This window comes from Anomaloglossus baeobatrachus, chromosome 1, assembly GCF_048569485.1.
Source record: "Anomaloglossus baeobatrachus isolate aAnoBae1 chromosome 1, aAnoBae1.hap1, whole genome shotgun sequence".
NCBI lineage: Eukaryota > Metazoa > Chordata > Amphibia > Anura > Aromobatidae > Anomaloglossus > Anomaloglossus baeobatrachus.
This window is the reverse complement of record NC_134353.1, coordinates 151,333,851-151,622,208: the sequence shown is the minus strand read 5'-3', so window position 1 is coordinate 151,622,208 and position 288,358 is coordinate 151,333,851. Positions and strand designations below refer to the sequence as shown.

General features: G+C 46.7%; 6 protein-coding genes across 10 annotated transcripts in view; 3 read left to right on the top strand and 3 right to left on the bottom strand.

The window, feature by feature from the left end:
* The window catches only part of SNX25 (sorting nexin 25), a 300,594-nt gene extending 281,674 nt beyond the window's left edge, over positions 1-18,920 (top strand). The window contains exons 15-19 of the mRNA XM_075347132.1: positions 4,639-4,756; positions 7,029-7,095; positions 8,262-8,443; positions 13,251-13,351; positions 18,309-18,920. Coding sequence (XP_075203247.1) covers positions 4,639-4,756; positions 7,029-7,095; positions 8,262-8,443; positions 13,251-13,351; positions 18,309-18,404 — 564 coding nt within the window. The 3' untranslated portion in view covers positions 18,405-18,920. The remainder of the gene's footprint in view (positions 1-4,638; positions 4,757-7,028; positions 7,096-8,261; positions 8,444-13,250; positions 13,352-18,308) is intronic.
* On the bottom strand, positions 18,762-51,685 carry LRP2BP (LRP2 binding protein). 2 transcript variants are annotated; one of them, XM_075347133.1, is made up of 9 exons: positions 51,583-51,685; positions 50,047-50,198; positions 44,108-44,217; positions 38,361-38,474; positions 32,066-32,208; positions 31,887-31,992; positions 27,966-28,189; positions 20,662-20,827; positions 18,762-19,208 (listed from the first exon to the last, which is right to left on the bottom strand). In XM_075347133.1, exons 2-9 carry the CDS (start codon positions 50,141-50,143, stop codon positions 19,143-19,145), a joined length of 1,026 nt encoding a protein of 341 aa, XP_075203248.1. In that variant the 5' UTR covers positions 50,144-50,198; positions 51,583-51,685; the 3' UTR covers positions 18,762-19,142. The 2 variants fall into 2 exon arrangements, with proteins under 2 accessions (XP_075203248.1, XP_075203249.1); XM_075347134.1 differs by lacking the exon at positions 51,583-51,685 and adding an exon at positions 51,519-51,542.
* A 55,207-nt stretch (positions 51,686-106,892) lies between these two features.
* Positions 106,893-113,580, top strand: ANKRD37 (ankyrin repeat domain 37). The gene is made up of 5 exons (XM_075347131.1): positions 106,893-107,055; positions 107,137-107,289; positions 110,925-111,016; positions 111,121-111,332; positions 112,612-113,580. The coding sequence occupies exons 1-5, from the start codon at positions 107,029-107,031 to the stop codon at positions 112,620-112,622; spliced, it is 495 nt and encodes a 164-aa protein (XP_075203246.1). The 5' UTR covers positions 106,893-107,028; the 3' UTR covers positions 112,623-113,580.
* Positions 113,464-179,992, bottom strand: UFSP2 (UFM1 specific peptidase 2). The gene is made up of 12 exons (XM_075347130.1): positions 179,884-179,992; positions 172,752-172,830; positions 171,717-171,900; positions 171,580-171,640; positions 169,826-169,980; positions 168,659-168,851; positions 166,334-166,480; positions 164,100-164,264; positions 153,946-154,070; positions 151,567-151,643; positions 124,882-125,006; positions 113,464-114,030 (listed from the first exon to the last, which is right to left on the bottom strand). The coding sequence occupies exons 1-12, from the start codon at positions 179,884-179,886 to the stop codon at positions 113,944-113,946; spliced, it is 1,401 nt and encodes a 466-aa protein (XP_075203245.1). The 5' UTR covers positions 179,887-179,992; the 3' UTR covers positions 113,464-113,943.
* Positions 179,993-180,294: 302 nt separating this feature from the next.
* Positions 180,295-220,628, top strand: CFAP96 (cilia and flagella associated protein 96). Of its 2 annotated transcripts, none has more exons than XM_075334584.1 (8): positions 180,295-180,341; positions 186,424-186,554; positions 189,578-189,797; positions 195,978-196,115; positions 196,193-196,268; positions 213,899-214,078; positions 218,536-218,699; positions 220,507-220,628. In XM_075334584.1, exons 2-8 carry the CDS (start codon positions 186,458-186,460, stop codon positions 220,553-220,555), a joined length of 924 nt encoding a protein of 307 aa, XP_075190699.1. In that variant the 5' UTR covers positions 180,295-180,341; positions 186,424-186,457; the 3' UTR covers positions 220,556-220,628. The 2 variants fall into 2 exon arrangements, with proteins under 2 accessions (XP_075190699.1, XP_075190691.1); XM_075334576.1 differs by having other exon boundaries at positions 180,297-180,362.
* Positions 220,629-223,423: 2,795 nt separating this feature from the next.
* CCDC110 (coiled-coil domain containing 110) lies at positions 223,424-249,055 on the bottom strand. 3 transcript variants are annotated; one of them, XM_075347127.1, is made up of 5 exons: positions 249,005-249,055; positions 241,220-241,275; positions 231,799-231,909; positions 226,148-227,464; positions 223,424-223,621 (listed from the first exon to the last, which is right to left on the bottom strand). In XM_075347127.1, exons 3-5 carry the CDS (start codon positions 231,862-231,864, stop codon positions 223,487-223,489), a joined length of 1,518 nt encoding a protein of 505 aa, XP_075203242.1. In that variant the 5' UTR covers positions 231,865-231,909; positions 241,220-241,275; positions 249,005-249,055; the 3' UTR covers positions 223,424-223,486. The 3 variants fall into 3 exon arrangements, with proteins under 3 accessions (XP_075203242.1, XP_075203240.1, XP_075203241.1); XM_075347125.1 differs by having other exon boundaries at positions 248,942-249,043; XM_075347126.1 differs by lacking the exon at positions 249,005-249,055 and adding an exon at positions 248,906-248,983.
* Positions 249,056-288,358: the final 39,303 nt, after the last annotated feature.

Here is a 288,358-nt window from a genome sequence, read left to right as displayed (position 1 = left end):
GGGTCTCCAGCCGGTTGCAAAACTGGGCCAGCTCTCGGTACCACCAGGCAGCGGATCCTGGTTCTGGGTTCCTGCGGTCAGACGCCATTTCTTCTGCGCCGTCTTCTGCACGGTCTCCCAGCAGTGGACTCTTCGCTGCCTCCTGTAACAAGCTGTCCAGTTTCTGCTCTGCCTCTTTCAGCAGCTCCTCTCCCAGCAGCAGGCTTGTGGCTCCCTTTCTGTTCCGCCGTTTCTCGACGCTTCCACTCTCATAGCTGGCAAGGTCAGAACTCTGCAGAGGATCTCTGGGTAGCCACACCTCTTCGTGGGCGGTAACTTCTTCCAGCGCGGGCTGCTGTTGTTTTTCAGCGCGCTTTTCATGGTGGCAATATGGCGGCGCTTCCAATTTTTCAAGCGGACCGCCCAGGCACATGGTCACCTGTCTGAACAGGTCTAGTCCTTATCCTGTTCGTGACGCCAGATGTGAAGCCCCACAGGTGTAGTGTCGGTGCATTACCTTCAGGGACTCCACGTAGCTGGATCTCCGTCACTGGTAGGAAATCTTCTTGTTTGATCGTGACGCCACTCTCAGTATTGCGGTCAGTGGGGACCGCCACTGCAGGTTAGGGGACGCCTGGGGCTGATGGTGGGTGCAGTCGGATGTATTAGCCTCCTGAGAGTGAGGCAAGCCCCAGGGCCCGGTGTAGGTTTGTAGTACCACAAGTCGCAGAATAACCACACCGGCAGGAATGTCTTTCAAGGGCTTTACTCACATTTGATGGCAGGGTGAGTAGCCCGGGCGTAGCTGGGATGAACCAGGTGGGAACCAGGTATCCTTCAGGCTGACTTTATGAGGGTGACTACTGACTCGCCTTCCTTAGCCCTTGGTGGTTTGGGGTAACCCCGACTTTGAGTCCCTATGGGGGTCACCCAGGGAAGATGCTCCAAGCCTCTCTCCCCTTCTTGTTTGCCGTGTGCTTGTTCCCCGGACCAGGCCACTCCAGCCTCTTGCCTCCTGTGACCTATGGGCCCAATCTTGCGGTTACGTGGCTGCGGCTTTTGTAGTGTTGTGGTGTGGGCTTTAAGAGCCCCACACCGGCAGGTTTAGCAGGGAAAGGTGAATCTATCCTCGCTTCGGGATCTGCCGCCCGGTTGGGCCTGGTGCTCTCTAGAAGTCTCCTTACTTCCCACTCCGTGCACTCTCTAGCTGAAGCTGGCTTTCAGGCAGCACTCCTAGTTGACCGTTCTCCCCCGTCTGTAGTCACTGCGCGGGCGCTGTTAGACAGCATCAGCCCCACAGGTCTGCTCCTCACTGAGCCCTATGGAGTTCTCTGCTCTAACTGACTCACTGCTCCTCCTCTCCTGTTCTTGCCTACGCCACCTAGCAACCAGACTCTCTTACCACACCCCTTGAGAGGAGATGGAGGCTTTTGGCCCCCTCCACTATTCCAGTGAAGGTGAAGGCTTTTCCCCCTCCTGGGATCCCCAGGGGTCCTCTCATGGGTACATGTGTGAGAGCTGATTACTATGCGCCTGTGTACCACACCCCTGTCAGCCTTCTGGATTACCTGTGTTGTACTGTCCCCAGCATGGGTGCAGTACTCAGTGGTGCCTGACCAGGTCAGGGGCGCCACACATGTCTCCAGACCTAAACCCTACTGAGCATCTGTGGGACATCCTTAAACCGAAAGTGGAGGAGCACAAGGTCTCTAACATCCACCAGCTGTGTGATGTCATCCTGGAGGATGGAAGAGGAGTCCAGCGGCTCCTGTGAAGCTCTAGTGATCTCCATTGCCCAAGAGAGTTAAGACAGTGCTTAAAAATAATGGTGGCCACACACAATATTAACACTTTGGGCAAAATTTGGCCATTTTCACTTAGGGGCATATTCATTTTTGTTGTCAATAGTTCAGACATTAATGGCTGTGTTGAGTTATTTAGAGGGCACCAAATTTACAGTGTTATACAAGCTGTACACTGACTACTGTACATTGTATCTAAGTGACATATCTTCAGTGTTGTCCCATGAAAAGATGTAATAAAATATTTACAAAAATGTGAGGGGTGTACTCACAACTGTTATATACTGTACATGTCGCCAAGAATTAAATATATTTGATTGCGGAATAGTAACCGATTTTTTTTTTTCAAAATGTGAAATTAATGAAGCATAGGAACTGCAGAAACTAACACTCCAAAATGTGACCAGACTGATCAGTGTGACTGCGATTGGAACATTAAATTCTTTCCTACCCCTAGGATCAATTGTAAAAAGTCACGGAAAATGCTCCGTAGAATTAACATGCAGCTCTGCAAAGATGTGGACAGTTGTGGATGAGACTAAGGGGCACTTTGCGCACTACGACATCGCAGGTACGATGTCGGTGGGGTCAAATTGAAAGTGACGCACATCCGGCGTCGCAGGCGATATCGTAGTGTGTAAATCCTTGATACGATTAACGAGCGCAAAAGCGTCGTAATCGTATCATCGGTGTAGCCTCTCTCATTTCTATGAATTGGGAAATATTGATGTTACGATGTTGATCCTCGTTCCTGCGGCAGAACACATCGCTGTGTGTGAAGCCGCAGGAGCGAGGAACATCTCCTACCTGCGTCCTGCGGCTCCCTCCAGCTATGCGGAAGGAAGGAGGTGGGCGGGATGTTTACGTCCCGCTCATCTCCGCCCCCTCCGCTTCTATTGGCCGCCTGCCGTGTGACGTTGCTATGACGCCGCATGACCCGCCCCCTTAGGAAGGAGGCGGGACGCCGGCCAGAGCGACGTCGCAGGGCAGGTAAGTGCATGTGACGCTGCTGTAGCAATAATGTTCACTACGGCAGCTATCACCATGATATCGCAGCTGCGACGGGGGCGGGGACTATCGCGCACGGCATTGCAGCATCGGCTTGCGATGTCGTAGTGTGCAAAGCCCGCTTTATGTGCTATGTGATGGCTCTCCATACCGGCCTTGGATACTTGTGTGTCTTGATGATCATATCAATGCAGCAAAATGCATAGAAATCTGGAAAAGTGCTGCTTTTTGAGATCGAGCTGAAAGTTTGCAAGCCATTTTCAAGCATCCATACTTCTCTCTGGCAATTAAGATTTTGTGCCATAAGTTGTGTGCAGAATAAGAAAATCACAAAAGGGAAAAAAATGAAAATATTTCCAGGTTTCACTTTAATGCTAAAGCTAGAAGACCTAAATAACTAGAAAGTACAGTATGTGATTATCATGTTGAATCTCAACCTTCTACTTTATTGCGGTTGTTCTGTACATCACACCCACATCCCCAGTCTTAGTTGGCGCTTCTTACACAGCTTGCCTGGTACGTAGGGCATCGTGCTGTTACCCATTGCTAATCTGCAGAGCAGCAATTGCTTCATAAGCTAGACTTTTTCCAAACTAGAAGATTTCTGTTTTTATTTTTTGCAATTTAGACATGTGCATGTTGTTAAAGGGAATATGTAGAATTTCACCGCCCCCAAAATTATATACATGCACACACTGCTCTTTTTAAGGACAAGTTTTGCAATACCTTTATATGACCAGTCCGTTCCGCCATTGCTGAGAAATCAACGTTTTAATTGATATGCAAATGAGGCTGTAGATCTGAAGGCTCCGTCACTCCAGCTCTATTCCATGCCCAGCACCTCCTGGTTGACGGACTGCTCCTTTTCCTGAAGTCACACAGCATAAAGGCTGTTAGTCAAGTAGGAGGAGGTTGTGGCGCTGTGAGGGGAATAGAGCTGGAGTGACAGAAGCTACAGATCTACAGTCTCAATTGCCTATCGATGCAAACCCTGATTTCTCAGTAATCGAGCAGTAGACAGGCCATGTAGAAGTATTGCTGGACTGGTCTTTGAAAGAGCTACATGCACATATAAATAGTTTGAAAGGTGAAATCCTGCTCACAGATCCTCTAGGTTTCTTACCAGGCATATGTATTCCCTTCATGTCCCTGCCGTGCTCTGGAGTGAGCGGTGTGATCTGCAGCGAGTGATTCACTCCCCCCTGAGATCATAGAGCTTTTCTATATAGTGTGAAATGTGCAATGTGTTCAGGAAGATGAATGAAAGGCTGACATTTCCTCTTTAAGTGCCGCTGCTTCTTGGTGATTTATAGATTTAATTCCAGGTGGATGCAGCCTGGCCGCTGATGTGTGTAATGTGCTCACGTCACCGTGTGCAGGTCTGTGTCATAGTGATGCTTCGGCTATAATTGCTGCGATGCCAGATCCGTCAGTGACTCACTGTCCAGATCTACGTCTTGGTGAATCATAGTTTTCTAGTCCTTTGCATTTCTTTTTCTGTCTTTGTGGCACAGCCTATAATCTACATTATGTGATGACGATCTCAGTGACATGTGAGGCCCAGAGCGCAGCTTTTCTAGTGACCTTTTATTTTCTATAGGTTTGTCCTATTCTAACAAAACGGCAGCAAATAAGCTGCTTCTTATCACTTATAAGTAATCTACTTCTCCTTATTATATAGCCCCAGCATAGTCCATATCATGACCTTCTGTATTCTCACAATGTGTCTTCTCGGATGGCTTTGTGTAGGGCTGGCTGTATGAGCTGTAGTTTTCTTATTCCCGCTGTTTGCTCTGTCTGTTCCTTATTTGAGAAGCCGGATGTTTCCTTTTAACTTTTGTCTACACAGGATGAAACGGAAGAAGACAGTGACTTATCTGACTACGGGGATGATGTGGATGGGAAAAAAGATGCCTTGGCTGAGCCTTGCTTCATGCTGATTGTGGAGATTTTTGAGTTGCGAGGAAGTGAGTTTTATCTTTTCCGATAGTCATTATGTGCATCGAAATGTTTTGCTCCCTTCAGAGGGTCTCTGAGACATTTACATCATTGAGCCACACGTCACATGGCCCACCAGCAGAAGAATAAAAAAAAAAATTATGGCTCTTGGGAAAGAGAACTGCTCCCCCCAATAAATGTTTCCCTGGTTGACAAGGGGTTAATGTATACTTCACAATTCAAACTCATTTGTTTACTTCCCCAACCCCATGTCTGCTATTCATCCAAGTGGCAGCCATGACTTCAGCCTTTCTCTCCATGAATCAGTAAGAATAGGAGAAAGACTCAGGACAATAGGAATGAGAGATTTGGCCATATACCGATGCAGTCTTCAGGGATATGTAGGATTTATGGTCCTGGAGCAGTGTACGGTAAATGGCATCATGATTAAAGGGAACCTGTCACCAGGTTTTACAGTATTGAACCAAAAGTATCCCCTTCTGCAGCTCCGGAGCTGCATTGTATGAAGGTGCACCTTGTTCCCTGACTCCCCTTGCAGACCCCAGAAATAACTTTATAAGATCTGCCGCCTCATATGTAAATTAACCGTTATGGTCGAATGGGCGTCCTTTTCTTGGTCGGATGGGCGTCCTTTTTTTCGGCGCCTGTCCTTCTGCAGTTGTTCACCGTCCTCCTTTTATGATTGACGTGGATGACTCCTCTCTCATCATCTAAGTTGCTCTGTAAAATCTCGCATCTGTGCAGAGTCATTCCCAGCTCGTGCACTCACAGTTCGCTCTGCCCCATCACTGGCAGAGCAGAAAATATAGGTGCGCTTGTGCGAACCGGGGAAATCTTTACGCAGGCGCGAGATTATGGCCGGCGATCTGGATGACTTTACCTGCGTCATCCTCGTACCCGACCTAATTCTCGCGCATGCGAAAAGACCCCACCGGCTCGCACAAGTGCACCTATGTTTCCGGCTCTGCCCACGACGGGGCGGCGAGAACAGCGCCTGCTCGAGCCAGGAATGACTCTACACAGGCGCAAGATTTTGCAGAGCAACTTGAATGATGACGTAGGCGTCGCCCACGTCAATCATGAAAGGAGGACGGCGAACAATGGTAGAAGGAGGGACATGAGCCAAAGAAAGGGACGCCCATCTGACCAGAATGGTTAATTTACATGCATGGCAGATTTTATAAAGGTATTTCTGGGGTCTGCAAGGGGAGTCAGGGAACAAGGTGCACCTTCATACAATGCAGCCCAGGAGCTGCAGAAGGGGATAATTTTGGTTCAATTTTGAAAAAACTGGTGACCGTTTCCCTTTAAAGGTGAATGCATACCACAAACTCTACTATAGCGTTCCTTTGTAAATACCTGATGTTTCATGTACAATAATTTTTCAAGCAATAAAGAAGAAACCGTTGATTTGAGCTGGACTATTTTATTTCACTTAGAATATGGTAGAGGCTGTAGTAATGGCGTATGAAAAGGCCATTAAGGTCAGAGTCCATTGCATTTACAGTTCGCTGATTGCAGACTTCCAGATACAGGGCCATTATTTATTTCTCCCCACATAGATTTACTTGTGATGAGTCTCTTCTTTTAATTTTTGCTTTTCCCATAAGGGCATTTGTGGTCACATTTGCCAAAACAACACCAAAAAAATTCACCCATAGCCGCAAAATCCTAATTAACAAGTGTTTTTTGTCCTTTCCGTTCTCAGTGCTGTATGATGGCTTTTTGTTTGTATGTTCTCCCCGTGTTTGTGTGGGTTTCCTCCGGGTACTTTGGTTTCCTCCCACAATCCAAAACAACATACTGATAGGGACCTTAGATTGTGAGCCCCAATGGGGACAGTGTTGCCAATGTATGTAAAGGGCTGTGGAATTAATAGCGCTATATAAATGAATAAATATTATTATATTTTTCTGTATTCCCTGCGACTTCCCAAGAACCTGCTCGTTGCGTGTTTGAGCAGACTGCTAGTAAAGTGGTATCGGTTCATCTTTCAGTAGATCCCTTTGGCAGCACGAGGGGTGCACTTTATTTCCCATCTTAGTATTTTGCAGCTTTAGCATGCCGGAGTGATCAGGGAGGACCAGTATAACACATACTAGTGGGCTTTGATTATTTCAATGTTCCAGGTCTTAGTGAAATGAATCCGTCACTAATCCAGTCACTGGAGTCACACATCTTGAGTTATTGGTTTACTAAATGGACATTTTATGCTACTTATGCCATATTGGACTGGAAAAGTTTCCATAGTATTACAAAGCGTCTTTTGTTTTATTGCAGTGTTTAAGTGGGTTAGGAAAACGCTGATTGCCTTGGTACAGATCACATTTGGAAGGACCATAAACAAGTAAGTACATTCATATTACTTATGCGCATTAATTTTCCATATCCCTTTACGTATCAGATGTGCTGTTTAAGGACATGTGTGTGACCAAACCTCCCGTGTCTGGAGACCGCTATAATTGGTTTTCTGTGATACAAGTTCTACTTTTTAAAGGTTTCCGTTCCTGCTTTGAACGCAGATTTATTTTGCTTTGTGGGCCAATTATTATATCTAAGATCATTCTCTCTCTGGTTTTCATGATAAATTATCAAGTGGGGCACAGACTGTGCGGTTCTGGTGTGGTTATAGTGGTTCTGTGTAATTCTGCTGCTCATTACCTGGTGCTGATACAATAAGGTCCCTATTTAAATAAAGGCTTTTCTACCTCGACATGTTGGGTACCAAAAGGAATAAACGTGATGAATTTCACAAATCCGGTGAACGGCGTGCAAGAAGCCCAGAAATAAGACTAGTCTGTTACTATCCCCGGAATAGCCTGTTGATGCCCATGATCTTCAAGACTAATGGACTTCTAATGGACCTGTGTATACTAGTGCATTTATTAGCTGGTTCTGTAGTGACTCTCTGCTGTGCTTAATGGCTGATGCCCCCAATAAGACTTGTGTCAGTAATGGGGACTCCAACCGATGGAGCAGCCTCTTTCCATGAGATTCCCAGCCATCTGTCAACATAGAAGTGTTAGATAACACTGGGATAGTGGTGTGACCAACCCGACTCTTCAGTGTTCTTTCCCCAATCCTGTACACATATCCCAAATTTGACTTTCTTGTTTCCAATTGTTCGTGCACAAGAGCGTCTTACTACAATATCCCAAACAGTAGGGGTAAAAAATATGATATATGCAGGTTAATAGCATTTTTTCACATGACAGGTTCCCTTTAACTCTGTGAAGGTGCCCTGACCTCCGGACCTCTGTGCTGGGCCCCTCCTCATCTGCACAGGCTGGGTCTCTGCTCCTAGGATACAGTATAGCAATACCACCAACTGTGATCTGTCATCTGATAAATGCATATTGATGTATTCTCTTCTGGACAAAGCAGAAACTGATTGACCCCTTAAACTGCTGTTATTCCACCAGAAAATATTTTCTGAATAAGCGGTCTGTAAATTATTGTCTGTTGCTTCTGCTGTAATATAGATGGTTGATTTATTTGTCGTATTCCCTCCAGACAGATCCGAGACACAGTCAATTGGATTTTCAGTGAGCAGATGCTGGTGTATTATATCAATGTGTTCAGAGATGCATTCTGGCCTAATGGAAAATTGGCTTCTCCGAAAGCTTCAAGAACAGAGCTGCAGTGTCAGGAAACAAAACATAAAGCACAGCAAAAACTACTTGAAAACATCCCCGGTGAGCACACGTCTATGGTGACCCGGCTGCATGTAATATATATATCAGGAGAATGTGTTCGTACGTATCCTGAGGCTTGAGTGACACAGCCATTCTGTAGCTCTGGATCCAGCAGACGATATTATGGGGTGATGTCAGGGTGACATACACATTAGTGTTGTAGTTCAACTATTACAAATTTATAGTGGAAAGTGAGGAAAGGGCTGGTGTGGCTACTGGGAAAATGGAGCGCTGCTGTTACTACTGAGGAAGTAAAGGGGTTTGAGGTACAACATCTCAGCTACTAGTGGGAGGAACTGGAACCCTAAGGCTACTTTCACACATCCGGTTTTAGCAGAGCCGGCCAATCCGGCTGTGAAACCTATGCAACGGATGCGGCGAAAACACCGCATCCTTTGCATACGTTTTTACATGCGGCCCGTCTGTTGTTTTCCGTTTGCGGCACACTACTGAGCGTGCGCAGTGGAAGAAATCGCATGCGGCGGCCGGATGCGTTTTTTTCCGCATCACGACACATCTGGCGTCCATAGGCATGCATTGAAAAATGCGCCGCAGCGGCCGGATGCGGCGCAATGCGGTATTTTTGCCGGAGCAAAAAACGTGCCAGGGAACGTTCCATCCGGCCGCGGCATCGGCTAAATCTGCCGCATGCGGCAAAAACCGGACCGAACGCAAGCCCATGCGGCACAATACGGCACTAATGTAAGTCTATGCAAAAAAAAAAACGCAACCGGCGTCAAAAAAACGGTTGCGGTTTTTCTGCAGAGCGCCGTATTGTGCCGCAGAGCAAAAACCGGATGTGTGAAAGTAGCCTAAGTGGAGCTCCATTCTGCCCCATGGGGAGGTTCATACATCCCTTTGTCATTGGGACTGACCATGTGTTTTTGATGGCTATGATGTCTAGAGACTAGTTGCCTAGTCCTGATTTATGTGCATTCACTCATGTGATGGATGGTATACATATTGCACTTACCGTGCACATAAAAATTACCTATAAAAACTTGCAGCACAAGTCATAAATAAGCCCCAGCTCTAAAATGTAGATGTAGCCACAGCCAGGACGAGCATTAGTGATGCAAGGGATTTGCTCAGATGTGTTTTCCCTTATGTCAGAGTCATTGCGTGGTTCAATTAATATCTTTATCCTGACAAGCTTTATTAGTGGCATATTTGTATGAATGTTGAGACTTGGGGTATTTGCGCATGTCTGCGTTCTGCCGTGCCAAATCTTCCGCAGCGTTCATGCGTTTCAGAACGTAGCCGAAAAGCTGTGTTCTGGATGCATTGTTGGATGCAGAATACATGCGTTCTGGATGCTTGCTCTGCACAAAAGTGACATGTTGCTTTTTAGAACTCAGCGGTTTGGATCACAATTTCAGCATCCGAAACGCTGTGCTCTGAAACGCAACGTGCGGTTGGATTATGCACAATCTTCATAGATTGTGCTGGGGACGCAGGACGCATGCGGTTATGCTGCAGTTCTAATCGCAGCATAAAAGCATGCAACACACAGACGTGCGCACACAGCCTTAAAGCATTAATCCTATCATCAATATCAAATCTCTACAAACATTGATATTGCAGCACGTAAGTAGGAAAATTATCACTAAATAAATTGCAGGAAGAATGAGAATTTTGATAATAAATGTGTATTAAAGGGAATGTAATCTGAGAACAGCATGATGTAGGGGCCAAGACCCTTATTCAACAAGGTATTACTTGCTGGTCTGCATGCTGTCATTTTGATACAATCACTGTTTTCGCTGCCGAAAATCTAGCAGAGCTCTGAATATTGAGCCCCGTAAAACTCTGCACAAACCACTGTTGGGCCAGCATTCTGTGCACACTGAAAAATCAATGATGAATGCAGGCTTACACAGAGCAGTTGACTAGAAGGCAGGAGCCAGCTAGTCCTAATCCTAGTAAGTGACACATCGCTGGAATCAGTGTCTCTGCCCTTACAGCATGCTGATCTCAGATTACATAACAAAAACATGCTAACAGATTCCTTTTAGTGACGGAAAATATAGCTGCTATTTTATGCTTTTCACACGGCTTAGGGATAAGAGAAATTGACTATAAAGGTCGCATTCTCTACTAAATGTCCAAATTCAGTCCTTGGTGAAATTATGCAGAACACATCAGAAGCCTTTACTTTCTAGAACTATCAATGAGCCATCACTCAAAGGCAAACTTATTTATTTTTAGTGGGTTAGTGCTGAGTGATGCCTTAAGGGGAATCTGTCACAAGGTTTTTTTGCCACTTAATCTGAGAGCAGCATAACATAGGGACAGAGATCCTGATTCCAGCGATGTGTCACTTACTGAGCTACTTAGTGTAGTTTTGATAATCTACTGCTGATTAAACAGTGATTTTATCATTAGAGGACTACTTGGTCTGCTGCCAGGTAGTCCAGCATATTTATGAGCTCTGTATAACTGCTAGATCTGCAGCAGAGAAAACATTGTTTTTAACAAAATGACACCAAACAGCTCAGTGACACATCGCTGGAATCTGTCTCTGTTATGCTGCTCTCAAATGGGGGAGCAAAAGCCTCATGACAGATTCTTTTAGGCTTTGTGCGCACTGGAAAATGGAATTTTCTCAAGAAAATTCCGCAGGCATTGAAAGATTACCGCAAACGCAGTAAAAAAACCGCGGCAAACCGCACCAGAAAACCGCATGTGGTTTGCCGCGGTTTTGCCGCGTGTGGGTTGGTACATGTGCTTTAGTGCATTCAATGCAATAAAGCACATTGAAAAAAAAAAGTCATTTCATTCTGAGATAGAGAAATAGAAGAATAGATGAGTCCCTGTGAGCACACGCTGCATTTCTCACTGTCAGCAGTGAGTTCACATTACCGGCCGTGGGAAATGCCCTGTAATTACCTCTCTGCAGTCTGTCTCGCTGCGAGGCTGCATTCAGCGCTGTGTCAGTCGCGGCTAAATTGCAAGCATCGGAGGACGTGGATTACGCCGGAGCTGTGTGTTTCGGGGGGTTAATAAACGGGTGAACCAGGGGCTTTTTTGTGTTTTATTTAAAATAAAGGATTTTTCGGTGTGTGTGTTTTTTCACTTTACTTACGGGTTGATCATGTCAGCTGTCACATAGACGCTGCCATGATCAAGCCTGGACTTAGTGGCGGTGATCCGCCGCCATTAACTCCTTACATTACCTTGATTGCCACTGCATCACGGCAACAAGAAGAGTCGGGGACACTCCGGTACTGCCGCATAATGCATGCGACAGTCCCGGGGCAGCTGCTGCTGATATTCTCGACTGCGGGATGTGGGAGGGAGGCGGGGGACATTAACCCTGCCCATCGCCCTCCCCAGCCTGAGAATACCGGGCCGCCACTGTGTGCTTACCTCGGCTGGAAGGTAAAAATACGGCGGAGCCCACGTGTTTTGTTTTCTATATTTCCGTTTGCTTTCTATGTGTATTCTATATGTCTGTGTTCTATGTCTGTCTGTGTCTGTGATGTGTGTGTGTTTACTCTCTGCTCCGCTTCCTCTTCCTGGCATAATGACATCACTTCCCAGCAAACCGTAGGCAGTGATGTACATTACCGCTGGTAAACCGCGAAATACCGCAGGGAATAACGCAGTGAACCGCACAGAATTTGCTGCCTGCGTTCTTCCCTGCGGGATTTCACGATTACATTGGAGTCAATGTAGTGAAATGCCGCAGCGACGTGTGGAAAAGAAGTGACATTCAATTGTTTTTGCTGCGGGAATCCCGCAGCAAAACATGCAGCTGTCAAATTCCGCATAGTGCGCACAGCATTTTTTTTTTCCCATAGGATTTGGTGGTCATTCACTGCAGAGATGTTATGAACATAAAATGCAGCAAAACATACAGCAAAACCGCAGGAAATCCGCGGCAAAAACCGGCAAGTGCGCACAGGGCCTAAATCTGCTAAGGATCTATACTTGACCTCTGTATCTGACTCTATATGGGATCTTCTAGGAGCATTGGTCACAGAGGCACCATGCTGCAACACATGGAGTGTCTCTAGGTCCATAGATCCGTCAGGACCATGCACTACACAGGGTCTGGGCATATCACTGCCCTTAAGAAATTTGCTGAACTTGTTAAAGGGATGTGATTACAAGCTTTTTCCCTCCCAATTCACCACCAGTTCATAATTCTCTTCCTGCAGATTAGCAGAATACAAAGGTGTCCTTGGTAGCTATAGTCAGGTTTTTTTTCCTAATAATTAGGTTTGAGCTTTGCTTGTGTCTTATGTTAATTGGTGTGACCCAAAAGCTGCAATAACACTGCATTTTTTTTATTCCAACAAAATGATGTGATTTTGCTGTGATTGCAGCAAGAAAACACAATTCAGCCACAACATCAAGCCAAGTGACCTAATTAGCGTAAAGCCCAAGCCGGCATTGAACTTCACTTAGTCTCCAATTGTGTCCTTAGCTCCATTCATTACTTGGGGGAAACTAAGTGGGGGGTAAAAACTTCATACAGCTACCCTTAACTATAGAAGACCCCTAAAAACTGAAATAAAACCTTTTGATTTAAATAACATGTAGTTTTCTGATAATACATCCACCTAAATGGGGTAAATATAAAAGAAAATCCTGCAATAAATAAATACACGGTGACTATAGGAGTCTCTTCTCCTGACACGCGGAGAATTGTTAGCAGATTAAGTGTCAGCTAATTTAATTTCCATATCCTCTGGGAAATAAGGGCACAAAATATTTCCAGTAACACGTGCCCTTGAAAGTCAGACCAGGCATCCCTTCATAGAGCCATAATGATTTATGATGCACATCTCTTGTCTTACAGACGCGCTTCAGAACCTGGTTGGACAGCAGAATGCCCGTCATGGTATAATAAAAATATTCAATGCACTCCAAGAAAACCGAGCCAATAAACACCTGCTCTATGTAAGCCGCACCGTGATTGCTCTGCTCATTGCTTTCAGTATGTGTGTCACAGTTATTGAATGTAACCCCTCAGCAGAACATTGCTTTATTACTGTGTATGTGCAAGGGTAAAGCTATTCCATAAATAAAGGGAGAGGACATGGTCTACACACCATGCCTTACTATATTTCATAAGCTTAGTTGCATGACCAATACTTTCAATGGTTAACGTCTTATAAGCCTTTGTATTCTAGCAAGATAATGGTCTTGACATGCTGTATGTATTGAAGAAAAATTCCCATCAACTTTTTTATCTTCTTAACATATTTCAATCATCATATTATATAGCACTGCGTACTTACAATTGATCATTCTGCCCTTCTACCCAGTTAATTCTTCTCTTTTCCCTTAGGGCTCTTTCACGCTGCGTTCTTCTCTACACTAAGTGGTCCCGTCGGACATCCAGACATAGTCAACTGCGTCTCACTGTCTGCCTCCAGTAGGCGTATACGCCCGAAAATGGTGCACTACAGAGCCCACTGTGACTCAGTCATTCTAGTCAATGACCTCGTCAGCACATACATCTGAATTTTGTTTTGTGGGTTGTTCGGACATAAGCCGTAACGGGACCACTGAACGTGAGAAGAACATAGTTTGAAAGGGGCCATAAGGGAAAACAGAAAAATTAACTGGGTAGAAGGGCAAAATGAGCAATTGCCAGTACAGTGCCATATAATATGATGACTGCAAGGTATTAAGAGCATAAACATTTTGATGGGAGTGTTTCTTTAAATGGCTTGTTTAGGAGTACAAAAAGTGTTTGCCTTCTTCCAACTACAGCACCTCATCTGTCTGCAGACTGTGTGGTACAGAAGCTCAGCCTCATTCACTTTATTGTAGTGGATATACAATAGCAGAAGCCAACTAACTGATAAGTGTGGAGATGTTTCCGTTACTTAGCTCCCAGGTCAGCGTTGATTGCCCAATCTCCGTGCTGGGGCTTCCTGTGGTCATGCGACATAAACAGTCACATAACCACTGCAACCCCAATCAGTGGCGATTGATTGGCTGCAGCCTGCAATATTCTGAAGTTCGCTCTGATGGAATAGTGAGAGTTTCAGCCGTTCAGTGGGCATGTTACATTGCACTTTCATTGGTCTTGTCACAAAGATAAGGGACAGGTAGGTACTGCGCCAGTCTGACAGGTAGTCATGGCCAGGAGTGTTGGCACGCTTCAAATTGTTACAGAAAATGAAGTGTTTCTCCCAGAAAATTATTGCAATTACATGTTTTGTTATAGTCATGTGTATGTCCTTTGTATTGGAACAACACAAGAAAAAAAGAAAAAAAACTAAGCAAAAAGGCATATTGAACCTTATTTCACACACAACTTCAAAAATAGTATGGACAAAATTTTTGGCACTTTTAACTTGTTCCATATGGTTACTATGTTAGATATGGTTACTCTTTGGATTAAGTTACTGTAATTGCTTCCTATTACAATCAGCAAGCTTCTTACACATCTCAACTAGAGTTTTGGACCACTTTTCTTTTACAAACTGCTCCAGGTCTCTGATATTTGAAGTTGTTTCTTCTCCCAACAGCAATTTTAAGCTTTTTCCGCAGGTGTTCAGTGGGATTTAGATCAAGACTTATTGCTGGCAACTTAAGAACTCTCCAGCGCTTTTTCTGTCCATTTCTGGGAGCTTCTTAAAGTATGTTTGGGGTCATTATCCTGCTGGAAGACCCATGACCTAGGACACAAACCCATCTTTCTGACACCAGGCACTACATTTTGACCCGAAGACCTTTGGTAATCTTCAGATTTCACGATGCCTTCCACAGTCAAGGCACCCAATGCCAGAGGCAGTAAAACAACCCCAAAACATCTTTGAACCTCCACCATATTTGACTGTAGGGACTGTGTTCTTTTCTTTGTAGGCCTCATTCTGTTTTCAGTAAACTGTAGAATAATGAGCTTTACCAAAAAACTCTAACTTGGTCTCATCTGTCCACAAGACACTTTCCTCAGAGCAATTTTGGCTTACTCGCATACGTTTTGGCAAAGTACAGTTTAGGTGTCCTCCTGGGTCTCTTGCCATAGTGTTTTATTGAAATGTCGACAGATAGTTGGCGCTGACACTGATTCCCCTGAGCCTGCAGGATAGCTTCAATTTCTTTGAAACATGATTGGGGCTGCTTATACACAATCCGGTCTATCCGGTGTTTAACCTTTCATCAATTTTTCTGTTCCTTCCACGTCCAGGAAGATTACGTATAATGCCATAGGTTGTAAACTACTTCACTATGTTGTGTGCCATGTACAAGATCTCTGGTGATTGACTTGTAACCTTGAGATTGTTGATATTTTTCAACAATTTTGGTTCTCAAGTCCTCAGACAGTTTTTCTCCTCTTTCTGTTCTCCATGCTAAGTGTGGCACACACAGACACACAATGGAAAGACTGAGTCAACTTCTCCCCTTTTTATCTGGTTTCAGGTGTGATTTTCATATTGCCCACACCTGTTACTTGCCACAGGTGAGTTTGAACGAGCAGCACATGCTTGAAAACCACAATTTTGGAAAGGTGCTTACAGTTTTGTTCGGCTTGTTTTGGGGGGTTTGTGTGAAATGATGTCCAATTTGCTTTTTCTTTCTCTACTTTTTTTTTTCTGCATTGTTCCAATACACACAAAGGAAATAAACATATGTATAACAAAAAGTGTAATTGCTATAATTTTCTGGGAGAAATACTTCATTTTCTGGAACAATTTCAGGGGTGCCAACACTTTCAGCCATGACTGTATACAGGTTTTTTGAGGGGGGGCTTTGAGCCACATATGATATCTACAGATTGTCCAATGGTAGACAACCCATTTAAATTTTGCACATCCCTTTCTATACATGTTAAATTTACCACTAGCAGAGCTAAAATAAAACCATATCAGAGACCAAGCTGTGGTGCCTTGTCTGATCTCTATGAAGCCGTGCAGCATTCTTCTGTATGGCTGCTGTGTGGTTTTCCATGTCGCCCACTGCCTTTTGCCTCATTATACTAATATTTTTTCAGTACGTATTGCTTTCTGACACTTCTACATAAAAATGTTGTCTGATAACTACAGCAAATTGGGAGGCAGACCAGAATGACATGGCGCCATCCAGAGGGTCAGGGCCCAATGTAAAAGAACAGTGCGTCACCATGCAATAAAGTAGATTTCAGATCTTTGGGTCTTAGTAAATTTTTACTTTAATTGCGGGATCAAGATATACTTGCTATACCGACAGCTGATACAAGCTAGCCGATCCACTGGGAGCATGCATCAGACCCTGTCTGCATGATCTCGGCCAGGTACGGTTACGGTTTAGAGAAAAACAGTCTAAAAGCAGTTGGGGCTGAGCCGCATGGGAGGTTCGTCAAACAGGTAGATCTCTTGTGGCTTTTACCTTTTGTGTGAGTCACTGGCGGTGGAGCGGAGAAGCCGCTGGGTTTTCATTTTCAACTAGTCACATAGGTGTTTTTTAAACAGTTTTTTTCTCTCAGAAGCGGATCGGTGTTTCAGAACTAAAATACCTGGCTGAAATCATACCGCATGGTCTCATACATGCAGACTGTAGATTGGCAGCGGTTCTTTTTAAAGGGATAACAATATAACAAGTCATCCTCTATCCATAAGTTAAGAGATAACTTGCTGTTTGTTGGGGGTCTGACTTCTGGGATGCTCAGTGGTCCAAAGAATGGGGAATATAGCCCATCTTGACTGGAGTGGAAGTGCACATGTTTGATCTCTGCTCCATTCACTGTCATTGGGACTGCAGGAACTAGCTGAATACAATGTTCACTTCTCTCCAACAGTCCCATAGACAATAAATAAAGAACAGAGTCACATGGAGCAGTTGGAGACATGCCTTCTCATTATGTGCAGGTTGGTGTTGGCATATTTGTGGGTGGGTTATCAGATCCCCATTGATCTAACATTATCCAGTGGACAGATAATACATCTTTTTTTCTATATATATTTAATAGAAATCTGTCAGCAGGTTTTTGCTATTTATTCTGAGAGCAGCATGATATAGGGCAGGAGAGCCTGACTCTATGAAGTCTCACTTATCATATTGTGTGTTACAGTTTCAATGCTATCTGCATTTTATTAGCAGGACATTAACACTATTTGACTAAATCTCACATGCAGAGTAGTCAGGCTAATCTTTGTAACCCCGCCCCCACAATTGATTGGCAGCTTGCTCACATTGGCAGCTTCCAGTGTACACTGTACAGTCAGGTGTGTGGGGTGGATTATACACAGTTTACCTGTTTTGTCAGCTGTAGATTTAGCAGAGCTAAGAGTTATTCTATGAAAACTAGATAAGGAAAGGATCCTGCACAACCTCTTCTTAGAATAAAATCATCATAATTTTTATTTAGAAGTATTAAAAATACCATCCGTGAAAACCGAAAGATGTTAATCCATGGGAGCTTAACGTGTTTCGGACTTCAGCATTAAGGACTCTTTGTTATTTTTATGCTGAAGTCCGAAACACGTTAAGCTCCCATGGATTAACATCTTTCGGTTTTCACGGATGGTATTTTTAATACTTCTAAATAAAAATTATGATGATTTTATTCTAAGAAGAGGTTGTGCCGGATCCTTTCCTTTCCTTATCTATTGCTCCTGACCGGTTGGGACTCACCGGTGGATTCCAGGCACCCGCAAGGATCAGCAGCCCCGGGTAGCGGGTGAGCTGAAGAAAATCTTCTCCTCCTACATTCTATGAAAACTGCACTAAGTAGCCCAGTAAGTGATTACATCCATGGAATCAGGCTTTCTTGCCCTATGATACGAGGTGCTCAGATTATATAGCAAAAACCTACTGACACATTCCTTTTTAACCCTTTAATGTAATCTTTAAGCCATATTGTTGCTGTGTGAAATAAGACAGTTATCCCATGACTAATAGCCTTTTTTGTGTTTTCCCTCAGGTATTACTCGAAGTGCTTTTAGTAGAGTTGTGTCCAGAATTAAGGACTCATTTAGAGCAGCTGAAAGCTGGACCAGTGTGTGACGGCACCAAGTGAACCACTACTTCTAATGTCTGTGGACCCATAGACATGCTAATTACTTTCCTCTTTTCCATAGAGGGCCGACTGAGGACTACTACTCCTCCTGTGTCTTTATTTTATGTGATATTTACAGACGGAGGAGGCTGTTACTGTAGTAATTGTAGAAGATAATGCTGCATTGATATTGGTTTTATTTAAGAAATGTTATTTGGTTACCGATCTCTCTAGGATGAGCCCAACATACTGTAAGTAAAGGGGGCATCTACCCTGGTCAGTGGCACAGTGGGCGCTGGACCTACACGCTGCTCACGGAGAGGTGTTCTGTAAGATAGTGGTGAGACAAAACTGAATGTTGTACAGATCATTTCCTCATTGAGGATCTTGAACATTCCTTTATTATTTCCAGTGTATTGAATGTTTTGTGCAATACTTTATGTAATGTAATTGTGAAGATTTTATTCTTGATTGCTTTTATTTTTACCAAAGACTGCCCATTATTTAACTATTTGTAAGCAATAAATTGAAAAAATGAACTCATTTCAGTTTACTGCTGTTCATGAGTACAACAAAAAGCTTTGCAACAGAGACCTCTTCATATATGTACAGTAAGGAAGGTGGGAACACTTTGCTCTATGTGTGCATTTAATATTGTGCAGACATCATGAGGATAAATCATTGCGGCTGGACATGAGATAGTGGGAGACGGAGCAGTCAGGTTTCATTTGCAGGACGCTGTGAAGTGATATCGCTCGGCTACACCTTTCCATGAATTACGTCACACTGGAGATCACTCGTCACATCTGAATCCATGCAGAAAGCCTGCAAAATAGAATTTGATATGAATGACATTTTATATCACGGACCATGAAGACCAGACGGGTCATCCTGGATTGAGGTGAACGCTGAGCAGAATTCCCTGCTAAAGTTTTTTTTTATTTTAACTAAGATGACCCCTGTGTGTGAGAACTCGCTTTTCTTGGCTTTCAATAAGCATTTCCATAGGTCATTCATAAATAGCTGTTTTCCAGATGAGTAAGGCTGAAATGTTGAGGTTTTTGATAAAGAGCCTAGTGTGCAGTAGTAGTTATGTTGTGGAAAAACACTAGAAACCTGAATAATCAAACTATCTCCATTTGGATTGGTTGAGATTTATGAAGAAGGAACTCTGTGAATGGAGCCTAATAGTCGCCATGAGAGAACCATGGCCAACTGAGCCAGGAGGATAACGTACGTGTATAAGGCTTATGTGTACACAGAGCTTTTTTTATAGCACAAATTGAATGGAAACTCTCCAAACCTTCCCCAAAAACTGCTCAAAACTTGATGATTCTGCTCAGTTACTGCTCTGAAAATTTTCAAAAAATATTGAGTGCACATACCCTATCAGTTTACTGCTTCTTATCTCTGTAGGTTTCTTATTTACTTTTTTGCTTGTTATATTTTAGTCTTATTCCACGCCCTCACTGCCCTGAAACCACTCAATACACAGAACCACAGTGGCCGGTGTAAATAGATGCTTTGTGGACTGTGAAAAAGAACCTTCTGATAGCTGAACCTTTAGGCCATGTTCTGACAGTCGTATTTCACAATCTGTGTACAGATCACAATGCACAGACTGACCGTGAATGTCCCCACCTGAACTTAGTCTCATACTCATGATGGTGTACCCTCGGGTTGGGAGACTCGTGGTCAGTCTGCGGTGGTACCTATACAGAGCTTGAAATACAGCCATTTGAATCCGGCCATAGCTTTTATATTTCCCTTTTGTAAGTTCTCCTGATAGGCTAAGTTGATGTCTTCTCCTGCGACAAGAGAAGTATGGACACTTTTTCGCAAAAACTTTCTGCAACATCAATAGATTTGTAACTTTCAGGCTATGTTCAGACGAGAGAAGTAAAAACTGTCAGCAAACAGTTTTTTGGGGTTTTTTTTCCCCCTGAAGTGTTATTTTTGTAATGTTTTATTTTCAGCATTACCTTGTATAGACCAGATCCCATCAGGATAGTTTTCAAAGAAGTGACATACATGTTTTGGGTTTTTTTTCCCCCATAAAAATGAGTAGGAAGAGTTTTCCAAGCGGTTTTTGAACTGGTGAAAAAAATCTGCGTATGAATATAGCTTTACATAGCTCTTGGGAATTCACATGCAAACCGTGCGGTATGAATCTTTAAAGTTGGCATATACTTTAATTACTGTTATACATTTTTATATATTTAGGGACCTGATCACACCACATATAAAGCCTATAGGAAATCTCATTTTTATTGCTCACCTTTCTGTAGAGCTGTTTTGCTGCAGTGATGTCTTGTTTTATACCCAAACCAAGATGGAGACATCTAGCAAGGTAAAAGTTGGCCATAGCAATTCCTTTGGCTGCATACAGAGGAAGACCATCTTCTGCATTTGCAAATAAGTCAACATTGTCATACTGTAGAATTCTACAAGTGAAAAAAAGTGAAATTTACTAGTCATATTAGTCACGATAGTGGCAGCTCATATATTTTCATTATAGCTGGTGTCCAGTGAGCAGTTCAGAGCAAAAATATATGTATGTATGTATGTATGTGTGTATATATATATATATATATATATATATATATATATATATATATATATATATACATATACATACATACATATATATATATATATATATATATATATATATATATATATATATATATATATATATATATATATATATATATATATATATACATATATATATGTGTGTGTGTATATATATATAATGTATATACACACATATATATGTATATATATAATGTATATACACACATATATATGTATATATATATACGTATGTATATGTGTGTATATATATGTATACACACATATATATATGTGTATATATATGTATATATGTATATATATGTATATATATATATATATATATATATATATATATATATATATATATATATATAATATATGTACACACACATATATATATACACACACATATATATGTATATGTATATATATATATATATATATATATATGTATAAAACTTAACATGAACTTTTTTTTATATATATATATATTTTTAAATCAAAAGGGAAGGGAGGATGTGTAGCTTTAAACATTTTCTTTCTTTTTTTTTTTTTTTTTAAATTATACCCTTTTTTATTATTGTAATCATATACAGGGGTTGGACAAAATAATGGAAACACCTAACGTTTTGGCATCATAATCTTCGAACATGTTATAAGCATGCAAACCGTGGCATATGTTAATGTTTTGTAGTTGATTATTTGTATTATGCGATGTGTATGTAAATTAACTGTTTGTTTTGCAGAATTGTAAGAAAATTGATGAGAACCTTATACCAATGGCAGACCTCTCAGATTTTCAAAGAGGCCAAATTGTTGGTGCTCGTATAACCAAAAGTGCCTGAATGCTTGGCGTGTCAAGAGGTACTGTCTCCAAAGTAATGACTGCGTTTGAAAGAGAAGGAAAAAGGTCCGCAGCAAATCATAGGTCTGGCCGAAAGTCGAAGTTGACTGAGAGAGACCGTCAGACTCTAAAGCGAATTGTGAGAGAACATCGCAAGACCACGGCTTCGAAAATCACTTCTGAGCTCAATGAACGCCTACAGAACCCAGTTTCCACGAAAACTGTCGTCGGGAGCTGCACAAATCTGGATTCCACGGAAGAGCCGCAATTAGAAAACCGCTGCTCTCAATGACAAATATGTCCAAGCGTTTAGAGTGGTGTAGAAACCTCCAGAATTGGTCTCTCGAGCAGTGGAAACATGTGATTATTCTCAGATGAATCATCATTTACCCTATTTCCGACCTCTGGCTGAGTGTAAAATGGAGACAGCCAAAAGAAGCATTCCACCAGACTGCCTTCTCCCAACCGTAAAACATGGCGGAGGTTCTGTGATGATCTGGGGTGCTATTTCGGGGAGATCCGCCGGGCAAATGATATCCCTTCATGGAAGAATTCACAGCCGAGATTATTTAGGCATTTTGGGCAACCAAGTGCATCCCATGGTTCAAGCACTGTTCCCGGAGGGGAACACCATCTTTCAGGATGATAATGCACCAATTCATACAGCTAGAATCGTTAAAGCATAGCACGAGGAACATTCTAATGAAGTTGAGCATCTCATCTGCCCCCACAATCCCCAGACCTCAACATTATTGAGCATTTATGGTCGATTTTAGAGATTCAAGTTAGTCGATTTCCGCCACCATAGTCGCTCAAAGAACCGGAGGGTGCTTTAACTGCAGAATGGGCTAAAATTCTTTTGGAAACAATTCACACCTTGTATGAATCCATACCTCGGAGAATTGAGGCTGTAATCACGGCAAAAGGTGGACCTATACCATATTAAACTAACTTTTGTTGATGTTTCCATTATTTTGTCCGACCCCTGTGTATATGTATTTGTGTGTGTATATATAATAGTTTATGAATCCTGCCAAAATGTGAAAACAAGTTAGTCACGAGCCGTCTGTGCATATTTAAGCAGTGGCATTTATTTAGTGACTTTACATACAGATGTGTTATTGGCTTGCACTTCTCTGTGGTTCCCTTTATTGGATCATTTGCCCTCAGTTGTATAGGAGAGATGATGACAGACATTTTCTCCTTGTCCAAAGACTAGTAGTTGGCTCACATTACATTACTGGTTTTAAAAGTAACCCGTCACGTGTAAAAACACTAAGCTGCAGATATCAATTTAATCTGCAGGTTATTATCGTTTGAATCCTGCCCAGGACCTGCACATTGAACCCCGCTGCTGGGAGGAAATGAACTTTAATCCTCCCGGCAGTGTTTGGGTTTCAGTCACTGGGGTGCCGCCGCGGGTTCTGTCACAGCTCAGTGTATAGAGATCGGCAGCTGTAACCGCACCCAGCACTGACTGACAGCACAGGTGGAATACAGAGCGGCTGTCAGTCAGTGAGGGAAGGAGGGGGTGGGAACGGTTACAGCTGCCGCTCTCCATACACGTGACTGAACCCGCGCCAGTGCCTCAACTGTGACTGGGGGGGGAATAAAGTTAATTTTTTCCCAGCAGCGACGTTCAATGGTCGGGCGCCGTGCATGGTCCAAATGCTATTAATCTGCAGATTAACCCCATATCTCCATGTTAATAGCTTTTTCACATGTGACCGGTTCCTTATAAGAGTTGTTTTGTTCCCACAGAAAATGCATGACTGCATTTTACAGCCAGGTGGCGCCAGTCCCATGAGGATATGCCTTTCTGAAGGAAATAACGATGACACTTAACAGTTTTAATTACAGTATCTCAGTAAATTCACATGACTTTATAAAACAACCCACACCACCAATAAAATAAAAATAAAAAATATTTGTCTTGTCATCTGTATGACAGCAATTTGTTTTTATACATCAACACGTAATAAAATTTACAAGACCAAACACCTTTTCCAATGTATGGCCCCTTTCAGACATCCGTGTTTCAGGTACGTGTGACAGACGTTTTTAACACTGATGGCAAACGTACCCATGTTATTCTGTGGTCTTACTGAAACATCTGTGTTTTCACATGGACCGTGTGGCCCCGCACACACACACGAAGCCATGTTCATTTTTTTCTCATCAGCACAAGTGTGACATGGACCACACACTGATGTGTGATCAGTGTGACACATACCGGAGAAAACATGTGTCTTTGAAATAAAATGCTTTTCTATACTCGTCTGTCTCCAGCGCTGCTGTCACTTGTTTGAGGGCCCACTCATTATGCTCACTGCATAGGCACTGCACCGAGGACCTGGATACAGCAGCATTGCTGGGGAGAGGTGAGTATCCAGCAGTGTGTGTGTGTGTGTGCGTGCACGTGTGCAGTGACAGGAGTATCCAAGGAACTCAGATGACCTCCTGACGACACCCCTGTGACACCCGCGGCTGTCGCGACAGTGTCTTCACAGGTTCACACTGCATTGGGAACTTAGATGAACCCGTAACGAAACTGCCGCGGTAGCGCGGATGTCACAGGGGTGTCGTCAGGAGGTCATCAGAGTTCCTTGGATACTCCTGATGTCACTGCACACACACACACACACACACACACAGCTGGATACTTACCTGTCCCTGGCAATGCTGCTGCTTCCAGGACCTTGGAAGGTCATCACAGTTCATTGTGAACTCCGATTAACTCATGACGTCACTGCCGCGCCAGCACGCACTGCTTGAAGGTACCTCTAGGGAAACCTGAGCTGACCTTATGAGGTCTAGGTCACCGCAGGGAAGCACACAAAGCAGTGTGTGTGTGCTCTCACAATCAATGGGGAACGTTCGGTTCTCCATTGAATGTGCTAGCAGTATGGGATCAACGTGGCCCCCACCCCCCCATTGGATTATGGTGGACTAGGATTAGGGCTTTGATAGGGAAATAAATTGGAAAAGTGGGTGTCCTTTTAGTCTTTATTCATTAAATAATTTTCTCTTTCAAGTTCGCTTTTGGAGAACGTTGTGGGACCTTACCATGGATTACGGCGGACTTTTTTGTATTTTTTTTTTTTTTAAACAAATTGGTGAACGAGGGATTTTGTTCAAATAAACTTTTTTTTAATTTTCTTTCAACTACTGGGTTAGTAGTGGGGGTGTCTGCTAGACGCCACCCATTACTAACACCAGGGCTTGATGCCAGCTGGAGCTGGAATCAACCCCACAATTAGCCCGTTTGCCACTGCACCAGGGCAACAGGAAGAGCTGGGTCCAACACCAGAATTAGCGGATCTAATTGATGCTCCATTTCTGGGGTAGCTGTAGGCTGCTATTGTTGGGCTGGAAAGGGCCAAATAACCATGCCCCTTCCCACCCTAATAATATCAGGCCCCAGTTGTCTGCTGTACCCTGGTTGGTTTTAGTAAAATGGAAGGGACCCCATGTCATTTAAAAAAAAAAACACCTACATTTTTTTAAAAAATAAGCGTAGGAGCCTCCTATTTTTAATAACCAGCCAAGGTATAGCAGACAGCTGAGGGTTGCAGCCCGCAGCTGCTGCTGAAAATTGGGGTGACACCATGTTTTTGTTATTTTTTTTTAATTATAAAAAAAAAAAAATGCTGCAAAACAGCTGGCCAAGCTAGCTATCTCTATATCTATTGAGCTTATATTCTATCTGTTCTTTCTTTCTATTTTATATGTTCTTTATTTTCTTTCGCTATATCTCTCGATCTATTTTTTGTTCTATCTATCCATCTATCTTATCTGTTCTATCTTTCTATAGCAATTATTTTTCAGCCTTTACACATTAAAAAAACATTCATTTCCTGTACCAGTCACACGGACGACCATACCGGTACGTTTGGCTTGCACCTGTTTTAAACATGGACGTCTGAAAAGGGCCTTAAGAATTGCAATATATCTGTAAAGATTGGATGGTATGTGGATATGTATAGGATTTTTTTTTTTTTTGTGCACCCACAGACTTAATTACTGCAGCCTGCAAATTATTATTTATTTATTTTATCTAAAAGGGAATCTGTCCAAAAGTTTTTCCTACGTCATCTGATAGCAAAGAAATCCTAAAAAGAAATGAACTGGAATAAGTTTGTATAAATGTAACGTGTAGGAGCATGTTCACACTGGCCATTAAATAGCAAACACCCAAGGAAAAAAGCAAAAAAGCCTAAAATAAGTTAAATAAATAGCAATAGCGCATGTAAAAAAAAAAAAAAAAAAGGTATCGTATTTTTAGGATTATGAGATACATTTTTCCTCCCAAAAATTTGGGAGGAAAGTGAGGAGCCAGGGGAAGTGAGGCGGCTGGGCTGGTGCGGGGGCGGCTGTGCAGTGTCAGCAGCTGCAGTGCGGGGTCTTTGGCTGCTGCAGCGGCTGTACGGAGTCTGCGCGTGGTCTCCGGCGGCTGGGCTGGTGCTAGGGATGGGGGTTGGGTGGTGAGGACTTCAAATAATGCCCGGAGTCAACGCGTCCACAGTTGAAGCTCTTGGCTCAAGCTCTCATCTGTGCAGGAGCCGCCTCCAGCCCATTGATCTCCCTCCAGCGGACTTCAGGAAAATGGAGCCCGAAGGTGGCGCTTGCGCAGATGAGATCTTGGTATGCCACTGAGCCTAGAGCTCACTCTGCGCTGACTCTGGGCGCCATTTCTTTGAAGCTCTCACCAGCCGCAGCAGCCCGAGCCCCAGCACTGCTGCCCTAGCAAGGCAGCACTAGCCGCCGCCCGAGCCCCAGCCTCCACTACAGCAGAAGCCCCAGCCCAAGCACAGCTACGGCAGTACCAGCCTCCCCCGCAGCTCGAGCCCCAGACTCCGCCGCTGCACCAGCACAGCCTGCTCCAACACTGCTACTACTCCCTCTGGTAAGGCTAGTTTCACACATCCGTCTTTTCCTCGGATTAATTGATCCGGCGCACTCCGGTACAGTGTATACAGTACAATGGCAGCGTGACAGGCTCCGGTCACATGCTGTCATGTGACCGGAGCATGTGACCCGAACAGTTCCGCTGCCATTGTACTGTATCACACTGTACTGGAGTGCACCGGATCCGCAAAAAAGCCAGATGTGTGAAACTAGCCTAAGACCGCACCGGATTACAAGACTGACCCCATTTTTTTTCCATTTTTTCTTGCTCTGAATTTGGGGTGCGTCTTATAATCCGGTGCATCTTATAAAACGAAAAATACAGTACTTCGTTAACATTATTTTGATCAAAAATACTTAAAAGCCATCCAATCACGTCAAGGTGACCCATATCGGAAGCGGCTTGACATTTAATATTTAAAACTTTACCATGTGTCTAGTGACGTAAATGTTAATAAGAACTAACCAGGGCCCAACATGGATACTCCACAATTGGAAGCTATATAAATGAAATGTCCAGCTCCAAGAATGGGAAGACTTACCCTACTTTGAGAGATGCATAATGTAGGCAAACAGACCCTGAATCCAACTATGTATCACTGAGATTACTGGGTGCAGCCGTTCTGAAACAGAGTTTTTAGATTTAACAATGCAGCAGGGTTGAGAAAGCTGCTCCCGGCCACACCAGGCTCTGTGTGTACAATGTCTATACACTGTCAGCTGCTAATCAAAGAAAGGGGCGAGTCGGAGTAGGGCTCATAGACTGTAATAACTGAACTAGTCCAGAATTATAAACTCCTGAAGCTAAAACAAACATTTCAGGTAAACAACATGGAGCTTGATAAGTGGCTGAAATCTGTGTGTAAGGCTATGTGCGCACGTTGCGTAGTGTCCATGCTGAAAAATCTGCAGCGATTTGGCAGTGCTAAATGCCAACTTCATGCGTTCGGGATGCTGTCTCTCCCATAGACAGAGAGGGAGCTGCATCCAAAGCACACGAAATAAGTGACATGTTACTTTTTTGAGCGCAGCAATTTGGATCAGAATTTCAGCATGCAAATCGCTGCGCTCTCAAACGCAACGTGCGGATGGATTATGCACAATCTTCATAGATTGTGCTGGGGACACAGGATGCATGAAAACACACACTGTCCTCCTAGAATTTTTTAGTATTCGTGTAGCCTTCCGTATATTTTCTGGTAACAGGTACTTTTGAGATGTGGGGAAAGTTTGTTCCTGGCATGAGCTCTTACTTCTTGGCTAGCTGCGCTGCCATTGTGTACAGCTTCCTGTCGTAGTAGTGCCTGACCAGATGGCCTTGTGCATATACATTTCCACGCTCCGCTGCTTCCTTCAGGCACTCCAGTGCAAACTGCAGATTCCTCCGTATTCCCAGGCCATGTAGATACATCACACCAAGAGCTCCCTGTGACTCCACACTGCCGTTACCGCAAGCTTCTGAATGCCAGAAGAAAGCCTAGAAAACGGTTTTATCAAATAATACCAATTAGGTTGTGTGCCATTAAATTTACCTAAATATCTTATATTTTAAAATCACTTTTGTGATTAGGGAATCTAGAATCCATTTGAATGAATAATTGATCTGTGAAATGCCTGTGGAGCGCAGAGGATCCTTTGGTGAACATTTATCCTTTTATCAAAAATACTAGAAGGTGGCCCGATTCTACGCATCGGGTATTCTAGAATTTACGTATTGTGTAGTTCATGTATGATTTTTGTTATATATATATATATATATATATATATATATATATATATATATATATGTATATATATATATATGTTGTGTGTAGTTACCAAGTGTTTGTGTAGGCGCTGTACATGTTCTGGGTGTTGTCTGGGTGTGATGGGGGTGAGAGCGGTGTTGTATGTGTGTTGCGTTGTTTGTGGAGCGCTGTGTGTCTGTAGCGTTGTGTGTTGCGCGGTTTGTGTGTGTGTGGTGTGTTTTGGGGGGAGGTATGTTTTGTGCAATGTGTGTTGTGCGGTATGTGCGTATATTTGTGTGTGCCGCGGTGTTTGTGTGTTGGGTGTTGTGTGTGTGCAGCGTTGTCTGTGTGTGTAGGTGTCTGTGTAGGGCAGTTGTTTGTGGTTCCCAGTGTGTGTGTGTATGTGTGGTGTGTTGTGCACTTCCCATCGTGCTCCATCCGCCATGCTGCGCACTCCCAAACGTGCACCATCCGCCATGCTGCGCACTCCCAAACGTGCACCATCCGCCATGCTGCGCACTCCCAAACGTGCTCCATCCGCCAGGCTGCGCACTCCCAAACGTGCTCCATCCGCCATGCTTCGCACTCCCAAACGTGCTCCATCCGCCATGCTGCGCACTCCCAAACGTGCTCCATCCGCCATGCTGCGCACTCCCAAACGTGCTCCATCCGCCATGCTGCGCACTCCCAAACGTGCTCCATCCGCCATGCTGCGCACTCCCAAACGTGCTCCATCCGCCATGCTGCGCACTCCCAAACGTGTTCCATCCGCCATGCTGCGCACTCCCAAACGTGCTCCATCCGCCATGCTGCGCACTCCCAAACGTGCTCCATCCGCCATGCTGCGCACTCCCAAACGTGCTCCATCCGCCATGCTGCGCACTCCCAAACGTGCTCCATCCGCCATGCTGCGCACTCCCAAACGTGCTCCATCCGCCATGCTGCGCACTCCCAAACGTGCTCCATTCCCCATGCTGCGCACTCCCAAACGTGCTCCATCCCCCATGCTGCGCACCCCCCATTTTAATCCATCCCCCATGCTGCACCAGCATCAGCCTCTCTACCCGCAGCATCAGCCTTCTGTCCCCAGCCTCAGCCCCTCTCTGTCCCCAGCCTCAGCCCCTCTCTGTCCCCAGCCTCAGCCCCTCTCTGTCCCCAGCCTCAGCCCCTCTCTGTCCCCAGCCTCAGCCCCTCTCTGTCCCCAGCCTCAGCCCCTCTCTGTCCCCAGCCTCTGGCGACACTCACACACACGATCGCATCCACTCACACACACGATCGCATACACTCACACACACCCGATCCCGACACTCACACACACGATCGCATCCACTCACACACACGATCGCATCCACTCACACACACGATCGCATCCACTCACACACACGATCGCATCCACTCACACACACCCGATCCCGACACACACACACCCGATCGCATACACTCACACACACAGACACTGACGATATCGCACATACGCGCTCAGTCACAACATCCGGAGATACCACATGCTTCTGGCCATGTGATCCTCCGTCAGGTCCTGGAAGGTCACAACAGCACAGTATCGAGGCCGAGAAGCAAGGGATATCGCCGGATGCTGTGAGTGTGTGGATGCGATGTGATGTGTGTGTGAGGTGTGTGTGAGAGTGAGTGTGAGAGTGAGTGTGAGCTGATGTGTGTGTGTGTGTGTGTGTGTGTGGATCTTCCGCCGCTACAGGACCTCGATGCGCTTGTAACCATGCCAACGTATCCCGTCCCCCGCTCGCACGGGAGCCCACACCACTCCCGTGCGAGCGGGGGATGGGGGATGGGGGGGGGAGTACAGTACTCACCCCCCTTAACAGCCGTGTCAGTTCGGGGAATGCGCGGGGGGGGGAGAGGGGGAGAGGGGGGGGGGGGGAGTACAGTACTCACCTCCGTGACAGCCCTGTCAGTTCGGGGAATGCGCGGGGGGAGGTGGGCGGGGCCAGAGCTAACGTGCGTTGCGTGAGGGGGGCGGGGCGTGGCGTGGCCGAATTGCCAATGCCTGCAGGGTGCCGGGGCGAGAGGCCAATCTGTGGGGGGGGCGGAGGCTGGGCGAGCGGCTGGCCAATCCGTGTGGGGGCGCAGCCTGGGCGAGCGGCCAATCGGTGTGGGGGGGCGGGGCCATGGCGAGCCCAGCGGCCAATCAGCTTTGTGTCACCGTAAGGACATGTCACGGTGACACTGTCACGGTGACACAATTTTGGAGCATGACAGACAGACAGACAGACAGAATAAGGCAATTATATATATAGATATGTAATATATATATATGTAATATACTTCTCATGTTATGTGCTACATTTATAGTAGAATGTGTTCAATACTTATTTCATCCACTGTGTCACTAAGTAGATATATTTCTAAATGTGCTATTGACATGAGTTTCTCACCAGATGTCAAAAATAACCCACCTAATCCACACAGGCAAAGAAATCAAACCATAGATGTCCATGAATTATGTCTAGGATTTGCTTTTTTTGTGCACCCACAGACTTGAATAGGCAGGTCACATCCAAAACATGTACAATCTTCCCAGCTTCTTCTCTGTACCATATGGAGAGAAGGTATGCACACCCGTGACTATGTAAGAGGAATATATGAAAAGCAGAAACTGCTGTGTGAATCCTGACAAGAAAAATCCAATAGCTATATGTAAGAATGAAGGTATGAAAAATGTAACCTGCATTACTGCCATGAGCATATGTATAAAGAGAAATTTAGCTATTGAATTGATCAATGCAATAGAGCCCCAACACTACGCCAAAGAAAAAAGATGAGACCCCGCTGATCAGTAAGTTAGTTATAGTACATCCTAGCAATCTGCCATTATTTGTCACCGTCAGGAAGCTCTTTTAGTTTAACGGGAACCTGATACTTGCTGCCCGATCTACAGGCACCAAATATGAGACACTGGCTGTATGATTTCAGCCAGGTATGTTTGACTGAAACACTGGCATTTAATAGAAAAACATGGCTTAAAAGCCACTGGGGACTGAGCCGTGAGGGTGACTAGTCGGACAGGTGGGTCTTTGGCAGCTTCCGCGTTCTCACTACAGTGAAGTGAAAGGTTTCTCCCTGTGTGCGTGTATAGGGAGAGACCTATTACTATAGGGTAGAAGCTGCCAGGGTCCTGCCTGTCTGACTAGTCACCCGTGTGGCTCGGGCCCAGACACATACTGTAGCTTTTAACTTATCTCTCTGAAAAGCTGCAGCGTTGCAGAGATAAACATATGTGGCTGAAATACGGCCAGTGACTGCTACATGCTGCTCGTGGATCAGGCACATGTATTGGCTGACAGGTTCCCTTTTGAGCAAGTAAATAAAGCAGCAGTGCCATAGATGCGCTGAACATGGACAGTACCGCATACGCTGGATGCACAAGGCAGGACAATACTGTGATTTCATGTATGGGATAATGTGAATAACCTTTTGCAGATTCTTGTTGGGAGGTCGGGAGTAGAACAGTCCGAGGACGCTCTGGGCTTTTACACTGGCTTTGGGGTTTCCGTTATCTGCCGCTATAAGCCACCATCTATAAAGGAAGAAAACATATATGTGAAATACGGAGCCTGGCTGCTCAGCGAGGGGCCTCGGGGGATAATTACCTCTCTGCTTCTTCGTCACTATGACGCATCCCACAGCCTTCATAACACGCTCGCCCGAGATTGTACGCAGCTGCATATTTCAAGTGTCTGGCTCGATGGCTGCGGGAGCTGACAATCCTCTTCATGTTCTCCACTCCTCTCCGCTGGAAGAAAAAAATGCAGGCTGATACTAGTAACCTTGTATTTAAGGCTCATGGGCCTGATATATGGGGCGATCAACACCCAAACGTTCGTATCCAGCCATTCCCCAGCCATCAAGTCAGAATTCACTACTTTGCCACTGACTGCATCTGATATAAGGTGTAAAACATCAATCGGGGATGTGCTGATGATAATAATGGAAACCAGCTGAGCAGGGCCATTTTCTTGTGGTTATCTAAGGCCCCACTCACACTTGTGCTATTTTGACGCAAACAGAATCCGTCAGTAATGTAGTACAGTTCATTTATTTACAGTGGAAGCGCAACACCATGTGGACACAAGCGGGTACTGCATGACACACAGCATAGTAACGCGCTTCCACTGTAAATAAATGAACTGTACTACATTACTGACGGATTCCGTTTGCATCAAAATAGCGCAAGTGTGAGTGGGGCCTAACAAAATGACACATTCTTTTTTTCTTTCTAACCAAAAAAATGTTATAGTAAATCTATCTTAAAGGAAAAAAATTTGACAAAAATATCAGCACTTTATTTTGACTCTTCTTCCTGCAGACACTAATCTACTGTCCGCCATATTCCTATAATCTGATCCTTAGCAGTCCCATTAATGCTGGGTGAAAGGGATTTTACAGTATTTGCAATGTAAATTCATAATTTAGTGATTGTGACAGCAACAAGGACTGATGACGCAGGATTAAATGTACATTTCTCCTCACATGGCAGCGGTTCTAGCAAATATTTGCAAAATACTTCACTATTTAATGACTTTAGCATTAAAATTGAAAAAAATGCAAGAGCAGGCGTATTAAAGGCAGCATGCACTGAAACTTTATGAAGTCATTTATCAAGCTAGATGCTCCCAAATTCTGGAATAATTGTGCAAAACATTTGTCATGACTTTCATTATATTTATATTTTAGACATTTTTTGACTGACTGAGGCGTGGCCTTGCTAAAATTGGTGAGGCTTATTGGAAAGTGGGTGTGTCCAAACATGGCATAATGCGCCAAAATTGTGATGCACATTTCTTGCACTAAATGAGCCAAATGATAGCTGGTATAAACTGAGACTAGACTGCCTTAGAACTAGACACAATTATCAGATAGCATGAACCACTATGATAGATTTGGCACATTAAGCTTGTATAGGCCGTGTTTCCACCGCCTAAGAATTACGCAGTATTGATACATCTGCTGCCGCCTTCACTGCTTGCAGAGGGCGCCATCACTAATCTAGAGGATGCCATGCAATGCAGCAATACTGCTCCAAGGATATGTCATTATTATTGTTATTAATATTTATTTATCGAGCACCATTGATTCCATGGTGCTGTATATGAGAAGGGGTTACATACAGAATACATATACAAGTTACAGTAGACAGACTAGTACAGAGGGAAGAGAGCCCTGCCCTTGCGGGCTTACATTCTATAGGATTTTGGGGAGGAAACAGCAGGTGGGGTGTAGGCTGGGTGGCAGCTCCGCACGGTGGTGAGGCATCGGCGGCTCTGCATGGTGGTGAGGCATCGGCGGCTCCGCACGGTGGTGAGGCAGTAGCTGTGGTGGTGGTGAAGCATTGGGGTCATTGAAGCTTATAGGTATTTCTGAACAGATGAGTTTTCAAGTTCCATTTGAGGCTTGCAAGTGTAGCAGATAATCTGATGTGGTGACGCAGTAAATTCCAGAAGACTGGATGCTCGGGAGAAGTCTTGGAGGCGGTTGCATGAGAAGCGAATGAGAGAGGAGGAGAGGAGATCTTGGGAGGATCGGAAATTACGTTTTGGAGTGTAGCGAGAGATTAGTTTGGAGATATATGGATGAGACAGATTATGGATGGCTTTGTAGGTCAGTGTTAGTAGTTTGAATTGGATACGGTGGAAGATCGGGAGCCAATAGAGGGATTTGCAGAGGGGAGAAGCGGGGTGGTATTGAGGAGAGAGGTGGATCAGTCGGGCAGCAGAATTAAGGAGGATGGACTGGAGAGGGGTGAGCATGTTAGCAGGGAGGCCACAGAGGAGGATGTTGCAGTAATTGAGGCGGGAGATTGAGGGCATGCACTAGCATTTTTGTAGATTGAGAATTGAGGAAAGGGTGGATTCTGGAAATATTTTTGAGTTGAAGATGGCAGGAGGTGGTGAGGGATTGGATGTGTGGTTTGAAGGACAAGGCAGAGTCAAAGGTCACTCCGAGGCACCGAACTTTGGCTACTGGGTAGAGCGTGATATCATGGACGTCTTCCGTTGTTTAGAGACTTGTGACAGGTTTGGGCCCAGAGTAACACTTTGCTTTGTAACACTCTGGAGATTAAGGGCCCACTCACACTTGCGCTAGTTTTGACGCAAACTGAATCCGTCACTAATGTAGTACAGTTCATTTATTTACAGTGAAAGCGCGTTACTATGGCGCGTGTGTGTGTCATGCAGTACCCGCTTGTGTCCACACGATGTCGCGCTTCCACTGTAAATAAATGAACTGTACTACATTAGTGACGGATTCAGTTTGCGTCAAAATAGCGCAAGTGTGAGTGGGCCCTTAATGTGTTTTCTTTGTTTTGGATGTGTCAAGGGTTAATGTCAGTTTTCCTTGCCAGCAGCTTCTAATTCTTTTCCTCAGGTGCATCAGGTTTGTGACCACTCCAATCCCCTATATATGGTCACCTCTACCTGTAGAGGGTGCCGGTTGTACTGATTCCTCAGTCTAAGGGGGGCTTTGCACGTTGCGACATCGCAAGCTGATGCTGCGATGTTGCACGCGATAGTCCCCGCTCCCGTCGCAGCAGCGATATCTTGTGATTCCTGGCGTAGCGAACATTATCACTACGCCAGCTTCACATGCACTCACCTGTCCTGCGACGTCGCTGTGGTCGGTGTCCCGCCTCCTTCCTAAGGGGGCGGGTTGTACAACGTCACAGCGACGTCACACGGCAGGCGGCCAATCAAAGCGGAGGGGCGGAGATGAGCAGGATGTAAACATCCCGCCCACCTTCTTCCTTCTATATAGCCGCCGGCGGCAGGTAAGGTGATGTTCCTCGCTCCTGCGGCTTCACACACAGCGATGTGTGCTGCCGCAGGAACGAGGAGCAACATCGCACCGTCGCTGCAGCGTAATTATGAAAAAGTCGGAGCCTACACCGATGATACGATAACGACGCTTTTGCGCTCGTTAATCGTATCATCTAGGATTTACACACTACAATGTCGAAAGTGACGCCGGATGTGCGTCACTTTCTGTTTGACCCCACCGACATCGCACGTGCGATGTTGCAACGTGCAAAGCCGCCCTAAGGCTATGTGCGCCAGGGACTCTATACCCGCAGCTATATCCACAGGTTTCCCGCAGCTCCCCGGAATCTGCAGCTATCCATTACTGCGGGATTCCAGCGAAATATCTGCAGTAAACCTGCGGACATTCATGCGACTTACCTGCTGATGTCCCGGCCTCTATCGCCATAGTGGAGGGCCAGGAATTCCGCAGGACTAATTGACATACCGTTACGTGCGGATGCAGGACATTTGCAGCATATTCTACAGCCGCACATACCGCAGCATAGACATAGCACTCCCCAAGTCATATAGGATAACATGGGGAGTGTCTGTACTTGCTAAAACCTGCGGATTTATCTAGAAAATCCAGATAAATCTGCAGGTTTTCTGAGGCAAAATCCGCGGGTACACAGTCCTGTGGGCACATAGCCTTATGCTTAGCACTGAGGCGAAAGGAGCTGCTGGAACCGTTGCTGTCTGAAGCGGTTTAGGCTGCAGTCCTGGTGTCTGACTGCAGCCAAGAAGTTGAAGTTTATCCTGTTTGTCTTCTTTCCCTTTTTGTGGTTTTAGTGCAGCAGTGGGACTAGTATTCCTCACTGGCAATCTCACTAGTGAGACTTAGCTCAGGGCTTTGCAAAGGCATTAGGTATCCTGCTTGGCGACTGGGTTGAAGAACCCGTGTAGAGTTGGTCAGGTGCGGGTGAGTGCAGGAGGTGTCCATCTTTCCTCTCCCTAGCTGCAGGGCCCACCGCTTTTAAAGCGTCACTTGTGAGTTTCATTGTCTGCTGAGCAGTAGTCAGTCCGTGCGCGTCTGTTGCGCCGTGCATCCCCTGGTCCGTGAGTGACAGTGACTATTTGTACAAGCAGGTCTACTATGTAAAGTGAGGAACCATGAATTGGAGAAATTGTAAAAGACATTCGAGTTCTGAAGCCGATCCATAAAGGCAGAACATACCCCACAAGCTGTCACTGCAGAGCATGGGGAGATTTATGTACATACCTCAGTCAGAAGTCCAAAAATAATCCGAGCCCTGAGGTTCATGCATTGAAGTCATAAGAGCTAGACTGGGACATAATAATTGGGGACAAACCGGCCCCTGTATATGAGATGAGGAAACCCGCCTCCAAGACTTCTCCCGAACATCCCCTGTCTTCTGGAACTCGCTGCCTCAACACGTCAGATTATCTACTACACTTGCAAACTTCAAACGGAACCTAAAGACTCATCTGTTCAGAAATGTCTATAACCTTCAATGACCTCACTGCTTCACCACCGTGCGGCGCTGCCGCCCGACCACCGTGCGGAGCTGCCGCTTGACCCCCCCCCCCCCACCCCACCTACTGTCTCCTCCCCAAAATCCTTTAGAATGTAAGCCCACAAGGGCAGGGCCCTCTTCCCTCTGTACTAGTCTGTCTATTGTAACTTGTATATGTGTTCTGTATGTAACCCCCTTTTCATGTACAGCACCATGGAATCAATGGTGCTCTATAAATAAATAATAATAATAATAACCCACATTATCGCACAATAGCTGCTGATGCGTCCTATATCATTAGTACCGCATACATGCCACAAGGCCAATTCACTAAAACTGGCTCACTTGTGGATATTGCAAACTTCGAGCCGATTTAAACAACCAGATCGAGGTCATCAATCGCTTACATACCAGGCAACTTTGTACTTATGATTTTGAAAGACACCATTCACTTTATAACATACAGGAAAAAAAATGGGGAACATTTTTTAATAATGATGAAAAAACTGCTTCCCACCATAGTCATTTGGGTTTTGTTTTTATGGCTTTCATTTTGAGGTGAAAATGATGTGGTAATATAATTCTACAGGTCCGTACAATTATGGCAGTACCAAATGTGTATAGTTTTTTTTTTTCTTTTTTGTGGATTAAAAAATGGGGTTTTTTTTCCAAGCCTTGTGACTTTTTTTCTACTTTTCTGTCAATGGTGATGTGTGAGGGCTTTGTACTTTTTAGTAGAGTAATTTACACTTTTTTTTTTTTTTTAAGTTCCCATAGGAATTGACTGCTTGAATCATAAACTGGTCCTAGACGCAGTCTTCTAAGAAACCCTTCCAATATGGCGGCCTTGGCTCCAACGGTGGCCCCTTGGCCCCCTTTTTGCTAACTCATATAGTCATTAGTGGCCTATTTAGGTTATGTGTGCACGTCTGCGTTCTGCCGTGACAAATATTCCGCAGCATTTTGTCACTGCATGTGCGTTTAAAAACGCCGAAAAGCTGCGTTTTGGAAGTATTTAGAATGCGGAATGGATGCAAAATTCATGCGCTCTGGATGCTTGCTCTGCCATAGACAGAGTGGGAAAAGAATCCAAAACGCGGAAAAGAAGTGACATGTTGCTTTTTAGAACGCAGCGATTCGGCCACAAATTTCAGCATGCAAATCGCTGCGTTCTAAAACGCAATGTGCACATGGATTTTGCACAAGTTACATAGACTTTGCTGGGGACACAGAACGCATGCGTTTACGCTGCAGTGCTAGACGCAGCGTAAATGCATGCAATACGCACACAGCCTAAGAGTGATTGGGCTCAATTATGGCCAATAACTGGGGAATAATCATTTGTGATACTGGTCAGGGATCCGTATGTGTAATCACAGTTCAGATCAGGCAGCCGAAATTTATCAAAGGAGTTCAGAACAAAATGATCATTCAGGCCAGATCTCATTACAGCGCGGCTTCAGAAAATGTGGATTTTGCACCAACCTTTTTTGTTCAATGAGACTCCTGACTTTTTGGCACAAACCAACCTCCCAGCGCTCTTATGTGTAATATAATCAGTAAACCGCAAATATTTCTATTGATGACTAAAATACATAGGAGACAACACATACCTCATCTTCTGGAGTTCCCAGACCGTCGTAATACATCACCCCTGCTTGGTATAAGGCCTGATAATCCTCATCCTTGACTTTTTCAAAGTGGAACAATGCATGTTCATACCATCCCTGGGAAATACATAAAGTGGCCGAGTCATTACAGTCCTGCTGATCTAATTACACAGGGTCAGGTCTAATGTAGATTAGAAATTAGTCCTAGAAACAACTAGCACAGTTATTACAGGCCGTGTTCAGATTTTGAATAGAAAAAAAATGAGGAAAACAAAACATAAAAAAATGAAAGTTATAAAGCCAACACAAGCCCTATATAAATGTGGATTAAAAATAAAAAGTGAACATAAAACAAAACTCCTAATTAATCAAACTGGTGTTTTGTATGTCCGACCTAATAAAGTTCCCGCTGGGGTAACATGCCCCAAATTCATTATTAGACATGCACATCTGAATGCATTTTGGAGCATTTTTCAGCTGCCGTGCCCCCCTCACCCGCTGCACCGCCAGAAACGTACGTCAGCCACAGACTGGAGTACACTTTTATTATAATTTAAGCCACTTTTGTGGTGCAAATGATGAAGGGTTTTTCAGACCCGTTCGGCCACGCATCCTTCTGGTCAATCTCTACCCATATTTCTAAAAGTTGACAAAGTTAGCTAGGATTGGTGTAGAAACCGCAAAAAAGTTGCTAAAATTTTTCACATTTGAAGCAGATTTAGGCCCTGTGCGCACGCTGTGGATTTACCACGGATTTTGCCGCGGATTTGCTGCAGAAAATGTGTCTAACATTGTTGCAGTCCTTCCCCAGCAAAACCTATGGGTTTTAAAAAATGCTGTGCGCACACTGCGTTTTTTTTATACCCGCGGATTTATCCGCAGATTTTCCGCTGCCGACTTCTTTTCCGCAAATGATAATGGTAAAAATCCACAGGGACCAACTTGCGGTAAATCCGCAGCAAACCATGGTAAAACCGCATGCTGATTTCGTTGCGGTTTTGGTGCGTTTTTTTACCGCGGGTGCTGGATTTTTTAAGAGGGTCCGTTTTTTTCTTAAGAAAAAGGCACTTTCTAGTGCGCACATAGCCTTAAGGCTGCTTTACACACAGCGACATTGCTAGCGATGTCATTGGTGAAAGCACCCGTCCCCGTCGGTTGTGCGTCACGGGCAAATCGCTGCCCGTGGCGCACATACTTACCTGCGTAGCGACATCGCTGTGGCCAGCGAACCACATCCATTCTAAGGGGGAGGTTCGTTTGGCATCAAGCAGCGTCACTAAGCGGCTGCCCAATAGAAGCAGAGGGGCGGAGATGAGCAGCTGGAACATCCCGCCCACCTACTTCCTTCCTCATTGCGGGCGGCCGCAGGTACAATGTTGTTCCTCGTTCCTGCGGTGTCACACATAGCGATGTGTGCTGCCTCAGGAATGACGAACAACCTGTGTCCTGCAACAGCAACGATATTTGGGATTAGAACGACGTGTCAACGATTAGGTGAGTCATTTTGATCGTTAGCGGTCGTTCGTGCGTTTCACACGCAACGACATCGCTAACGAAGCCGGATGTGCGTCAAGAATTCCGTGACCCCAACGACATCTCGTTAGCGATGTTGTTGCGTGTAAGCCCCCTTTACACCAGAAAACTGGCAAAATTGTTTGATGAATTGGCTACAAAGAGTTCCCGCCGCACATTCATTTTAGTAACTAACCTATGAAAATGTGTTTTTGAGCTCTGAGATTGTGTTAGGCTTTGTGCGCACGTTGTGAAATTTCATGCGTTTACGCTGCATATTGCACTACAACGTAAACGCATGCGTCCTGCGTCCCCAGCACAATCTATGAAGATTGTGCATAATCCACCCGCACATTGCTTTTGAGAGCGCAGCGATTTGGATCCTGAAATTTTGATCCAAATCGCTGTGCTTTCCCTGTTCCCCTTCTTGAAGTAATGTTGCCTTCCCTGTCCCCATCCTGTAGTAATGTGCCCATCCTTGCCCCCTTTTTATTAACGTTGCCTACTATGCCCATGCAGATTCTCTTCTTATAGCAATATCCAATCCTGGTCCCCCATTGTGCCATTCTACACACACACACACACACACACACACACACACACACACACACACACACACACACACACACACACACACACACACACACACACACACAGTCCCATCCTGGTCCCCCATTGTGCCATTCTACACACACATACACAATTCTTCTCACCTGTCCTATATTCCCTCGGCGTCTTCTTCCCTGCTTCATGTGGCCCGCAGGCACAACACCCCCTTGACAATCGCGGCCGCTGTCAGCGCTTCATCTGAAATTCAGATGAACAGTTTGCCATCGCCGTGCAGAGTCGAGCTTTCTCTGCACTATTCCAATGGCAGTCGCTAGCCAATCAGAGGCAAGCAGGTGACGTCAGCTGCTTGCCTGATTGGCAGGCGTCTGTCATTGAGTTGTGCAGAGAATTTGATTTTGCGCAGCGCAGGCAACACGTTCATCTGAAATAAAGCAGTGATGCTGCGATCGTTACTGGGTTCATGTGCCTGTGGGCCGCAACAAGCAGCCTGAGGGGCCACATGTAGCCCGCGGGCCGCGTGTTTGAGACCTACGCTCCATGGCCCTATTGCTTCGTTGCTCCTGGTCTCCTGTACTCTGATGTTACACTTCTGCTACTACTCTCCAGGGCTCTGGTGCTCCATTGCTGCTGGTCTCCTGTACTCCACTATTGCTGCTCTCCAAGGATCTGGTGCTCCATCAATGCTGCTCTCCAGAGATCTGGTACTCCAATGCTGTTGATCTCCTGTAGTCTGACACTCCACTATTGCTGCTCTCCAGGGCTCTGGTGCTCCATCTCTGTTGCTCTCCTGTACTCTGGCTCTCCACTACTGCTACTTTATTGCTGCTGCTCTCCTGTACTCTGGCTCTCCACTACTGCTGCTCTTCAGGGCTCTGGTGCTCCATTGTTCCTGCTCTCCTGTACTCTGGCTTTCCACTACTGCTGCTCTTCAGGGCTCTGGTGCTCCATTGTTGCTGCTCTCCTGTACTCTGGCTCTCCACTACTGCTGCTTTAATGCTCCAATGGCAGATAGGAACGCAGCATTTGCAGATGAGAATGCAGCCTACAGCTATAACCTTCTCTGTGGGCGTACAATATAAATTTGGAACTTTTTTAGCATGTTCACATCAAAAAAATCTTGTATCAGAAGAGAATGCTGAGCCAGGCTGCAGCTGGAATCTTCTCTGACGGTGTTTGCTTTTTCCCTTCCATGACGTGGCCATTTTTTGGTTAAGTAACCTCATAAGGAGAAAACCCAAACACCCACAGATACATTCTGTGCTATACACCCAGTTGATTGTAAACCTGTTAAGTCTGGAACCCTGTGTCCTTATTTTATGGGTACGGAAAGTATCAAGAACCCTTTTAAATTTTTGCAGGCATTTTTTAAATTCAAAACAGTTTATTTTTTTCTCATTAGTGTACACTCTGCACCCCATCTTGACAGAAACCAACTGAAATGTGGAATTTTTTGCAAATTTATTAAACAAGAAAAACTGAAATATCACATGGTCATATATATTCAGACCCTTTGCTCATTCACTCATATTTAAGGGGTGCTTCACACATAGCGAGATCGCTGCTGAGTCACGGTTTTTGTGATGCAGCAGTGACCTCATTAGCGATCTCGCTCTGTGTGACACTGAGCAGCGATCTGGACCCTGCTGTAAAATCGCTGCTCGTTACATACAGTGCTCGTTCATTTTTTGGACGTTGCTCTCCCGCTGTGAAGCACACATCGCTGTGTGTGACAGCGAGAGAGCAACGATCTGAATGTGCAGGGAGCCGGCGTCTGGCAGCCTGCAGTAAGCTGTAACCAAGGTAAATATCGGGTAACCAAGCAAAGCCTTTTGCTTGGTTACCCGATATTTACCTTGGTTACTGGCGTCCGCCGTTCTCACGCTGTCAGTGCTGGCTCCCTGCTCTCTGCACAAGTAGCCGGAGTACACATCGGGTAAATAAGCAAAGCGGTTTGCTTATTAACCTGATGTGTACTCTGGCTAGGAGTGCAGGGAGCCAGCACTAAGCGATGTGCGCTGGTAACCAAGGTAAATATCGGTTAACCAAGCGCTTGGTTACCCGATATTTACCTTAGTTACCAAGCGCAGCATCGCTTTCACGTGTCGCTGGGGGATGGGGGATGGTCACTGATCGCTGGTGAGATCTGCCTGATTGACAGCTCACCAGCGACCATGTAGCGACGCACCAGCGATCCTGACCAGGTCAGCTCGCTGGTGGGATCGCTGGAGCGTCGCTAAAGTGTGATGGTACCCTAAGTCACATGTTGTCCATTTCCTTTAGCTCCTCCTTGAGATGGTTCTAATCCTTCTTTGGAGTCGAGCTGTGTGTACTTAAACTGATAGGACTTGATTTGGAAAGGCACACACCTGTCTGTATAAGACCTCACAGCTCACAGTGCATGTCAGACCAAATGAGAATCATCAGGTCAAAGGATCTGCCCAAGAAGCTCAGAGACAGAATTGTGACAAGGCACAGATCTGGCCAAGGTTACAAAAGAATTTCTGCAGTACTCAAGGTCCCTAAGAGCACAGTGGCCTCCATAATCCTTAAATGAAAGAAGTTTGGGACCACCAGAACTTTCCTAGACCTGGCCGTCCACCCAAACTGAGCAATCGTGGGAGAAGAGCCTTGGTAAAAGAGGTAAAGAAGAACCCCAATATCACTGTGGCTGAGCTCCAGAGATGCAGCAGGGAGCTGGGAGAAAGTTTCACAAAGTCAACTATCACTGCAGCCCTCCACCAGTCAGGCCTTTATGGCAGAGTGGCCTGATGGTGGCCTTTCCTCAGTGCAAGACATATGAAAGCCCGCATAGAGTTTGCAGAAAAATACATGAAGGGCTCCCAGACTATGAGAAATAAGATTCTCTGGTCTGATGAGATGAAGATAGAACTGTTTGGTGATAATTGTAAGCGGTATGTGTGGAGAAAAGCAGTGCCGCTCATCACCTGCCCAATACAATCCCAACAGTGAAACATGGCGGTGGCAGGATCATGCTATGGGGGTGTTTTTCAGCTGCAGGGACAGGACGACTGGTTGCAATTGAAGGAAAGATGAATGCGGCCAAGTACAGAGATATCCTGGAGGAAACCTCTTCTAGAGTGCTCTGGACCTCAGACTTGGCTGAAGGTTCACCTTCCAACAAGACAGTGACCCTAAGCACACAGCTAAAATAACAAAGGAGTGACTTCAGAACAACTCTGTGACCATTCTTGACTGGCCCAGAAGAGTCCTGACCTAAACCCAGATGAGCATCTCTGGAGAGACCTGAAAATGTCTGTCCACCAACATTCCCCATCCAACCTGATGGAACTAGAGAGGATCTGCAAGGAAGAATAGCAGAGGATCCCCAAATCCAGGTGTGAAAAACGTGTTACATCATTCCCAAGAAGACTCATGGCTGTACTAGCTCAAAGGGTGCTACTACTCAATACTGAGCAAAGGGTCTGAATACTTATGACCAAGTGATACTTCAGTTTATCTTGTTTAATAAATTTGCAAAAAATGACACATTTCTGTTTTTTCCTGTCAATACGGGGCGCAGAGTGTACATTAATGAGAAAACAAAATGAACATTTTTGAATTTACCAAATGGTTGCAATGAAACAAAGATAATTTTAACAAGGTTAGGAAATGTGAGAGTCAGAAGGAAAAAGAAATGATTTTGTTACCTCCTCAAAGCAGAGTTGTCCCAGAAGGAAGCGGGCTGGTTTATCTCCATTTTTTATCCTATTTTTTAGGTACTCTTCAGCAGTTTCTAGTAAGCCGGCACGACTATAGCCTGTAAAATAAGATACATGTTCTGATCAATGACTAATTTATTAGCTTTACTCTTACTTGTTAGTGTCTGTGCCCACGGTGAGCTTCTGATACTGCATATTTTCACTGCGTCATAAACACATAGGTAAGAGGTACATGGCACTCTTCAAAAAAAAAAAAAAAAAAGGGGCGGAAAGGTGTGCCGAGGTAGAAACCCACTGCAATAGCAAATATTCAAAAGAGCTCAGCACCTCACTATTATGAGAATCGGATGCAAAATGCTAACGACACTTGGCTCTGAGAGTCCTCTACTGTAATCTGATTATCTCGCATGGGAGAACCGGAGCCCAGGTGCGGAGAAGATGGGAGAGATTAACGTCTCCATCTTCTCCATTGCCTGTCTCGGTGTATATCACACTGCACTCGGATGTCATCAGTGCAGTCTGATGTGTCACTCGCACACATAGACTTGTATAGACTTGTACGGGTGCACGTGATCCGAGATACACTGCCATATGAATAAAGAAAGAGGCGCAATGAGGAGTACCCGTGAAATTTAAAGTTATATTGCTTATCACTGCTCACCTTTTAGGGTTGTGTGTCCCCGCACAACCCCAGTAATGAGTTTGAGTTTTTTCTAGGAGATGGATCCACTTCTCCTCACAATAGCGCTGTGTGTATGATGGCTTGATCCAGGCTTGTTAGTCTCCTAACACCACAATGTTACACCAACACCTCAGGTCACGGAGTTCCCGTTCTAGTATCCGACATCCAGCAGAATCTCTATAGCTCTAGGCAGTCTTCTATCCTTAAAACATCCTTAATTTGTGAATTAAAAGGTAGCTATTCGGTCTGCTGGAGCGTTAATAAAGATATCTGCCAGAGGGTTCTTTTAGAGACAAATCTTTAATATTGGACTCGCGTTTCAACAACCCACTGTTGTCTTCCTCAGGTGATATCACCTGAGGAAGACAACAGTGGGTTGTTGAAACGCGTTGTGTTTATAAGAGACCAATATTAAAAGATTTATCTCTAAAAGAACCCCATGGCAGATATCTTTATTAGCGCTCCAGCAGATCGAATAATTACCTTTTAATTCGAGATACACAGCCAATCACAGCATGCAGCAAGGTTTTACTTATGCTGAATTGACATGAGAAATAAATTGCTGATTGGCCCTGCCTCATAATATCACATTGGGCTGAGTACTGTGCGATAAAACATCAGATAGCACTGTTGAGGAGGGCCTTTCCATCAAATACTTAATTAACCTCTTGACATAGGGGATTGTGGGAAGTGTGTCTTTTTGCCTTACATAAGTCAGTCATCAGAGATAACCAAGATGGCCCCGATGACATCACAGACCCGCCCATCAGCATCACTGCAGATCCGCCCCAGTGACATCACAAACCCGCCCATCTACATCACCGCAGATCCGCCCCGATGACATCTAGACCTGCCCATCAGCATCACCACAGATCCGCCCAGATGATGTCATAGACTCTCCCATCAGCATCACCACAGATCCGCCCCGATGACATCACAGACCCGCCCATCAGCATCACTGCAGATCCGCCCCGGTGACATCACAGACCCGCCCATCTGCATCACCGCAGATCCGCCCAGATGATGTCATAGACTCGCCCATCAGCGTCACCATAGATCCGCCCCGATGACATCTAGACCTGCCCATCAGCATCACCACAGATCCGCCCAGATGATGTCATAGACTCGCCCATCAGCATCACCACAGATCCGCCCTGATGACATCACAGACCCGCCCATCAGCATCACTGCAGATCCGCCCAGATGATGTCATAGACTCGCCCATCAGCCTCACCATAGATCCGCCCCGATGACATTTACACCTGCCCATCAGCATCACCACAGATCCGCCCTGATGACATCACAGACCCGCCCATCAGCATCACTGCAGATCCGCCCAGATGATGTCATAGTCTCGCCCATCAGCATCACCACAAATCCACCCAGATGATGTCATAGACTCGCCCATCAGCATCACCACAAATCCACCCAGATGATGTCATAGACTCGCCCATCAGCATCACCATAGATCCACCCATTGGTTAACCCATGGACTGTCAGACTGACCAATGGGCATATCCCAGAATACCACCGCCCCTAGCCTATATCAGAGGCCGCATGATTAATAAATGTTCTCTTTTCGGCACCATTACTGTGATCAAGAAGAGATTTCACATCCGACTGTGTCTGATCTTATTTCTTTACGCATGCACTTGATCCAAAACCAATTAGAATCAGGAGCAGGCAACTCGAGAACCCTGGTTAAGAGTTCACCCTAACAGCACCAGTGTGATTTATACCTAATGTGAGCGAGGCCTTACAGTGTATTGTACAAGTGATTCCTGGTTCAAATTCCCCCAGGGGGTAATAAAAAATGTGAAGCACAAAGAAAAATAGTCTAAAAACTAGAAAAATCTAAACCTTCTAATCACCATTAATGCTCTTTTACAGCAATATAAATAAAACCTAAAAGCAAAAAGTTACCATATGTAGTATGTAGCCGTGTGCGTCATAGTCTGAGGTAATATAATATACCGTATTTTTCGGACTATAAGACGCACCTGACCATAAGACGCACCCTGGTTTTAGAGGAGGAAAATAGGAAAATAAAATTTTAACCAAAAAATATGGTCATGACACACTGTTATGGGGCGAGGATCTGCTGCTGACAGTGTTATGGGGGTAATGTCCCCAAATTCTCTACTAAGGTACCCCATTCTGATAAGGATCCTCCTGCCTTGTATATGATCCTGCTCATATACCCCCCATCCTGCTAATAATATACCCCCCATCCATCCTGCTCATGATATACCCCCATCCATCCTGCTCATGATATACCCCCATCCATCCTGCTCATGATATGCCCCCATCCATCCTGCTCATGATATGCCCCCATCCATCCTGCTCATGATATACCCCCATCCATCCTGCTCATGATATACCCCCATCCATCCTGCTCATGATATACCCCCATCCATCCTGCTCATGATATGCCCCCATCCATCCTGCTCATGATATGCCCCCATCCATCCTGCTCATGATATGCCCCCATCCATCCTGCTCATGATATGCCCCCATCCATCCTGCTCATGATATGCCCCCATCCATCCTGCTCATGAAATGCCCCCATCCATCCTGCTCATGAAATGCCCCCATCCATCCTGCTCATGAAATGCCCCCATCCATCCTGCTCATGAAATGCCCCCATCCATCCTGCTCATGAAATGCCCCCATCCATCCTGCTCAAGATATGCCCCCATCCATCCTGCTCATGATATGCACCCATCCATCCTGCTCAAGATATGCCCCCATCCATCCTGCTCATGATATGCACCCATCCATCCTGCTCATGAAATGCCCCCATCCATCCTGCTCATGAAATGCCCCCATCCATCCTGCTCATGATATACCCCCATCCATCCTGCTCATGATATACCCCCATCCATCCTGCTCATGATATGCCCCCATCCATCCTGCTCATGATATGCCCCCATCCATCCTGCTCATGATATGCCCCCATCCATCCTGCTCATGATATGCCCCCATCCATCCTGCTCATGATATGCCCCCATCCATCCTGCTCATGATATGCCCCCATCCATCCTGCTCATGATATGCCCCCATCCATCCTGCTCATGAAATGCCCCCATCCATCCTGCTCATGAAATGCCCCCATCCATCCTGCTCATGAAATGCCCCCATCCATCCTGCTCATGAAATGCCCCCATCCATCCTGCTCAAGATATGCCCCCATCCATCCTGCTCATGAAATGCCCCCATCCATCCTGCTCATGATATACCCCCATCCATCCTGCTCATGATATACCCCCATCCATCCTGCTCATGATATGCCCCCATCCATCCTGCTCATGAAATGCCCCCATCCATCCTGCTCATGATATACCCCCATCCATCCTGCTCATGATATACCCCCATCCATCCTGCTCATGATATACCCCCATCCATCCTGCTCATGAAATGCCCCCATCCATCCTGCTCATGATATACCCCCATCCATCCTGCTCATGATATGCCCCCATCCATCCTGCTCATGATATGCCCCCATCCATCCTGCTCATGATATGCCCCCATCCATCCTGCTCATGAAATGCCCCCATCCATCCTGCTCATGAAATGCCCCCATCCATCCTGCTCATGATATGCCCCCATCCATCCTGCTCATGATATGCCCCCATCCATCCTGCTCATGATATGCCCCCATCCATCCTGCTCATGAAATGCCCCCATCCATCCTGCTCATGATATACCCCCATCCATCCTGCTCATGATATACCCCCATCCATCCTGCTCATGATATACCCCCATCCATCCTGCTCATGAAATGCCCCCATCCATCCTGCTCATGATATACCCCCATCCTGGTAAATGGCGTGTATCCTGTGGCACAGGAAAAAAAAAATAAACGTTTATACTTACCCTTCCTCACTCCCTGAAGCACCGATCTCTGTCTCAGCTGCAGCGCCGCTGTGTGGAGCCGTCACCGTTGTCTGCAGCATCGCGTCTTCCTGTCTGTGCCGGCGGTAAGCTGATCGATTCTGCTGGATACTAGCGGCGCGCACAGCGAAGACGTCATCGCGGTGCGCGCCGCTAGTGTCCAGATCAGCTGACCGCCGGCACAGACAGGAAGACGCGATGCTGCAGGGGGACGGCTCCACACACGGTGACGGGTGAGTACACTGATTCACTGCACCCCGCGCTGATAATGATGCACGGGGGGCAGTGAATACAGCCGCACATGATCACTCCAGGCTGTAGTTGCCAGCGGTGATCACGGCCGGCTGCTAATTATGCACGCACCCCTCCCCCCCCCGGCCATCACCCCGCCCACCTGTCAGCGCCGGTTTCGCTGAGAGATGATGGGCGGGAGGATGGGCATGCATATGTAATGAGCGGGCCCACGTGATCACGGCAGGCTGTTACAGCCTGCTCGTGCCGCCGATGACCCGCTGCACCGCGGCACCCTCATTCCCCGCAGCCTTATAGTCAGATCATAAGACGCACCCCCCACTTTCCCCCAACATTTGGGGGGAAAAAAGTGTGTCTTATGGTCCGAAAAATACAGTAATTATATTTATCACATACAGTGATTGTAGAAATGGAAAGAATCAAAACGGCTCAGTCACTGCTTCTTAATCACTTCGCCACTACAAAATCTATTAAAATAGATCAGAAAGTTGTAGGAACTCAAAAATGGTGATGGTAAGAACCACATCCAGTACATAAGATATCCCCATGGAGCTCCATCAAGCACAAAGGGTAAACCAAAGTTATGTAATAGGCGAGGAGGAAAAAATGAAAGTGAAGAAGAGTCCACTGGGACTCTATTGACCATAAGCCGGCATTAATGGGACCAACCCTGTATAAATGTAATTATTAACATAGTGTTACTTCCCAGTGTGTACTGACTGGGAGAGCTCTAGATAAAAAGCCTAGAAGGACAAGTACTGGTGTGAGCTAAGGGGGCAATGCCCAAGGTGCTCGCTGGTCTCCGACCCAAACTTACGGCCTAACGACAGTGTCTATGAGACCCGAGGTCTGTCCTGGCATTGGGGTCTGTGTCCAGACCGTGATATACGCCCATCTGATCTGACCCCGTCTCAAGGCAGGGAAATACATTAATATATTGTTGAGATGACCTCCATTATACAGAATATACAGAATAACTGAAACTCGGCCACAGGAATTTTACTCTATATAAGTTGGGGTCTTCTCAGAGAGGTGGGCTGTAATAAGCCCCTCATCGCCCATTACTGGCTCCAATGCTGGCAGCATGGACGGTTCTCACCTTCTATATTCTGAGGAAAGTCGGGCATCCGGGTGACGCTGGACAAGATGCCCCCTTCTTTGCTGGTTGGCAGAGGCTCCGAGTTCAGGGTCTTCATTCGTCAGCTGTCGTGCGGTCGTCTACAGAGACTTCATAGTGCGCTAAGAAGATTCCTGAGAGTAAAGCAATCTATCAGTAATGGGTAAACTCCAACCGCCCCTACCAGAATCTGTATCTGGATCCCCGCATCCAGCGCCTCCATGTACTGTACATCATATACTGATCAGATCATAATATCCCCCGTATACAGCCAGACAGCGTCTCATGTTCTGACATCAATCTGATAGGAGTCCTGCTCTGTTTCCCTAAATGTGCGCCCCAATTCCGCAGTCACCCTGTATGTGCCCCCTCCCCTGCACATCTCAGCCCTTAGTATGGACAATGGACCTGAGCTTCAACTGCACAGGAGCCAGATTCACAGGGAACTGGGGAGGACGTCATCCACATCCATCCAGGCAACAGGACGACGCTCCTGCCGATAGTGGAGCGGACCCCAGATCGGACCATGGTGATTGGGGCAGGAGACTCTAAACAGTATTATATGCAATATGTGAGGGGGGCTGGGGGCTTATATACTGAGTGGTTGACTGTGGTAATAAAGGTGGAGGCTTTAGCTTATAGAAATCGGCTGTGCCCAGTCACCAGTAGGGGGAGCCCGGGATCGCTCACTCCCTGTTTATAGGGATTGATAAGACGTCAGAGCAGAATACAGGCAACAAAAAGAAAACAGAGCCCAACTGAACCCAAGTGAAGAGGAGGTCATGGGCCGGGTCACAAACTGGGATGTTTACAGTACGAGGAAAGAACGGTCTGTTTGTCTGGTTTTCAGCGGTTGTTACGGTCAGTGTGTGCAGACAACGGACAGGACACACGGGGGCCACGTCTGTCTTCAGGGCTCACGGGGACCGCGTCCGTCTGCAGGGCTCACGGGGACCGCGTCCGTCTGCAGGGCTCACGGGGACCGCGTCCGTCTGCAGGGCTCACGGGCACAGTCGGCCATAAACACACGTTGTCATCTTTTTCTTTACCCTCAGTCCTAAAAAAAAACGAGCGGGTTTGTGACCTCTGTGTGAGAACGGCCATGAGATGGCGGATCCGAGGGTCCGAGCGCCACGACCCCCAGAACGGCCTGGAAATCCAGGAAGGAAGCTGTATGGGAGGGGGGGAAGCGCTTTATGGGGTTTCAGGGGCTTTTGAGTTTTCTAGATTCCAGAATGTTCTGGGATTTCAATATTTTCTGGATTCCAGTGTTTTCTGGGTTTCAGCCCCGCTATCCCCCTCAGCCCCCTCTGTAGGTGCAGGGCGGGGACCTTGGTCTTTGCGACCCAAACTGTCATTTTTTTGAGGTACAAGTAATAAACTGCTCAGTGTCCCGGAGGAGTCAGGGCTGAGCGGTGGCCAGGGCAGCACTAGTACGCGGCCCTCAGTGAGACCTGCTGAGCCTTGTAGTCCCTCCTGCCCTGGGGCCGCACGCAGTTCCCTGGGTCACACACTCACCTGCGGGTGTACGGGCAGCGCATCTCACGTCCCGCGCTGTTTGGTCGCCCTGGTAACAGTTGCCTGGCACCAGCATGTCTGCGAGGCATCACGTGCTCGGTAAGGGGCGGGGCTCCCAGTTTTCCGCGCGCAGGGCTGTACGGGAGACGGCGGTATTCCTAGCTGTGGTGCTGCCAGTGCTAAAGGAACACTGGAGGTGATGGAGGGAACGCTGCTACCACCAGGGGGAGACACAAGGCCAGAACCCCCGCACAATACATCACAGTGCCAGGGATTAAACCAGAATGACACTGTGTAGTTCAGAGCCAAGAGCAGCTGCTGCTCAAAGCCTGTGGAGTGTCAGAGCGATGCACCACAGCCTGTGATGGTTGAGGAACGCTGTGGGAAGCAGTGGGCTATGTTGGACCAGCGTGGGATTTCACTTTCTAATAAATCGGTGACCAAGGGACAGTGACTTTCTCGCTCTCTTTTTTTGTTTTTTAAGTTTCCTTTTGTAAACGTCAGATTCCCTGGACTACGTCAGATTCCCTGGACTACGTCAGATCCCCTGGACTACGTCAGATCCCCTGGTCTACGTCAGATCCCCTGGTCTACGTCAGATCCCCTGGTCTACGTCAGATCCCCTGGTCTACGTCAGATCCCCTGGTCTACGTCAGATCCCCTGGTCTACGTCAGATCCCCAGGACTACGTCAGATTCCCAGGACTACGTCAGATTCCCAGGACTACGTCAGATTCCCAGGACTACGTCAGATCCCCTGGACTACGTCAGATCCCCTGGTCTACGTCAGATCCCCTGGTCTACGTCAGATCCCCTGGTCTACGTCAGATCCCCTGGTGCACAGGTTTTTTTTACTTTAAATAAATTGGTGAACCAGAGAAAGATTTGGGGAGTGTTTTTGGCAAAAAGTGTTTTTGTGTGTGAGTGTTTATTTCTATCTACATTCTGGGTTGTTAATGCGAGTGTCTATTAGACACCCTTCCATTACACACACCAAGGCTTTAAATCAGCTGTTTTTTTACACTACACAGCTGACATGAACCCCAAATACCATTACTGTACTCTAATTGCCAATAAACCAAACTAATCGAGAAGAGCCGAGCACCAGAATTAGCGCATCTCATGTGATGCACCACTTCTGGGGCAGCTGCAAGCTGCTATTTGTAGGCTGAGAGGGGCTAAATAATCATGGAACTTCCCAGCCTGATAATATCAGCCTGCAGCTGTCTCCTTTGTTGGTTATCAAAAATATAGGGGACTCCAAGTTGTTTTTTTAATTTTTTTTATTAGGTAAAACAAGGCTAAACACCCTTTAGTGCCACATGAAAGGCACTAAAGGGTGCAAGTATATAGTATGTAGAGGGGTCGTGAAATTATATAGCTGCCGGTTATCTATCTATCTATCTATCTATCATTGCTTTATTATTTAGGAAAACTAGCTTTAATATACATAAAGTATTACACTATGTAAAACGTGATGTTAAAAATGCACACTCGCATGTCATATTGAATGACAAAGCATAACACTCCTCAACTTTTCTGGCTGAGAATCTGAGTGATTTTATTTACACAGATGTGAGCGAACCCTTCTTGGTAATGCACTAGACATAAGCAAAAAGATTTGCAGGACCGAGTACCGATGTGGACGCCGGTCAGGGGCCTGCAAATCTATTGGATAAACTCTACAATGCATCTGAAATCTAAGCACAATGAAGAGGAGCTCAAAAAATTAGCCCAAAACATCAATTATTATTTATTTATTATTATTATTATAGCGCCATTTATTCCATGTCTCTTTACAGTGAAAAATGGGAAAACACACAACAATCATTAACAGTACAAAACAGACTGGTATAGGAGGAGAGAGGACCCTGCCCGCGAGGGCTCACAGTCTACAGGGAATGAGTGATGGTACAATAGGTGAGGACAGAGCTGGTTGCGCAGTGGTCTACTGGACTGAGGGCTATTGTAGGTTGTAGGCTTGTTGGAAGCGATGGGTCTTGAGGTTCCTCTTGAAGCTTTCCACGGTAGGTGAGAGTCTGATGTGCTGTGGTAGAGCATTCCAGAGTAGGGGGAGGCACGGGAGAAATCTTGTACGCGATTGTGGGAAGAGGAGATAAGAGAGGAGTAGAGAAGGAGATCTTGTGAGGATCTGAGGTTGCATGCAGGTAGGTACCGGGAGACTAGGTCACAGATGTAGGGGGGAGACAGGTTGTGGATAGCTTTGTATGTCATGGTTAATGTCTTGAACTGGAGTCGTTGGGTGATGGGAAGCCAGTGAAGGGATTGGCAGAGTGGCGAGGCTGGGGAGTAGCGAGGGGAGAGGTGGATTAGGCGGGCCGCAGAGTTTAGGATAGATTGGAGGGGTGCAAGAGTGTTGGAAGGGAGGCCAGAGAGCAGGAGGTTGCAGTAGTCGAGGCGGGAGATGATGAGGACATGCACTAATGTTTTTGCTGATTCTTGGTTAAGGAAAGCACGGATCCGGGAGATATTTTTGAGTTGTAGTCTGCATGAGGTTAAGAGGGTCTGGATGTGTGGCTTGAAGGATAGAGCAGAATAGCAATAAACACTTCCCTTGTGTTAGTGTGAACTCCTGGATGCATTTTGTTTGGTCCTATGGACAGTATAGAATGGGGAAGTCTATACTCATTGCCCACTTTATGAGCAGTAATAGAGAATGTGATCTACAGCAGCTGTTGGATGTAGTGGACGTGAGCCATCCACATCGTACACATTTCCCCTGAAGCAACAGATGCCGCTGAAATGTCTGACTAGTGCCAGGAGCCCAGTAGATTAAATATGACCGAGGTTTCATCTAGACAACCCTTGACCCTACGCCCTAGGATTTCACACCCTAAACTATTTATATGTGTATCTATTTCTTCCAAAGACATGTTCAGCAATACCTTTATATAGACAGCCTATTCCTTCAGCACTTGAATTGATATGGAAATGAGGCTGAAGGTGTATGGTAGGTCTGAAGCCTCCATCACCCAGTTCTATTTCCTACCAAGTAATATCTCCTCCTGCTTAACCCCTTCACGACCATGGACGGATATATCCATGGACGGGAGCGTGTCCCGTTAAGCCCCGCCCCCTGCCACGGGCAGGCGGCGGCGGTCGGCACACATATCAGCGGTTTTTAACAGCTGACATGTGTGCCTGCTAGCCGCGGGTGGAACCGCTTCCACCCGCGGCCATTAACCCCTTAAATCTTGCTGCCAAAGTCTGGCAGCAAGATCTAAATGCGCGCGGCCATGTTTTTTACTTACCGCCGCCCCCACCGGAAGTCACGTGCGTGTTCACGTGACTATCGGTGGTTGCCATCGTAGCACAGGGTCATGTGATGATGCCTGCAGCTATGATGTTTCACTTTCGTTTTTCCTCGGCACGGAACAGAGGGAAAAAGAAAGTGACTATTTCTGCTGTTTACAGCAGTATAGCTGTGATCAGCAGATAGATAATAGCGATCGGATTGCTGATAGCTATAGACGCCTAGGGGGGCTAGTAAAATTAAAAAAAAAAAAAGTAAAAAAAAAAAGTTTTAAAAAATAAAAAAATAAAAAAAAAACCTAAAAGTTCAAATCACCCCTCTTTCCCCCCATTGAAAATTAAAGGGTTAAAAAATAAATAAATATACACATATTTGGTATCGCCGCGTTCAGAAATGCCCGATCTATCAAAATATAAAATCAATTAATCTGATTGGTAAACGGCGTAGTGGCAAAAAAATTCCAAACGCCAAAATTACGTTTTTTGGTCGCTGCAAGTTTTACGCAAAATGCAATAACAGGCGATCAAAACGTAGCATCTGTGCAAAAATGGTACCATTAGAAACGTCAGCTTGAGACGCAAAAAATAAGCCATCACTGAGCCATAGATCCCAAAAAATAATAACGCTACGTGTTTCGGAAAATGGCGCAAAACGTGCGCCACTTTTATTGGACAAACTTGTGAATTTTTTTTAACCCCTTAGATACAAGTAAACGTATACATGTTTGCTGTCTACAAACTCGCACCGACCTCAGGCATCATACCCACACATCCGTTTTACCATATAGTGAACACCGTGAATAAAACATCCCAAAAACTATTGTGCCATCACACTTTTTTTGCAATTTTTCCGCATTTGGAATTTTTTGGCTGTTTTCCAGTACACCATATGGTAAAACTTATGGTTTCATTTAAAAGTACAACTTGTCCCGCAAAAAACAAGGCAAGATTGACGGAAAAATAAAAAAAGTTACGGTCTCGGAAGAAGGGGAGCAAAAAACAAAAACGCAAAAACGGAAAGTGCCCCGGGGCTGAAGGGGTTAACTGACAGCCTCTATTCTTTGTGACTTGAAGCAAAGGAGCTGTCACACAAGCAGGAGGAGGCGGCTCTGGATGGGGATTAGAGCTGGAGTGACACAGGCTTCAGATCTACAGCCTCAAATCAAACGCTGATTTTTCAGTACTAGAGGAACGGACTGGCCATAAAAAGGTATTGCTGGACTTGTCTTTGAAAGAGCTACATGCGCATATAAATATTTTTTGGGGGGACAATCCTGCTAACAGATCCTCTTTCATGGAGAAAAAAACAGGGTTACGATCAGCTTTCCTTATACAAACGTCCTACAAGGATCACTTTAATAAGGAATTTCAATGCATACAGGTAGAAGGCTAGGATCAGCAGAGATTGACAGTTTCCACTTCTGAAGAAATGAATCTTCAATAGATGATCAATGGTTTTAAATACCTCACTTGAAAACTAGTTTGTGGCGTGAGATCACACCAACCTGTTTTACTGATTCAAGACATGAACCTGTTCCTCCAACTTATCACCGTTCCTCAATGTACGAAAATGCAGGAGGGAGTACCCTGAGGAATTGTCTCCATCCATTATACGGTCTGGCATCATTTGCTCTTGGGGCACATTTGCAGCAAAAATCAGCATAAATGAAAACATACAGCATCTGTATCTGATTTCCACATTGATTTCACCCATGGGATTTAGTGCAGATTTACTGCAGTGTTTTCCACTCACACCCTTCATTAAAACATATTTCCCATGACATTTGGTCTGTGTGGGAAAATGGTAGGGCAAGACGCCAAGTGCACCTTTGCTCCTTCCAACGGCTGTAATAAAAAAAAATCCCAGGCCGGTCACCCCACTGGCATCTATTAGACAAAAATAACTATTAACCTTTTATCACTCCAAATTAGTATTGTCTTCTTACCATATAATAGCGTGGGAGGTCATGATACAAATGATGTGCTTATCAAAACCTGCACACTGCACTCACTTTAGATTACATACTTGTGGGGAAGTCTAGGGGTACCGTCACACTTTAGCGACGCAGCAGCGATCCCACCAGCGATCTGACCTGGTCAGGATCGCTGCTGCGTCGCTACATGGTCGCTGGTGAGCTGTCAAACAGGCAGATCTTACCAGCGACCAGTGACCAGCCCCCAGCCAGCAACGACGTGCAAGCGACGCTGCGCTTGCACGGAGCCGGCGTCTAGAAGCTGCGGACACTGGTAACTAAGGTAAACATCGGGTATGGTTACCCGATGTTTACATTAGTTACCAGCTCACACCGCTTAGCTTAGCGTGTGCAGGGAGCAGGAGCCGCCACTCGCAGCGTGAGAGCTGCGGAGGCTGGTAACGAAGGTAAATATCGAGTAACCACCTTGGTTACCCGATGTTTACCTTGGTTACAGCTTACCGCAGGCTGTCAGACGCCGGCTCCTGCTCCCTGCACATTCAGGATTGTTGCTCTCTTGCTGTCACACACAGCGATGTGTGTTATCAGCGGGGGAGCAACAATAAAACAACGAACCAGGGCTGTGTGTAACGAGCAGCGATCTCACAGCAGGGGCCAGATCACTGCTCAGTGTCACACACAGCGAGATCGCTAATGAGGTCACTGCTGCGTCACAAAAAACGTGACTCAGCAGCGATCTCAGTAGCGATCTCGCTGTGTGTGAAGTACCCCTAAAACAATAAGGGGACGTCCACACAATCCGGATGCAGTTATCCCTCCTGCGGAGGCGCAGCATCGTGCCCATGATTTTTGGTCCTGCTGAGAATACTTGCACTTCCGCAAGCATAAATTGACATTCTGCAGCTGGGAGAGCTGCACCGCATGTCACTTTACACTGCTTAGAAAAAGAGCACAGTGTGCAGGAGATTTCTATAAATCCCATCCAATGTGCTTGTATTGTACAATGTAGCGTTTTGGAGGCAGCAAAAAAAACACATTGCGTCAAAAGTGCTACAACCACTGATCGTGTGGTCGTACCCTTAAGCCTCGCTCCCACTTTTCATCCAGAAAAGTGGGGCAAGTAAAATCTGTTTGGTATTCCATATATCATGTTAGTGCGCAAATTTTTTTTCTCACCTAACATCCATATGACATGCGTTTTTTTATTCTACTGGACCATTTACAGTGTTCTATGCTACAGAACGGTAATGTATCCATAAAAATCAGACATCTTACAGATGGTCAGCGTATTGCCCTTTTTTTTTCTCACACCCAGAGACTTGCATTGGCCAGTCTAGGCCGATCTAAGCGGCCATACGCAGCGGAGGAAAAAAATCTCAGATCAGCACTGCCTCATTGCATAACATTGGTGCGAGTACAATCCGATTTTTTTTAGCACATTCCATTTGGCTTACTTATATGCAAGTTGGAGCGAGGACTTAGGGGTACTTTGCACGTTGCGACATCGCTAGCAAATGCTAGTGATGCCGAGCGCGATAGCCCCCGCCCCGTCGCACATGCGATATGTAGTGCGAGCTGCTGTAGCGAACATTATCGCTACGGCAGCGTCACACGCACATACCTGGTCGGCGACGTCGTTGTGACTGCCAAAGAATCCCTCCTTAAAGGAGGAGGTGCGTTCGGCGTCACAGCGACATCACCGCGACGTCACTAAGCGGCCGGCCAATAGAAGCGGAGGGGTGGAGATGAGCGGGATGTAAACATCCCGCCCACCTCCTTCCTTCCGCATTGCCGGTGGATGGAGGGCGCAGGTAAGGAGATGTTTGTCGGTTCTGCGGCTTCACACACAGCGATGTGAGGAGCTGCAGGAACGACAAACAACATCGTATCTGCGGTCGACCCGACATTATGGAAATGAACGATGTGACACGGATCAGCGATTTTTGACTGTTTCACGCTCGTTCATCTTCTCTCCTAGGCTTTACACGTTGCGATGTCGTTTCCGGCACCAGATGTGCGTCACTTTCGACCCCGACGATATCGCAGTAGCAATGTTGCAACGTGCAAAGTACCCCTTAGACACCAATTCCTCAAGTCTGATGTTTTGTACCCCAGCCATGATGAGCTGTGCACTGCAGTAAGATGCATCAGATTTCTTGAGGTGTACCCCTATTAATTAATTTGTCGCATCTTCCAACTACAGTACAGTGTGCCACCACCAGAAATGTAGAAACAGTCAGGGGACGGCATATATTTCTGTCTTAATTTACAACACTCGGGGCTGGTCCAGAATGGTGAAAATTGTATATTGACTGCATGTGCCAGTTTTGGTAGGCCAAGCTGACCATTCTACTGTAATGTGCATGGGGCTCTATGTCTCCTCTGTGCGGGGTGTAGTAATCTGACACTTAAGCCATGATTTTGATTGATGACCAGTGATGTTTTGAGAAGTGACGTGACCCTTGCCACAAATCTTCCTCCAGTCAGTCATTACCGGTGTAATGTGTGCAGGGCCAGATTAAGGTTGGTGGGGGCCCCTGGGTAGAAAATCTGGTGGGGGCCCCATAACATTAACATTTTTAGCCATAACAGTAGAGCGCGAACTGTAGCATTTAGATATAAATCCAATGAACATTTATCTTATCCTGTTCTGCCACATTCAGATTTCCAGAACTACAATACAGATACAGTCCAGGATCACTCACTGCCTGTCACAGAGCTGTGTTCCTTCACAAATGAGCCCCGTTATGTGTCCTCAGCCCCTCCTCACTCATCCCGATTAATTATACCGGTCTCTTCAGCTCCTTCATGGAGCGCTCGCTTCCTCATGTCCCCTGTGTGGCGCCGCAGCACTGTGATGACATCAGCAAGGTGCTGATCTCATCACGTTGCTGCACGTCGGGGGCGAGGCTGGGTCCCGGCGCGCTGTTCAAATGTATTTAAGTCTGAAAGACGCAAATACATTTGAATAGGAACGGAAGGAGAAAGCTGCGGTCATCGGCTCTGCTGCGCTCCTCTGCACTGGGTGCATGCCGAGCACAGCACACAGCAGAGCCGGCACAGCGCGCTGCCTCCTGCTAGTGTGCCTGGCATGTACACAGTGCGGAGGAGCGCAGCGGGGACAGCAGATACAGCGGCCCACCACACCGTGCCCCTGCTTCTAGGGGGGGGCAGCTGCCCCCAGCCCCCTGCTGGGTACGGCCGCAGCACATAGCAGGGAGCATTAGCACACCTCTGACCCCGGAAGTGCAAGCGGCCGCTGGTACTTCCGGTGTCAATCAGCGTCCTGTGCCCGCAGTTTATTTTTGCATCTTAAAGACGCAGATACAAATAAATAGCAGTGCTTCAACACCCCGCACCCCCCCCCCTCCCCCCCGAAAACACAGCTGATTTATTAGACTGTCTTTACGGAGGGGGAGATGGTGTGAAGAAAAAAAAATGCTGACAGGTGCCTAGTGCCAAGTATGGTGGGGGCCCTCTTAGAAGCTCTTTTGGTGGGGGCCCCCGCCTGCCCCGCCTATAATCCGGCCCTGAATGTATGCCACGATCGCCAAGAATTAGATGAGCTGTGGCATTATGCCTTCAGTCCGGATAATTTTGGCAGCGCTAGGCTAAGATCGTATGAAAACGATAAATCAATGTTACATATGAAAACAAGAAACTTTGTAACATACCTTGAGAAATTCCTGCGGAATTCCCGACCTGTATCTCCATAGTGGAGAGGCAGGAAATCCACATGAATAATTGACATGCAGTTACGTGCGGCTGCGGGAAATCCGATTGATATAGCACTCCCCAAATCCCATAGGATAACATGGGGAGTGTCTGTACTTGCGTAAACCCGTGGATTTATCTGGAAAATCTAGACAATCTGTGGATTTTCAGCAGTAAAATCCACAGTTACTTTCTCGTGGGCACAACACCTAAGAGCTCTGGTGTCCTGGAAGCAATGACACAGGCACGTTGAGCACAGGTATACACTTCATGGCCTCCTACATTTGTCCTGGTGTCCACAATCTGCCTTATTCCATCTGTTTTGACATAAAAAATTATGCAAAAGAAATCCTCAATCCTTGTTAAACTCAACGGGCGTTTGGGATGTGTTCTGCAATGTATACAGCATTAAAAAGCAGTGCCCCAAGCCAAATCCTTACTACACAGGGCCTCGGAAAACCTACAAAAAATGTTGTTTTTGGTGATCACTATTTTGGTATCTTCATTACTTCTTTGGCTTGTTGTCATTTTTGTAGGTTATATACATAGGAGCGCCTAAATATTTATATGCAGTTAAGAGGCACTGTGTTGCGGTACAATCAGCTGGGAGATCCAGGATACAAATGTATGATTTTATCACTCGTCACCTCGAAATTTACAGGTACCCAGTGCTAGCCACTGTACAGTGGAGACCAACGAGTCACTGTACAGTGCTAACCACCGAGCCACCGTGCAGTGTGAACCACTGAGCCACCATACAGTGCTAACCACAAAGCCACCTTACAGTGCTAACCACTAAGCCAATGTACAGTGCTAACTACCAAGCCACCATACAGTGCTAACCAGTGAGCTACCGTGCAGTGCTAACCACTGAGCCACCATACAGTGCTAACCACTGAGCCACTGTACAATGCAGACCCAGACACTGGACAGACAGTGCTAACCATCAAGCCACCGTGCAGTGTGAACCACTGAGCCATCGTACAGTGGTGACCACCTAGCTACCGTACAGTGCTAACCAGAGTCACCGTACAGTGCTAACCGCTGAGCCACCATGCAGTGCTAACCATTGAACCACCATACAGTGCTAACCACAACGTACAGTCGTGAACACTGAGCCACCATGCAGTGCTAACCACTGAGCCATTGTACAGTGCTAACCCTGAGCTACCATTCAGTGCTAACCACTGAGCCACCATTAAGTGCTAACCACTGACCCAGCACCCAGTCCTGACCACTGAGCCACCGTACATTGATAACCACTGAGCCACAATACAGTGCTAACTACTGAGCAACTGTATAGTGCTAACTACTGAGCCACTGTATAGTGCTTCTAACCACTAAGCCACCACACAGTGCTAATCACTGATCTACAGTAATGTGTGTCCATGTGCATGTGCCTGTCTATGTGCACCTGTTTGCATGCGTGTACGTTTGTCTGCGTGTGTGCATGTCTATGTGTCTGCCTATTTGCTCATGTGAATGTCAGAATGTAAGTGTGTGTACATTTTTCTCAATGTCTATGTATGTTTATGTGCAAGTGTGGCACCCCTGAGGCTTCAGTCGCCACAGGATACTGCACCTTGGCTGAGGTGCGGTATTCATCCCAGGTACGGAGGAGGTCATTGCCGGTAACCACCACAAAGCACACAACACTATCAGTTAGCAGCTCTCCACCGGGACATGGGTGGGGTGGCCCATTAATGCAAGAGATAGCGACCACTGGTGATGGCATCCTATACCGGCTTACCCGGGGGTGGACTGTAGTGAGTCGGAGGAGGGTGTGTCTAGAAAGGAGGGAGTTAGCCAGTTTCACACAGGCAGACAGGATGGGACAGTCTGAGGGGAGAGAAGGAAGAAGCAGAGCTGCAGGAGATGAGAGAGGTCCTGGGGACAGGAGGCTGGAGGAACTTGTCCCAGGACCAAAAGGAGAAGATAGAGACAGACACGGACGGATTGAGGAGTGGAGAGGGAACGGTCGCTGAGAGGAAAGCTGCACCATAGCTCCCTCAGGACCGAGCGCACAGAACAGGGTGTGGAGCCCTAGGCTGGTGGGCACTGCAGAATCCTCTGGGCAGAAGATTTCAAGTCTTCTGGGCCACACAAAGTGCCCGGGGCACAGCAGCATATAGAACCAGGAGTTGTGACAAAAGAGCGGCACCAGTAATGGACTCACGCTGCCTGCCATACGGGACAGGAACGGAGCCAATCCAAGGACTCGGGTTCCAGCATAGCTTCAAGCCGCAGGGACACAAAACACAGCGCAGGGAGGAAGGACTCATAGAGAAAAACACCGGTTCTGACCTCAGAACTATCCGAGATCGGCTGGAGCCCATGACAGCAGAGTCCAGCAGTCCAAAGGCGGTGACATCTCAGTGAGTAAAGAACTTTGATTGCAACCCCAATGTCGCTCCTTTTCTTCACCATCACTGATCCTGCGCTCTGCTGAAAGATTACTACTACTCCCAACCTCCCTGGGGGCCTGAGCTTTGCATGTGGAGAGCTGTATCAACCTAGCTGCACTACCATCGGCCCTCAGAGGAAACCTCTTGCAGCGGCGGCTCCCATTATAGCCGCACACCATAGGTGGCGTCACGAATCACCACAATCCACATCATCTTCCTCCCTTTTATTGATACCGCCAGGGTAACGAAGCCGGGCCTAGCCACTGTGACATCCCACCCCCTACACCAGCCCGGTGACGAGCAACCCTTCAGACCCCATCACATGTGTGTGTTTATGTACATATTTCTGTTTCTACATATGTGTGACTGTGTGCATGTCTTCATGTGTGTTCATGCCTGTGTGTGTATGCATGTGTGTGCCTGTCTGCACAGGTGTGTCTGTCTGCGTGCATTTGTCTGAGTGTATGCGTATCTGCATATGTAAGTGTGTGTATGCATGTATGTGTGTCTATGCATGTATGTGTGTCTATGCATGTATGTGTGTCTATATATGTGTGTATGTCAGTGCATCTGCATATATGTACGTGTGCTCATCTTCGTGCATGTGTCAGTGTGTGACTGTATTCATGTGTGCTTGTCTGCATGTGTGTGCATATCTGTGTGCCTACATCACATCTTTTAACATCACTGCTATGCGCCATGCTCTGAGGTCAGCGAGCGGCCTCTGATGGGTTGGGGGGCCATTTGACCAAGCCAGATATGAAGCCGTAAGAGGACATGGGGGAGCACAGAAAGGTAAGAAGGATCTTTTTGTTCCTCCCTCTGTAAATGGACAGGGTAGCGGGTATAGGATCCCAGACGTTTAGAAGAGCAGTTTAGGGGCCCAGGAAGGGAGACAATATTAAATAAAGGAGACCAGATATGGGGACATAACTACTATATGGGATCAGAATGAGGAACATACATTATTGGTTTATGGTGGCAAATGGTGGACATAAGGCTATGTGCGCACGTTGCATTTTTTTGTGCTGATTTTCTGCACATAAAAAAATCATGTTTAGGTTTGAAAAGGCTGCTGAAAAACAGCACAATTTTATCGTGTTTGCACGTTTTTTGACATGCTGTTTTAACTCATTTTTTTCTTTTCTTTTAGTCATGACAATTGCGGGGATTCCTGTGCTGTACCCCTGCAATCGTCGCTGAGTCTCTGCCTGATGTTACAGCTGGGACCCGGCTCTCACTACCAGGAGCGGTGCCCATGCTGCTCCTGGCAGTTTAACCCCCTGAATGCTGTGATCAATACTATTGCAGCATTCAAGAGGCAGGGAAAGGAATCGCTTACCTCTCCCCGACGATCGGGTGCCTGTAATGCGATCATACAGACCCTCACGATGACGACCCTCGGTTACTGTGCTTCGGAGAGCCTCAAACACCATGCCGTATGCATGGTGTGTGAGATGAACTGCCAGAGCTGCGAGTGCAACACTGACGGGTATAATCCATTGTAGTGATCAAACACTGCAGTGGATTATATAAACGCAGTAAAAAACGCAAAAACAATTGAAGCTGCTTCTTTTCCTGCAACAAAATCTGTAAGCAAAAAAGAATCAATATGTGCACAGTAAGTCAGGATTCTCGTAAACTTTGTTGGCATGCATTTTTCCATGCAGTATTAATTAAAATCTGCAGGGAAAAAAAGCAGCAAAAAAGCAACGTGTGCACATAGCCTAATGTCTGGGATTTGACTGCAGGCGATCGCCTCTTATATTATATTAGCAAATCGGCGCCTGCTGCGCACACAGCTGACTGATCAGAGTGCGGGATTTACTCTGTTACAGCCATATAGAAGATCAACTCTCCCTAAATCAGGGGTCTCAGACTCAGCCGGGTAAATGGGCCGCACATAGAAAAAAATTAATAAGACGGGCCGCGTTCCTTTGCGGCACAAGATGACATTTTCAGTGACACCATTATTTTTATATTTGACTTTTTGATTAGCTTATATTTCTCTTTGCCGTGTTTTATTCTATTTAAGGCCTCGTTCACACGGCAGTATAGTGGGGAGTTTTTTTACCTCGGTATTTGTAGCCAAAACCAGGAGAGGAACAAACAGAGGAAAGTATAATAGAGACACAGGCACCACTGCTGTATATTTCACCCACTCCTGGTTTATATAGAAATACTGAGGTGAAAAACTCATCAAATACTGAATGTGAACGTGGCCTAATGGTGTTTATCATATTGGATATGGACAGGTTTTCTTTTTTACCTCTTACTTTTTACATAAACAGCATTTATGCTGCCAAATATTTGTCTGTTATTTTTTCATACTTTGATTTTATTTTTTTAGTGTTCTCTTTTTTTGTCCTCCAATCAGCCTCATACAGTAATATCGTATTACAATTACCCATATAGTAATTCTGGTCCCAATCCTGTATAATGCCCCTCTGATGGGCCGGGGCTGGGATTTGTATTGTGGGGCAGAGGGCTCTTCTCTGTGTTTCACAGTAGATTCCCATTGTATGTGCGTCCAAGGAAAGGAGATGAAACGAAGCGCTGGTACCGGCAGCCCCCGGACTACCTAGACATAATGGTCTCAGGGGCCACATGTGACTCGCGGGTGTTTGAGACTCTTGCAATACACAGCCTCCCTTTTTTAGGGGAGAGTACCAAGAACAGGTCATCAATATCTGATCAGTGTTGGTCTGGCACTTGGCACCTCCCAAATTTGCTATTTGTGCCTCCCACTGCGGCCAGATATACACACAGCACAGCTCCATACACTGTGTAGTGTCCATCCTTTGTTACTGTAGCTCAGATCCCATTTAGTTCAATAGGAGCTGAGCTGCAGTACCTGATAACAACCACCACGATGGTGCTGTGCTGTTCCAGATCTGTACGCTGTTTACCTCCTGCCACAGAGATGCAAACACCTGATAGGTTTGTTATTATTTATTATTATATATTAGATATTGTCTTATGGCCAGTGTGAACATGACCTCACAAGCTCCATGTATACCATCTCATACTCCAGCTCACTTTTTTGTTTTTATGTAGTTTTTTTTGTATTCAGTACAAATAGGGTGTGGCCCCCTTCTCAGTGAGCTGGGCATTTCATTCTGTGCATCCCCCTGACTGTGTGTCCTGTTGGGACCCAGTCACTCTCAGCCCTTAGCCACATTGAGGCCTATTTTAGACCCATGGTAAGGTTTTAATATTAGAGAGTGTAGGTACTATCCCAATTGGGTACACCTTGGCGTTGGTGGGATAGCTTTATACTTTTTTTGATAAAAAAAACAGTGTTTACTAAGTACCCTATGTTTTATATGCACTATGCTTTTATTTAGTTACACCAGGGTATGGTTTCACAATTTTTTTTCCTTGGTTTCACCTGATAGGTGGGTGGTGGTAAGTCATCACTGTATACTGTACGGCCCAGACAGCCCCTTTAATGATTATTTGGAAATCTCTTACTGAGAGATTTTAAACAACAGAATAGAGATCAGAAGATGAACATTAGACATTTTTCTATTTCATTTGAAAAAAAATAAATAAAATAACATTTAAAAATTGATGGCAGTAATATCTCAAAAATGTTGGGACACAGTTAACAAAATGCTGTAAAAGTAAGTGGTGCTAATGAAAACAGGAGGAGGCTCAATTTTCACCTAAGTCACAACTGTATAAATGGAGCAGGTTAGGGAGGCAGAGTCTCTCAGAAGCAAAGATGGTCAGAGGGCACCGTTCTGAACAACTGCATCTAAAATTGTAGAGAATTGTTCCTGATTTTAAATTTGCAAAGATTTTGAATATTGACCATCTACAGTAAATGGTATCACAAAAGATTCAGAGATTCTGGAGAAATCCATGTGCACAAGGGTCAAGGTCAACGGTCAATATTTGATGGCCATGATCTACATTGATTGCTATGATCACATTGATCACAGCTTTCAGTGGGTTAAACTGCAAGGAGCAGTGAGGGCAGTAAGAGTCGGGTCCCAGTTGTAACATCAGCCGGAAACCCAACGGTGATCGTGGGGGTACAGCGCCTAAACCCCCGCGAAAGCCATGACTAAAAAAAAAAAAACACATGAAAAACGCACAAAGCAATAAACAATGTGTTTTTTCTGCTACCTTTTTTCTGCCAAAACATGCTTTTTTATGTACAGAAAATCTGCCCACAAAAAAGCAACGTGTCCACATAGCCTCAGATCACTATCACATGGAGAAAAATTTGGTACTAAAACACCAATGATCACACTGTGAATGTTGAGGGTTGTGAGCCTGAATCTGCGTCTAGGGAGGGAATAGTAATATCCAATAGTGGTGAAGGGACAACACGACTTCTGAGAGCGGCGCGTGAAGGTGGCTGCATGCAGAATAATGTGTATGAATGTGTGAGTCTGGAATATAGTAATATCTGGTCTTCACTTAGTATTTTATTAGAATAGATACAATGGTAGAAGATAATCACCAGAATGCAGGAGGCGGCTGATGGAATCATCTTTATTTATCAAGGTCTATAAATGAAATCACTGATTTGTCATTTCTGAGTTCGATGGTGAACTACTTGAGCTATCCGGTTTGCGTGATGTCGGCCGGCTCACACTGTGCTGGGCTTCATCACATTGTATGTAGCAGCAGTGTCAGAGCTGATGGGCAGCAGCGGTACAACTAACAGCGGCAGAGCTGTCGGCAGAACTCTGACAGGGATCCCATTAGGAGGAGTAAGATGGTCATCATGGGTGTCTTAGCAATCCATCAGCACCCGCAATCTCACTGCTTCCTCTCCATCTGACTAACCACCTAGGTGTAGACTTCGGCATATGAGGGGTTAAGCTGCCAGGATCTCTACGTAGATACTATATTTTCTCTACAAATACATGTGAGGTTCTTGGTGCACAATGTGATCAAATTGTGCGAGCCCATCTGCCAACGTCAAGGCGACCTCTTCAGATGGGTCCCTACACTAGCTTATCACTAAATTACTAACTAACTGAGACTAAGACAAATTTGATATTATTACTACCATGTTTATTATTACGGCACTATTACTTTTTTTATACTGTATGTTTACCTATTGTTATCATTTTATTTATTTTTCTTTCTAATTGTTGTATTGTTTTTGATCCAGAAGAAGGCAAAAACCCCCAGACACCTTCAGCCAATTTGTGTCACAGGGGAAAAATTCCTTCTTGACACAGAGAAAAGACGATCAGTCCTAGAACAAATCTAATGACGCTATTACTAGTGAAGTAATTAATATTACAGAGCTAATTATCCTAGTGGTATAGTGTGTATAGAGTGTAGCTAATATACTATTCGTATCCTGCTCTCTTATTATTGTATTATTCTAAATTGTTTTTTTCTAATTTAGTGTTTTATATAACTATTAATACTAAACTATCCCACACTGTTGATCCAGAAAAAGGCAAAAACCCCAGGACACATTCAGCCAATTTGTGTCACAGGGGAACAATTCCTTCTTGACCCCGAGAAAAGGTGATCAGTTCTAGAACCCTGGATGACACGTCTGTTCTACCTACTACTATCACTACCGTTATTTTATTAATAATTTTACTACTTTCTTATTATTACTCATATTATTACTATTATTATTATTTCTAGTATGTTATTAATACTCACCTCCGCCGTTCATTCGAGAGGTCGCAGCAAGATGGTCCATATGATGTTTCTCCTTCCTCTCATGAACCAGTTGATGTATTGGCAGTTGTTGTCCTGCTGGATTCTTCTTTCTGGTGTCGTCCTCCTCTCAGGGATCTGTATGTCCAATTTGTCCAATTTCAGTTTCTTTGCTGACTGCTTTATCCAGTGTTCGTCTTCATCCAGGTCTTTGCAGAGGTCTCTCACGGTCTTTTCTTCTTTTCTCTGGTCTGAACAGTCTCAGATGGTTCTGGTTGTTCTTGTCGCCACACTTCATATCGCCTTTGGGCCTTTGGATTGGTCGGCATCAGGTGCTGGGAAGACAAGAGATTAAGTTAGAAAGATGTTTATATTCATCCAAATCCACATCCACATCCACCTTATAAAACAGACAGTAATGTTGTCCTTCGTTTTCTCACTGACCTTCTTGATGAGGGGAGAAGGCAGCAGCTTCACACAATTGGCCAGTCTTCTCAGCTGCTGCTCCGGTGTGATGTAAGCTGAAGGAAAGACAACCAGGTCTTAGGATCGGTCCTAACAGTATAATAAAGATTGTGATATGGATGAAAAAAAAAACAATGACAAATGTCATTTTAAAAAATACATTGAAAACAAAAACCTGATATTAATAAAAGACCTATTTCTGATGACATTTTATTTTTAAGTTTTTTTGTTACTTTTTTGATGCTACAGTTACTTCCAAAAGTACCGAAAAACTAATGGTTGGAGATAAGGAAAATGATTTGCAAGCACCTGACCCCTCCTCCACGTCAGCAGTCCGTGTAGGCAGGACCAGCCCGACCCGTCTTCCCCTTCAGTACTCTGTGTAGGTAGGACTAGCCCCTGACTCGTCCTCCCCGTCAGTACTCAGTGTAGGCAGGACTGGCACCTGACTCGCCCTCCCTATCATACTTCGTGTAGGCAGGACCAGCGCGCTGCAAACTATTTGGGTCAGCACTGGAATAACGTTATCCTGGGCATCTTTGGCGTTTATTCAGCCGTGCAATTAATATTGATGGATCCCATTAAACTAGCAGTAAATTAAAGGGGCAATCTGGGACTATTTTAGTTTCCTTACTATAATAATAATTTTATTTATATAGCGCTATTAATTCCACAGCGCTTTACATACATTGGTCATACTGTCCCCATTGGGGCTCACAATCTAAATTCCCTATCAGTATGTTTTTTGAGTGTGGGAGGAGACTGGAGAACCCGGAGGAAACCCACACAAACACGGGGAGAACATACAAACTCCTTGCAGACGTTGTCCTTGGTGGGATTTGAAACCAGGACCCCAGCGCTGCAAGACTGCAGTGCCAACCACTGAGCCACCATGCCACCCTACTATGGGCCTAAGAAGTGACAATCAGAGAGTCAGCGTCTGATAGGTTTTAGGCCCAAAGTATAACAATGAAATATTCCTGGAAATCCTAAATCTAGGGAGCAGTTGGCCCTCACAGACTGATGATACTACCTGATCCACCGCTGGCACAATATCCAGTCCACGTGGCGTCCTCTGACATCCTCGCTTCTCCTAATATAATGAAGTCTGACGCTGATCGCTGGTGTCTGTCTTCAAACTCAGATGAGATGTAACAAACTGAGCCCAAACTGCCTTTTTTTTCTTTTCAATTCAAACTGAGCAATTGTATTGGCTGTTTATAAATGCAGTTACCATGGTGACTGAGGTATCTGCAGATTTAAAGGGACAGGACGCAGTTATTGTGCTATAGTACATTTTACTATAAATGTCATATAACCCTGTATATTAGATGGAGCTGCTCAGATAATGTGTGGGCAGATGCTCCTGTATCTCTCATATATTACATAGATTAACTTAGAGGAGCTGTAGAGATGTCTGGGATGAAATTACTTGTGTTGTCAATAGTCCGAGTATAAAGAAGGCCTGGTAGTGTCTGTAATGGGCCGAAAATTGTGGTTTTATATTCAGTACAAATCTCATTATTAATCAGAGATTAATAAGCAGAGGCTGCTGTTGAAGGATTTTTTTTTTCAATGTTCTCATCAACTTTCTGGCTTATTTCCATCACAGAACGCTGTTACATATAGGAGATGCCAAAGCAATCAGATTATTGGGGACCAATCAGTAGCAAACCAGAGGGGCCCCTTTTGGCTTTTTTCCTGCAGTTGCTCCTCCTGGATATTATACAATATGTGACAAAAGTGAGTATAGCCTTCACGTTTTTTTAAAATATTGTGCTATATCTTTTCATGAGACAACACTGAAGATATGACACTATCACGCAGTGACTATTGGGGGTCTGACAGGTATAAGGGAACCCCTGGCGAGCGCGACAATACATAGGGTACACCAATAATACAATACAATGCGGGGCCCTGGTGGTAGGGAGAGGGGCTGCACTCACCTGAAGCTAATCCCTGCCCTCTCCAACGTCCCTATATGGTTCCTTCCCCCGTTGCTGATCACGTGCCTAGGCCCTCGCATGACCTGAACTTACCCTGGCTAGTGAGAAGGTCAGCAAGAGACTGGCTCCTTCCAAAGTGGACAGCATAAGAATGATGATATTCTATACACGTGACTTTTATTGTGAAGGGGAGTGATCACAAAGAGCTGTACCTGACATCAAGGCTCCAAAGAATACCCAGATAGGAAAGAGTCCTTAATCCCTACAGCACCAAAAGATGGCAACACGGTGGCTCAGTGGTTAGCACTGCAGTCTTGCAGCATTGGGGTCCTGGGTTCAAATCACACCAAGTACAACATCTGCATGGAGTTTGTATGTTCTCCCCGTGTTTGTGTGGGTTTTCTCCGGGTACTCTGGTTTCCTCCCACACTTCAAAGACATACAGATAGGGAATTTAGATTGTGAGCCTCAATGAGGACAGTGTTATTGATATATGTAAAGCGCTGCGGAATATGTTAGCGCTATATAAAAATAAAGATTTGTTTTATTCAAAGCAGATACATTTACCGTATTTTCCGGACCATAAGGCGCACCGGATTATAAGCCGCATTAGCAGTGAGCGCCGGCTAAGGCGCCTAGGTTCACATATAAGGCGCATCGGATTATAAGCCGCGGCGCATTAAAGTGAACCTTTCACCAATTTTATGGCCCCTAAGCTGCGGCCACCACCAGTGGGCTCTTATATACAGCATTCTAACATGCTGTATATAAGAGCGCAGGCCGCGCTGTACAGCATAAACATCACTTTATAATACGGTACTCACCGAAACCGGTCACTCCAGTGCTGCTTGTCCAGATGGGCGGCGCTGTTCTCCGAGACCGGCGCCTCCTCTTTCGGCCATCTTGCTCCTCTGTCTTCTGAAGCCTGTGTGCATGACGCATCCACGTCATACACACTCGCCGGCACTGAGGTCCTGCGCAGGCGCAGAACTTCAGTGCCGGCGAGTGTGTATGACGTGGACGATCAGCTGATCACCCGGCGGCCGGCTGCTGTGAGCGATCAGCTGATCACCCGGCAGCCGGGTGATCAGCTGATCATTCACAATAGTCTGCAGCCGGTACAACTGTAAAGAAAAAAAAAAAAAGCAGATTCCGTTGTTTTGTACGATCCGTTACACAACGCAAATGTGAAACTAGCCTTAGACATTGTGGCTTTCTGGTCCCATACTTGTACTGGATTATCGTATTGGATTGGATATTATTGTATTGGATTATCAAGGCGGCCGGGACTCGAACCCATGACCTGTGTAAAGCTGATTGTTCCATAGGCAGCAGCTCTACCACTGAGCCACTGCCCGCATTGAAAAACATAGGAAAATTTGGTCATCTTGACCTCTATATTGCAGTAGAGAAATCAGAAGCAGATTGTCTAGCTACAAAGATGGATTGATGGAGGGATGGATGGAGGGAGGGATGATAGATTAGATAGATGGATGTATGGAGGATAGACTAGATAGATGGATGGATGGATAGATGGATGGAGGATAGATTGGATGGATGGATGGATGGATGGATGGAGGATAGATTAGATAGATGGATGGATGGAGGATAGATTAGATAGATGGATGGATAGAGGATAGATTAGATAGATGGATGGATAGAGGATAGATTAGATAGATGGATGGATAGAGGATAGATTAGATGGATGGATAGATGATAGATTAGATGGATAGAGGATAGATTAGATAGAAGTATAGAGGATAGATTAGATAGGATAGAAGGATAGATTAATAGAAGGATAGAAGAGGATGGAGGATAGATTAGATAGAAGGATAGAGGATAGATTAAATAGAAGGATAGATGATAGATTGGATAGAGGATAGAAGGATAGGAGATAGAAAATAGATTACATAGAAGACAGAGGATGGATTAGATAGAAGGATAGTAGATAGAGGATAGATAGAGGATAGATAGAGGGATAGATAAATACTGCATCTCTTTGTAGATGAAGGAAAGAGTCTGATTAATTTCTTCCCATAAAACTACTATAAAGAAATGAGGAAAAAAATACAAATGTAAATCTTTTTTTTTCACCACCTTGGATTCAAACCAGCAACTTTCAAACATGTGCCCAGCAGCCTCCTAGCTTTTCTAGCTGTTGAGCCACTAGGAATTGATGTAAGAGGGAGGATTTTATATGAATAAACCCACAATGCAGCCTCTGATTACACAGGACACAGCTCCATTGTACACAGCAGCATCTCTGTGTCCTGTCTTCTAGAGGGAGAGGAAAAGAGGTGGTTTTTTTCTTCTAATAAAATTACTAAAAATAATAAAAAAAATAGAATAATGTAATTTTATTACACTTTTTTATAAAATAATAAACATCACAAATCAGCAAATAACATGGACATATTTGGTGTCCCTTAATCGTAACGACCCAAACAAGACAGCGATCAAATTATTTATGGGGATCGGTAAATGGCGGGAAAAAATGGCGCAATTTATTATTTTTTTTTTATTAAAACCCATAAAAAATGTAATAAAAATGTATTGCTGAGGCCGTGTTCACATGTAGCGTAAATGCTGCGTTTTTTCTGCAGGTGTCCGCGCAATGACAATCTTCTCTGATTATTGCGTGTTTGCGGTATTTTTTATGCATTGTCCCCTTATTTGATACGTTTTGTGCAGATGTGAATCCTGAAGCTTATAAAGAAAAAAAAACACCAAATCCGCACAGTTCAGCGGCGTCTTCAGACCGAGGACAGAGATTTCATGACGTCTCCTCCACTTTGCTTGGACAATTAGTCCATGTTCACATATAGAGTAAATGCTGCATTTTTTTTTTCTGCTGTTTTTTTGCACAGATAGTTTGCTGTGTCCAAGTAAAGTGGATTCCATGAAAATACGCCGCTAAACTCTGCAGTTTTGATGCTTTTTTTTCTCTGGAGGTTTCTATGTGGAGGTTAAAAAAATGCTGTAAAAAGCTCTCTACAATAAAAACACTTTAAAATGCTCATTCACATCTGAACCAAAAACGCATTAAATAATGGAGAAAAGGCAGAAAAAAATGCAGCAAAAATGGAATAACCAGAGAAGATTGTTATTGTGTAGTATAGTGCAGACAGCGGCAGAAACAAAAACCACAGAATTTATGCAACGTGTGACCACGGCCTTATAGGCACAAATAAGCAATATATCATATAGTGACACATAGAAATATAAGAAAATTCTGGCTGCTATGACTATTAACGAACAGTCTGGGGCATCTGCTGAATGACCCTTACTGTGAAATGGGTGTGGCTAGAGGCGTGGTCAAAATTTGAAGCTGCGCGCGCCACATACTTTGTCCCTCTTTCCTTTCTTCAAAAGTTGGGAGGTATACTAAGATACAGTAGTCAGTGTACAGCTTGTATAACTGTAACTATGGTGGCCTCTAAATAACTCAACACACAGCCAATAATGTCTAAATCACTGGCATCATAAGTGAGTACACCTCTAAGTGAAAATGGCCAAATTTTGCCCAAAGTGCAATCTTTTGTGTGGCCACCATTATTTTCAAGCACTGCCTTAACTCTCCTGGACATGGAGTTCACTAGAGCTTCACAGGAGCCACTTCCACTCCTCCATGATGACATCATAGAGGTGGTCTAAGTTAGAGACCTTGCGCTCCCCCACCTTCCCTATGAGGATTGCCCCAAACATGCTCAATACGGTATAGTTCTGTAGACATGCCTGGCCAGTCCAGCACCTTTTACGCTCAGTTTTTTTTAGCAAGGCATTGTTTTTTTTTGTAGGTGTGTTTAGGGTCGTTAACATGTTGGAATACAGCCCTACTGCCCAGTTTTTGAAGGGAGGGGATCATGCTCTGCTTCAGTATGTCACAGTACATGTTGGCATTCATGGTTCTCTCAATGCCGAGGCTTGTTCTGAACTGAACCTGTCTTGTTAAACTGCTGTATGGTCTTGGCCACTGTGCTGCAGCTCTGTTTCAAGGTGTTGAAAATCTTGTTATAGCCTAGGCCATCTTTATGTAGAGCATAGTATGTCATGAGGAGTCAAGGTGAACTTTCAGTGACCAGTATGAGAAAGTGTGTGAATGATAACACCAAATATAACACACCAGCTCCACATTCCCCATTCACACTGGAGACGTTGTAACACTATTCAGTCATATGATGACACCAGAGACGAAAAATGACTAATTGGGCACGATTTGTCCATTTTCACATTTTCACTTAGGAGTGTACTCACTTTTGTTGACAGTGGTTTAGGCACTAATGGCGGTGTGTTCAGTTATTTAGTGGGTGTAATATATAAGCGATGCACAGCAATACATTTCTACAAGAACGGGGTGCTCAATGCTGGTAAAGTGACAATATAGAAACCACTAGCTGTTCCCAGCCAGCTAACGCTTGGCATGCCCATTCCTATGTAATTAACGCTGCTCGTGATTAATTAAACTAAAGTCAATAATGACAACAATCAGTAGCGTTGAAGTAGTTGAATTACGTGTAAAAACGTAATGTAAAAAATGCTGGGAGTTGCAATTTAGCAATAGGCGGCCTTTGTCTGAATCAGCTCAGCTTGAGATGTGTGAGTGTGCAATGTACACAACAGGATTTGTGTCTGTGCTTACAGGACCTGTAATGATGTCACATGTAGGGGAGGAGTCAGGGGGTCACATGATCAGCTCCTCAGTGTATGCAGGACTCTACTGTGCTGGTGTTAATGGTGCTGGATGAGGTGAAGTTTATGTGTGGGACGATCGGCTGTGATGATGTCACATGGAGGGGAAGGATTAGTGAGTAATCACATTGGCTTTTTTTTTTATATATATATATATATATATATATATATATAATATTATTATGAGAAAAAAAGAATCCAGCATAAGCAGAGCACACCACAACCAATATTGAGATGCAAAAAATCTTTATTATCAACACACATTAAAAATATATAAAATTATGGTGAGCATAACCCACATAAAAATGTAACCCCCATTATACATAAACATAGTGCAGCCACCAGTCTGGGCAAAAAATTACACTACATACAATGCACATGCAATTGTCAGTGGTACGAACAAGGATGTATATACGAATATCAGTCTACTGTATATGTGTATGAGGTGCATATACTGTACATGTAAATGGTACCACCACATAATCACGTAGCAGCATATGTGAAGCCCCTTCTCACCTGCAGGTCGCCTCAGGTTCTTCACGTGCTGGGAATCTTCCGGCAACAGGCATGTCAAGTTAACTTCAATAGGAATCGTGACGCCATTCTCGGTTTTGCGGTCAGCGGGTGACCGCCACTGCAGTTTAGAGAGCGTCTGGGGCTGATGGTAAATGCAGTCTGGTGTTATGGCCTCCCGAGAGTGAGGCTGGCCTCAGGGGCTCAGGTGTAAGTGTGTAGTACCACAGGTCGCAGAAGAACTCACACACAAGCAGCAATGTCTTTCAGGGTTCTTACTCACTTTCAGTTGGTAGTTGTGAGACAACCCGGGCGATGCTATAATGAACCAGGTGGAACCAGGTATCCTTCTGGCTGATTTAGGGATGACTGCTTACTCACATTCCTAGCACCTTTGTTTCGGACCACCCCTGACTTTAAGTACTGCGGGATGCGCCCAGGGAAGTCGCTGCTGCCGTTCTCCCCTTTCTGACCCGTTTGCTGACAGCATGGACCAAGGATAAGATGGCTCCAAGCTCAATCCTCTTTTTTTGGCCCCCTCGTTGCTGTTGATGCTACGGGCTCTGTATAGGTTAGTGTGGGACTTGTTGTCCACCCCACCAACAGGATTTAGCAGACCATTCAATGGATGTCTGTCTCTAGGGATCTGTACCCCGTGTGTGCTTTCACTGCCAGGAGTTCCCGTACTCGACTCTGTACTTCTCTCTTTATTCAGGTGTCTTTCAAAGCAACCATGTGGCAGTGTTCTTCCCTGCCAGCAGCCACTGCACGTTCAGTGTCCGACAGTGTTCCGCTCTTCAGCCCTACACTTCAGACACGGCTGCTCCGCTCCTTCTCCTCTGACTGCCACTGCACAACTCTCCTCCAGCTTCACTACAACACCACATTATCTGAGATGTGGAGGCTTCGCTCCCTCCTGGGTCTGCCCAGGAGTCCTCTCTAATGTGTATGTGTGTTCTGGTTAAAGGGTGCTTGTGTGTTCACACCCTATTCAGCCTTTGGGATTACCTGTTCGTACTGACCCAGCATGGGTTCAGTACTCAGTGGTGCGCCACATTCCCCCTTAGTTATCATCAGCACGTCCTCGGGCTGCAAAGACAAGAAAGTTTTAAAGTGCAAACTTTTCACATAAAAACATCATAAAACATTTAAAACATTGTACAAGGTACCAATTTTCAGCACCCTCCACCCACAAGTCTGTTAACCCACCCAAAACCCTCTCATAAGGCAGATCACTGGTCCATTTGGTGAGCAGGTCTGGGCCAGCTCTATCCCAGCCTTTCCTCCAATCTTCCTCTTCTAGGGATGGTGGTTAAAGGTAGTCCCCATAAACAGGCGTACCCGCTTCCGCATGGTGGAGAGCCAGGCCCCATAAACAGACGTACTCCCTTGTTGTAGGCGAGCCAGACCCCATAAACAGGCATGCTCTGGTGTTGGTACCACATGAGGTAAACCTTTTTACACTGCGAGAGTTTGTGGCTATAGCCAGTTCATAGCCTTATGGTCCATTAGTTGAAATGCACAAAACCAGGAGCAAAAACAGGTAGATTCTCACAACAGTACTTGTGTATAGAGATGAGCGAACCGGTCGCGGTTCGGCTCGAGGTCGGTTCGCCGAACGGAGGTCCCGTTCGAGTTCGGTTCGTCGAACGCTCGACGAACCGAACTCGAACTGCATAGGAAACAATGGCAGGCAATCACAAACACATAAAAACACCTAGAAAACACCCTCAAAGGTGTCCAAAAGGTGATAAACAACTCACAACACAACACAAACACATGGGAAAGTGACAAGGACATATACTCATGCGAAAACAAAAGAGCTGGACAAGGAAAAAGAGGAGGAGACACAGATATATGAGTATATGCAAGGAAACATCGATGCCATTACTGTGCAACTTGAGCCCTGCTCATTTTAGGCTTCCAATCTGGATAAATTACCTGAGCTCGCCACGTACGCCTTGGGGATCTTGTCGTGTCCTGCAGCCAGCGTTCTCTCGGAACCTGTCTTCAGTGGTTCTGGGGGTCTGCTGGCAGATAAGCACACGTGTCTATCCACTGACAATGTGGACATGGCTCTCAGAGGACTTTTCTTCCCCTGGGTCGTATTTTTGAGAGTGCTTCATGCAAAGCATCTTTTTCATTTTGAATAGGGGGGTCAAGTGATGCCAGTCAAGTGGGGTGTGTGTGGCCCAATTAGTGGCAACGAGGAAGACTGTGGTTGGAGTCCCCTCGCTGTGTTTCCAAAAGAACCAAGATGAACAAGTCATGGCTTTCAGAGGATTTTTCTTCCCCTGGGTCAGCCAGGGGACGGGAAAGGCACGCGTATTTTTGAGAGTGCTTCATGCAAAGCATCTTTTTCTTTTTCAAAAGGGGGGTCAACTGATGCCAGTCAAGTGGGGTGTGTGTGGCCCAATTAGTGGCAACGAGGGAGACTGTGGTTGCAGTCCCCTCGCTGTGTTTTACATGATTTTCGAAGGGCATGACATGCCTAAGAGGTTGAGTTTCATCATCTGCAACTTGTTGGCAACAGAAAAGCTGCCTTTACACCCTTTTGAGCCCGAGGATTTTCGAGACCTTATGCCCATTGCAGTGCCCCAAGAGCCGATGGCCAGTCGTCACTCCTCCAAGAAAGGCGTGCCCGCACTACCACAGCAGGTCGCACACAACCTCACCGATTCCTTGAGAAACTCTGTGTGTGACAGGGTGCATTTCACCACAGATACTTGGACCAGTAAGCATGGACAGGAGAGTTACATGTTGCTGACTGGGCACTGGGTAACTATGGTGAGAGATGGAGAAGGGTTTGTTGTACAAGTCTTGCCGTCCACACGACTTGTGTGTCAATCCTTCATCTGTATGTACAAGTTCCTCCACTGCTTCTGCCTCCTCAACCTCGTGTGGGTCCTCCACCTCGGCCCAAACCCTGTGTGGTCAGGCCACCCGCGTTGTAACTACGCCCAAGGAATCCCACACACCTCCTTACTATGCTGGCAGCAGAGCTCAAGGCCATCAGGCGGTCAAATGTTTACTTTGAAATGTAGGGGAAATGTGAGACACCGCTGAGGAATTGTGGACGGTTAGCTCTGGAGAGTGAGACCGAGTTTCATCAATGGTTGTCTCCACTCAACCAGCAGCCAGGGAAGGTCGGGTGCGACAATGATGCAAACCAGTCTGCGACCCTTCTTCAGGGCAATGTGGCACACGTGCTTTGTATGGCTCACGTGTTGAACCTGGTTGTCCAGCAATTTTTAAAACACTATCCCAGCCTACATGGCCTTCTGCAGAGGGCACGGTGTAACGCCTGCCTGGATCGACACACTCAGGCTGTAAAGGATAGGCTAGAGGCAAGCCACTCACCAAGCTGGACACCCAGAACCCTGAAACCCTTTAACCTCTATACAGTGATTTGGAATTACACAGGGCCCAAGTTGATCAATACCTGTGGAAGGCTGCAGTTCCAGAGAATGGTAGTCATGCAGGGTCAAAAACATTAATTGAGGAACAGAATGGGATGGCCAGGACTTAATCAGAAAACAAGCAGAGGTGAAATGCGGATCGGCCAACGAGGTACATAAACAGCAAGCAGGAAAAGTAGTCAGGTAACAAGCACACAAACTCATAAAACTGAACTGGGGGTAACAGTAACAAGAGGTTCATAACTTTGTCTGGCAGTGGTCTGCAGACAGGAGGGGCCTAAAAAAGGGTGTGGTGTCTTCCCATTGGTTGTAGCTGAATGATGGTACTTCATCTGTGAGATACCCACCACCTACATTCAGCCTGTGGTTCTGTATCTGTCAAGGTAACGCAACCCAGTGGGTGACCATAACCTGCGTCCACCTGCGCCGCAGGCATCGACTCCTTTCCCATCATCAGCACTATGCACGAAAGGAACACGTTGTCACCTGGCGACCGGAGTACAAATTGATTGAGTGGACTACGTTGGTGACTTAACAGCCGTGTGCGGCAATGATGCAAACCTGTCTGCGGCCCTTCGTCAGGGCAATGTGACACACGTGCCTTGTATGGCTCACGTGTTGAATCTGATTCTCCAGCAATTTTTAAAATACCATCCCGGCCTACATGGCCTTGTGCAGCGGGCATGCTGCTATGTGCTCACTTTCATCAGCAGCTCAACAACTTTCATCGCTCCTGAAGTCTTAGGGTCTGGCGGTTAAACGCCGGAAATGCGATGTTCCGACACGCAGGAATTGGAATCTGCACATGTTGCAGCATCTGTGGCAGCACCGCAGAGCCCTGCTGAAATTCGGTATGATGTATACCCTGGGCTAACTTGATCCAGAGGTGGTGCAGATCACGCTGCTGGAGTGGTGTCAGATCAAGGACCTATGCACCCTTCTACACAGTTTACAAATGTCGACGAAGATGTTTAGCACTAGCGATGCCATTCTCAGCGTGACAATTCTGGTCATCTACAAGATGGAGCACACTGTAAGCATTATTCGGAGTCAGGTGTTGGTCCAAGAGGAAGGGGAGGAAGTACAGGAGGAGTCATATGCAGAAGGGATAATAAGATCTACAAGGTCCATACGGTAAGCGGCACCTAGGCAGCAGTTATGGTGGGGGATAGGGATTAACAAGGGCGCATAGTATCAGCAAAAATTGTTGAGGAAGGTGCAGGAGCCCATGAAGAAATGGAGGACCAACTTGCGATGGGCATGGAAGACTCAGCAGATGAGTGAGAGCTTGCTCACATTTCGGTTGTGCGAGGTTGGGGGGAGAGGGCAGAGGAAGGAGGCTCGATTCTCACCTCTCTGCCACCAACAAACCAAGGACTTGGTCCTCCTGGATGCACAAGACACATGAGCGCCTTCTTGCTGCACTACCTACAACATGACCCTCGGATTGTACGAATTCGAAGTAATGCTAACTACTGGGTTGCCACACTGTTAGATCCCCGGTACAAGACAAAATTTGGCGAAATAATTCCAGCCATAGAAAGGGACGCACGTATACAGGAGTATCTGCAGAAGGTGGTACGGATTCTTAGATCTGCTTTTCCAGTAAACACCAGTGCTGCACAGAGTGAATGTCAACGCTTTGTCATGGATAGGAGGAAATGGGCTTTTACTTGTCCACATCTGAGGGACCAAGGGCTGGCTGCTGGGCTGAGATGGCATTGAGTACGGTGTCCCTGCAGAGTTGCACTTTTGGTCATATACCAAATGAGTTGAAAAAGGACAAATGCTGGTGGAAAGGGGAACAGGTGTGTTGGAAAGGGGAAAAAAGTTTTTGTCCGTGGGTTTGGTGGTTAAGCAAAAGTAACATTTGATGAAGAAACACCATCTGTTACGGTGGGACTGGCAGATTTGGATAAGGTGGTATATACTATGTTACCGGTATATTATGAAAATTAATAAGAAAAGAAAGAGAAAGGTATATATCCCCATCAGCAGTCAATGTCCACCGGGCTCCCAGATGGAAAAGGAGAGGTTGGCAACTGGAAGGTTAGGTGGAGGATACAGAGCTGTGTGGCTATGAAACTAATAGTTGCCTGAACCGAGTTAGACGCCACTGGGATCTGTAGACTGGGAGCCCTGTTAGCGTCACAGGGTCCACACGCCCACCCAGCCCAGGAACTCCCTGTTAACATCACAGGAGCCATTCAGTACGCTGACCGTGTGCATTGGGGCCACACCTGTGGACAGCAGGCGCATCAGCAGCAGCAGGCCTGTTAATGCCACTGGGCTGCACAAGCAGGACTTGTAGGACAGGAGCTGGTCTTAACCGTTCTGCGTTACCAACTGTGGTGGCGGCCTGCATCGACGCCCTATCCCTGCCTAAAGCCGCAATGGGTTCAACACATGGAGGTGTGCTCTTTCGGAGCATAATAGAAGACTGCGCACCTCCTTGTTGGCTCCAGCCCGTTTTATAACCTGGGTCCGCCCCAAACCAGGGTGGACCACAATGCACCTCCTGGAGACAAAAGCAGAGTGACACGTCATGAGTGGCATAACTAGCGTCCTATTTGGAACCGCAACTTCAATAATGACCTCATGGCTGCCACGACACAAACACCTCACCAGTCATTGTCTGACCATCAATAATGAGGTGACAAGTCATAGGGGCGGGCCTCTGCAAGCCATTTGGGAGTGGCCTGGCCACATCGTCAGGACACCTGATGCCCTGTGGTCTATATGGACCCCCCCCACATCAGGGGCAGGGCCAAAGAGTTCATTACCGGACCTAGTTTCTGATACAGTAAGTGCCTGAGCATGGTCAGTTGCATGAAATAGAGTCTCTGAAAAAAGACTATCAGCTTTAGCATGGTGTCTCGGCACAAAACAGGACTTAGACCCGGCACGGAATGCAAGTACCTGTGCAAAGAGGCTTTTCACACTAAGTGTGGGAGCATGCGCTGTATCCCGAAATGAAGACTTAGCGTCAGGAATGGCACAGTCAGGCTGAGCATACTCACTAGGCGAAACACTGTAGTTAGGCTGCAGCTGGGGTAAATCGGCACACGCATGCACACTAGCTGCCTCTCCACACTTACACGTGGAGGATAAATTGCTCTTCAGGTGTGGACTTGGAGATGCTGTCTATGAACAGAAGGAAAAGCTAAAGAAAGCCTCACTTTCTATCCCTCCGAATTATCAAATGCAGCAATGAATTCCCTGAGTTTGCTATAACATTAGCGTAGCAAAATGTGCATGAGGGTGTCCTGCACAGGTGCTAGAAATAGCTTGGCACCAGTGGGACAATAATGAAATACAACATCCAGTTCTATGATGCCACTAAATGGCAGTATTTTTTGCTATCATTATAGCTTATTAAAAACAGAGCAGGAGGGTGTCCTGCACAGGTGCTAGAAATAGCTTGGCACCAGTGGGACAATAATGGAATACAACATCCAGTTCTATGATGCCACTAAATGGCAGTATTTTTTGCTATAATTATAGCTTATTAAAAACAGAGCAGGAGGGTGTTCTGCACAGGTGCTGCACATAGATTTGCACCAGTGGGGCACTAATGGAGTACAACAGCCACTTCTTGTATGCCACTAAGTTTACTCAATTTTTGGTATTATAATGTCTTAGTAAGTAACAATGAGTTTGAGTGTGCAATGCAGGCATACGTGCTGCAAATATCTTTGAACTAGTGGGACTATACAGAAGTCCAATAGCCACGTTTAGGATGCCACTAGGTTCACTCAGTGTTTGCTAGTAGAATGGCTTAGTAACAATGAGTTTTAGTGTGCAATGCAGGCAGAGGTGCTGCAAATATCTTTGCACTAGTGGGACTCTACAGAAGTCCAACAGCCACGTTTAGGATGCCACTAAGTTTCCTCAGTGTTTGCTAGTATAATGGCTTAGTAACTATGAGTTGGAGTGTGCAAAGGGCAGGAGGGTACAGTGGCAGGGTTGTGGGTCTCTGGGTAGAGGAAAGGAAGCCTGCCTTTCTATCCCTCCTAATGGGGAAATGCAGCAAGGAAATCCCTGACCTTAGCTACACAGACGCTGACATCTTGTGTAGCTGTTAAACTCTGTTTTCAGGACCTGTCACCTATGGCTCTGACCCTGCCGGTAAGAGCCCTTAAAAGGACTGATAGAAAGTGCTATCCCTATGCTGTCCAGTGCTGTGTATGGAGCGTATACAGCTGTATCGGCGATAGGAGCTGCGCCAGTGACGTCTGACACCAAGGACGCAGAAGGCAGATAATGGCCTCTGGACGGGCAGATACTCGTTTTTATAATGCAGGGACATGTGACATGGACATCCTATCACACATGCCATTGCTTCTCTGGCTAAAAGTCCACTTAGCTGTGTGTGTGTCTGGGATTGGCTGACATGCTGGCCCTCCCCACTACACGCGCGCGCTTAGGGAAGGAAGACAAGGAAAAAAAAAAAAATGGCGATCGCCATTATCCAAACAGCAGTGATCTGAATGCGCTGTTCCCGCACACTATACACTGAAATGTCATAATAGTGTGAGTCACAGAGTGACTTACACTATTACAGCGGAAAGCCAGCTAGGAATTAGCTGGGTTTTTTGCTGCTAGAACCGTTCTCGAACGTATCTAGAACTATCGAGCTTTTGCAAAAAAGCTCGAGTTCTAGTTCGATCTAGAACAGCCCCCAAAATCACTCGAGCCGCGAACTGGAGAACCACGAACCGCGAACCGCGCTCAACTCTACTTGTGGGCATATTATCTTGAACTTCAACGTTGCTTTAACTTGTAAACTTGTCTGTGCTTTTCTTCTTAATCAAGCGGACTTTCTCCTCTCAAAACCAGGGCTCTTACTTGCAGCGCTCTGATACCTGGAGGTTTTTATATCTTCATTTTCAGCGTGGTCTTCCAGCTTTTGCACATTTTCTTCTACATCCTTAGCATCCACTTTTTCAATTTTGGGATCCCCTAGTGGCAATAACTGTGGGGACCTGGTGGAATCTGCTGAGCTGTAGCTGGAACTCTTTGGACATGGTACCACATCTAGGGCAAACCAGCCTCTTTCACCCTTGTGGCTGGTGAATTCAACGAGGTCTCCCATATGTAGGTCTCGACCAGGGTGTCCTCTGGGCAGGTGGGACCGGACATCCCTTCTGGACACGAATATGCCCTCTTTGACGCCAGCCTCCACTATGAAGCCGTTGCCAGTGCGTAGGCTGAATTCCTCAACCACTCCGCGGTGAATAGGACCTCGGGTCTGGAACACGGTCTGCCGCAGGGACTTCTTCTCCTGTAGATCCCTGGCCTCCACTCCTTCTCTTTCTGGGGTAGACTGCACAGGGGGTTGCCTTGCCCTCACACAGCGCTGTCCTCTGCGGGATGGTCTCCTCATCACCATTACCTCGCTGTCTGCGGGCTCCCAGGTCACGCACATGCTGGGCATGAAGACATCTAGTGCTTCCTGGGTGTCGTAACCTCTTCCCAGCGGTGGGGGGACAACAGTGCAACTTACGGGCCTTCCTTACTTCCTAAGGGTGCTGCGTCCTCCTCCAACTGCACGGGGATTGTTACTTCAGCCTCCAGGCCTCTCCTCCTCCCCGTTAGTGGTGTTGAGTACTCCTCCGGCTGTTCTGGCAGCAGCTCTGGGGAGGGGCTCCTATCAGAGGGCCAGGGTGGTGGACTACTCACTGGCTTGAAGAGTGCTGGGACCGCTCTGGGTCCGGGTGACTGCCTGGGGACCTGCCTGGTATCTGTCCACCAGGTGCGCTGGGAACCGTGTCTTTAAATCTTCTTTCAGTCAAGCCGCCTCTTCGGCCACTTCTGGCAGGATTCAATGGGCGGCATCCCCAGGCTGCGACTGGGGCGCTATGACCTCTTCTAGTCTGCATGTAGAAGGCGTTGCGGCCTGGTCTTGTCTGGCCGGGCGCGACGTTGCTGCGGCCTGGTCTGGTCTGGCGGGACGACACATTGCTGCGGCCTGGTCTGGTCGGACGGGACGTTGCTGTGGCCTGGTCTGGTCTGGCCGGACGGGACGTTGCTGCGGCCTGGTCTGGTCTGGCCGGACGCGGCGTGGCTGCACCGGACGTCGCAGCAGGGGTCTCAGTGGGAACTGCAGCAGGGAGCATCTCCGGTAACAGCGCCGGCGGGGTCAGCGTACCCGAGCGGGCAGAGGCAGCGTGGGACTCACCCAAAGGCATCAGCAAGAGGGTCTGGGTGGTCACTTCTCGGCTCGGCACTTGTCGCGCGCAGTCCACCTCTCATAGGCCCAAACCACCACAGCCGTCTCCCGTAGCTCCGTGCGCCACTCCATCACTTGCTGCATGATCCGAGCTTGCACCCGGGCACAGAACTGGGCGAGCTCCCAGTCCCACCAGGCGGCAGTGCCTGGTTCTGGCTCACTGCGTGCAGACGCTATCCTCTCTCCATCGCTGCTGACCAGGTTCTGGTCATGCTGCAGCCTAAGTTTCGTTTTCTGCACTTGTCCAGAACATTCTTGGCGTTCAGGGTGAGATCCGCCCTCATCTTGCTGGTCTTGCCGGCCATCGCGCTTCAGGGGCTCCGGGTCGGCCACACCTCTTCGTCGGCGGTTACTTCTTTTTGCGCGGGCTGCTGTTGTTTCTTTGGCGCACTTTCTGCGATGGTAATATGGCGGCGCTTCAAATTTTTCAAGCGGACCGCCAAGGCGCACGGTCACCTGACTGAACAGGTCTAGTCCTTATCCTGTTCGTAACGCCAGAATGTGAAGCCCCTCACCTGCAGGTCGCCTCAGGGTCTTCACGTGCTGGGAATCTTCCGGCAACAGGTATGTCAGGTTAACTTCAATGGGAATCGTGACGCCACTCTTGGTTTTGCGGTCAGGGGGTGACTGCCACTGCAGTTTAGAGAGCGTCTGGGGCTGATGGTAAATGCAGTCTGGTGTTATGGCCTCCCGAGAGTGAGGCTGGCCTCAGGGGCTCAGGTGTAAGTGTGTAGTACCACAGGTCGCAGAAAAACTCACACACAAGCAGCAATGTCTTTCAGGGTTTTTACTCACTTTCAGTTGGTAGTTGTGAGACAACCCGGGCGATGCTATGATGAACCAGGTGGAACCAAGTATCCTTCAGGCTGATTTAGGGATGACTGCTGACTCGCCTTCCTAGAACTTTTGTTTCGGACCACCCCTGACTTGTGGTCCACCCCACCGGCAGGATTTAGCAGACCATTAAATGGATGCCTGTCTCTAGGGACCTGTACCCCGTGTGTGCTTTCACTGCCAGGAGTTCCCGTATTCGACTCCGTACTTCTCTCTCTATTCAGGTGTCATTCAAAGCAACTGTGTGGCAGTGTTCTCCCCCGCCAACAGCCACTGCACGTGTAGGGTCCGACAGTGTTCCTCTCTTTAGCCCTACACTTCATACACGGCTGCTCCGCTCCTTCTCCTCTGACTGCCACTGCACAACTCTCCTCCAGCTTCACTACAACACCACACTATCTGAGATGTGGAGGCTCCGCCCCCTCCTGGGTCTGCCCAGTAGTCCCCTCTAATGTGTATGTGTGTTCTGGTTAAAGGGTGCCTGTGTGTTCACACCCTATTCAGCCTTTGGGATTACCTGTTCGTACTGACCCAGCATGGGTGCAGTACTCAGTGGTGACTAAACATGTCAGGGGCGCCACACATACAACCCTGCTCAGCATCTGACCAGGGATCTTTCCCTTGTTGTTCCCATTCCATTTCAGCAGTGTTTCGATATATTTCAGTGATTTCCAGGCCTCCCTCAAAACTACCAGGGATTCTGCTGGCAAAATGCTTGAGTTTCCTATTGACATCAATTATGCTTGTTACTCTAGAGATGCACCAGAGCATTAGAAATTACTTGTCTAGAGTAACTAGCACGCAAGCATTTTAGTGCTCGCCCATCACTAGTGCTGTCCTGTCTGCCAAGTCTCCATCAACCCAACTCAGACCAACAGCTGCACCAGTGTCCTCCTTCTGCCCAGGATCAGTGGCACCATGAGCTGGCTCTTCTCTAAGAACCGCAGATCTCTGCCGCCTCTCACTAAACGTCCAGCAGCAGCAGATCGACTCAGAAGGATTGTCATAGCAAGTGAGTGCCAAATGTGTGCCCTCTTTATTCCAAAGAGGAGTTAACTCCTAAGATCCCAGTCAGCTCTCTCCAGTCCATTGATTTCTATAAAGCAATTAGCTGCTTAACTTCCTCTCCTCTCTCACGGCTCCTGGCTGAGCTGCTCTTATCAGCCCTGCAACATCACAATTCCCAGCAGCCAGCATTGGCGGTTTCCACAGCATTTATCCTAATCCCAGCTCTCATTTACCTGAGCCATGTGCCTGTGCAAATGAACTATTATTTCTATATGTAAATATAGTGATAACAATCTACACATAAAAACAAGTACAGTAGCAGAATAAAACTGACCAAAACTGTCACTCACAGCGCCTGCCCCCCACCGCCACAACCAGGAAAAGACTGCAGAGCTGCTCAAGAGACAACCTGAGTATACCCCTTTAAGTAAGATTGTGATCTGGATATACAGGGTGTGAGTAAATAGGGATATATTCTGATCTATTAAGCCATATTCCTATAGCCGCCATCTTGTCAAGGTAAGACCATGGTATCTCATTGTGTGTGACTGGGCCTTGAGGCCTAAGGAGGCTTCAATCAGTATGCTAATTAACTTGACGAAATTGTCTGTTAGCCAGCAAATGTAAAACTCAAGGTGTCAAAATCCAATTAGGATAGCTCTTGAACCAGCACACCCCCTGCGGAGTGAATTGTCCTACACAGGAGGTGGGAGGGAAGCTCCAGGTTTATAACCTAACTTCAAAGGTCTCCTACAGACAATTCGGAACGGTCAGTAGAGTTTCGATATTGGGGGGTACATCACCCCCACAGACAAGACATGCACATTTTCATATTCCTGAGGGCCAGACGCACATAACACATATTTCGGCAAACCTGTATGATGTGCGTAGCCCTCAATAATTAATAACTGGCCACAGGAAGCCCGCAGAGCCCTCATATTTCCTATCAAAACGGAGATCAATTCACGACCATCAAAATGAGGGTCATATTTTCCGGGTGAGAAGTTCAGGGACAGAGTTATGCTGGGAAATATAACGTTAGGTTACTCTCAGCTAACAGCAGGGGGAGGGAATTCCCAGCCAGGATGATGTCACAAAGGGGGGGCCGTGTGAGCCCAGGACAGAACAGATAAAAGCTAAGGGCAGAGGTCTGCGCATTGTATTTTTTCTGGGGGTCACGTGCTTCATTCATGTAGTGGAGGATACCTGAAACGTCCCTGGCCCAACACAGTACCCCCCTGCATGGGCCAAACCCTCAACCCTAAGGTAATTGATAAATCTGTATGCTTGTTTGTGACCGTGTCTTATTTGTAAATGTATTCTGACACATATATCTATATATTCTGTAAATTCCTTATTGCATATATTGTAGTCTCTAGTGTGCCCTTACGGCTATTAAAACATATCATTTAATCTTGGGCTGTTCTGTTATCTCGATCCTGAATTCCACGTCTGTGTGCTCGGCGTAATAGTTATCGTAATCGATTGGTGGCAGCGAGTTTATGCCAAGGATCATTGTGGGGCAACCCGTGAGATCAGGGGCGGATTAGATATATTCCGCCGCAGGAGACGGGGAATATATACCTTACTCTCACCGGGAACCCTTCAATCATCGGCATAGTAGAATAGCGGCCTCCTTGCTTATTATCGGGCAATTCCATAATTGGCCTGACTATAAGAGGGGCGCTAGATAGCTAGTCACGTGCTCTGTGAGGTGGAAAAGGGGAGGTGTAACTTCCACTCCTTCCCCCTGTTCATGACAGAGGGGTTCACAAATAGCCAGCAGGAAAAGGTCAGTTCTGCACAACGCCATTTGATAGTAATATGCCTTAAATAAAGGCTGTCTGGTTTTGTGAGATCCCCCAATGAGAAGCTGATCAAGCACCGAAAGCACAAGGAAGGTTGAGTACACTGCCCATCTGACACAATGACTATTTAATTGCACAGTAATCCAGAGCGAGACCTATGTGTGTTCGATACCAGAGGGTATCACGATGAATACAACACATTACAAGGCGCTGTCTGACCCAGATAACACGTTTCATTTTAAGTAAAAATGAGTCATGAATTCTATAATAATTCTATAATCTGGTGTTAGGTTTATGCTGCTCTCTCAGGCCTAATATACTGTATTTTTCGGTTTATAAAATGCCCCGGATTATAAAACGCATCCCAAATTTAGAGGAGAAAAATAGGAAAAAATATTTTTTAATGTTAAAATGAGGGTCTGTTTTAGAATTTAATGTGTCTTAATCCTAATGCTCACCAGGGGGGAGCGGCGGTGGTGGAGAGGCTCAAGAAGGTCACAGGAGGCAGGGTCAGCGATGCTGCGGGCTCAGAGGAGGGGGTGTTTCATCCCAGGAGGGTAAGTGGATGGAGAATTTGCGACACTGCAGCCTCAGGGGTGTCACAGCGACGGGCGCCATAGATCTGCCGGCGTGCTGCGGGGCTCTCACTGCAGTGGAGCGACTCAAGAAGGTCAAAGGATGGTGTGGTGGCGGGCGCCTGATCTGACTGTGGGCTCCATTGAATCGCCCACGGTTGACGTGATGGACTTGAAGAAAATGGCCACGGAGGCAGCCCGTGCACAGAAAGGCCTCCGTGGCCATTTTACTTGAAGTCCATTGTGCCAATCTGCATATCGCCGCCTCCGCAGCCATTTTCTTGAAGTTCATTGTGTCAATTGTGGGCAATTCAATAGAGCCCGCAGTCAGATCAGGCGACACTGCAGTGACACTCTCAGTATCGCCGAACCTGCCTCCTATGTCCCTGCTCCACCACTGCCGCACCAGTAAGCTATATCCGCATTGTAAGACGTACCCCCATTTTGCCCCCACTTTGCCCCCCGTTTTGGGGGAAAAAAGTGGGCCTTACAATCCGGAAAATCCTTATATCCATTTTTCTCTTGAGTGCTGTTATCTGTTTTACACAGGCAGAACATGTAGCCATTATAGTCTATGGGCTGCTCACATGTAGTTGTGTTTTGGCAGAATATTTTTGAGTCCTCATAAGTCAAAATCATCCTAACAACTTACACTCCCCTATTACATACTATTTATGAAGTCCCTGTCTCCACACCTTATCAGGTGCCTGAACTCTATCTGTGACGCCCTGGCCGGGCCAGGTAGTTACAGGTAGTCCTCTACACAACACCGCTCCCTCACTAGGTAACAGCAGCCGAACATAAACCCTAGTTACCCCCCCTTAGGGAAAGATAGACACACCAGTGGGCGTGACCAGGCGGTTGGTGCATGCCCACCCAGAGGTCCTAACAGCCTGGGGCAGGAAAAAGCAGGAGTTGAGCAGAAAGTATTTAATTTGGGGCTAAAAACAAGGCTAAACACCCTTTAGTGCCACATGAAAGGCATTAACCCCTTAACGACCTTGGACGTACTGAGTACGTCATGGTGACATGGTGCTAAACGACCCATGACGTACTCAGTACGTCATGGCGAAATCGCGGTCCCGGAGCCCCGGGGAGTGAAATTTATTTACTTAAACGGTAGATTCGGGAAGGAGGGGACCTCTGCCTGACCTCAGGAGGGGTGGTGCCTCCTCCCCGAACCTACAGAGGCTGTGATTGGCTGACGAACGCCGCTCAGCCAATTACAGCCACTGTAATGTTCCAGCCATTGAAAATGGCTGGAACATTGAAATCCAGCCCTGATCAGTGCTGCTGTAGCACTGGCCATTGGCTGGAGCTGGGTGATCGATGCTTCACCCGCCCCCAGCTCTGATTGGAGAGACCGGTCTTGTGACCGCTCTCTCCAATCAATGTGGATCTGCGGCCTGTGATCGTCCCTAGAAGCCGAGGAGAGCGGTAAGTTGTTGTCCCCGCCGCCCGCCCCTGTCCCCGATCGCCCCGCCGCTGCTCCCGCTTCACCGCTGTCCCCGCCGCTGCTCCCGCTTCACCGCCGCTGTCTCCGATCGCCCCGCCGCTGCTGCCGCTTCACCGCTGTCCCCGCCGCCATGCTCCCGATGCACCGCTGTCCCCGCCGCCATGCTCCCGCTGCACCGCTGTCTCCGCCGCCATGCTCCCGCTGCACCGCTGTCTCCGCCGCCATGCTCCCGCTCCACCGCTGTCCCCGCCGCCGCTCCCGATCCACCGCCGTCCCCGCCGCCATGCTCCCGCTGCACCGCTGTCTCCGCCGCCATGCTCCCGCTGCACCGCTGTCCCCGCCGCCGCTCCCGATCCACCGCCGTCCCTGCCGCCATGCTCCCGCTGCACCGCTGTCTCCGCCGCCATGCTCCCGCTGTCCCCGCCGCCGCTCCCGATCCACCGCCGTCCCCGCCGCCATGCTCCCGCTGCACCGCTGTCTCCGCCGCCATGCTCCCGCTCCACCGCTGTCCCCGCCGCCGCTCCCGATCCACCGCCGTCCCCGCCGCCATGCTCGCCACTGTCCCCGCCGCCGTCGCACCCACCTTTTTCAGCCGCTGCTGCCCCCGATCGTCGGCGGCCGCCGCCGCCGCCTCCTTCATCGGCTGCCCCTTCTCCATCGCCACACCACCTATCCCTCCATGTGCTGCAAGCCACCCTCCCCCCACGTGGGGGGAGGGTGGCTGGCTTGCAGCACATGTGGGGGGAGGGTGGCTGGCTTGCAGCACATGTGGGGGGAGGGTGGCTGGCTTGCAGCACATGTGGGGGGAGGGTGGCTGGCTTGCAGCACATGTGGGGGGAGGGTGGCTGGCTTGCAGCATATGTGCTGCAAGCCACCCTCCCCCTACATGTGCTGCAAGCCAGCCCCCCTCCCTCCCCCTACATGTGCTGCAAGCCCCCCTCCCTTCCTCTACATGTGCCATCTCTCTCTCGCATCAGACTCTGCCCCCCTCCCCGATCTGCTGCCTGCTCTCTCCCATTTTCCATCTACTGCCCCCTCTCACCCTCCTCGATCTGTTGCCTCCTTCATCTGCTGCCTCTTCTGTCTGCTGTGATCCTGCTGCCTAGATCCATCCTGTAAGGTAGGTATCCCCATCTCACCCCCCCCCATCCTCTGCCGCTCCTCCATCCGCTGCGCCATTTCCCATCCATCCGCTGCGCCATTTCCCATCATCCATCCGCTGCGCCCTTTCCCATCCTCTGCCGCTCCTCCATCCGCTGCGCCATTTCCCATCCATCCGCTGCGCCATTTCCCATCATCCATCCGCTGCGCCCTTTCCCATCCTCTGCCGCTCCTCCATCCGCTGCGCCATTTCCCATCCATCCGCTGCGCCATTTCCCATCATCCATCCGCTGCGCCCTTTCCCATCCTCTGCCGCTCCTCCATCCGCTGCGCCATTTCCCATCCATCCGCTGCGCCATTTCCCATCATCCATCCGCTGCGCCCTTTCCCATCCTCTGCCGCTCCTCCATCCGCTGCGCCCTTTCCCATCTTCCATCCGCTGCGCCCTTTCTCATCTGCCGCCCCGCCCTCTCGCATCGCATTATCCAGCGCAGTTGCTCGCTTCCAGACTGCAGTGGATGATGCGATGCGAGACTCGTGCATTGCTCTCACGTTTGGCACTGGTCTTAGTGGCAGGCGCTCTTTTTTTTTTTTTTTTTTACTGATGTCTGTATTTTTTATTTCGCCAAACTAATTTTTTTTGTATGGGGGGGGGTCTAGTTTCCAAAATGGGATCACATGTGGGGGAGCTCCATTGTTTAGGCACCTCAGGGGGTCTCCAAATGAAACATGGCGTCTGCTAATAATTCCAATCAATTTTACTGTGAAATGGTGCTCCTTCTCTTCTGAGCCCCGCCGTACGCCCAAACAATTGATTTCCACCACATATGAGGTATCGTCGTACTCAGGAGAAATTGCACAATACATTTTATGGTGCATTTTTCTCTGATACCCTTGTGGAAAAAAAAGCTACCTGTTTGAAAAAACAATTTTGTGGTAAAAAAAAGAATAAAATATTTTCATGGCTGAACATTACAAACGTTTGTGAAGCCTCCAGGGGTTCAAAGTGCTCACTAAACAGCTAGATAAATTCCATGAGGGGTCTAGTTTCCAAAATGGGGTCAATTGTGGGGGAGCTCCATTGTTTAGGCACTTCAGGGGGGTCTCCAAATGAAACATGGCGTCCGCTAATAATTCCAACCAATTTTGCTGTGAAATGGCGCTCCTTGCCTTCCGAGTCCTGCCGTGCGCCCAAACATTTGATTTCCACCACATATGGGGTATCTGCGTACTCAGGAGAAAATGCACCATAAATTTTATGGTGCATTTTTTCATGATACCCTTGTGATAAAAAAAGCTACCTGGTTGAAGCAACAGTTTTGTGGTAAAAAATTTTTTTTTTCTTTTCACGGCTCAACGTTATAAACTTCTGTGAAGCCCCCAGGGGTTCAAAGTGCACATCAAACATCTAGAAAAAATATTTGAGGGCTCTAGTTTCCAAAATGGGGTCATTTGTGGGGGAGCTCCATTGTTTAGGCACCTCGGGGAGTCTTCAAACCCGACATGGCGTCCGCTAATGAGTGCAGCTAATTTTGCACTCAAAAATTCAAATGGCGCTCCTTGCCTTCCGAGTCCTGCTGTGTGCCCAAACATTTGATTACCACCACATATGGGGTATCTGCGTACTCAGGAGAAAATGCACGATACATTTTATGATGCATTTTTCCTAATACCCTTGTGAAAATACTAATTTTTATGGCTAAAGTAACATTTTTGTGTTAAAGTAAAATTTTCATTTTTTCGTCTACATTGCTTTGGTTGCTGTGAAGCTCCTAAAGGGTTAATAAACTTCTTGGATGTGGTTTTGAGCAGAGTGAGGGGTGCAGATTTTAGAATTGGGTCACTTTTGGGTATTTTCTGTCGCCTAGGTTTCTCAAATCACTCCAAATGTGATGTGGTACCTAAACAATTTTTTTTTGTAAATTTTGTTGGAAAAATGAGAAATTGGTGATGAACTTTGAACCCTTCTAACTTCCTAACGGAAATTTTTTTTTTTTCAAAAATTGCGCTGGTGTAAAGTAGACAAGTGGGAAATGTTATTTAGTAACTTTTTTGTGTGACATATCTCTCAGATTTATGGGCATAAAATTTCAAATTTTTAAAAATTGCAAAATTTTCAAAATTTTCGCTAAATTTCCGAAATTTTCACAAATAAACGCAAAACATATCGGCCTAAAGTTACCACTGACATGAAGTACAATATGTCACGAAAAAACAATCTCAGAATCGCCAGGATCCGTTGAAGTGTTCCAGAGTTATAACCTGTCAAAGTGACACTGGTCAGAATTGCAAAAAATGGCCGGGTCTTTAAGGTGAAAACAGGCTGGGGGCTGAAGGGGTTAAAGGGTGCAAGCTTAAAATATGCATGGTGGTGGGACATTATATATTTTCTATCTATCTATCTATCTATCTATCTATCCACCTATACAGCTATCTTTCTAGCGTTTGACTATATGTAAAATACCATGGTAAAAACGCACGTCCGTGTGACATCCGTGTGCGGACAGAAGTCAAGAGAGGGAGAGAGTTATCTCTCCATCTCCTCCATTGTCAAGCTGTGCGTATATCGCACTGCACTTGGATGTCATCCGAGTGCAGTTCAATGTTTCTCTTGCACCCATAGACTTGTATGGTAAAACCTCGCAGATCTGAGCTGCATTGTTGTCTTAAATGGAGCCGAGTGCAATGCGAGATTTTCTCGCATTGCACTTGTGCGAGTCATAAATTCGTGTGAGAGTACCTTTATGATACATTCTCTAGGTTTCCAGTTTACTTTGCATCAATACCCTAAACTATGAGGCTTAATATCAGACAATTAAAGGTACATTAGTAACCTAGGTGCAGAGGAATAATCCTGGAGATGACAGGTGTCTATTACAGAACTGCTTAGTGGAAGTAAAACTTGGTACTTCATTCAATAAAGGCTTATGGCCACCTTCATAGATATTTTACTGGACAGAGCTTGTAAATACAATCACTTTTGCTATTTACTCGTTAATATTTGCAGCTGTTCTTGAGATATTAACACTTTTCTGTTATTTACGGTTCGTTGCCTAGGAGACCGACCACTGCTGCTTTCTTGCTTGTAAGCATTGCGCCAAAGCTGCAAAGACTCCAGCAATACTCGCCAGCAGTAAATTGCAAAAGTGCTTGTTGTTACATGTACTATTCAACAATATCCATCTATGAAGATGGAAAATGCCCCTTTAAGTGATGCAATCATTGCAGTGAGCACACAGTGTTGCACTGTGCTGTAATCATATGCAATGGACTCGATGGTTTATTACAGTTGGGAGCCCGATCATTGCTCTAAAGACAACTTTAGACAAGTTGTCAGACTTGTAGTTGGGCCAGGGCTTGAACCCATAATACACATTTCTGAAACTGAGCTAAGGGTCACACTTTGTGGTCATCTCGTATGAATACTGAGTATATAGTTCTATGGGGAATGGTAACTGTCATTTCAGGAGAGCTTGCAGCAGGATGTCTGTGTCTGCCTCTAGCTTCTCCGACCTCCATAGAATTTCACCAGCACCAACTGTTGTCTTCTAAGTAATGGGGAAATTTATTTTCACTGAATAAAGATTTTACCCTTGAACAGGGAGATATAGATCAATTCAGGACGAGAAAGAAGCAGATTTCTCTGATAAGATATATTACAAACTTGTTTATTTTCATGTGTGCTGTGGATTTATAACATGGAAGTGAAAATGATGATTACTCTTTTAAGTATAGAACTAGAGTTAGGACTTGGGTTAGGGTAAGTGTTAGGTTTGGAGCTAGGAGACATAAAAATAACTTTGTATATAAACATTTGTTAAAAAAAAGTTTGTTGGATTCCAGTAAAAAGCAGAAAATGACCAAAGGTCAAAGGGCAAACTATAATTACATCAGTGTTTTCTAAAAATACATGTGCTTTGAAGATAAAGGGATTGAAACTGTCCTGATAGAGGAGACTCAGGGAATGCTAATAGCCTACGGGTTAGGAAGCACAAAATATTGCCCCTGCCTAAAGCGGGGGAACCCTCACTGCTCCACTGGAGGATAAATAGGCTAGGTAGGTAAGACTAAGGGCTTCTTTTTGAAAAGTGTCAGGTGTTAACATACTGCAGTTTTTTAATGTTTTTAAAATGCTTTGAATAAAGATTTTTTGATTTTACTCATCGCTCCTTGGAAGATGCCGTTCCTTCACTCCTCCATTTCTACTTTTCTAGGCTAGGTACCGTCTGTGGTGAGCACTAGTCTGATGGCTTCCATCTTCATACCTGAAAACTGAATTCAGATGTTCCCCTGATGCAGCCATGATTACTGCTTTCCTCTATGTAATGGCAGCGCCGTTCATTACAATGAGATTAGTGGGGCTATAATGGAGTCTGTGCTCCTATGCGGCAGTGCCCATCTTAGAGGAGCACAAGAATTGAGTCCACTATGTTCTTGAGCTCCTCTGAAGAGAGGGAGAATGGCAAAAAAGAGCCCGGATTTCACTATAACCCCACTAGTCTCATTGTAATGAACGGCGCCAATATTATATAGAGGAATGGGGTAATATTGGCTGCATCGAAGAAACAACTATCAGTGATGAAGATGGAAGCTATCAAACCATTCTTGTGTGCAGTAGGTACCTGGCGGAAATCACTGTCAGACACCTCTAGTGGCAGCTTCAGCTATATTCAGATAAGCATTGCCATACCTGGACATGTCTGGCCCTGCTATTGTGGTTAGCCGCCTACCTCTGACACAAGCGCTGTCTTTTCCGCCTTGTGTCTGTGTGGAAATTCACTACACATTGTAGGCTGTGTGTACATATTAAGGGCGCTCTCACACATCCAGCTTTTCGCCGGTTTGCCGGTTCCGGCGCACACCAGTACAGTGTATACAGTACAGTGGCAGCGCGACAAGCTCCGGTCACATGCTGTCATGTGACCGGAGCATGTGACCCGGAAGTTACAGCGCTGCCACTGTACTGGCCGGAACCAGCAAACCGGCGAAAAGCTGGATGTGTGAGAGCGTCCTAAGTGTTTGGGGAGTTTCTTACCTCAGTATTTGTAGCCAAAACCAGGAATGAAAGAGTCAGAGGTAAAGTATAATAGAAACATGGGCACCACTTCTGGATTTATCATCCACCCCTGGTTTTGGCTACCAAAACCAAGGTAAAAAACTCACTTAATACTCAATGTATGCGTGTGGCCTTACTTGGTGAATTCTTTGCGCACAGAATGAAACAAAATTTGTGTCAATGAAAACGTTCTACATTTGTAATTCCTTAATGAATTCAAGAGTATTGGGCATAGCTACACATGGTCCACATGTTCTTACCAAAAGAATCATACCAAAAGTATCCTATACAACAATTTTCTTCACTTGTATCCAATCAAGAATACAATTGATGCAAAACATCCATAAAAATATTTTTATTTATTAGCAATATATAAAATCACAACACTTGGCATTATAGGGCAAACAAGAAATGCAAAAAACTGCACCCTCCATCCATTGGGGAGGGGCGAGTGAGGAAGCACCAAGCCTACAATACGTATTACCAGGCAATTGCACAATTATCATACAACTAGAAGGTGGCCCGATTCTAACGCATCGGGTATTCTAGAATTTATTGTGTAGTTAATGTATGTTTTTTGTTATATATATCGATGTTGTTGTGTGTAGTTGCCAGTGTTTGTGTAGGGCGCTGTAAATGTTCTGGGTGTTGTCTGGGTGTGTGTGTGAGAGCGGTGTTGTATGTGTGTTGCATTGTGTGTGTTGCGTTGTTTGTGGAGCGCTGTGTGTCTACAGTGTTCTGTGTGTGTGGTGCTGTGTGTGTTGCGCGGTTTGTGTGGGTGTGGAGTGCGTGTGTGTGTTTTGGGGGAGGTATGTTTTGTGCAGTGTGTGTGTTGCGCGTATATTTGTGTATGCCGCGGTGTTTGTGTGTTGGGTGTTGTGTGTGGCGTTGTCTGTGTGGGTGTCTGTGTAGGGCGGTGTTTGTGGTTCCCAGTGTGTGTGTGGTGTGTTGTGCGGTGCGCGTGTGGCGCTGTGTGTGTTTTGGGGGGAGGTGTGTACCCCCATCGTGCTCCATCCCCCCATGCTGCGCACCCCCCATCGTGCTCCATCCCCCATGCTGTGCACCCCCATCGTGCTCCATCCCCCATGCTGTGCACTCCCCATCGTGCTCCATCCCCCATGCTGCGCACTCCCCATCGTGCTCCATCCCCCATGCTGCGCACTCCCCATCGTGCTCCATCCCCCATGCTGCGCACCCCCCCATTGTGCTCCATCTCCCATGCTGCGTACCCCCCATCGTGCTCCATCCCCCATGCTGCGCATCTCCCATCGTGCTCCATCCCCCATGCTGCGCACTCCTCATCGTGCTCCACAGTCACACATCAGACAGTATACACGCACACATCTGATCGCATACACTCACACCCCACTTTTCCCTGTGCCCTCCGGTGGGCGGTACCAGCAGCTGTGCTGCACGCCGTGCTCCTCTGCCGACACTCACACATCAGAACATACGCACACACCCGATCGCATACACGCACACACCCGATCGCATACACGCACACACCCGATCGCATACACGCACACACACACTGACGATATCGCACATACGCGCTCACACACTCACAACATCCGGAGATACCACATGCTTCCGGCCATATGATCCTCCGGCAGGTCCTGGAAGGTCACTGCACGCACAGTATCGCCGCCGAGAAGTAAGCGGTATCACTGGATGTTGTTGTGTGTGGATCTGATCTGATGTGTGTGCGAGAGTGAGTGAGTGTGATCTGATGTGTGTGTGTCTGTTCTTATGTGTGTGTGTGTGTGTGTGTGTGTGCGTCTGTGTGTGTGTGTTCCGCCGCTGCAGGACCTTGATGCGCTCACCTGCTCCCGGTCGGCGTCTGGTGAGTATGACTGCGGGGTCTTCTTTCTTCTGTCTTCTCTCTTCTGGGGGTGCGTGCGGAGGTTCGGGGCGAGCGGCTAATCCATGTGGGGGGCGGGGCCAGGCCGAGGCGAGCGGCCAATCCGTGGGGGGGCGGAGTCAGGCCGAGCCCAGAGCGGCTAATCCATGCTGGGGGCGGGGCCAGGCCAAGGCGAGCAGCCAATCCATGGGCCATGCCGAGCCCAGCGGCCAAGCCGACAGTTGTCACTTTTATGACACTGTCACGGTGACACTCACGGTGACACAATTTTGAGCAAGACAGACAGAATAAGGCAATTATATATATAGATATTAAATAGTCCCAAAAAGACAATAAGTATTAGGGTACGCTCACACGAGCGTATAACTCGCATGAGTATCGGACCGCATCACTCGATGCGGCCGCACACTCTCCGGACAGGAGCATGTCAGCCGCATAGAAATACATGCAGCTGAGCCGCTCCTGTCAGCAGAGAAGCTAGCCGCACCGAGTGATGCGGTCCGATACTCATGCGAGTTATACGCTCGTGTGAGCGTACCCTTAGACTGATAGTGATCTGTCACAAGCTCACATGGACAGTACTCCTAGTCCAGGTAGCTATGTAAGGAGCACTCACCAGTAACAGTATACAATCAATATATTAGTCAATTAGTGCACAGAGTTTATCCAAAAGTTTTTTTAATATACCCCTCATTAGTCGTAGTATCCGGCAGCACATCATATCAAGCCGTACAGAGTCATATATAGAATAAATCCATGTGCTGCAGGATACAACAACCAACCGTGGTAGGTGCACAGTATATTTACAGCTAATTAGCCTCAGCACCACAACATAGTATATAGTATCAGGCCTCATACATTCGGATGTCATAGACACCCGTTTTGCACAGTATATTTGTAGGGCACACTGATAATTACACATGCAGAATGCGTCTATATTGCAGAGAAGCATACCATCCCCATTTGTATCATATGACCATTACTTAATTTGGGTCCTATGTCCAGTGTATATGGACCTCCCGCAGTCCACAGTCCAGTTTAATCAGGCTGGTGTACACAAAGGGGATAAGGCTTCTCTACCACACATATAGGTACAGATATAGATAGTCAGCCACAAGAAGGCATAACAATTTTGTTATAGTAACCAAAGCAACGTATGGACGTAATCTGAGTACAGACCTGGTTAGTGGCTAATGCTTCTCACACCCCACCGCGCCTCAACGCGTTTCACCTGGGCTTCATCAGGAGGCAGGTATGTTTGGGGCAGTCATGATGATCTATTGGCTATGTGCGCACTTTGCGTCGAGATAGTTGCAGTTCTAAACGCATCCTCTGGCAGAAATGGTTTTTGCCAAAGTTGCTTTTGACCACAAAAACGCGATAAATCCGCGTGCGTATTTACCGCGTTTTAGCCACGTTTTAGCGCTTTTTACATGCGTTTTCATTGCATAAAGACAGATTCGCTTTGAACACAAAGACACTGCTAAATAAAGTTTAAACAGTCAAACACTATGAAAAAAAAATGAAAAAATTATAACAAATATCATATTTAAAATCATGCACAAAATAGATAATGTAATTGAAATTATAACTATTTTATTATATTTATGCATAAAATAAAGTTAAATTATGGATTTTCATTAATTTAATTGTCAGACTATGTGTGTGTGTGTGTGTAAAGGGATATATCAAATCATTATTATAAAGGCATAAACGCATGCTTTTATTTTGTCAAAAACACATGTTTTCTGCATCAAAAAAGCATGTAAAACGCTGATATTTTGATTCTGGCTGCATTTTGAAATTTCTCATTGACTCTGTTAGCAAAATGCAGCCAAAATGGCAAAAACAATTGACATGCTGCTTCTTTAACGCTGAGTTTTCGCCCAAAAATATGCAAATTAAACGCAGCGTTTTAAACAGCAAAGTGCGGACACGAAATCCCTATTTCCCATAGACTTTGCTGGAAAATCAAAACGCATGCATTTTGGCATGAAAATGCTGCAGTTGAAAACGCAGCGGAAACGCAAGTAAAAACGCAAAGTGCGCACATAGCCTTTATATGTGTGTGTAATTATCCAAATCGTGCCACATGTTCATGCTCGTAATGGCGCGGGTGCTTCCGTGAAATGAGGAAGTGTACATAAATTACCTCATTTCTGTTCCGGCCTGGCCGGGAGCCTGCCCACCCGTTAACCGCGGCAACGCGATGCCACAGTCACCGCGCATGCGCGAGCGCACGCACCGCTGGCCGTACTGGAGAATGTGGAATCCTCATTCAAAATGCAGCCGCGCTCCGCATGTGTAGCAGCAGGTATTTTCTCTTATCTGAAAACAGTCTAGCCATTATGAATGAGTTAAATAACCCTATAAATTCCCCATATAGGGTATCTGGACCTAAACTATAGGTTGTATCTCACTGGAAACAGTCTAGCCATTATGAATGGATTAAATACTATAAAGTCCCCCATATAGGATATCTAGGCCTGAACCATAAGTTGTATCTCAATATACTATTTAGACCAGAGGAGGAGTAAGATGAAATGAGCCACCATACAGGTCTGTACCCAAACTTTTTTATATTTTTCTATGCACCATATATTTCTATGCACCATAGACCATATAAATCATGTGGGGAAAAAAACAGAAAAATAAAGGAAAAAGAAAACCAAAAAAAACCAAAGGAACATCACAATATATTCAATATATCCTTCTTCTTCCTGTTTAACAGGCCACATCATTCTTTCCAATCCTCATACAGTATATATGGGGGGAAAGGGGGGGGGGGTGACCAGTGATTCCCAATTTGACAGTTGATTAACATCAAGCATAATTCTTCTCATAGGCCGATATCTGTGGATCAAATCAATTTTATGATATCCCCTCAGGAGAGAAAATTTGGACATAAGTTAGTTTATCACACAAAGCATAAGTTACCCAGCTGTTAAAATATGCCATACCACATTAAAACCAAAACCTAAAATTTATTCAGAACGTCTCCGGACAATATTTAGTCACATTCACAAGAAAGCACTAAACCCAAAGCTTTCATTCAGACCTGCTGGGGATACAGTGCCAAGGCGATAGATCCATTTGCTCTCTAATTGAGCGAGTATCCTCCCAGCAGCCCCACCTCGTGAATCCATCTTGATTTGATCAATTGCCCTCACCGTTAAATGTCGGGAATCTGAATTGTGACATTCCCTAAAGTGACGGGGAATAGTTTTTAATTTCTCATTGGGGGAAGCTTCTTTTGAATTTTTTATGTCCCTAACATGCTCACCCACCCGAGTTTTTAATTGTCGGGTGGTCATGCCTATATAATACAGGCCACAGGGACAAGAGGCGGTAGATTACCACCTTTGACATACAATTCAAATATATGCCAAAACCAAGGTAAAAAATTCACTACTCAATACTCAATGTGTGCGCGTGGCCTTACTTGGTGAATTCTTTGTGCACAGAATGAAACAAAATTTGTGTCAATGAAAAATTTCTAAATTTGTAATTCCTTAATGAATTCAAGAGTATTGGGCATGCTGAAATCCAACTGTCCGACCATTAAGCGGTGGTGACATGCTCGGCGTCCACTCCATCTGTGTGACTGCTGGAGAAAGCCAAGTACTGTGCTGGGATATATACAGCAGTCCCATACACAATGGAGGGCCGCACCTCCGCCCCATTCAGTATGGTGCTCTGTCCCCGGAGCCGATGGTTATGGAATCTCCCAGGAGTCAGAACTGCCGCAATCAGCAACTTCTCCCCGATCCCACTGTTAAGGCCAACTTGCTTTTTTGAGAATAATCCTTCATTCTGTTCCCATTTTCTATATTTTATTTGTATTACAGCCGCCTTCTGACATGTGATAAAAACCACAATGACCTGTCGCATATTGTGTACAGTGCCCACGGTACCACTGCAGCCAGTCACTGACCTCAATAGCTGGATAGGCACTCCTAGCATCAGGGCACTAAAGAAAGATGATTAGGAAGCGCTGGGGGGTCCACCAGATAAAGGGTCTTTCCTTCTTTTGTCATTTCCCCCTTTATTCTTTTTGGTACACGTCACACATCCAGGTTTTTCTTTCTCTATGAATTGCAAAGAGTAAAATCTGCAGCTTTATTAACGTGCTGAGGATTTAGTCTATGTACCCATGCTGCGGAAAATGCGCGGAATTTGCCGCGGATTTTTCGCGGAAATTCCGCAGATTTTTCAAAAATCTGCAGCACAGCTACTCCCCAGCCATTTCTATGGCATTTAGGAACTGCTGTGCCCACGCTGCGGATTTTTCCTCAGCGGAAATAATGCGGATTTTTCTGCGGAAAAATCAGCAGCATGTCAATTATTCCTGCGGATTTCTCCGCAGGGTCCTATATACTTATCTGCCTTAATAGCAGACACCTGAGTCACTTTCTCCGTCCGGTGTACAGCAGTGCTGTGGATCCAGGTACAGGAAGGAAGAGGTGGGCGGGGCCTGCACGAGCTCCGGTCATGTGACAGCCGGAGCTAGTTCAGGCCCGCCCACCTTCACCTGCAGACGCTGAGTGACATGGCCGCCGGAAAGCGAGGTGCTGCATGATGGAGGTAAGTAGGAGCTCCCCCGATCACGGCAGCACTTGTTCTGCATTGAGGATGCAGTGCCGAAGCCATGGCACTGTATCCTCAATGCAGAATGCCCGCACTATAGCCGCACGACATTCCGCAGCATGGAAACAGACAAAAGTTGTGGTGCGGTTTCCTGGGAGCTCCTGCGGATATATCCGCAGGACACCGTCCCCGTGGGCACATAGCCTTATAATCAGCGCCATGGGCCACTATCTGCTCTAGATTACAGCCCAGCAGGGCACAAGGCTGGTACTTTGCACATCATACCTGACATTATACCAGGTGGATCCTGGATTATCAACCATCCAGAAATACCTGCACAGTCAGTAAAAACAGGGCACTTCTTTACCATCTGTGAAAAAAATAATGTAACGCCCCCTTGAATTTTTTTTGAAGCTGAAGACACTTATACAGATTATTTTGACTGTAATTGTCATCATTTTACAGTGACTGCAGCTGATTCATATCAGAATTAATGGCTGCAGGCATGTATCACAGATAATCATAATGATTGTGGATGCGAGAACCCAAACGGTAAAGTTCAGGGTTCGTACCGGACACCTGGTTGGTTATCAAAAATGCAGGGGATCCCACCCCATTTTCTTTTTATTATTTACGTAAATAATTTTTAAAACGCGGCATAGGGTGTACCCTATTTTTGATAACCAGCCAAAAGGGGCTGACTGATATAATCAGGCTGGGAAGATCCATGACTATTGAGCACTTCCCAGTATAAATATAGGCGCTCGCAGTCGCCCCAGAAGTGGCACATCCATTAGATGCAACAATTCTGGTGCTTTTCCTGATAGCCCTGGTGCAGTGGCAATCAAGGTAATACGTTTTGGGTTGATCTCAAACGTGAATTGACAACTACCATCAAGCCGAGGGGTTAGTAATGGAGGGAGGTCTATCAGACACTCCTATTGCTAACCCAGCAAGTATAGAGTTAAAAAAGAGACACTGGGAAGAAAAAGTTCATTTTAATAAACACTTCCCACACTCCCATGTTCAGCAATTTATTACTTCAAAATAAATCCTGAAAGTTACGACGTTAATCCAATGGAGTAATTTCTGACGATGTCCATCAATTCCTAAGGAGCTGTGTTCTAAGAACTATCAGACCCAGAATTTCGACCAGGAGTGACCTAGGGAGCATTGTTCTGACAAAACTCTCAGAATGAAGTTCCCTAGGAATTGATGGGCATGTGGGACATCACTCTTTGGATTACACTGGAACTTCCAGGATTTAGAGTGTGGGGCGAGTCTATTAAAATATTTTTTTTTCCAGTGTCTGTGTTTTTTAACACTATACTTGCCGGTTTAGTAATGGGAGTACTAGCTGGCATTACACAGCTGACATCAACCCCAAAAGTATTACCCCAATTGCCATCACACCACAACAATCAGGAAGAGCCGGGCAAAATGCCAGAATCTGCACAACTAATGGATGCGCCAGTTCTGGGGCAGCTGCGCTCTGCTTTTTTTAGGCTGGGGAGGGCCCAATAACCATGGACCTTCCCAGCCTGATATCAGCCTGCAGCTATCAGCTTTACCTTCTGTTGTTATGAAAAATAGGGCGGACTCCACGCCATTCTTTTTATTATTATTTAAATAAATAATAAAAAACCCATGTGGGTTTCCACCTATTTTTGATAACTAGCCAAGGTAAAGCTGACAGCTGAGGTTGCAGCCCACAGATATCTGCATTAGGCTAGGTTCACATTTCCGTTGTTTTAAATCCGTTAGGTCCGTCAGCAACGGATCAGTTGTTTTTTAGATGTCAACTGACGCAACGGATGTGTTTTTCACAGGATTCCTTTCACAGGAATCCTGTGAGAAAACTGATCCGTTGCGTCCGTTACATCCGCTGTGCATCCGCTTTTTGACGGATCAGTCATGATCAGTTTGTGTTTGGTACAGCTCAGTGGGTGTGCAAACATGCTGGGCATGCTCAGTAGAGCATGGCGGAATCCAGCACCATAGACATACATTACAAGCGTGACGGATTGCGACGGATTCCTGCGCGGTGCGTTAATTTTGACAGCCCGAAAAACTTTACATTCTGTATTGTTTCCGCCGGCAGTCAGTCCAAAAACGACTGACCGTGGCGCAGCGGATGCAACGCAAGGTAATCAGTCGCAATACGCCACTAATACAAGTCTATGGGAAACAACGGCATCCGCCAAGCGGATTCCGTTGTTTACCACAGCCGCAGATTGTGACTGATACAATTTAAAGGAAATGTGAACCTAGCCTTACCTCTGCTTGTCATCAAAAATAGGTGGGAGCCCACACTGGGGTTTTTTTTTTTTTAAAATTTCTCCCATATTCACTTCGGCAATGCAATTGCCCCTATTTTTGCTTACTTTCGAAAAACCCTAGCCCTTACCACCACCATTTTTTAGTACACAAGTGCCGGCCGTCCGCTCCCCATCTGCCTGCACAGACTACATGCCGGCCAGGGCACAAATGCCTACACACAGCCTACGTGCCGGTCGCCCCTCCCTGCGGCACATCTGCCTACATACACACAGCCTACGTGCCGGCCGCCCGCCCCCTCCCTGCGCCACATCTGTCAGCACACAGGCTACGTGCCGGCTCACAGCCGCCCGCATGTCAGCCAGAGAGCGTACGTGACCACAACACAGCGCCTGTGAGGAGGCGCCGCCACACCGCAGCCAACCAATCAGCCATCGCCTTAGCCGGGACTTTTTATAGCACTGTCCAATCAGCTCAGAGGTGGGCGTAATTGTTGGGTCTAGGGCTCCACGTGCTTGTTGTTTGAGTACGTGACGCGGGGCGGGGCTTCTGGGAGCTGTAGCCTCTATAGTGGGCTGCGGAGCAGCGCTCGGTCAGATCGCAGTCAGTGTCCGGAGGGTGAGGACTGTACGTGCTGTCACCGGCCGGAAGATGCTGCACCAGCGGGAGGACGAGGAGGTGAGCGCTGCGGCGGGAGCGGCACCGAGCGCTGTGTGCACTGTACGGGCTGTAGCCGCTCACTGTACACTTGCCTTTCAGTTTTTCAGCCTGAGCGAATTGATGGAGTGCGGCGGGGCCGTGAACTCTCCCGGAGACGCCCTGGGCCAGACGCCCGCACACCTGGCAGCGCACGGCGGACAGGCCTTCATCCTACTGTGGCAGCTGCAGACCGGAGTGGACATCAACCAGCAGGTGTGTGGTGGGGAGGGACGGCCATGTCTGCGCTGCGCACTGCTAACAAAGGGGCAGCCGACAGGAAAGCGAGAAAGCAAGGTCCTCCTAGTGTGTACAGCCAACACATCACCGCTGCAGCCAATCAGTGTGCTCAGCGACATGGTCTATAGCTGCAGCAGTGATGACAGCTAATCAGTGTGCTCAGCGACATGGTGTATAGCGGACATCACCGCTGCAGCCAGTTCTCGGTGGGCACCTGGTGTAGGATTATCACCTCTAAGTGATGGCAGCCGTGATACCGGTTGTGACATGACCACTAGGGTTGTTTTTTTTTATTTTTCTTCTGTTCTCTGGGCACACTGGCTGCAGCTGAGGCCATTCCTATGCCCTGTGCCCATGAAGAGCACTGGCTGCAGCACAGGACTATGGCAGGAGCGGCAGTGCTGGATCTCATTTCTTGTGGTTTTGATATTACAAGGTTAGGTCATTTATGTTGCCGTTTGCACACTATTTTTCCTCTCTAAGGGTACTTTCACACTTGCGTTATTTTGGTTCCGTCACAATCTGCCCTTTTGGACTTGTATGGGTGACTGATTGCGCCAAAAGGACCTGCGTTGCTTCCGCCCAGCGGGAGGAACACAGCATGTAACGTGTCTTGAGCAGCGGAATCCTCAGGATTTCACTGTGCATGTTCCCTGCACCAGTAACCAAGGTAAATATCGGGTAACCAAGCAAAGCGCTTTGCCTAGTTATACCAGATATTTACCCTGGGTACGTGTGAAGGGAGCCCGACACTTCCCCGCTTGGCTCCGCCCCCTCCCACACTCCACTCTGCACACACACACACACACACACACACACACACACACACACACACACACACACACACACACACACCATGGCCCCGCTCGGCTCCACGCACTCCGCCCCCGCACACATTCTCGGCGGCCGAACGATCACCCGGCTGCTGGGAGCGATCAGCTGATCGTTCACAATAGTCTGTCGCCGGTAAACTGTAAAAAAAAAAAGATTCCATTTTGCAGCATCCGTTGTGCCACTATATGCAACACATCGTCACACAACGCAATGGTTCAACGCAAGTGTGAAACTAGCCTAAGATGGCATCCTCTGTACCCATCCGTTTCACCCCCACATGTTGATGGCAGGAGTGGTCACTCCTGTACACAATGGGCTTATAGCTTGGAGGTCTTCACATTTAGCTATATAACCTGCTTCTCCATACACTTTTGTGGATGCTCCTGCTCTAAGATATACGGGATTAATGATGGAGTCAGAGCTGAGGCCCACCATCTTCACCCCCGCTGCTGCCATCTTCTGGAGCTATGTGCACAGACTCTCAATGTGAGCAGACTGATTCCAGTAGTGCCAGGGATCTGCAACTAATTCCGGCCCCATTTGGCAGCTTCCTAATTCTGTCCAGATCGGGTGCCAAGTGCTGCTGTGTTCATTCAGTCTGCATCTATAGGCCGGAGTTCTGTATGTTTCTGGTTTGGACAGAGTGCATGTAAGCAATATGTATATGCCTCCCCAAAGATCAGCTTTCAGTCTATAGGTCCCTGCTATACATGAGCACAGTCTGCAGTCCTCTATGGGAGCATTACCTCTAGATAACTGCTCCAAAGGGTCAATTAAATGTTAAAGGGAAACTGTCAGCAAAATAATATAGCCATAGTGCTAATCTGCTGGTAAACTACTGCATATTTAAAATAAGTGTTTAACTGGAAAATGTGACAGCGGGGAGAAAATGAAGTTCTCTTCTCCCAGTAGCCGCTTCCAGTAATCAGGGTTGTGACAGTCAGCGCTCAGTATATAGCGTGCTGTAATCACTCTCTGCTTCGTCTGACCTACTGCACAGGACAAAATCTAACAGTCATTACATTGCACTGATACAGCCCTGGCTCTGCCTCGATAACTGGGAGTGAGCGGCTACAGGAAGAGAATAGAACTCTCTCTCTGCAGCTGCACTTCCAATTAGACTGCTACCGTGTTTCCCCGAAAGTAAGGCCCTGTCTTACATTAATTTTACCCCCAAAAGTCCCACCCTGCCTTACTTTCGGGGGAGGCCTTACATTGGAAAAAAAATGACAATCCTCCCCCCTGCAGCCTCCCCATTGTTTGAGATCCGGCATCCACCCCTTCCTCCCCCCTGCAGCCTCCCCATTGTTTGAGATCCGGCATCCACTCCTTCCTCCCCCCTGCAGCCTCCCCATTGTTTGAGATCTGGCATCCACCCCTTCCTCCCCCCTGCAGCCTCCCCATTGTTTGAGATCCGGCATCCACCCCTTCCTCCCCCCTGCAGCCTCCCCATTGTTTGAGATCTGGCATCCACCCCTTCCTCCCCCCTGCAGCCTCCCCATTGTTTGAGATCCGGCATCCACCCCTTCCTCCCCCCTGCAGCCTCCCCATTGTTTGAGATCTGGCATCCACCCCTTCCTCCCCCCTGCAGCCTCCCCATTGTTTGAGATCTGGCATCCACCCCTTCCTCCCCCCTGCAGCCTCCCCATTGTTTGAGATCCGGCATCCACCCCTTCCTCCCCCCTGCAGCCTCCCCATTGTTTGAGATCTGGCATCCACCCCTTCCTCCCCCCTGCAGCCTCCCCATTGTTTGAGATCTGGCATCCACCCCTTCCTCCCCCCTGCAGCCTCCCCATTGTTTGAGATCCGGCATCCACCCCATCCTCCCCATACAGTGGTTCTGCCCCCCACTCTGCCACCACACACACTGACACATACGGTACCGGTACAGCCCCACACGGCACCCACACACATATCGTACCGGTACCGTACACACACACACACACTGACACATACAGCCCCATACGGCACCCATACACATACCGTACACACACACACACACACACAGAGTTTCGGAACTTACCGAAATCGGAGCGAGCCTGCAGGCGGTGACGTCGCGGCTGATTTCGGCCAATCAGCTGCGAGCCGGCTGACTGGCCAATCGCAGCTCGAGCTGAGGGCCAATCAGCTGCGAGCCGGCTGACTGGCCAATCGCAGCTCGAGCTGAGGGCCAATCAGCTGCGAGCCGGCTGACTGGCCAATCGCAGCTCGAGCTGAGGGCCAATCAGCTGCGAGCCGGCTGACTGGCCAATCACAGCTCGAGCTGATGGCCAGCAGGGAGCCTTGCGGGGGCCATTCACCGGAGGCGGACCACGGGTGGCACGAGACTGGAGAAGGCCTGGATGGAGCGAGGGAACAGCGGCAGCGGTAAGTTCCTGTACTTTCCCCAGGGACCCCCACCCATATGCGGCCTTACATTACGCCGCGACCACCACCCATAGGCGGCCTTACATCCCCCGGCCCCCCCGCTACCCTGCCTTACAATCGGGGGGTGCCCTACATTGGCGGACCCCCCCGAAACCCCCACCCTGCCTTACTTTCGGGGGGGTCCTACTTTCGGGGAAACACGGTATGTGTTTGAAGATATAAAATCTACCTGCAGATTACCACCATGGCCACATGGGGCTGCTCTGTACTTTCTCAATAAATAGTGTACTTCTCACTTATCAATTATGGCAGAGCCTAGCAATGTGCTTTACTTTAGGATGAAATGACTCCTATTACATTCTGTACAGGTATTTTTCCACTCTACATATTAATTATATATTTCTTCCTAGGACCTCTTTGGAGAAACTCTGATCCACAAAGCGGCCCGTTGTGGGAGTCTGGAATGCCTCAGCGTGCTCGTCGCTCATGACGCCAGACTGGAGTAAGTCTTTATATGTAATGCTTGATCAGGCGATGGCAGACTGCAGCCTGGAGTGAATGGAGCACGGGCTGGAGGTAAATGATGGTCCCTTCTGTTCCTTGCAGTGTGTGTAATAAGGAAGGGCTCACTGCTGAGGCGCTGGCGTTGTCTCGTGGTTTTAAGGAATGTGCAAGATATCTAGCAACTGTAAAACAGACACAAGACACGTTCTCCAGAGCGCGCTCCTCAATGCAGCACCTGAAGGAGACACCGGCGGGCATCAAGAGAGGACAATGCAACATATCAGCCACTTATGGAAAGCGGAGGCGGTCAGATGGTGAGTACTCTACTCTCATGAGGACCACGCTTACACTATGTACACACTCAAGTTTTGGTTTTAAAATATTGGAGTCGAATTTTTTTTTTGGGAATGACTAAGATTTAGACTTTAATACATGTCTAGTCATATGGTAATCTGCAAAACTTTTTGGGCATACAATTGTGTAGATCACATCACTTTTTTTTTTTTTCCCCCAAGGGGGAGAAATATGTAACATATTTTTGGATTATAAGACGCACTTTTCCTCCCAAAAATGTGAGGAATGAGGGGTGAGTCTTAATTTGAATATAGCTTTACCGGGGGCCTGTCTGGCGGCAGCTGGGTGCCTGTCGGTGCCGGCTGCCTCTGTGCGGATGGGCGGGCAGCCTGCTGGCTGCCACTCTGTGCGGCAGGATCCCAGTTTCAAATGATTGTGCCGGGTTTCAGCGCGTGCGCAGATGGAGCTCTTGGATGAAAGCTCCACCTGCACATGCAACGCTCTAGGCGCCAACATTTGAACTAGGACCGCAGACTGATGGCGACATTCATTGCACCACTCAACCGCCACAGACTGACGCTGCTGCCAGCACAGAGGGCCTCCTGTGACCCCCCCCCACCCTTGTGGTGTGTCTTATAAAGCGAAAAATACAGCAATTTCCTCACTCCATTGGTGGAGGTGCAAGCAGTGTCTTTTGCCAACTGCATAGATGGTGAGTGGCATGCCAGTGTATAGAAGAGCCGTACATATTAAAGTGGGCCCAACCAGCCAATTTTCGGAGACATTGGATTGTATGATGTGGATGAGACCTACTGACTCCTCTGATATCTGCATGGGGGAGAGAGAAAGATTAAGTTGTTGGCAGACTCTTCTGGTGCCAGTTTAAGGCGTACCTCCCAACCATCCATAATAAACCTATCACCCAATCATCCGCTCCTGTGCATGGGGTAGATGGCCACACACTGTACTGTTCAGCTGACGGGTATTATACGGTGTATGGTGGACTTTGCTTTCCACACTGAAAATATACAGTATGTTTTGTGGTGATGGGAGAGTGCGTGAATGGGCATCCTTACACGCAATTTATAATCCTAAATTAAAACATCTAAACCAAAAAGTGCCCCCAGCAGTGGAATACTTAAATATGCATAAAATGTAGACTGCAAGAAATAGTGTTGGAACAGCAGTGATCATTGTCAAGCCCTTGCTATGGGAATGGCAGCTTTGTCTTCTACACTCTGGTAATAACTGAAGCAGACCCAGGATACATGAGCTATAATTTTCATATCTTCCTTCTAGGCTTCTTGTAGACGGACTCTAGAAGATTTCCATCTGTTCTTCCATGTAATATGCTTCCAAGAGGAGCTCCCACCTACTGGCTCACATTAAGCTGGAGTACACTACAGCCTCTCTGCTGGAAAGAAGAGGTTTTTGCAGGATGTTTTGCATAAAACTTGTTTTCATAGTTTTCTAACTTGTATTTTTTTTTTTTTTTTTTTTAAGTGGGGTGGGGGGAATAAACTACCCAAATTATATTGTTTGTTTTCTTTTTTGTTCCTCAGTTTGAGTAAAAAAAAATAAACCCAAATTCTGTACAATAATCTCAAATGTTAAAATGCCCATGAAATATAAAACTAAACTTTCACTTCCTTCACTCACATATTGCCAGCATGGTTTGTGAGGTATCATTTACATACCATTGTATTTCGGATCCCTGTTCGATATCAGAACAAGTGCACAGTTGTGGAGGAAGCCCAGCCCTCTGGAATGACTGGTGCTCAGGGACCATAGCGGTGCACTGACAGCAGTCTGCATTTACTATCTGGGCTGCTTCGGGGAGGAGATCTAATGCTCTGAAAGTAAATCCTTGAGCCACCCCTCGCCTCATGGACACAGACCGTACTTTCAGCGCACTGACTGCCCACAGCAGTGGCCCACAGTTCATGCAGGCCGTTGCATCAGTGATTGATGTTTTGATACTGCGATTCAAAACATTCTTCTCCACCACCCTCTGTGCCAAAAGTAACATCACCCCTGGGTAGCAATTGTAATGCCACAAAGTATTAGTACATGACTTTCCTGACATCTCTCATGTCCAATAGTAGAAAATATGAAACCTTAAACATTTGAAACAAAACACATAATACATTGATAAATATATATTTATTTTTTTCTTTTGATGGCGACACTTCTCCCTACGGGGGCGGTCAAAGATTGGCTTTTACATTTCTGCAAAACCTTTAGTGAATTCAATATGATTAGTACAATCAAAGGCATAATCAAGTTTCAACAAATAAGTTATGCGATGTATAATGAAAACAAGGAATATTAAATTATTTGAATTTATCTTTTTTTTAACCTTTTTGGAATATGCTTTCTCTATGAACCATTACACATGGAACGGTTCATCAGTTATCAAAATAGTTTCCTGTAACAAGGTGTAAGTTTTCATCCACTGGAAACAAACAATGAAGGCCCATATTCAGACAGCAAAAAAGATCCTGAAACTGATGAGCGGGTACAATGTATATTATAAATGGTCTGCTTCATTATACATAAAGTTATAAAACCAAGAGTTTAGCTTAGGATTGATGTTGTAAATTAAAAATAAGTTGATACAAATAACCATGATTAAAAGATTGCAGGTCGCTGAGGTAAGCAAAGATTGTAGTAAGCGTCTGCAGCCCAGAAATCGGCGCCCTTCCATCCACACCATCCCTGAAAGAGGGAAAAAAAATAAAGTTAGCTTTCTTATATAGCAAAACAAATATTTAAAGGGAATATGTCACCAGCTTTTTTTGCTACCCACATTAAGACCAGGATAATGTAGAAACAAAGATCCTGATTCTAGCTGTCACTTCTTGAAGTATTTGCTGTAATTTTGATAAAGTTTTTTCTGCTGCAGTTATACAAAGCTCATGAACATGCTGGACTACCTGCAGCACACCAAGTAGTCCTGTAATGATAATCTACTGCTGATTAAACAGTGATTTTATAAAAGCAACACTAAGCAGCCCAGTAAGTGACATTGCTGGAATCAGGGTATCTCGTTTCATTATGCTGCTCTAAGATTAGGTAGCAAAAACATGGTGACAGATTCCCTTTAAGAATGTTGACCTGTAGAACTAGACGACATCTTTCAGTTTCCATATTAGATGCTGCAGAAGTCGCTGCTAAATATATTTAAGGCGCCAGATGTAATAAAGCATAACAGGATAATGTGCACGAGGCTCTAAAATCCATTACAGTTTACAGACAGTGGAGCACTCCTCACATGGCTGATTTAATCAAGAAGTATTTTCAGACTCTGCATTGTGCTGTTACTTCTCCTGGAAAAGTATAAATTGATAACTGGATATGCTAAGGGGTACTTTGCACGTTGCAACATCGCTAACATCGGCTAGCGATGCTGAGCGCGATAGTCCCCGCCCCCGTCACACATCCGATATCTTGTGATAGCTGCCGTAGCGAACATTATCGCTACGGCAGCTTCACACACACTTACCTGCCCTGCGACATCACTCTGGACGGCGACCCGCCTCCTTCCTAAGGGGGCGAGTCGTGCGGCGTCACAGCGATGTCACACGGCAGGCGGTCAATAGAAGCGGAGAGGAGCAGGACGTAAACATCCCGCCCCCCTCCTTCCTTCCGCATAGCCGGTGGATGCAGGTAAGGAGATGTTCCTCGCTCCTGCGGCTTCACACACAGCGATGTGTGCTGCCGCAGGAACGAGGAACAACATCGTATCTCCTATTGGTGCGACATTATGAAAATGTCCGACGCTACACAGATCACCAATAATCGACGCTTTTGCGATCGTTTATCAGCGCATCTAGGCTTTACACGTTGTGACATAGTTACCGGTGCCAGATGTGCGTCACTTTCGATTTGACCCCGACGATATCGCAGTAGCAATGTCGCAGCGTGCAAAGTACCCCTTACACGGTCTGATATGGGCCGTTATGATTCAACATTATTAGGCTGTGTTCATACATTGTGGCTGAAATCTGTGCTGATAAGTGATCCATTGCAAACTGTACTGCTCATATTAAGGCTAGAGTCACACTTGTGAGAGACTCTTATCACCTGGCACGGCCTGCCACCCTCCACACAAACATCTCAGCTGCATAGAAATACATGCAGCCAACCTGCTCCTGTTAGCAGAGCGTGTGGCCGTGCCACGTGATGTGAGACTCGCGCGAGTGTGACTCCGGCCTAACAGTTTGACTGGAGTCTAAGAGGTAACATTTTTTCCTCCTGAAGTGACATGCCAGTGTAAGGAGACTGATAAGCCGCGCAATGCTCTTCTGGAAAATTAAATCTACAAATTGTCACTTCAGAAGAACAGGTGATCTATCTCTAGTGCCATCTATTATTGGATGTTAGTCCTCTTTTCTCTGAAGTGGCAGTTTACATATTCAACAGTGTGACTTGCACCCCATAAGGCCTTATCTATAAATGTGCAATAAGAACACTAAGCAGCTGCTCATCAGTTTATTGCACCCAAGCAACCTCCTCCATACATTTATTATAGAATCACTCCCTGAAAAAGTGTTCAGTCAGCCATAGAGACCAGTTGGATGGCGAAGTTGAAGATGCACAGCACTGTCCAATGACATGGACAATTGAAAGAAAGACCGTCGTCGCCATATGCGTGTCAAATCGCTGCAGAAAGACTGCATAATGGATGCAGGTTTTTTTTTTGTAGAAAAACAGCCAATTTCATGCACTCTGGCTGCTGCCCCCACCATAGACAGAGTGGGAGCTGCATCCATAGCGCACAGAATAATTGACATGTTCATTTTATGAATGCACGGATTTGGGTCAAAATTTTAGCACCCAAATCGCTGCGTTCATAAAAGCAACGTGCGCACATCTCATGCACATTCTACATAGATTGTGCTGGGGACACAGAACGCATGCATTTACACTGCAGTGCTATACGCAGCATAAATGAATGCAGTTACGCAACGTGCGCATGAAACCTAATATTGATTACAGCCATACCTTAGCATTATAAGTCAGGGTCTCCATTTTATAGAAATCAATAGCAAATGAGCCACGAGTGCAGGGAATGACGTTGCTTGTGCAAGGTCTCAGGTGGAAAGCCGATCACAGAGAAATGCCACCTGTCAGTCACTGACAGTGAGTAACAGCAAACAAGGGAGAAGCGTAGAGAGGCCGGAGAGCTACAAGTGCAGCTCAACTACAGAACAATTCTGCAGATTGATTTCTATAGAACGGAGACACGGACTTAGGCCTGTTTCACACGTCTGGTACGTTTGTGCTTTTTTTTCTACGTACCAGAATCACTGATATACGCAGACCCATTATAATGAATGGGTCTACTCACACATCAGTGATTTTTCACTGACCTTGTCTCCGTGCGGTGTACCCGCGTATCCGTGATTGCCGCACAGAGATATGTCCATTTTTTCTGGCATCACTGATATTCCACGGACCACGCAGTGGTGTGATCCGTGAAACACGTGCCAGAAAAAAACGTGCATATAAAATAAAAATCATTTTTACTCACCCGGCTTCAGCGGTGCTCTCTGCAGCCTGTTCTGCCTGCTGCTTCTGAGACGGCTCATTACTGTCCTGCATATTCATGAATGCACGACACAGCCGACCCAGAAGCAGCTGCTGCGGGGGTCAGCGCCGGCCGGATGCTGCACTGCGGGAGCGTTCAGCACCATGGAGAGCGGGCACAGGTGAGTTGATCTCTATGTGCAATCACGGACCACGGAGAATGGAGCCCGGATTGCACATAGACAACCAACGTGTGCCGTGAATCACGGCACACGGAGGGACGTGTGCGTGTTTTTCACATCAGTGAAGAACGTCTGTGTTTTTCACTGACGTGTGAAACGGGCCTTACAAAGCAAAGGTAACCAACATTACAAACCCTTTACTTAGAAGAGATCCATTTGAGGTCTAAAAACCTGCTGACAGGTTCCCTTTAAGTAATGCACGTCTTGTTTTGTTAACCCTTTCAATAGTATGAAAAGTCAGCCTTGTAAGGTCTCCAGAATTGACGCTTGAATTGTCTAGCTTAATTTAAAGGGAACCTGTCACTAAGTTTTTCCAATATACACTGCGGCCACCAGCGGTAAGGCCTTATATACAGGATTATAAAATGCTGTATATACACTGCTCAAAAAAATAAAAAGGGAACTCTAAAATACCACATCCTAAATCTCAATGAATTAAATATTCCAGTTGCAAATCTTTATTTATTACATAGTGGAATATGTTGAGAACAATAAAACATAAAAATGATCAATGTAAATCAAAACTAATATCCCATGAAGGTCTAGATTTGAAATGATACTCAAAATCAAAGTGGAAAATCAAATTACAGGCTGATTCAACTTCAGTGGAAATGCCTCAAGACAAGGAAATGAGGCTCAGTAGTGTGTGGTGGCCTCTATGTGCCTGGGCATGCTCCTGAGGCGGTGGATGTTCTCCTGAGCGATCTTATCCCAGACCTGGATTAAAGAAATCAGTCAACTCTTGGACAGTCTCTAGGTACATGGAATGAGACATGATGTCCCAGATGTGCTCAATTGGATTCAGGTCTGGGGAACGGGCAGGCCAGTCAATAGCATCAATATCTTCATCATGCAGGAACTGCAAACACACTTCAGCCACATGAGGTCTAGCATTGTCATGCATCAGCCACATGAGGTCTAGCATTGTCATGCATCAGGAGAAACCCAGGGACCCACTGCACCTCTATATGGTCTCACAAGGGATCTGAGCCTCTCATCCCGGTGCCTAATGGCAGTCAGGGTACCTCTGGCTAGAAAATGGAGGCCTGTGCGGCCCTCCAAAGAAATGCCTCCCCACACAATTACTATCCCACTGCCAAATTGGTCATCCTGGTAATCTGTTACATCTGTCACGTGGTCAGTGTGAACCTGCTCTCATCCGTGAAGAGCACAGGGCACAAATGTAAAGTCTGATAATCTTGGTCTTTGGCAAATGCCAATCACCCTGTACGGTCTTGGGGTGTAAGCACAACACCCACTTGTGAACATCGGGCCCCCATAGAGTCCATTACTTGTGAACATCGGGCCCCCATAGAGTCCATTTCTGACAGTTTGAGCACACACATGGATATTAGTGGCCTGCTGAAGATTAATTTGCAGGCTCTGGCACTACTCTTCCTGTTCCTCCTTGCACAATGGAGGAGGTAGCGGTCCTACTACTGGGTTGTTGCCGTCCTACTGTCATCTTCATATTTTCTGGTGTACTGGCCTGTCTCCAGATATCTGTTTCGTAGCCTGGACACTGTGCTGACAGACACAGCTAGGCGTCTTACCACAGCTCGAATCAATATGCCATTCTGGATGAAGTGCAATACCTGAGCAACTTTTGTGGATTGCAAACAGCGCCTCGTGCTATGTCTAAAGGGTGCTTTACACGCTGCGACATTGTAGAGCGTGATAGCACCGGCCCCCGACGTTCGTGCAACATTTGGTGCTCGCTGCCGTAGCGAACATTATCGCTACGGCAGTGTCACACGCACATACCTGTTCTGCGACGTCGCTGTGACCGCCGAACAATCCCTCCCTCAAGGGGGAGGTACGTTCGGCATCATAGCGGCGTCACTAAGCGGCCGGCCAATAGAAGCAGAGGGGCGGAGATGAGCGGGACATAACATCCCGCCCACCTCCTTCCTTCCTCATTGCCGGTGGACGCAGGTAAGGAGATGTTCGTCGTTCCTGTGGTGTCACACATAGCGATGTGTGATGCCGCAGGAACGACGAACAACATCGTAACGGCAGCAGCAGCGATATTAAGGAAAGGAGCGACTTGTCAACTATCACCGTTTTTGAACGATTTTGTGCTAGTTGATCGTTGCTCTTTGATGTTACACGCTGCGATGTCGCAACCGGCGCTGGATGTGCGTCACTAATAACGTGACCCCGACGATATATTGGTAGCGATGTCCCAGCGTGTAAAGCACCCTTAAGGCTATGTGTACACGGGAGATCGCACCTGCGGATATATCCGGAGATATGTCCGCAGGTTTCTTACAGCTGCTGCCCGGAATCCGCAGCTATCCATTACTGCGGGATTCCAGCTAAATAGCTGCGGTAAACCTGTGGACATTCATGTGATTACCTGCGGAAGTCCTGGCCTCTATCTCCATAGTGGAGGGGCGGGAATTCCGCAGATATTTCAGCAGGAATACTTAACATGCAATTACACGCGGCTGCAGAACATCCGCAGCATATTCCGCAGCCGCACATACTGCAGCATGGACACAGCACTCCCCAAATCGCATAGGATTACATGGGGAGTGTCTGTACTTGCTAAAACCTGCAGCTTTATATAGAAAATCCAGATAAATCCACAGGTTTTCCGCATCAAAATCCGTGGGTACATTGTCCCATGGGCACCTTGCCTAAGGCTATGTACCCACGGGAGTTTGTACCTGCGGATATATCCGCAGGTATGGCCGCAGGCTTCCCGCAGCTGCTCGCCGGAATCCGCAGCTATTTTTAGCTGCTTTAGTACAGCGAAAGAGCTGCGGTAAGCCTGCGGACATTCATGCGGCTTATCTGCGGAAGTCCCGACCCTATCTCCATAGTGGAGAGCCGGGATCTCCGCAGAAAGAATTGACATGCAATTACGTACGGCTGCGGGACATCCACAGCATGTTCCGCAGCCGCACATACCGCAGCATGGAGACAGACACTCCCCATGTCCCATAGGATAACATGGGGAGTGTCTTTACATGCTGAAACCTGCAGATTTATCTGGAAAATCCAGAAAATCAGCTGATTTTTCCTGCAGAGAAATCCGCAGGTTTAATCTCCCATGGGCACATAGCGTTATTGTGAGAGCAGTGACCAAAACAACTGCTAAAAAGGATGAGAACAGAGAAATGATCTGATCACCACCTGCAGAACCGTTCCTTTAGGCCTGTTTCACACATCAGTGAAAAACAGTCGTTTTTCACTGATGTGTAAAAAACGCATATGTCCCTCTGTGTGCTGTGATTCACGGCACACGTGGGTTGTCCATGTGCAATCTGTGATACGTGCTCCGTTATCAGTGATTGCACATGGACTTATACTCACCTGTCCCTGCTCCTGCTGTCCGTGGTGCTGAACTCTTTGGCTCTGCTATGTTACCGGCCGGCACTGACCTCCGCTGCAGCTACTTCCGGGTCAGCTGTGGCTGCATACATGAATATGCATGCAGTAATGAGCCTGCTCTGAAGCAGCAGCAGCAGCTGGGCCAAGGAGACAAGCAGCGATGGAGAAGGCGAGTTAAAAATGTTTTTTATTTTCAACGTCCGTGTTTTTCTTGTACGGGTTTTATGGATCACACCAGTGTGTGGTCCGTGGGACATCAATGATTCCAGAAAAAACGGACATGTCTCCATGCGGAGCATACAGACACGTCTGTACGCCGCACGGAGACATGGTCAGTTAATCACTGACGTGTGAGCAGACATTGATTATAATGGGTCTGCGTATGTCCGCGATTCAGGTACGCATAAAAACTAGCACATACGTACCAGAATCACTGACGTGTGAAACAGGCCTTATAGGGGGTGTCTTGCGAATTGCTGATCATTTCTACCCGTTTTTTGTTCCATTTGCACGACAGCAGGAGACATTGATTCACAATCAGTGCTGCTTCATAACTGGGCAGGTGGATTTCACAGAAGTGTGATTGACTTGGAGTTACATTGTGTTGATTAAGAGTTCCCTTTATTTTTTTGAGCAGTGTATGCCCCCCCCCTCCCCCAATACGCTCTGCAGAATGTAAAAAATAGCTTTTATTATACCGACCTTCGGGGCAGGCTTCCATAAAGGCCAGCTCTATGGAGTGTACGGCTTATTGTGGTCATATGGACAGATACTCCAGACACTTTTTGGCAACTCTGTAGCTCCTGCAGGGTAACCTTTGGTCACTGTTCTGGCAAGCTATCACTAAGCATCTCTCTTATGAAGGTAATTGCTTGCATCAGAAATTTTTAGGGGCTTCATCGCAATAGGAGTGAATACATATGCACCAGGCAATTTTATTTATTTAATCCCATATTTTTTTTTTCACTTCCACCAACTTAGACTATTTAGTGCTGATACATCACACACAAATCGGATTACAAAAATATTTAAAACACAAGATGTAATGTAACAAAATAGGTAAAAAGCCAAGGGGGGGGTGGGTGTGAATACTTTTGCAAGGCATTGCATTTGTTAATTTTTCTCAGCTGGGGAAATTCTCAATAAAGCGACAAATACTAGTTTATTTCTAAACATATTGTTCATTCATTTTTTTCCGTAATAGATGGTCCTCACAAACAGTAAGATCAAGAATCCATCACAGATTTCCCATATTAATCAGTCTGGAGCCCATCTGTGACTCTTCTTGCAGGAATAAATCGCAGGTACTACAATTTTTACATGTCCTGATTAGTTCACCTCCAAGGATATCTTTCACCGCGTGTCTAGGATAACAACATTTAGCTTTATGGGGACATCCCCTGCTGTGGGCTTGTGAGCAGTATTAGGATATGTGCGCACGTTGCGTACAATCACTGCAGAAATTTCTGCAGCGATCTGAAGAGCACACGTGCGCTTCAAATCGCTGCAGAAAATGTCCGTAGTGAAAAAAAAAAAAAAAGCCGATTCCATGCGCTCTGCCTGCAGCCCCTGCCATAGATAGAGCAGGAGCTGCAGGCAAAGCGCACGGAAGAAGAAGTGACATGTCACTTCTTAGAACGCGCGCTTCGGGCAGCAGCCGAAGCGCTGCGCTCTAAGACGCCACGTGCACACGGCTCCTGCATAATCTCCAGATTATGCAGGGGACGCAGGCAGTTACGCTGCGCTACAAAGCGCAGCGTAACTGCATGTAATTACGCAACGTGCGCACATAGCCTAAGTGTTAATACCAGAAATTGTATCATCTGCTACATGCAGGTCCAGAAAAGAGAGTTTCTATATCCCTTGTAGTTGTGAATTTATTAAGAGTTAATATATTGCATGAAGTGTGGTCTGTAAAGAGCAAGCACTGCTATGCATGGGAGTTGATAAGAGCAGTTGGTAGTCAGTGGGGGACTCGAGCATTTTTCTGGGAAATCGAGTCACATCCATCCGAGTATCCAACTGTGCTTAACGAGTATCCGAGCATGGTAGTGCTCACTCATCACTAGTGGTCTGGTTACAACTAGGGATGATCGAATACCTCAATTATTCGGCTTCGCAAATATTCGACGAATAGGTTGCTGCTATGCGAAATATCGATGCGCAATGCAAGTCTATGGGAAGGCCGAATAGTTGTTATTTGGGTTTCCCATAGACATACATTGCGCACCGAATATTCGTGAATAGTCGAATAGCGGTGACCTGTTAGCGAAGCCAAATATTTGTGGTATTCGATCATCCCTAGTCACAACCCATAATGGTCAGATTGGTTTTTTTTTTTTTAAATGTGGTGTGCACAAACAAAAAAAAAAACAAAAATGACTTGCCTTGAGAAAAAATAGAAGCAACTCCAGCCAGGTCAGATTTAATTTTCCATTATTGATTAGATATTCTACAGTTGACGTCTTGTTTTTTTACATTGAAATTTTTGCCTATGTTTAATTATCTATACACCATTAATCAGAGGTGTGCTCTATACCATTATGCCAGGCTTTGACAATGGACCTTGGAGGATAGAAAAGCATCGCCTGATATTTTATATTTGAGGTCGTCTAGTGTAACCTGGATTTTTTTATTGAAAAAAATAAAAGCTAAAACAATCATCTAAGTCTAGTCAATCTAATGACCGAGCAAAATACTCATTCGGTGAGTGAAATCTGTTTTGCATTTGCCCAAAAGGCCATCCATCTCGGTAGTATATCGTGTAAACAGGACACGCTGCCAAGAACGATGGCTATTACAGATTGTTCTATGCACATCTGATCCACCGTCAACCAGTGTAAACAGGGTATTAAACGACCGCCGACTGATAAGTGTGTTGCTGATGTGCAGACGTATAGAGTACCGTATTTTTCGGACCATAAGACGCACTTTTTTCCCCCAAATGTTGGGGGAAAGTTGGGGGTGCGTCTTATGGTCTGACTAAAGGGCTGCGGCCGGGAATGAGGATGCTGCGGTGGAGCGGGTCATTGGGGGCTCGAGCAGGCAGCAGCAGCGCCTGCCGTGACCACGTGGGCCCGCTCATTACATATGCACGCCCATCCTCCTGCCCATTTCTCAGTGCTGAAGCCGGCACTGACAGGTGGGCGGGAGAACGAGCGGGGACGCGCGCATAGTAAAGAGCCGGTCCGCATGATCACCCCTGGCAATTACAGCCTGGAGTGATCATGTGCGGCTGTATTCACTGCCCCCCGCGCGCGTCATCATCAGCGCGGGATGTCTTCCTGTCTGTGCCGGTCAGCTGATCAGCTGATCGGCACAGACAGGAAGACATCGCGTGCTGCAGGGGGACGGCTCCACACACACAGATCAGTGGCGCAGAGAGGAAGATATAATCGGTGCTGCAGGGAGTGAGGAAAAGGGGAGTATAAATTTTTTTTTTTTCTCTGTGCTATAGGATACAGGCCATATACCAGGATGGTATATGAGCACGATGGGGGCATATAGCAGGATGGGAGTATATGAGCAGGATGGATGGGGGGTATATGAACAGGATGGGGGGTATATGAACAGGATGGGGGGTATATGAACAGGATGGGGGGTATATGAACAGGATGGGGGGTATATGAACAGGATGGGGGTATATGAACAGGATGGGGGTATATGAGCAGGATGGGGGTATATGAGCAGGATGGGGGTATATGAGCAGGATGGGGGTATATGAGCAGGATGGGGGTATATGAGCAGGATGGGAGTATATGAGCAGGATGGATGGGGGGTATATTAATAGAATGGGGGTATATGAACAGGATGGGGGTATATGAACAGGATGGGGGTATATGAACAGGATGGGGGTATATGAACAGGATGGGGGTATATGAACAGGATGGGGGTATATGAACAGGATGGGGGTATATGAACAGGATGGGGGTATATGAACAGGATGGGGGTATATGAACAGGATGGGGGTATATGAACAGGATGGGGGTATATGAACAGGATGGGGGTATATGAACAGGATGGGGGTATATGAACACCATGGGAGTATATGAGCAGGATGGGGGTATATGAGCAGGATGGGAGTATATGAGCAGGATGGATGGGGGAATATGAGCAGGATGGATGGGGGGTATATCAATAGAATGGGGGTATATGAACAGGATGGGAGTATATGAGCAGGATGGGGGATTATAGCAGGATCATATACAAGGCAGGAGGATCATTACCAGGATGGGGTACCTTAGTAGAGAATTTGGGGACATTACCCCCATAACCGTGTCAGCAGCAGATCCTCGCCCCATAACAGTGTGTCATGACCACATTTTTTTGCTTAAAGTTTTATTTTCCTATTTTCCTCCTCTAAAACCAGGGTGCGTCTTATAGTCCGGTGCGTCTTATAGTCCGAAAAATACGGTAAATAGACAATTTGTTTTGTATATTACATATAGCACATTACCTTTTCCACTATGGTTTGCAGATCTTCAGCTCCTTTGTAATGCGGATCTAAAATTAAGTATTTAATTTCTCCTGTTGTCTCACTCCAGTTCACTCCAAGAATTGTATGTGCCAGAACCCCTCCGCCTGAGCAGAAGAAAAAGCTGTTAAATGGTTTCTATTGGTGACAATTCATAAACAAATGCTTTTATCCAAGTATAATAAAAATGTTGCAGGAGAGCCCCTTTAATGGTCAGGCAGAACAGTCACAGCACTCTGCCTGATCACTAAGAACATTACAGCTGTACGATCAGTCCAGGGCAGGATGAAGGTGATGTGAGCTGAACTATCCAGCCTGTAAGTGCACAAGTGGTAACACCACCAGTCATCTGCACAAAGAAATGCACATATTAACTCATCAAATGCAGTGGTCTCCACTATGGGAAAGGAGAAATTCCCAATGCTGCATGTGCTGAATTCAGTGTTCACAGAACAGAGCACAGACAGGTAACATAAAATGAGGAGGATACAGTCAGCTGGAGGACTTGAATGATTCACATGTTTAGGAGTATTCTGACTTACAAGCAGCATTTGGCGCTGTGCGCGCGTCTAATGAGTGCGTGCCAGGGCACTGCAAACATCTGCTGACAGATTCCGATTAAACTTTGTGTGTTGTCATTTTCTATGACTCCTCATTAATTAATCCTAAATTACTTTAGAATGCCAAAAAAGAAGGCAATACCTCAGGCCTTTTAGCTGTTCCAGTCAGGTCCATGGACCGAAAGAGCTGAAGGGCTGATAACAGTGGCTCACCTGCTGCTGCCCTCTTACTGTTGTCATCGCTATCTGCATCCTCAGGATATAGACAGCATTGAATACATTGGTAGAGGAAAAAAACGCCGACTCTTTCTTTCACCAATCAGTGTGAGATAGAAGACATAATGTCATCACATCATAGTGTGTGCTGTACGCCAGTGCACTGGAGACAGGAGCAGTGCGCCAGGGGTACGGGAGCGAGGTGAGTATGTGTGACACACACACACACACACACACACACACACACACACACGAACCTTGGTTTAAGAGTAACTTGGTGAGAGTGTTTTGCAAGACAAGTAAAGCTTTTTACAAATGTGTAACTCGGTTTAAGAGCAATGCTTTGCAAGAAGAGCAAATACTCCCCGTGCACACTCCTGGTTCTGTCCTTTCACCGCGCTCTGACCCGCTGTGGAGGTAACTTTCTGTACACATGTACTGTATCCAGTATACTATTGTACAGTACAGTATATACCATATAGCATGTCTATCAATTTGCATTTGTGAATACAGTATTGCACTCTCTTTCTGCTAATCAGTACATCACATTGCTTGTACTGTAAGCTAATTGCCTGTGCAGTATTATTTCCTACCCCATATTTGGCTTAGTTGTGTCCTTATTTTGGGGAGAAAATATTTGGGGTGTGGTTTTTGTGTATTGTACGAGAATAAAGGTTGTCATATTTATACATCATTTTTTCTCTCTATATTGTACCTCCCCCACACCAACAAGTTTATTGTAAGCTGACTTGCAGTTTATTTAGTTTTAAATGTTTTTTACTGCACTGAACAGTATTTTGTATTAGTGTACTATAATAATTTTATATGAATACAGTACATTATTTTGTATTACTGTAATAAGTTTCTATTAAAACAGTAAATATTTTAGGGTTCTGGAACAAATTGTCTGTGTTTCAATTATTTCCTATGGGAAAATTCGCTTTGATATAAGAGTAAGTAACTTGGTTTAAGATCACACTCCCGGAGCGAATTATGCTCATAATCCAAGACTCCATTGTATATTATATTTATATAGCTAGATATAGATAGATAGAGATAGATAGATAGATATAGATATAGGGCTGTGCACGTTCTCATATGGTATATATATATATGGGAATGTCAGCATACTTCACTCTGCTCAATATCTATCATATATATATATAATTGCCTTATTCTGTCTGTCTGTCTGTCTTGCTCCAAAATTGTGTCACCGTGACAGTGTCGTTAAAGTGACAACTGTCGAATTGGCCGCTGGGCTCGGCCTGGCCTCGCCCCCCCCACAGATTGGCCGCTCGCCTCGGCCTGGCCCCGCCCCCCCGCATGGATTAGCCGCTCGCCCGCTCGCATCGCCCGCTCCAGCGTACACCGGCTCCCAGTACACATGTGCAGGGAGCCGGCATACACTGACGCCTCGCCCGCTCAGCCCCGCTCCAGCATACACCGGCTCCCGGTACACATGTGCAGGCAGCCGGCATACGCTGACGCCTCGCCCGCTCAGCCCCGCTCCAGCGTACACCGGCTCCCGGTACACATGTGCAGGGAGCAGTCATACGCTGACGCCTCGCCCGCTCACCCCACGTTGGCACGCTCGGCCCCGCTGGGATCGTAAACGAGCCGGTGTACGCTGGTAACCATAATACACATCGCGTAACTATAGGAAGCGCTTCCCTTAGTTACCCGATGTGTATCATGGTTACCAGAGTACACCGGCTCCCGGTACACATGTGCAGAGAGCCGGCATACGCCGACGCCTCGCCCGCTCAGCCCCGCCCCCGGCACACGTTGCCACGATCGGACCCGCCCCGGCGGCCCCAGCAAGGGGGATGGAGCACGATGGGGGGTGCGCAGCATGGAGGATGGAGCACGATGGGGGGTGCGCAGCATGGAGGATGGAGCACGATGGGGGGTGCGCAGCATGGAGGATGGAGCACGATGGGGGGTGCGCAGCATGGGGGATGGAGCACGATGGGGGGTGCGCAGCATGAAGGATGGAGCACAATGGGTGGATGCGCAGCATGGGGGATGGAGCACGATGGGTGGGTGCGCAGCATGGGGGATGGAGCACGATGGGGGGTGCGCAGCATGGGGGATGGAGCACGATGGGGGGTGCGCAGCATGGGGGATGGAGCACGATGGGAGGTGCGCAGCATGGGGGATGGAGCACGATGGGGGGTGCGCAGGATGGGGGATGGAGCACGATGGGGGGTGCGCAGCATGGGAGATGGAGCACGATGAGGGGTGCGCAGCATGGGGGATGGAGCACGATGGGGGTGCACACCTCCCCCCAAAACACACACACACACACACACACACACACACACACACACACACACACACACACACACACACACTGGGAACCACAAACACCGCCCTACACAGACACCCACACAGACAACGCAGCACACGCACACGCACACACACAAACACCCAACACACAAACACCGCGGCATACATAAATATACGCACATACCGCGCAACACACACACTGCACAAAACATACCTCCCCCCAAAACACACACACACGCACTCCACACCCACACAAACCGCGCAACACACACAGCACAACACACACACAACGCTGCAGACACACAGCGCTCCACAAACAACGCAACACACACAACGCAACACACATACAACACCGCTCTCACACACCCCCACCCAGACAACACCCAGAACATTTACAGCACCCTACACAAACACTGGCAACTACACACAACATCTATATATCTATATATCTATCTATCTATCTCTATCTATAATCAAAAATCATACATTAACTACACAATACGTAAATTCTAGAATACCCGATGCGTTAGAATCGGCCACCTTCTAGTTAACCCCTTCACGACCGCGGACAGTAAAATTATGTCCTATTTTAACGTGATTTAACGACCAGGGACGTAATTTTACTGCCTAAACTTAATTTGATTGTCGTGGCCATAGCAACGGCTTTCAAATGATGTCCCCTGCTGTTTCTTACAGCAGGGGACTTTGCTTCACCCCAGGGGGGGGTGGCATCGCAACCCCCCATCGACAATCGTTGTGATTGGCTGTTCAAATCTGAACCGCCAACCACAACATTCGCACTGATTTTGGCAAAAATAATGCCCGAATTAGTGCGATACTATGAGATCCTGCTATGATCTATTGTAGCAGCTACAGCAGATCATAGGTGGATCTCAAACATGCCGCCCCCAGCCCCTGCAGCACTGATTGGAGCGATCGTGCTATGACGCGCAATCGCTCCAATCAGTGTGCAGTGGGGCGGTCTGATCTGCAGGTGGCCGCCCTCCCCAGGCCTGTGCTGGTCTGGGGAGCCTCCCCCAACATGTCTGCAGCGTGGAGTGGCTGGTACTTGTGGTACCACGCCACCACTGCCGCTGCTAATGTCACCGTCTTCTTGCCTGCTCCACGTGAGTATTGCACTTTTCTTCCAGCCCGTGCGCGCTCCAGTTATGGCCCCTGCGCGCTCCCGTTATGGCCCCTGCCCGTGCCCCCCCCCGATCTGCCCCCCCACGCCCCGATCTGCCCCCCGACATCCCGATCTGCTCCCCCTGCGATCTGCCTGCCTCCTCTGTCATCTCTATTCTGCTTCCTTCCTTCTTTCCTTGCTTCTCCGGTATCCCCCTCTGCTCTCCGGCCCCCCCCTCTGCTCTCCGGCCCCCCCCTCTGCTCTCCCGCCCCCCCTCTGCTCTCCCGCCCCCCCCCCCCCCTCTGCTCTCCCGCCCCCCCCCCCCCCTCTGCTCTCCCGCCCCCCCCCCCCCCTCTGCTCTCCCGCCCCCCCCCCCCCCTCTGCTCTCCCGCCCCCCCCCCCCCTCTGCTCTCCCGCCCCCCCCCTCTGCTCTCCCGCCCCCCCCCCCTCTGCTCTCCCCTTGACGTCCTCTTACCTGCCTTCACCGGGTCGTCCGATTTCTTCACTGGCCCGATCACATCTGCCTCCATCTCTAGGTCCTTCCTGGGTCTTCTGCTGATCTGTCCAACGTCCTGCCTGCTGCTCCTGTACAGCTATCTGTCTATCTCGCTTGCCTTCTGTTCCTCCTGCTACTCCTCTGGGTACTGTGAGTATAACTTTTTTTTTTTTTTTCCCTGTATCCTGTCCATTTTTACACCTCATCTGTCCGTGCGTCCAGCCGAGCACTGATCACGGATGCAGATAACGGATCTGCATCCCTGTTCAATTTTTGGCGTGACATTTTTCCGTATCCGCAACGCTTTTTGTATCGCATCTGTCCGTGTGTCCCGCTGAGCGCTGATCAGGGATGCACATATCGGATCGGCATCCCTGCTCAATTTTTGGCGTGACTTTCTTTTTTTTCCGTATCACCGACGCTTTTTGTATCCCATCCGAATGTGCGTCCTGCAGCGGTCGATCAGTGCACCGCGTTTGAAAAGTCAAATGGCGTTCCTTCTCTTCTGAGCCCCACCATACGCCCAAACAATTTATTTCCACCATCCGAATGTGCGTCCTGCAGCGGTCGATCAGTGCACCGCGTTTGAAAAGTCAAATGGCGTTCCTTCTCTTCTGAGCCCCACCATACGCCCAAACAATTTATTTCCACCACATATGAGGTATCTGCGTACTCAGGAAAAATTGCACAATACGTTTTAATGATGCAGTTTTTCCTGATACCGTTGTAAAAAAAAAAAAAAAAAAAAAAAAAAAAAAAGCTACCTGGTCGATGCAAAAATTGTGGTAAAAAAAAATAAAATTTTCACGGTTCAACGTTATCAACTTCTGTGGAGCAAGGGGCTCACCAAACATCTAGATAATTTCCTTGAGGGGATGGGGACACTTGTGAGGGAGCTCCACTGTTTAGGCACCATAGGGGGGTCTCCAAACATGACATGGCGTCCGCTAATGATTCCAACCAATTTTGCTGTCAAATGGTACGCTTTCTCTTCTGAGCCCTGCCATGCGCCCAAACAATTACTTTCCACCACATATGAGGTATCGTCGTACTCAGGAGAAATTGCACAATACGTTTTATGGTACATTTTTTCCTGATACCCTTGTGAAAAAAAAGCTACGTGGTTCAAGTAACAGTTTTGTGGTGAAAAAAAAAAAATTGTATTCATGGCTCAACATTATCAACTTGTGTGGAGCCCCTTGGGGCTCGCTAAACATCTAGATAAATTCCTTGAGGGGTCTAGTTTCCAAAATGGGGTCACTTGTGGGGGAGCTCCATTGTTTAGGCACCTCAGGGGGGTCTCCAAATGCAACATTACGTCAGCTAATGATTCCAACCAATTTTGCTGTCAAATGGTGCTCTCTCTCTTCTGAGCCCCGCCATGCGCCCAAACAATTACTTTCCACCACATATGAGGTATCGTCGTACTCAGGAAAAAATGCACAATAAATTTCATGGTGCATTTTTTCCTGATACCCTCGTGAAAAAAAAGCTACCTAGTTGAAGCAACAGTTTTGTGGTAAAAAAAAAAAAAATGTTTTTCTTTTCACGGCTCAACGTTATAAACTTCTGTGAAGCTCCCAGAGGTTCAAAGTGCTCACCAAACATCTAGAAAAATTATTTGAGGGCTCTAGTTTCCAAAATGGGGTCACTTGTGGGGTAGCTCAATTGTTTAGGCACCTCAGGGGGTCTTCAAACCCGACATGGCGTCTACTAATGAGTGCAGCTAATTTTGTGTTCAAAAATTCAAATGGCGCTCCTTCCCTTTCGAAATCTGCCGTACGCCCAAACAATTGATTTTTACCACATATGGGGTATCAGCGTACTCAGGAGAAAATGCACAATAAATTGTAGGGTGCACTTTCTCTTTTCTCCCTTGTGAAAATTTAAAATTTTAATGGCTAAAGTAACATTTTTGTGTTAAAAAGTAAAAATTTTCATTGTTTCCTTCCACATTGCTTTGGTTGCTGTGAAGCACCTAAAAGGTTAATAAACTTCTTGGATGTTGTTTTGCGCAGAGTGAGGGGTGCAGATTTTAGAATGGGGTCACTTTTGGGTATTTTCTGTCACCTCGGCCTCTCAAAGTTACCTCAAATGTGATGTGGTCCCTAAAAAAAACTCGTTTGTAAATTTTGTTGGAAAAATGAGAAATTGCTGATGAACTTTGACCCCTTCTAACTTTCTAACGGAAAAAAATTTTGTTTCGAAAATTGCGCTGATGTAAAGTAGACATGTGGGAAATGTTATTTAGTAACTATTTTGTGTGACATTTCTCAGATTTATAGGCATAAATTTTCAAAATTTAATTTACCACTGACATGAAGTACAATATGTCACGAAAAAACAAACTCAGAATCGCCAGGATCCGTTGAAGCGTTCCAGAGTTATAACCTGTCAAAGTGACACTGGTCAGAATTGCAAAAAAAAGAGAATTTTGTTTACTTACCGTAAATTCTTTTTCTTATAGTTCCGTCATGGGAGACCCAGACCATGGGTGTATAGCTACTGCCTCCGGAGGACACACAAAGTTACTACACTCAAAACGTGTAGCTCCTCCCTCCTAGCATATACACCCCCTGCTAGCCAGTCCTAGCCAGTTTAGTGCAAAAGCTGAAGGAGGACATCCACCCACAAGTAGAGATAGAGTAAAACCCGGAATAACCGGAGCCTCTGTCTACAACAACAGCCGGTGAAGACACACGGAACAAGAAACTTGCCAACAGGCAATAGGGAGGGTGCTGGGTCTCCCATGACGGAACTATAAGAAAAAGAATTTACGGTAAGTAAACAAAATTCTCTTTTTCTTTATCGTTCCTATGGGAGACCCAGACCATGGGACGTCCCAAAGCAGTCCATGGGTGGGAATAAACAGACAACTGAGAAGCAGGAAAACCCAACTTCACAAATGGGCGACAGACACCTGAAAGATGCGTCTGCAGAAGCCCGCGTCTGCCAAAGCAAGAGCATGCCTTGGATAGAGCTTCGAAAAAGTATGCAGACTAATTCGAGCTGCCGTCTGACAGACCTACTGAGCCGTAGCCTGAAAGCCGAAAAGGCACCGACAGGTCTGATCAAATGTGCTCTGATCCCCAGCGGGGAAGGCACTTGAGTACACTTGTAGGCCTCGGAAATGGCCGACCTAAGCTAACGAACAAGGGTCGGCTTAGATGCAGAGAGACCGCTATGCTGACTAGCAGTCAGTACTAGAGAGAGGTGCACCGCCTAATAACGGCGGTGCGAGACACCTAGATCCGGGGCGCCCGCACCAGATCCAGGATATGCAACGCTTTCTCAAGCGATGAAGAGGAGCCGGACAAAAGGAAGGCAGGAAAATTGCCCCGGATAAGGTGGAAGCAGTAACCACCTTAGGGAAAAAAGTCCGGAGTCGGACGGAGACCACCTTGTCTTGATGCAAAAGACCAAAAAAGGGGGTGACTCAGAGAGAGTGCCGCCAGAACTCCCTGGCAGGAAATTATAGCCACTAGAAAGACTACTTTCTGTGAAAGATGAAACAAAGAAACCTCCCTAAGAAGCGCAAAGGGGGGTTTCCGGGAACCGGGAGGACCGGATTAAGGTCCCAGGGCTCCATAGACCGCCGGAAAGGCGGAATGATGTGAGACGCGCCCTTAAAGGAGCGCACCGGAGCCAGCCGGACGATACGCCGCTGGCACATACCGACAGAACGGAGACCTGTCCCTTAATGAGGGATAGTCCTAGCTGTAGACCGGACTGTGGAAGGGACAGGAGGGTCGGCAAGGCTAAAAAGGTCCAAGGACACCTTGGAGCTCGAGTCATAGCGGAGATGACTTCAGGAAGGATACCAGAAGTCGCCAAGATCCAGGACTCAATAGCTACGCCGTCAATCCGAGAATCCAGAATTCTGACGGAAAAAACGGACCTTCTGAGAAAAGGTCTGGACGGACCGGAAGATGCCATGGCAATCCAACGGACAGAAAGAGCAGGTCAGGATACGAAGCCTGCCTGGGTCAGTCTGTAAGAGAATGACCCGACGGCCCCCTTCCCTGATCTTGTGCAGGGCTCTGGGCAAGAGGTAGAGACGAAGCTGGGATCAAACATGAACCAGTGTGTCTACCGCAAAACCTGAGGATTGTGGACCACGGTTGGACAGCTGAAATAATCTGCCCGCAGTTTTGACATCTAGGATGTGGGCTGCGGATACGGTGGACTAGGAGTCCCTTGTCCAGTGAAGAATGTTGAGGCGCCAAGATTGCCAGGCGGCTGAGTGTCCCGATCTGGAAATTGATGTAGGAAAACGCTGTAACGTTATCCGACTGAACTCGAATGTGCCTAGCCGCCAACAAATGGTGAAGGCTTAGAGAGCTAGAATACAGCTCTGATTTCTAGCCCATTGATCTAGAGGGCTGATTCGGACAGAGTCCAAGCGCCCTGCGCTCCGCGGTGGAGATATAATGCTCCCAAGGCGGAAGGACCAGCACCCTGGTGAGAATCACCTGGGACGGGGCCAGGAAGGAGCGTCCCTGAGACAGAGTGGTCGAAACCACCCCTGAAAACGAGCCCCAGGTCAGTGGCAAAGCCACCACCCCGTGGAAGGAGGGAGTTCGCGTGTACAGCGGACAACATCCAGTCTCAGAGGGCACAGGAGAAACTGGGCAAGGAATCGCTTCCATTGACGCCACCGTCTGACCAGCACCTGTATTTGGTGTCTGATAGAACGACGTCGACCGCCAGCGGAGGGACTACTTATCGACTAAGAGTGGCTTCACAAGAGCCGACAGTCTCGAATTGCGTCCTTGAGAGCCTCTGGTTCGAAGTCAGAGTGGACTTGAACAGAATGACAAGCCACCCGAATAGGTTAGAGTGGCGAGAGTAAGCGAAGTACTCTGCTAAGAGTCTGCACTGGAAGAAGGCCTGTCTAGGGCAAACGATCACTGTCAATCCCTAGGGGTGCAGGACCCTAATCACAGCAGCCCCAATGAGAATACTCGAGGGGCCGTGGCCAACCCCAAGGGAAGAGCCACGAATTGGACCACTGATGGCAAAACGCAGTCAACGCTGGTGTGAAACTGCGATTGACCGTTGCAGAAAAGCATCTCTGATGCCGAAGGCTGCGAGGGAATCTCCTTGGGTTCTTGATTGATCCGGTGAAAAAAAACACACGGAACAAGACCGAGACTCCATGTGAAAACGCCACACCTGACCATGCTTGAAAAGCTAAAGATCCAGGTCGGAAGGCACCGCCCTCTTCGGGGCCTAGAAATAGATTTAAACAAAAATCTCAGAACCGTTCCCAGTCGGGATTCGGTACAAGTACTCCATTGGCCTGCAAGAAAAGCCACGGCTTATGAGAAGGCGGCGGCCTTGGAGCCGGGAGGAGGTAACAGAAAAAATCTGTTTGGCGGGTGGACAGAACTCCATCTTGTAGCCATGGGAGATATAATCCCGCCCCCACTGAACGGAGACGTGTTAGAACCATACGTCGCCAAGTGGAGAGAGCCTGCCACCGACTAGGAGGAGGTTGGCGTGGTAGATAGCTCGGAGGAAGCTGACTAAGTGGCAGCATCTCCTGCGGTCTTCTGAAGACGCAGCTTCAAGCCAATTGGTTCTATGAACCTAGGCCGAGCTAGAGGACGATCAGATGGAGGAACGGAAACCACCGAAACCTCACCTGATTCCTGCCCTGGACAGGTTCCCTGGTTTAGGTTTGTGGCAAGGAAGAACTCTCCCCGCCAAGAGCTTCCTAAATTTCATCCAGTCGGTTCCGAAGAGACTGGTCCCACCAAAGAGGAGCCCAGCAAGGAACCTCTATAGAGGCATCTGCCCTCCATTTCCGAAGCCACAGGAGCCTGCGGACAGCGAGGAAAGTAGCCAAGACCACCGCCGTGCGGTGTCCAGCATGGCAGACCTAGGCAGAGGATGAAAAGACTGAAGTCTGGAAGTTCAGGCAACCGTTTTGGGCATAGGGTCCCTGTGAGGGAATGCATCTCCTCTGAGGAGCCATCAGCCACTGACATAACGGTCCGGGCAGAGCCACCTGAGGTGAATGAGCCCACTTCTTGACCACTATTGGTGGACAGGGGAAACACAGTCCTCAGAATCACGCTTCATGGGAAGCGACTGTCAGAGCGGACCCTGGGCTGGTCACAGGGACCTGAAAACCGGAGTGGTTAAGGAACACACGTTGTGTTCACCTAGATAAGGTAACTCCGGCGGATTGAGGTCCAGTACAAAATTAATGTACCGTGGGATCCTTATAGAGGTGCCGTCAGCCACTGATACAACTATCCGGGCTGAAAGTCTAGACACCGGAGTGGCCACCCTTGGCGAATGAGTACACTCCTTGACCACCTCTGATGGGAGGGGGAGACAGGCAGCAGAACCCCGTTGTGGGATCTGCAGGACAGGCTGTGGGCTTGGACGCCTGAAAACTGGAGTGGTTAAGGAACACACTCCTCGTCTTGTTAAAGGTATACTGATGCCTTACTGCCAGCGGGGAATACTCCCCTGATACAGGCGGATGGAGGTCCAATACAAGTATAATGGACGCAATCCAATCAGTCGCATCCGCGTCACCTACGGACGGATCAAAGTACCTAAAGTAGCGTCCGTGACATCCTCCTCGTCCAATGAGTCAGCTCGTAATCGGAGCTGCGGGACGGGGAGGACAGGGGACCCTGCGTCTCCCTGTCAGGAGGACGGGGTCTGAGAGCTTTGCTGAGCGAGCAGAAAACGCCCTGAGAAGGGGGCTGCATGCTCAGCAGATGCCGGGACAGGCCGACCCCTGGAAAAAAGATTCCCCCAGGGGTCAGCCATCGACCGGAGCAGCTGGAGGGACCCTGAATGAGCCTCCAAGCTGAGGGGCCACAGTGGTTATGAGCTCGGTACAGCCGTACGAGACTACCAGCAGTGGATACTAAAAACAGCCTGCAGCCTCGCTCTGTGAGACATGCTGCAGAGGTGGGGGGCTATGTCTAGAATGTCTAGAATACCCAAGACAGGGGTCAGCCTGGGGAGACTCCAGGCAGAGGCACCACATAAGGACCATTACAGTGTGGGTCCGTGCCGGTTCAGGCAATATGAGTTTACATGCAGAACATGTAGTATACAGCCTTGGAGCTTTGCTCCTAGTGTGAGACATGCTGCTGAGGAGGTTCTATAATAAAGAATTAACTCCCTCAGAATGCCGTGATCGTGTATAAAAGTGCACAGCCAGAGGTTGTGACTTATCAGGCCGCTATTGTGAGTGCCCCCTCAGGTTCCAAGCCTGGACCCCCAGCCATATATCCACTCCCTCTGCTGCAGAGCAGCCAGCGCCGATCAGCGTACTAAGAACGCTGAGAAAATGGCGCCAGAGTGAGAGGGGGGGGGCGGGGGTTAACCTAGGAGCGGGAATCGGAGGGCTAAGGCATGTACAGGGGAGGGAATCATCTCCTAAAACGGAGTGTCGTCCCCTGTGCAGAGCGGCCGGCGGGCGGCGCTGCAGTGTCCCCTTGCATGAGTAACATGCAGGGGAACAAAACGAAACTAGGCCGCGGCTGAAGCCGGGGCCTAGAGTTATACATGCGGCCGAAAATCAGGCATCATCGGCGCGGTACTCAGTAAAAACTGAGAAACCGGCCGGAAAAACTGTAAAAAGCAGCATTATCAACATAAATCACTGTCCCCTCAATAAATCCACATTGTAGAAGGACCCTTGAACAACGTCTCTATACTTAGCTTTGAGACGCAGGGTCCAATCCCTGGTGGGGTGGGGGTCCAGTGCTCCGTCCAGCAGGGTCCTGCCAAAGGGCTGCGGATGGAGGCCGGTCTCCTGCAAGGCAGTGAGAACCGTGTTGGCTCTAACTTCAAGCCAGAGCCCATAAGGGATGGTGAAGGAGCGCGGCATGAAGGGATTTCTGCCCTGAAGTCAACCTTAACAGCACTGCCGCCAGGGGAGTGTGAAGGGACATGCCGTGGGTCCAGTGGACCCGCTTTTCTTCCAAATCTTTAGAAAAAATGAAAAATCAAAAAAAGGATGCATGTGTGTGTGATCCTCCTGACACAAAGCTTGAAAACTGGCTAGGACTGGCTAGCAGGGGGTGTATATGCTAGGAGGGAGGAGCTACACGTTTTGAGTGTAGTAACTTTGTGTGTCCTCCGGAGGCAGTAGCTATACACCCATGGTCTGGGTCTCCCATAGGAACGATAAAGAAATGGCCCGGTCATTAGGGTGTTTTAGTGGCCGGGGGTGAAGGGGTTAATATAATAATTGTATTTGTAACCAATGTGTTAATATTATGCAGAATTAATTTCAGCTTATTGGTTCAGTCCTCAACAGCAGTCTCTCATGTGACCCCTCAGAAAAATTAAATGGCCACCCCTGCCTTAGATCGTTAACTTACCCACATTGTAAAATCACACGGAAAGGTTTAAGTTATAGATATTTCTCCTTATTTTTTATTTTAACCTGGGTGTTAATTACCTATAATAAAAACGAAGGGAATTTTGTTTACTTACCGTAAATTCCTTTTCTTCTAGCTCCTATTGGGAGACCCAGACAATTGGGTGTATAGCTTCTGCCTCCGGAGGCCACACAAAGTATTACACTTTAAAAAGTGTAACCCCTCCCCTCTGCCTATACACCCTCCCGTGGATCACGGGCTCCTCAGTTTTGGTGCAAAAGCAGGAAGGAGAAAACTTATAAATTGGTCTAGGGTAAATGCAATCCGAAGGATGTTCGGAGAACTGCAAACCATAAACCAAAAGAACAATTCAACATGAACAACGTGTACACAAAAAGACAACCAGCCCGAAGGGTACAGGGGTGGGTGCTGGGTCTCCCAATAGGAGCTAGAAGAAAAGGAATTTACGGTAAGTAAACAAAATTCTCTTCTTCTTTGTCGCTCCATTGGGAGACCCAGACAATTGGGACGTCCAAGAGCAGTCCCTGGGTGGGTAAAAGAATACCTCAATAAAAAGAGCCGAAAAAACGGCCCCCTCTTACAGGTGGGCAACCGCCGCCTGAAGGACTCGCCTACCTAGACTGGCGTCTGCCGAAGCATAGGTATGCACTTGATAGTGTTTCGTGAAAGTGTGCAGACTAGACCACGTAGCTGCCTGACACACCTGATGAGCCGTAGCCCGGTGCCGCAATGCCCAGGACGCACCGACGGCTCTGGTAGAATGGGCTTTCAGCCCTGAAGGAAGCGGAAGCCCAGAAGAACGGTAGGCTTCGAGAATCGGTTCCTTGATCCACCGAGCAAAGGTTGACTTGGAAGCCTGCGAGCCCTTACGCTGGCCAGCGACAAGGACAAAGAGCGCATCTGAACGACGCAGGGGCGCCGTGCGAGACACGTAGAACCGGAGTGCTCTCACAAGATCCAAAGAGTGAGAGGGGAGCCAGCACGATCTGAAATTGGCATGCATCATATAAAAAGTGAAAATTCACAGATTTATTCCAACTGTACTACAATAAAAAAAATGAGATTTTTAGCAAATAATTGATCAATTTTTTGAGCCACCCCTGCCAACGTCACGGCAAATCTCAATAGGGGGGTCCTACTCTACATCCTGTATTTCATGTGCCATGCGGCCTCCTAGATAAAGTTAAAAGCAGAACCATAATAGAGCACACATACCTGTAACCTGTATATAATCGCTTCTATGTTGCAAAAAAGGCACTTGTGGATAGAGACCAGCCCAGGTCCCAGCATGTGGAGCAAGCTCTGCACCATACCAGGACTATATCAGAACTGATCCTCCCAGTGCCAAACAGCAACCATTGATAAAGGCAGACCAGATCCAAGATGGTGCTTAATTATTCCTCCTGTTGGTAGCTGTTCAGACTCAGTTACCTCACCCCTTTCCACAGGCAATGCTAATTAAGCACCATTCTTGGATCTGGTCCGCCTTTATCAATGGTTGCTGTTTGACACTGGGAGGATCAGTTCTGATATAGTCCTGGTATGTGTAGGGCTTGCTCCACATGCTGGGACCTGGGCTGGTCTCTATCCACAAGTGCCTTTTTTGCAACATGGAAGCGGCTATATACAGGTTGCAGGTATGTGTGCTCCATTATGGTTCTGCTTTTAACTTTATCTAGGAGGCCGCATGGCACATGAAATACAGAATGTAGAGTAGGACCCCCCTATTGAGATTTGCCGTGACGTTGGCAGGGGTGGCTCAAAAAATTGATCAATTATTTGCTAAAAATCTCATTTTTTTATTATAGTACAGTTGGAATAAATTTGTGAATTTTCACTTTTTATATGATGCATGCCAATTTCAGATCGTGCTGGTTCCCTTTTTTTCCTTAAGATCCAAAGAGTGCAAATCCTTTTCACACTGGTGAATTGGATTAGGGCAAAATGAAGGCAAGGAGATATCCTGATTGAGATGAAAAGGGGATACCACCTTAGGGAGAAATTCCGGGACCGGACGCAGAACCACCTTATCCTGGTGAAACACCAGGAAGGGGGCTTTGCATGACAGCGCTGCTAGCTCAGACACTCTCCGAAGTGATGTGACTGCCACTAGGAAGGCCACCTTCTGCGAAAGACGTGATAGAGAGACATCCCGCAGCGGCTCGAAAGGTGGTTTCTGAAGAGCCGTTAGCACCCTGTTAAGATCCCAGGGTTCCAGCGGACGCTTGTAAGGTGGGACTATGTGGCAAACTCCCTGCAGGAACGTGCGGACCTGCGGAAGCCTGGCTAGGCGCTTTTGAAAAAACACAGAGAGCGACGATACTTGGCCCTTGAGAGAGCCAAGTGACAAACCCTTGTCCATTCCGGATTGAAGGAATGAAAGAAAAGTGGGTAAGGCAAACGGCCATGGAGTAAAACCGTTATTAGCGCACCAGGATAGGAAGATTTGCCAAGATCTATAATAGATCTTGGCAGATGTAGGCTTCCTGGCCTATCTCATGGTGGCAATGACATCCTGAGATAACCCTGAAGACGCTAGGAGGCAGGACTCAATGGACACAGTCAGGTTGAGGGCCACAGAATTCAGATGGAAAAACGGGCCTTGTGACAGCAAGTCTGGGCGGTCTGGAAGCGCCCACGGTTGACCCACCGTGAGATGCCACAGATCCGGGTACCACGACCGCCTCGGCCAGTCTGGAGCGACGAGAATGGCGCGACGGCAGTCGGACCTGATCTTGCGTAACACTCTGGGCAGCATCGCCAGAGGAGGAAACACATAAGGCAGTCGAAACTGCGACCAATCCTGAACTAACGCGTCCGCTGCCAGAGCTCTGTGATCCTGAGACCGTGCCATGAATGCCGGGACTTTGTTGTTGTGCCGTGACGCCATGAGATCGACGTCCGGCGTTCCCCAGCGGCGACAGATCTCTCGAAACACGTCTGGGTGCAGAGACCATTCCCCCGCGTCCATGCCCTGACGACTGAGAAAATCTGCTTCCCAGTTTTCTACGCCCGGGATGTGAACTGCGGAGATGGTGGAGGCTGTGGCTTCCACCCACTGCAGAATCCGTCGGACTTCCTGGAAGGCTTGACGACTGCGAGTGCCGCCTTGGTGGTTGATGTATGCGACGGCAGTGGCGTTGTCCGACTGGATACGGATCTGCCTGCCCTCCAGCCACCGATGAAAAGCCAATAGGGCTAGATACACTGCCCTTATCTCCAGAATATTGATCTGAAGGGATGACTATCGGAGTCCAGGTTCCCTGAGCCCTGTGGTGGAGAAAAACCGCTCCCCACCCTGACAGGCTCGCGTCCGTGGTGACCACAGCCCAGGTTGGGGGTAGGAAGCATTTTCCCTGCGACAGAGAGTTGGGAAGGAGCCACCACTGAAGTGACGTCTTGGTTGCAAGGGAAAGAGAGACGTTCCTGTCGAGGGAAGCCGAACTCCTGTCCCATTTGCGGAGAATGACCCATTGGAGTGGCCGAAGATGGAATTGCGCGAACGGGACTGCCTCTATATAGCTGCCACCATCTTCCCCAGGAAGTGCATGAGGCGCCTTAAGGGGTGTGACTGACTCCGAAGAAGGGATTGCACCCCTGCCTGCAGAGAAAGCGGTTTGTCGCTCGGAAGCTTGACTAACGCTTGCTGGGTATGAAACTCCATCCCAAGGTACGTCAGTGATTGGGTCGGTGTCAACTTGGATTTCGGGAAGTTGATGATCCACCCAAACTGCTGGAGACTCGCCAGAGCGACAGATAGACTTTGTTGACACGCCACCCGAGACGGGGCCCTGACTAGGAGATCGTCCAAGTAGGGAATCACCGAGTGGCCCTGAGAATGCAGGACCGCCACAACGGATGCCATGACTTTGGTGAAAACCCGTGGTGCTGTCGCCAAGCCGAAAGGCAATGCCACGAACTGGAGGTGTTCGTCCCCGATGGCGAAACGCAGGAAACGTTGATGCTCGGGTGCGATCGGTACATGGAGATAAGAATCCTTGATGTCGATCGATGCTAGGAAGTCTCCTTGTGACATTGAGGCGATGACCGAGCGGAGAGATTCCATCCGGAACCGTCTGGTTCTCACATGTCTGTTGAGTAGCTTGAGGTCCAGAACGGGACGGAATGACCCGTCCTTTTTTGGCACCACGAACAAGTTGGAGTAAAATCCGCGACCACGTTCCTGAAGGGGAACGGGGATCACAACTCCTTCCATCTTTAGAGCGGCTACTGCCTGAAAAAGTGCGTCGGCCTGAGCGGGGGGCGGAGAGGTTCTGAAGAAGCAAGCCGCAGGACGAGAGCTGAACTCTATCCTGTAACCATGAGACAGAATGTCTCTCACCCATCGGTCTTGAACATGTGGCCACCAAGCGTCGCCAAAGCGGGAGAGCCTGCCACCGAGCGAGGATGCGGTCAGGGGAGGAAGAGTCATGAGGAAGCCGTCTTGGAGGCAGTGCCTCCTGCGGCCTTTCGTGGGCGAGACTTGGATCGCAACGCATAGGAGTTCCTCTGGCCTTTCTCCGGCCTGTTAGACAAAGAGGATTGGGACTTGGCGGAGGGATGAAAGGACCGAAATCTCGATTGAACCTTTCTCTGTTGAGGTCTCTTAGGTTTGGCCTGGGGTAAGGAGGAATCCTTTCCTTTGGATTCCTTAATAATCTCATCCAATCGTTCGCCAAACAAACGGTCGCCAGAAAACGGCAAACCGGTTAAGAACCTCTTGGAAGCCGAGTCTGCCTTCCATTCGCGCAGCCACATGGCCCTGCGGACTGCCACAGAGTTAGCGGATGCTACAGCTGTACGGCTAGCAGAGTCCAGGACGGCGTTCATGGCGTAGGATGAAAAGGCTGACGCCTGAGAGGTCAAAGACGCAACTTGCGGAGCAGAATTACATGTGACAGCATTAATCTCAGTCAGACAAGCCGAGATAGCTTGGAGTGCCCACACGGCTGCAAAGGCCGGGGCAAAAGACGCGCCCGTGGCCTCATAGATGGACTTCACCAGGAGCTCAATCTGTCTGTCAGTGGCATCCTTTAGCGATGAGCCATCTGCAACCGACACCACGGATCTAGCCGCCAATCTTGAGACTGGAGGATCCACCTTGGGACAGTGAGCCCAACCCTTAACGACTTCAGATGGGAAGGGGTAACGCGTGTCAGTGAGGCGCTTAGTAAAGCGCTTGTCCTGGACCGCTCTGGGCTTCTGGACAGCGTCCCTGAAGTTAGAGTGATCAAAAAACGTATTGAGTGTACGTTTGGGGAACCGAAACTGGTGTTTCTCCTGCTGAGACGCCGACTCCTCTACAAGAGGAGGCGGGGGAGAGAGATCTAACACCTGGTTGATGGACGAGATAAGATCATTTACTAAGGCGTCCCCCTCAGGTGTATCAAGGTTAAGGGCGACGTCAGGGTCAGAGCCCTGAGCTGCGACGTCCGCCTCGTCCTCCAGAGAGTCCTCAAGGTGGGATCCCGAGCAGTGAGAGGAAGTCGGGGAAGAGTCCCAGCGAGCCCGCTTAGCCGGTCTAGGACTACGGTCCGGGCAGGAGTCCTCCGCCTGAGACCGAGGGGCCAACCTAGGTGCTCGCGCTGTGGCGCGGACAGAGAGGGGCCTGGAGGCGACGAGCCAACAGGGGCCGGGGCCTGTGAAAGGTCCGGTCTGGACTGCAAAGCCTCTAGCAGCTTAGAAGACCACTTGTCCATAGACTGTGCAATGGATTGAGAAAGTGACTCAGAGTTTCTCAGCAAAAGAGGCGAACTCTGTCCCTGCAGCCTGGTCAGGGGGAGCAGGGGGGGTCTACATGAGCCGAGGGGCCCACCAGTGTCCGAGGCTCCGGCTGAGCAAGCGAAACAGGGGTTGAGCATTGCTCACAGTGAGGGTAGGTGGAACCCGCAGGTAACATAGCCCCACAAGAGGTACAGGCCACAAAAAAACCCTGTGCCTTAGCAGCTTTGCTCCTTGTGGACGACATGCTGTTGTCTCCTAGGAGAGTGATCACTGAGGGTATATGGGAAAGGGGTATACAGCCCACCGAACAGATAGATATAGATATATACGCATCTAATCCGGCACCCTAGGGGGACCAGCACCGGGTGACCGGTGTGGCTTACCGACCGCTAACGAGCGGAGTGTGTCCTCCAGATTCCCTGCCTTGGATCCCCCGGAGCTGCAGAGCTGTTCACTGAAAATCCTCCACCGGCAGAATGCCAAAAAACGGCTGCCGGAGCTCTCAGGGGAGGAGTGGAGCCGTGGGCGGCGCCAGCAAAGTGCGGGAATCTGGGGTCCCCACAGTGATCAGTGAGGGGGGAGGAAACATGCAGGATGCTCCAGCCCTCACATCCGACGTCAGGTCGGTAATCCCGTCCTTACCCCTGACAGGCAGGCCCGGGGGCGGGATTTTTGCGACTAGGCCGCGATGAAGCCGGGGACTAAATTTGAGACCGCGCCCGACAAGCAGGCACGGTCGGCGCGGAAGTCCACCGGCCTCCTGAATTCAGCAGCCGCCGCGGCTTCCGGGAAGAAGGTGCGCTCCCAGCACAGTCCCCGATGGGGACACAGAGTACCTTTGAGTTGCAGGGCCCGGTCCCTGAGGTTGAAGAAGCTCCGGTCCGGCAGGTTCCCACAGGGGCTGCGGATGGAGCACTGTCCCAGTAAATGGATGACCGCTTAGGATCCCACTTCTCCCAGAGCCGCTTAAGGGATGGTGAAGGAGACGGCATGTGGCTCCAGCCTCTGTACCCGCAATGGGTACTTCAACCTTAACAACACCGCCGACGTAGTGGGGTGAGAAGGGAACATGCCGGGGGCCCCGTGGGGGCCCTCTTTTCTTCCAACCGACATAACTAAGTTGAGAATGCATGAGTGGATGTGTGCCTCCTTCCACACAAAGCATAAAACTGAGGAGCCCGTGATCCACGGGAGGGTGTATAGGCAGAGGGGAGGGGTTACACTTTTTAAAGTGTAATACTTTGTGTGGCCTCCGGAGGCAGAAGCTATACACCCAATTGTCTGGGTCTCCCAATGGAGCGACAAAGAAAACAATATTATTATTATTAACCTATAGTCAGAAGGAGTCAAAAAGGGCTTCTGTATAATTACTGATGTGATATTAATAATTATTGAAACAATTGATCAGCCTTTATTTCTGTTTAAATACCAACAGCACTTCCCAGTATTTACTCATGTCTCAATGTACAGTGGGTGAGCAAGTATTGAACACGTCACCAATTTTCTAAGTAAATATATTTCTAAAAGGTGCTATTAACATGAATCTCTCACCAGATGTTGGTAACAATCAATTTGATTCACACAGGCAAAATTAAAAAAAAAAAAAAGAGAATTTTGTTACTTACCGTAAATTCTTTTTCTTATAGTTCCGTCATGGGAGACCCAGACCATGGGTGTATAGCTACTGCCTCCGGAGGACACACAAAGTTACTACACTCAAAACGTGTAGCTCCTCCCTCCTAGCATATACACCCCCTGCTAGCCAGTCCTAGCCAGTTTAGTGCAAAAGCTGAAGGAGGACATCCACCCACAAGAAGAGATAGAGTAAAATCCGGAAGAACCGGAACGTCTGTCTACAACAATAACAGCCGGTGAAGACACACGGAACAAGAAACCTGCCAACAGGCAATAGGGAGGGTGCTGGGTCTCCCATGACGGAACTTTAAGAAAAAGAATTTACGGTAAGTAACAAAATTCTCTTTTTCTTCATCGTTCCTATGGGAGACCCAGACCATGGGACGTCCTAAAGCAGTCCATGGGTGGGAATAAACAGACAACTGAGAAGCAGGCAAACCCAACTTCACAAATGGGCGACAGACGCCTGAAAGATGCGTCTGCCCAAGCCCGCGTCTGCCAAAGCAAGAGCATGCCTTGGATAGAGCTTCGAAAAAGTATGCAGACTAATTCGAGCTGCAGTCTGACAGACCTACTGAGCCGTAGCCTGGCGTGAAAGCCCAAAAGGCACCGACAGGTCTGATCAAATGTGCTCTAATCCCCGGCGGGGAAGGCACTTGAGTACACTTGTAGGCCTCGGAAATGGCCGACCTAAGCCAACGAACCAGGGTCGGCTTAGATGCCGAGAGACCGCTACGCTGACTAGCAGTCAGTACTAGAGAGAGGTGCACCGCCTAATAACGGCGGTGCGAGACACATAGATCTGGGGCGCCCGCACCAGATCCAGGATATGCAACGCTTCCTCAAAGCGATGAACAGGAGCCGGACAAAAGGAAGGCAGGAAAATTGCCCCGGATAAGGTGGAAGCTGTAACCACCTTAGGGAAAAAAGTCCGGAGTCGGACGGAGACCACCTTGTCTTGATGCAAAAGACCAAAACAAAAAGGGGGTGACTCAGAGAAAGTGCCGCCAGAACTCCCTGGCGGGAAATTATAGGCACTAGAAAGACTACTTTCTGTGAAATATGAAACAAAGAAACCTCCCTAAGAGGCGCAAAGGGGGGTTTCCGGGAACCGGGAGGACCGGATTAAGGTCCTAGGGCTCCATAGGCCGCCGGAAAGGCGGAATGATGTGAGATGCGCCCTTAAAGGAGCGCACCGGAGACAGCCGGACGATACGCCGCTGGCACATACTGACAGAGCCGAGACCTGTCCCTTAATGAGGGATAGTCCTAGCTGTAGACCGGACTGTGGAAGGGACAGGAGGGTCGGCAAGGCTAAAAAGGTCCAAGGACACTTTGGAGCTCGAGTCATAGCGGAGATGACTTCAGGAAGGATACCAGAAGTCGCCAAGATCCAGGACTCAATAGCTACGCCGTCAATCTGAGAATCCAGAATTCTGACGGAAAAAACGAACCTTTTGAGAAAAGGTCTGGACGGTCCGGAAGATGCCATGGCAACCTAACGGACAAAAGGAGCAGGTCAGGGTACCAAGCCTGCCTGGGTCAGTCTGGAGTAAGAGAATGACCCGACGGCCCCCTTTACTGATCTTGCGCAGGACTCTGGGCAAGAGGTAGAGACGAAGCTGGGATCAAACATGAGCCAGTGTGTCTACCGCAAAACCTGAGGATTGTGGACCACGGTTGGACAGCTGAAATAGTCTGCCTCGCAGTTTTGACATCTAGGATGTGGGCTGCGGATATGGTGGACTAGGAGTCCCTTGTCCACTGAAGAATGTTGAGGCGCCAAGATTGCCAGGCGGCTGAGTGTCCCGCCCTGGAAGTCGATGTAGGAAAACGCTGTCACGTTTTCCGACTGGACTCGAATGTGCCTAGCCGCCAACAGATGGTGAAGGCGTAGAGAGCTAGAAAAAGAGCTCTGATTTCCAGCCTATTGATCCAGAGGGCTGAGCGGACAGAGTCCAAGCGTCCTGCGCTCCACGGTGGAGATATACTGCTCCCAAGGCGGAAAGACCAGCACCCTGGTGAGGATCACCCGGGACGGGGCCAGGAAGGAGCGTCCCTGAGACAGAGTGGCCGAAACCACCACTGAAAACGAGCCCCTGGTCAGTGGCAAAGCCACCACCCCGTGGAAGGAGGGAGTTCGCGTGTACAGCGGAAAACATCCAGTCTCAGAGGACGCAGGAGAAACTGGGCAAGGAATCGCTTCCATTGACGCCACCGTCTGACCAGCACCAGTATTTGGTGTCTGATAGAACGACGTCGACCGCCAGCGGAGGGACTACTGATCGACTAAGAGCAGCTTCACAAGAGCCGACAGTCTCGAATTGCGTCCCTAAGAACCTCTGGTTCGAAGTCAGAGTGGACTTGAACAGAATGACAAGCCACCCGAATAGGTTAGAGTGGCGAGAGTAAGCGAAGTACTCTGCTAAGAGTCTGCACTGGATGAAGCCCCGAGAAGAAGGCCGTCCAGGGCAAACGATCACTGCCAATCCCTAGGGGTGCAGGACCTTAATCACAGCAGCCCCAATGAGAATACTCGAGGGGCCGTGGCTAACCCCAAGGGAAGAGCCACGAATTGGACCACTCCGATGGCAAAACGTAGTCAACGCTGGTGTGAAACTGCGATTGACCCCTGCCGAAAAGCATCTCTGATGCCGATGGCTGCTAGGGAATCTCCTTGGGTTCTTGATTGATCCGGTGAAAAAAAAAAAACACACGGAACAAGACCGAGGCTCCATGTGAAAATGCCACACCTGACCATGCTGAAAAAGCTAAAGATCTAGGTCGGAAGGCACCGCTCTCTTCGGGGACTAGAAATAGATTTGAACAAAAATCTCAGAACCGTTCCCAGTCGAGAACCGGTACAATTACTCCATTGGCCTGCAAGAAATGCCACGGCCTGTGAGAAGGCGGCGGCCTTGGAGCCGGGAGGTGACAGAAAAAAATCTGTTTGGCGGGTGGACAGAAATCCATCCTGTAGCCATGGGAGATATGATCCCGCCCCCACTGAACGGAGACGTGGTAGAACCATACGTCGCCAAGTGGAGAGAGCCTGCCACCGACCAAGGAGGTGGTTGGCGTGGCTAGATAGCTCGGAGGAAGCTGACTCCGTGGTAGCATCTCCTGCGGTCTTTTGAAGACGCAGCTTCAAGCTATTTGGTTCTATGAACCAAGGCCGAGCTAGAGGACGATCAGATGGAGGAACGCCACCAAAACCTCAACTGATTCCTGTCCTGGACAGGTTCCCTGGTTTAGGTTTGTGGCAAGGAAGAACTCTCCCCGCCAAGAGCTTCCTGAATTTCATCCAGTTGGTTCCGAAGAGACTGGTCCCACCAAAGGGGAGCCCAGCAAGGAACCCCTATAGAGGCATCTGCTTTCCATTACCGAAGCCACAGGAGCCTGCGGATAGCGAGGAAAGTAGCCAAGACCACCGCCGTGCGGTGTCCAGCATGGCAGACCTGGCATAGGATGAAAAGACTGAAGTCTGGAAGTTCAGGCAACCGTTTTGGGCATAGAGTCCCTGTGAGGGAATGCATCTCCTCCAGACAAGCAGAGAAGGTACAAAAGAACCGCACTGCCGTAAAGCTGAGGAGAACGAAGCTGCTGCCGCCCCAATACCGACTTGGCCCAAGGACAACCGGGCGGACCGCAAAACCTTAAGTGAGGAGCTATCAGCCACTGACATAACGGTCCGGGCTGAGCCACCTGAGGTGACTGAGCCCACTTCTTGACCACCATTGGTGGACAGGGGAAACACAGTCCTCAGAATCACGCTTCATGGGAAGCGACTGTCAGAGCGGACCCTGGGCTTGGTCACAGGGGCCTGAAAACTGGAGTGGTTAAGGAACACACTTTGTGTTCTCCTAGGTAAGGTAACTCCGGCGGATTGGGGTCCAGTACAAAATTAATGTACCGTGGGAGCCCTATAGAGGTGCCGTCAGCCACTGATACAACTATCCGGGCTGAAAGTCTGGACACTGGAGGGGCCACGTTTGGCGAATGAGTACACTCCTTGACCACCTCTGATGGGAGGGGGAAACAGGCCGCAGAACCCCGCTTTGGGGTCTGCAGGACAGGCTGTGAGCTTGGACGCAGCAGGCTGAAAACTGGAGTGGTTAAAGAACACACTCCTCGTCCTGTTAAAGGTATACTGATGCCTTTCTGCCAGCGGGGAATACTCCCCTGATACGGGCGGATGGAGGTCCAGTACAAGTATAATGGACACAATCCAATCATTTGGCTCTGCGTCACGTACGGACGGATCAATGTACATAAAGTAGCGTCCGAGCCCCTGGTAGAGACATCCTCCTCGTCCAGTGAGTCAGCTCGTAATCGGAGCTGCGGGACGGGGAAGGACAGGGGACCCTGCGTCTCCCTGTCAGGAGGACGGGGTCTGAGCCCAGAAGGAGAGTCCTTTGTGAGCTTTATTGAGCGAGCTGAAGCAGAAAACGCCCTGAGAGGGGAGCTGCATGCTCAGCAGATGCCAGGACAGCCGACCCCTGGAAATAGGATTCCCTCAGGGGTCAGCCACCGAAACCGGAGCAGATGGAGGGGCCACTAATTAGCAATCATTCGGCTCTGCCTCCAAGCTGAGGGGCCACCATGGTTATGAGCTCGGTACAGCCGTACGAGACTACCTGCAGTGCATAATAAAAACAACCTGCAGCCCTGCTCTGTGAGACATGCTGCAGAGGTGGGGGCTCTGTCAAGACTGGCCCCCAGCATATATAAACCGATAAAACAAGCAGCTGCACAACCGGAGGTTGTGGCTGCCAATCGTTTAAACAGACATGTCTGTGCCCCCTGGTCCCTCAGCCCAGGTCCCCACTTGTCACACTGTGGAATCTCTGTGCCCATGCAGGCACAGAGAACACTGAGAACATGGCGACCGGAGCGAGGAGAGGGGGCGGGGCCTACTCTGAGAGCGGCAAAAGGATTCCCTCAGTGAGGTAGCCAGGGGAGGGAATCTTTCCTCAATGAGGAGTGTCCTTTCGCTTGTGCTGCACAGCCGCTGGGCGGAGCTACACTGCCTCTCTGCATGACTGACATGCAGAGACAGTGGAAACCGAAACTAGGCCCCAGGCGAAGCCGGGGCCTAGAGTAAAACATGCGGCCGACGTGCAGGCACCATCGGCGCGGTTCTCCAGTGAAAACTGGAGAACCGGCCGGAAATGTTAACACCAAACATAAAACACATTCCCCCAATAAATAAACATAAAGGACCCTTGGAAAGACCACTTTCTGTGGTAATAACGTCTCATATACTTAGCTTGTGAGACGCAGGTTGCCAGGGTCCTGGGGGGTGATAGCTCCGTCCAGCAGGGTCCTGCAAAAGGGCTGCGGATGGAGACCGGTCTCCTGCAAAGCAGTGAGAACCGTGTTGGCTCCCACTTCAAGCCAGAGCCCCAGCATGGGATGGTGAAGGAGCGCGGCATGAAAGGGATACAGCCCTGAAATCAACCTTAACAGCAGCCCCGCAGTGGGGTGTGAAGGGACATGCCGGGAGTCCAGACTGGACCCGCTTTTCTTCCAAATCTTTGTCCAAAAGGAAAAATCAAAAATCAAAATCAGAGAATGCATGTGTGTGTGACCTCCTGAAACACAAAGCATGAAACTGGCTAGGACTGGCTAGCAGGGGGTGTATATGCTAGGAGGGAGGAGCTACACGTTTTGAGTGTAGTAACTTTGTGTGTCCTCCGGAGGCAGTAGCTATACACCCATGGTCTGGGTCTCCCATAGGAACGATGAAGAAAATATGTTAAAAAAAAATAAAAACAATAGGTGTCCATAAATTAAGTTAAGTGTAATAATGAGAAATAACGCAGTAAAAAAAAGTATCAAACAGAAGATGAAAGAGCAGTGCAATAAGCCGTGGGGAGTCATGACATCAGCTATCTGACAAATCTATCAGTAATCAGAAAGAAATCCTGACACTTAGTGAATAATAATATCAGCTGATTCAACTGATGGCATACAGAAAGGGGTCTCATTACCAAGGTACCACACAAGAAACATCTCATGGGTAAAACCAGTGAGCTGTCTCAAGACCTTCGTAACCTTATTGTTGCAAAAAATACTGATGGGATTGGTTAGAGAAAAAGGCGTAAACTACTGAAGAGCTGCTACTAATTTCTCCATATAGGAGGCGTCTTGAAGCTGCCATTACCAATAAAGGCATAATATATTTGCTTAGAAAATTGGTGATATGTTCAATACTTATTTCATCTGTTGTATACTTACCGATCATCACTGGAGTCCCTTCTGTCTGGAAGTGAGTAACAAGATCCCTTCCCCTGGATGCCAGTTCTGTACCCTGACTGTGGAGGAAAAAAAAAAAAAAAGGATCAATGGCACTGCCATAGCTAAAGCTATAATACCACAACTAGAATACTACCTGTACTATTATTCAGTATATTATATGATAAATTTTATGCCATAATCTTCTGTGAAGATTGATATTGAATTAGCAGGTAAGATAAGATAAGATATCAGCCTAAAATGTCCTTGGCCCCCGGTCTCATACTCACCTGCTGCCGTCGTCTACATCTTCTACCATCACTGCACCTGCTATTTGTGACCTGCTGGCAGCTCCAGTGTTTCATGGAGGCACCTAAGGTCACAAACTCAATACAAGTCTATGAGAGCATTGTTCTGGCTCTCACAGAGATGCAGTGAAAGCTTATGACATAACTTCTAATCTCCGGCCAGTCAAAAGTTACTGTCACAAGATGGCGCCGTGGGTCTGAAGCGGTGCCGGAAAAAGCATGAAACCTCCGGAGGGTAAGTATAACGCTAGGGGCGGGGGACTTGCATATAAAGCACCACTCCAGCGCTCAATAGGAAAAAAAACAAACAAACGCTGCATAGTGCTTTATGCTTTAATAAAATAACAAAATGGTCTTCCATATAAGCAAACTATTGATAAGGATGCCAAGCTTAGCCGGCAATCTAGAGAAGCCTAAAAACAGGATAAATCGATCCACCTTCCCCATATCTTAGAGATGAATTCCTCCAGAGAGGATGGGCAGATTGATGCCAATGGGCTGCTATAACTTTACGTGCTTGATATAGCAAGTGTTCAATTCCAACCAGGGTATATTGGTCAATATCTGGATTATTTAGTGAACCTAAAATATAAGCCTTTGGTTTCTGTGGTATCACAATTGTATAAACTCTGCTTATTACATTAGCCTACCCAGAAGGACCAAGCACCTACACCATATAGAGGAAACTGGAACCTGCAGATGCCAAACCTATGACAATTGGAATCTGCTCCTGCCCCACTATGGAGTACAATGGAGGGAGGATTTATACGCTCTATGTATCAAATATAACAGATATACGTAGGGACTCGCAAAGAGAATGTCTGCCCACTCCGCATCTGGAATAGGCCTCACATCTATCTGACACTTTGTTTTACTCTTTGGGGGAAAGTCACCCAAATATGTAACTAACAATCTCCTATAAATGTAAGAAATAACACCTCGTAAGCAGCACTCCATACTGAACTATTATCTACAACTGATCACCCCTTCCCCTCCTATTAACATGCCCGAGTACCTCTGTAGAAATCTGCGTCTATCATCACCAGGATTGTTCTTTCACGCTCAATTCATGGGTAAAATCTGTATGAAGTAAAGATGGGAAATGATAGTTGGTGCCTGTAAAATTCTATGGAGGAGCGAGGAGCTAGAAGCAGCCACAGATATTCTCCTGAAATAACAAGTACAGTTCTCCATAGAATTTTATGAGCACCAACAGCATCCCCTGTCTCAGTAATGGGAATATTTGTATCATCTGAAGACAAATTTTACCTGTAAATTGAGAATTTTGAAAGTGAATTCTGTCCAGGAGGAGAAAGAAGCTGACGTGTCTGATAAAAATAGGACCTTTGTAATGTATCGTAAGTGCATTACAGAAGGAAAGAAAAAAAAAAAAAAAGGGTTTATTTATTTTTTTTTAATTTGGCCCATTTAGCCTTTAGTGAATTCGAACAGCCTACCTTACACCTTAAGGCTGTGCGCGCACACAGCGTTTTTGGCCGCTAAAACCGCACCTGCGGGAAAAACCCGCACCGGTAAAAACGCATGCGTTTTTACCGCGTTTTGCTGTGGTTTTGATCGCTGCATTTTTCCAATGCATTGTATGGGTGGAAACGCAGAAAAACGCAGAAAAGAATTGACATGTCCATTTGCGGACAAAAATGAAAACTCAGACTTTGCTGGGGAAGCAAAGTCATGCAATTTTGAGTTCAAAAACGCACAAACGCACCCGAAAAACAGCGCGCAAAAATACTGCGAAAAACGCACTGTGTGCACATACCCTACAACTTGTGCAGACAACAAATAGTTTGGATTAGTGATTGTTACAGAGTTCCTTCGCTGACGCACAATATCAAAATGATCAGGTCCGGATTTACTCTGCTGTTGTCTCCTGGTCACAAAAGATGGCCAACACTGAATATGGGGAGTAAACCAACGAGCTGTGATCACTCTTTGGACTGCGTGGCCTCCGCTTGTAGACGGGAATGCTTATAGTCACTGACCGCAGATATTGCTGCTATAGGTCCAACGAAGATTTCTCTAAGAACAAATGTCAGCCTGAATTTGGGACACTCACCTGACAAACAGGATTTTGGATGTGACACTGAGCAGCTGGTTGAGCACCAGCTGCACCTCTATGGAGCCGATCCACTGCCGGGATCCCACAAAGCTGGCGGGTTTGTCTCCAACATCAACCAGAGCCTGAGAAATAAAGACTGTATCCATCAAATGCCTTTCCACAAGCTGCATTACCCATTGCACTGATAACCGCCTCCATCATGTCACAACCCTGCCGTCCTAAGGCTACATGCGCACGCTGCTTCTTTTTCGTGTTCACAAACTGCAGCCAAAACTGCACCTTGTCAGAGAGAGCCTGGAAATGTCACAAAAAATGTAGGTGCTTTTTTTGGCTGCAGTTTTGTCAACAATTGTTTCATGTATTTTTCAGTTCAAACAAGCCCATAAAGCTTGTTGAATTGAAAAAAAAAAAAAAAAATTAGAAATAAATAAATAATTAAAAAAAATGGCGTGCGGTCCCCCCTAATTTTAATGCCAGTCAGATAAAGCCATACGGCTGAAGGCTGGTATTCTCAGGATGGGGAGCTCCACGTTATGGAGCCTAACAATATCAGTCAGCAGCCGCCCAGAATGGCCGCATCCATTAGATGCGGCTGTTCTGGGACTGTACCCGGCTCTTCCCGATTTGCCCTGGTGCGTTGGCAAAATCGGGGTAATAAGGAGTTATTGGCAGCCCATAGCTGCCACTAAATCTTAGATTAATCATGTCAGGCGTCTATGAGACACCCTCCATGATTAATCTGTATATTACAGTAAACACACACACACACACACCCGAAAAATCCTTTATTAGAAATAAAAAAACAAACACATTCCCTCATTACCAATTTATTAACCCCGACAAAGCCCTCCATGTCCGGCGTAATCCAGGATGGTCCAGCGCCGCATCCAGCTCTGCTGCATGGAGGTGACCGGAGAAGCAGCAGACACCGCCGCTCGGGTCACCTCCATGCAGCTAATGAAGACAGCCGCGCGATCAGCTGAGCTGTCACCGAGGTTACCCGCGGCCACCGCTGAATCCAGCGGTGGCCGCGAGTAACCTCAGTGACAGCTCAGCTGATCGCGCTACTGCGTGGAGCTGACAGGAGCGGAGGAAGGGACTTTCAGCGGTGGCGGTGGCAGTGAGAGGGGTCCATCATCTCCCCTGTGCGGGGACAGCGGTACTTCGGGGAACACGGGGAGGACGGGACTATCAGCGGCGGCAGCAAGAGGGGGATGGACATTGGCAGCTGAAAACATTGATTTTTCCCTCTCGCTGCCGCCGCCGCTGATAGTCCCGTACTCCACATCATCTCCCCTGTGCGTGCACGCTGGGGACAGTGGTACTTCGGGGAACACGTGAAGGACGGGACTATCAGCAGCGGCGGCAGCAGCGAGAGGGAAAAATCAATGTTTTCAGCTGCCAATGTCCATCCCCATCTCGCTGCCGCCGCTGATAGTCCCCGTCCTCCACATCATCTCCCCTGTGCGTGCATGCTGGGGACAGTGGTACTTCGGGGAACACTATCAGCGGCGGCAGCGAGAGGGGGATGGATATTGGCAGCTGAAAACATTGATTTTTCCCTCTCGCTGCTGCCGCCGCTGATAGTCCCCGTCCTCCACATCATCTCCCCTGGGGACAGCGGTACTTCGGGGAACACATGGAGGACGGGACGGGACCACTTGCCTGACCTCACTTCCTGACAAATCACCTGCGTTTTTGGTACCAAAAACGCAGGTAAAAGGCAGGTAAAATGCACCACTTTTGATTAGCATGCATTTTTCCTGCGTTTTTGATGCCCTCATTGATTTCAATGGGTAACAAATGTTGACAAAAACGCAGGAAGAATGAACATGCTGCATTTTTTTTGTCACAAACTGCTGACAAAAAAAAGGCTGACAAATAAACTGCAATGTGCGCATGACAAATCTGACTTCTCATAGACTTTGCTGGGAAGTCAAATGTCAGAAAGTTCTGCTGACAAAACTGCAGCCAAAAAAGCAGCAAAAAAGCAGGAAAAAAAGCAGCGTGCGCATGTAGCCTTATACCTACAGTCCTGCTCATCATCATCGGCACCCATGAAGTCTAAGTACATAATGTGGAATATCTCCCGAAAAAAATTGAATCATGTGAAACTGCTTTTTTGTATAGAGTACTCGTGGTAAATACAAAAGAGCAAATGATAAATAATTTAAAACAAAAAACAATGGGAGGGAAATATAGAAAATCCTAAATCTTGCTGTGACACTGGTATTGGCTCTTTACAATACATTAAATATGAAAAACACATTTTGACTGGCCTATGGTAAATCACAAATGAGAATCACCTGTGATACATTGTCAGTGCCCGTGTGACATGAATTAGCCAATAAATGATGACTTCAGAGTTTTAAAAAGCCACATGGTCGGCTCTGTTCCTTTGTCACAATGGTGAAGACAAAGGCGCTGTCTGAGGATATCAAAACTGATATTATTAGAAAACACAAGACTTTCAAACGGTATAAGGCCATCGCCAAAGACCTTGGTATCACACTTTCAACAGCGCGCAATGTTATTAAGAAGTTTGCCAAGCATGAAACAGCCAATAACCTTCCTGGATGTGGAAAGAGGAAAATTGACAAGAGATTTCTTTGAAGATTGGTGAGAATGGAGGAAAAGAAGGGAATTTTGTTTACTTACCGTAAATTCCTTTTCTTCTAGCTCCTATTGGGAGACGCAGACAATTGGGTGTATAGCTTCTGCCTCCGGAGGCCACACAAAGTATTACACTTTAAAAAGTGTAACCCCTCCCCTCTGCCTATACACCCCCCCGTGCATCACGGGCTCCTCAGTTTTGGTGCAAAAGCAGGAAGGAGAAAACTTATAAATTGGTCTAAGGTAAATTCAATCCGAAGGATGTTCGGAGAACTGAAAACCATGAACCAAAAGAACAATTCAACATGAACAACATGTGTACACAAAAGAACAACAGCCCGAAGGGAACAGGGGCGGGTGCTGGGTCTCCCAATAGGAGCTAGAAGAAAAGGAATTTACGGTAAGTAAACAAAATACCCTTCTTTGTCGCTCCATTGGGAGACCCAGACAATTGGGACGTCCAAAAGCAGTCCCTGGGTGGGTAAAAGAATACCCTGATAAAAAGAGCCAACAACGGCCCTCCTCTTACAGGTGGGCAACCGCCGCCTGAAGGACTAGCCTACCTAGACTGGCATCCGCAGAAGCATAGGTATGCACCTGATAGTGTTTCGTGAAAGTGTGCAGACTAGACCAGGTAGCTGCCTGACACACCTGCTGAGCCGTCGCCCGGTGCCGCAATGCCCAGGACGCACCCACGGCTCTGGTAGAATGGGCTTTCAGCCCTGAAGGAATCGGAAGCCCAGAAGAACGGTAGGCTTCAAAAATCGGTTCCTTGATCCACCGAGCCAAGGTTGACTTGGAAGCCTGCGACCCCTTACGCTGGCCAGCGACAAGGACAAAGAGCGCATCAGAACGGCGCAGTGGCGTCGTGCGAGACACGTAGATCCGGAGTGCTCTCACTAGATCTAACAAATGCAAATCCTTTTCACATTGGTGAATTGGATGAGGGCAAAATGAAGGTAAGGAAATATCCTGATTGAGATGAAAAGGGGATACCACTTTGGGGAGAAAGTCCGGGACCGGACGCAGAACCACCTTATCCTGGTGAAATACCAGGAAGGGGGCTTTGCATGACAGCGCTGCAAGCTCTGACACTCTGAGTGATGTGACTGCCACTAGAAATGCCACCTTCTGCGAAAGACGTGATAGAGAGACATCCTTCAGCGGCTCGAAAGGTGGTTTCTGAAGAGCCCGTAGAACCCTGTTGAGATCCCAGGGTTCCAGTGGACGCTTGTAAGGTGGAACTATGTGGCAAGCTCCCTGCAGGAACGTGCGGACCTGCGGAAGCCTGGCTAGACGCTTTTGAAAAAACACGGAAAGCGCCGAGACTTGTCCCTTGAGAGAGCCGAGAGACAAACCCTTGTCCATTCCGGATTGAAGGAAGGAAAGAAACGTGGGTAAGGCAAACGGCCAGGGGGTAAACCCCTTATCAGAGCACCAGGCTAAGAAGATCCTCCAAGCCCTGTGATAGATCTTGGCTGACGTTGGTTTCCTGGCCTGTCTCATAGTGGCAATGACCTCTTGAGATAACCCTGATGACGCTAGGAGCCAGGACTCAATGGCCACACAGTCAGGTTGAGGGCCGCAGAATTCAGATGGAAAAATGGCCCTTGAGACAGCAAGTCTGGTCGGTCTGGGAGCGCCCACGGTTGACCCACCGTGAGGTGCCACAAGTCCGGGTACTACGACCTCCTCGGCCAGTCTGGAGCGACGAGGATGGCGCGGCGGCAGTCGGACCTGATCTTGCGCAACACTCTGGGCAGCATTGCCAGAGGAGGGAATACATAAGGCAGTCGAAACTGCGACCAATCCTGAACTAAGGCGTCCGCCGCCAGAGCTCTGTGATCCTGAGACCGTGCCATGAATGCCGGGACTTTGTTGTTGTGCCGAGACGCCATTAGATCGACGTTCGGCGTTCCCCAGCGGCAACAGATCTCTTGAAACACGTCCGGGTGAAGAGACCATTCCCCTGCGTCCATGCCCTGGCGACTGAGAAAGTCTGCTTCCCAGTTTTCTACGCCTGGGATGTGAACCGCGGAGATGGTGGAGGCTGTGGCCTCCGCCCACAGCAGAATCCGCCGAACTTCTTGGAAGGCTTGACGACTGCGAGTGCCGCCCTGGTGGTTGATGTACGCGACCGCCGTGGCGTTGTCCGACTGTATGCGGATCTGCCTGCCCTCCAGCCACCGATGGAACGCTTTTAGGGCTAGATACACTGCCCTTATCTCCAGAACATTGATCTGAAGGGAAGACTCTGTCGGAGACCAGGTTCCCTGAGCCTTGTGGTGGAGAAAAACCGCTCCCCACCCTGACAGACTCGCGTCCGTCGTGACCACAGCCCAGGATGGGGGCAGGAAAGATTTTCCCTTCGACAGGGAAGTGGGAAGAAGCCACCACTGAAGAGAGGTCTTGGCTGCCAGAGAAAGAGAGACGTTCCTGTCTAAGGATGTCGACCTCTTGTCCCATTTGCTGAGAATGTCCCATTGGAGTGGACGCAGATGAAACTGCGCAAAGGGAACTGCCTCCATTGCTGCCACCATCTTCCCCAGGAAGTGCATGAGGCGCCTCAAGGGGTGTGACTGGGCCCGAAGGAGAGATTGCACCCCTGTTTGCAGCGAACGCTGTTTGTCCAGCGGTAGCTTGACTATCGCTGAGAGAGTATGAAACTCCATCCCGAGGTAAGTCAGTGATTGGGTCGGAGTCAATTTTGACTTTGGGAAATTGATGATCCACCCGAACCTCTGGAGCGTCTCCAGAGCCACGGTCAGACTGTGTTGACATGCCACCCGGGAGGGTGCCTTGACTAGGAGATCGTCTAAGTAAGGGATCACCGAGTGGCCCTGAGAATGTAGGACCGCCACCACGGATGCCATGACCTTGGTGAAGACCCGTGGGGCTGTCGCCAGGCCGAAAGGCAGTGCCACAAACTGAAGGTGTTCGTCCCCATAGGCGAAACGCAGGAAGCGTTGATGCTCTGGAGCGATCGGCACGTGGAGATAGGCATCCCTGATGTCGATTGATGCCAGGAAGTCTCCTTGGGACATCGAAGCGATGACAGAGCGGAGGGATTCCATGCGAAACCGCCTGGTTCTCACATGTCTGTTGAGCAATTTGAGGTCCAAAACGGGACGGAATGAACCGTCCTTTTTTGGTACCACGAAAAGGTTCGAGTAAAAGCCGCGACCACATTCCTGAAGGGGAACGGGGATCACAACTCCTTCTGTCTTCAGAGTGTCCACCGCCTGAAAAAGTGCAACGGTTCGCTCGGGGGGGCGGAGATGTTCTGAAAAAACGAGTCGGAGGACGAGAGCTGAACTCTATCCTGTAACCGTGAGACAGAATGTCCCTCACCCATCGGTCTTGGACATGTGGCCACCAGGCGTCGCAAAAGCGGGAGAGCCTGCCACCGACCGAGGATGCGGTTTGGGGAGGCCGAAAGTCATGAGGAGGCCGCCTTGGAGACGGTGCCTCCGGCGGTCTTTGGAGGACGTGACTTAGACCGCCATGCAGAAGAGTTTCTCTGGCTCTTCTGTGGCCTGTTGGACGATGAGGATTGGGACCTGGCTGAGGGCCGAAAGGACCGAAACCTCGCTTGAATTTTTCGTTGCTGAGGTCTCTTTGGTTTGGGCTGGGGTAAGGACGAGTCCTTTCCCTTGGATTGCTTAATAATTTCATCCAATTGTTCGCCAAACAATCGGTCGCCAGAAAAGGGCAAACCGGTCAAGAACTTCTTGGAAGCAGAGTCTGCCTTCCATTCGCGTAGCCACGTGGCCCTGCGGACTGCCACCGAATTGGCGGATGCTACCGCTGTACGTCTAGCCGAGTCCAGGACAGCATTCATGGCGTAGGATGAAAATACCGACGCCTGAGACGTTAAAGACGCTACTTGCGGAGCAGAGGTACGTGTGACTGCATTAATCTCAGACAGACAAGCTGAGATAGCCTGGAGTGCCCACACTGCTACAAAGGCTGGGGCAAAGGACGCGCCTATGGCTTCATAGATGGATTTCATTAGGAGCTCTATCTGCCTGTCCGTGGCATCCTTGAGCGTTGAACCGTCAGCCACTGCTACTACGGATCTAGCCGCCAGTCTAGAGACTGGAGGATCCACCTTGGGACATTGAGCCCAACCCTTAACTACGTCAGAGGGGAAGGGGTAACGTGTGTCATTAAGGCGTTTAGTAAAGCGCTTGTCCGGGAAAGCCCTGTGCTTCTGGACAGCATCTCTGAAGTTCGAGTGATCGAAGAAAAAACTCCGAGTACGTTTGGGAAACCTAAATTGGTGTTTCTCCTGCTGTGCTGCCGACTCCTCTATAGGTAGAGCTGGGGGAGAAAGATCTAGCACCTGGTTGATGGACGCTATAAGGTCATTTACTATGGCGTCCCCTTCAGGTGTATCAAGATTGAGAGCAACGTCAGGGTCAGAGTCCTGGGCTGCGACCTCCGCCTCATCCTCTAGAGAGTCCTCAAGCTGAGACCCCGAACAGCGTGATGAAGTCGGGGAAGATTCTAAGCGGGCCCGCTTAGCCGGTCTGGGACTGCGGTCCGTGCCGGAGTCCTCCACGTAATAACTAGAGGCCACCCCAGGAGCACGCTTCGTCGCAGACCGAGAGGGGCCTGGGGGCGATCCCGCAGTGCCCGGGGCCTGTGTAAGGGCCGGTCTGGGCTGCAAAGCTTCTAGTATCTTAGCAGACCATTTGTCCATAGACTGAGCCATGGATTGTGAAAGTGACTCAGAGAGTTTCTCAGCAAAAGCTGCAAACTCTGTCCCTGCCGCCTGGACAGGGGAAGCCGGCGGTTCTACCTGGGCCGAGGGTCCCACCAGTGCCCCAGGCTCCGGCTGAGCGAGTGCCACATGGCCCGAGCATTGCTCACAGTGAGGGTAGGTGGAACCTGCAGGTAGCATAGCCGCACAAGAGGTACAGGTTGCAAAATAACCCTGTGTCTTGGCACCCTTGCTCCTTGTGAACGACATGCTGTAGTCTCCCAGGAGAGTGATCACTGAGGGATATATAGCCACAAGCTAACAGTACAGCCGAACCGAGAAAATGTATACAATATAATATATATATATATATATATATATATATATATATATATATATATATATATATATATATATATATATATATATATATATATATATATATATATATATATATATATATATACACACAGTTCAGCACTCTAGGGGGCCCAGCACCGGTGGGAAGAAGCCACCTGGCTTACCGACCGCTCAAGCAGTGTGTGGCCACCAGATTCCCTGCCTCGGGTCTCCCAGAGGTGCTGCCAGAAGTCCTCCACCGGCAGAATGTGCTTAAAACATGGCCGTCGGCGTTCACAGGGGAGGAGGGAGCCGTGGGCGTAACCACAAAAGTGCGGGAATCTGGTGCCCCAGAGTGACTAGTGAGGGGGGCGGAGGACAGCCAAGTGTGCTCCAGCCCTCACTGTCGGCGTCAGACCGACCGTCCCGCCCTTCCCCCTGACTGGCAGGCCCGGGGGCGGGAGTTTAAGGCACTAGGCCGCAAAAGCCGGGGACTAAAGTTAAAAACCGCGGCCGGCAAGCAGGCGCGGTCGGCGCGGTAGTCCCGGTCTCATACCAACAGCGCAGTCGCTGCAGCATCTGAGGTCGAGGTGTTCCATGCACCGTCCCCAAGGGGACACAGAGTACCTGTAGATGCAGGGCCCTGTCCCTGATGATACTCAGTCTCCTGTCCGACAGAATCCCACAGGGGCTGCGGAGGGAGCCCGGTCCCAGTGCCCTGGATGACCGGATAGGATCCCACTTCTCCCAGAGCCCCTAAGGGATGGGGAAGGAAAACGGCATGTGGCTCCGGCCTGTGTACCCGCAATGGGTACCTCAACCTTAACAACACCGCCGACTTAGTGGGGTGAGAAGGGAGCATGCCGGGAGCCCTGTTAGGGCCCTCTTTTCTTCCATCCGATATAATCAGCAGCTGCTGCTGACTAAAAATGGGAGCATGAGTGCATGTGTGCCTCCTTCAACACAAAGCATAAAACTGAGGAGCCCGTGATGCACGGGAGGGTGTATAGGCAGAGGGGAGGGGTTACACTTTTTAAAGTGTAATACTTTGTGTGGCCTCCGGAGGCAGAAGCTATACACCCAATTGTCTGGGTCTCCCAATGGAGCGACAAAGAAAAAACCAAAACAAAACACGTCAAACATCCAAAGACCTGAAGGACAGTTCCACATGGAACAGTCTGGGGTCATGGTTTGAACAAGTAACGCCACACACTAAGCCAAGGAAGGCTAAGGCCAAGGAAGAAACCACTGCTGAAGAGACATAAAAAGAAATGACTGATCTTTCCCAAAGAGTACCTCGACAAAGCACAATCCTTCTGGGAAAATGTTGTGTATAAAGCAACAGTTTGTTTACAGATGGCGCAATGAGGCTTATAAGGAAAAGAACACCCTACCAACAGTTAAGCATGGTGGAGGATCCAGAATGCTGTGGGGTTGTTTTGCTGGGTCTGGTATCAGAGGACTTGTATATCACAGGCATCATGATTCAGAGAATTATCAAGAGACTTTAGAGCAAAATGTCCTACCCAGTGTAAGAAAACTTGGTTCGAGTCAAAGATCGTGGGTCCTCTAGCAAGACAATGACCCAAAGCACATATCCAAAGTACACAGGAATGGTTGAAAAAGAAAAAAATGGCCAGCAATGAGTCCTGACCTCAATCCCATTGAAAATCTTTGTTGTGAGCTGAAATCTGCCATTGGGAAGAAAAAAACCCAAAACCCCTGCAAACATTCAAGAGCGTGAACAAACTGCAAAGAAAGAGTGGGAGAAAATCCCAGCTGAGAAGTTCAAGAAGCTTATAGCTGTCTACAAGAAACGTTTGGAGGCTGTCATCAATGCCAAAGGGTGTGCAACCAAGTATTAATTAGGGGGGCCTTTATTGCTGCACATGCTGTTTATTCTGTTTCTTTTTTGCAATTGCCACATGCAAGTTGACAATGTTTTTCTATTGTATTACTTAGGACCAGTAATTAAAAAATCCTGAGGATATAACTTTGGTACATTGTCATTTATTTCTAAAGATATTGTACAGTCTGAAAAAAATGAAGGGGTGCGAATAATAGTGAGCAGCACTGTATGTGCATATATAGAGCTACACCAACAGGCTCCACACTACTGGGGTCTGTGCATGGCACAAGGACTGTGCAATGTGCGCTATGCGCAGATTTACCACTGTACTACTTTATTCTTTAAAGGGGTCATCCACTATTTGGACAACTTCTCATTCACCTTGTTCGCCCCCAGAAAAATAAATAAGCCTATACTCCCCTCCGGTGCGGCCAGAGTTCCAGCGATATCTGAAGTTGCGCTCCTGGGGCCCACATGACATTGTTATGACACGCGAGCCCCAGGACCAATCGTGTCAGCATGTATTTCTATGCAGCTATTGTGCTGGGGTCAGGAGAGTCGCCGGCTAGTCTAGGCACTGCTATGCGATCCGCGGACAAGTCATACAGCGGTGTGCCCGCACTGGGGATCAGTAATGACACCTACCTGCTGGATCTCCCTGTGTGTTGGAATGGATCTGTCACTATAGCCTTGATAATTAAACCAGGAACAGATGGTCTGGAGAGAGCGGTAGGCACAGCCCCAGCCATTGTCATCCATCCGGTCCTGCATGTAGTGATGGTAGCTATAGATTCCCTGTACCAAGGAGACCTATGGAGAAAGAATATAAGTTACTGGATAAAAGCATCACCGAGAGAGGAATAGACACGTGTCCTTACCATGATTTAAGGCTACATGCGCACGCTGCATCTTTTTGTGTTCACAAACTGCAGCCAAAACTGCACCTTGTCAGAGAGAGCCTGGAAATGTCACAAAAAATGCAGCGTGCGCATGTAGCCTAACAACGATTGTGTTTATTAAGCCCACACACAACATTATCTTTTAGTTTATTGCCACAGAGCGGTCAGTCAAAGTTTTACTCCCTGCACCACAACCAGAGGGGACATTCAGCATCGCACCGTCCCTATCCAGACCAGCAGGGGGCCTGGAGAATAGGACCCCCACAGCTACAGATAGTCTTTAAAGGTAGTTTAAAGAGCATGTTCACGTGGTTTTTGGCAGCGTTTTTTCATGAATTTCATGCAAATTACAAGTACCAGCAAAAAGCTGTGAGATTTTAGAAATCTCATGAATTTGATTGCTTTCTATCCCCCTAAAAAATGAAAAACTGCTGCATTTTTGCTGCTTTTGTGGTGAATGATACTAAGTTTATTTAAACATGTACTGTAGACAAAAGGACAACAAAACAGGAAAACCTGCTTTTTGGAATCAGTTTAACTGCCAAGAGAACAGGTTTTGGCTGCAGAAAAAAATGCAGCAAAAACTCAATGTGTGAACATAGACATAATTTGGTCAATAGGTGAAGATCCTTAAAGGGAACCTGTCACCAGGTTTTTCCTTATATGCTGCGGCCACCACCAGTGAGCCCTTTTATATAGCATTCTAGAAAACTGTATATAAGAGCCCAGGCTGCTCTCGATAACGTAACAACACCTTTATAATACTCACCTAAGGGATGGTCCGATGCGATGGGTGTTGCTGCTCTCGGTCCGGCGCCTCCTCCATCTTGTGCCATCACCGTCCTCCTGCCCAGCCCCGTGTGGATGATGTGTCCTGCATCATTCACAGAGAGGCCTCCACTGCGCTCCTGTGCAGACACACTGCGATCTGCCATGATGAGGGCAGAGCAAAGTACTATAATGCGCAGGCGCCAGAAAAGGTCAGTGTCCACCCACGCATACAGAGTGGCCTGGAATGCTGTATATAAGAACTCACTGGGGGTGGCCGCAGCTAATAAGGGAAAAGGTGAAAGGTTCCCTTTAAAAGCATACACTGCTCTATTAAATCTATTTAGGCTGGAATAAATAGAATACCACAAAACCCCTGAATAGCTCAGAGCTTAGATCGGGGAGCCTCCCACTGCTTGTGGTCCCTCATTTTTCCTTGGCTCAAGGTCAAAAGGAGTTTTATGAAGCGATCAGTCAGCGGTTTTGAATCTGGAGAGTGTGTCCAGCGTCCGGTTCTGGTAATAGGTGTTGATATGTAGATCAAAGTTCCCCTTTTAGAGTCTGTGCGCACTGGGTAGATGAGTTTCTTAAGCAAAATGCGCACCCTTTGGCAGAATTCCGCACCTGTGGCAAAAAAAACCGCACCCAAAAATCCTTATGCGGTTTTACCGCGGTTTGTTGCTGATTTGCCGTGATTTTTTCCCTGCTGCTTTTAACCATTTATCAATGGCAAAACTGCAGGTACCTGCGGAAAAGAAGGGACATGCTGCAGAAGTTCTGCAGCAAAACCTGTAGGGGAAAAAAAACAAAAAAAAAAAACCGCACCGTGCGCACAGCATTTTGGATTTCTCAGATTTTGCTGGGGAAGGACTGCATGAACTTTATGAAAAAAAACTCGCACCTTTTCTGCAGCAAAAAACGCAGCAAATCCATGGTAAAAAACGCAGTGTGCGCACAGAGCCTCAGAGTTCTCTATTCAATGATTCTCCAATTTATGTAAAACTTCTCCAAAAAGGTAGAACTATCCTATAATGATCGTGTTTACAATGCAGATATGAGCAAAAAGCCATTATGTACAATGTGTAATAGACCACAGAAAGATTTCCTGACATAAAACAAGTGGAGTAACACCCGCCCCCATACATTAACATGGGGAACATCTGTTTTAGGCAATATTACAAATGACGTATGTGCCCTCTATACATTACTCACAGTGCCGCCCTCCAGAGATGGGTGGTTTAGATGTACATGCGGGTTTCGGAGATATCCATCTTTGTACGGCTCATCAGGAAAATGATACGCATTGGCCCTTTTGAAATATGGTCTGTCCAGGGGCAGGTTATACTCCCCATGTAATGCCTAAACAATGGATAAGAAGCAAGTTACAAACCACAGGGTGCACCCAACACCTTTCATGACAAATTATTATAGTTAACCCTTTCCAAAAACACAACCTCAGCCAAACTATTTAAACAATGAGATGCTAATTATTAGGAATTCCATGGCGAATCCTTGACGCATCGCTGAGCTATTTAGTATGCCCATGCATTTGCGCATGCGCCGCTTTGGGACTCTGTCTCCGGTCATACGATTCCAGTTTTTTACTGAACAAAAGCCACCATACACGGGTGGTTTACTGCAAATAGAACACATTAGGATTTCTATTTTTTTGTTTCACACCCCTCCATTCCATTGGTCAATCTACATATAAATGGTGACCTTCTCTGGACATGAGGCTACCCCCGAAAGGTTTGTACCGAAACGTGCATGTAGGGAGTGTGGGTGCCTCTCTGCATAGAAGGTAATGCTGCTTACTGACTATTAGCCTATGGAATAACAGGATATATCATCTGTAAGTTAACAGTTTTTCTATTTTGTATATCCTTTTGGGAGCGACCTTAGGCATTAACAGCGTGTACTGACTCCAATAGGTAGATGTTTAATCACCCATAATAGCCATTAGTTGGTGTCAGCATGAGGTCTATGCTTCTATTTTGATTAAAAGACACAAATAAAAAAAGTGTACATTTACCACATTAAAGGTGATCTCTCTCTAAGGAATTTTTCAATATATAAAATATATATATATATTTTTTTTCAATATATTGTTATCCCATGTTAGAATTACAATTATTTGATCATGGATGTACATAATATCTGCAGCTTACTTGTCTGTCGGGTGTTCGCACCACCTGCTGGCCATCTATATCCATGAACTTTTTTATATTGTGTATTTTAGTATGTATTAATAAACTTATTGTTATTTAAAATGTATGTTGTGGTACAGAATTTTTTCTTATCTAGTTAAATTTATTAGGAATGAGGTATAGACCCCACAGTGTGTTCTATTCGCTCTCCATAGAGGGGTATATTTTCTATGTGATAGACCAGGTCCATGTACCGTGTTTTTCCAAAAATAAGACCTCACCCAAAAATAAGCCCTAGCAAGAATTTTCAGCCTTTTCGAAGCACAGCTTAAATATAAGTCCTACAGCGAAAATAAGTCCAGGTTGCAGTTCAATAATGACGTGTCCATGCAGCTAACAAAAAGTTAAAGAATACTGTAGGACACTTCATTATAGAAAGCTGACACCCCCAAAAAAAGAAGACAGAAGACCTGGTGATCAAACTCACCAGACGCCGAACGGGAGCAGTGGAACGCACACCAACACACATCAAGTCACACACCCACAAACATCCAGTGATACCAATTGCTTCTGGCTGGCAGAGAATCCTAGGATGCAGGGCAGGTTGAATGCATCGATGTGTTCCACTGCCGGGTCCTCCATGTGTTCTAAGAATGCACCGTCCCATTTTCCCCTGCTGGCCGGAAGCAATGTGTATCGCTGGATGTGGCGAGTGTGTGTGTGCGCGTGTGATGGCTCGAAGCAGGGGAGGACAGTGTGCAGATACCTGCTAGGTGCGCCCGCTGAGGATTGCAAAAGCCACGCAGACATCTGGGGTCTGGTAAGTAACCGTTTTTCCGCAAAATAATAAGACCGACCCAAAAGTAAGCCCTAGTATAAGGGAGTATAAGACAGTGTCTTATTTTTGGAAAAACACGGTAACATACTCCATGATATCAGGTACACTGGGTGTGATAACTGGCCAGGGACGATCACGTCTTGGAAGTACAGCATGTGATCTAGGAAGAATAAAGAGTGCAACTGGGTCACATGGGACTATCCGGGAACAAAATGTTACAGTGTGTTTTTATGCACCAGTGACTAAATGGTAAAACTGCAGACTATTCTCGTTGATTAAAAAACGGGACCAGGGAATAGAGACCTTTGAAGAATAATTTTTAGCCACTGAAAAACCTCAAAGAGCTTTCAACCAGAGGTTTCTACTGGAATTTTCCTACAGATCTAACAAAAGTTACCTTGACTCAGGTCACACAGCACCGGGATGTTACAACACAAGAAAAGTGTAAATCTAATCTAAATCTTCTTAACCTGTCACAGAAGGTTCTCACATTATCAAGATGATGGATTGTAAGTCATGATAACCTTTGCTACATCTGTGCATTTTACATACCTTTCTAGAATTTTCTAGTTGAGAATCTGCAACTCCTGCGGGATAAACCACAGTGACGAGCTCTCCCCTTCCTGGTAATATGAAGTGATACGGCTCTGCCACACGAATGGAGGTTCCTTTCATATACTTTATCAGGCACTTCTCCATGTCGGCCAGCTGCTGTGTGAGCTTGTTTACAAGGATCTTCTGTACCCTGCCCAGAAAAAAGGCGAACACTCAAGAGGTGTCCAGCTTTGCATACAGATGGGTGTAGTATATAGATCCCAGTAGTTGTTGTCCCAGAAAATCTTAGCTGTGGCCTTTTTTCCATCCCGGGGCTAATAACCAATACAGTACAAGGCCTCCTTCACACCTCCATGTCTCAGATATGTGTGGGGTCCAGTGTCACACCTACCGGAGACACATACGCTCGCATACTAATTAAAAATCAATGGGGTCCTCAAACCTCCTTGCTTTCACATAGACAGTGTATCCATGTAAACCACGTGAGTGTCCGTGTGATCCACACCTAGACATGTCTGCTATTTACCAGCTGCACAAATGAAATATGGACAGCACACGGATGGCATCGGTGTAACACGCACCGGGAAAAAAACAAAACAAAAAAAACAACGCACGATACTAAAATTAAAGGTTGGGGTTTTTTATGTATAAAAGATGTGCAAAAATAGATGAATGGTAGATAGATAGCTGTAAAAAAAATAAATAAATAAATAAATAAATAAATAAATAAATAAATAGGAAGTGGGGTCCACCCTATTTTTGATAACCAGCACAGGTAAGACAGCAGCTCCAGGCTGCAACTCCCAGCTATCTTCTGTACCTTGGCTAGTTATCAAAAATAGAGGGGATCCCACGCTGTTTTTTTTTTAATTATTTAAATAAGTTTAAAAAAACAGCATGTGTGTCCCCATTTTTCATCACCAGCCAAGGTACAGCAGACAACTAAAAATTAGCTTTGTATTATTAGGGTGGGAAGGCCCATGGTTATTTGGCCCTTCCCAGCCTAAAAATACCAGCAGATGTCACATGTACACATGGATGGATAAAATGGACAGTGCAACACGTGTGTTTTTTAAACAGACATGTGAAGGAGGCCTTACAGTGATGGACTGAGGCTAGTGCACTCTCACTACATCATAAAACCTTGTGGACACAAATACTGACCTGCTCCACTTCTCGTCTGCAGGGAGAGACACGGCCGTATCCACGGGCAGGGTGATGCTCACCAGATGATGACACTGTGGGTTGAATTTCAGAGTCGGGGCCACTGCTTTAGAAATTGTTGATATTTCAAACATGGGGCTGAGATTTACCACTTGCTGCGGACAACATACACAGGACATTGCAATGGGTCAGCTAATATAATAGTGACTATAACAGTCTGGATAAGAGGAAAAAAAAAAAAGGAAGGACTTTCATATATTTAATTTTGAACAAAATGAGCAAAACTGTGCCGTAAATGGCCAAGTCTGACACGGATCCTCATGTGAATTAGCCTAATTGGAAGCAGATAACCCTAATAAATTAGATTTCTGTGCAGAATCAAAGACCATAATGTAGGTTGTTTATAATAATAACAATTATGTTGTTTGTTTCATAAACCTCTGACACCTTCATTATTTTGCCTGGATATCCTCCTACAAGTGTTACTAAACAGTAAAATACGTCATTCATGAGCATGGCAGGCAAAGTGTTAATGCATTCTGTCAGGAGTCAGGCACGGAAAGTAGCATAAGCCTACCGAAATCGTTAAGGTGTGAACAAGGCCCAAAAACATGGAGTAACTATCTCTTGCTAATGGGAAATTCCACCTATTTACTGACATGTCAGACAATGACTGGTAGGTGTGTGAGGGATGTGGACCACCTAAGCTGGAAATTTAAAAATCGCCCCATGTTAGACAACAACCTTCATTTGAAGAGCAGTTAGCACTTCCACCAATGTCATTTACAGGCATATACATTTTGGAGCAGTTCCTTTAAAAAGAACTTGTCACCAGGTATGTATACTCTATCTAATGCCATGTATATAAGGGCGGCACGGTGGCTCAGTGGTTAGCACTGCAGCCTTGCAGCGCTGAGGTCCTGGGTTCAAATCCCACCAAGGACACTATCTGCAAGGAGTTTGTATGTTCTCCCCGTGTTTGCGTGGGTTTCCTCCGGGTACTCCGGTTTCCTCCCACACTCCAAAGACATACAGATAGGGACTCTAGATTGTGAGCCCCAATGGGGACAGTGTTGCCAATGTATGTAAAGCTCTGTGGAATTAATAGCGCTATATAAATGAATAAAATTATATTATTATTATATAATGCTGATAGTTTTGACATTTTAGAAAAATCCATGGTTGAAATTGTAGCTAATGAGCCACAAGTGCAGAGGGGTGGGCATTGCACTTGCAGCTCTCCATATTCTTTGCTCGCCTCTGACAGGTCACTATTATTTCAGCAATCTGTTTACCCTACCAAGGTCTGTTGCCGATGCCGTTAGTGCCTGGATTTGGCCATGTGCAGATTGACATGCCCCCCAGGCACTGGTGAGAGATCTAGGGAGGGAAAGTAGGTCACTGAAATAAGAGTCACTGAAATGTTCAGAGAACACAACACTTCTGGCCTAAGGGTGCTCTGTAGGGCCAAATCCATAACTGAAATAAGAGTGACCTGTCGGTCAAAGACAGGAGGCGGGCAGAGGGCAGGGAATAAGGAAAGAGGCGGGAGAGCTGCAAGTGCAGCGCCGGCCCCACTGCACTTGTGGATCATTAGCTTTAATTTCATCTATGGATTTCTCTAACACCAAAACTGTTTCCTACCAGAAAGGTAGAGCTTTCATGAGCATTAAAGCAGCTTTACATATTTCCCATTAGTTTGGGGTGTAAAATCCTGAGAAAATTCTACATAAACATCAGTAAGAGCCTCATACCTTTTCCTGCAACTTTTTCTCTTTCTTTTTAGATCTGCGTCTAGAATCCTCATCATCAGTTCTGGAAAAGTGAAAAACATTTTAAATTGTGAAATCTGCAGAGTAACATTACTACGAATAATAAAGACATTGCTCACTGAATAAGACTGAAGACGTCTCTACATGTGGAGCTATCCTTCAGGTCTTTGGGTGATGTGCTGACTCCGGTGTTGGGCCATACGTACAATGAAGTGCGGCTGACGTGGAAAACCAAGGATTCAGACCGAAGCTTAGAGGACAGATGACCAAGCTCTGCCACCAAGGCCTTCTTACAGGACGACTCTACATTAGGTGACAAAGGAAGGTAAAGTACAAAGAGAGAAATCCCCTAACACATCCAGGAGGATTAGAATCAAAACAAAAAAGTGCCCCCCCACCCCCACCCGCCCTGAATATCACTACAGTGGAACCTCGGTTTATGAGTAACCCAGTTTGCGAGTATTTCACTTAACGAGCAAAGTTTGCTGTAAATTTGTAACTCAGTTTACGAGCAAGCTTTGCCGTACGAGCAAAATACTCACCGCACAAACTTCCGGTTCCGTACTTTCACCGTGCTCTAACAGTCCGCACAAACACACGCATATTATTCTCACCTTACCTTCCGTTCCATCGCCGGCCTCCCGGTTCTTGTAGTTCGCCGGTACAGGATGTATATTGGGTAACCATCGCGACGATGGAGGAACTTCCACTGTCAGCCGCTACTCAAAGGCAGCGAGCTGACCAATCAGAGGCAAGCGGGTCCTGCCTTTGATGTCAGCGCTCTGGCAGCCGAAGTTCCGGCATCGGTCGCGATGGTTACCCGATACACATCCTGTACCGGCGAACTGCAAGAACCAGGAGGCCGACGATGGAACGGAAGGTAATGTGGGCATAATATGTGTGTGTTTGTACATGTGTGGAATGGCACAATAGGGGACCAGGATGGGACATTGAACAAGTTGTGGAACGAATTGTCTGCATTTGAATGATTTCTTATGGGAAATTATGCTTTGGTAGATGAGTAACTTGGTTTACAAGCACACTCCCAGAACGGATTGTTCTCGTAAACCAAGGTTCTACTGTATTTGGTTTTCTATATGATAGAATATTTCATAACCATAGGGATCATGGATCTACAAATGAAAAATCCATACCATCAGCTGCAGCCAGTGAGAAGGACAGACCCAGCCCGCCACGTATCCTGAAAACTACTTCCGGAGCTTCTGAGGTCACCTAGAGTCAAAAGGAAGAATCAATGGACATATGTCACAGTGACCAACACCTGTGATTTATTCTGATGCCAAAGATTTTTCTAATACGCAAAAGGCAGAACAGTTCTTAGTGTATTGGATGGTAATCAGTGTTTTTTTTCATAAACGTAAAAATAAGCACAATACAGGGGCTTTATGTCACCCACAGGGTGATCCCACTAATGTAAGATCACTGCCTGTAGCAAAAGACTTACAGCTGCCATCAGCACCACTGCTCCTGTTCTTCTAGTTGTTACCAGACAGATCGGTCCGGGGTTTGTTGGGAAGACTGGAAGTCACTTCTCAATGTTAGTCTATGACAGCAAGAATGAGGCCCACATAGACTTACATTTAGAGCTTGTGACCATTACCTCTGACTTCTGGTCAGTCAGGAGCTGCAGTCACAAGATGCCAGAGAAATACTGAAGCCATACTTGTAACAGCAGGAGATGGCGGATGGGGAGGATTTTACTAAGGGCAGGGAACTGACATTAGTGATAGCAGTCCAGCGGAAGAATAACAAAACACCAGAGTAATGGTTTAAAAATAAATTTGCAAAACTTCTCCTACTCATTGCAATGCTGAAGACAGCCAGCACATGGATTGCACACAGATGACATTTGCTGCCACTGATTTTCTCAGACCCTTACATCCACAGCCTCCCTCCACTTCAAACCCCATCCGTGGCCTCCCCCCAGAGCCTCTACATCAGGGCTGTGGAGTCGGAGTTCATTTTGGTGGAGTCGGAATAAAATGGACCGACTCCTAAAATATATAATAAATTGGGGACAGTAGTGCAATGCAGAATGTGCTGAATATTTTTTTATAGGAATTTGGGAAAGTTATGAAATGTCCTATAAATGTGTGTTCTATTCCTGATCTAAGGCTATATTCACACACAGCGTTTTTGCTGCGTTTTTTGAGGATACGTTTTTCAGCTGGAAAAGCAGATCTTTTTAAAATACCGCATCACCTGAAAGGTTTTTGAGCTCATAGATGTTTTCAATAGCAAAAGCAGATTAGAAAATGGCCACAAACTGACTGCTCATTCTTTGTGAGGATCCGTTTTTGAGCTTATTATTGCCGCTAAAACCTCTAAAATTGATTCTAACTAAAGGGGCAATTGTCTGATCGATGGTGGAGCAGCAGTTATTTAATGATTGAGCGATTGCTTGAACTAAAACCATTTCTTATAGATATGGTGAACCCTCAGGTAACCCTAAATGAAGGTCAATGGACACAGGTGGCTGAATTGAAGGAATTGCTTAATCACCCATTTACCGTGACTAAAAAATTACAAGCTGAGGATTTAACTCTTGGCATTTTCATAAGGTGAGTGTAAGAACTTGCTATTTTGCCTGTCCCAAAGTGGAGGTTTAATCGCAGATGGCATTTCTGCTTCAATGAAACGGAGAGAGAAACAGCTATTGGAAAATAAAATTCTTCTAGCAGCTGTTTATGTGGACCCAAGTCATCATATACTGCTTGATGATTAACAGCTCACTAAAGGAAAAGAAGCTCTGACTGAGGTAGCAGTTAGGATGAGCGGTTACAGGACTGCCAGGCGCAAGAGGTCTTGAGTCCTGACAGTGCTACTGCTGCCATATCTTCATCCTCATCAGATGAGGAGTTTAACTTTGACAAGTATTTGGATGACATGGAGCAGGCAAAGTGTTGCCGGAAGGAAAAAGATTTCACTCCGTCTCCTATAGCAGCAGATTGACCAGATTTCAGCAACATTTTTTACTTGCTCTCAAAGAAATAGAAAAATTCAACCGTTCATCAAAACTGACTGTGCATGAGGCAATTCCTTTATATCCGGAAATTGTTAGAGATGTTGCCCATGTGGTTACGGCTTTGCCTCCAACCCAAGTTAGTGTATAGAGGTTGTTCTCTAGCCTTATAATTATTAGGTCAGATTTGAGGTCATCTGCGAAGGAGGATCTGATGGAGGCAATTCTATTTCTTACAACAAATTCACAGACTGCACAAATGTTAATTGTATGTTTTTATTGAAAACTTTTTTGCCACTTACATACGAGGGGTGATCCAAAAGTAATGATAATCGGTTATTTCTATTGCACACAGAATTAAAATAAAATGTTTTCTTCTCTCTTAGGTACCCACTAGTCCAGGGAAAAAAAAAAAAAATCACTTAAATAGGCCACGATTCCAGGGAGCTACATTCATTTGAATATGAACTGCCGAGGAGTGAACATCAAAATGGAAAAAAACGAGCTCAGAGCTGTCATCAAATACCTCTGCTTGAAAAAAAAATGACTATCAAAGACATACACAGCGACTTGGTGGAAACATTGGGGGACTCTTTTCCTCCATATTCCACAGTTGCACGCTGGGCCAAGGAATTTAAGCTGGGAAGAATATCGACGGAAGATGAACATCGTGAAGGACGCCCATCCACCTCAATAAAGAAAACGTGAAAAAAGTTGAAGAAGTTGTACTGGCAGATCGAAGAGTGACTATCATTCATGTAGCTGAGGTCACAGGGATCTCATATGGCAGTATTCAAAAGAATCCTTGCAAAAGAATTGCATATGAGAAAGGTCTCCGCGCGTTGGGTGCCAAAAATGTTAACCGACGAGCAAAAGAAGAAACGAGTTGACATGTCAATAGCAAATCTCAAAGTTCCAAGCAGACAAGGAAAATTTTTTGTCACGTTTTTTGACCATGGACGAGACCTGGATCCACCACTTTGATCCCGAAACTAAACAACAATCGATGACATGGAAATGAGCCGACGAACCGCAGAGAAGGTTATGGCGTCCGTTTTTTGGGACGCTGAAGGAATTATTATGGTGGACTATTTGGAGAAGGGAGCCACAATTACGGGCTCCTACTACGCAGAACAAATAAGAAGATTGCGGGAGGCTATCAAGGAGAAAAGGCGCGGCAAACTGCGGGCTGGAGTGCTGTTTCACCAAGATAACGCGCCGGCTCACAAAGCTGCAGTTGCCATGGCAACCATTCAAGAAGCGGGCTTTGAACTGGTGGAACACCCCCCCTATTCGCCAGATCTAGCCCCCAGTGACTTCTTTCTCTTTCCTCGCCTCAAGGAACACCTACGAGGCAAGAAATTTGACGACAATAGCGACGTGATAACCGCTGTTGGGGATTTTTTTGAGGGTCAAGATCAAGAATTTTTTTCGAAGGGAATTCTAAGTTTAGAAAAGAGATGGACTAAATGTATAGACTTGTTAGGAGACTATGTAGAAAAATAGCTGTTTTTTTTATAAATATATTTGTTGTGTTTATTATTATCATTACTTTTGGATTGCACCTCGCAGTGTGTGTGTGTGTGTATATATATATATATATATATATATATATATATATATATATATATATATATATATATATATATATATATATATATATATATATATATATATATATATATATATATATACACACACACATATATATATTGTACTGACTGCAATACATTTTTCCCTTAAATATAAGCAAATATATGTGGGAGTCTGAGTCGGTGCAAGGGAAATTGAGGAGTCACAGTCGCAGGTTTGGCTTACGGACTCCACAGCCCTGCTCTACACGGCCTCCCCCCATACACAGTGCTGCTTAGAGAATGTACACGGTGGCTGATTCTCACATCTGTTACCGTCCAAGTGACAGACCGATCTTTCTCAGCCGTCTTCCTAGGTGCATCCATTTTTCGCTATAGCAGGTAATCCTGGTGGCCTTTTATTTCTCCATTAACTCTTCGGAATGGATCAGTTACTGAGCTGTTTGCTGTCATTTGATAAAATGAATGTTTTCTCTGCTGCAGATCTAGCAGTTATACAGAGCACATGAATATGCTGGACTACCTGCCGCACGCCAAGTAGTCCTGTAATGATAATCTACTGCTGATTAACAGGGATTTTTATCAAAACTACACTCAGCAGCACAGTAAGTGACACATTGCTGGAATCAAGGTCTCTTCTTTCATCATGCTGCTTTCATTTTAGGTGGCAAAAACATGATCGACAGATTCCCTTTAAAAATGGATCAAACTCTGATGCACTGGTACCACAAGCCAGATATCTTACACAAATTATTTCCTACAGTGTTGGATTCGTGTTGGAGGTGTATGAGAGATGTTGGGACTTTACCCCAAATTCTTTGGGAATGTGGGGTTCTTTCCAATTTCTGGAAGTGGAGGATTTGCTTTTTAAGATCTTGGGCCTTAGGGTTTGTTTAGACCCACTCAATGATCTACTTAATGTTCCCCCAGTGGGAATGACCAGGGACGCAGCCAGGCTGTTCCTATATATCTGTACCACGGCGAAATGTCTAATGACTGCACATTGGAAAAAACTCTCCCGCCAAGCCTTCAAGATTTGGAGAATAGGGTTTGAGCTGAAGTTTTGGAAGGTGATAGAGACACGTTGCCACACCGTTTGTATTATAAATTCAGTAATGTATATATGCTCTCCCTCCCCTGACTGCCCTCATGTCCATCCCCCTGTACAGGTGTGTCTTGTGTACGCCCCCGTACATGTCTTAATTGAGTGAATATTATGATTGACTGTATTTGATTTCTTGCTAAATTAGTGTCTGTGAAAATATAAAAACCTTGGAATAAATAAACAGTTATTAAAAGAGGATCAAACTCGTCTGTGTTCCGATTAAGGGCTCATTCACATGACTGTTCCGTTTGTCCTGGTCAGTTCCTGTTTTTTTGCGGACCCACGGACAGGACCATCTTTTCAATGTCTTGTGTAGGATGGGATGGCACAGGGAGGCACTTCCGTGTGCATCAGTTCCTACAAAAAACAGATCGGATGCCGTATGTCCGTTCCGTTATTATTGAACATGTCCAATTCTGTTCCGTAATAACGGACCGTGACTCAATACAAGTCAATGGGTCCGCAAAATCCCCGGAAGCCGCACGGAAGTGTCCCGCTCCCCCGTGGCTGCCCGCACAGCAGTGTGCGAGCAGCAGCGGGGATGATGAGCGTTGCCATCAGGAGGTTAGTAAAGTCCATTACCTGCGGTGATGAAGTCCTGCCCTCCTGATGTCAGCGCTTGTCACAGAGTTCAAAGCCCGCCGCGTTCTCACATCACCTCTCGTGAGCGGCCTGAGACTGTGACTAGCGGTGACATCACGGGCCGCTCGCGAGAGATTATCTGAGAACGCGGCGGTCATTGAACTCAGTGACCAACGGTGACATTAGGAATGCAGAGGCTCCCCTCACCACAGGTAATGTACCTCGCTAACCTCCTGAGGTCAGCGCTCGTCATCCCCTGCAGTGACCAGGGCTGACCTCATGATGTTAGCTCAGGTCACTGCACTGCTCACCCAGCCAATGGGGAACCTTCTGACTGGGACAGTGACTATGGTATGGATCGTCGAGGGACCCCCTTATTGGATTATGCTGGACCCGGATTTGATTTTTCTTTCCAATAAATTGGTGAAAGAGGGAATGTTTTGGGGAGTGTTTTTTCAAATAAAAATTTGTTTGTCGTCAATTTTTTTTAAATTTTTTATTACTGAGTTACTGATGTTGGGTATCTGATAGACGCCGTGACATCAGTAACCCCAGGGCTTGATGCCAGGTGACATTACACAACTGGTATCATCCCCATTTATTACCCTGTTTGCCACTGCTACAGGGCATCGGGATGATCTGGGGCAAAGCACCAAGATTGGCGCATCTAATTGATGCGCCACATCTGGGGTGGCAGTGGCCTGCTATTCTTAGGCTGGGGAGGGTCCAAGAACCGTGGACCTCCCTAGTCTAAGAATACCAGACCACAGCTGTCCGCTTTGTCTTGGCTGGTGATCCAATTTGGGTGGGGTGGGCTGGGGTTGTGGGGGGGGGGGGGGGTAGACCCCACATTTTTTGTTTTAAATTACTTATTTAGTTTAAAATAACAGCGTGGGGTGCCCTCTGTTTTGGATTACCAGCCAAGGTGAAGCTGCCAGCTGTGGTCTGCAGCCGCCTGCTTTACACAAGCTGGCTACAAAAAAAAATAGGGGGGACCCCCACATCTTTTTTTTTTTTTCATTATTATATATTTATTTTTTGGCCAAATACAAGGCTAGGCACCCTTTAGTGCCACATGAAAAGCATTAAAGGGTGCAAGATTACAAAATTTTGGGGTGTGGGACATCATATATGTCTTTCTCATTATTATCTATCCCTCCATTCATTCATTCATTCCTCTATCCCTCTATTTTTTATGTAGCTGCTTCCATGTTTTGCGGTCCGCAAAAAAACCCCGGAAGGCACACGGATGACACACGGCCCGTATACGGAACGGATGTCACACGCATGCATCCGTGAAAAAAACAGGACCGTTTTTTGCAGACCGGAGAAACAGGACGGTCGTGTGAATGCAGTCTTATCCAGATTCCTATAGACTGATGGCAGAGTCTGCTCCGAAAACACGGACGAGCCCGGGAGCTGCGCTCAGTCACACGGACGAGCCCGGGAGCTGCGCTCAGTCACACGGACGAGCCCGGGAGCTGCGCTCAGTCACACGGACGAGCCCGGGAGCTGCGCTCAGTCACACGGACGAGCCCGGGAGCTGCGCTCAGTCACACGGACGAGCCCGGGAGCTGCGCTCAGTCACACGGACGAGCACGGGAGCTGCGCTCAGTCACACGGACGAGCACGGGAGCTGCGCTCAGTCACACGGACTCTACCGTGTGTGTATAGCTCCATTCTGCTCTATGGGTCTGAGAGCAGCTGATGAAACCATTGGACACATGTGCGGCTGCAATAGATGACGGATAAGCAGTTGGAAAACCTCTCTGGCGCCGCTTATCTCTAAGGAATCACATGTAAGGGGGGCTGCGCTCCTTACACATCAGATCGGCGACCACCCTAAACACAGGCGGAGATGTGGCCCCTTGTAATCTGACAGCACACCGGAGCACACGCTGCAGTCACATGCAGCCGCAGGGAAACCGGCAGCCATATGTTTCCCAGTGATTTGCAGTAATACGTGGACAGCAATGACTGGAGGTGGCCGCCATAATGCACGCTCCCGCCGTGTCTGCTCTCACCATGTCCGCCGTGCTGCTCACTTCTCACCGATGCTCCTCGCTCCGTATTTTCCAGCTTCCGGCTACCAGCTGAGTGTCAATAACTTACCAGCAGCCCACGTGTCACACAAGCCCCGCCCCACAAAGGCGTGCAGTACTTCTAGCGCATGCGTAATAGTTTTATGAGCCGCTACAAAACTACAACTCCCAGAGTGCAAACGAGAATGAGCGCAACCATTAACAGAACGGGGGAGTGCGACGAGCTTAGTGTCATCTTATAACTGAACTCTAAACATTTCTTCTAAAAGCATAAACCTAATTGTTAGATTACTACTACAATAAGGAGCCACGTAATGGTATAAATGGGCAGTATTTATCTGAAACCATATATCCTTCATCCCACTTTCATGAGCTAGTCCATTTCCATGGCAACCACCGGTAACAAACTGTCAGGATCTGAGATCTGCAGAGCTGAGCAGGTGCTAGAGGCTCAGGGTCAGGTATGGTCAATGTGGGGGTGGGGGGCTGACTGTATTGGGGGCTCTGTAGGGAAAGCCTGATCTGGGGTACTGACATTGGGGTGTACTGACACTGGGTGTACTGATATTGGGGTGTACTGACACTGGGTGTACTGATATTGGGGTGTACTGACACTGGGTGTACTGATATTGGGGTGTACTGACACTGGGTGCACTGACACTGGGTGTACTGACATTGGGTGTACTGACATTGGGGTGTACTGACATTGGGGTGTACTGACACTGGGGGTACTGACATTGGGGTGTACTGATATTGGGGTGTACTGACACTGGGGGTACTGATATTGGGGTGTACTGACACTGGGTGTACAGATATTGGGGTGTACTGACACTGGGGATATTGACACTGGGGTGTACTGACACTGGGGTGTATGGGCAGTACGGTGGCTCAGTGGTTAGCACTGCAGTCTTGCAGCGCTGGGGTCCCTGGTTCAAATCCCACCAAGGACAACATCTGCAAAGAGTTTGTATGTTCTTTCCGTGTTTGCGTGGCTTTCTTCCCACATTCCAAAAACATACTCCTAGGGAACCTAGATTGTGAGCCCCAATGGGGATAGTGTTGCCAATGTATGTAATGGCATACAATAATGAAAAAATGCATATAAATGAATAAATATTACTTATTACTGACACTGGGGGTACTGATATTGGGGTGTACTGACACTGGGGGTACTGATATTGGGGTGTACTGACACTGGGGGTACTGATATTGGGGCATACTGAAACTGGGGTGTCCTGATACTGCAACATATAGTGATAATCCCTATATAATCTTTTGGGGCCTTTCCTGCAGATTGAAGGCCAGAGCTTATTCTGGATTATGTCTCTGATGGAAGCTCAAATGTGATGTAAACAGCAGCCAAAAACCTGCAGAAAAAGACAAGTGTGAATCCAGAGCACAGGGTTTCATGTGATGTGACTTTCAATGGACACACACACTGCTCTCCTAGTGCACAGGCCTAACCGGAGCGTTGTGCCCGAGTGCGAGGCCGGTTCACACATATGATTGTCCGTATACAGTACATCTCCCGTCCCAGACTCACAGGCTCATATACTGTATGTGTATAGATTGTATACTAATTACAGATGGACCAATACCAAATTTGTGTCCCTTTTTGATATAATAAAGTGCGGCATTTTTATGGTGAAAAGATTATTTTAATTTTTTTTGTGATTATGCTTTAAACAGAAGGTGTCTGAAACTCTTTAAAAGAAAAACTGTCCTCAGCAACTGTCCGTAGCAACCTATCAGATCACAGCTCACATTTTGTTCTCTGCTTTTGAAAAACAAAGCTGCTCTCTCATTGGTTCCCTTACTTAAAAGTAAAGAAATGACGGTAAAGCACAGGAACTGTCCGATCACCGGCGCGGAGCTCTGTGTGACGTCAATGGATCGTTCAGACGTGAAGCTGTGCTCGTTAGTCCCTGTTAATAATGTAGTCGCTGGACATGTGCTTATGAATAATTCCTGTGCTCTGACACGTTCCAGTTTCACTCATTTGTGATCATGAAGGAAGGTATGGACGCCGGCCGTGGGGGCTCCGCACTCCATCGCCAGAAAGAGTCTGTGCCTGCGGATCACTTTGGGACGGGGTGGGTGACACTTGCTGTTTCTTCAGGGTGGTGTCCATCACCCCACAGCCGGTCCCCGTCGTAGACGCAGTAGTGACACACCTGGCACGGGAGTTCTTTTTGCAAAGACAACTTGAACCATTTATTTTCCTTCTCCTCGTTATGACAGACATGGCCCCACTCCTACGGTTCTGCTGTATTTGTTCTCTGAGGTACTCTCTCTCATCCTATCGCCGCTATCATGAAAGTAGTCTGCATGCTGCCGGGCACCTGTGCCTCCTTTCACCCACCGTTATCATTGCTGTCCGCTTCTCTGCCCCAATGGCTCTTTAGTCGGTTTACTCGCTAAGCCCATCGGGGTCAGCCGTAGGCTCCAGACCTTACGAGGATACCTCTGGGTTCTCTGACCAGCTGTCATGCTAGAAATGGGGAAGTACCAAGCGACCGGCGAAAGGGAAGGGAAACCCTGTGTTTAGGGAAGAGGAAGATGGTGACCCCTTACCAAGCTTACCGCTGGTCCCTGAGGTCCCTCACCACCCTAGATAGGTTTCGCACCTATGCGCCAAGCCAGATACTTGACCCTAGATATCCCTAATGCGGGGCCCTAAATAGAGAGTGGGTGGGATGAGCTCTTCATCAACCCCACTAAACAACTATAGAAGACACAAGGGGGCACACAGGGGGAAAATGCATGAACTACTTATCATTAGATGACTCAGGTAGAAGTTCAGCAAAGTAACAACAACAATATCACAGAAGTACAAGCCTTCTGCTTGCAACCAGGGCTGAATGAACTGAATAATATCACCAGCACCAGTTTAGGTAAGATGGGAGTATTTAAGGACATCGAGAATACTGATAATCAGCAGCTGGGTGGAAGGTGAGTTCCTGCTGGGCCTAAAGGGGGAGAGATGAAAATCCAGCAGGATAGATACCTATTAAAATTAATACTTACAGCAGGAACAATAGAAAATCAGGAAGAATTTTGCACAGCCAAACACCGTAACCTTCTATTGCCAGAAACCACATGACTGTCACCCGTGACACACCCATGACACTGGCCCTCAGTCCATGCTGCGTCTTTCGTCCTCAAACCGTTGGGCACAATTGTCACTTTACCAGGCCCATTTCTCTAACCAAACCCACTGGCCGTCTGTCAATCCTCCCCTCCTGACTCTGAACCCCCTCCTTACCACTAAGTGTCCGACCCTGTTTATATCTACTGAAACCCATCTCTTGCTGATACAGGCTCTATACATTGTTAATACATTTGCATCATAATAAACATTTCATAATCATACTCTTTACATTATCGGGCCTCAACACGAGGTGTCGCCAGCTGCTATTCGGTCCCAGCTAGATTGCTGTGTGTGTGTGTGTGTCTGTGTGTGTGTGTGTGTGTCCGGGATTGGCATCTGCACCGTCGCAGCTACAGCCACAAAATTTTCCACACTCACACGTCTGGACCCCGAGAGCGTCATAAGCTATGTTGTGAGGCGAAATTTTAACCATGCGCGAAAAGTGTATCCGCACCGTCGCATTTACAATCACGAAAATTTTGCACAGACATCTCATGTGACCCAGGGAACGTCATAGACTATGTTTGGACAGGAAAATTTAACCCCCGCACTTTACAGTTACTCTCCAAAAAACATGCCTCCATTAAAGTAAATGGAGCCTGGAACTACAGGTTATTAGTAGGAACTGTTATTGGTTGCTATAGGAACAAAAGACATTCATAGTATAAGAAGCTTATATGTGATGTAGTAAGATGTCGGTGGGGAGACGGACAGAGATAGACAGAAAGGGAAAGAGACAGAGAGATAGAGACAGACCTGGAAAGAGACAGATGGGGAAAGAGACAAATGGGGAAAGAGACAGACAGACATGTAGACAGGGACAGAGACAGGCAGACAGGGAAGGAGGAGACAGCCAGAGAGACAGACAAAGATAGATGGGGAAAGACACAGACCTTGATATAGACAGATGGGGAAAGAGACAGAGAAATAGAGACAGACAAGGAAAAAGACAGAGACAAGCAGACAGGGAAAGAGACAGACAGGAAAAAACACAGACAAAGAGACGGGGAGACAGACGGGGAAAGAGACAGACCTGAAAACAGACAGATGGGGAAAGAAATAGAGAGATAGAGACATACAAAGAAAGAGACAGGCAGACGGGGAAAGAGGCAGACGGGGCACATTACTTGGCCAATTTAGTTAAATCTGTGTGAAATATCTGTGGTGTTGAAATATATGTTGTGAAATGCTTCTATTAGCTTGCCTTTTAATAATTACATTTCTATCTATTTGTTTTGTGATTTTTGTGTGCAGAATAAATTTTTGTTAATACATTCTATTTTGTTAACAGCAGTTATTAACCCGGGCAAAGCCGGGGAGTACAGCTAGTATAATTATAATATTTCAACAACATTTGCAATATAAGGGAATAGTATAACACAATAGAGGTGGGGGTGAACGCGATCACCTCCGACAATAACGAGGTTGATAGTACCTGGAGTCGTCTGTGTTCTTCAATGTACGGTGAACAATGACCAGCCACCAGATCCAGGTATGATCCTCCACCTTGTAGCTCTTCAGGGTGTGGAGTGTATTTTCCTTCAACTGCACACTACAAAGTGGTCACAGGCCACGTGCACACATTGAGTGTTTGGGGAGTTTTTACTTCAGTATTTGTAGCCAAAAGCAGCAGTGGGTGATAAATACAGAAGTGGAGCCCGTGTGTCTATTATATTTTTCCTCTGATTGTTCCACTCCTGGTTTTGGCTACAAATACTGAGGTAAAAACTCACCAAATACTCCGTGTGTGTACGTGGTCTTACATTAAAGGAATTATCAACTACTCTTACGCTGCAGACCTATCCCAAAGATAAGACGGGTGGGTGTCTAACACATGGGGCCCCTGGACGGTGCAGGTCAGCTCCTATTGAAGAGAATACTAGCTGATCTGCAGCACCTGGCGCTGGACAGTGTACAGAGCTGTGCTCTCCTGCTCCATACGACCGCTGATGAAGGTGATTAGATCTGATTGGTGGTGGTATCGGGTGTTGACCCCCCCAAGATCTTATATTGATGACATTTACTAAGGATAGGTCTTCTGTAGAGTTGACCGTAGCATGTAAAGGGTAAAACTGCTAGGCTTTGGGTTAACAGAACATAGCTAGTAAAATAGCCTGGCTCCGGTCACTGACCAGTGCGAGATCAACCTGACCAAGATGTCCATTTTCTTTTTTACGGTCATCTGTTTTTTATTTTCTGGTTGTACATCATTCTATTTGCTTTACTATAGGGACCTGGATGGAAAAATAAAGTCCGAAAATGACCCTACTGACTTGTACAGCCTGTGGGCAGGCTCTGTGCCATGTGTAGAGGTGCTCAGTAAGGAGATGTAATCACAATGGAGGGCGCAGTGTTATCCGCCTCCAGCGTTATCATAAGTGTTACCTGCTATTGGAATCCTGTCTGTGATGATAACGATGCGACTGCAGAGAAGTAATCGCTATAGATCAGAGTTAAGCGGGCTTTACATGCTACGATATCGTTAATGTTTTATCGTCGGGGTCACGTCGTTAGTGACGCACATCCGGCGTCATTAATGGTATTGCAGCGTGTACCACTTACCAGCGACCTTAAACGTCCTTCAAAGTGGTGAAAATCGTTCACCATGGAGAGGTCGTCCTAAAACCAAAAATTGTTAATGGTTGTTTATAGATGTTGTTCCTCGTTCCTGCGGAAGCACACATCGCTGTGTGTGACACCGCAGGAGCGACGAACCTCACCTCACCTGCGTCCCGCCCGCAATGAGGAAGGAAGGAGGTGGGCGGGATGGTCGTCCCGCTAATCTCTGCCCCTCCGCTTTGATTGGCCAGCCGCTTAGTGATGTCACGATGACGTAGCCGTGACACCGAATGCACCTCCCCCTTGAGGGAGGGATTGTTCAGCAGTCACAGCGACGACGACGACCAGGTAAGTGCGTGTGACGCTGCTGTAGTGATAATGTTCGCTGCGGCAGCGATCACACAATATCGCATGCATGACGGGGGCAGGTGCTTTTGCGTACGATATCGCTAGCAATTGCTAGAAATATCGTAGCGTGTAAGGCCCGCTTTAGTCTCCTGTGAGCGCAGTATCATCAGCAATATTTACAATATACGGTAATTAGAAGAGATAATGACAAGGAAAATGACACAAAAATGTACAGGAACCACCTCTCCATAATAGCGTCACACAGCAAAACAAAATAAAAACACTCAGTACTTGCCTCCCAAACTGATGTGGTTTCTGTGATGTCCCATGACCGTTGCAGCCAATCGGTGGCCGCTGATCGTCTGCAGCCTTTACAAATTCGTCAGAATAGTGATGATCTTTTAATGTAACCAATCACATTTAGATGACACCATTGCCTCTAACATATCCTTTTTTTGCCTTAGGTTACCAGCTGTGTATGCTCCACACTTCACAACGATGCCTGGCGAAATGAAATCAGATATGGATCGGATGGGTCTGTTCCGCGAGATGGGCTACATCAGTATAGGAGACAAATATGTCACGCCCTGCTCTAGTAAGTTGGCTATATAAAGATATATAATAGAAGAAAGCCCAATGTGTAAATGACTCCATCAAATAAGATCATGGACCAAGGCTTCAGAAAATCATGGCTGCTTTCTGCGAGAAACTGCACCTTGTCTAGGGTCTGAGTGCTTTATTGCATTTAGGTTTCAGGTATATTTTTCTAACCTGATGCAACCCCATTAACCCCTTCATGAATGGAAATATTTTAATTTTTGCTTCTTGATTTTTCCACCAACACATCTGGACGAGGGATCGTTTTTATGGAACCAAATAGTGGTTTTTGAATGACGCCATTCATTTTAGCATATAAGGTACTGAAAAACAACATTTACAGAGCAGCAGAAAGGATCCAGCAATAGAGATGAGCAGAGACGTCAACGTTCGGGTTCACCGGGCTCGGCCGGACCTTGGTTACGGGATCCAGACTTGTCCTAAACTTGTTTCCAGACCCCAAACACCATATAAGTCAATGGAGACCCAAACTTATGGGCTCGACTTGAGTAACCAGTATAATGGAAATGATTCAGTTCAGCTCTCCCCCCCAGCCATAAACAGCGCATTTCTGGAGGCGGGAGGGCTGATTTTTTTTATTCATTTATTTTTTTACACACAGCATCCGATAATGTTGTTTTAACCCGCGGTGAGAGCCATTCGTAGATAGCAAGTGGCTCCCACTGGGCCAAGCACCGAGCGTACCCGAGCACAGCAATGCTCGATTGAATGGTTAGCATATGAACAGCGCCAGAACTCAGGCATGGACTTTTTTCAAAAAGAAAGACCGTGTTTGGGTTCGAGTCCAAGACACCCAGTGTTCAGTACAAACCATGAACTTTACAGGTTGGGTTTGCTTATCTCTACCCAGCAGCAGAATTCCCCAGCTAACCACAACTGCATTGATACCAAACTTTTAGTTTTGTTTTTTTTTTATATTTTAGTGCCTAAAAAAAATCTTGTGAAAAACAAAAACCCAGAACTTTTTTTTGTGTGATGATAGGACCTGTATAAGAGCTGTTTTTTTGCATATCGCAAAAACATCTTTATTGATAATATTTTGGGGTAAGTCCTTTTTTCTGGATTTGGTAGGAGGGTGGCAATGACTGAAAAATAGTAAGAATGGCATTTTGATCCTTTTGTCTTTACAGCATTTACCGGAATGGTTAATTCCGTTTAGATTTTATTTTATTTCTTTATCTTTAAACTGAGTAAAGGAATTGATCTTTTACTTGTACTTCTCACTTGTACTTGCAGCTGCTCTGCGCCAGCTTCAGAAATGTTCTTCAGTCATAAACTGAGGTACATCTCTGTGGTAATTTACGCCACTTCTCTGGCTTCAATTATGATCACTTTATTGGGCTGCATTTGTCAATTCTTTTCTAACCTCTTAAAAATGTATTGGAGCGGTTATAAAAACACCAAAAGTTGCTGCTTTTACAGGCAGATGCCAGCTGTAAACACAGCCAGCATCAGCCTTCTATGATGTGGGCTTAGTTTCTGTACGTTCTATAATCCAACACCTGACATAGGATATACTATTACCTATTTTGTGGGGAAGGTGGTAAATCATGTTAACACATCTACAAAAGTTCAAGATCCTTAGTAAATACTAAAGGGGTATTCCTATCTCCAATATCCTATCCCAACATGTAGTAGGAGTCCTGATTAGCGATGTCTTTTACCTCATGTGCAGGGCATTGCAGTATCTTAGGTTTCCATGGTTACTACCACACATATAGTGAGTTAGTTGCTCATGGTCATAACCTAAGCTGCAATGCCCTGCACATGAGGTAAGAGACATAACTATATGAGGAGTGTAAAGTAATGCACCTAGAACGGATTAATCCTATAGCTATGTACGTATACATTAAATGGAAGTAAACTCGGGACTACAGACCAGGAAAAAGACTTGATTATTCTGGTTACAAGTACGCTGAGCAGCAGCGCTCAATGTCAGACAGCAGCTGCTAAAGCAAACAAGATTTTAGGGTGTATAAAGAGAGATTACATCCCGTGATCCCAATTGTTACCCCTCTATAAATCACTTGTAAGGCCACATCTAGAATATAGGATCCTGGTTTGGGCTCCACATTTTAAAAAGGACATTCAGAAGTTAGAGTCAGTTCAAAGGATGGCAACTAGACTACTACAAGGAATGGAAGGCCTCCGATATGAGGAGAGGTTGAAAAAGTTAGATATGTTTAGCTTAGAAAAAAGACGTCTCAGAGGAGATCTCATTTATATGTATAAATACATGTGTGGTCAATATAAAGGACTGGCACATGACTTATTCCTTCCAAAGACAATACTAAGGACCAGGGGGCACTCACTGCGAGTGGAAGAAAAGCGATTCCGACAGCTAAACAGGAAAGGGTTCTTTACAGTTAGAGCAGTCAGACTGTGGAATGCCCTACCACAAGAGGTAGTAATGGCAGATACTATAACAGCTTTTAACTAGGTTGAACTAGATGGACCCAGGTCTTTTTTTCAACCTATGTAACTATGTAAGGAGAACTATACTACATTTCTAAGTGGCGAAATGTGCTAATGTTATTCTTATTTTTACACCTACTAGATATTAGGATAGGATCTTGGAGATGGGCATACCCCTTTATCACACCTACATAAGTAGTTTCACTGTAGCCTAGTCATAACAACAAGAAGATGAACTGCAAGTTTATGATGAAACCTTTTAATTTTTCATTTACAGTTTCCTCATTTTTTTGTGAAAAATTACCACTTTATTCAAATGTCGATATATTTCCTCTATAAAGGAAAAGCTATGTTAGTATTTACAGATAACGTAATTTCTCATGTCAGGTCTGTTTTAGTAAGTAGTTATATTCCCAATAAAGTAACAATTCTGGTCAATCTTCACATAGAACTCCATGTTGTGCTATTCCTCTGTTATTCCTCCTGGAAATGGATAATTTGGCAGTGTTTGCCGGTATAATAACATACTCTATTAAGGTAGATTTTATAAAGTTATAATTGTGTTTTGTTTTGGGTTTTTTTCAGAACCATTTAATGAAGCTGCAAGTAAGAACAGACAGATGTTTCCTGGTGGTGCCAAATCCATGGCAAATACATTAGGTGGCTACTTTGATTCACAGTTCAAAAGAACGTTTGAAGGAGAAGCCTACTCCGATCCATTAAGACAAAGGCGACAGTATCGTATTCAGCAGGCGAAGAAGAACTTAGGAAAAGCATTTCTGCCATCTAATGGGGAAAAAAAGGCGTAAGTAAAACACACCTGGAAGGCAAAGGACACGGTTATTCATTAATACAGTGTAATGTGTAAGAAAGCGGAGTAGTCAAAGAGCGAATCAGATGGGGGTCCTTTTCACTTGCTTTTTTATTTCTGATACTCGTCATAACCCCCGTACTTGATCAGAAGCCACACAGTTAAGGCCACTTTACACACAGCAACATCGCTGGTGAAAGCACCCGCCCCCGTCGCTTGTGCGTCACGGGCAAATCGCTGCCTGTGGCACACAACATCGTTAGTCCCCATCACACATACTTACCTGCCTAGTAACATCGCTTTGGCCGGCGAACCGCCTCCTTTCTAAGGGGGAGGTTCGTTCGGCGTCACTAAGCGGCCGCCGAATAGAAGCGGAGGGGCGGAGATGAGCGGGCCAAACATCCCGCCCACCTCCTTCCTTCCTCATTGCTGGAGGACACAGGTACGATGTTGTTCGTCGTTCCTGCGGTGTCACACATAGCGATGTGTGCTGCCGCAGGAACGACGAACAACCTGCGTCCTGCAACAGCAACAATATTTGAGATTAGAACGACATGTCAACGATCAACGATATGGTGAGTAATTTTGATCGTTAGCGGTCGTTCGTGCGTTTCACATGCAACGACGTCGCTAATAAGGCCGGATGTGCGTCACGAATTCCGTGACCCCAACGACATCTCGTTAGCGATGTTGTTGCATGTAAAGCCCCCTTAAGTGTCTGAGCACACAGCGCCTTTTAATCTCCGGTGAACTCCCAAAGTTTTCCAAGTGATATGCCACAAACACGTCAGCATTTTTGTCCTAAAGTGTTTTTTTTTTTGTGGCGGGGAGCAGGTTCTTTTTAGTAGTTTCCCATGTAATTATTTTTATGGATGATCGAATATTACAAATATTCGCCTTCGAGAATATTCGCCGAATAGGTCGCCACTATTTAAATATTCACGATTATTCGATACGCAATGTAAGTCTTTGGGAAACCCGAAAAACAATTATTCAGGCTTCCCATAGACTTACATTGCGCATCGAATATTTGCATAGCGGCAACCTATTCGTCGGATATTCGCGAAGTCGAATATTTTGATATTCGATCATCCCTAATTATTTTGTCATTTTTGACTGCCAGCATTTTTTTTCAATTATTTTCTATCCTTTTAGGTCTTTTTTTTTTTTTCTCTAGTGTTTTCCAGTAGTTTTTTCACAATTCAACAATTAAGAGAACGCTTGCAGTGTCTGAAGCAAAAGTGCTGGTAAAACTCTTAGGCTATGAGCGCACTTTGCGTTGAGTTACTTGCAGTTGTAAACGCATCCTCTGGCAGAAATTGTCTTTGTCAAATTTGGTTTTGACCACAAAAACGCTAAAAATACGCCTGCATGTTTACCGCGTTTTCGCTGCGTTTTCTACATGTTTTTTCATTGCTTAAAGTCAGATGTGTTTTGAATACAAATACACTATTAAATAAAGTTTAAACATTCAAACACTATGAAAAAAAAAGAAAAAAATAATTACAAATATTATGATTACAATCATATACAAAATAGCTAATTTTATTAGAATTATAATTGTGTTCTAATATTTATTAAAGAAATAACGTTCATTTATTTTAATTTATTGATTTTCATTAATTTAATTGTCGGACTATGTGTGTGTGTAAAGGGACATATTATGCCCTTAATATAATGTCAAAAACACATGCATTTATTTTGTCAAAAAGCATGATTTCTGCATCAAAAAAGCATGTAAAATGATAGGATTATGATTTAGAATGCGTTTAGAAACTTCTCATTGACTCTAATGTTAGCAAAACGCTGCCAAAATGGCAAAAACAATTGACATGCTGCTTCTTTAAACTCAGAGATTTTGACAAATTTGCTGCAACTGAAATGCTGTGTTTTTAACAGCATTGTGTGCACAAGAGAGCCCCATTTCCCATAGATTTTGCTTATAAATCAAAACGCATGCATTTTTGCATTAAAACGCTGCAGTTGAAAACGCTGCGGAAACGCATGAAAAAAAGCAAAGTGCGCACACTGCCTTAAAAGGACACGGAAGCATCTTCTTATGAGCCTTCGCGTAGACTTGTGTTGTAAAGTATAAAGCATTTTCAGGGTTCAAATAGCCTGAAAAATGGACTGGTCACTTCTTTTTGCGACTTGGAGTCTTTTGAAAACGGAAGAAGGTAAATGACGCTCAAAAGCCTAATATTTGAACAGCGGGTCGTTTTTACAATACATACGCCCTTTAATTTGCTGATCACTTTTTCAGAGCGAATTCAGAATAGACCCGCCTGAAAAAGACATTAATGTAACCGTAAGAGAAACGCTTAGACACCGTGTGCTACTGCAGGGCCTGAGGTGTGTTCATGGCTCCCACTACAGATTACACAGTGAATACTCTTTGCCTGGATTGGGACTATAGATCATGGGTCCCCAATTCCAGTCCTCAAGGGCCGCCAACAGGGCATGTTTTCAGGATTTCCTTAGTATTGCACATGTGATAATTTAATCACCTGCCCAGTTGATGATTCCAACACCCATGCAATGCTAAGGAAATCCTGAAAACATGCACTGTTGGCGGCCCTCGAGGACTGGAGTTGGGGAACCCTGCTATAGATGATCACATTATTGCCTGCAGCTGCCACTGGTATAAAGCCCGCTTCACACGTCCATGTTTCCAGTACATGTGGTGTCAGTTTTCATAAGTACTGGAGACACATGTTTTCAAACAGACCATGTGTCCATGTGAACCATGTGCGTGTCCGTGTGATCCCCACTGGGACATGCCCATTTTTTACTGGCAGCATGGATTAAACCCGTACAGTACACTAATTATTTCCATGTGACACATACTGGAAAAAAATGCGTGACACTGAAATGAATGTTTGTTTTTTTATGTGTTAAAGATGTGCAAAGATAAATACCTGGATAGAAAGATAGAGGATAGATAAATATATAGATTTTACAGCCACCGTATTAACCAAATAAATAATTAATTAAATGGGAAAAAAAAAGATGTGTGGTCCCTCCCATTTTTGATAACCAGCAAAGGTTAAGCAGATAGCTGGGGTACATAAACAAAGGGCAGAGGGAAAGCTGGACACGCCCGAGAATGTGAGTCACCATGCATGGCGTGCTACGATGAAAAGTCTGCTAGGTAGACTGCAACACGAAGAAGAGAAGAATCAGCACATCTAGGAATACAAAATTTTCTTGCTTTATTTCCACATTAAATTAAAAAGTCCATCCAAATATAGTATAGTATAGTAAGGAGCACCCTTAATCATAGGCTCCTTTGCGCCGGAAACGCGTCAGGGTACTATGTTTGGATGGACTTTTTAATTTAATGTGGAAATAAAGCAAGAAAATGTTATATTCCTGGATGTGCCGATTCTTCTCTTCTTTAGATAGCTGGGGGCTGATATTATCAGACTGGTAAGGCCCATGGTAAATGGGCTCTTCCCAACCTAAAAATGCCAGCCCGTAGCTAGTGCATCTCATTAGATGTGCCAATTCTGGTGCTTCACCTCACCTCTTGCCGATTGCCCTGGTGCGTTGGAAATCAGATTAATGGTCATTGGGGTTGATGTCAGCTATAAATTGACAGCTGGTATCAAGCCCTGGTGTTATTAGTAGAGAGGTGGCCGTCAGACGACCCTATTACTAACCCAGTTATAAAATAACCAAAAAAAAAACCCGCACACACATGAAAAAATAATTTATGTCAATAAATACTTCCAAAACTTTCCTTTGTTTACCACTTTATTCAAAACCCTCCCAAAAATCCCAGCTTCCAACGTGGCCTAGAGCGCAGAGTGAGCCGGAACGTCTGAAGACTGACGTCACGGCTCGTAAGACTTCAAGCCTCTGAAGAGCGGTAACATCAGTAATGTTACTGGTGTTCAGGGTCACCAGGTCATTTGGGGTCATGCTGCGCTATGTGAGACCTGGCGCCTATGCTGAGCGGTGAGGAATGTCATAAGTAGAAGGTATACAGTGGAACCTCGCTTAACGAGTAACCCAGTTAACGAGAATTTCGCTTAACAAGCAAAGCTTTCTGGAAATTTTTAACTCGTTTTAGGAGAACGCTTTGCTGTACGAGCAAAATCCTCACCGCGCACACTTCCGGTTCCGTACATCCACCGCGCTCTGACCCGCTCTTGCAGTCCGCACAAACACAAGGATGCACAAAATACACTATTATGCTCACCTTAACTTCCATTCCATCGCCGGTCTCATGGTTCTTGTAGTTCGCCGGCTGATCGCGACGAGGGAAGAATCCTCGCGGCGAACTACAAGACCCAGGAGGCCGGCGATGGAACGGAAGGTTAGGTGAGCACAATATGTGTACCTTCAGTTCCATCGCCGGCCTCCTGGGTCCTGTAGTTCGCCGCTCCAGGATGTGTATAGGCATTCAGCAAGCATGGCGACGAGGCAGGAACTTCGGCTGTCAGACGCTATTCAAAGGCAGCGCGCTGGCCAATCAGAGGCAAGCTGCTCCTGCGTTTGACGTCAGTGCTCTGGAAGCGGAAGTTCCGCCCTCGTCGTGATGGTAACCCAATACACAGCCCATACCAGCGAACAGCAAGTCCCAGGAGACCGGCGATGGAACAGAAGGTAAGGTGAGCATAATATGTGTGTGTGCGTGCTTGTGTGTGTGTGTGTGTGTGTGTGTGTGTGTGTGTGTGTTTGTGCATGTGTGGAATGGCACAATAGGGAACCAGGATAGGACATTTAACAAGTTGTGGAATTAATTGTCTGCATTGCAATGATTTCCTATGGGAAATCTTGCTTTGCTGAATGAGTAACTTGGTTAACAAGCACACTCCCAGAACGGATTGTTCTCCTTAACCAAGGTTCCACTGTATATATTGTGTTTTTCTAAAAATAAGACTCTGTCTTAGGCTATGTGCCCACGGGACCTTGAACCTGGATAGCTGCGGGATTCCAGCGAAATTTCTGCGGAAAACCTGCGGACATTCATTTGACTTACCTGCGGAAGTCCCGGCTTCTATCTCCATAGTGGAGAGGCGGGATTTCCGCAGGTATTTCCGCAGGAATAATTGACATACAGTTACGTGCGGCTGCGGGACATCCGCAGCATATTTCACAGCCGTAGATACTGCAGCATGGACACAGCACTCCCCATGTCCCATATGATAGCATGGGGAGTGTCTGTACTTGCTAAAACCTGCGGATTTATTTAGAAAATCCATATAAATCTGCAGGTTTTCCGCGGCAAAATCCGCAGGTACAAGGTCCCGTGGGCACATAGTCTCATAGTTTTTTTTTTTGCTCTCAAAAAAGCGTTAGGGCTTATTTTGGAGTCTGTCTTATTTTTGGAGAAACATGGTTGGTGGTAAGTTTACCCCCAAAAAAGCGGGACCCCCTTCCCAGCATGGCTCCCAGGTCCTCCTGTGATCTCCGGCAGGCCTTCCCAGCAGGTATGCTGCATGCCCGTCCTCCCCTGCTTCTGGCCGACACACACACACACACACACATACACATCAGATCGCACACACATACATACACACACATCAGATTACACACATAATCACCGATCAGATTGCACACACACTCATACACACACACACACACACACAATCACTGATCATATCGCACACACACTCACTAGTCACCACATCTGGTGGTACAGAATGCCTCCGGATGCAGGGAAAGATGGGAGAAAATTATGTATCGCAGGTCCTGTAAGCATTCCATCCGCAGCTCCTTGCGCTCCACCGCACTGCGTTGCAGGAAATCGGTATCGCTGGATGTGGTGAATGTGTGTGTGCGATCTGATGGGTGATTGTGTGTGTGATCTCATGTGTATGGTTGTGAGATCTGATGTGTGTGTGTGTGTGTGTGTGTGTGTGTGCGCAATCCACTGCAGGTCCTCCCGCTCAGTGTCGGGTGACTATGATTGCAGGGTGTCTGCTGTCTATAATGAAGGGTCCTGCAGAATTCTTTAACTTTTTTAGCTGCATGGACACTTCATTATTGAACCGTGACTAGAGCTTATTTTCGGGGTAGGGCTTATATTTAAGCCTTGTGCCAAAAATGCTGAAAATCCCTGCTAGGGCTTATTTTTGAGGGTGGTATTATTTTTGGAAAAACACGGTATAAATGGAGTACAAGGTATATGTAATTACTACTTTTATTAATTGTTGCATATTTCAGGTCTGGAGCTGGCAGCTTTTATGGGACTCTTAGTGGCCCAGTCCCAGCCTTCAGTGCACAAGCCAAACCAAGAAAAGCTTACACTGCACCAGGAAAAAACTTCTACACAAACCCTCCGAAGCAAGGCACAGGATTCGGGTAATGTGCAGCAGACTGTACTGTGCCATAGCTGGTCTCTGGGCGGCCTCATTACTGAATTGGTGTCTTCTTCACAGATATGCAAGTCTCACCATTGGCAAAAACACTACTTATTCCTCCGACAATTATGATATATCCAAAGAGCTCATGAAGGTAAATCAAAGTGTTCATGTCCTGTTTTTTTTTTCTTTGCTATAATTTTGAGTTTTAATTCTATAATTAGTAACTGTTTAAAAGCCACAAAAAATAAGTCCTGCACAGCTGTAGTACTAAATGAATGTACGGGTGCACAATACACAATATGCAAATATATACTCGTACATATACATACACTATTCATCAAAGTACCGGTAATTTAGTTCGGAAACTCGGAGTTGCTCAAAAAGTTTGCTACTTTTGGTGTTTTTACACCAGTTTCTCCCAGCTACACCAAAATGGGTTGAGATGGCGGGTGAGGGCGTTGTGACACTATGGATTGTCTAATTCATGACAAGCTGTGGCATTACTTACCCCAGAAATCTTACAGCCATCAAAAACTGGTGTAAGATTTCTGGTGCGGCGAAGCGTCTGTCTCCACCACACTGAAAAGCTCCGGTCTTGATGAACTGAGACCTTAGTTTACTCTTTTTTCAATCAAAAAATGTAAAAGCCATTGAACAACATCAAGGTGTACCTCAATATGGATGATCCCTATCACTAATGTCCTTCCTTTCCATGTGCCAAACTGGCCTTATCTGGATGGGGAGGTGAAGAGGTGTAAGAGAATGGTGAAAACCTAACTACGTCTGAAGACTGTAATTGATGCTTTAATGTATTTTCTTTATGTTGGTCTCCACCACGGTTATTACCATACAAATTACACTGAGAAGTAGTGTTGCTAATTGGATAGGTTTGTGTATAAGGCTATGTGCGCACTTTTCGTTTTTACCTGCTTTTCTGCAGCGTTTTGAACTGCAGCGTTTTTATGCCAAAATGCCTGCGTTTTGAATTTCCAGCAAAGTCTATGGGAAATGGGGATTTCTTGTGCGCACTTTGCAGTTCAAAACGCTGCGTTTAATTTGCATAATTTTTGCAAAAACTCAGCATTCAAAGAAGCAGCATGTCAATTGTTTTTGCCATTTGGGCTGCATTTTGATAACATTGAAGTCAATGAGAAGTTGCAAAAAGCAAGCAACATCAAAATTCCAGCGTTTTACCTGCTTTTTAGCTGCTGAAAACATGCGTTTATGACATCAAAATAATGGAATGATATGTCCCTTTACACACACACATAGTCCGACAAGTAAATTCATGAAAATTATTATTTTATTGTTATTTTAGCCATAAATAGTATAAAACCGCTATAATTATATTAAATATAACTAATTTCGTTATGATTTAAATAATTATATTTGTTTTCTTTTTTTTTCCCCTTTTCATAGTGTTTGTATGTTTAAACTTTATTTAGTAGTGTCTTTGTATTCAAAACACATCTGAGTTTAAACAATGAAAAAGCACGTAAAAAGCGCTAAAAACGCGGTAAATACGCACGCGTATTTATAGCATTTTGATGGTCAAAAGCAACTTTGGCAAAAGCAATTTCTGCCAGAGGATGCGTTTAGAACTGCAACTACCTCGACGCAAAGTACGCACAGAGCCTAACACCCAATCCAATCATTTCTGTACATTGCACATTTAGGCTAAGTTCCCACAATGACTATTTGATGCTTTTTTTTTGGGGGGGGGGGGGGTGATGCTACAGATTTTCTAAATCAATTGGATAAGTTTGGTAATGTACATTTTTTTTCATTGCACTTGTGAGTGCATTATTTATATTTTTTTGACTCTTTTTGATTGTTCGTGTTTTATATAATACTTATTTGTTTTGGGAACTTATGCCGGTGTCACACGGGACAATCTATCGTGCGATCACATGAGCGATCGTACCCGCCCCCCTCGTTTGTGTGTGCAATTAGCTGCCCATGGCGCTCAAAGTCGTTAACCCCCTGTCACACGTACTTACCTCCCGGGCGACATCGCTGTGGGCGGCGAACATCCACTTCCTGAAGGGGGAGGGACGTTCGGCTTCACAGCGACATCACACGACAGCTGGCCAATAGAAGCGGAGGGGCGGAGATGAGCGGGACGTAACATGCCGCCCACCTCCTTCCTTCCGCATTGCCGGCGGGACGCAGGTAAGGTGTGTTCGTCGTTCCCGGGGTGTCACATGGAGCGACGTGTGCTGCCACGGGAACGATGAACAACCGGAGCACAGAAGGAGGACCGACATTTTGAAAATGAACGACGTGTCAATGAGCAACGATAAGGTGAGTATTTTTGCTCGTTCATAGTTGTTCGGAGGTGTCACACGGTACGATATCTCTGACGATGCCGGATGTGCGTCACTAACGATGTGACCCCGACGACATATCGCCCGATATATCATACCGTGTGACGCCGGCATTACTGTTACCTAGCTTTATTCAAACTTTATCGATAATGTCATGTACGGATAACTTGCGTTTTGATTGCAGTTTTGTTGTGCAAATGCAATAAAGATGCATATGGGTTTTATTATCTGCAGATCTTTCTCATCTCATTCAAGTCTATGGGAGAATCCAGAAATAAAACGCATATTTACCGCAAGAGAGACTCATGTTGCAGAGTTCAAAAGTCAGTTTATATGTCAGATTACGCTGCATATAACAAAAAGTACAATGGGCATGAGGTGTCTGTAAATCATATTCACTTTGAACTGTAAGAAGCCATGTTTTTTGCGCACCAAAAAATCAACAATAGAAAAAAACCTCACCAAATATTGTTGGAATCTAGCCTTAAAGGGAATCTGTCAGGTAATTTTCTAGTACAATACTATTGTTATCTTCAAATAAGGCTGAAGCAGACCTTTTAGGATCAGTAATTTTTATTGCTGTAGCTTCTCCTGTTATCTTGCTGTACTCTCTTGAGAATTCCGTGTCTAGAACACTCTAGTCAAGTGTATGGAAATTGGCATATGCCCTGTTCCCCTCACTGCATTCACGATCACTGCTGAGAGGTGGGATGGAGTATGGGTGAGGGCAGCAGTACAAATTCAGTTCAGATTTAATATACCTGATGCCAGCACTGAGCGATGGGAGTGGGGAGCAGTGAATATGCAGTTAGTATTTACATATGCTTGACTAGTTACTACATCACACTGAATTCTCCAGAGCTTACAACAAGATAACAGGAGAAGGTACAGCAATAAATCTTACTGATTCTATTTGAGCTGATTAAGCCCTATTTAAAGATAACATTAGTATTGTACCAGAAAATCACCCGAAAGATTCCCTTTAAGAGTGGGTTTTTTGTTTAAGAAGAGGACATGTCACCAGATCAAAAGTTTCCACCTTTTGTTTTTATTTAATTGCTGACACTCTCAATGTATTCCTTTTTTTACATTAGCTTTACAGTTCCAGAGACATAAGCTTTTCTATTTAGAGCTGTTTATTATGGTCTTTGCAAAGAGGGTGTGGCTCACAGGATTTTTTAGAGATGCGTCTTTATACTGAATCGTTTACCCTTGTTAAAGTCATTAAAAATAATACATTATGAAGAAAAAAGGTAAACTGCAATTTTGTTAGGGTACGTACCCACGATCAGTGTTCACAGCGTTTTGGACACAACATGCTTTAGCTGTGTCCAAAACGCTGCGTTGTACAATACTAGCACAGTGGATGGGATTTCTAGAAATCCCGTGCCCACTGTGCTGGTTTTTCCACAAGAAACACTGACTTGCGGTGCGGCTTTCCGAGCCGCAGCATGTCAATTGTTTGCTGCGGAGTCGTACAGCGTCCTCTGTAGGGAGAACACAAGCGAGAGACCACAGCGCCCCGAATCCTTATTGTGGGCACAGGCAGAGGAGACTTGTGGCTCCGCAGGTCAGGACAGGCTGAATCCAGGACGCAGCGGGTCCTGATCGTGTGCACGTACCCTTAGAGGGACTCTGTTGCCAGAAAATGACTGTTCAAACTAAGTACAGGCACTTGGTGTATCATGGTGAGGCCAAACATTTATGTGCACCTTCCCATGTGCTTTTTTCCCTCTGTTTTCACCCTCTCCTTTTCTTTGATTGACATCTCTGGCTTCATAGAGCCAGTGAAGGGAGGAAATCGAGGGAAAATAAGAATTTGGGAAGGTGCACATAAATGATTGGCCCCACCATGATGCACCGAGCACCTGTACTTGGTTTCATCAGTCATCCAGGGCTGTTAGAGTCTCTTATCAGTTAGATGAGATGTACAATCTTCCACATTGGGGAGTTGTGAGTGTCTTAGGTTATATAACTAACTAGCAGTAGAGCTAGTAGTTGAAGTTCAGTAAATTGTTGGTAATAGCAAGTCCTGTAGAGAGCAGTGAGATTCAGCATGGAAGATGAGCAGAATAAAGTGAGTACAGCTAAAGTAGCAAGCTGGGAAATAAGGAGAAGCCCAAGTGAAACATCAGTGCAGGAGAGTCTGGAGGGGAGTCCTGAGACTGTCGCCCTGTAACAGGGGTGGGCTGATGGGTACCAGCCTAGTGTGGAAGCTTAGAGAAGCAATACTAAATCACGCCTCATGAGATCATAGATAAAGTATCTGCTGTCGCCAGATCTGCTGCAAATGTCAAGGAGTCACATGCTGGTGCTGAGTCTGTATCACTGAGATTGCGATGTGCCGCAACATGTAACCACAAAGCTGAAGCCTCTGTCAATGTAAGAAGTATTGAGCATTGTGCCTGCTGTCCATTATGGCTGATCATCTTTCAAAACCACAGTAAATGGCTTCACTGTCTGCAATCTTTACCGCAAAACACACCAAGCCGCTGCCACCGGTCAACACTAGTCAGGATGAGCTAAGTAAAGGGCACGCTTATCATTTGTGTTGAAAGGTCAAGACAGAACTCAAGGCAAAGTGAATCTGTCAGACCAGTAGAGCAGCCGTTGTCACTATTCTTTATAATAAGAGTCTTCAGTAAGCGCACACAAAAAAAAATATAAAATGCTGCAGTTTTCATATTGCCCACTAGATGTCAGCACAACAGAATTTATTCCTTACAATCTGCAGATTATTAGTATGGTCATTTCAGTTGATGGACAATACAATGCCTTCAAAAAGTATTCAAACCCCATGAACGTTTCCAATTTTTTTTTATGTTAGCCCACAAGCGTAAATGTATTTAATTGGGATTTTATGCAATATACCAACACTAATTAGAAAATTATGCCTGGTTTTCTAAATATTTTAAAAATATAAATCTGAAAATTGTGATGTGCATTTATATTCAGCGCCCTGTCGTCTGATACCACTAAATAAAATTTTGAGTGACCAATTGCCAGAGGTCGCATAATTAATAAATTAAATCCACCTGAGTATAATCTATTCTCAGTATAACTACAGCTGTTCTGTGAAGTTCTCAGAGGTTTGTTTGAAACATTAGGGATCAAACAGCATCAGGAAAACCAATAAACACACCAGACAGGTCAGGGATAAAGTTGTGGAGACAAGTAAAGCAGGGATAGGTTATAAAAAAAAAAAATAAATAAAAAAATATCCCAAGTTCTGAACTTCTCACTGAGCACTGTTCAATCCATCATCCAAGAATGGAAGGATTATGGCACAAATGCAAACCTACAAAGACATGGCCGTCCACCTAAACTAACATGACAAACAAGGAGAGCACTAACTGGAGAAACAGCCAAGAGGGCCATGGTCACTCTGGAGGAGCTGTACAGATCTACAGCTCCGGTGGGAGAATCTGTCCACAGGAAAAGTATGGGATTAGTCATATACGGCACAAATCTGGCCTTTACGGAAAAGTGACAAGAAGCCATTTTTTGAAAGCAAGACATAAGAAGTTGCGTTTTCAGTTTGCAAAAAGCCATGTATGAGACTCAGTTAGGATGTGGAAGAAGGTGTTCTGATCAGATGAGACCAAAGTAGAACATTTTTGGGCTAAATGCAAAATGCTATGTATGGCGTAAAACTAACACTGCACATTACCTCAAAAACACCATCCACACATGGTGGCATCATCATGCTGTGGGAGGCTTTTCTTCAGCAGGGAGAAGCTGGTCAGAATTGATGAGAAGATTGTTGGAGCTAAATACAGAGCAATCCTGGAGGAAACCTGTTAAGCCTGCTTTACATGAGACGATAGATTGTGCGATAGCACAATCGATCGTACCCGCCCCGGTCGTTTTTGCGTCACGGGCAATTAGTTGCCCATGGCGCACAAACTCGTTTACCCCCCCGTCACACATACTTACCTTCCGGACGACCTTGCTGTGGGCGACGAACGTCCACTTCCTGGAGTGGGCGGGACGTTCGGCGTCACAGCGACGTCACGTGGCAGGCAGCCAATAGAAGCGGAGGGGCGGAGATGAGCGGGATGTAAACATCCCGCCCACCTCCTTCCTTCCATTAAGCCGTTGGGTGCCGCGGGAGGCAGGTAAAGCTGCTGTTCATCGTTCCCGTGGTGTCACACGGAGCAACGTGTGATGCCACGTCAACGATGAACAACCTCCGCCATTTTCATTAAACAATTTTATGAAACCTAGCGACGAGTACACGACTCACGATTTGTGAGCGTTACTGCGTCTCTAGGAGGTGTCACACGAGACGACGTTGTGCGGTATGCTGGATGTGCGTCACGAAAACCGTGACCACGACGACATATCGCACAATCTATCGCCTCGTGTAAAGCCCGCTTTAGATGCAGCAAAAGACTATAGACTGGGACATAAATTTACCTTCCAGCAGGACAATAACCCTAAACATACTGCCAAAGCTACAATGGATAGTTTAGATCAAATCATATACATGTGTGTGAATGGCCCAGTCACAGTCCAGACCTAAATCCCATTGAGAATCTGAGGTAAGACTTGAAAGTTGCTTCTCACAGACTCCTCCATCCAATCTCACTGAGCTAGAGATATTTTGCAAAGAAGAAATTTCAGCCTCTAGATGTGGAAAGCTGGTAAAAATCCAAAAGGAACCAGAAGGGTGATGTGGTTGCCTCTGCACTGCTGGAAAGATGAAATAGCCAACACGAAGAAACTATATAAAGGTGGTTTATTCAGAATATTTATCATAAATTTATTTAGAATAAATCACCGTTATACAGTACATGTGTTGGCTATTTCATCATCTCCAGCAGCGCAGAGGCAACCACACCACCATTCTGGTTCCTTTTGTATTTCTCTCAGCCTTGCATCCCGTGGTGTTTGCAGCAGTTCGTTTCAGGCTTTATTCAGGGTGGCCAAAAGAAAAAGAAGGGAATTTTGTTACTTACCGTAAATTCCTTTTCTTCTAGCTCCAATTGGGAGACCCAGACGATTGGGTGTATAGCTACTGCCTCCGGAGGCCACACAAAGCATTACACTAAAAAGTGTAAGGCCCCTCCCCTTCTGGCTATACACCCCCCGTGGGAACACGGGATGCTCAGTTTTAGTGCCAAAGCAAGAAGGAGGAAAGCCAATAACTGGTTTAAACAAATTCAATCCGAAGAACATCGGAGAACTGAAAACCGTTCAACATGAACAACATGTGTACCCGAAAAAACCAAAAATCCCGAAGGAAACAGGGCGGGTGCTGGGTCTCCCAATTGGAGCTAGAAGAAAAGGAATTTACGGTAAGTAACAAAATTCCCTTCTTCTTCGGCGCTCCATTGGGAGACCCAGACGATTGGGACGTCCAAAAGCAGTCCCTGGGTGGGTAAAGAAATACCTCATGTTAGAGCTGCAAAAACAGCCCTTCCCTACGAGGAGGCAACCGCCGCCTGCAGGACTCTTCTACCTAGGCTGGCGTCCGCCAAAGCATAGGTATGCACCTGATAATGTTTGGTGAAAGTGTGCAGACTCGACCAGGTGGCTGCCTGGCACACCTGTTGAGCCGTAGCCTGGTGTCGTAATGCCCAGGACGCACCCACGGCTCTGGTTGAGTGGGCCTTTAGCCCTGAAGGAACCGGAAGCCCAGCAGAACGGTAAGCTTCAAGAATTGGTTCTTTGATCCATCGAGCCAGGGTGGCTTTTGAAGCCTGCGACCCTTTGCGCTTACCAGCGACAAGGACAAAGAGTGCATCGGAGCGGCGCAGGGGCGCCGTGCGGGAAATGTAGATTCTGAGTGCTCTCACTAGATCTAACAAATGTAAATCCTTCTCATACCGATGAACTGCATGAGGACAAAAGGAAGGCAATGAGATATCCTGATTTAGATGAAAAGAGGATACCACCTTAGGGAGAAACTCCTGAATGGGGCGCAGCACTACCTTGTCCTGGTGGAAGACCAGGAAAGGAGCCTTGGAAGACAGCGCTGCTAGCTCAGACACTCTCCGAAGAGATGTGATCGCTACCAGAAAAGCCACTTTCTGCGATAGTCGAGAAAGTGAAACATCCCTCAGAGGCTCGAAGGGCGGCTTCTGGAGGGCAACAAGTACCCTGTTCAGATCCCATGGATCTAACAGCTGCTTGTACGGGGGTACGATATGACAAACCCCCTGCAGGAACGTGCGCACCTTAGAAAGTCGTGCTAGACGCTTCTGAAAAAAGACGGATAGCGCTGAGACTTGCCCTTTAAGGGAGCTGAGCGACAAACCTTTTTCTAACCCAGATTGCAGGAAAGAAAGAAAAGTAGGCAATGCAAATGGCCAGGGAGACACTCCCTGAGCAGAGCACCAGGATAAGAATATCTTCCACGTTCTGTGGTAGATCTTAGCAGACGTGGGCTTCCTAGCCTGTCTCATGGTGGCAACGACCCCTTGGGATAATCCTGAAGACGCTAGGATCCAGGACTCAATGGCCACACAGTCAGGTTCAGGGCCGCAGAATTCCGATGGAAAAACGGCCCTTGGGACAGTAAGTCTGGTCGGTCTGGTAGTGCCCACGGTTGGCCGACCGTGAGATGCCACAGATCCGGGTACCACGACCTCCTCGGCCAGTCTGGGGCGACGAGTATGACGCGGCTGCAATCGGATCTGATCTTGCGTAGCACTCTGGGCAAGAGTGCCAGAGGTGGAAACACATAAGGGAGCCGGAACTGCGACCAATCTTGCACCAAGGCGTCTACCGCCAGAGCTCTTTGATCGCGAGACCGCGCCATGAAGGTCGGAACCTTGTTGTTGTGCCGAGACGCCATTAGGTCGACATCCGGCACCCCCCAGCGGTGACAGATTTCCTGAAACACGTCTGGGTGAAGGGACCACTCCCCTGCGTCCATACCCTGGCGACTGAGGAAGTCTGCTTCCCAGTTTTCCACGCCCGGGATGTGAACCGCGGATATGGTGGATGCTCTGTCCTCCACCCACATCAGAATCCGCCGGACTTCCTGGAAGGCTTGCCGACTGCGTGTCCCTCCTTGGTGGTTGATGTATGCCACCGCTGTGGAGTTGTCCGACTGAATTCGGATCTGCTTTCCTTCCAGCCACTGCTGGAAGGCTAGTAGGGCCAGATACACTGCCCTGATTTCCAGAACATTGATCTGAAGGGTGGACTCCTGCTGAGTCCACGTACCCTGAGCCCTGTGGTGGAGAAAAACTGCTCCCCACCCTGACAGACTCGCGTCCGTCGTGACTACTGCCCAGGATGGGGGTAGGAAGGATCTTCCCTGTGATAAAGAGGTGGGAAGAAGCCACCACTGCAAAGAGTCCTTGGTCGTCTGGGACAGGGAGACTTCCCTGTCCAGGGATGTTGACTTCCCGTCCCATTGGCGGAGAATGTCCCACTGAAGTGGGCGCAGATGAAACTGCGCAAACGGGACTGCCTCCATTGCTGCCACCATCTTCCCTAGGAAGTGCATGAGGTGCCTCAAGGGGTGCGACTGACCTTGAAGGAGAGACTGCACCCCTGTCTGTAGCGACCGCTGCTTGTCCAGCGGAAGCTTCACTATCGCTGAGAGAGTATGAAACTCCATGCCAAGATACGTTAGTGATTGGGTCGGTGACAGATTGGACTTTGAAAAGTTGATGATCCACCCGAAAGTCTGGAGAGTCTCCAGCGCAACATTCAGGCTGAGTTGGCATGCCCCTTGAGAGGGTGCTTTGACAAGCAGATCGTCTAAGTAAGGGATCACCGAGTGTCCCTGAGAGTGCAAGATTGCTACCACTGCCGCCATGACCTTGGTGAAAACCCGTGGGGCTGTCGCCAGACCAAATGGCAGAGCTACGAATTGTAGATGGTCGTCTCCTATCACGAAACGTAGAAAGCGTTGGTGCTCTGTAGCAATCGGCACGTGGAGATAAGCATCTTTGATGTCTATTGATGCAAGGAAATCTCCTTGAGACATTGAGGCAATGACGGAGCGGAGGGATTCCATCCGGAACCGCCTTGCGTTCACATGCTTGTTGAGCAGTTTTAGGTCCAGAACAGGACGGAATGAGCCGTCCTTTTTTGGCACCACAAAGAGATTGGAGTAAAAACCTTGCCCTTGTTCCTGAAGAGGAACAGGGATCACCACTCCTTCTGCTCTTAGAGAGCCCACCGCCTGCAGAAGGGCATCTGCTCGGTCGGGATGTGGGGAAGTTCTGAAGAACCGAGGCGGAGGACGAGAACTGAACTCTATCCTGTACCCGTGAGACAGAATGTCTCTCACCCAACGGTCTTTGACCTGTGGCAGCCAAATGTCGCAAAAGCGGGAGAGCCTGCCACCGACCGAGGATGCGGAGAGAGGAGGCCGAAAGTCATGAGGTAGCCGGCTTGGAAGCGGCTCCTCCGGTTGCTTTCTTGGGGCGTGAGTGAGCCCGCCAGGCATCTGAGCTCCTTTGCTCCTTCTGAGTCCCTTTGGACGAGGAGAATTGGGGCTTGCCCGAGCCTCGAAAGGACCGAAACCTCGACTGCCACTTCCTCTGCTGAGGTTTGCTTGATCTGGGCTGGGGTAAGGAGGAGTCCTTACCCTTGGACTGTTTAATGATTTCAGCCAATTGCTCACCAAACAGTCTGTCTCCAGATAGCGGCAAGCTGGTTAAACATTTCTTGGAAGCAGAATCTGCTTTCCATTCCTTTAACCACAAGGCTCTGCGCAAAACCACAGAGTTGGCAGACGCCATTGAGGTACGGCTCGTAGAGTCCAGTACCGCATTGATAGCGTATGTCGCAAACGCAGACATTTGCGTAGTTAAGGACGCCACTTGCGGCACTGCTGGACGTATGAAAGAGTCCACCTGTGCCAGACCAGCGGAAATAGCTTGGAGTGCCCACACGGCCGCGAATGCTGGAGCAAACGACGCGCCGATAGCTTCATAGACAGATTTCAACCACAGGTCCATCTGTCTGTCATTGGCATCTTTAAGTGAAGCCCCATCCTCCACTGCAACTATGGATCTAGCCGCAAGCCTGGATATTGGGGGATCCACCTTTGGACACTGGGTCCAGCGTTTGACCACGTCAGGGGGAAAGGGATAACGTGTATCCTTAAGACGTTTGGAAAAACGCTTGTCTGGATAAGCATGATGTTTCTGGACTGATTCTCTGAAGTCAGAGTGGTCCAGAAAAGTACTCAATTTACGCTTGGGATACCGAAAATGGAACTTCTCCTGCTGTGCAGCTGCCTCCTCTGCTGAAGGGGCTGGGGGAGAAATATCCAACAGTCTATTGATGGCCGCTATAAGGTCATTTACCATTGCGTCACCATCAGGGGTATCTAGATTGAGAGCGGTGTCAGGATTAGACTCCTGATCACCCACCTCTGTCTCCTCACACAGGGACTCTTCTCGTTGAGACCCTGACCAGTGTGATGACGTCGAGGGTCTTTCCCAGCGAGCCCGCTTAGGCTGCCTGGGACTGTCATCCGAGTCAGAGTCTTCAGCCTGTGATGCCTGGGACCCCCTTGAAGTACGGATTAGTTCCAACTGAGGGGGACCGGGGAGCATAGACACAGCAGTGTCCATGGTCTGAGAAACTGGCCTGGACTGCAAGGTCTCCAGGATTTTTGTCATAGTCACAGACATCTTATCAGCAAAAATTGCAAATTCTGTCCCCGTCACCGGGGCAGGGTTCACAGGCGTCTCTGCCTGGGCCACTACTACCATAGGCTCTGGCTGCCGAAGTGGCACAGGGATTGAACATTGCACACAATGGGGGTCATTGGAGCCTGCCGGTAGATTAGCCCCACATGCGACACAAGCAGAGCATACCGCCCGTGCCTTGGCACCCTTGCGTTTTGCGGATGACATGTTGTTGTCTCCTCAGAGCAATATAGGGTATAAGCCAAGAAGCGACCGTACAGTGCAATATCAATATATATGGTACAGGGAAAAAATGCACCAAAAAACACTGTGGCACTAGTGGGGCCAGCACTTATGTGCAGCTTACCGCCCGCAGAAACGCGGGTGTGTGGTCAGCAGAGTCCCTTGTCTGGGTCCCCCAGAGCCTGTGTCCTTTCTCCAGCCAGACTGCATGCAGGAATGGCTGCCGGCGTCCTGTGGAGAGGGGCGGGCCCTGGGCGTGTTGAGACCAAGAGCGGGAAACCTGCGCCCCACTGTGCCCAGTGAGAGGGCTGGAGTATGTAAATAAGACTCCAGCCCTCAGCGCTGACTATGGAACAGCGTCTCTCCCTTCCCCTGATTGACAGGGTGGGGGCGGGAACGAAGCGGAGCTAGGCCGCAAAAGCCGGGGACTAGATTTATGAGCGCTGCCGCCGTAAAAGCGCGGTCCGCGCGAGTCCCCGGCGCACTACAAGTCCCAGCCGCGCCGCCGCTCCCGGAGCGGCCGGTGCGGTAGTTCCCAACAATAAAATCACTCAGCTAAGCTGCAGTGACTGTAACCCCAGCGCGCAGCGCTACTGTCCCCGGCGCACTAGCACACCCAGCAAGTCTGGAGTGTGCGTGGCCTGTCTGTGCGGGGACACAGAGTACCTGAATGTTGCAGGGCCTTGTCCCTGACGGTACTCAGCTCCTCCAGCAGGTTCTCTGGGTCTGTGGATGGAGCCCGGCCTCAGGGTTTGGGGGCCGGTAAGATCCCACTTCCACAGAGCCCCTCAGGGGGATGGGGAAGGAAAACAGCATGTGGGCTCCAGCCTCCGTACCCGCAATGGGTACCTCAACCTTACAAACCACAAGTGGGGTGAGAAGGGAGCATGCTGGGGGCACTATATGGGCCCTCTTTTCTTCCATCCGATATAGTCAGCAGGTACTGCTGACTAAACAGTGGAGCTATGCGTGGATGTCTGACCTCCTTCGCACAAAGCTTGAAAACTGAGCATCCCGTGTTCCCACGGGGGGTGTATAGCCAGAAGGGGAGGGGCCTTACACTTTTTAGTGTAATGCTTTGTGTGGCCTCCGGAGGCAGTAGCTATACACCCAATCGTCTGGGTCTCCCAATGGAGCGCCGAAGAAAGGTCAGTCGTGCTCTACAGCCTAAGCACACCCTGTATTCAATGTCAATGCAGGCATAGGTAAAATCCCCATATATAAGACAAGGATGTCCATAACAGAATTTATCAAGAATAGAAGAAAACAGAGTGGTACTCACCATGTAAAAAAAACATACTTTAGTTCATGTTGGGTAAAATGGGTCCGCAATCAGATGCAGGATAAACAAAGTCCTTATTTAACCTGTATCTGATTGCGGACCCATTTTACCCGACATGAAATAAAGTATGGGTTGGGGTTTTTTTAACATGTGAGTGCCACTCTAGTGTTCTTCTACTCTTGATGAATTTTATTCAGGGTTGTGTGATACACAACCATACAAGGTGAGCAACCATCCCACTACCGTCACACTAAGCGACGCTCCAGCGATCTCACCAGCAACCTGACCTGGCAGGGATCGCTGGAGCGTCGTTACACGGGTTGCTGGTGAACTGTCACACAGGCAGATCTCACCAGCAACCAGTGACCAGCCAGCAGCGACGTGTGGAAGCGATGCAGCGCTTGGTAACTAAGGTAAATATCGGGTAACCAACCCGATATTTACCTTGGTTATCAGCGCACACCGATTAGCGCTGGCTCCCTGCACTCCTAGCCAGAGTAGACATCGGGTTAATTACCCGATGTGTACTCCAGCTACGTGTGCAGAGAGCAGGGAGCCGGCACTGACAGCGTGAGAGCGGCGGACGCTGGTAACAAAGGTAAATATCGGGTAACCAAGGAAAAGGCTTCTTGGTTACCCGATATTTTTACATTGGTTACCAGCGTCCGCAGAAGCCGGCTCCCTGCTGCCTGCACATTTAGTTGTTGCTCTGTCGATGTCACACACAGCGATGTGTACTTCACAGCGGGAGAGCAACAACTAAACAATGGTCCAAGACATTCAGCAACAACCAGCGACCTCACAGCAGGGGCCAGGTTGTTGCTGGATGTCACACACAACATCGCTAGCAAGTTGTGCCTCCGCAGCGATGTTGCTAGCGATGTTGCTTAGTGTGACAGTACCTTAAGACCCTATGTATGCTTGATTGGTCTCAGTTTTCCATAAGCGGGTAGAGACATACTGCAAAAGACTTGCAGAAGTAATTGCAGCAAAAAGTGGTCCTAGAAAGTATGGACTCATGGGGGCTGAATACAAATACATGTCACAATTTTCATATTTATTTATTTAAATATTTAGAAAACCATGTATCATTTCCCTTACACTTCACAAATATTTGCTACTTAAGGGTGCTTTACACGAGACGAGCTATCGTGCAATGCATCGTCGGGGTCACGGTTTTCGTGACGCACATCCGGCATCGTTCACGACGTCGTCTCGTGTGATACCTCCGAGCGACGCAGAATTGCTCACAAATCGTGAGTCGTGTACTCGTCGCTCAGTTTTAAAAAATTGTTTAATTAAAATGGCGCCGATTGTTCATCGTACCCAGGGTAGCACATGCCGCTCCGTGTGACACCCCGGGAACGATGAACACAGCTTACCTGCGTCCTGCGGCTCCCGGCGGCTATGCGGAAGGAAGGAGGTGGGCGAGATGTTTACGTCCCGCTCATCTCCGCCCCTCCGCTTCTATTGGCCGGCGGCTGTTTGACGTCTCTGTGACGCCGAACGTCCCTCCCCCTTTAGGAAGAGAATGTTCGACGCCCACAGCGAGGTCTCTCAGCAGGTAAGTACGTGTGACGGGGGTTTCACGACTTTGTGCGACACAGGCAGCGATTTGCCCGTGACGCACAAACGACGGGGGCGGGTACGATCGAACGTGAAATCAATCGGTCGTCTCGTGTAAAGCAGGCATTAGTGTTGGTATATCACATAAAATGGCAATAAAAGAAAGTTAAGTTTGTGGGTTGTACGTAAAAAAAATGTGGAAACGTTCATGGGGTATGAATACTTTTACAAAGCACTATATGTTCACCCAATACAGAAGGCAGTAAAAAGGAGCACATCACACTTTCCTCAGCAGAAGGAAAAAAATTGTCATACACCTCTGCCGGAACAATAGATTAAATAGAACTTGCCCAATTCTATGTTCCCTCGGCATAGGGAGAGGGTCTCACTCTGGTACAAAACTATGACATCCTCTTTGAAGTGAAAGTAACAGCTTTAACTTCATGATATTATGGAGTTCTCTATTTTGCAACAGTATCTGTTTATTCAATGCGCAACTCCAGCGGGCTTTGATGCATTAAACCCAAGCCCCCTTTCATATACTCGCTCGTTGGCATCTTCACCTCTTTACCGACGCCGCTCCAGTCCTGTGGTGCCATCTTGTGACAGTAACATCTGAATGTCCGGAAGTCAGTAGTTTCATCACAGGCGCTCAATGCAAGTCTATGAAAGCCAGAATGAGGCCAAAACAAGGCTCTCATAGACTTGCATGGAAGAGTGCTCCCTGATGCCTCCATAAAACTCTGGAGCAGCTGGCAGGTCACAAACTGAAAAATACCAACCAAAGCAGCACTGATAACAGATGAAGACGCCATAGGGTGAGTATAAGACTAGGGCAAGGGGACGTAGATTTAGGCTGGGGTCACACAAGCGTATATATAAAAAGGTCTCATTCTCATCCAAAAAGTAGGATGATTTTATCTCACTTTTCATCGCTGTGCTGTCTGTATGTTATTTTACTCAGCTGCTATTAATCTTTTACAGGACAATTTACAGTTTCCCGTCTTACAGAATTGTAATGTATCCATAAAAATCAGACGCCATGCTGATCTTCCGTGTGGCATCTGATTTTTTTTTTCTCACTGTACCAATTTAGGAATCAAATTACAGAATGCTGCAATTTTTTTTCTGAATACAGCAGAGAAAACATACACAGATCTGCACTGCCTTATTAAATAACATTGTTTTGAGTTTAATCCCTTTTTTATCGGATTGCACTTGTCCGATTTAGGGGTACTTTACACGCTGCGACATCGCTAGCATCGGCTAGCGATGCCGAGCGCGATAGTACCCGCCCCTGTCACACATGCGATATGTGGTGATTGCTGCCGTAGCGAACATTATCATTACGGCAGCTTCACACGCACATACCTGCTCGACGACGTCGCTGTGACTGCCGAACAATCCCTCCTTCAAGGGGGAGGTGCGTTCGGCATCACAGCGACGTCACTAATCGGCCGGCCAATAGAAGCAGAGGGGCGGAGATGAGCGGGACATAACATCCCGCCCACCTTCTCCCTTCCGCATTGCCATCGGGACGCAGGTAAGGAGATGTTTGTCGCTCCTGCGGGTTTACACACAGCAATGTGTGGAGCTGCAGGAACGACAAACAACATCGTACCTGCGGTCGCATCGACATTATGGAAATGAAGGACGCTACACAGATCACCGTTTTTCGACGCTTTTGCGATCGTTTATCATCGCACCTAGGATTTACACGTTGCGATGTCGCTACCGGTGCCGGATGTGCGTCACTAACGACGTGACCCCGACGATATTTAGGAAGCGATGTCGCAACATGTAAAGCCCCCCTTATACTCTTGAGCCCTTAAATCACCATTCCAGTTTTGAAATAAAAAGAAAATAAATGCACTACAGTGGTACTTTAATCCTCTTTTCCTCATTGCATCCAGCCATCAAAGAGCTACAGGTGCGCCTCAATAAATTAGACTATCATCAAAAATGTAATTTATTTCAGTAATTCAATTCAAAAAGGGAAGCGCGAATATTGTATAGTCATTACAGAGTGATCTATTTCAAGAGTTTATTTCTGTTAATGTTGATGATTATGGCTTACAGCCAATGAAAGCCCAACAGTCATTATCAGAAAATTAGAATATTATATAAGACCAACTGAAAAAATGATTTTAAACTGAGAAATGTTGGTGCTTACTGAAAAGTCTGTACAGTAAATAACTCAATACTTGGTCGAGGCTCCTTTTGCATGAATTACTGCATCAATGCGGTGTGGCATGGAGGCGATCAGTCTGTGGCACTGCTGGGGTGTTATGGAATCACAGGTTGCTTTGATAGCAGCCTTCACCTTGTCTGCATTGTTGGGTCTGGTGTCTCTCATCTTCCTCTTGACAATACCCCATAGATTCTCTATGGGGCTTAGGTCAGGTGAGTTTGCTGGCCAATCAAGCACAGTGACACTGTGGTTATTAAACCAGGTATTGGTACTTTTGGCAGTGTGGACAGGTGCCAAGTCCTGCTGAAAAATGAAATTTCCATATCCAAAAAGCTTGTCGGCATCAGAAGCATGAAGTTCATCAATATTGACAGAAATAAACACTTGAAATAGATCACTCTGTAATGACTTTATATAATGAGTTTCCCTTTTTTGTATTGAATTACTGAAATAAACTTTTTGATGATATTCTAATTTCTTGAGATGCACTTGTATATTATTGTGAATATCTAAAAATAAGGTGTCGTCTCATATATACTGATTACGTATTGTGTGTTTTCATCATAGAAAGAAATGGAGCGACACAAATCGAAACTTAAAGGTGGAGCTTTCAGGCTAAACCTTTATCCAAAGGAATATTTTGACATAAATCCCTACCGGACGGACAAACCTTTGCCACCGCTGAAGAGTAAGAAGGAGATAAAAGTTAATGTGAAGGCATTTAAGCCAAGTTCACCTGCTAAGGAGGTAAGTAAAATGTGTGATAATAACCTTACTGTAGGTGACACATACATTCTGTGCCATATTAAAGGGGTTGTCCACTACTAGAACAACCCCTTCTCATTCCTCATGTTTAGCTCCATTACAATAAAAAAGCTTATACTCACCTCCACTGCCACTCGCGTTTACCGGGGTGAGGTTGTGATGTCACGCGAGCACTGCGCTCAATCACCTCCGGCTTCTCTCTTACCGCCTTCGGTTGTATGAATATTCAACATGAAGTGTGTGGCAGCTGTACCTCTTGCTTCCTGTTGATTCATGGGGTTTTTCCACTAACAAAAGTTCATTTTAATCAATAGATCTTGAAATAATAATGCAGTATATCACAAAAGTGAGTACACACCTCAATATTTTTGTAGATTTTTTGTTATTATATTTTTTCATGGGACCGTACTGAAGATCTGACACAATGCACAGTAGTCAGTGTACAGCTTGTATAATACTGTTAATTTGGTGCCCTCTAAATAACTCAACACACAGCCATTAATGTTTAACCCGTTGGCAACAAAGGTAATTGCACCCATAAGTGAAAATGGCTCATTTGTTCTCAAAATGTCAAACTTTTGTGTGGACACCATTATTTTCAAGCACTGCCTTAACTCTCTTGGGCATGGAGTTCACTACAGCTTCACAGGAGCCACTGGACTCCTCTTCCATTCTCCATGATAGCATCATGGATCTGGTGGATGTTGGAGACCTTGCACTCCTCTCCACCTTCCATTTGAGGAGGCCCCACAGATGCTCAATAGGGTTTAGTACTGGAGACATGTTTGGCTAATCCAGCACCTTTTAGTCTCAGTTTCTTCAGCAAGGCAGTGGTGATCTTGGAAACATGCTTGGGGTCGTTATTATGTTGGAATACTGCCCAGTTTCTGAAGTGAGGGGATCATGCTCTAATTCAGTATGTCACAGTACATGTTGGCATTCATAGTTCCCTCAATGAACTGTAGCCCCCCACAGCCGGCAGCACTCATGTAGCCCCAAACCATGACACTCTCACCACCATGTTTGACACTTTTGTCTTTGTATTCCTCACCTGGTTGCCGCCACACACGCTTGATATCATCTGCATCTGAAGCAAATTTTATTTTAGTGTCATCAGACCACAAGACATCATTACAGTAATCCATTACAGCATAGAAAGGAACTTGACACACACCACTAGACAATAAACACCATAGCCATATTGGAAAATGGAGCTCCATTTAACCCATTGGCTGAGGGTAATGACAATCCATAGTAAAGAAAAAAAACTGGTTGCGCCAATAAAAAACACCATTTAAGACCAATAACAAAATGTATATTTTGGATTTTTGTTGCATTGTTGATATGTTTATATACTATAATGATGTTATACAGGCTTGAGCTCGTATCTATGCACATATGTTACTTAGAATTAATTAATCTAATGATGTCTTTGAGGGGCAGGTTTTTTTTATCAGTATTTAATGGTTTACCATGCTGGATACATGTTACCATTAAGACTTAGTTGAAAAACATCAACGATTGTACCCCAATGTAATTACTTTGTTATTGGAAATTCAATAAAGTGAAGATTTTGTTTTTTATTGGTGCAACCAGTTTTTTCTTTACTATGGATTTCCAGTAATCCATGTCCTTAGTCTGTTTTCTTCTGCAAACTGTTTGTGGGCTTTCTTGTACATTATATTTAGAAGAGGCTTCCTTCTAGGACGACAGCCATGCAGACTAATTTGATTCAGTGTGTGGTGTATGGTCTGAGCACTAACAGGCTCACCACCCAATCCTTTAACCTCCACAGCAATGGTGGCAGCACTCATACGTCTATTTTGAAAAGACAACCTCTGGATATGATGCGGAGCACGTGCACTCAACTTCTTTGGTCATCCATAGTGAAGCCTGTTATAAGAAGAACCTGTCATGCTAAACCGCTGTTCGCCACCGTGCTGCAACTCAGTTTCAGGGCGCTTGCAATCTTCAAATAGCCTAGGCCATCTTTATGTAAAGCAACAATTCTTTTTATCAGATCTTCAGACAATTCTTTGACGAGAGGAGCCATGTTTAACTTCCAGGGAATCAGTATGAGAAAGTGTTAGAGCGATAACATCAACTTTAACACACCTGCTCCACATTCACACCTGAGACCTTGTAACACTAATGAGTCACATGACACCGGGGAGGGAAAATGACTAATTAGGCACAATTTGGCTAATTTTCATTTATGGGTGTATTTACTTTTGTTGCCAGCAGTTTTTACACTAATGGCTGTGTCTTGAGTTATTTAGAAGGCACCAAATTTACACTGTTATACATGCTGTACACAGACTACTGTACATTGTATCAGTGTCATTGTCTTCAGTGTTGTCGTATAAAAAGATATAATAAAATATTAAAATATTTTCGAAAATGTGAGGTGTGTACTCATGTTTGTGATATACTGTAAGTTCTACAAATGGATGTGTTTAAAAAAAAAAAAAAAAAAAAAAAAAAAGGTCCTCTGTGTAGATAATCATAGACACTACTCACCAAAGTTAGGGATATTTGGCTTTGGGGTAAAATGTATGCAAAACGTAAAAAGTTCACGCCACAGTGACATTTTATCATGAAAGTTGGGCAATTAAGTAGAAGCATGCAATGGTGATGTCATCATCTCAAAAATGTATTGAAACAAAAGCCAACAACAGTGGTGGGTATACCACAAAAAAGGTGTTGTCTCAATAACTTGTCATGGTGCCTTGACCATCAATTACAGCTTAAAAACGAAGTGTCATGTTGATGACAAGTGGAGTTATTATCTGCTGAGGCATGGCATCCCACTCTTCTTGAAGGGCAGCCCTCATCTCATTGAGGTTCTCGGGTATAGAGTTACGAGCCTCTAAACGACGACTCAGCTGATTCCATTGGTTTTCTATGGGATTCAAGTCTGGATAAATTACAGACCTTGATGAGCTGGAGCATTGTCATCCATGAAGATGAAATTAGACCTGTGTTGTTCATGGAGAGGCACAATAGCTGGATTATGTTATTCAAGTAGTAGGGACTTGTCACTGTACAATTCACAAAGTGTAGAGCTGTTCCTGCCCACACTGTAACACCACCACCACCACCAAAGACTCGACTAGTGACAACCGTGGCTTATGCCTAGCACTCTCCTTCACTTCTCCAACATTGTTGGAAGCCATCATTTCTGCCCAGCGTTAATTGACTTTCACCAGTGAACAGCACTGAGGCCTATTGGTCCCTCGTCCAATAAAACTATGTTTCCTGTTCCTGGTGATATATTCAGATACCCTTGCAGGTTGTCTAGCATGCAGCCCACGCTGATGGAAACGGTTTCAAATGGTCTGATGTGACAATTGGGTGCCTCTTACCTCCTTTAAATGTCTCAGGAGTTCTGTGGCATTTATCATCCGGTTCAGAAGGACATTGTTCACAATGAAGAGGTCATCAGTATCGGATATGGCCAAAGAACGTCCACTGCTATGCCTTTCTGTGAATCTTCCAGTCTCTTCGTATCTTTGTTGCAACCTGCTGATGACATTCTTTGACACTAAGCTCAGTGGCCACTTCTATTGGAGAACATCCTGCTTGAAGCCTCACAATGGCGAGGTACTGTTGATCAATTGTTAGGTGTCTTCTTGGTCTCATGATGCCAAAATGTAAGCAGTAGTATGATGAGGAGGACTGTTTTAAATACCAATGCTAATTGAACCCTGCAATTTATTGGCCGATTCATGGATCAAACACTTGATGAAATTTAGCATTAAGCTTATTGTTGGAGAACAGCAAGTTGTGCAAAAAGTACCAAAACATTGAACAATAGGACATGTGCATTTAAAGGCTTAGAGAAGGTCACATTAAGTTCACCTGAAAAGGTCAGAGGGCATTTTAGGATCCTGTTGAAATTTGACACAAAAAACAAATATCCATAACTTTTTGTGAGCAGTGTATATGTGTCCTTGCTATATAGTATGTAATGGCCCTGTCTGACCGTACAGGGACATGACCTGATTGAATTACAGGGCACGGCAGGAAGTAAAAAAGTATACAGATATTACAGCATGAGATCGCAAATAATTCTTTGAGGTAAAACATTTTTAAAAAACAGGCAGGAAAATGGTTTACCTCACAAAAAGAATCAACTGTGATCCCATGCTGAAATGCCCTGTGTACTTAATGTATACATAAAAGTAATAAAAAACTTGTAGGCCTTTCCTAGGCCATGATACTTTGAATTCTTAATAATTTATCCTGCAGAGTCGCCGTGAATTGTGGGTCGGTCAATGGCTGTACACCCAGCCAACTGGAATCAGGTATAGCGCAGTGCAATATATCAATGGACCCCAAAGCTGCTCTGCTACTATGCTGTCTGTGTTGCTGAACCGCAAAGTTGCTCCTGTCTGTTAATTTAATTTTATTTATTTTCTTGCACTTTCTGTTGGCAGCCAGGAGGCATGAAGGCTGGGACATTTGACCCGTATCCATCGCATTCCAATGAGCCCTACGGAAAGAAATCTACAAAAGGTGCTGTAAAAGGAAAGACCTTCCAGCCTTCTGCAGGGCCCAAATCATATCCAATAAGAAGTATCTTGGAATCACATGTTATAAAGTAAGGACCATGATTATATCAGGAATTTGGATTTTATCTGTTAATGAATTAGCCTCTTGTGCAGTAAAGTGTAGAAACAGATGCCTCTGTAGCTACAAAAGTTGGTGAACATATACAGTTAGGTCCAGAAATATTTGGACAGTGACACAATTTTGGCGAGTTGGGCTCTGCATGCCACCACATTGGATTTGAAATGAAACCTCTACAACAGAATTCAAGTGCAGATTGTAACGTTTAATTTGAAGGTTTGAACAAAAATATCTGATAGAAATTGTAGGAATTGTACACATTTCTTTACAAACACTCCACATTTTAGGAGGTCAAAAGTAATTGGACAAATAAACCAAACCCAAACAAAATATTTTTATTTTCAATATTTTGTTGCGAATCCTTTGGAGGCAATCACTGCCTTAAGTCTGGAACCCATGGACATCACCAAACGCTGGGTTTCCTCCTTCTTAATGCTTTGCCAGGCCTTTACAGCCGCAGCCTTCAGGTCTTGCTTGTTTGTGGGTCTTTCCGTCTTAAGTCTGGATTTGAGCAAGTGAAATGCATGCTCAATTGGGTTCAGATCTGGTGATTGACTTGGCCATTGCAGAATGTTCCACTTTTTTGCACTCATGAACTCCTGGGTAGCTTTGGCTGTATGCTTGGGGTCATTGTCCATCTGTACTATGAAGCGCCGTCCGATCAACTTTGCGGCATTTGGCTGAATCTGGGCTGAAAGTATATCCCGGTACACTTCAGAATTCATCCGGCTACTCTTGTCTGCTGTTATGTCATCAATAAACACAAGTGACCCAGTGCCATTGAAAGCCATGCATGCCCATGCCATCACGTTGCCTCCACCATGTTTTACAGAGGATGTGGTGTGCCTTGGATCATGTGCTGTTCCCTTTCTTCTCCAAACTTTTTTCTTCCCATCATTCTGTTACAGGTTGATCTTTGTCTCATCTGTCCATAGAATACTTTTCCAGAACTGAGCTGGCTTCATGAGGTGTTTTTCAGCAAATTTAACTCTGGCCTGTCTATTTTTGGAATTGATGAATGGTTTGCATCTAGATGTGAACCCTTTGTATTTACTTTCATGAAGTCTTCTCTTTACTGTTGACTTAGAGACAGATACACCTACTTCACTGAGAGTGTTCTGGACTTCAGTTCATGTTGTGAACGGGTTCTTCTTCACCAAAGAAAGTATGCGGCGATCATCCACCACTGTTGTCATCCGTGGACGCCCAGGCCTTTTTGAGTTCCCAAGCTCACCAGTCAATTCCTTTTTTCTCAGAATGTACCCGACTGTTGATTTTGCTACTCCAAGCATGTCTGCTATCTCTCTGATGGATTTTTTCTTTTTTTTCAGCCTCAGGATGTTCTGCTTCACCTCAATTGAGAGTTCCTTAGACCGCATGTTGTCTGGTCACAGCAACAGCTTCCAAATGTAAAACCACACACCTGTAATCAACCCCAGACCTTTTAACTACTTCATTGATTACAGGTTAACGAGGTAGACGCCTTCAGAGTTAATTGCAGCCCTTAGAGTCCCTTGTCCAATTACTTTTGGTCCCTTGAAAAAGAGGAGGCTATGCATTACAGAGCTATGATTCTTAAACCCTTTCTCCGATTTGGATGTGAAAACTCTCACATTGCAGCTGGGAGTGTGCACTTTCAGCCCATATTATATATATAATTGTATTTCTGAACATGTTTTTGTAAACAGCTAAAAGAACAAAACTTGTGTCACTGTCCAAATATTTCTGGACCAAACTGTATATTGCAATTTTTATATTTTATATCCATTTCTTTGCAGGTCAGTGAACCCAGAAAACTACAAGTCTGTTACCCTGATGTCATACTGAAGACGGCCTGGTATAGCTGTCTTTAAAGCCAATGTACATGTGACAATACAAGAAAAGAATTATAAAAAGCACCTGTACAGTTTATATTTTTTCTAAATAAAATAATTGTAAGCTTTATACTTCCTACAAGTGCATTGTTATTTGTAACTTTAGATAACAAGAGAATGGCCTGGCCCCTGTAGTTTTGTAGATGCTATATATTTTCTTCCTGCTCCTGTACAATCCACAGACAGCCAGTACGTAGCTCGGCCGTATGTGCACACCCTGTCTGTGGTCACCCTGTCTGTGGTCACCCTGTCTGTGCACACCCTGTCTGTGGACACCCTGTCTGTGGACACCCTGTCTGTGCACACCCTGTCTGTGGACACCCTGTCTGTGGACACCCTGTCTGTGGACACCCTGTCTGTGCACACCCTGTCTGTGCACACCCTGTCTGTGCACACCCTGTCTGTGGACACCCTGTCTGTGGATTGCATCTGAAATACAGCAACGTTTCAAAGAGACTTAAGTAATTACCGTTTCTTCAGCTCATCTGCAAACCTATGTGTCTCCCAATGTAAGGCTAAAGGGCGCTTTACACATTACAATATATCTCACAATGTGTCGGCGGGGTCACGTCGTAAGTGACGCACATTCGGCATCGTAAGTTACATTGTAGCATGTAAAAGCTACGTGCGATTGCGATTGAAAGGTAAAACGTTCATCGCATGCACGTCGTTCAATTTCTAAAAATTGAAAGTCAGGTTGTTCATCGTACCCGGGGTAGCACACATCGCTGTGTGTGACACCCCGGGGACGATGAACAGATCTTACCTGCGTCCTGCGGCTCCCGCCGGCAATGCGGAAGGAAGGAGGTGGGCGGGATGTTTACGTCCCCCTCAGCTCCGCCCCTCCGCTTCTAGTGCCCGGCTGCCGCGTGACGTCGATGTGACGCCGAACGCCCCTCCCCCTCCAGGAAGTGGATGTTCGCCGCCCACATCGAGGTCGTTTGGACGGGTAAGTACGTGTGACGGGGGGTTACTCGTTTATGCGACACATTCAACAAATTGAACGTGCCGCACATACGATGGGGGAGGGTACGATCGCATACGATATCATATGCTGGATCGTATGGTGTAAAGCAGGCTTAAAAGACAAATTCTGTCTATTCCTTCCCATGTGTCCCAAACTTTGTTAACCTAACAAATGTACCATATGTTACCCAGGTGGAAAGGGAGTATGACAGCAAGATCCGGCTACAGGAATGGGCTGGATAGGTGATACCTGCCTTACTAATGGGCTTCACTGCTGGGTCACATATTCACAAGAGCCCCATTCCTCTTTAGTACTGTTGAAAATTTAATGAAACAGTATGATCATGCTTGGTATGTCTCTGTCCATTCAATGCCTCTGCAGTGACTGAAATAGACGAGCAATGTATTCAGCAGTCTCCCTCAGACCCAGAAAGAATGAAAGGAAAATCATTAAACATGAGTGTCCACACTCTTCCAATTGTTGACCACAGTGATGAGCAAAGGTTCAGAAACCCTGTATGAGTGTCTAATTGGGTTCTATTGATGGGGCCACCAGTGATCAAGAATTTATTAGATATCATGTGGATAAAATGCTACTGTAGCTCAAAAAAGAAAGTTTTTAATTAGTGATGAGTGAGCACTACCATGCTCGGTACTAGTAATGAGCAGTTGGACACTCGGACAGGTTTAACTAATGTAAATGCTCGAGTTCCCCATTGACTTCCATTATACTCGGGTACTCAAGTGGCGCCGATCCAAGAATCCAGCTGCTCGTTACGAGTAACAGGAATGGTAGTGCTTGCTCATCACTATTTTTAATACAAGAAAGTTTTTTAGAAAAATGCTTTCTCCACTTATGTGCCTCATCTCCCCACCTCATGAACTGATTGTTCCCTTTTAAATTCCCTCTTGAGAGATGAGCTGACTAACAGATAACGGCTGGTGCCCTAATGCGGATCTTCTATGTTCCTGAATACTGCTGTCCTACCTGTGCTGGTTAGGACATACATTGTTCATAAGTACAGACTCCGGTGCTGAAATTTACCCCTTTCTATATTGCAATGCCACATGTAGAAAAAGTTTAGAAGATAAACTAAAATGATCAATTTTGATGATGATGAAGCTTCTATTTAGTGGTTTCCCACACACAATATACATTTTAAACTTCCATACACCTCTTATATGTTCCCTTTTATAAATCTTCGATGTTTTGATGAAGTTAGTTTTTTCAAGCTCTGTCTTCATTAGCGCACTACTCCCCATCCTCCTAGATTCTTGTTTCTGAGAGCTGTGTGCTCCTGGAGATGGACAGTTTGGGCTGTCCACTGCTCCAAACTGTGGGCTCTCTAACAGAGGCAGCTTTACTTTTCCAGCATTGGAGGAGCGTAGGGGGACTGAAGTAGTCAGGATCCAGCAATCTGGCCAGCTTCAGAGCAGATCTATAGGAATGAGTTTCCAAGCTCTTCACTCATTGCCTAGCAGACTTTCCATGAGTGCAGAGGCAAAGACAACCCTTTAAGGGGACTGTCTAACCAAGCACAGGCGCTCAGTACACCCTTGGTGTGGCCAAACATTTAAGTGCACCTTCCCATCTGCTTGTCTTCTCTATGTCTACCCTCTCCTCTTCTTTTATTGACAGCTCTGGCTTCATAGAGCCAGAGAAAAGCAGAGATAGATGGAAGCCAAGCAGGTGGGAAGGTGCATATAAATGTTTGTCCCAGCCATGGTGCACTGAGCGCCTGTACTTGGTTTGAACAGTCATTCTGTGCTCAGAGTCCCTCTGAAATGTAAAACTTTACTGCTACTAACTTAGTTTAATCTACAACAGTATAAAATGAAAGTCATACATGCCAGATTTAGGTGGATATCTCTATTTTATGAACATACATATTTTTTTTCACTCCGCTTCACCAATGTTTTAAGACAATCTTCCATATCTCGGTTTCAGTTTCTCAGTTGTGGAAGATAATGGTGTCACTTCAAGAGTAGATAGCTTATGTCTGTCACTTGTTTCTTCATTACTCCAACTTTCTCTTGAGTTATCAATTTTTTGCTGAAATAGATTTCCATTAAAAAAATTATAACATTTTTGTATTAAATTCTTGAAATACATAACAAATTTGCCCTATATAAACATCAACATTAAAGTTGGGGCTTCATGATAATTTTTGCTTGCCTAAATTTAGCTTTTGCCTATGGGGAAAATATGAGGACATGCAATAACAGCAAAAAATTAAATTTTGTTAGAAATGTGACTGCCATGCAACTTTTTCCAATGTAGGAAAATACTGAGGTGAAAGCAGCTGATGGTCACCAGATATTATTGCCACCACCAGTATTTGCCCTGAAAACCTAACATAAGACTTTGCATAGTATTTAAATCTATAATCTATATGCACAGTGAATACAAAGTTGTGCTTCTCCACAATACCGATTTGAATCTCTTGAATTGAATCTATTATGTAATTTACTGTACCCAATCTGAGAGCAAAGTATGATATTGGGATAAATACTAAGCTGTGTAAGATATATGGAGATATATGATTCGAAGCAGGTTTTCTGACAAAAAAAGTAGAGAATATACTGACAGGACTCCTAAATGAGACTTTAAGGGGTACTTTGCACACTTTGACATTGCAGCTGCGATGTCGGTGGGGTCAAATCAAAAGTGACGCACATCCGGCGTCGTTGTCGACATCGGAGTATGTGAATCGTTTTTACTACGATTAACGAGCGCAAAAGTGTCGAAATTGTATGATCGGTGTAGTGTCGGGCATTTCCATAATGTCGCTGCAGCGACACGTACGATGTTGTTCCTCGTTCCTGCGGCAGCACACATCGCTGTCTATGAAGCCGCAGGAGTGAGGAACATCTCCTTACCTGCATCCCGCCTGCAATGAGGAAGGAAGAAGGTGGGCGGGATGTTTACGTCCCGCTCATCTCCGCCCCTCTGCTTCTATTGGCCGCCTGCCGTGTGACGTCGCTGTGACGCCGCACGACCCGCCCCCTTAGGAAGGAGGCGGTTCGCTGGCCAGAGCGACGTCGCAGGGCAGGTAAGTGCATGTGAAGCTGCCGTAGCGATAATGTTCGCTACGGCAGCTATCACAAGATATCGCATCTGCGACGGGGGCGGGGACTATCGCGCTCGGCATCGCTAAAATCGGCTTGCGATGTCGTAGTGTGCAAAGTACCTCTAACAGTCCTGATTACCCATCATATAAGCTGTCTGATAACCTTCTGTTTAAAAAAAACTGATCAATTGTCGCAAACGTCTTCCGCAACTCTGTGTTCTGCGTAGAGCACCTCTGTGTGTATTTAGCTACTGTAATAGTTAGGCTTCGAGAGAAAAAAAAAAACAACAAAAGTACTGAACACTTGTGCTGCCCTGCAAGTTAAGCCCCCATCACATTTAGCGACTTACCAGCGATCCCGAAAACGATGCGACCTGATAAGGATCGCTGGTAAGTCGCTGGGAGGTCGCTGGTGAGATGTCACACAGTCAGACCTTACCAACGATGCAGAACAATACAGGTCGCAGTAGAGATCTGTATAACGATCTCTGCTGTCATTGGGACCCTGTCACACAGTGTCAAACATAGCGATGCGTCCTGCCCAGCAGGACATCGCCTTTGAAGAAAATGGTCCAGGACAATGACCGGCGACCTCACAGCAGGGGCCAGGTCGTTGCTGGATGTCACACATAACGAGATCGCTAGCGAGATCGCTGTTGCGTCACAAAAACCGTGACTCAGTAGCGATGTCGCTAGTGATGTCGCTTAGTGAGACGTGGCCTTTACTCTCATCGTCGTTTACTATGTACACAGGAAGACTACCCACAGCGTATTTTTGGATGTTTTTTCATTTTTTAAATCAATGAACCATATTTAACTAGTAATTGTCCAATATATGCCCTGTAGAATGTTTATAATACTTTTATCCTACTTTTAAAATTATTTTTTCACAGATTTTTCTCCCAAGTTAATAAATAGCATAGAATATTGTTTGTCACATCACACCAAAAATTAGCTTGACCACTCAGCGAGCACGGAAAGAGAAAATGTGCTTTTGCAGAAAGATGGTAGGAGATCCTTTGCTCTACTGGTTTCTGTGAAGCAGATAATCCATACCTAATGTACATCTACATCTGTCTATGGAATGATTGACTTTTTTAAACAAAAGGTTGACCGATTTAAAAAGTTTTTGAAAGGGGTTGTACCAAATTTTGAAATCAGTAATAGATAAGGGATAACTTACCGATTGCTGAGACCACTGTGACCCTCGCTAATCCCAAGAATTGGGGCTCTGAAGAGCCCTGACTACATGGAGTGGTGGTCGATCATGAACATCACTGCTCCATTCAGTCTTAACGAGACCATCAGAGATAACTGATCACGGGGGTCAGCTAGTCTTAGGCACTGTCATAAGAATAAATGGAGCGGCAGTGAACATGATAGACCTAATTCTTAGGAGGTCTCAGTAGTTGGACCCCTAGCGATCAGAACGTTAGTCTATAATCTAAGGGTAGGGGATACCTTCCAAATTTGATAATACCCCTTTTATTTTTATTTTATTCTTTTACCTGCTCGGTTGTGTGGGTGTTCATTTTTCTTCTTAGGTTGGTGTTTTCTACCAGTATTTCCTTTAATCTGGACTGTAGCTCTTGTTTCTCCTTGGCATATGTGAACACCATTGTTTTCATGGAATTTACCATATTGACAAGTTTGTCTCTCTCTGCAGTAATTAATGCCAGTTGTTCGCAATTTATTTTCTTCTCCCTGTTAAAATCCTCAATTTCTTTGGCTAAGAACTGTTTCTCAACAGATATACGGTTCCTCTCATCCTGAAACTGCTTCCTTTGGTTAAGAAGCTCTTCACATTTGTCCGTTATAGTGTTTATCTCATGGACATATTCTTCTCCGTCCTGTTCTGCTCTGGACAGCCGGAGCTGAAGGAAGTTTTTCTCGGTCTTTAATCTGCTGATTTGTTCTCTGTAGTGGAAATTGTCATCCTTTAAGCACTGCTCATTAATTTGTAGCTGTTTTAGCGCCATCTGGATGCCTACAGTTTTACTCTTGAGCCGCTGCTCCTGCATGTGAAGTTGATCTGATTCTGTGAGATAACTTTCTAGTTCCTGAATCTTAAATACGAAGTCGTCGTCTTTGAGCTTGGCTACATCCCTACTGTCCACATTCTTTAATTGTTTCTGAAGGTTACAGTTTCCATTTTTCAAAGTATTTATTTCTTCTTTTTTTTCACTTGCTGCTCGTTGACAGTCGGTAAGAGGGATGACTTGTTTGGGATGATCAGTGTTAGTAGTTGACCAATCCAATGAGTTTTTCCTAATTCTCCCCTCTCGTGTATGAAGCAAGGCATTACTTTGATGGAGAGAAGACACTTCTGCCTTAGGGAAATCTACAGAATGGTCTATGTGTTGACTGTCACTTGTCGTTGACATACTGCTCTCTTTTAGACGTAAAGAAACATCAGTAATCTGTAATGGTTGAGATTCCGTCTCTTCAGCGTGGGAGGGTTCTCCTTTTAGTTCACTAATATGTAACATCTGACCGTTAAATAGCTCATCATCCTGACCCTTGAAGGAAACCAAAGAGTCTTTTGACTCAGGGATCTGGTAGCTAGTGTAAGGTAGGCTACTCTTGGGTCGTTTATCAACTTTTACTGATAAAGCTGTATTTGAAGAAGGTACAAATGACATTTCTGAACCTAGATGTTTTTTACTTCCCATGAATGGAACTTCAGGTGACTTATTATATGTGGTGGTATGGTGCGATTCATCAAGATATAACCTGTCATTTTTCCTTGCATCGCTCGTCTTATCTGTGACAGAGAACGGTATATACGTATTGTCTGTAATTCGATGCAGATGAGGTAATTTATCCTGTAATTACAAAGGCAGTATTGTGTTAATATGTAAAATTGCATTATGACTATTACTGTTAGAAATGTGTACATGTTGGCATTTCATATAATTCTTCATTAGAAAAATTTCCTTACACTCATTTCTTATGTTACTGAAAAGAGACTTAACCCCAGTAGTTATATACATATTTGCTTAAAGGCATTCTCAATTAAAACATTAAAATCTAGTCATCACCTATGGATAGGTGATAACTCATCAATTGGTGGGTGATCTGCCAGCTGAATCACTTGTGGAACCAGTGGTACTGCCACTTCTCCAAAGGGTGATAGGTGCAGATCAAAGAAAAGGTTAAATGTCGCCCTGCCTTTGAGAAAGTCCAAGACCAAATGGATAGGACTTTATTCGTCTACACATTTAAGAGATTATTCTCCTTCTTCAGGACCAAAAATCACAATTGGGATACAGCCAAAACAGCGGAGGTAGCTATACATCTAGGCTATTTGATATTTTTTTGTGTGTGTGCTGTGACATGGATAGAATGGAGAACTTTTAGTTAATTCACATAAAAAAAGAAGAAATGCATATAGAAATGTGAAAAAAATGAAAAGACCCTATTAGAATAATACGATATATAATTGTTTGAAAATTGTATATTATTGTGAAATAATAAAAAGGTAAATGTGTGGTTAAATTAGAGCCCCAATGTCTTCAGATGGTGCTTGTGAGAATTAATGCAGGATGGATGACCTCTTTTCAATATATAGTACTATTTTGTGCTGGTAGGAAATTATCAAGTATATTGAAAATACACTGTGTGCAGAATTATTAGGCAAATGAGTATTTTGATCACATGATGATTTTTCTACATGTTGTCCTACTCCAAGCTGTATAGACTTGAGAGCCAACTACCAATTAAGTAAATCAGGTGATGTGCATCTCTGTAATGAGGAGGGGTGTGGTGTAATGACATCAACACCCTATATATAATTTTCTTTTGTTCCCAAATAAAACAATTCGTGCAGGGTCCCCCCATATTTTGATACCCAGCACAGAAAGAGCCCATGGCTAAAGTCTTAGCCCTGCGCTTATCTGGGCACTGTATCAAAAAAAGAGGAACCGCATGCGGCTTTTTTTTTTAAATTTAAATAAATAATTTATAAACCCAACGTGCGGTTCCCCCCCACCCACCCATTTTCATACCCAGCCATGACAAAGCCAGCTGGGGGCTGGTATGCTCAAGCTGGGGAGACCCAGCCTAAAAATATCAGTCTCCAGCTGCCCGGAATTGACGCATACATTAGATGTGACAAGCTCGGCGGCTTACTGGCTCTTCCCGATTTGCCCTGATGCTGTGGCAAATGTGGTAATGAGGGGTTAAAAACAGCTCACATATGCTACTAACCGCTAGATTAGTGATGACACCCGATCACTAATCTGTAAGTGAAAGTAAGCAAACAAACAAAAAATCCTTTATTTGGAATAAACTACAAAAAACACCCTCTTTCACCACTTTATTAACCCCCAACACACCCCTGAGGTCTAACGTAATCCACTCGAAATTCCATGGCGATTCCAGCTTTGCTACATCTGAATATCACAGCGAGCGGCCATAGAGCAGCATGACTGTGAGTGCAGAATGAATGAGCTGTGCAATGAGCAGTGATGTCACTCAGGTCATTTGCGGTCACAGCTAGAGGTTCCCACTGTCCTTCACCTGTGATCGCAGGTAACCTGACCTCAGATGGAGGTCATTGAGTTTACAGACCTGCATCTCCTGGCAGAAAACCTCAGTTTTTTTTATCAAGAGATGCAGATTTGGTGATGACATTTTTACACCATATACCTGCACCCACCCTAAACCTCATGGCATAAAAAGCGCGTTTTTTTAATGCATTTTTTGTTGTGGTCTTTTGCCCCAATTTTCTGCCAGGAGGTGCACATTTGGTGCTGAAATCGAGTGCACCAGATTTCAGCACCAAATTTGCACCTCCTGGCAGAAAAAAAAACGGGTTTTTTTGCATTTTTGGGGCAAGGGATGCAAATTTGGAGATTAAATTTTTACACCATATTTCTGCACCCAATCTACATCTCCTGGCAAAAAAACACGATTTTTTTAAAGTATTTTTATGACACAGTTTTCTGCCAGGAGGTGTACATTTGGTACTGAAATCGTCTGCACCAGATTTCAGTACCAAATGTGCACCTCCTGGCAGAAAAAAAACCAACCTTTTTTTGCCTTTTTGAGCCAAGGGATGTAAATTTGGTGATAACATTTTTACACAATATTCCTGCACCAAATCTAAAAGTCATGGCAAAAAAAAACCATGCTTTGTTGATGCATTCTTTTTGCTGCGGCTTTTTGCCAGGAGGTGCACATCTGGTGCTGAAATCATCCGCACCAGATTTCAGCACGAAGTTTGCACCTCCTGCCAGAAAAAAAACATTTTTTACGCAGCTTTTTTTTATTTAAATAATAAAAAAAAACAATGTGCGGTCCCCCCAAATTTTGATACCCAGCCATGATTAAGCCCGACAGCTGGAGCTCTATTCTCAGGCTGGGGAGGCCCATGGTTATTGTCCGCCCCCAGCCTAAAAATAGCAACCTGTAGCTGCCCATGATTGTCGCATCCATTTGATGAGACAAGCTTGGTGCTTTACCTGGATCTTCCCAATTTCCCTAATGCAGTCAGCTGACACACTGCCACTCAGTGTGGGGGCACGGCTGACTGCAACCAATCACATGCACCAGTGGGCGGGGAAAGCAGAGCATATTCAAAGAAGGTTGCTCCGGAAGTGAATGCACGACCTTGAAGCAGTTTTCCCCCATGACATAGCATGGGTGAGTACAGCGCGCCCGCTTCTATCTCTCTGTCCCCTTTACCAACATTTTTAATCTCCGGTTTCTGATCCCCATAGACTTATATGGGGATAGGATTCTTGATCGGAACCGGGTTTTAAAAAAGGATAACAGAGATCCGCCGGTCACAATTTTCTTCGAGTCTGCCCAGCTCTAATTGTACCCAAGTTATCAGGGTTTCAAGTTCTGCTACAACACAATAACGATCCCCCATAGAGTGCAGTACAACCTGCTGTGGAAACATCTGCACGTATTTAAAGGCATGCTGCAGATATTCAAAGTGAAGCTGCAGGCTATATGTATAATTGTTTAGTATTTTTATATCAGATTTAGGTTTGGGTTACATAATAACTTGTAGTGTCAATGCCAGTGTTTGTGTGATAGAGCTCCTTCAGACTTCCATTTTTGCATACAAGTGCTATCCATGTTTTTCAAGTTCATGCTTTCTCCTGGAATAAGTGGTCCACGTAAAATTGCAGAAACATGCCAAATATTGATCTGAAAGTCGGATCAAAATCAGCAATGCAAGTGTATGAGTCCATGAAAAAAAATCGGACAGTATTTGGATGCCATCTGGGTGTTTTCCGTTTTTCACAGACTGCTGGATAGAAAAAGATTCAGAAACTTTTTTTTTTGTTTGTTTTTCATTTAAGAAAAATTAACGAAACTCGGACCAAACTCTAATGAAACTGTGATACAAAAAAATATCACTGATGAAACATGGACCGATTTTCTCTTCCAACAAAAATTACTGACGTCTGAATGAGACCTAAAGGGGGGTGTTACACACAGCAACATAGCTAGCGAGCGTACCCGCCCCCGTCATTTGTGCGTCACGGGCAAATCGCTGCCCGTGGCGCACAAAATCGTTTGGAGCCGTCACACATACTTACCTGCCTAGCGACATCGCTGTTGCCGGCGAACCGCCTCCTTTCTAAGGGGGCGGTTCGTGCGGCGTCACAGCGACGTCACTAAGAGGCCGCTTAATAGAAGCGGAGGGCCGGAGATGAGCGGCCGTAACATGCCACCACCTCCTTCCTTCTGCATTGCTGGCGGCCGCAGGTAAGCTGCAGTTCGTCATTCCCGAGGTGTCACATGTAGCGATGTGTGCTGACTCGGGAACGACGAACAACCTGCGTCCTCAACAATCAACGATTTTTTAAAAAGGAATGACGTGTCAACGATGGGCGATAAGGTGAGTATTTTCCATCATTAACTGTCGTTCCTTGCTGTCACACGCAACGACGTCGCTAATGATGCCGAATGTGCGTCACAGAATCCGTGACCCCGGCGATATATCGTTAGATCCGTCGTTGCGTCTAACGGGGCCTTAAGAGTTGTGCGTCCACAAGTCTCCGTGTAGGTCTAATCCTAGTTGCGTAAAATTTACAACAAAGCATCTAAAAATATTGCAACATCTAAACTGCATCTCATGAATCTGTATTACACAAGTGTCACTGAAATATTATATAAAAGTTCAGACAACTAAACATACCATAGCTTTATACTTTGGGGTACTGGTCATTTGAAATTGTGTAAAAGGATTCTGTGAACTCTCCATTTTCTTAATACTTTGGTTTAAAGAATCCGTGATTTCTGAATAGACCTGAAAAAAATATAACTTCTTAATATGATACATTTTTAGGGTACGCTCACACTTGAGTATAACTCGCACGAATGCAATGCGAGAAAAACATGCACAGATGAAAAAATGACAGCTTACTGCGGGTGGATGAAACTCACCTATTCAATTCTATGGGTGCGAGAAAATCGGATACCATACAGTCCATCCTAGTGGTGTTCGTGTTTTCCAGATACATTACCATTCTAAAGCATAGGACACTGTAAATGGTCTTGTAAATAATAGCTGCTGAGAAGACCGGTTTGCATATGGATAGCACACGGATGACAGTGAGAAAAAAAGTCCTACTTTTCTGAATGAAAATCAGACTCATCATTATGTATACGCTAGTCTGAGCGAACCCTTATAATCTGAGACTTAGGGTACCTTCACACTTAGCGATGCAGCAGCGATCCGACCAGCGATCTGACCTGGTCAGGATCGCTGCTGCATCGCTACATGGTCGCTGGTGAGCTGTCAAACAGGCAGATCTCACCAGCGACCAGTGACCAGCCCCCAGCCAGCAGCGACGTGCAAGCGACGTTGCGCTTGCACGGAGCCGCCGTCTGGAAGCTGCGGAGACTGGTAACTAAGGTAAACATCGGGTATGGTTACCCGATGTTTACATTAGTTACCAGTGTGAGCAGGGAGCAGGGAGCCGCGCACACTAAGCGCTGGCTCCTTGCTCTCCTAGCTACAGTACACATCGGGTTAATTAACCCGATGTGTAATGCAGCTACATGTGCAGAGAGCAGGGAGCCGCGCACACTGAGCGCTGGCTCCTTGCTCTCCTAGCTGCTGTACACATCGGGTTAATTAACCCGATGTGTACAGCAGCTACATGTGCAGAGAGCCGGAGCCGGCAGCACAGGCAGCGTGAGAGCTGCTGGTAACTAAGGTAAATATCGGGTAACCACCTTGGTTACCCGATGTTTATCTTGGATACAGCTTACCTCAGCTGTCAGATGCCGGCTCCTGCTCCCTGCTCGCTTCATTTGTCGCTTTCTTGCTGTCACACACAGCGATCTGTGTGTCACAGCAGGAGAGCGGCTTTGAAGAAAACGAACCAGGGCTGTGTGTAACGAGCAGCGATCTCGCAGCAGGGGCCAGATCGCTGCTCAGTGTCACACACAGCGAGATCGCTAATGAGGTCACTGCTGCGTCACAAAAAGCGTGACTCAGCAGCGATCTCGGCAGCGAGCTCGCTGTGTGTGAAGCACCCCTTACACCACTACAATGAAACACATCCTGACCTCCCTGCTCTGCACCTTAACCTATTAAGAGACAGGCAATTTTTTTTGTTTTTGCACTTTCGTTTATGCTTCCGTTTATTCCAAGAGCCATAACTTCTTATTTTTCTGTTGATATAGCTGTGTCAGGGCTGGTTTTCGGTGGTATGAGTTGCACTTTTGAATGAAACCAGTCACTTTATTATGTGATGTAATGGTAAGCGGAAAAAAAATCCAAGTGTGGCAAAATACCAAAAAAGTGTGAAATTTTGCAATTGTTTTTTGGATTTTTTATTTCCAGAGTTAATTTTACCATAAAACTGACCTGGCAGTATGATTCTCCAAGTTAGTTAGATTACATAGATAACAAACATGTATAGATTTTACTTTATTTAAGTGGTGAAAACAATTCAGAAATTTTGAAAAAAAAAAAAATCTTGTTTGTGTTGCGACTTTCCGAGAGTCTGGGGCTGTGTGAGGGCTTGATTTTTGCGCCTTGATCTGATGTTTTTATTGATATTATTTTGGGGTATATATGATGTTTTGATTGTCCGTTATTACATTTTTACTGTAGTTGTGGTCGCCAAAAAACTTGCAATTCTGGCATTTTTATTTACAGTGGAACCTTGGTTTACGAGAAGTTCTGGGAGTGTGCTTGTAAACCAAGTTACTCGTCTAGCAAAGCAAGATTTCCCATAGGAAATAATGCAAGCTCAACCAATTCGTTCCACAACTTGTTCAATGTCCCATCCCGGTCCCCTATTGTGACATTCCACACATGCATAAACACGCACAAACTCACATATTATACTCGCCTTACCTTCCGTTCCATTGCCGGCCTCCAGGTTCTTGTAGTTCGCCGGTACAGGATATGTATTGGGTAACCATCGCGACCGATGCCGGAGCTTCCGCTGCCAGAGTGCTAACATCAAAGTCATGAGCCGCTTGCCTCTGATTGGTCAGTGCGCTGCCTTTGAGAAGCAGCTGGCAGCAGAAGTTCCTCCATTGTCGCGATGGTTACCCGATACACATCCTGTATCAATGAACTACAATAACCGGGAGGCCGGTGATGGAAAAAAGCAAAGGTGAGCATAATATGTGTGTGTGTGCGCGTTTTATGCGTGTTTGTGCATGTGTGTGTGTTTTTGTGAGGACTGCAAGAGCAGGTTAGAGCGCGGTGAAAGTACGGAACCGGAAGTGTGTGCGGTTAGTATTTGCTCGTACAGCAAAGCTTGCTTGTAAACTGAGTTACAAATTTACAGCAAGCTTTGCTCATTAGGCGAAATACTCGCACACCAAGTTACTCGTAAACCGAGGTTCCACTGTATTTCTCATTACGCTGTTTACCATTCATATTAATTTTATATTTTGATAGATCAGTTTTACAAATGCAGCAATACCAAATATGTGATTTTTTTTTCTCTTTTTTTAATGAGGTAAAAGGGGGTGATTTGAACTTTTATTTTTTTTTTATATATTTTTCTACTTTTTACTGTATTTAATAGTCCCCTTAGGGGACTTGAACCTGCAATTGTCTGCAACTTTATTAAAGTGGAAGACAGGACATTTCAGTTATCCTAACATGAATGTATTGTAAAAAAAAATTCCCCTTGAATTAACAATTCTGAGGAATCATTTGTTGGAACTCCATGTTGCACCGTTCCTCTCTTATTCTTCCTAGGAATTTATAAATAATTTGACAATTGTTGTGAGCGAGTGCATGACACAGGCGAACCATTGCTGTATGAACACATGATGCAGCCATTTTTGGATTTTTCACTGTCGTATTTTCCATCTTGCCTTCCAGGAGCAAGTTTTTTTTCTTCGACATAGTTGCAAAAGGAGGGGGGGGGGAGTTGTAGCTGTAAAGGGAGAATTACATATATTATACATTTATATCTCTTCTACAGTGAGAGATGAGTATTGCTGATGACATTGCATCGACAGGAGCCTTCCTGGACACTTGTATGCACTTGCACCCCTGATGCACTACTGAGCAACCCCAGAACAATTCTTCATCTTATTTTGATTCCTAACTATAGTTAAAACTGAAAAAATATGTTAAGAGATTTCCACTTTCTGTCTCAAGAGCTCAGTCTTGTTCTCCTTGATCCTCTTCCTCATGTCTTGTGTATTGCTGTAAGATAGCTGGCTGCAGCCTCACTGCTGTAACCTGTCTGCAAATTGACAAAAAATAGCTAAGCCCCATACACACATTGTCAAAATTGTTGGTACCCCTTGTTTAATTAAAGAAAAACCCACAATGGTCACAGAAATAACTTGAATTTGACAAAAGTAATAATAAATAAAACATCTATGAAAATGAACAAATGAAAGTCACACATCGCTTTTCAACCAAGCTTCCATAAAAGTCATGAAATTGGCCTGGACAGAAATGATGGTACCCCTAAAAATAGTGTGACAAGAGGAACATGTTAAACCAAGGTGTGTCCACTAATTAGCATCACAGGTGTCTACAATCTTGTAATCGGTCAGTTGACCTGTATATAGGGCTACAGATACTCACTGTGCTGTTTGGTGACATGGTGTGTACCACACTCAACATGGACCAGAGGGAGCAAAGGAGTTGTCTCAGGAGATTAGAAAGAAAATTATATACAAGCATGTTAAAAGGTAAAGGTTTTAAGATCATCTCCAAACAGATTGCTGTTGCTGTGACTACAGTTGCACATATTATTCAGAAATTTAAGATACATGGTACTGTAGTCAACCTCCCTAGATGTGGCCGCAGGAGAAAAATTGATGACAAATCAAAAAGACGGATAATATAAATGGTAACAAATTAGCCCAGAAAAACTTCTAAAGAGATTAAAGGTGAACGTCAAGCTCAAGGAACATCAGTGACAGATCACACCATCCGATGTTGTTTGAGCCAAAGCGGACTTCATGGGAAACTACCAAGGAGGACACCATTGTTGAAAAACATAAAAAAGTCAGACTCAAATTTGCCAAACTCCATGTTGACAAGCCACAAAGCTTCTGGGAGAATGTCCTATGGACAGATGAGACAAAAATTTAACTTTTTGGCAAGGCACATCAGCTATGTATTCACACTATCCCTACTGTGAAACATGAAGGAGGCTCTGTTATTTTCTGGGGCTGCTTGGCTGTATCTGGCACAGGGTGTCTTAAATCTGTGCAGGTTACAATGAAATCTCAAGACTATCATGGGATTCTAGAGAGACATGTGCTGCCCAGTGTCAGAAAGCTTGGGCTTAGTCGCAGGTCATGGGTCTTGCAACAGGATAATTACCCAAAACACACAGCTAAAAAAGTCATGAATGGTTAATGGTTACAAGTTTTGTTATACATCAGTTTATTTCCTTTGTGTGCATTGGACCAAAACAAAAAAAAACTGAGAAAAAAAGGCAAAGTGGACATAATTTCACACAACACCCCAAAATTGTGTTTAAAAACTTTATTTCAAGCATGTGATCCTTGCTCACACTCACCTGTGGCAAGTTATAGGTGCGGGCAATATGAAAATCACACCTGAAACCAGATAAAAAAGGGGAGTTGCCTCAATCTTTGCATTGTGTGTCTATGTGTGCCACACTAAGCATGGAGAACAGAAAGAGGAGAAGAGAACTGACTGAGGACTTGAGAACCAAAATTGTTCTATTTTCTATAGTTCAAAAACTATCAACAATCTCAAGGTTACAAGTCAATCTCCAGAGATCTTGATGTTCTTTTGTTCATGGTGCGCAACATAATCAAGAAGTTTATAACTCATGACACTGTAGCCTAATCTCCCTGGACATGGACGGTAGAGACAAACTGATGAAAGATTCCTATGCAGGATAGTCCAGATGGTGGCTAAATAGCTACAATCAATTTTTGAAAAACATAAAAAAGTCAGACTCAAATTTGCCAAACTCCATGTTGACAAGCCACAAAGCTTCTGGGAGAATGTCCTATGGACAGATGAGACAAAAATTTAACTTTTTGGCAAGGCACATCAGCTATGTATTCACAGATAGAAAAATGAAGCATATCAAGAAAAGAACACTATCCCTACTGTGAAACATGAAGGAGGCTCTGTTATTTTCTGGGGCTGCTTGGCTGTATCTGGCACAGGGTGTCTTAAATCTGTGCAGGTTACAATGAAATCTCAAGACTATCATGGGATTCTAGAGAGACATGTGCTGCCCAGTGTCAGAAAGCTTGGGCTTAGTCGCAGGTCATGGGTCTTGCAACAGGATAATTACCCAAAACACACAGCTAAAAAAGTCATGAATGGTTAAGAGGAAAACATTGGAGTATTCTGAAGTGGCCTTCTATGAGATGACCCCTGACCTAAATCCTATTGAGTATCTTTGGAAAGAGCTGAAACATGCAGTCTGGAAAAAGCAACCTCCAAACACGAGACAATTGGAGCAGTTTGCTCTTGAAGAGTGGGCCAAAACGCCTGTCGAGAGGTGCAGAAGTCTCATTGACAGTTACAGGAATCATTTAATTGCTGTGATTGCCTCAAAAGGTTGTGCAACAAAATATTAAGTTAAAGAGGGTGCCATCATTTCTGTCCAGGCCTATGTCATGAGGTTTATTTTTTAAACAATTCGGTGGAAGCATGGTTGAAAAGCAGCAATGTCAAACTTTCATTTGTTCATTTTCATATATTTTTAATTTATAATTACTTTAGTCAGATTAAAGTTATTTCTGTGACCATTGTGGGATTTTTTTTCATTAAAGGAAGGGTACTAACAATTTTGAACACGTGTGTATAGGTATCTAACGGGATGATGCTTCAGCCGGTCTCTAGTCAAAAATGGAAGTTATACACAGATGAACCTTTGTTCTCTGTAGGATTTGAGTTCTCAATCCTTTAGGGGTTAATATTTAGAAAATGGAAGCACAACCTACGGCCCAGGGGCCATGATGCAATCCTGTGACCGACATGCTTGTGTGTTTCTGGCGGCTGCGCTCATGTAGAGTCATGGCTGTAAGTGTTGGCACCCTTAAAAATATTCCAGTAAATGAAGTATTTCTTCCAAAAAATTATTGCAATTACAAGTTTTGTTATACATCAGTTTATTTCCTTTGTGTGCATTGGACCAAAACAAAAAAAACCTGAGAAAAAAAGGCAAAGTGGACATAATTTCACACAACACCCCAAAATTGTGTTTAAAAACTTTATTTCAAGCATGTGATCCTTGCTCACACTCACCTGTGGCAAGTTATAGGTGCGGGCAATATGAAAATCACACCTGAAACCAGATAAAAAAGGGGAGTTGCCTCAATCTTTGCATTGTGTGTCTATGTGTGCCACACTAAGCATGGAGAACAGAAAGAGGAGAAGAGAACTGACTGAGGACTTGAGAACCAAAATTGTTCTATTTTCTATAGTTCAAAAACTATCAACAATCTCAAGGTTACAAGTCAATCTCCAGAGATCTTGATGTTCTTTTGTTCATGGTGCGCAACATAATCAAGAAGTTTATAACTCATGACACTGTAGCCTAATCTCCCTGGACATGGACGGTAGAGACAAACTGATGAAAGATTCCTATGCAGGATAGTCCAGATGGTGGCTAAATAGCTACAATCAATTTCCAAAGAAATTCAAGCTGCCTTGCAGGCTCAGGGTCCATCAGTGTCAGCGCAAACTATTTATCCTCCTTTGAGTAAAGTGAAATGTTATGCGAGGAGACCCAGGAGGACCCCACTGCTGACACAGAGACATGAAAAAACTATATTGCAGTTTGCCAACATGTATGTGAGTAATCCAAATCCTTCTGGGAAAGCGTCTTGGGGACATGATGAGACCAAGATATAGCTTTTTGGTAAAGCACATCATTTTACTCTTTACTGAAACCAAAATGAGGTCTACAAAGAAAAAAAACACAGTACCTACAATCAAATATGGTGGAGGTTCATAGATGTTTTGGGGTTGTGGTTCTTTGCTGCCTAAGGCACTGGGTGCCTTGACGTGTACAAAGCATCATTTAATCTGGAGATTACCAAAGCATTTGGAGTTGCAAAATAGTTCCCAGTGTCAGAAAGCTGGGTTTGCGTCCTAGGTCATGCGTGCAACCAAATACCGGTGAGGATGCCAACAATTTTGTCCTGCCAATTTTTGGAACTTTGTGTGAAATTATGCCCAATTAGCCTTTTTTTCCCAGGCTTTTTTTTTGTGTTGTTACAAAGGAAATAAACATGTGTATAACAAAAAGTGTAATTAGAATAATTTTTTGGGGAAAAATACTTCATTTTGTGGAACAATTTCAAGGGTCTCAACATTTTTGCCATGAGTTTATTTTCCATGCCAGACAGAAAAGGAGTGGCTGAAAAAGAATTGGTATAAGGCCCTGTGCGCACTAGACGGAATTTCCCGCGGATTTCCTGCATGTTTCACTGCAGAAAATGTTCATAACATGTCTGCAGTGATTCACCATCAAATCCTATGGGGAAAAAAAATGCTGTGTTTTGCTGTGGGATTCCCGCAGCAAAAACAATTGCATGTCACTTCTTTTCCGCAGATAGCTGCGGGATTTCACTCCATTGACTGCAATGTAATCGTGAAATCCCGCAGGGAATAACGCAGGCAGCAAATTCTGTGCGTTTTACTGCTTTATTCCCTGCGGGATTTTGCGTTTTTCGGGATATAATGTTCATCACTGCCTGTGTTTTGCAGGGAAGTGATGTCATTATGACAGGAAGAGGAAGCGGAGCAGAGAGTAAACACACACAGGTTACACTCACACAGACACATAGAAATCAAACGTACATATTAAAAATAAAAAAAACAAAACAAAAAAAATTGTGGGCTTCGCCGTATTTTTACCATCCAGCCAAGGTAAACACACAGCGGCGGCCCGGTATTCTCAGGCTGGGGAGGGCGAGGGCCAGGGTTAATGCCCCCCCACCCCCCTCCCGCAGCCAAGAATATCAGCCCGCAGCTGCCCCGGGACTGTCACATCCATTATGTGACAGTCCCGGAGTGTTCCCGACTCTTCTCAATTGCCGTGATGCGGTGGCAATTCGGAATAATAACGAGTTAATGGCAGTGGATCGCTGCCACTAAGTCCAGGCTTAATCATGGCAGCGTCTATAAGACAGCTTACATGATTAACTCGTAAGTAAAGTGAAAAAAACATACACCGAAAAATCCTTTATTTTAAATAAAATAACAAAAAAGCCCCTCTTTCACTACTTTATTACACCCCCCAACACACAGCTCCGGCGTAATCCACCGAGGTCCCACGACGCTTGCAGACTGCTGCACACACTGTACTGAATGCAGCCTCGTAACGAGCCTGCAGGGGTAATTACAGGTCATTTCTCACGGTCGGTAATGTGAACACACTACCGCTCGGGAGAACTGCAGTGTCCTCACAGGGACTTTATCTGTTGATTGATCTATCCCTCTATCTATCTATCTATGCATAATCTATCTCAGAAGGAAATTACCTTTTTTTTTTTTTCTCAATGTGCTTTATTGCATTGAATGCATTAAAACACATGTACCAACCTGCGGAAAAACCGCACGAAAACCGCACCACAACGCATGCGGATTTCGTTTTTTTTGCGGGTTTTTTCCGTGGGTGCGGAAATCTTTCAGTGCCTGCTGAATTTTCTTAATTTTCTAGTGCGCACAGGGCCTAAAGGTGCCTTGGGTGGCCATCTCTTGTACGAATATATTAGCAGAATGGGGGTCTGCTGACTCCTGTATTTGCAGTATAGAAAGGATTAGATGACATTATACATGAGTGTGGTTATATTTATTTTAGACTATGGGAGCAGCATTTTCATCAACTCACATTAAATATGATGGTGGGAGCAGCGTGCATGGTGTCTTCTGGAGGGTGAAAGGAGGAGAGGGTGACTCCGGCTCATTCAACGGGTGGGTGTCCAAGAATTACACCTGTCATATGGCATATGGTCCCAAATGGTAATAAACCATTTTTGTTGTTTTTTTTGTTTCCATATGGTAATACATTTTTATACTTTAGTGCGTCCCTTGGCATTGATTTTATCTGATAATTTGACCCTTAGATCAAAAAAGGTAGTGGACGCGTAGTGTACAACAAATGAAGGATACATACCTCTAATACTGATTGTGAACTGCTGGTAAGTTCATCATCTATATCAAAAGACTTCCCTAGAAAAAAAAGACATCTATTTAATCTTATCCGTCTTTTGTAAATCATTATTTTTCAGAGAGCAAAGAAATGAAAGATAAATGAGGTCGGCAGCCATAACGGCTGCACTGAAGCTCGGTAATGGCAGCTCGCAGACTGGCTGCTATGTTACATCACTGATATATCTATGTTACATCAAAGCTACATATTAAAAACACACGTTGGGGCAGAAGCTTCACGCCAGTCTTGACTCAGGATTCACATGACCATATGAAAAATAAAAAGGTTTACGTCTCTCGGAAGAAGAATGGCAAAAAAAACGGAAAGCGCAAAATCGTCCGGCCATGAAGGGGTTAAAGAAGTTGTCCAGTTACCAAAACTGATTTTTTTTTTTCTGATAAACCTTGCTAATATGTGCCCCTCAACACATCTATTATGTTTTTTCAGCAAAATTACCTTTCATTGTGCACTAGCAGCACACGGTCATTGCTGGCTCCAGCTCTGATGGGGTTAATCTCTCCTCTGACTTCCTGTGTTCAGTTCCTACAAGTCCCAGAATTCTTTGTGGCTTTAGGGCGGTGTCTAGCTTATCTAACACACCCATTGTGTCTAATACACCCACTCTGCTCCCACCCAAACCCTCCTCCCTGCCTCTTCCCAGTGGATGTGCACTCAGAGAAATCACAGATACAGCAGCTCTGCACAGCCAGGGGAAGAAAGTGTGTGTGTGCGTATATACAGTGTGTGTGTGTATATATACAGTGTGTGAGTGAGTGTGTATGTGTGTGTGTATGTCATACTCACCTGTCTGCAGGGTCCCGGTGCCATGCCTGCTTCCAGCCCCTGTCTCGGTACCGCCGCTCCGGCTGTGTGCAGTCTCCCTGGTGTATGCACGAAGCTTGCAGGACCTGGCCGTGGATCACCTGATGCAGTCACCTGACGCATCAGCTGATCGTAGTCTCGCCGGCTTTTTCGCGCCCGGCCGGCTATCAGCTGATCCTGCCGTCAGGGGACTTCATCAGCTGATTACCGGCAGCTCCTGCAGTGATGGGCCAGGATCAGACTCTCATCCGATCGCTCCAGGAGCTGCCGGTCATCAGCACAGACGTGAGTATTTATTTATTTTTTTTTCTACTGATGCATCAGCTGATTGTATAATCGGCTTTTATACAATCAGCTGATGTATGATGTGATTCACATTCTTTAACCTGACACATCATCTGATCGCTTTGCCTTCCAGCAAACCGATCAGATGATATTGGATCCGGATTGGACGGCGCGGGACCCTAACCCAGGATTACTGCGGAGGGGGGTTTATTTCAATAAAGATGGAGTCACTAATTGTGTTGTGTTTTATTTCTAATAAAAATATTTTTCTGTGTGTTGTGTTTTTTTTTTTTTCTTATCATTACTAGAAATTCATGGTGGCCATGTCTAATATTGGCGTGACACCATGAATTTCGGGCTTAGGGCTAGTTGATAATATACAGCTAGCCCTAACTCCATTATTACCCGGCTAGCCACCCGGCATCAGGGCAGCTGGAAGAGTTGGATACAGCGCCAGAAGATGGCGCTTCTATGAAAGCGCCATTTTCTGGGGTGGCTGCGGACTGCAATTCGCAGTGGGGGTGCCCAGAAAGCATGGGCACCCTTCACTGTGGATTCCAATCCCCAGCTGCCTAGTTGTACCCGGCTGGACACCAAAATTAGGCGAAGCTCACGTCATTTTTTTTTTTAAATTATTTCATGAAATTCATGAAATAATTAAAAAAAAAAAAGGGCTTCTCTATATTTTTGGTTCCCAGCCGAGTACAACTAGGCAGCTGGGGGTTGGGGGCAGCCCGTACCTGCCTGCTGTACCCGGCTAGCATACAAAAATATGGCGAAGCCCACGTCATTTTTTTTTTCTTTTTGGGTAAAAAACTGCATACAGTCCTGGATGGAGGATGCTGAGCCTTGTAGTTCTGCAGCTGCTGTCTGCTCTCCTGCATACAATGAACATTTTGAATAAGGAAATGACATCAGACCTTTTTTATTTTTTTCATCAACAATCTTTAATGGCATTGTGCACTGATTAAAAACGCAGTGAGCAAAAACGCAGCAAAAAAGGCACCAAATCGCGGCAAAAACGTGACATGCAGCACCGCAGGTGACAGAGCAGAGCAAGTTGGTGACATGCTCTGCTCTGACACATAGCGTGCTGCATGTCACTGTATCCACTCTGGGACTTGTTGTGCAGGTGACCGGATGATACATGTCACTAACTGCCCCACTCTGTGATTTCTGCTGCATAGTACCAACTGTATACACTCTCACCTGCACAACAAGTCCCATAGTGGAGACAGTTAGTGACATGTAGCATCCGGTCACCTGCACTACAAGTGCCAGAGTGGAGAAAGATAGTGACATGCAGCACACTATGTGTCAGAGCAGAGCATGTTACTGTCTCCACTCCGCTGACCTCACAGCCCGAACACGCTGCGATGGATGCAGGGGGACACAGAACAAGTAATCGGCCGACACTGGAGTCATCTGATTACTTGGGATGAATTGAGCAGTAAAATGCTCTGGTGCTCGATGGGCGAAGCCCATGCCGTTTTTTTTAAAAAAAAATTAATTAAAAATAAAAAAAAAAAAATCACATTGTTTGTGGGCTCCCGCTGCATTTTCTGTTGCTAAGGGTAACCAAAGCAGCTACTGGCTGCTAGCCCCCGCTGCTTGGTGTTACTTTCACTGGCAATAGAAATGCAGGGAAGCATTTTTTTTTTTATAAAGGTTTTTCCCTGAAAATGTTTTTAAGAAAATGACGTGGGCTTCGCCATATTTTTGTATGCTAGCCAGGTACAGCAGGCAGCTACGGGCTGCCCCCAACCCCCAGCTGCCTAGTTGTACCCGGCTGGGAACCAAAAATATAGAGAAGCCCTTTTTTTTTTTTTTATTTCATGAATTTCATGAAATAATTAAAAAAAAAAATGACATGGGCTTCGCCGATTTTTTGAGTCCAGCCAGGTACAACTAGGCAGCTGGGGATTGGAATCCGCAGTGAAGGGTGCCCAAACTTTCTGGGCCCCCCGCTGCGAATTGCAGTCCACAGCCGCCCCAGAAAATGGCGCTTTTATAGAAGCGCCATCTTCTGGCGCTGTATCCAACTCTTCCAGTGGCCCTGGTGGCAGGTGGCACGCTGGGTAATAAGGGGTTAATACCAGCTATGTTTTACCCGCTGGTATAAAGCCCGAGATTCTAAATGTCAGGCCAAGGTTGACCTGGCCATTAAGAATCTCCAATAAAGGGTTAAAAAAAAAAGACCACACAGAGAAAAATACTTTATTAGAAATAAATACACAGACACAGTAGGGACTCCATGTTTATTACTCCCTCTCACCCCTCCACGATGGAGATGTTTCTGTACTGACCATGCCAGGAGAGAGCGAGGGAAAAGAGAGCGAGCGAGGGGGGGGAGGAAAAGAAAGCGAGCGGAGGGGGGGGAAAGAGAGCGAGCGGGGGGGGAAAGAGAGCGAGCGGGGGGGAGAAGAGAGCGAGGGGGGAGGAAAAGAGAGCGAGGGGGGAGGAAAAGAGAGCGAGGGGTGAGAAAAAGAGAGCGAGGGGTGAGGAAAAGAGAGCGAGGGGGGAGGAAAAGAGAGCGAGGGGGGAGGAAAAGAGAGCGAGGGGGGAGGAAAAGAGAGCGAGGGGGGGAGGAAAAGAGAGCGAGGGGGGAGGAAAAGAGAGCGAGGGGGGAGGAAAAAAAGAGAGCGAGGGGGGGAGGAAAAGAGAGCGAGGGGTGAGGAAAAAAGAGCGAGGGGGGGAGGAAAAGAGAGCGAGGGGGGGAGGAAAAGAGAGCGAGGGGGGAGGAAAAGAGAGCGAGGGGGGAGGAAAAGAGCGCGGGAGGAAAAAAAGAGAGCGCTGGAGGAAAAGAGAGCGCGGGAGGAAAAGAGAGCGCAGGGGGGAGGAAAAGAGAGCGCAGGGGGGAGGAAAAGAGAGCGCAGGGGGGAGGAAAAGAGAGCGCAGGGGGGAGGAAAAGAGAGCGAGGGGGGAAGAGAGCGAGGGAAAAGAGAGGGGAGGGGAGAGAGGGATAAGAGGGGAGAGAGGGATAAGAGGGGGGCAGAGAAGAGGCGAGGGGGAGAAGAGTGGGGGGAGAGAAGAGAGTGGGGAAAGAACAGGGGGGGGGCAGAGGTGCTCTGTCACCAACTGTCTCCACTCTGTGACTTGTGGTGCAGGTGACAGAGTGCAGACAGTTGGTCCCATGCAGCAGGACAGATGGCAGAGCACAGCGGTGACATGCCTGTCAGTGTCTTGCTGCTGGGAGGAGCACACGATCACACTGCCCGACACCGGCCGCTCTCCTGACATCGCAGCAGAGCGGGCGGGTGGACAGTGTGAGCACATACTTACGTGCAGGGGGGGATTCAGCTAAAGACACCCCCCCCCCTGTACTGCACCCTGGCGCCCCGTGTCTCAGCCTCTCTGCAGGACGCCGGCTCCACACAAACGTCCTCCGGATCCTCCCCTCGATACTGGGCTGTGACGTGCGGTAGTCACCGCCCACAGCCCTGTCACTCAATCTGAGTGGCGCCGGCATCCTGTGACGTACCCGTCTTGTTTGAGAGCCCGGAAATGCCGGGACGTCAGAGGATGCCGGCGGCCACAGCTCCAGGGGGTCATGTGACCGGCACTGAGCGTGCAGGATAGCGCCGCTCAGTGTCAGAACTGGAAACACAAGCCAATGGAGAAAACGCCTAGAAAGGTAAGTAGAGCTCATACAGAAAATAAAAAAAATGGGTGAACCACCCCTTTAACATGCACTGTACACAAATGACTTAATCTGCAGCAAAAAAATACAACATATAAAACAAAAACACGGTTTCTTTTTTACAAGCCACTTTACTGCAAAGAGAGCAGGTTTTGGAGAAAAACAAGCAGTAAAAAAGCAAAGTGTGGACACAGCGTAAGAAAAAAACACAAAAACCTTCTCATAAAAAGCAAAGTGTGAACAGAGCGTCAGAGAAAACCATAAAAACCTTCTCATATAAAAAGCAAAGTGTGAACAGAGCGTCAGAGAAAACCACAAAAACCTTCTCATATAAAAAGCAAAGTGTGAACAGAGCGTCAGAGAAAAACACAAAAACCTTCTCATATAAAAAGCAAAGTGTGAACAGAGAGTCAGAGAAAAACACAAAAACTTCTCATACAAAAAGCAAAGTGGATTTTGCACAGAAATGAATGGAAAGAGTTGTTTTTAATTAATGTGGTTTATAAGGAGTAAAACTCTGTGTAAACAAAGCCCAATAGTACAACATGAGCTGAGCACATCAACACAATAGTTCCAAAATATGTCTAAGGCTAGTTTCACACTTGCGTTGAACGGCATCCGTTGCATTGCGTTGTGTGACGGATGCAACGGATCGTACAAAACAACGGAATCTGCTTTTTTTTTTTTTTACAGTTTTACTGGCGGCGGACTATTGTGAACGATCAGCTGATCGCTCTCATTAGCCGGCCGCCGGGTGATCAGCTGATCGCTCCCATTAGCCGGCCGCCGGGTGATCAACTGATCGCTCCCATTAGCCGGCCGCCGGGTGATCAGCTGATCGCTCCCATTAGCCGGCCGCCGGGTGATCAGCTGATCGCTCTCATTAGCCGGCCGCCGGGTGATCAGCTGATCGCTCCCATTAGCCGGCCGCCCAGCTGATCGCTCCCATTAGCCGGCCGCCGGGTGATCAGCTGATCGCTCTCATTAGCCGGCCGCCAGGTGATCAGCTGATCGCTCTCATTAGCCGGCCGCCGGGTGATCAGCTGATCGCTCCCATTAGCCGGCCGCCGGGTGATCAGCTGATCGCTCTCATTAGCCGGTAGCCGGGTGATCAGCTGATCGCTCTCATTAGCCGGCCGCCGGGTGATCAGCTGATCACTCTCATTAGCCAGCTGCCGGGTGATCAGCTGATCGCTCACAGTAGCCGGCCGCCGGGTGATCAGCTGATCGCTCACAGTAGCCGGCCGCCAGGTGATCAGCTGATCGCTCCCATTAGCCGGCCGCCGGGTGATCAGCTGATCGCTCTCATTAGCCGGCCGCCGGGTGATCAGCTGATCTCTCTCATTAGCCGGCCGGCGGGTGATCAGCTGATCGCTCTCATTAGCCGGCCGCCGGGTGATCAGCTGATCGCTCACAGTAGCCGGCCGCCGGGTGATCAGCTGATCGCTCTCATTAGCCGGCCGCCGGGTGATCAGCTGATCGCTCTCAGCCGGCCACCGGGTGATCAGCTGATCGATCACAGTAGCCGTCTGATCAGCTGATCGATTACAGTAGCCGGCTGCGGGGTGATCAGCTGATCGCTCCCATTAGCCGGCCGCCGGGTGATCAGCTGATCGCTCCCATTAGCCGGCCGCCGGGTGATCAGCTGATCGCTCTCATTAGCCGGCCGCCGGGTGATCAGCTGATCGCTCACAGTAGCCGGCCGCCGGGTGATCAGCTGATCACTCTCATTAGCCGGCCGCCGGGTGATCAGATGATCAATCACATTAGCCGGCCGCCGAGAATGTGTGCGGGGGGGTGGAGTTCGGGGTGAGTGGAGCCAAGCGGGGCCATGGCGCTGAGGACGTCAGTGCCGCGGGGACTGCATGGCTGGGGACAGGTGAGTGTATGTGTGTGTGCACGCGCGTGCGTCTGTGTGTGTGCGTAGTGGAGGGCGGGAGGGGGAGGAGCCGAGCGGGGAAGTGTCGGGCTCCCTGCACACGTAGCCAGGGTAAATATCAGGTAACTAAGCAAAGCACTTTGCTTGGTTACCCGATATTTACCTTGGTTACCATCGTACACCGCTTAGCGCTGACTCCTTGCACCCATAGCCAGGGTAAATATCGGGTTACTAAGCAAAGCGCTTTGCTTATAAACCCGATGTGTACCCTGGTTACGTGTGCAGGGAGCCAGAGAGAGCATGTGCAGCGAAATCCTAAGGATTCCGCTGCTCAAAAAACGTTACATGGTGTATTCCTTCCGCCCTGGGGAAGCAATGCATAGTCGGCCAGCGGAAGCAACGCAAGTCCATCACTCGCAATCCGTCATTCATACAAGTCTATGGGAAGCAGCGGAATCCGTTAACGGATTCCGCTGTTTTCCAAAACGACGGATTGCGACTGAAGGAAAACAACGCAAGTGTGAAAGTAGCCTAAAAGGGGTGTTCCATATAATAAAAAAGTGTCCCCCAACAATAGCTTCCATGTAAAATAACAACCTCAGCAGTGCTCACCCTCCCCAGATTCATGGCTGCTTTGATGACATCACCGCTGCAGCCAATGAATTATACGTCTCTGCTCAAGTAGACAGTCAAACTCAGAGATTGACTGCAGCGGTGACGTGTGCTGGTGACATAATGGCATCAATGCAACCAATACACGGAGATCAGAGCAGCAGAGGTGGGAGCTGGTACTGGACTCAGGGAGGGAAGTATTATCTTGTTATTTTATGTGAGTGCCATGGGACACTTATTAAAAGTGGAAAAGCCCTTTAAGTAAGTGAAATGTCCCGTATGTGTAACATTGAGGCCATCATCGTGCTATGGACGCCCGTCAGCCAGGTAGTGTGGTCCATGCAGTGGCACAGGCCGCTGCTCTCCCTCACCGCCGCACACAGGGCCTGCCATGGCAGTGTGAGGACTGTACCTGCTCCAGTCTACCACCAGCACGGCACAATAATACCTGCGACATTAGGCGGCTCCGCCATGTCCGGCCCAGGCTCCACTAACGGCTTCTCCTCCTCACCTTCCGCCAATCAGCAGCCGCTGCGCACGGTCACGTGTGTCACCTCGGAGCTCTGCGCGCTGTCTGCCGGTGCGGCTGCACACAGCGGTAATGGGGCGGGTCCGGGGCGGTGACTGTGCCCTGCAGACAATGCATTATCCTATGTGTGTCCAGTGTAGGTAATGGCTGACTGGACTGCTGTTTCCTGGTAGCAGGTGTGCAGAGGTTTTTTTGTCATTGATAGCTTGGCGTGAATATTACTAAGATGCTGCAGCGCCATATTGTGACCACATTGCCGGCAGTGTTGTTGTGTGACTAGCACTTGCTATTTAGTAAATGTCTCCAGTCCGACGCTTTCATTAGTTATGCACAGAGGAGATGCGTCATATGCATACATTTCCTGCAGTGACTACCAGGGGGAAGCACTGTATACTGAGTGCGCCTGCTGTGCCCCTGTGTACCAAGGGCGGCTGTGGCCCCATGTGCGGCTCTGGGTCCGTGTGCGGCTGTGGCCCCGAGTGCGGCTGTGGCTCCGTGTGCGGCTGTGGCCCCGTGTGCGGCTCTGGCTCCGTGTGCGGCTGTGGCCCCCAGTGCTGCTGTGGCCCCGAGTACGGCTGTGGCCCCGTGTGCGGCTGTGGCTCCGTGTGCGGCTGTGGCCCCGTGTGCGGCTCTGGCTCCGTGTGCGGCTGTGGCTCCGTGTGCGGCTGTGGCCCCGTGTGCGGCTGTGGCCCCGTGTGCGGCTGTGGCCCCCAGTGCTGCTGTGGCCCCGAGTACGGCTGTGGCCCCGTGTGCGGCTGTGGCCCCGTGTGCGGCTGTGGCCTCGTGTGCGTCACGGAGGGGAAAACGCACCTTTGACATGTCCGTGAAACACGTGCGGGATTTTCTCGGATGTGTGAAGGGGGCCTAAGGCCTCTTTCACACGTCCTTGTCCCCGGTACGTGTTTCGTCCTTTTCCTCACGTACCGGAGCTACGGACACACGTAGACCCATTTAAATAAATGGGTCTGCGCTCATGTGCGTGTTCTGCCATGGACTGTGTGTAGGTGTGGAGCATACGTGTGTCCGTGTGCTCCACACGTCAACATGTCCGTTTTCCTCCGGCATCACAGGTGTCACACGGAACGCAAACGGACCACACGGATGTGTTCCATGTGACACGCACCGGAGTAAACACACGTGTTTGAGAAACTAAAAAAAACGTTACTCACCTTCCCAAGCCCTCCTGTCTCTGCCGCTGCTGTCACTTGCTTCCGACCGCCGCTCATTGCATATTCACTTCACTGCGGCCGAAAGCAGCAGCAGCAGCAGCGGGGAGTCAGCAGGACCAGAGACCGAAGATCAGCACCACGGACAGCGAAGCCAGGGACAGGTGAGTAGAAAGTTCCCGTTCTCCGTGTGTTATCATGGATAACACACAGAGAACACACGTGTGCCATAAACACGGCTCACGGAGGGCAAAACACACCTCTGACACGTCCGTGAAAAACGTGCGTGGTTTTTCATGAATGTGTGAAAGAGGCCATAGGCTGGAGACACACTTGCGATTGGAAAATCGGACCGATTCTCATGCTAGAAAGTAGCATGAGTTCTGTTCGAGTGTTGATCCGTGTGCAACGCAACTGCAATGCGATTCTGTGATTTTTCTCTAGATTGTAGTCCGTGTGCAATCCGTGTGTGATCCGTATGTGATCCGTTTTTATTCTCAGCAGCTATGTCATCTGCCATTCAGCTCTACTACATGCCCGCTGACAGCAGACACAGACAGAGCCACGCGATCAGAATGCTCTCGGATGAACTTCACCCGACTTCATTGTCATCCCGCGGCTCTGTGTCGTGGCCTGATTTACGGTCACCGAAGGTCTCACCGGTGACCGCAAATCCCCTGAGTGACTGAAGTGATCTGCGTGATCAGCGGTGCCGTCACTGAGGTTACTCGCGGCCACAGCTGAAGTCCTCCACCTGAGATCTGTGGCCGCGGGTAACCTGAGTGACGTCATCGCTGATAGCACGACTCACTTCAGTTGCTCTCTGGAGCTCACAGAGAGCGGTCGTGGTCTGTGGCCACTCTCTGGCAGCTTCCGATGTAGCAGAGCTGAAAGCGTCGTGGGACCTCTGGATTACGTCGGACCTGGCGGGGTATTTGGGGACTTTAATAAAGTGGTGAAAGAGGGTGTTTTTTTGGGCATTTATTCCAAATAAAGGATTTTTGTGTGTATGTGTTTATTTTCTTTAACTTACAGGTTAATCATGGAAAGGTATCTCGGGGAGACGCCTGCGATGATTAACCTAGGACTTAGTGGCAGCTATGGGCTACTGCCATTAACTCCTTATTACCTCGATTGCCACCGCACCAGGGCAATTCGGGATGAGCCGGGTAGAGTCCCGGGACTGTCGCATCTAATGGATGTGGCAATTCTGGGCGGCTATTGGCTGATATTTTTAAGGTGGGGGGCTCCCCATAACGTGGGGCTCCCCATCCTGACAATTTCAGCCTCCAGCCGTATGGCTTTACCTTGGCTTGTATCAAAATTGGGGGGACCGGTCGCCGTTTTTTTAATTATTTATTTATTTATTGTACTGCACAATATAGACCCACCCACCGTCAGCTGTGATTGGTTGCAGTGACAGCTGTCACTCAACGTGGGGGCGTGTCTGACTGCAACCAATCATAGGCGCCGGTGGGCGGGGAAAGCAGTGAATACGTGATGGAATAATGAGCGGCCGGCTTTTTCAAAAGAGGAAAAGCCCGCCGGAGCTTTGTGACAGCCGTGCAGTGCCGCGCCCGTGATCGGTGAGTATGAGAGAGATTGACCGACATCGACAGACCTCATTCGTTTCCAGTGTTCTCTGCAACACGCGATAAATGTATTTAGAAAAGCGCATGTCACTAGGATGGTCTGTGTGCCATCCGTGTGACATCCGTCTTTTTCCTCGCACCCATAGACTTGCATTGGAGTGACTGCCGAGAAACTCTAAAAATTGCAGCATGCTGCGATTTTTTTCTCAGTCCAATTTGAGCTGAGAAAAAAAATAGCAGATGGGAGCTGCCTCATTGCCTAACATTGGTCCGAGTGCAATGCGAGATTTTCTCGCATTGCACTCGTGCGAGTTAATCGCAAGTGTGATGCTGTCTTAAGGCGGGCTTTGCACACTACGACATCGCAGGTGCGATGTCGGTGGGGTCAAATTGAAAATGACGTACTTCCGGCATCGCATGCGACATCGTAGTGTGTAAAGGCTCGATGATATGATTAACGAGCGCAAAAGCGTCGTAATCGTATCATCGGTGCAGCGTCGGCGTAATCCATGATTACGCTGACGCGACGGTTCGATGTTGTTCCTCGTTCCTGCGGCAGCACACATCGCTGTGTGTGAAGTCGCAGGAACGAGGAACATCTCCTACCGGCGTCAATGCGGCTTCCGTAGGATATGCGGAAGGAAGGAGGTGGGCGGGATGTTTACATCCCGCTCATCTCCGCCCCTCCGCTCCTATTGGCCGCCTGCCGTGTGACGTCGCAGTGACGCCATACGACCCGCCCCCTTAATAAGGAGGCGGGATGCTGGCCAGAGCGACGGTCGCAGGATAGGTGAGTGCATGTGAAGCTGCCGTAGCGATAATGTTCGCTACGGCAGCTATCACAAGGATATCGCAGTTGCGACGGGGGCGGGCACTATCGCGCTCGGCATCGCAGCATCGGCTTGCGATGTCGCAGCGTGCAAAGTGCCCCTAAGTCTATGGGGCAGAGCAGATCTGCAAATATTTTCACATGCTGATTCATCATGAGCAAGTGTGAAACATCAGAGTACACGGATGACATTTGAATGCAATGTGACATACACAGAGAACAGAGACAGTGAATGGAGAAGATGGAGACATTAACCTCTCCATCAACTCTGCACCTGGGATCCGATTCTCATGAAATAATCATCACCAGTGTGACCCCGGCTTTAGCATCCGATGAGCTGTGCAAATGATACTAGGCTCAGACTATGTGCTCCAATTCTCTCACATGCAAGCATTGGATCGTGTGTGGAGAAGAGGAAGAGATTAATCCCACTATCTTCTCCTTTGTCTATCTGCGTATATCAGAGGTCATCTGAGTGCAGTCTGATGTATCACTCCCACCAAAACACTTATATAGGTGCACATGATTGCGAAAAGAAAATGCTGATCTGCTCTGCTTCATTGACTAACATTGGTCCGAGTGAAAATCTCGCATTGCGCTCTTCCAATGTAAATGCCAATCTGGATGAGTGCTACAATATAGGGTAACCAGGACAGTGAGGGAGAGTCGATGTTGAGTGAGGGTGCCTCAACTTGTATTGCCTTTAGGGTGCCAACCTTCGTGGCAAGGTACTTGCAGATTAGAGCTGCCTAGTGTTCTCCCCTCTCTCGTATACTTATCCATTTTTGTCCATATAGGACTGTTGTCCCTGACATAATCCACTTTGCTTGTAGTGTGCACCTTTGTCATTTTTTATTAAGCATAGATCCCTTGTGGTGTACATTTTTGCAGTGTATATTTATATTTTTTACACCTGTGCTTTTAATGCATATCTAATAAATAATTGTCTGTATCTATAAGGGATTTTCCAGATGCGTTTTTTATAGGAAGAAATGTTTTCACATATAGAATACAGAGACACAGAAATACACTGCTGTGTACAGATGTATCTCCATGTACCTGTATAATGTGCTTCTTGGTGCCCTGCCTGCACTATAGCTCAAGATTACCAAACTCTCCTGTCTTAAGCCCGCTTTACACGCTAAAAGATATCTTACGATGTGTCGGCGGGGTCACGTCGTAAGTGACGCACATCCGGCATCGTAAGGTATGTTGTAGCGTGTGACAGCGACGTGCAATTGCGATTGAACAAAAAAAAGTTCATCGCATGCACGTCGTTCATTCCTGACGAATTGAACTTCAGATTGTTCATCGTACCCGGGGTAGCGCACATCGCAGTGTGTGACACCCCGGGAACGATGAACAGATCTTACCTGCGGCTCCCGGCCCACAATGCGGAAGGAAGGAGGTGGGCGGGATGTTTACGTCCCGCTCAGCTCCGCCCCTCCACTTCTATTGGCCGGCTGCCGCGTGACGTCGATGTGACGCCAAACGTCCCTCTCACTCCAGGAAATGGACGTTCGCCGGCCACATCGAGGTTGTATGGAATGTAAGTACGTGTGACGGGGGTTAATCGTTTGTGCGGCACGTTCAACAAATTGAACGTGCTGCACATACGATGGGTGCGTTGCAACGTGTAAAGCAGGCTTAACTCAGTCTGGGCTGTGGCTCATTGGTTCAGTGGTTGCCTATTGACAAGGAGTTCATGAGTTTGAGTCCCAGGGAGAGCAGAGAAGGGATTGTTTGTATAATTTATGTGTACGCAGAGCGATGCCAGTGAGAGGAAGTTGGGGCAAAAGCTCTGACATGTGGGACTGAGCCCTCAAATTGGGATAGTCCTGCAGAATTCGGGACGGTTGGGAGCTATGTTTAAGTCTGAAGTCTCTGTCACTCCAGCTTTATTTCCCACCCAGGGACGGCGCCTTCTTTTTGACCGATGACTCCTTTGTCAGCAGTCACACCATATAGCCTATCTGTCAAGCAGGAGGAGGTGGCACTGGGCAGGAAACTGATCCGGAGTGACGGCGGTTTCAGATCTATTTGCATATCCATTCAAACGCTGATTTCTCAGTGATAGAGGAACGAACTGGCCTTGTAAAGGATTTGTTAAACTTGACTCTGAAAGAGGTACATGCAGATACTGTATAAATAGTTTGTTGGTGAAATCCTGCTGACAGTTCCCTTTTATTGCAGTAGTGATAACAAAGAAGAAGCTGTAAAGACAAAGGCAAAACGTTTTCTTTTCTTTTTATAAACATTTTATTGTGTACTTTTTATTGCAGGCAGAGATGTCATTTGGTGCATCCACATAGATGTTTGTCTGGTGATCACTGAAAAAAGCGTAACGGCACACAGCCAGGAGCAGGGATGGTTATGTACTAATGGTGAACAGTGTGTCCATCATTGGCTGAATGGGATGTTGCATGCCCTGTGTGTCGTCACAGAAAGGTGTAGTGAAGCTGGTGAGGTGCACATAAACTACAATGGACAGAGCGCCACTTACATAATCTTGATGTTTTCCCTTTCTGGATTGAGAACAGGGTAAAAGGGAACATATTTTCCTTGTAGGAGTCAGTTCTGTTTTCCGAAAATCAAATCATATTCATAATCATTTATTTCACCTATTTTTGATATACCACAATTATCTTAAATGGTAATGCCCCTTACAATGGGTCCGGGCAGCAAAAATTGCTGGAAGGAGTGCAAAAGTGCTACTCACATCTGGACCCTGGCAAAGGTGCCCTGGAGGGGCAGAAAAAAAGCCGTGAATAAAGTCAATAGTATTAGACATTGCACATGGTAGACAAGGATTTCTTTATTACAACTATTGCACAGGGCTTCAAATAAGGCATTTGAGAATTCAGACTTTCCATTTTAATTAAAAATTGTGTAAGCTCATTAGATGCACAAAAATATAACATTTACCCAATTGGCGATAGGCTGTCGCACTAGAGCCGCTGCTCTTGTGGCTCCCATCAGGCTTTTTTTTTGCTATAGTAATGACACCCCAAACCTTCATGTTACTGGTGCAATCACTAAACTCAGTTGTGATGCCTGCATGTGTGACATGACAGATGAAGCCATTGATTGGCAGCAGTGGTCACATGGATTCACGTGATGTCATTGCTGCAGTGAAGTAAAAACCAAAAGAAACCATTGGTTGTGTGGCAGTACAGGTTTAGCTGTGGGTGTGAGTAGTTGCTATGTTTTTCTATCACATTCAAAGCTTAAAAAAAAAAAAAAACCCCTAGAGAAGCCCTTTAACCACAGTGTCATCCTTAGCTTATATTATATACTTAATTACTACCTAAATTCTTTCTGCATTAAGGTACCGTCACACATAACGAGATCGCAGCTGAGTCACGGTTTCTGTGACGCAGTAGCGATCCCGTTAGCGATCTTGTTATGTGTGACACCTACCAGCGATCAGGCCCCTGCTGTGAGATCTCTAGTCGTTGCAGAATGGTCCAGGCCATTTTCTTCAAAGGCAATGTCCTGCTGGGCAGGACACATCGCTGTGTTTGACGCTGTGTGACAGGGTCACAGTGACTGCTGAGATCATTATACAGGTCACTACTGCATCGCTGGTAAGATCTGGCTGTGTGACATCTCACCTGCGACCTCCCAGCGACTTACCTGCGATCCCTATCAGGTCGCATCATTTTCGGGATTGCTGGTAAGTCGTTGTGTGTGACTGGGCCTTTACACTTGAGCAACCTTTTGTCAACCAGTATTATGGAATAGCAGGTTTTTGCTATGTAATCTAAAGAGAGCAAGAGATAGCGGCTGATAAAGAGTTCACCAATGTGTCCTGTAAAGCCCTGCTGAGCTGCTGTTTGCTTATAGTGAGTTTTTTTACTTGAGATTATCCTTGCCAGGACTTCACTAGTCAGACCAGGCGCTTCCCCCCCTGATTAGCACATCTCTGTCTATAGACTTTGCACATACAGAGCCTTTGTGTGGGCGGGGTTAACTTTCTCAGCTTTGCTGCTTTGCTAAAGCTAAAGGTCTTGACTATGTCACAAGTGCTGCACCCAGTAAAAAATGTGTAAAATAAAAAGTAACCATTATGCAGCCAACAAATGTACTGCTGATTTGGTGGCTATTCTTTGCTGCAGCAATCACATGCCACACATCCACTGAGGCCAATAACTGAGAAACCCTTCTGATTCGGTAACATGATGACCAGCTATAGCAAAGGATAATGACTATTGTGAAATATCTCTAAACAGTGACTGAGTCCTTTTAAACAGGGAATCTGTCAGGTTATTTTCTAGTACAATACTAATATATCTTTAAAAACGGCTTAAAGGTAGGGTGTCACGGTTTTTTATTTTTGTATTAATAATAGTGATTATGAAATCAAGTATTTTTAATACAAAATTAAAATCACTGCTTATTTAGTTTTTATTTATTTCTAATTTTACTGGAGGCACTGGGGGCTGCCATGCTGGATTTAATGTGTGTAACGACAGTTACTCACCTCCTTTATGGCAGCCCCCTGGGCATGGACTCTGATAGTCGGGCTCCGACCCCATTTATTAACATTAGAGAAGGCGTCTGCTGTGACCTGGATGCGCCCCCTGGACTGTCCAGATCACAGCAGAGGGAGGAGATCAGCGCCATCATTGTGGAACTCACAGCGTATGCTGTTTGCTCCACTCTACCCCTGTCAACCGCCGGGATGTGTGAGTATGGGGCGCTGTGCTGCCTCCCCTGCCGTTACCGTCTCCAATGACACCCCCTCCCCCGCTATAGCCAGCCCCATTCCCCCCCGTCGCCGCTGCCGGCATGCATGCAGCAGAGCTGTGTGTGTTTGTGTGCATGCAGAGCATGTAAGTACCAGCGGCCCTCCCCCGTGCCATGTATCTAATCCTTTCCTGTGTGATACTGTCTGCTGAGCTGTATATCTAATCCTATCCTGTGTGATATTGTCTGCTGAGCTGTGTGTCTAATCGTATCCTGTGTGATACTGTCTGCTGAGCCGTCTGTCTAATCCTCTCCTGTGTAATACTGTCTGCTGAGCTGTGTATCTAATCGTATCCTGTGTGATACTGTCTGCTGAGCCGTGTATCTAATCCTCTCCTTTGTGATACTGTCTGCTGAGCTGTGTATCTAATCCAATCCTGTGATACTATCTGCTGAGCTGTGTATTTAATCCTATCCTGTGTGATACTGTCTGCTGAGCTGTGTATCTAATCCTGTCCTTTGTGATACCCTCTGCTGAGCTGTGTATCTAATGCTGTCCTTGGTGACACTTTAGACATTTCTGTTCACTAGCAAAATGGCTCCGCACTGTGATCCTACATTTCATTCTCTGTTATCCCTTGGAAACACCCAGATTGGGAGGGGGAGGTGACATCACACACAGGAGAGCAGACTCTGCCCACTTTACTGCAGCTGTAATCCAGTCTATTTCTACAGTAGGATTTCTGTAGGATTTCAGAAGCTGTTCCCCCTAGTGTTTAAGAGTGGAAAATATCAAACTTTTTAATTTTTTTTTAATATTTTGCTCAATTAAAAACAAATAATAATGTCTAAACAAAACATTATTTTTTACATTTTTTCAGTTATTGAATTTTTTTTTTTTGGACGACAAATTCCCTTTAAGGAGAGCTTTCAGAATAGTTAATTTTTATAGCTTTCCCTCTTCCTGTTATCTTGTTGTGAAAATTCAAAAAGTGTAAGAAAGCAGGTTGATATACCGCGCCACACCACAGAAGCCAAAAGTTGTTAAAAGTAAATCCCTTGTTCTTTATTTTCACAGGTCTACGCGTTTCAGGGACATATCCGTCCCCTTCCTCAGGACAATGTACAGAAAATACTATTATAGTTATAGTATTTTCTGTACATTGTCCTGAGGAAGGGGACGGATATGTCCCTGAAACGCGTAGACCTGTGAAAATAAAGAACAAGGGATTTACTTTTAACAACTTTTGGCTTCTGTGGTGTGGCGCGGTATATCAACCTGCTTTCTTACACTTTTTGAATTTTCTCATCACCGCGGGACCGCTGCCTCCCACACCATCACATCGTGATTTACATGCTTTGAAAGGGGTTGTGACTGGCACAACCGAACCAGGTGAGTTGACCTGCCAGTATTCACTTCCACGTGTATACCGGGTAAGACCCTATTTGCGCCTTATCTTTCCACAGTTATCTTATCTGTTATCTTGTTGTAAGAGCCATAGAATTCAATGTGATGTAGTAACTAGTCAAGCATATGTACATACTAACTGCATATTCACTGCTCCCTCCTGCAGACTGTCAGTGCTGGCATCAGTGATTGTAAATCTAAACTAAATTTGCACTGCTGCTCCCAGCCAAACTCCCTCCTACCTCTCGGCAGTGATAGTGAATGCACTGGGAGGTGGGTGAGGGGAGCAGTGAATATGGAAATTGTATTTCCATACACTTGACTAGGGTGCACTAGACACTGAATTCTTCAGAGCTCACTGCAAGATAACAGGAGGAGCTATAACAATAAAAGTTACTGATCCTGAGAGGTCTCCTTAAGCCCTATTTAAAGATAACAATAGTATTGTACTACAAAATCACCTGACATTCCCTTTACTCAAGAAAGTGAAGCCCTGCAGGTGAGTATAATAAAAGCTGTTTTCACATTATACAGATCGGCTTGAGCACCTAATACATTATTTTAGAATGATGCATGTAAGGGCTTACTGGTGGAGGCCACAGCTTATAGGGGACAAATCTGGTGACAGGTTCCCTTTAACACTATGCAGTGGATCATAAGACTCATCATAGTGATAATAATTGCTAGGAAAACTAATGACCTAGTTCTTTTATGCCAAGTTTCAGTAATAGGATGCTGATTTTTGTGCCAATCGAGTTTTATGTCATTTTGCTCATGGTAATTCTGTATTGCTGAGGGTGCCAATTCAGACAAAATGCCTTCTCAGCTTTGTTGATGATAATGCAAAATGACATACAGTGCCTTTCGAAAGTATTCGGCCCCCTTGAATTTTTCAACCTTTTCCCACATTTCAGGCTTCAAACATAAAGATAAAAATTTTAATGTTATGGTGAAGCATCAACAACAAGTGGGACACAATTGTGAAGTTGAACGATATTTATTGCTTATTTTAAACTTTTTAAAAAAATAACTGAAAATTGGGGCGTGCAATATTATTTGTCCTCTTTAAGTTAATACTTTGTAGCGTCACCTTTTGCTGCGATTACAGCTCCAAGTCACTTGGAGTATGTGTCTATCAGTTTTGCACATCGAGAGACTGTAATTCTTGCCCATTCTTCCTTTGCAAAACAACTGGAGCTGAGTGAGGTTGGATGGAGAGCGTTTGTGAACAGCAGTTTTCAGCTCTTTCCACAGATTCTCGATTGAATTCAGGTCTGGACTTTGACTTGGCCATTCTAATACCTGGATACATTTGTTTGTGAACCATTGCATTGTAGATATTGCTTTATGTTTGGGATCATTGTCTTGTTGGAAGACAAATCTCCATCCTAGTCTCAAGTCTTTTGCAGACGCCAACAAGTTTTCTTCAAGAATGGTCCTGTATTTGGCTCCATCCATCTTCCCATCAATTTTAACCATCTTCCCTGTCCCTGCTGAAAAAAAGCAGGTCCAAACCATAATGCTGCCACCGCCATGTTTGACAGTGGGGATGGTGTGTTCAGGATGATGAGCTGTGTTGCTTTTATACCAAACATATCGTTTGGCATTGTGCCCAAATAGTTTGATTTTGGTTTCATCTGACCAGAGCACCTTCTTCTACATGTTTGGTGTCTCCCAGGTGGCTTGTGGCAAACTTTAAACAACACTTTTTATGGTTATCTTTGAGAAATGGCTTTCTCCTTGCCACTCTTCCATAAAGGCCAGATTTGTGCAGTGTATGACTGATTGTTGTCCTATGGACAGACTCTCCCCACCTTAGCTGTAGATCTCTGCAGTTCATCCAGAGTGATCATGGGCCTCTTAGGGTATGTTCACACATCAGGTTTTTGCTGTGCGGCACAATCTGGCGCTTTGCGGGAAAAACGCATCCCTTTTTTTTTGCCGCCGGGTGTGTTTTTTCCTCATAGACTTTTATTAGCGCCGTATTGTGCTGCATGTACTTGTGTTTGATCCGGTTTTTGCTGAATGCGGCAAAAATCGTCACTTCGGCGGCCGCACAGGACGCAGAGAGGAACGTTTTTTGACAGCAGCAAAAAACTGCATAGCGCCGGGTGCGGCTCTGTGCGGCATGGTGCATAATGAAAGTCTTTGCGTGCCGAATCCGGTGGCATGCGTAAAACGCTGGAAGTATGTACCAGTTCCGGCTTTTACTTCTGAGCATGCCCAGAAGTGATATATGTCCATGTCGGTCTATTCCTTTCCCCCCCTTTCTCATACTCACCGATCCCCGATCACCAGCGCGGCGCTGCACGGCGTTCACACTGCTTCGGCGGCTTTTCCTCTTTTGAAAAAGCCGGCCGCTCATTATTCAATCTCGTATTCCCTGCTTTACCCGCCCACCGGCGCCTATGATTGGTTGCATTCAGACACGCCCCCCACGATGAGTGACAGCTGTCTCACTGCAACCAATCACAGCTGCCGGTGGGCGGGTCTATATCATGCAGTAAAATAAATAAATAAATAATTAAAAAAAACAGCGTGCGGTTACCCCCAATTTTAATACTAGCCAGGGTAAAGCCACACGGCTGAAGGCTAGTATTGTCAGGATGGGGAGCCCCACGTTATGGGGAGCCCCACGTTATGGGGAGCCAACCACCCTTACAATATCAGCCAGCAGCCGCCCGGAATAGCTTCATCCATTAGATGAGACAGTCCCGGGACTGTACCCGGCCATCCCGAATTGCCCTGGTGCGGTGGCAATCGAGGTAATAAGTAGTTAATGGCAGCAACCCATAGCTGCCACTAAGTCCTTGATTAATCATGGCAGGCGTCTCCCCGAGATACCTTCCATGATTAACCTGTAAGATTAAGAAAATGAAGACATACACCAAAAAATCCTTTATTTGAAATAAATAACAAAAAAAACCAACCCTCTTTCACCACTTTAATCAAGTCCACAAATACCCTTCCATGTCCGACGTAATCCACAGAGGTCCCTCGACGCTGTCAGCTCTGCTACACCGGAAGCTGACAGAGAGCAGTCACAGACCACGACCGCTCTCTGTGAGCTCCCCGCAGCGAGTGAAGTGAGTAGCGCTATCAGCGATGACGTCACTTAGGTTACCCGCAGCCACAGATCTCAGCGGGAGGACTTCTGCTGTGGCCGCGGGTAACCTCAGTGACGGCACCGCTGATCGCGCAGCTCACTGCGGTCACTCAGGGGATTTGCGGTCACCGGTGAGACCTTCACCGGTGACCGAAAATTAGGGGCCATGCCACACAGACAGAGCCGCGGGATGACAATGAAGTCGGGTGAAGTTCATCCGACTTCATTCTGATCGTGCGGCTCTGTCTGTGTCTGCTGTCAGCGGCCATTCAGCTCTACTACATGGATCTGTCTGTGTCTGCTGTCAGCGGCCATGTAGCAGAGCTGAATGGCAGATGACATAGTAAAAACGGATCCCATACGCACCAAACACGCATTGCACACGCACTGCAGTCATGAGAAAAATCCCAGGATCGCAGTGCAGTTGCATTGCACACTGATCATAAAGTGAACTGAAATCGTCCGACTTTTTATCATGCAACTCGGACCGATTTTACACACACATAAGTGTGTTTCCAGCCAAACTCTCTCACTCACTGACTCACTCACTCACTGACTCATTCACTCACTCTCAGCCACTCACCGATCACGGGCGCGCGCTGCACGGCTGTCACACTGCTCTGGCGGCTTCTCCTGATTTGAAAATGCCGGCCGCTCATTATTCAATCTCGTATTCACTGCTTCCCCCGCCCACTGGCGCCTATGATTGGTTGCAGTCAGACACGCCCCCACGCTGAGTAACAGCTGTCTCACTGCAACCAATCACAGTCGCCGGTGGGCGGGTCTATATCGTGCAGTAAAATAAATAAATAAATAATTACAAAAAAACGGCGTGCGGTCCCCCCCAATTTTGATACCAGCCAAGATAAAGCCACACGGCTGAAGGCTGGTATTCTCAGGATGGGGAGCTCCACGGTATGGGGTGCCCACCACCCTAACAATATCAGCCAGCAGCCGCCCGGAATTGCCGCATGCATTAGATGCGACAGTCCTGGGACTCTACCCGGCTCATCCCGAATTGCCCTGGTGCGGTGGCAATCGGGGTAATAAGGGGTTAATCATGGCAGGCGTCTATGAGACACCCCCAATAATTAACCTGTAAGTGAAAGTAAATAAACACATACACCCAAAAAAATACTTTATTTGGAATAAAAGACAAAAAACACCCTCTTTCACCATTTTATTAAAATCCCCAAACACCCCTCCAGGTCCGACGTAATCCACAGAGGTCCCACGACGATTTCAGCTCTGCTACATGAAGCGGACAGGAGCGCTGTAGAACACCGCCGCTCTCTATCAGCTCCACGCAGCAACTGATGTGAGCCGCGCTGTCAGCGGTGACGTCACTGAGGTAATGCCGGTGTTTGTGCGGTGATGATGCATGCGGTAGTGCCGGGGCATGTGCGGTGATGATGCGTGTGGTAGTGCCGTGGTGTGTGCGGTAGTGCCTGCGTGTGCGGTGATGATGTGTGCGGTAGTGCCTGCGTGTGCGGTGATGATGCGTGCAGTAATGCCTGCGTGTGCGGTGATGGTGTGTGCGGTAGTGCCTGCGTGTGCGGTGATAGTGCGTGCGGTAGTGCCTGCGTGTGCGGTGATGGTGCGTGCGGTAGTTTCTGCGTGTGCGGTGATGATGCGTGCGGTAATGCCTGCGTGTGCGGTGATGATGCGTGCGATAGTACCTGCGTGTGCGGTGATGGTGGGTGCGGTAGTGGCGGTGTTTGTGCGGTGATGATGGGGTCTCTCTCTCTCAGCATAAAAAACCCCGAAAAAAACGGATCCATTGCATCAGGCACAAACCGGATTGTGCCTGATTGGAAAAAACCCTTAGCTGCATCTCTGATCAGTCTTCTCCTTGTTTGTGATGAAAGTTTGTATGGACGGCCGGGTCTTGGTAGATTTGCAGTGGTATGTTACTCCTTCCATTTCAATATGATCACTTGCACAGTGCTTCTTGGGATGTTTAAAGGGAACCTGTGATCAGAAATTTTGCTTTAAACCTAAAAGTTTCCCCCTCTGCAGCTCCTGGGCTGCATTCTAGCAAGGTTCCTGTACTTTTTGTGGCCCCTTTTAAACCAAATTACTTTATAAACTTGTACCTTTTGCTATGTAAATTTTGTAAATCGTCCATGGGGCGGGCTCTCTGCTGACCGTTGCTGTTCCTCCAGCAGATTTACGCCGCCCCCAACGCTGAATTTCATATCTCAGGACACCGCCCCTGGGCGCCCGTGGTCCCACGCATGCGCTGTGCGACTTTTGCGGGACTGTGCACTGTGTGCAAGTGTCACCGCTGGTGATGTTTTGCGCAGGCACGAGGCTATGGGCGGCGCTGTGAGTGTCATCAGCAAGTGCCGCCCATAACCTCGTGACCGCACTTTCCCCTCTTCCTCCAGCATTCTGCGCAAGCGCTTGCTGGCCAGATGACCCGACGTCACCTCTTTCCCATCTTGCCCTGCTGCAGGGTAAGATGGGAAGGAGGTGACGTCAGGTCATTTGGCCGGCGAGCGCTTGCGCAGAACCCTGGAGGCAGTGGGGGAAAGCGCGTCCACGAGATTATGGGCGGGCACTTGCGATGCAATCACAGCGCCGCCCATAATCTCGTGCTTGTGACACACGTCACCAGCGATCCTGGTGTGGGCGGCACCTCGGGCGCAGTGGGCAGCGTCCTGATGGATGAAATGGAGCGTGGGGGGACGGCGTCAATGTGCTGGAGGAACAGCAACGGTCAGCAGAGAGCCCGCCCCCATGGACGATTTACCAAATTTACATAGCAAAAGGTACAAGTTTATAAAGTATTTAATTTGGTTTAAAAGGGGCCACAAAAAGTACAGGAACCTGCTAAAATGCAGCCCAGGAGCTGCAGAGGGGGAAACATTTAGGTTTCAAGCTAAATTTCTGATGACAGGTTCCCTTTAAAGTTTTGGAAATCTTTTTGTAATCAAATCTGGCTTTAAACTTCTCCACAACAGTATCACGGACCTGCCTGTTGTGTTCCTTGGTCTTCATGATGCTATCTGCGCTTTAAACAGAACACTGAGACTATCACAGAGCAGGTGCATTTATACGGAGACTTGATTACACACAGGTGGCTTATATTTATCATCATCAGTCATTTAGGACAACATTGTATCTTTCAGAGATCCTCAATGAACTTTAAGGCTATGTGCGCACGTTGCGTAAATACATGCAGTTACGCTGCGCTTTGTAGCGCAGCGTAACTGCATGCGTCCTGCGTCCCCTGCACAGTCTATGGAGATTGTGCAGGGGCCGTGCGCACGTGGCGTTTTAGAGCGCAGCGCTTCGGCTACTGCCGAAGCGCTGCACAAAAAGAAGTGACATGTCACTTCTTCCGTGCGCTTTGCCGGCAGCTCCTGCTCTGTCTATGGGAGGAGCTGCAGGCAGAGCGCATGGAATCGGCTTCACTACGGACATTTCTGCAACGATTTAAAGCGCACATGTGCTCTTCAGATCGCTGCAGAAATTTCTGCAGTGAACTGTACGCAACGTGCGTACATAGCCCTAAAGTGAGTTTGCTGCACTGAAAGTAAAGGGGACGAATAATATTGCACGCCCCAATTTTCAGTTATTCATTTTTTTAAAAAAAAAAAAGCTTAAAATAAGCAATAAATGTCCTTCAACTTCACAATTGTGCCCCACTTGTTGTTGATTATTCACCATAACATTACAATTTTTATCATTATGTTTGAAGCCTAAAATGTGGGAAAAGGTTGAAAAATTCAATGGGGCCAAATACTTTCGCAAGGCACTGTATAGTGGCATTGTCTAATGTTAAAATTAAACTGTGGGGAAAGTTCTTAAAGAGTTGTTTTAATGTTCTAATTTCAGAAGCGCACTGCTCCCCAGCTCCCTACTTAGTTGGGGGAGGTGTGCTCCCACAGATTGACAGTCTTTACCTCTGCAGCATGGAAGAAGTGCAGGGTTGCTGAAATGAAGTTCAACCCCTGGCAAAAATTATGCACTCACCTGGCTCTGAGGATGTTCATTCATTTGTTTACTTTTGTTTAAAAAAAAGCAGATCACAGACATGGCACAAAACTAAAGTAATTTCAAAAGTCAACTTTCTGGCTTTAATAAACACTAAAAAAAATCTTGACAATATAATATGCTAGCCAGTAACGGTTACTTTTCAAAACCAAATAGGGGGAAAAAAATTCTGGAATCATGAAAAACAAACAAACAAAATAACACTCCAATACATCACTAGTATTTTTTGCACCACCTTTGGCTTTTATAACAGCTTGCAGTCTGTAAAGGCCCCGTCACACTAAGCAACATCGCTAGCAACATCGCTGCTAACGAACAACTTTTGTGACATAGCAGCGATGTTGCTAGTGATGTCGCTGTGTGTGACATCCAGCAACAACCTGGCCCCTGCTGTGAGGTCGTTGGTTGTTGCTGAATGTCCTGGGCCATTTTTTAGTTGTTGCTCTCCCGCTGTGAAGCACAGATCGCTGTGTGTGACAGCGACAGAGCAACAACTAAATGTGCAGGCAGCAGGAGCCGGCTTCTGCGGAGGCTGGTAACCACAGTAAACATCGGGTAACCAAGAAGCCCTGTCCTTGGTTACCCGATATTTACCTTCGTTACCAGCCTCCGCCGCTCTCACTGTCAGTGCCGGCTCCTGCTCTGTGCACATGTAGCTAGAGTACAAATCGGATAATTAACCCGATGTGTACTGTAACTAGGAGAGCAAGGAGCCAGCGCTCAGTGTGCGCTGCTCCCTGCTCTCTGCACGTGTAGCTGCGTGCGCTGGTAACCAAGGTAAATATCGGGTTGGTTACCCGATATTTACCTTAGTTACCAAGCGCAGCATCTTCCACGCGGCGCTGGGGGCTGGTCACTGGTTGCTGGTGAGATCTGCCTGTGTGACAGCTCAACAGCAACTCGTGCAGCGACGCTCCAGTGATCCCTGCCAGGTCAGGTTGCTGGTGGGATCGCTAGAGCGTCGCAGTGTGACATCTCACCAGCAACCTCCTAGCAACTTACCAGCGATCCCTATCGTTGTTGGGATCGCTGGTAAGTTGTTTAGTGTGACTGGACCTTTAGGCATGGACTTAATGAGTGATAAACAGTATCTTCATCAATCTGGCTCCAACTTTCTCTGATTGCTGTTGCCAGATCAGCTTTTCAGGTTGGAGCCTTGTCATGGACCATTTTCTTCAACTTTCACCAAAGATTTTCAATAGGATTGAGATCCAGACTATTTTCAGGCCATGTCATTGACCTTATGTGGTTTTTTTTTTCAAGAAATGTTTTCACAGTTTTTGCTCTATGGCAGGATGCATTATCATCGTGATAAATGATTTCATCATCCCCAAACATCCTTTCAATTGATGAAATAAGAAAAGTGTCCAAAATTTCAATGTAAATTTGGGCATTTATTGAAGATGTAATGACAGCCATCTCCCCAGTGCCTTTACCTGACATGCAGCCCCATATCATCAATGACTGTGGAAATTTACATGTTCTCTTCAGGCAGTCATCTTTTTATTAGATAAATAAGGAATAACATTTGGAACACCATTCTAAGTCTGAACTGGGTGCAAAAACCTAAAAAACATCACTATGGGGAGATAAGGTATGCACACCAGTGACTATGTAAGGGGAATACATGAAATAGCAGAAACTGCTGTGTGAATACTGACTTGAAAAATCCAATAGCTATATGTAAGAGTGAAAATGTGAAAAATGGAATCTGCATTACTGCCATGAACATATGAATCAAGAGAAATTTAGCTACTGAATTGATCAATGCAATAGAGCCCCAACACTACGCCAAAGTATTTCTCTACGTTGGGGTCCCTAGCTTGTGTGTCAAACAAGAGGGGTAGTCCCGGCACACAGTGTATGAAAAAATAGGGCAAGTCCAGGTATAATATGCTTGAACAAGATTTCTTTATTTTTCACCAAAATACTGTACTGCCCGCCCAACGTTGCGGCTCACGCAGGAGCCTTCACCAGGGGCCAAGAGTACCGAGGTAAATGGTTATGGTAAAAGATCATGTAGGTACATCAGGACTTAGTAGAGTCAGCTAAAGGGATATTCCGGCAAGAGGAGATTATTGCTACATGTGAAGCAAACAAGGGAAGCGCCAATAAGGGGCTAGCATACAATGTGAAGGGGCTCACACGGTGAATTAGGGTACAGGATGAATGCAATGGGACACTGTCATATTTGTACTACAATTATTAATCATATGTAATATGACAAATGAATTGACAGGATGACATCAGTGGTGCTAAGAGCACTAGGATAAAGGTGAGAGCACCAGGAGAAAACCTAGAGCGGCATGGTGATATGATCACTACGTGGAGGGAGCCCAGCTGGGCTCCCTCCACGTAGTGATCATATCACCATATGACATATGACAGTGTCCCATTGCATTCATCCTGTACCCTAATCCACCGTGTGAGCCCCTTCACATTGTATGCTAGCCCCTTATTGGCGCTTCCCTTGTTTGCTTCACATGTAGCAATAATCTCCTCTTGCCGGAATATCCCTTTAGCTGACTCTACTAAGTCCTGATGTACCTACATGATCTTTTACCATAACCATTTACCTCGGTACTCTTGGCCCCTGGTGAAGGCTCCTGCGTGAGCCGCAACGTTGGGCGGGCAGTACAGTATTTTGGTGAAAAATAAAGAAATCTTGTTCAAGCATATTATACCTGGACTTGCCCTATTTTTTCATACACTGTGTGCCGGGACTACCCCTCTTGATTGACTATTTTTTCTCCCGAGCACCAGGATTATAGCAGCTGAGCACAACCTATCCTCCCCTGTGCCTAGCTTGTGTGTGTCCTCTCATGCAGTTAAAAAACTTTTTATTAGATAGACCATCAATTGAAAAACCAGATCCATTATGATACATAAATCTTCAAATATATTTATACTTGACCATGATCCCAACTCATGACAATTTCCTTACAAATGACCACTGGTCACTATTAAACGTATCAGGTCTAAAGATTAGACAAGCACATATATGTAGAAAAGGTTATATAGCAAATCTTTATTTATATTCATTACTAGCTGTAGTACCCGGGCGTTGCCCGGGATAGTAACTGTCTCTCTCCCAGTCTCTGTCTGTCTGTCTTGCTGTCTCTTTCCTTGTCGGTCTGTTTCTATCTCTCTGTATGTGCATCAGTCTGTCTCAATCTCTGTATCTGTCTGTCTCTCTCTGTCTTTGCCTGTCTTTGGCTGTCTCTTTCCCCGGGCTGTCTCTTTATCCGGCTGTCTCTTTGCTCGGCTGTCTCTTTACCCGTCTGTTTCTTTGCCGGTCTGTCCCTTTGACGGTCTGTCTCTTTCCAGGGCTGTCTCTTTGCCCGGCTGTCTCTTTCCAGGGCTGTCTCTTTGCCCGGCTGTCTCTTTCCAGGGCTGTCTCTTTGCCCGGCTGTCTCTTTCCAGGGCTGTCTCTTTGCCCGGCTGTCTCTCTTTCCAGGGCTGTCTCTTTGCCCGGCTGTCTCTCTTTCCAGGGCTGTCTCTTTGCCCGGCTGTCTCTTTGCCCGGCTGTCTCTTTGCCCGGCTGTCTGTTTCCAGGGCTGTCTCTTTGCCCGGCTGTCTGTTTCCAGGGCTGTCTCTTTGCCCGGCTGTCTCTTTGTCCGGCTGTCTCTTTCCCAGTCTGTCTCTCTGTCTTTTTCTGTCTCTCCCTATCCGTCTATCCTATCTTATACTAACAGTTTATTTTGTTCCTATAGCAACCACTGACAGTTGCTATTTATAGCCTGCAGCTCACAGCTCCATTCAGTTTAATGGCTGTAGGATTTTTGTAGCCCAACTGGAAAGCACGGGGTTAAATTTTCCCGCCCAAATATAGGCTATGACGTCCCCTGGGTCACATGGAGTGTCTATGCAAAATTTCGTGATTGTAAATGCGACGGTGCAGATTCCTTTAGCGGACATACATACACACATACATACACACACACACACACACACACACACACACACACACACACACACACACACACACACACACACATACACTGAGCTTTATATATTAGATAATTAGAACACACAAATAGTCAGACATTGTCAATTAAAATCATGTGCAAGTCTGTGCGTTAAAACTAACCAGGGCAGTGTGGTCAATTATGCAATCTTGATCTATAATTGTATGGCTGGGCGGGTATGCAGAGTCGTCACATTACAATTGATATAACAGCATCACAAAATAGCCTGATCACAATGTACACACTTATACGAAAAACTTGTACCGTATTTTTCGCTTTATAAGACGCACCTGATTATAAGACGCACCCCCAAATTTGGTGAAGGAATAGAGAATTTTTTAATAAATGGGGTCCGTCTTATAATGCCAGTGTCCGTCTGACAAATCATATAGGGTATATGTCCCTCATAGCCCCCCCCCCATCCTAAAATTAGCCCTCTGAATCTGGATATGGCCCAGCGATGCCACATGTCCCCTATGCCTGGCACACATCCTCTATGGCTGACACACAGCCCATTGTGGCGGCACACGGCCCCATATGGCGGCACACGGCCCCATATGGCGGCACACGGCCCCATGTGGCGGCACACGGCCCCATGTGGCTGCACACGGCCCCATGTGGCGGCACACGGCCCATTGTGGCGGCACACGGCCCCATATGGCGGCACACGGCCCCATATGGCGGCACACGGCCCCATATGGCGGCACACGGCCCCATGTGGCTGCACACGGCCCCATGTGGCGGCACACGGCCCATTGTGGCGGCACACGGCCCCATATGGCGGCACACGGCCCCATGTGGCGGCACACGGCCCCATGTGGCTGCACACGGCCCCATGTGGCGGCACACGGCCCCATGTGGCTGCACACGGCCCCATGTGGCGGCACACGGCTAAAAGCAGCAGCATGGGGCGATATATAACACAGGGAGCTGTGTGCCAGCAATAGTGGGCCGTGTGCCGCCACATGGGGCCATGTGGCTGCACATGGCCCACTATTGCTGGCACACGGCCCCATGTGGCTGCACACAGCCCACTATTGCTGGCACAGGGCCCCATGTGGCTGCACACAGCCCACTATTGCTGGCACACGGCCCCATGTGGCTGCACACAGCCCACTATTGCTGGCACAGGGCCCCATGTGGCTGCACACAGCCCACTATTGCTGGCACATGGTCCCATGTGGCTGCACACAGCCCACTATTGCTGGCACAGGGCCCCATGTGGCGGCACACGGCCCCATGTGGCTGCACACGGCCCCATGTGGCTGCACACAGCCCACTATTGCTGGCACATGGTCCCATGTGGCGGCACACGGCCCCATGTGGCGGCACACGGCCCCATGTGGCTGCACACAGCCCACTATTGCTGGCACAGGGCCCCATGTGGCGGCACACGGCCCCATGTGGCGGCACACGGCCCACTATTGCTGGCACACAGCTCCCTGTGTTATATATCGCCCCATGCTGCTGCTTTTAGTAAAATAAAACTTTCCTTACCTTCTCCAGCATTGTCCTGTCTGTGTCCCCCTCCTCGGGGTTGAACTCCGGCCTCCTGCATTTCCTGGTTCTCGGCCGGTCATGTGATCGGCACGGAAGAGTGAAATCTCTTGTGCCTTATCATAGCAGCAGGAGGGAGGCCGGGCAGACACGCTGGAGGAGGTGAGTAAAAAGTTTATTATTTTACTGTTTGCAGCAGCATGGGGGCCATAGCTAACACGGGGGAGGGGGCATGTGCAAACAAAGAAGGGCGCAGGCAGATATAATATACACTGCTGCACAAGCCCATCGCCGCGGTGCACTTTCAGCACCATGGTGGTGGACAGCGGCTGTGCATATTATATGAGCGGGTGCAGGAGATCAAAGTCTGCTGCTCCCAGCTTTCACAAGTCCCCCAGCAGAGCTCCAGAGCTGCCCGCACCTCCCCTGGACTCTGTAGTGTGTGTATATATATATACACCCCCCCCCCCCCCGTATATTCGGATTATAAGACGCACCCCCTACTTTCCCCCAAAATTTGGGGGAACAAAAGTGCGTCTTATAAAGCGAAAAATACGGTATATATACTTCATGATACACCATATTCATAAATACAGTACAGTAGAGGAAAGTGTACATATGATTTAAATGCATTGGTGAATTTACCAAACTTCAAAAATATACAGTCATAGGGATCAGGATAGCAAATTAATTAATAATAAAATAAATTTGCTATCCTCATCCCTATTACTGTATATTTTTGAAGTTTGCTAAATTCACCAATGCATTTAAATCATATGTACTATGATGATGTGTCGCCCACAGAAAGCAGTGTGAAATTCAAACAAATAATTAACTTCTAATACAAAAATATCTTGCATAACATTGGTGAATGAAGTTGTGATGCTATTAGAGCCATATTTAATATTTTGTGTGACTTCCATGAGCTTGAAGGACTGCATCCATGCGGTTCAACAGTGATTTATACAACTTGGACGAGGCAGAAGCAACAATTCAGGATATGGAAAGTGAGAAAAGCTTCAGAACACATACAGAGGCTGAAAAGTGGACACATGTGACCAAAAGAAGCCAGCGGATCAAGTGGTCGGCACCACCCACACAGCTTAGCAACCAATATGAAGCCCTCATGCTGGAGAACGAAAATGGCACAGCTCAGGATGATACCGTCTCTACAGGAGAAGACACAGTATCATCAAAAGAAGTTACTTTGTCAACAAAAGCAGAAACAAAAGACACTCAAAAACACTCAGGAGCAAAATGCAGTGCATCCAGAAAGAAAAGAAGAGTGGTAGTTATGGGCGACTCACTACTAAGAGGCACGGAGGCAACTATCTGCAGGCCGGACATAACCGCACGAGAAGTATGCTGCCTACCGGGAGCAAAAATCAAGGATGTGGCCAACAGGATACCAACTATCCTCGGATCCAAGGACGAATACCCGTTCCTATTGATACATGTAGGAACAAACGACACGGCAAGAAATGATCTACCAACTATTTGTGAAGACTTTGAAATTCTGGGGAAGAAAATTAAGGAACGGAACGTACAGGTTGTTTTCTCATCAATCCTCCCAGTCGATGGCCATGGTGTCAGAAGATGGAATAGGATACTAGATTTGAACAACTGGCTACGACGGTGGTGCAGGCAGCAAGGATTTGGATTCTTGGACCATGGAGTGAATTACCTCTACGATGGACTTCTCGCAAGAGACGGGATACACCTCACAAAACCTGGGAAACACACGTTCGCCAGAAGGCTTGCCACACTCATCAGGAGGGCTTTAAACTAGAAGAAGAGGGGATGGGAGAAAAAACAGCAGACAAGAACATGCAGCAGAAGGACAAACTAATCAAGGATACTAGATGCCGTAAAGAGGACCCAAGACAGGGTAATCAGAAGGAAGCTAAGAAAAGGGGAGCAAAACTTCTTTCCTGCATGCTGACCAATGCAAGAAGCCTGACCAATAAGATGGAGGAACTGGAGCTGGTAATGTATGAGGAGAAATACGACATAGTAGGAATAACTGAGACATGGTTAGATGACAGTTATGACTGGGCGGCTAACCTGCAAGGATATGAATTGTTTAGGAGGGATCGTAAAAAAAGGAAAGGGGGTGGAGTCTGTCTATATATAAAGTCCAGTTTAAAGCCCAGACTAAGAGAAGATATTCAAGAGGGAAATGAAGAGGTGGAGTCTCTATGGGTGGAGATACAAGGAGGGAAAACTAATAAAATCCTCATAGGGGTTTGTTATAAGCCACCAAATATAACAGAAACTACTGAAAATATATTATTGAAACAAATAGACAAAGCAGCAAATCACAATGAGGTGATTATTATGGGGGACTTCAATTACCCCGATATAGACTGGGAAACTGAAACCTGCGTATCTCAGAAAGGAAACCGGTTTCTGTCAGTAACTAAGGATAATTATCTGTCCCAACTTGTGCCGGGCCCAACTAGAGGGGCAGCCCTTCTGGACTTAATTTTAAGCAACAGGCCAAATAGAATAACAGACGTATGAGTGGATGGGCACCTAGGGAATAGTGACCACAATATAATACAATTCCACTTGTCCTTTAGTAAGGTGCCTTGGAGGGGGGTTACAAAAATGCTGAATTTCAGCAAAGCAAAGTTTGATCAGCTTAGAGAAGACCTTCGCCAAATTGATTGGGACAATGTCCTCAAAAATGGGAGCACAGAAAATAAGTGGGAAATGTTTAAATCGGTATTAAACACCCACTGCGAGCTAGCCATACCATACAGAAATAAAAGGGCTAGGAACAGGAGAAAACCAATGTGGCTAAATAAGGATGTAAAAGGGGCAATGAATAATAAGAAAAAGGCATTTAAAAAGCTAAAACAAGAAGGCAGCGAGGAAGCATTAAAAATATATAGAGAAAAAAATAAAATGTGTAAAAAACAAATATATTTAGCAAAAGTAGAAACTGAGAGACTCATTGCTAAGGAAAGCAAAGCAAATCCCAAACTATTCTTTAATTATATAAACAGAAAAAAGATTAAAATTGATGGTGTTGGCCCTTTAAAGAATAATGAGGGTAAAATCATAGAAAGCGATGTGGGAAAAGCAAATGTTTTAAATACTTTTTTCTCAACTGTGTTCACACAGGAAAAGCATATGCCAGGGGAAATGCAGAGTGATCATGTAAATGCCCCATTAAGTATGACCTGCCTAACCCAGGAAGAAGTGCAGAACCGACTTAGTAACATTAAAATTGACAAATCACCAGGCCCTGATGGCATTCACCCTCGGGTATTAAGGGAGTTAAGTAATGTGATAGACAGGCCTCTATTCCTTTTATTTAAAGACTCTATAGAAACTGGGTCTGTTCCACTGGATTGGCGGCTAGCAAATGTGGTACCAATATTCAAAAAAGGGTGCAAAAGGGAACCTGGAAACTATAGGCCGGTAAGCTTAACATCTGTTGTGGGTAAAATGTTTGAAGGGTTTTTAAGGGATACTATTATGGAATGTCTCAATGTTAATAACTGTTTAACTCCATATCAACATGGATTTATGAAGGATCGCTCCTGTCAAACTAACCTGATCAGCTTCTATGAGGATGTAAGCTCTCACATGGACCGAGGAGAATCATTGGATGTCATTTATCTCGACTTCGGTAAAGCATTTGACACTGTCCCACATAAAAGACTGCTAAGTAAAATGAGAAAGCTTGGGCTCGGGGAAAATGTGTGTAGATGGGTAGGTAGCTGGCTTAGTGGTAGAAAACAAAGAGTGGTTATTAATGGTGCATACTCAGATTGGGCCAGGGTTACTAGTGGGGTGCCACAGGGGTCTGTATTGGGCCCCCTACTATTTAATATATTTATTAATGATCTGGTGGATGGTTTACAGAGTAAAATATCAGTATTTGCAGATGATACAAAACTATGTAAGGTAGTTAACACAAAGGAGGACAGTTTGCAACTACAGATGGATTTGAGTAAATTGGAGAATTGGGCTGAAAAATGGCAAATGAGGTTTAACACAGATAAGTGTAAGGTTATGCACATGGGAAGGAGAAACAGATGCTACGATTACTTACTAAATGGGAAACTGCTGGGGAAATCAGACATGGAAAAAGACTTAGGCATCTTAGTGAATAAGAATCTAAATTGGAGTGCCCAGTGTCAGGCAGCAGCCACCAAAGCAAATAGGGTGATGGGATGCATTAGAAGAGGTCTGGGGGCACGAGATGAAAACATCATTCTCCCTCTGTACAAATCACTAGTCAGACCACACTTGGAGTATTGTGTGCAATTTTGGGCGCCGGTGCTGAAGAAAGACATTACTGAACTTGAAAGGGTTCAGAGGCGGGCTACTAAAATAATAAATGGAATGGGTGCATTACAATACACGGAAAGGTTATCAAAATTAGGTCTATTTACTCTAGAAAAGAGAAGACTTAGGGGAGACCTAATAAATATGTACAAATATATCAGAGGGCCATATAGAGATCTCTCCCATGATCTGTTTGTACCAAGGACTATGACAAGAACAAGGGGGCATTTTTTTCGATTGGAGGAAAGAAAATTCCTACATCAGCATAGAAGAGGGTTCTTCACGGTAAGAGCAGTGAGGCTCTGGAACTCTCTTCCTGAGGAAGTAGTGATGGCCAACTCACTGAATGAATTTAAGAGAGGAATGGATGCATTTCTTGTTAGCAAAAGTATAGAAGGTTATAAATAGCATAATCTTACAGGTAGATAGAAGAGCGACCTAGATTATTAGAGGAATGGGGGGGGCTGCAATACCAAGACAGGTTATTAAACTTGGGGTTAGTTAGTTAGGAAAAACAAAGGCTTAGGGGGATCTAATCACAATGTATAAATATATGAGGGGACAGTACAGAGACCTTTCCAAAGATCTCTTTACACCTAGGCCTGCGACTGGAACAGGGGGCATCCGCTAAGTCTTGAGGAAAGAATGTTTAATCATAATCACAGATGAGGATTCTTTACTGTACGAGCAGTGAGACTATGGAGCTCTCTGCTGTATGATGTTGTAATGAGTGATTCACTACTAACATTTAAGCAGAGCCTGGATGCCTTTCTTGAAAAATTTAATATTACCAGTTATGTATATTAGATTTTATGACAGGGTGTTGATCCAGGGAACTAGTCTGATTGCCGTATGTGGAGTCAGGAAGGAATTTTTTGCCCCATTGGAGCTTATTTGACACATTGGGTTTTTTTTGCCTTCCTCTGGATCAACATGTTAGGCTACAGGTTGAACTAGATAGACTTAGAGTCTCCCTTCAACCTTAAAAACTATGAAACTATGAAACTTATTGATGAACTCATCAGGAATAGTAAAGAATGCAGTCTTACATGCCTCCCAGAGTTCATCTAGATTCTTTGGTTTTGTCTTCCAAGCTTCCTCTTTCATCCTACCCCAAACATGCTCAATGATGTTCATGTCTGGTGACTGGGCTGGCCAGTCCTTGAGCTTCTTGATCTTCTTTGCCAGGAGGAACTTTGTTGTAGAGATGGATGTATGAGATGGAGCACCATCCTGCTGCAGAATTTGACCCCTTTTATGATTGGGAATGTAAGAGGTAGCTAATACTTCTTGATATTTTAGGCTATTGATATTGCCTTCCACCTTGCAAATGTTTTGCACACCCCCATACTGATTGTAACCCCAGACCATGATCTTTCCACCACCAATCCAAAACTGTTTTCTGGATCCATATGGGCTCCATTAGGTCTCCTGCAGTATTTGTGGCAGCTGTGGTGTAATTCAACTGAAGATTGATCAGAGAAATCCACCTTCTGCCACTTTTCCAGCATCCATCTGTTTAGCAGGCTGTGGGACTTGACAAATGCCACACGGTTTTTTAATTGCCTTTTGTTTATTGCTAGCTTCTGGGCACTGATTTGATCATGGAGGCCATTTCGAGACAGAATTCTACAAACTGTTCTAGTTAACACAGGGACTTGAGGTGACCAGGCATTTTGGAGCTCTGCTGCAGTGGAAGAGGGGCTGGCTTTGGATTTTCTAACCAACAAACGTTCCTCCTGAGCAGTTGTCTTGCGCGGTCTGCTGGACCTGGTCTTGTCAAAAACATCTCCAGTCTCTTCAAATCTTTTTTTAATTATTTGTACTTGACGCTGAGACACATTAAAGGTGCCAGCCACCTCTGCAGTGGATCTGGTCTTCAGCCTCTTGATAATCAAGGCTTTGGTCGCAGGGTGGATTTTTGGCATGTTCTCAGAGGTTAAGTTGCAGTTCAAGTGAAGGTCTGGGGTACTGGGTTTCTTTTTATACACACCCCACTAATTAACTGATCATTTAGTGAGTACAGGTGAGGATGTAAACTAGGATTGGGTGCATTATATGACAAGGCGACAAAACTTTTGTCTTGCCAAAATCTGACCTTTCTGTCTTCATTAAATGATCAATATTTCAGCTTTGCAGAAACTTTATTTTCATAACCTAAACCAAATTTGGTTGGATTTCAGCTTTCAAAAGAGTATTTTTATGAAACCAATGGATGAATTTAAAATCAGGTTATAAGCTTTTATTTACATAACATGGATAAGCGACAGAACTTTTGTCAGGGACTGTATACCAAGATGGATAAATGAGGGGCCATATATACCAGGATGGGGCCATATATACCAGGATGGGGCCATATATACCAGAATGGGGCCATATATACCAGGCTATATCTCCCTTGTATGTGGTAATATTCGGTTACTACTTGGTCTAATTATGGTATGGTGGTATTACTCTCTTGTATGTGGTTGTATTTGATCACTATGTGTTAGTAAAATGTTATCTGGTCATGGTGTCGCGGTATTTCTCTGTTGTATGTGCCTGTATTCGGTCACTAGGTGGTGGTAATATGTTGTCTGGTTACGGTGTGGCAGTATTTCTCCCTTGTGTGTGGTATTATTGGTCTTGGTATAGTGGATTGTGTTATGTATGGAGGTCACTTTAATTCTTTGATATCAATATGGGGAAGATTCTTTATTTCTAATTGTTGTTTCCTGTTTTCTTCTGTTAAATTGGCTTTGACGTCTTCGTCTCTACAGTGTGGTTCTCGACCAACTTTCAAAGTCGAATGTGGCTCTCAAGGTAAAAAAAAAAGTTGGGGACCTCTGGTGTAGAGAGTCTCAAGCATAGCTGACCACCTGTAAAACTTATTTACAACTTTCTGGAGTAACAAAGGAGGAGTCAAGGGACCTCATTCTCCTAAAAATGTATGGGGGCTATGGAGATTACTGTGAGCCAGCCCTTTTTTCTTTTTTATGGAAACTACAGCACATTAAAGCAAGAAATCCTGTGACCACATGGTGGAGGGCTGCACAGATAGCATAGTATAGCCCAGGGCCGGCTCCAGGTTTTTGTGGGCTCCATCCTCACGTAGACTCAAACATACACAGATACATACACATACAGGCATACATAGATTTTTAAAGACAAATTCAAAAAATACATAGAAAAACAGATATAAATCTATACACAGTCATACATAGATACACACATACATAGATACACACATCATACATGCATACAGCCATATTAGAGATATTATTAATATGGGGAAGCCGGCAGCAGCCTCACTCACCTCCCCCGCTTGTCTCCCGTCCAGCTCCTCCTGGGCATGTGTCTGTGTCTCGCTGATTGGTGGCCGTCACAAACAGACATGCCCGCACAGAGAGCACACTGACACTGCTGTATATACATCACAGGAAGTACTGGGGGTTACAGTATATAATGACAGGAAGGGCTGGGGGCATAGACATTCCTGGGGGGCATACATGTTATTGAGGTGCATACATATTACTGAGGGGCATAGATGTTACTGGGGTAGCATACAACTCTGGGGGGCATACACATCACTGGGTTGGGTGGCATAGAGCTTTGTGGGGCCGCACATGCAGCTGTGGGGTTGCAGCACATATTGCTCTGGGGAGCCATGCACACGGCTCTGGGGTGGCAGCGCATACGACTATGAGGTGGCAGAACATACAGCTCTATGGTGGCATCACATACAGCTCTGGGGTGGCAGCACATATGGCTCTGGGGGTTCAATAAGCTCAGGAGTGGGGGCAGCTACTGCTCTGAGAGAGCCCATACTGCTCAGGAGTGGCGGCACATACTGTTCAGGAGTGGGAGCCCATACAGATCAGTGGGGGTGGAACATACAGTACAGCTCAAGTGGAAGAGGCCCCATACTGATCGAGGGGCGGAACAAATAGCTCATGTGGAGAGGGGCCCATATAGATCAGAGGCGGGGTGGAACATACAGCTCAGGAGGGGGCCCCATACACTGTGCTCAGTGTGCTGGGGGACTCTGGGTGGAGCTGTGCTGCGGCTCCTCTTCATCTATTGGAATGGAGCACACTGCACGGTAGCTCTGCCCACAGATGAACTTCAATGCAAGAGGGGCACAGAGCATTCAGCAGTGAATGCTGTGTGTTAGTGTGGATTAAAGGGCCGGCAACCACACTATACAGGATCCAGGATAGTGTGGTTCCCAGCCCAAGCACTGGAACTCAGCCCGGGGCCCGCAGGACTGGATGGTGACTCAGATAAACTTATCCTCCGCAGCAGAGGTGACTCTTGGTCTTCCTTTCCTGGGGCGGTCCTCATGTGAGACAGTTTCTTTGTAGCGTTTGATGGTTTTTGCCACTGCACTTGGGGACACTTTCAATATTTTCCCAATTTTTCGGACTGACTGACCTTCATTTCTTAAAGTAATGATGGCCACTCGTTTTTCTTTACTTAGAATTTGTATTATGGCAAGAAAAAAGCAGCTAACAGTCTATTCAGTAGGACTATCAGCTGTGTATCCACCAGACTTCTGCACAACACAACTGATGGTTCAAACCCCATTTATAAGGCAAGAAATCCCACTTATTAAGGCTATGTGCACACACTGCGTTTTTTTGACGCTGCGTTTTTGGCCTCTAAAAACGCACAAAAACGCACCCATGGCAAAAAAACACGGCAAAAAATGCATGCGTTTTTACCGCGATTTGGTGCGTTTTTGGCTGCGTTTTGCTGCGTTTTTGATCTCTGCGTTTTTCCAATGCATTGCATGGGGGGAAAATGCAGAAAAATGCAGGAAAGAATTGACATGTCCATTTTTTTTTTAAGCTAAAAAACGCAGCTTAAAAAAAAAGTTGAGTGCGAACTGCAAAAATGAAAACTCATAGACTTTGCTGGAGAAGCAAAGTCATGCAGTTTTGAGGACAAAAACGCACCCAAAAAAATGTGTGCACATAGCCTAAACCTGGCAGGGCACACCTGTGAAGTGAAAACCATTTCCGGTGACTACCTCTTGAAGCTCATCAAGAGAATGCCAAGAGTGTGCAAAGCATTAATCAAAGCAAAAGGTGGCTACTTTGAAGAACCTAGAATATAAGACATATTTTCAGCTGTTTCACACGTTTTTGTTAAGTATTTCATTCCACATGTGTTCATTCATAGTTTTGATGCCTTCAATGTGAATCTACAATTTTCAGAGTCATAACAATAGACTCTTTGAATGAGAAGGTGTGTTCTGTACTGTATATATATTAAGAAAAAAAATTCTCAATACTTTATTAACACTCACAAACAGGAATAAAAATTATTTAAAACCCACCACAAGAGATAAGGGGGGTACATGATGTGTAATGAAATAGGGTCCCCACAAAAATGGGTTAAAGTACTTCCAGTTACTCCACAATCAGGTAGAAAATAACAAAGATTCTATCTCATTAAATATTGTAAATATGAGGAGGAAATGGCTAATGATATACCGAAAAAGGACCGTACATTGCCATTGAGATAACTAGACCAGAATCCCAGACCACCATGGAATCCCCGGACAAAAGTGAGGGGAAAACATGATGACCCGGGAACTATATAATATTTTTTAATTTTTTTGTGTTTTTTTTATAAACCATATGCAGTCAGCTATATTCTGTGAAGATTCATTTAATGCTCATTTCTATTGTGTAATGAGTAGTCACATGTAACAAAACAGCGTAGTAGCAGGACAGTGTTTTTTCATGTTTTCTCATTGTTAATTGACAAAATAGAACAAAATATCTAAACATAATAAAACTATGTAAAAAATATATTTTCATTTTGTACAGTTATGCCAGATCTATTCGAAAAAATATGAACGTTTAGTAGATATGGATCTTCCAATGTGACAAGCATCTATCTAGATAATGGGACCCTGATTGCTGTCAGTGGAGTGGTGGTTGGAATCGGCATTCATTTGTATAAGAATTTTGACCACCTCGTCACTGAAAATATTGGTGAGATGCACATTTACTATACACTTATGGCATATTCTGTGAATATGCCATAAAAGAATAGCATGAGAATATGCTTTAAAAGAGAACCTGTCAGGTTGCCAGATGCTTAATCTGTTGATTAAGATGAGTTAATCTGCAGGTTAATAGCATTATGAAGGTGCCCAGCTACAGTACTGAAAGAGAGGAACTCAGGAGAAAATGCTTTTATTTTTCCCGGGAGCCACGGCGTTAAGTCATACAGCTGAGCCCAGAGAAATTAAAGCTTTGTCAATGAGACTGGCGCCTGTAGCGCCCCGTCCCGGCATGGACTTCCAGTTGGTTCTGTACTGATGCACTGCAAATATGACGCCCTGGACTAGGCTTGTAGTCACATACTTACCAACACACACCCCCCCACCCTAGACAGTAACAACAGTCAGACAAAAATCCTTGTTGCCTCCCTCCAGAATCTGATGTCCACACCAGGTGGGGCGGAGCCAGGCGGTTGTCCCCACCCACGGAGGAGTTCACAGGCCTGGAGGCGGGAAAAGTGTCAGTCTAGTCTTGGAGGTGAAAGTGAGAGGTGTCTGGGTAGGAGTCCAGGCACTGACAGCAAGGTTGGCAGATGGTGGTGGCCGTCTGCAGGAGTTGGTGGAACTCCGCAGAGCCGTAAGGACCAGGGTCGGGCGTCAGCCCGCCAGTACCGGACCGGGGAACGGAGTGACGCTAAGCACACAGGCAAGGCCATCGGACCCCCACCAGGCTTGGAGCCGCCGTCAATAGTCAAATCCAAATGTGACAGGAACCCCAGGGGTTTCCTAACAACCAAGTCCCCATTGAAGGCAACCGTCCACCCAGAGAGGATATACAGCCACCGCCACAGGCTAGAGATCCAAGGGCCAGCGCATGCAGGCAAAACGGGCTCCTACGGCACCTATACGCCGGGGAGCAGACTACCGGTGGGCAACCACAGGAGTCAGAACATCATTCTAAAGGTGCAGGGAAAGACAGCCACCATCAGCCGTCCGGGGAGAACACAACAACAACACTGCAGCCGGCTGCGGGACCCGTCCATCCGGCCGTTTTGGTTTACCAGAGACCTTGTCAGTGATTATCTGAGTGAGTACACCAGTGCTGTCCAGCACCGTGCCGCGCTGTCCCTGCAACCCTGCACCTCACCAACCCTGCCTCCCCGTCACACCACCGGGCCCCGGGACCACCAACCCCTACCCACGGAGGGGGAAAACAACATCCCAGCTGCTCCCTATCATCGCTTCCGGGATCCCCGTCACCAGCAGCGGTGGTGCCCATCTTCACCACAACCCGTGGGTGGAGTCACGGACTAAATCCCCAAACAAACCACCCCCTTTTCACTCACGGGCGAGGAGCGCCGCTCGAGTCCCCGGATCCGGCCCACCGCTCGAGCCACCGAGCAGCAGCAGCAGCGCCGGACCCGAGCGTTAGCGAGCACAGTGCCCCGCCGCCCGCGACAACTTGGCGCCACGAACAGGATCGAACCGATCTACTTACCAGTAGAAGTGCGCCTTGCAGTCCCCACTGGCGGCGTTCGGCCGAAAAATTTGAAGCGCCGCCATCTTTGGCGCAAAGATTTCCCGCTCGAGCGTCTTCCCCGAGCAGGGAAGGCGCGAAAGCGAAGCCCCACCCCCTGAATATGGAAGTGCTAAAGAGAACCAAGGGGGGGCGGGAAAAAGATGTCTGCGCCTGATGGAGCCGTCGGAGGAGCGTCAGTCACAGCCGCGGCGGCATGTAACTAGCGCTGCAGCGTGCGGGACGCCAGGACTCTGCTGAAACACGTTCCTGGATCCAGCCGCAAGATGTGCCAGGAGCTCCAGGCCCAAGTCCACTTCATGCTGGCGAAGTGGACATCGGAGATGAAGGGCCTGGCCGCAACCGTTTGGGCATCTGAAGTGGAGGTGGTCTCAGAGGAGTGGGTAAGCGACCCACGCCCCTATGTCCCCAAGGGATCGGTCGATACGGCTGAGGGGCCCGGCCTGCTGCCGTCCACCACGCTACCTCCCTCACTGCCCATGCCCGCGGCCAACACCCCGACCGACCCGTTACCCCTGTCACCGGCAGCGTCTGAGGGAGAGGGCCCGGACCTGCGACCCCTGGGCCTTACCTTTGTCACCGCCCTGGCACCCGTCCCGGCTTCCATCCCGACTGCGACGGAGATGACGACGGCCCCGGCAGTCCGCCCGGCCGCAGCAAAGGCGATCCTCGACCAGAGGCCAGCACCGCAAGTCCCGTCAACCGCTCCCAGACCCCGGGCCTCGGCTGAGGCACGGCGGGGATGCAGCTGCCAGGAGGCAGAGCAGGCCACGTCACAGCGGGGTCCCTCATTATTGAAGGTACCGGTCGTAGCCGTCACGGAGGGACTCTGTCTGGGCCCATCCCCCACACCGCCTGAACCGGAGCAAGCAGAAGGTGATCCACACCGGGAGCGGCAGCAACGGCAGCTGTGCCGCGGGATTGCTGTTTAAAGATGAGGAAAAGAGCAGTTGTCCCCGTTGGGACCCCCAGCACCGTGTTTCCGTTAAATGAGAATGAACACTAATCAAACCGAAGTTTCACCAGATTGCCGTCCGTTTTAAGACAAGTTGTCCCCGGAGGGACTCTCTGTGTTTTTACCGCCCACATGAGAAACTGCTCATGGACATGGCCGAGAACTGGCAGGCCACCCACGAACTTGTGGGCCTGTAAATAATTTGTGGGCTGGTTTTCCGTTTTCTATGCCGCCTCCGGAGAGGCAGATTGGAGGAAGGGACCGCAGCAGAGCAGGCTGGGGCCCGGCCACCACGAGGACCGGTGGCCATCCTCCGGGGGTCCCCCTGGACGTGGGGTCCCCTGAAGTGACAGCCGGGTTCAAGACACCGTACCCGTTCCCGCTCGGGTAACCTGGACCTGGACTGGGATAAAGGGGGGTTGCCTGTTTCTTAGGGGCAACACCAAGGTTTAGGTTATTTGGGTGGGAGAGCGAATGACCACGAACCCGTCCGTTTTAATAAAAATGTTTACCGTTGTAACGTTAAAGTACCGTGCCTCCCGTAAGGGAAGATTTCTAAATATACTTATGTTGAATGTTTAAATGTTTATTTATCTTTTGCAGTTTAAAAAAATAAAAACGGTGATGGACGGGCAGCCCGCTGACGGTCTGCATTTTACCAAGGGGAGTGTGATGCCCTGGACTAGCCAGGTAGTCACATACTTACCAACACACACACACACCCCCACCCTAGGCAGTAACAACAGTCAGACAAAAATCCTTGTTGCCTCCCTCCAGAGTCTGATGACCACACCAGGTGGGGCAGAGCCAGGCCGTTGGCCCCACCCACAGAGGAGTTCACAGGCCTGGAGGCGGGAAAAGTGTCAGTCTAGTCTTGGAGGTGAAAGTGAGAGGAGTAAACACTTGAGGTGTCTGGGTAGGAGCCCATGCACTGACAGCAAGGTTGACAGACGGTGGTGGCCGTCTGCAGGAGTTGGTGGAACTCCACAGAGCCGTAAGGACCGGGGTCGGGCGTCGGCCCGACGGTACCGGACCGGGGAACGGAGTGAAGCTAAGCACACAGGCAGGGCCATCGGACCCCCACCTGGCTTGGAGCCGCCGTCAATAGTCAAATCCGAATGTGACAGGAACCCCAGGGGTTTCCTAACAACCAAGTCCCGATTGAAGGCAACCGTCCACCCAGAGAGGATATACAGCCACCGCCACAGGCTAGAGATCCAAGGGCCAGCGCCTGCGGGCAAAACGGGCTCCTACGGCACCTATACGCCGGGGAGCAGACTACCGGTGGGCAACCACAGGAGTCAGAACATCATTCTAGAGGTGCAGGGAAAGACAGCCACCATCAGCCGTCCGAGGAGAACACAACAACAACACTGCAGCCGGCTGCGGGACCCGTCCATCCGGCCATTTTGGTTTACCAGAGACCTTGTCAGTGATTATCTGAGTGATTACACCAGTGCTGTCCGGCACCGCGCCGCGCTGTCCCTGCAACCCTGCACCTCACCAACCCTGCCTCCCCGTCATACCACCGGGCCCCGGGACCACCAACACCTACCCACGGAGGGGGAAAACAACATCCCAGCTGCTCCCTACCATCGCTTCCGGGATCCCCGTCACCAGCAGCGGTGGTGCCCATCTTCACCACAACCCGTGGGTGGCGTCATGGACTAAATCCCCAAACAAACCACCCCCTTTTCACTCACGGGCGAGGAGCGCCGCTCGAGTCCCCGGATTCGGCCCACCACTCGAGCCACCGAGCAGCAGCAGCAGCGTCGGCCCCGAGCGTTAGCGAGCGCAGCGCCCCGCCGCCCGCGACACAAACTAGGCTGTCAAGTCAGTGCCAGGGCGTGCTTATAGGTGCCATTCTCAGCGCTGTAAGTGGTGACAGTAATTGCTGCAGGCACACCTGCATGACTGAAAGCTGGCGGCTCCTGGGCAAAAATAAAGTTAGTTTTCTCCTGAGAGCCGCATCTTTCAGTATTGCGGCCTGGCACCTTTATAATGCTATTACCCTGCAGATTAACCCTATATTTGCACGTTAAAAGGGTTATTCGATCTGACCTTTAACTGCTGTCTTCTGCACACAAAGAGAATTATGTAAAAAATGCAAATAAAACAGAATTATAGCAAAAAATAATGGTTTAATGAAATACATTTAATGATGTGAGTTATTTCTAGCTGTAATGTTATTAGGTGTGTGCTGAGTGTATCTTGTGTTATATAATGATTTAGATAAATACATTTCTGTATACAATATCAGTTTTCCCTACATTGAGAAATCTATTGTTTTGATATGTTGTATCTGTTTTCACTTTGACTGTGTAAAGGAACAATAAACCTAAAAATTAACAATCAAAATAAAAAAAGTAAAAAGTATTGTTGCCCTCAATATTTGTTAGTATGCAGCCTAATCTATATGATCCTGAAACAATACTGCAGATAACATGAGGTTAATCTGCAGATCTGTTTCATTTTCAAGTTGTGATGGCCTAAAGTGGGAACTTAGCCATGAAGAAGAGGTCTTAGGGGCACTTTGCACACTGCGACATCGCAATCCGATGCTTGCGATGCCGAGCGTGATAGTCCCCGCCCCCGTTGCAGCTGCGATATCATGGTGATAGTTGGCGTAGCGAACATTATCGCTACGCCAGCTTCACATGTACTCACCTGCCCTGCGACGTCACTCTGGCCGGCAACCCGCCTCCTTATTAAGGGGGCGGGTTGTGCGGCGTCATAGCGACGTCACACGGCAGGCGGCCAATAGAAGCGGAGGGGCGGAGATGAGCGGGATGTAAACATCCCGCCCACCTCCTTCCTTCCGCATAGCTGGCGTGAGCCGCAGGACGTAGGTAGGAGATGTTCCTCGCTCCTGCGGCTTCACACACAGCGATGTGTGATGCCGCTGGAACGAGGAACAACATCGTAACATCGGTCATTTCCAAATTATGGAAATGACCGACGTTACACCGATGATACGATTACGACGATTTTGCGCTCGTTAATCGTATCAAAAAGGCTTTACACACTACGATATCGCCTGCGACGCCGGATGTGCGTCACTTTCAATTTGACCATACCGACATCGCACCTGCGATGTCGTAGTGTGCAAAGTGCCCACGATCAGTGTTTGCAGTGTTTTGGATGTAGAGTGTTTTGTTGCGTCCAAAACGCTGCGTTGTACAGTACAAGCATAGTGAATGGGATTTACTGTATAGAAATCCCATGCTCACTATGCCTGTGTGGCCCGCAGTGAAAACTGGCTTTCCAAGCCACAAGCATGTAAATTTTTTGCTGCGGAGTCGTAAGCATCCTCCGGAGGGAGAACACAAGCGAGAGACGGCAGCACACCGATCCCTGATCATGGGCACGGACGAAGCGGGTAATGATCATGGGCACGTACCATTAGGGGTGCTTCACACACAGCGAGCTCGCTGCCGAGATCGCTGCTGAGTCACGCTTTTTGTGACGCAGCAGTGACCTCATTAGCGATCTCGCTGTGTGTGACAATGAGCAGCGATCTGGCCCCTGCTGCGAGATCGCTGCTCGTTACACACAGCCCTGGTTCGTTTTCTTCAAAGCCGCTCTCCCGCTGTGACACACAGATCGCTGTGTGTGACAGCGAGAGAGCGACAAATGAAGCGAGCAGGGAGCAGGAGCCGGCGTCTGACAGCTGAGGTAAGCTTGTAACCAAGATAAACATCGGGTAACCAAGGTGGTTACCCGATATTTACCTTAGTTACCAGCCTCTGCAGCTCTCACGCTGCCTGTGCTGCCGGCTCCGGCTCTCTGCACATGTAGCTGCTGTACACATCGGGTTAATTAACCCGATGTGTATAGCAGCTAGGAGAGCAAGGAGCCAGCGCTAAGCAGTGTGCGCGGCTCCTTGCTCTCTGCACATGTAGCTGCATTACACATCGGGTTAATTAACCCGATGTGTACAGCAGCTAGGAGAGCAAGGAGCCAGCGCTCAGTGTGCGCGGCTCCCTGCTCTCTGCACACAGCGCTGGTAACTAATGTAAACATCGGGTAACCATACCCGATGTTTACCTTAGTTACCAGTCTCCGCAGCTTCCAGTCGGCGGCTCCGTGCAAGCGCAGCGTCGCTTGCACGTCGCTGCTGGCTGGGGGCTGTTCAGTGGTCGCTGGTGAGATCTGCCTGTTTGACAGCTCACCAGCGACCATGTAGCGATGCAGCAGCGATCCTGACCAGGTCAGATCGCTGGTCGGATCGCTGCTGCATCGCTAAGTGTGAAGGTACCCTTAGTTATCATGTCTACCACTACAGACTGG

Excerpts from the sequence above, each read along its gene's own strand:
- CCDC110 (XM_075347125.1), bottom strand. The coding sequence starts at position 248,966 with ATGGCGGAGCCGCCTAATGTCGCAG. Across the intron at positions 231,910-241,219 it reads GTTCACAATCAGTATTAGAG|GTCTATTCAGAAATCACGGA; the intron begins GTATGTATCCTT and ends TATTTTTTTCAG. Across the intron at positions 223,622-226,147 it reads ACACCCACACAACCGAGCAG|CAAAAAATTGATAACTCAAG; the intron begins GTAAAAGAATAA and ends AATCTATTTCAG.
- CFAP96 (XM_075334584.1), top strand. The coding sequence starts at position 186,458 with ATGCCTGGCGAAATGAAATCAGATATGGATCGGATGGGTCTGTTCCGC. Across the intron at positions 189,798-195,977 it reads TCTAATGGGGAAAAAAAGGC|GTCTGGAGCTGGCAGCTTTT; the intron begins GTAAGTAAAACA and ends TGCATATTTCAG. Across the intron at positions 196,116-196,192 it reads AAGCAAGGCACAGGATTCGG|ATATGCAAGTCTCACCATTG; the intron begins GTAATGTGCAGC and ends TCTTCTTCACAG.
- ANKRD37 (XM_075347131.1), top strand. The coding sequence starts at position 107,029 with ATGCTGCACCAGCGGGAGGACGAGGAG. Across the intron at positions 107,290-110,924 it reads GAGTGGACATCAACCAGCAG|GACCTCTTTGGAGAAACTCT; the intron begins GTGTGTGGTGGG and ends ATTTCTTCCTAG. Across the intron at positions 111,017-111,120 it reads GCTCATGACGCCAGACTGGA|TGTGTGTAATAAGGAAGGGC; the intron begins GTAAGTCTTTAT and ends TGTTCCTTGCAG.
- UFSP2 (XM_075347130.1), bottom strand. Across the intron at positions 164,265-166,333 it reads CATCTCTGGAGGGCGGCACT|GTCTCCTTGGTACAGGGAAT; the intron begins GTGAGTAATGTA and ends CTTTCTCCATAG. Across the intron at positions 114,031-124,881 it reads TGCAAACCATAGTGGAAAAG|GGATGGTGTGGATGGAAGGG; the intron begins GTAATGTGCTAT and ends TCCCTCTTTCAG.
- LRP2BP (XM_075347133.1), bottom strand. The coding sequence starts at position 50,143 with ATGAAGACCCTGAACTCGGAGCCTCTGCCAACCAGCAAAGAAGGGGGC. Across the intron at positions 31,993-32,065 it reads AGTGACGAAGAAGCAGAGAG|ATGGTGGCTTATAGCGGCAG; the intron begins GTAATTATCCCC and ends CTTCCTTTATAG. Across the intron at positions 19,209-20,661 it reads CAAAACAGCTCTACAGAAAG|GCTTTCTGCATGGATTCAGA; the intron begins GTGAGCAATAAA and ends TCTATTTTGCAG.